Source organism: Alosa alosa, chromosome 17, assembly GCF_017589495.1.
Source record: "Alosa alosa isolate M-15738 ecotype Scorff River chromosome 17, AALO_Geno_1.1, whole genome shotgun sequence".
NCBI classification, from domain to species: domain Eukaryota; kingdom Metazoa; phylum Chordata; class Actinopteri; order Clupeiformes; family Clupeidae; genus Alosa; species Alosa alosa.
In genome coordinates, this window is record NC_063205.1 from 32,164,602 (window position 1) to 32,424,829 (window position 260,228).

A 260,228-nucleotide genomic window follows, 5' to 3' on the forward strand; every position below is an offset into this window, starting at 1 on the left:
GAACAATTTAAGTCTCACTAGTTTGCATGTGTGGCAGTGAAGCAGCTCACTAGTTAACTAGTGCGTACAAGACACACACTAGTGGCTGTTTTTGGAGCTATCTAGTTCACTAGTAATGCAAAAGGTACTCTTACTAGTTAACTAGTGACAAATTGGCCTTCACTAGTTAACTAGTGAGCATATCTGCATTATAATGCTATTCACTAGCTTATAGAGGGCATTTTGAGCCTTACATGTTAGCTAGTGAGGACAAAACACTGTCCATAATGAACTAGCTGGAGAAACATGCCCCTCACACTAAACTAGTGGAATTTGAATAAATACACAAACGGCTGGCATTTTGTGCAACTAGTTAACTAGTGGGACGTAACATTGGCCACTAGTTAACTAGTGCGCAATGTCGCACTTGCATGCAAATGAAGAAGGCGGAACAAGGATTTTGATTGGTCCATTTAGGACTCAGAAACCTAGAAAACATGGCTGACTTCGTCCAGGCTGTTCTAAGAGCAAACTTTTATAAACTAAGATCGTTTGAGCATAAAAATATGTTTTGATAACATGTCTAGTGACAAAGTTGTGGTGTATTGCTGTAATCTTCGTTCAGTTAATGTCTACAATCTTTAGTTTTTCAGTTATTAGTCTGAAAATCGCAATAAAACTGGAGGCATTTATATATGGTTGCCTAGCAACAAAACATTTCAGTAACATGAACATTGATGATAGCATTGCTGATGTGGCAACACTAGCTGAAGTGGTTAAGCAGCAGGACATCATGTGGGAGACCAGGGTTCAATTCCTTAGAAGTGCATGAAGTTTCTTGATCTTTGAGCTTTTAATTACTTTTGAAACCATGTGCAGTTAATGTGTACAATCTTTTGTTTTTCAGTTATTAATCAGAAAAGCGTGACTGAATGGATACATTTATGCCTAGCAACAATAAACAAAGAACAATATTAAAATCGATCCCTTGAATCTTTGGTGTGGATCACTAAGAGCTCACTTGTTAAAGCATGGGGTTTCCCTGTTATTATTAAAAACCATTTTGACAGAATATGAGATACTGCATACTGCAGGCTCTGCTTTACTATCTATAGATTCTATACTGAAGTACCGTTGCAGAGCAGTGTGTCACTTTAGCCACTAGGGGCACCCATCAGGACCTGATCGCAAGGCTATGAACAGTAAATTTACATTTAGACTGGGTGGGATTCTTACATAATACCCAATAGGAGTCTTCTACCCACCCTCTCATTAGAATTTGCATAATAGCCGTTTCAGGCACTAGTTAACTAGTGAGCTGCTTCACTGCCACACATGCAAATTAGTGAGACTTCAATTGTTCCACTAGTTAACTAGTGGGCAAAAACGGTCAGCTTGTTTCTCTTTTTAGGTGTAACTAGTTAACTAGTGAACAAAATATACATGCCACTAGTTAACTAGTAAGGCCCACAACACCCTCACTAGTAAACTAGTGGGTATTTTGGCCTTTACATGTTAACAAGTGACCATTTTGGCATCTCACTAGTTAACTAGTGGGGCTGAAATGGCCTTCACTAGTTAACTAGTGGGCATTTTGGGGCACACTAGTAAACTAGTGACACTTTTTGCACCTCACTAGTTAACTAGTCGAATGGAAATTGCCATCACTAGTTCACTAGTGGGTGTTTTGGTGCACTCTAGTAAACTAGTGACACTTTTTAGACCTCACTAGTTAAAGGAACCGTATGTAAGAAAAATATTTCAATTAATCATAAAATGGCCCTGATATGTCACTAGACATTAAGAAATCATGTTCATTTCAAATACTTATATCACTGACAACAGTAGTCCAGCCAGGATATTGTCATTTAAAAAGTGAAGTTGCAGCCCTCAACTGTTGTTGATGTTGTGTTTTGTCATATCATGTTGTGTTTTGAACTGATGCGCCACCCTCCATCTATCTACTAATCACGAAGTCAGTAGTGTTTCGCCATCCGCGTGTGCAACCTCGAGTCAGGGGGAGGGGGAGGGGATACACCGCTCTTCAGTAATTTGAAAGTGATTGCAGTACCAGTTTTGGCCACAATCTTACATATGGTTCCTTTAACTAGTGGGCATTTGTGTCTTCACTAGTTAACTAGTGAGCAGTTCTGCCTTCACTAGTTTACATGTAAGTGTCACATTGAAACCACTAGTTTACTAGTTAAAGTTCCTTTGGCCAGCATGTTAACTTGTGTGCCACATGCAAATGTTGTGGGTGGGATTTTGTGAAATTCTGCGCTGTGATTGGTTGTCATGTTCTATTTGGACATAGGGAGCCAATAGAAAGCCTCAATTTCCAGAGTTCTCCGCCTCCTAATTTTAATTCTGCGCCACTAGCTGACTAGTGTGAATTTAGGCTTCAACTAGTTTACTAGTATACATTTATGACCTCACTAGTGGATAAAGGATGCATCAACTAGTTAACTAGTGAGCCTGCTGCCATCACCTAGCTAGCTAGGACAGAAATGGCTTGCATGTACATGACAATTATGCCTGATATCAAGATATCTGAATAAATGCTCAATCGGCTTGCCATAGAGTGGCGTAGTCGCCAGCATTCCCGCGACATCAAGACAAACAAACAAATGTACAAAATAACAATTGACGCACAAGACAAAAGATGCCTGATGGAGCGGCGTAATCGCCAGCATACCCGATACACCTTACGGTAGACATACAAGACAGACAACAAACAAAAATGAACAAGTAATAAAATAAATAAATAAGAAATTAAAATAAAGAAGAGTCTGTGCAATGACATGGCGCACAGCTGCGTCTTCATTAGTAGGCCTACTTGTAGACTGCAGTCTAGAGATCACTGGAAGCATAGAAGCTAACCGTCTGAAGTCATTGGCGATCCCACAGATCAGCAACTCGGTGGACCCCCGACAGACAGCCTGATGCTCCGAGAGACTGCAGAGCTCCCCAACGTCAACGGTAGTTTTGAACATTAGTAGCAGCTATGTGTCCAGTTACATAGTCTGTCTGTTCTTGGTCTTGGATGTGACTTAATAGCAGTGTGACATATAATATATACGCTTTTTTCCCTCTTCATGACGCATTTTTTGACTGATGCGACTTATTGTCCAGAAAATACGGTAAATGAATTACAGTTATAGGCTATTAGCTTATTGAGTTGAGGTCGCCTACACTGAGGGCCAGATGTACATACATTTGCGAACATATTGTTATCAGCGCCATGGACAAACCGCAGAAAGCGAACTCAGTGGATCTTCCGTTTACGTGCTATTTATCAAACCTGCAGGTCATCGGGTAATCAGTGCCTTTCTCCGCCCCCTACCACAATTTGCAAGTGTTCACAACTGAACGGCATACTTCAATCACAAGCACAGTTAACTGATGACAACATTAAAAGAATCAAACATTTAGTGATCATCTAAGTGTGCCGGTAAATTGAAATTCCTGTATCACAGGACAAGGCATTTAGATTTTTCTATCAAGAAATTACTGGTTGTATCACTGATTTAATGTCATTTTGATTATGCATGTTCTGCCTGGTACTGTGGGTTATCAGTTAAACTTAAAAAAAGACTGCAAGTGATTCAAAATGATGTTATCCGCTACCTATTAAATGCACCACCCCCCCTGACTCATATTGCTAGAGATGCCTTTAAAAGGGTAGGACTGCTGCCAGTACATGTTAGAGTTGAGCAGTTAAAATTGAATCATATGTTTAATGTCATAAATGGCTCTGCTCCCAAATATTTACACACTCGTACAGAAATGGTTCATACACAGCATAATCACAATACTAGGGCCAGTTTCCGTTCTTGTAAAGTGCCCAGAGTCAACAATGCAACCAGAAGTGCTTTTTTCTATAGATCTTGTGGAATAATCTGCCCTTTCCCCTCAAATTTCTAAATACCAGAGGGGTTTTTCTAGACATCAGGTAAAGGCATTTTTATGGAATAGAGTAACAGCTCTTTTTAAATTAGAGTAGATGGATTATTTTATGTGAATAGTGATTCTCTGATTTTAAAATGCTCCTGAACCTTGGATGATTTGTATTAAATGTTATTGTCTTTGTCCTGCAATAGGTCTTATGTCATGTGTTAAATGGACCATGTTGGAAATAAGTTTTAACACTTTTAACATGTTATCCTTTGGATTATGTTGTCTGTCAAATCCAAAATAAATCAAATCAAATAAAAAAAAAATCTCGATTATACTATTTTTGTGATTGTTTGGAGCCAAAATTGAAATTGAAATTTGATTAATTGCACAGCCCTAAATTCTTGCCATCATCCAAGGTTAGATTAAAACATACAAGTTACGAGTTACAAGGCGTGTAGTCAGTCCAGGACTGCATGTGTTCACTTTGTCCCATGCCTTTTGGCAAATAGCCTACCCAAAAAATAGCAATTTTCAGACCTGAATATCTCCTATGAATGTCAACCCTTTTTCAAAATTAATTTCGGCACATGAAAGGGGCATCTGTGGACTTAATCAAAAGATGGCAGGTCTTAGGCACACTTCAGAGGTCTATTAACGAAAGCAAGATGGAGAGCATCATGATTGGACTGTTTCGCTAAATCAACCAATCCGTTTTCAGTGTGGGTCTTTTCTCCGGAACCAAATTATTCAGTTCAGTGTATCTAGGAACAGGAGCATCATGGCAGAGGCAGAGTGTAAGTGGAGTAGTGCACGCGGCCATTGTGGGTCCAATGTCCAGGATGTTATGTAGCTGAGGGTGGAGGGGGGAGAGGAGGGAGAGAGTTCAGCATCCTTACAGCTTGGTGTATGAAGCTGTTGGTGAGTCTGGTAGTGCGGAGGCGCAGGCTTCTGTACCTCTTCCCAGAGGGCAGTAGATCGAACAGATTGTGAGCGGGGGTGACTTGCATCACTCACAATTTTGGTCGCCTTGGCGGGTGAGGTGGGTGGTGTAAATGTCCTTCAGGGAGGGAGTGAAGCACCAATAATCCTTCCAGCTGTGTTCACTATGCGCTGCAGGGCTTTCCTGTTGTATTCAGTGCAGCTTCCGCCCCACACAGCGATACAGCTGGAGAGGATGCTCTCAATGGTGCCTCGGTAGAATGTGGTCATGATGGCTGGTGGAGCACTTGCTCGCCTGAGTTTCCGCAGGAAGTACAGGCGGCGCTGAGCTCTCTTCGCCAGTGATGCAGTGTTGGTTGTCCAGGAGAGGTCTTCGCTGATGTGCACCCCCAGGAATTTGGTGCTTGGAATTTGGAAAACGGTCACTTTGTGGGCGGATCTTGGGTGCTGATGCTATTTTACAGGCGGGATATTAGGCGAGTTTGACTTGCGGCAGATCTGTGCAGATCTGACTTGATGTGATGCATGCTGGGTTGAACACAATGCATACTGGGATGGACGCAATACTTGCTGGTTAGAAATTCTGTCCGACTTCTGTCAGCCGGGGAGGGACTTACCACCGTGACACCATGTCACATGGCCTTAAAATATCGCGGGAGTCTTAGCCTGCAGACAGATCTTGCTGTTGCCTTCCACGAGCTGCACGAGCTGAAACACGCCCTCATGACGTCAGTTCAAAGACGTGATAGGGCCATTTGGAAGGAATCCCCTCATGACCATTTTGACGGGAGTCTCATGCTGCTTCCTTATGTTGGAATATGCAAAAATAAACAGAAATCGAAGGGATACCTTCTTATATGTGATTTCTGCAACAATGGTAGGCTACCAACAATGGTAGGCTAGCCTACTAGCCTACTGAAGCCTACTGAAAACGTGGAGTCCCTCCCCGGCTGACAGAAGTCGGACAGAATTTCTAACCAGCAAGCATTGCGTCCATCCCAGTATGCATTGTGTTCAACCCAGCATGCATCACATCAAGTCAGATCTGCCGCAAGTCGAACTCGCCTATTCCCTTTAACAACAGGCACGCTTGTTCCATGGCTGATTGCTATTATGGTGGCGTATTTGCCAGGCGCAGCCAGGAGCGTTCACGGCGCTATAATTTTACTGTTCATTTAGGAACTGTCAGCTATTGATTTTTCCTCTTGACAAAATGTAATACAGAATTGTCACAAAGACATACTTTCCGATGTTTTGGGATCACTCTCACTGAATCACGAGATTATGAATGCATGGTGATATTTTGCTATGTACAATGTAATCTAACATTACCTCTCTATAGACAATGCATATCTTCTGTCAGTTAATCTCTTCTCTCCCGTGCTGCCGCTGGGGCATTTGGGTTAAATGGCATCGGCATGCAATTCAACATCACGTCTCCTTATACTAGAGAGGGTCACGTGGGATCACCGAGCAAGATGGTCGCATGGTTGGAGCTCTCCCGTGAACCCATCAAAGTTACCCGAAATTCGCTAGTAAAGTGTGTGCAGTCGACATACTTGGTTTAATAAGTTGATATTAATAGCCTACAGTTTAAGTGTCTGACGGTTTGAATTGTGCACTATGTCGTCGTCGAGAAGAAATACTGAAAAAAGCACTGTCGGAGCTAGCAAGCTGACTACCAATGCAGGAGCTAGCAAAGGAGAGAGTGAAAATGTGTTAGCATCTATGCAGCAGTCCTTGGAGAAAGCTATGGAAGAGATGGGAAGAGTTGGAAAGCTTCTAACAGCATTGCAAGCGGAGATATCAGAAATTAAGGATGCCAATGCTGGGCTACGAACAGATGTGGATAGTGTTTTGCTCAGGCTGGATGAAGCTGAAAATCGAATCTCTCAGCTAGAGGATGACAACCATGAGCTCCGCCAAAAAGCAGATAAAACGGCTATGAAGTGTGAGGAACTACATCGGGCTGTTGAGGACGCTGCCAATAGAGACAGGCTTACAAAATCTGCGGCTTATTGGTCTGAAAGAAAAGCTAGAGAATGGTAAACCGTCAGAATGTGTGAAGACTATAATCTCCGAGGCATTAGGGGTTGAGCTTGATGGGTCGCCAGTTGCAAAAGAGTGCACCGGCTCCCGCACCTGTGCCCAACGCACGGCTACCCTCCCAGACCAATAATAATTTGTTTTCTCAGTTTTCTGGAACGAGAGAGAGTGTTGACAGCTGCAAAGAAGAAGTACAGGAACAAGGAGGAGATCGTATGGAACGGATGCAGGCTGTCATTATTCCCAGATATGACAAGAGAGACGGCGGAGAAGAGGAGAAAGTTTAAAGAAGTGCGGAATCGTCTACATGATCTTGACGTGCGTTTCACCCTAAGCGTATCCAGCGAGCTGGCGCTTTACATGGCAGGGGAAAAGAATGAAGTTCGACGATGACGGAGAGGCTATGGACTTTCTTAATAGAGAGTCGAAGGTGCAAGGATCGCCGAACAAGACGACAGAGCAGGAGCCTGCATTTGAGTAGCCTAATTTACATGTAACTATAGGCCTACTTGGCTACCATTGACTCAACTAAGTTTCGGATCCGAGGGCGAACAGCTGACACGGGGGCAATAATATGCTTTGACGGGTTTGTTGATGGTGGGGTTTCTGATGATGATGACCACTTCAGTGTGCCTCATGGACCGTTTTTGTGGAGGGTCTCTCAAGGAAGAGAGAAGGGTTAGATGGGGTGGGTATGGGATTGTTTTTCATGTTCCTTGTTCTAAAAGGGTTTTGAGTGTAGTTTATTGTGTGTTTATTTTTTTGATTGGCAGCTGGGCAGCACCCTCTCTTTTTCGTTTCATTTCACCCTCATTTTCAGTTGATCATTTATATAGGCCTAGGCCGACATGTGGTGAGAAATGTTCTAGATATGTGAAGGACACATTTTTTCCATTTCTTAAGTCATGAGTAACTGTGTGAGAATAGTGTCCTGGAATGTGAATGGACTACAAAATCCCATTAAGAGAAAGACCTTAAGTCTCAACAAGTTCACATTGCTTTTATACAGGAGACCCATGTGACTGAGTCGGAGACGGTTAAATTAAAAAGAGACTGGGTTGGCCAAATTTATCATTGCTCATATTCCAGTAAAAAACATGGAGTAGCTATTTTAGTGCATAACAATCTGAATTTTCTCTTTATAAAAGAGCAAAAAGATGAAGAAGGAAGAGTTATATACGTAGAAGCTAAGATTAATGGAGTAAAAGTTAATTTATGTAACGTCCATGCTCCGAATGTGGAAGACCCAGGTTTCTTCCATAACATTAACAAAATAGCAGGAAAGGTGGATGGATATACAGTCATAGCTGGGGATTTTAACCAAGTACTAGATGGAGCCTTAGATAAAACCACTTTTTCCAATCACTTTCCAAAAGATAGAATGGCCATTGAGTTGTTGATGGAGGATATAGGCCTGACAGATATTTGGAGACTTGTCAACCCAAAAGATAGAGAATACACATTTTACTCTCACAAACATAAATCTCACTCCAGGATAGATTACTTCTTGATCAGTAATGATCTGGTTAACAGTGTTTCTGACTGCTCGATAGGCCCTATAGCATTGACTGATCATGCGACAGTGCATCTAGGATTAGTAATGGGGACAGATGGCAATAGAGGAAGTAGGTGGAGAATGAATGTTTCTCTGCTTCAAGACCCATTATTCAATAGTCCAATTGAAGAAGAGCTTGATAATTTCTTCTTGGTGAATATGGGTACAACAGATAGAATTGGAACAGTTTGGGAAGCCTCCAAAGGGGAAATATTATATCAGGGGAAAGATTATAGCACATTCCAGTAAGAAAAAAAGAGAGCAAACGCGACAATTAAAAGAGCTACAATCACAACTTAAGGACTCTGAGAATTTATTGGCTCAGAAACATAGTGATCTCCTACTGAAGCAAGTGTGTGACTTGAAATTTAAATTGAATGAAATCTACAATAGAAAGGCAGAGTATGCCCTATTTAGACTTAAAAGTAATTACTACGAGAGTGGGGAAAAATCAGGAAAATTATTAGCCAGACAGATACGACAAAAAGAGGCTAGTTACGTTATACCGGCGATTAAAAATAACAAAGGGGACTTGGTGACAAGTACTAGAGATATTAACAAAGTGTTTGAGAGTTTCTATAACCAGTTATATAAATCTGAGGTTAACCCTGGAAGGAGCGAATACGATACTTTTTTCTCTAAGATTCAACTGCCAGAAATGTCAGAGGATCAGAGGATGTTATTAGATCGCCCTATATCAGTAGATGAAGTCAAAAGTGCAATTTCATCAATGAGGATTGGGAAATCACCTGGTTTGGATGGTTTTCCATCAGAATATTATAAGAAGTATATTGACAAACAGGCTCCCAACAGAAGTGTATAGAGAAAAATTTTCAGTGGGTAGCCTATCAGATCCGTTTAATGAAGCGTTGATATCTTTAATTCTCAAGAAAGATAAAGATCCTATGGATCCAGGGAGCTTTAGACCTGTTAGTCTTATTAATGTAGACTGCAAAATCCTGACAAAAGTTCTTGCTACTAGGCTAGAAAATGTTTTGCCACATTTAGTACATCCTGATCAAGTAGGCTTTATAAAAGGCAGATCATCTTCAGATAATGTTAGACGTTTACTTCACCTCACGCAGATTAATCATAATAAAAATATGCCTATAGCCGCCATATCTTTGGACGCCCAAAAGGCATTCGATAGAGTGGAATGGAGCTTCTTGCATTACACTCTCCGTAAATTTGGATGTGGAGACAGTTTTGTCAAATGGGTGAATGTAATATATTCTGACCCAAGGGCAGCAGTAATGACAAATGGCATGATATCACGCTTCTTTAAGTTAACACGTGGGACAAAACCAGGAGATCCTCTCAGTCCACTGCTATTTACAATGTTTTTAGAACCCTTGGCCACTGCCATTAGGGCTGAGAGCAGTATTAAAGGGGTTTTACATGGGGGGGAGGAACACAAAATGTTTCTCTATGCGGATGACATTTTATCGATTATTGAGGATCCTCTAATATCAATCCCTAACATACTAGCCACAATAGAAGCTTTCTCAAAACTGTCAGGCTATAAAATAAACTGGCAAAAATCTGAATGCATGCCAATATCAAAAGGATGCAATCAATCTATACTAGCCAACTTTCAGTTTAAATGGGTCAATACTGGAATGAAGTACTTGGGTATTAAGTTGTGTCCAGCCTTGGAAAACATAATTGATATGAATATGTCACCTTTAATTAAGAAAATTAAGTTAAATTTGGAGAAATGGCGGCTGATTAATCTGACTCTATGGGGGAAAATTAGTATCATAAAAATGGTGGTGGCTCCACAATTTAATTACATCTCTATGATGATACCAGTAACAATTTCTGATGGAATATTTAGGCAATATAACAAGTTAATTACAGAGTTCTTATGGAATGGAAAACGGCCCAGAATTAGACTAAAGAAACTACTAGCTTCACGAGATTGTGGTGGATTAGCACTTCCTAATGTGGAACTGTACAGCATAGCTTTTGAGATGAATAAACTGGCAAGACATTGGGGAACCTACTTATCTGGTCCTGGGTGGATTAAGATGGAGGAGGTGCTTGCATGCCCATATAGTGTTGTTGAACTATTATCACAGAAAAATACAGAAAACCAGACAATGGGAAGAAACTTAATTCTGCGGCATTCACAATGGGCATGGGCAAGAGCACACAAGATATTGGGTATCTCACAATACAAACAAAGCTATTCCTCAATATGGAATAATCCCTCAGTTTGTATTGCAAAAAAGGCTTTTACTTGGCAATCATGGCTGGCGAAAGGCGTACGAGTAATTAAAGATCTGTATAGGGAGCAATTATTTATATCATTTGAGAACCTTAAAGAGCAATTCCACTTAACAGATAGAGGGGATTTTTGGAAGTATTTGCAGCTGAGAAGTAGTGTGGGGTCTGTATTTGGATTGAGAAGAAAGGATGACAAAGACAATGTGATACAGGGTTTCCTTAATTCTTCACATATTCTACACTCAGCTTCAGTATTCTATAAGAAGATGTCAAGTATTGAGACCAAGATGTGTGAAGGCTTAAGAACTATATGGCAGAACGATTTTGGTCAGGACATAGATGAGGACTCATGGCAAGATGTTATTTCAAATGTAGGAAGGACTACAAGAGATGCTAGGAATAAACTCATCCACTATAAAATTGTTCATAGATATTATTTAACTCCTAATAAATTATTTAAAATGGGGTTAACCAAGGACAATAAATGCTGGAAGTGTAACAGGGAAGTGGGTACATTTCTCCATGCTCTGTGGGATTGTCCCTTAATAAAGCCTTTTTGGAAGGCAGTGCTCCAAAAGTTTGAAAACTGTCTCAGACAACCCCTGCCAGAATCCCCACAACTATGCTTGTTGGGGGATACATCTCAAATCCTACCTAACCTTGCTAAGTCAGAAGCTGGTGTAATGGTGACAGGTTTCATGGTAGCAGCTAGAATTATTCTGCGTAAGTGGAAGAGACCACATAGACCAGAGGTTGCAGAATGGCTCAAACTTATGACAGAGACAGCCGCTTTTGAACTGATGATTGGGAGGGTGCAGAATAATCCAAGCAGAAATAGCCAAGCATGGTTGTATTTTGATTACAGCATTGGTACAAAAGATACTAGGTAATGTAATGAATAAGTGTATATGTGTGTTATAAGTGTATAATTGGGTGTGTAATGAGGAAAGGGGTGCTGTGAGGGTGAATGTGAGCTGCCTTTAAGTTTTTTTTTTTTTTCCTATGTTTGTTTGTTTTTGTTTTGTCTTTCTCTCAGGTATGGGATGTTTTGTTGTATGCCTGTGATTTAATGTTTGTGAAATTGTAAAAATTAATAAGAACTTTAATGACAAAAAAAAAACATCACGTCTCCTTAAGTCATCTAATATTTCCTAATTTATGTCATCAACACATCCGTGATTCGTGAAAATGTGTACGCTAGATGTATGCCTATTTTTTCACATCTTAATGGACATCACACTGATTTCCCTCGAGTGGTAATATTTTTCTTTGAAATTATGTATGGTTTACCGAAATGGGAACTACGTTGTATAGATGAGTGGAGCGAAGTGTGCCTTGCGCAGCACAGGCGGCCTGTGAGAAACAGTTTCCAAGTTGACCTAACTTTCAACTCTGCACAGTATCCCAAGTAGAGTTTGTAAACACTTTATCATCAACTTAATGCTCGCACAACATTCGTTTGAACAGGAGAGAGAATAACAATAAATGGGTGCAGCAACTACAGAAATTGTAGCCATACTTGCTGCTTTCTTGTACTATTTGCTGGTTAACAGCACATAAAAGCTGATTTAAGCTAATTCACTAACTCAAGACTTTAAGGCCATCATGGATATAAAACATTTTTTGAAAATAACGAATGTATGGAGGGAACATAACAGAGCTTGGAGTTATTTCAGATGGGCTACAACACGGTAGGCAAAATTGTGGTGCTAAAACCTTAGCGCAGCTGGAATAATGCTTAGGCTGATGTTAAAGCGCACGCGATGTTTAAAGCCATACACAACGTAACTTGGAACAAAACTAAAGGTAACTTTAGCCTTTATAGGGCTGTAAAAAATGTCCAAATGAATAGGTCATAATTAGGCGTTGTTGTTGTAAAGATATTGCATGTAGATGTTGTACTATATAGGCTACTAATTTTTTAGGTCACCAATGCACGAACAAAACCGGGAAATAGACAAATATTATCAAGGCTTTGAATGTTTCCGCCTGTGCACGGGGGTGTCTGTAGATTGGTGTGCAATGCATTAATTCATGCAGGCCTGTGGTCATGCATGCGCCCTTAAAATAGTATCTGCATTTGCGCCACAGACTTTAGACCAGGGAGTTCCTGGTCTGTGGCGTAATTGTTTTCTGAAACTGCAAAATATCAACAGTGAACGTTTTGCCGAACACGCCCGTCTTTTTAAGCTGAACCGCCCTGGTGGGCGCAATCGAATTCCCTAATTTACAGGCACGTACCTATGGAGGGAAAATTCCAATATGCGCTGACTGCAAAATAGGAAAGACAAAAGCGCAAGTATACAAAGTCAATTGCGCTGGGACGCACGATAGAGCCCTGAGACCACTAGGGGAGTGCCCATATACTTTTGCATTGGCAGTGAATAAATCAACAATACAGCACAGCAGAGTTTACTGAGTGTGCAGTGACACACAGAAAATCATTGGCATAGTGAGCCTTTCGTCTGCATTTTGCAATGAAGCAAACAGTCTTTCAGTGTGTGAAATACTGTCTATAGTTTCAGCATGTTGATGTGGGCGCTTCTCGTCCACACACCGCTGGCTGTTTATTCCTCATACATGGCTCCCGAGCTGTGGAGAGAAGGTGTGGTAATTACGCATCTGATGAGTAGACCCAGCAGTCTTAGGCATTGTGTACACTGACTATGCATCATTTCTTGAAACTGGGCTATGCATGCCCCTTATATCCGCCTGTCTTTTGGATGGTAGCTTGGCTATCATTTGTCTGGAGTCTAGGTTGAGGCCAGCGAAAGCCAGCTATTGGGTAAGCGTGAGTGCGTATTTTTCCCAGTTCACTTGTAAGCTGAAAAGACGAAGTGTGGTCGTTAGGTGCTGTTTTAGAATTGTTGGAGATTATGCCATCAGCATCCAACCATTCAAAAAATGTAATATGCAGCTGCTGTCCTATTTCAGGGGGGCTAGAGCTTTGAGAATGTTCAGTTAAAAAATAATTCACAGGGGGACTGTGAACTCCCACACCTTTCCCTCAACTGCAAAACCAAGATACTTTCCGGGTGTGAGTTTGGCAGCGTATTTTGCCGACAGTGCATGCACACTGTGACCAGAGCGAAGTCAGACGCACAAAGAGGAGTCAGGCCGAAGTTACTTAATAAAAGATAGATAGATAGATCAGAATTTAACACTGGTTGTATGTGATTGGTTTATTCACATATTGACGTAGCTTCCCGCTACCTATATTGCAGCCAAACTCAGGTCCTTTGTGTTTCTGTCTGGGCGTTATTCCAAATTTGAAGAATGCATCTTTCTAGTAGTACTGATTTAACTTTATTCAAGTAAAAGTAACAAAGTACAGGCTTAAACTACTTAAGCTACTTAAAGTAAAAGTAGTCTTGTGTACAGGCTTAAACTACTTAAGCTACTTAAAGTAAAAGTAGTCTTGTGAATGACAACCATTTTTTTATGCAACGGTACCTGGACCACACAAATGTTACTAGAGTGCAAGAGTGCCAGTCTCTCTTTTTAAATCTTCCCATAACCTGTTGGGCCATTTCTAGGCTTTCCCTCCCAACATTGCACTGCCTACTTCAGAGGGCAGTGTGTTATTTTGGCCTACCATCAAATGCTGACCACATTTCAGCCCTCTAGGTCACTTGATATGATTTTAGAAACACAACTGAGCCCTAGCACCAGGTCTTGCAAAGCTGTGTGCAAAAGTAGATCAATATAGAATGAAAAATGAGTACTTTGCCAAGGTATACTCATGCATTTTGTAATGCCCTATGTAAACTCCCCATAGGACTTTTGGTTACCCAAAATGCATACTGACAATAAAAGTATGCATTTCTGAGGTTTCTTGTAGACTATTTGGATTGTATGTCAGGTTCTGATATAGAATGGAATGGAATATGCAAAATGGAACAAAAATGTTCTACACAAAATGAAATAATTACACACTATTGATTGAATTGACATTGTTGTTTATTATTGCTATTCACCTTATTATACATTCTATTATACTCATTATTATACATTCTAATCTGTTCCCTGTTATATTTTACATATTATGTTGTTTTTGTATTTGTGTGTCGCTTTGGACAAAGGCGTCTGCAAAATCCCATAACCATAACATCTGCACAACTAATATTGGATAAAACAACATGAATATTTAATTCCTATGGATTCCTGTGAATATTTCAAGACCAGGAATGAAGTGGTAAAATAAGAGGTGGGTAAACTATGAATTTTCTGATCAGGTGGTAAGGTGGACTGCGCCATGCTGTATCAGAGGTTTAGAAAAGGCATTCAGAACATGTTTGATGATGGTGGAGGTTATTGTCCAATGTTTATAACAATACAAGTGGCATTAAATGGTTCATAGAGTGTTGATATTGTTATTGTGGAGTGTGATTTTTAAATGTTAACAGTTGTAATTGGTGAATAAAATCTTTTGAGAGGTGGATAAACTCTAATAAGAGGTGGATAAACTATTTCTGAAATTAGGTGGGTAAACCGCGTTTACTTACGTTTAGCCTCCACTACATCCCTGTTCAAGACCCAATGCTGCATCTACTTATTGCTAAGCAGCTAGAAGTTAGGGAAGCACCAACGGCGAGGAGAAGAGGAGGGCATTTTTGACTAAATTTAATTGAGACATACTACTACGTGCTAACGTTAACGTTACTGCCATCAAGCTGCAATGATTTGCCGCGAAAGAATGCCGCCCAAATCTGTTGAGTCATCTTGTAGTGGTGCGTCAAGTGCAACGTATATTCCCATCCGCTATTGATGACGAAAAAATAATAACGGTAACTCCACTGAAATTATTTGAAACTAAAGTAACGAGCCAGTTTTGTAAAATGTAAGGAGTAGAAAGTAGGCCTACCGATATTCGTTATAAAATGTAAGGAGTAAAAGTAAAATGTCGCCTCAAAAATAGATAGTTTAAGTAAAAATACAGTATCTGAAACAAATCTACTTGAGTACAGTAACAAAGTATTTGTACTTCTTTACTTCCCATCTCTGAAGATGGGTCTGAGATCCCATTCCTTCTTTGGGACAATTAAGTATCTGGCAACATGTGGTTACAACATGGTATTACAAAAACCGGCATAACATGAAGGTCATGAAACTTTGACATTGACTCATTCTTGACAAGACACACTAAATTAACATCTTCGAAGGTATGATTCAAATCAACTTGAAACACATAAAACTAACAAATGTCCCTTCCAGTGTATACTGGTACTTGTGTTATCAAGTTTTTTTGTTGATACTTTTGTACGGTTATCTGTATCGTTGTATCAACACTGTTTTAATGCTAACAAATCACCAACATACTTTTACAACATACATAGGCTATTAACAATATAATTACGAATAACCAGGAATAAAAAGTAAAACAAACAAAAAAATTCTATTAACCATCATTACATAGCGAGGGGGCGCTGTGATGCAGCAGGCACCAGTACCATATGCGGGTCCGAGTGCCCACGGGGACCCAGGTTCGAATCCGACCTGCGGTCATTTCCCGATCCCACCCCATCTCTCTCTCCCACTTGCCAAATAAAGGCAAAAAAGCCCAAAAAATATACTTAAAAAAAAAAACTACAAAGAAAACAACCTCAAATGGGACGATTTGATTAAATAAGACTAACAGGCCTAATGTGAGCAAGGCACACTACAAACAAACCATGCAGTGGGAAAAGGCAGTGATGTCAATAATTGCTCATGACACAGGGTACAATCAAGCATAAATCCAGTTGAGTAATCAGTATCACCTTTTAACATGATAGGAGGTTTAGCAATGTTTTTAAGTTCACTGAAGTGGTGTAACTTGAAAGGAATTCAATTACTGAGAACTTCCTTGTCTGCTGACCCACCTTTGATTGCGTGTAAGATCATGGGCGTGGTATTAAATTGGCAAACTTATTTTGCATAGTAATTGAATTAGTAATAACAATTTTAAAATGCTCATGTAAAATTATAATGCCAAGAATTAGGAATATTGGAAAAAGAAAACATTCACAAGTTGCCATGATGACAGTTAGGCCTAAGCAAAAGAAAGTATTCCTATTTATTTATACACTTCCCTCAACAGATGTTTGTTACCATAAGTGGATTGACAGTCTATTTCAAAGTGCAATACAGAAATTGTGTGTGACAGGAATAAAATGTCCTTAGAAGTTGCGACCGACCAAACAAGGCATGTTGAGTTGAGTTCAGAATAAATAATTTGAGACAGAATGTGGCACAGAGAAAATAAAATAGCCTCCCCTATCCTAGACTATATCGGATTCCAGGTTCAACCTCGCCTTGCACATTGTCTAGCAAGCTATTTTAGAAAAACAGAATCACATGTGCTTAACCACAAATCATACCATTTCCTCTTCAGAGTAGGATGTTAGTGCAAGTCAAACTTAGGCTACTGAAATATGACACAACAGCTGTTATATCCTGCCCATGGTAACCAGTAATAGATGGCTCAAGTATATTCCAGACAATTAAAATAATTTATCATCAAGACGCAATGGATCAAGAACAACTCAAAACATGAGCAATATGATGAGCATGAAGTTAGTATAATTCAAGTGAAGACATACCTGTGCGAGTTTTAATAATATCCCCAAATTCATCATCTGGCATGTCACGCTGATCATCAAAGTGTACTGCCTCAGCCATAGTTGTTCCTTTCTAGTCCTATGATTCAGTACAACTGTGAGGAGTTCAAAGAAAAAGAACCAAAGAAAATGTTCACTGCTAGTCATCCGTTGCTGTAGAGGCAGAGTGGACTACACACCCAAAGGCATTATGCAGGCTCTGTGGTGGGGTGTTTGTATGTCACAACTTCCAGACACATTTGAACAGGTGATGGCATACACTTACCTCAAAATAGAATTCAGGGCCTGGACTGACAGGCAGCCTGGTATGCCACACTAATACAGACAGGAGTTGTAAGAAGAGAAAACTGCACAAGCAATCTACTGAACTTTGTCAAAAAATATGTTGTCTTGGCAAAAACTATGAGAGAGATATTGGAAGTAAGTGTTGTGGATGCTTAAAATAAAGGCCAATGGGAGTTGGTAGGTTGGGAACATTATTTTTCAGAAGACTCAACTGCTTCTCCAAACCTTTGCTAACATTATAAAGTGAGGAACAACTCTTCATGTAATGCAGTTTCACAATAATATTGAAATCATACTGCTGATTATGCATCAGCCAGTAATGCAAGAAAACCATATCAAGCAAAATCCTTCTGTTTTCATTCCAGTATTTGATATCTGTCTTTTCTTTCAGAGCACAGAGACTAATGCCCCTGTTGGTCTCTACAGTTGGGTGTCAGGTTTCTGGTACATGCCATTTTAAAAAAAACTTTAATGACACTTCTGATCATTCTAACTTTAATTGTGAAACTAATATCCAAACCATACAAATGATCATCACCTGGAAATATTTTAAGAAAAAAAAAATAAAACACTACTTCCAGTTGTTCCTGCTTGTTCAGAAAGCCTTTCTTTTTAGAAAACTTTTGGAATTTTTATGGAGTGATGTGGAATGGACAGGGACAGAGAGAGAGAGAGAGGGAGAGTAAGGTATTGGAAATGCAGAACTTAAAGAGCCAATCCCCCTTATTTACTAATCACTATGGCTAGGAAGGACTTAGACCTTTTCCATTTTTTCCCTAACTGGACCATGTCCACTCCCACTACATCATACAATAGAGTAAACTAGATGTACCGCATAGTGGTACAAAATATGACCGCCGCTCAGTCCTGTACATCCGTTCCACGAAAATAAATCACACTTCAATTTGTCTCCATATTTTACTCCATCCCCCACTCTTGAAACTTTTGTGTATGCTTGTTTGGCATGCCTGAGTGTGTGTGTGCGGCTGCACAGAAAGTAGCCTACTGGTGCTGAAAAGGTGAATAGATTGTGGAATAGCCAAAGAAGATGTAGCATTGTTATAAAACCTTTAAAATCTCTAAACAATCACAAGTAGGGCAGTTCATCACAGTTCATCCATTGCAACTGGATTGATGAAAGCTCACTTACACCTGTAGGCTACATTGTATTTGGGAAAAGCAAAAGGTATCAGCATAATGTTATTTATTTATTTATTTTTATGTATTTATAAACAAAAACATCTCTGTCAGTTCCATGCCGTTTTCAACAGCTATCAAAAACAAAGGTCATTTTTGGATGGATGGATTTTTTGTGAATGTTTCTTCTTCTACATAAGATTTGTGTCATCTTTAGTTCATGTAATACTTTATTGTCACAAATTAAGTAACAGTAGTCTGAAACGTTATTGTTAATGCACAAATTAAGTAACAGTAGCCTAGTCTGAAACGAAATGCTGTTTTACATCTAACCAGTGGTGCAAATAACTGACATGTCCAAATGGGCCTTGATGAAATGCGTCGCTAGACTGTTCATACACATTTTAACGGGCCAAAGTTGAAGAGCTTTTGTCCGTTATTGTTCGTGCAAATATATTCATGTTCCCTTGCATTGTTTAACTGAGGTCCATGGCTAGTCTGGCTTTCATCAGATCAAGCTCAATCTTTTAAGAAATCAAAAAATAAATAGCGGGCAGATCAGGCTGGGTTCACCCAGCCTAGTCCATAGGCACCGATATTGTTTAATTTTCCGATTGAGATATACACGCTCTGGCTATTCTAAATGCAAAAATGCATCAGGGAGTTATGACAAAACGGTAACTAACAAACTAGATCCTAATAGAAAGCTGTTAGCTTCCCTAAGCTACAGGTAGGATTATAAGGTAGGCCTATTTACAACATAAATTGTCAATAGGCTATGCTGGCGACACAAATAAAATCTCCTTTGGAAACCAATGGCTTACGCCTTACAGTATCAAGCGGACTTAAACTGTCATATCGTGGCTTAAAAAAAGTTGTAATAACATGCACGCAGCTCCATGAGTCAAGGAAAGCTTGAATGAAGTAGCCACTTCTAAATGGGACCCACTACACAGTAGCTTAAGGTGTTTTGCTAAAGCAGCCATAATGAAATGAAGGTGTCATTGTTTGGATACTTCACACACATCGTGCTTTTTAATTTCACAGACTACAACTACCAAGCTGTAATCAAAGCACATCGATTCCCCTCTCACACCCTGCACGCACTTAAAACAAAATAAACAGGCGCCTCAGTCTCACGATGTATAGGCAAAACTGTATCAGACCGGTGTAACGTTGGTAAATCTTCCATTGCACAGAATGATTTTGTAGCGCGTGTAATAAATGACAGTCGAAAGATACAAACAGTGCTGCTATACATTTGCTTAGTTTTCTATAAATGCAATCAATCAAATGCCTCCATCACTCAACCAACGCTTAACGGTAACATTACCTAGGTCCTTATTGATATTACAAGATTAACGTACCTGCAGTAAAACCAAGCATGTCCGATAAATATCCTCAGATTTATTTCTGGCTTCAAGAAGAAATGGGAATTACACTTCATGTGAACATCGTCCTATCCTTATTAGATGTTCGCTGCGGTAAATTACAGTCCTTGTAGGAAGCGTCCATTGTTTTTCCAACCCACTTTTAACTTCCAACAAAATTACGTCTCACTGCAACGATGCGCCATCTAGTGGACAAACGACTACTTTCGCCAGTACTGAAAATGCAGCCATGATGATGATGAATATTTATTTTGGCTTTCTTTTTAATCCTACTGAATTTGTAATTATGTATCGGCCGTTCTAATACCGATAGTATGTGGGTGCCTGTGTGTGTGCATGTGTATATGTGTGCACCGCCATTTTACAGGCCAATGAGTGTACAGTCACTAAATGTACACATAACCTAATTTTTTTTAGACCCCCATGGATGAAATTCTACGAAACTTGGCATACCCCCAGAGAATGCCAGGTCAATCATACACATAAAATTTGGTGCAGTTCTGAACATCTTAACTGAAGATAGGGGTGATTAAAGCAGAATAATATTGCATTTTCATTTTTTACCGGGTGGGGGTGCAAATCACAAATGAGTGATTATGAGCCAGGTTGATGTGGGCCCTTGAGACCAACATACCATAAAAAGATTCTTCATCCTCAGTGCCACGGTTCAGGTAGTTATTTAGGAAAAACAGTTTTTTTTTTGCGGTTCAGGGGGGGCCCAGCACGGGGTGGTCCCCGGGGATGAAATGAAATTTTTCCGTAAAAGTCTAGTGGGGCTACATACCCACCAAATTTCATGTACCCCGGTGGTTCGGTGTCCCAGGTATCAATGACCAAAATTCAGGGAGTAGATGACGGGAAAAATTCTTGAATTGTGTGCATGTGTGCGTGTACAAATTTATGTTTATGTGTGTGGGTGTGTGTGTGTGTGTGTGCGTGCTTGTGTTTTTGCCTGCGTATGTGTGTTTGTGCATGTGCATGCATGCGTACATATGTCTACTGTGTGAGTATGTGTCATACGTATGATTACTGTAAATGTATGTGTGTGCGTGTGTATCTGTTTATGCACATGTGTGCACATGGAATGGGCTAACATGACCCCTGGAGGCAAACATACGGAAAAAATTGGTCATCCTAGGCCCTACAGTTCTCAAGATATTCACAGAGAACTGTGTCTGCCCTACCCTCCTTTCGGGGGGTCCAGTCCAGCGGGGGGGGGGGGGCTACAGATCAAAACGAAGAATGACGGTTCCATGCTATCCATGTGGGGGTACATGCCCACCAAGTTTTGTGTACCCCGGTCTTTCAGTGTCCCGGGAATCCTTGTTGGTGCACGTCACTAAATGTACACATAAATTATTTTATTGTAAGGCCCCCCATGAACGAAAGTACACAAAACTTGGCATGCATTCGGAGGGTGTCATAATGATCCTACACTTTTAATTTCGTGCAGTTTTGACCTTGTCAGCCAAAGATATTGTGATGAAAACACCTAATTTTTTGTTTTTTAATTTTTAACTAGGTGGCGCTATACATGAAATAAGTGGTAATGGGATGGGTTGACATGCCCCCTTAAGACCAACATACATAAAAAAAGGTGGACCTCCTAGGCCCTACGGTTCTCGAGATATTCACAGAAAACTGTCTCCGCCACCTACAGGCCAGTTGGTGTATAGTAACATAAATTAATTTTTATTGTGTGCCCCCCATGAACGGAATTCCACAAAACTTGGCGTGCATACAGAGGGTGTCATAATGATCCTACACTTCCAATTTCGTGCAGTTTTGACTATGTTAGGTCACAGATACCTTCAATTACAACACCTCATTTTTACTTTTTTGTGTTTAACTAGGTGGCGCTATACATGAAATGAGTGGTTATGGAATGGGTTGACATGGCCCCTTGAGATCAACATACAAAAAAATGGTCCTCCTAAACCCTACGGTTTTCGAGATATTCACAGAAAACTGTGTCTGCCCTACCCTCCTTTCGGGGTCCAGTCCAGCTGGGGACTACAGATCAAAACGAAAAACGATGGTTCCATGATATCCATGTGGGGTTACATGCCCACCAAGTTTCAGGTACCCGGTCTTTCAGTGTCCCGGGAATCATTGACGGAAATTTGGGCATCAAAAAAAAAAAAAAAAAAAGCTAAACCTATATGATATGACCGCGGCTTATGCTGGGCGGTCATAATTACTGTGAGTGTGTAGAGTTTGAGATAGATAGATAGATAGATACTTCATTGATCCCCAGGGGAAATTCAAGGTCTCAGCAGCATACATACAACACAAACACATTCTTTAACAGCAGAAAGAGTAATTAAAGTATATAATATAAAAACACAACTAAGCAATAAGGACAGTAGAAGATAAAGAATATGCTAAATATACTAAAATACAATAGTTATACTAACTAACACTTAATCTAAATCAATTCTAAAAACAGTATCCACATAGTTGTGATTAATCAATCAGAGGCGCTTGCAATGACTGAGGCAGGGACTGAGCCTGTGATTCTCTGTGCATAGTAAGGTAAGGTAAGGTGCTCTGTGTGAATGAGTGTCATGGTGATAGTGCAATGGTGATAGTGGTCATGGTGATAGTGCAAATGAGTAAGTCTAACAGTGCAACAATGCAGAAATAAAGTAAAGTAAAGTCTATATATCTATATATTTAACTATTTTAAGAAAAGGTATAAGTGTGGCCACAGTTCGGCTGTGGCATGGAGGGAGGGGTTATGCATATGTGCTAATATAGCACGCAAAAAGTGAGGCATAAAGACAGTGGTAAAAGTGGCTAGTGGACAGACAGTATCCAAACATGGAGGGGGTGAAGAGGCAGACAGACTATGCAGAGAAGTCTATCTCTCCTCTTCCCTTAAGTGAAGCATTGAACTGTTCAATGGCCCTGGGGACAAATTACTTTCTCAGTCTGTCTGTTGTGCAAGGCAGTGAGCGAAGTCTCCAGCTGATCAGGCTCTTCTGCTTAACAATAGTGCTGTGGAGTGGGTGACACTCATTGTCCAAGATGTTGATCAGTTTGTTCAGGGTCCTTTTGTCAGATAGTGAAGTGATGCACTCCAGTTCAGCTCCCACTACAGAGCCAGCTTTCCTTACCAGCCTGTCAATTCGCCGGGCATCCTTCTTCCTTGTGCTTTCTCCCCAGCATACTACTGCATAGAAGAGGACGCTGGCAACAACAGACTGGTAGAACATCCTGAGGAGCTTGCTGCACACATTGAAGGACCGCAGGAAGTACAGCCTGCTCTCCCCTTCCTTGTAGAGTGCATCAGTGTTGGCTGACCAGTCCAGTTTATTGTCCAGGTGGAGACCCAGATACTTGTAGGTGCTAACCACCTCCACATTGACCCCAACAATGTGGACTGGTAGCAGAGTGGGCTTAGACCTGCGGAAATCCACCACCACATCCTTGGTCTTTGAAGTGTTGAGTTGAAGATGATTGAGTTTGCACCATTGCACCATTTAGCACTGAACTTTGGGATACCCTCACCGGAAAACGACAATTGATGTCATTGGGTTGTTTTCATTTAAATAAAAAGCAAATATGATGCAATACAAAATAATACACACTTTTTGGATACCCTGGAAAATATAGGATGTCTTCCTGTGTGTGGAACTGCATTTCATGTTTTATTTACATTAACTTTTAAATACACTGTAAGTTGTAGACACAAACATGTTGTATTATAAATGTTTTACTGATAATCTCAGAGTCACTGCAATAATGTAAATGACTCTTTTATATACAAGGGACAAGCAGAGTTATGGGTAACACTTTATAACTAGACTGCATTTCCGGCGGGAACTGCGAAAGTGTGCTTGCCCTGGTCCGGTCACCAACGTGAGCAGACAGTGACATACGCTATGCTGAACCTGGCTTGATCCAAGCATTCTAACAGTGCCTTTCAGTGTTGGAGCAGTGGCAATACCTCAAAAGCTCTATTCAACTATTGCCTTGCGGGGTGAATGCGGTTCGTTGGATTTTACCTGTGGCCTGCCTTCGAATTTAGCTTCTATGACTAAAATCAAATCAATAAAATAAAACAACAGCAGTGATTGGCTGCAAAAATAAATAATATCACGGATCTTGCTATCAGGTAACCTAGAGAAAAAATTGAAATTATGAAATATGACTAAGGCATTAAAATGCTGCTTGTTTGTCAGGATACTTTTTCACTGATTTATTTTAAAAATATGAGCTATGGGTGTGAATGTTATATATTCCATCCCCTAATTCTGTTTTACTGGTTTATTTGACAAATAATCTATATGGATTTGCTCTATAAAGACCTTATGTCTGTTTGGGATTGTTTTGAGAGCCTATTGATGTATCTCAGAATAAAGGAATGTCCACAACATTAGTGATGTTTTTTTTGTGTGTGTGAATGTATTTTACTTAACTCATTGAATGTAGCTGGATACTCATGAACACATGTCTCTAATAGCCACAATAGGAGTAATTTTAGCAACACTGTATTTTGTGTGGCCCATAACGACCCAGTGGATCATGAAAATGTGCCAAAATTCACATTCCTTGCTTGTTGTTGGTACATTAATCCCATTCAGATTGCCACTTATCTGAGATGTAAGAGTTCAGTATAGGTTTAAGGTCTGGGGCAGGGATTTGATATTCTGTGACTTCTTCATTGAGGGCTTGCTTAGCAGCACTGTCCGCTTTCTCATTTCCCCTCAGACCAACATGGCCTGGGACCCAGCAAAAAACTACACTCAAGTTCTGGTTCTTTAGACGTTCTAGTTGATCAAGCTCAGCTTTGGTTGTACTTTTTGCGTGACATTAAAGCCTACTGGAAATATTTTTAATTGCAATTTAATTGAATGCAATTTACTTTTACGATTAAATAAAATTAATTTATCCCTCTCACCCATAGTTTTCTATTTATTTAAAAATGTACATAGGCCTACTGTAATTACATTTATACATAGTTATTCTACTGATCTTTATACTATTCATCCTGCACATAGACTTATTCTTACTACTCTAATGTTGTTTAACATTGTTGTTTCTGCACTACAATGACACTGTTTCCACACTGCACATAGCTGTATGTTATGTACATATCTGTTATATATTTGTCATATTGAATATCCATATTTATTCTGTTTTATTATATTCTGTTAATACACTGCATATATATATTATTTCTACTATTATAATGTTACTGCTACATCTACATACATTATTCTACTTATTGTATGAGATAACTGCTAATACACTGCACATATTTATATTTAATTCATATTACTCTAAACCACCTTCTGTAAATCAACTGTATACTACTGTCTACATTGCACTATATTTCTTGACCTGTCTCTGTATATTTCATCACCTTTCTATACTTTGCATCACATTGCATGCATACTGTAGCTACATGAATCACAGCTAAGATCCTTGGTTGCTATGAAGGCCAGTCGTTCTAAATGGATGGTTGCTATGGCCAAAGGCCAGTTATCTCTGCCGTTGTCAAGCGGGCATATCCTAACTTTATCTTATTTTAAACATCTCTATTTTACTTAGCCTACTTCCATACAGTGAGTCCCATTAAGAAGTGGCCACTTCATTAGGCCACCGTGATTCACGCAGCAACATTATTAAATTAATCTGTCACCATATGCCTATGCCAACGTTTGCAAAGAGGAGAATCTTTTAATTTGATTCACAATGAAACGTTACATTTAATGTACATGTAACCAATCAGTAGGCAAGTTTTGGTTGTTGTTGGTGGTGTTACTGCATCCCTTAGTACGGAAGCGTATTGCATTCATGACCAATAAAAAAAATGCACCCTGTTTGTCTGAATTAATGACTTAGCACATCCTGTTTTTCTGAATTGTTGAGTTAACTATCTCATCAATACAGAAAAACAGCCCTGTTTCTCTGAATTAACGAGTTATTCTGATTTTCTGAATTAACGAGAAAATTATCTCATGCAAGGTTAGAATGCAAACTTTTTGCTGAACTTTTGCTTGGAGAAATATGCAGGCGCGAGTAGACACAATATAATTAAATAAACACCTAAATATGTAAATCGGACTTTTTTGTTGTAGTAGTGTGATAGAATACATGCTAAAGTAACAAACTAACTCAAAATCTCGAAATTGACCAGTGCATGAAAAAAACAATGTTTTCACCTGCCGTGTCTCGCCTTAAGCTTAATTAATATATTAGTAATATATAACTATCAGTCTGGGGGACCCTTATAATAAAGTTGGTTAAGCCAAATTAATATATTAATACGCTATCATATATTAGTATGCTATCAGCGTAGGGCCCCTTATAACTATCAGTATGGGGGACCCTTATAATAAAATTGGTTAAGCTTAATTAGTGAGACATAGTGTAACATAATGCTAAACTAACTGTACATTCATTACCTGCTAGACTGAATTGCACTTTCCATGCACACTAAACTACACTACTCTTTTTAAATCTTCCCATAACCTATTGGGCCATTTCTAGGCTCCCCCCACAACATTGCACAGCCTACTTCAGGGGGTGTTCTTTTGGCCTACCATCAAATGCTGGACATCTTTAGAAAGCTAAGATCCTGTAGTTTCTTAGGAAGCACTGGCACAGAGTTACAGAGCCTAGAATATTGTTTTTTCTTTCTGCTGGATAACAAGCATCTTGAATTGACCACATTTCAGCCCTCTAGGTCTATTGATATGATTTTAGAAACACAACTGAGCCCTAGCACCAGGTCTTGCAAAGCTGTGTGCAAAAGTAGATCAAATGTAGAATGAAAAACAAGTACTTAGATCATTATTTGCCAAGGTGCTCATGCATTTTGTAATGCCCTATAGAAACTCCCCATAGGACTTTTGGTTACCCAAAATGCATACTGACTATAAAAGTATCCATTTCTGAGGTTTTTTGTAGACTATTTGGATTGTAGCCTATGTCAGGTTCTGATATAGAATGACTACACAAAATGGAATAATTAGGCCAAAGTCTCTATTTTTGCATTTTCTTTGTTGGCTTCATGGGTGTATATAAGATGGACTATACATCTGTACAACTAATATTGGATAAAACAACATGAATATTTGATTCCTGTGAATATTTCAAGACCAGGAATGTAGTGGTAAAATCAGAGGTGGGTAAACTATGAATTCTGTGATCACGGTAATGGCCTCCTTACACTAAGCAACTTTGACAAGATTTGGGAAAGCTTCTTGAAAGATTGGAGTCTTTTGAGTAAAGCTTGAATGGGAGGCATTAGTTAAAAGACTACAATCTTTCAAGAATCTTTCCCAAATCTTGTCAAAGTTGTTTGGTGTAAGGTGGCCATGAGGTGGACAGCGCCATGTGGTATCAGATTTTTAGAAAAGGCATTCAGAACATGTTTCAAGTGCAACGTATATTCCCATCCGCTATTGATGACTCGAAAAATAATAACGGTAAGCTAACTCCACTGAAAATATTTGAAACTAAAGTAACAAGCCAGTTTTCTAAAATGTAAGGAGTAGAAAGTACCGATATTCATGTTAAAATGTAAGAAGTAAAAGTAAAAAGTCGCCTCAAAAATAAATAGTAAAGTAAAAATATCTAAAAATTCTACTTGAGTACAGTAATGAAGTATTTGTACTTCGTTACTTCCCATCTCTGCTACTAGCCTACTCGGGTACGGCAACAACACAAGGACAAAACGTAGCAGAGCTGCAGTACACTGTTTCTCCAAAGGGGGCTCCAAAACACCAATCTCAATAAAGTTGCTTAATTACGGCGAAAATCACATACAAACACTAAACTACATTTCTAACTCTGTTACACCCACCTCCCCTGAATTTCGCCAAATTCAGCAACCAAACAGTACTTCCAAATGCAAAAAGTACACTACTGTCAAACACTAGATAGAGGGTCACCAATTAAAGGACAGCCAACCACAAAGGTATCCAATAAGGATCAAGTGGAAGAACAGGTGCGCAAACTCTCCAACCAGGGCTTAATTTGAGCCGGAACATGTTCCGGCACCTCCGACGTTGGATCCGGAACCTTCTTTATTGGATCCGGCAACTCTTACGTCAATAAAAAAATGAATCGCCTAAACGAAAAAAAAATAAATCACTGTTTGTGTAGTGTTCAATGTTGATATCTTTCTTATTAGTCTTTAGAAATATTGTGTTTGCATTTTCGATGTGTTTTGAGGTGAATTTTCAGGGTAGGCTAAGACAGAGGGGGGAGAGGGAGGGAGGGGGAGGCAGTTAAAGTGACACATGCGCGTGTGCTGATTGAGATTGCTGTTAGCCTGTAGGTTTCACTCAGGAACATGTCAAAAAGACAAAAAAGTTTACTTAACTTTTTTAAATATGCTGGCCAGTCAGATCCCAAACAAGCCAAAATTGTCTCGATCGCTGATCAAGAATGTGAAGACCAAGGTGGACATAGCAGAAGTATGCCTAACATTGATGCTGCTAATGCACCTGTTATTAGTGTAACGTAGGCAGACTGAGCTAGCGTGCTAGTTGCCCGTCTAAATCCTCACAGCCCTAACCTTAAGAACGCTTCTAACCACTGAGTTGGAAGCCTGGGCTTTTAGCTCAGTGGTTAGAGCATTCGTCTCCCATGCCGGTGTGTGTGTCAAGGTAGCTGGTTCAAGGCCGTGAGCGGTGAACGAACCGACCTTGTGACATTAGCAGGAATGATGACACAGGGAAGGGGAACGAGATGGAAAAGACGACGAGACGGCTGATGGGGACTTTCAATCTGTGAGAGATTGTGATGGCGACAAAGCAGGTACTTTTGTCGGGGACACTCTAACTGGGCAAATCTGGACAGACGCTCAGTTTACAGAGAAAAAAAAGTTATCCCTGGCTTACAATGGACAAAATTGGACTGGGCTGTGCCATTTGTAAAAAAGTGGGATCATTGGGTCCGGAAAAAACGGCAGGTGTGAAACTGGCAAAAGAATGGATCTCGGGCTCAGTGACATCATTTCACATCACCGCCCGATTTAAGAAAAAAGCAAAAAGCAAAAAGGAAAAAAAGTTTTTGAGCATGGGAGTACTAATGCTAGTTAACATTAGCTAGGCTACTGTAGCCTTCATACTGTACGAGTCATATCATCAATCATTAACTCATTGAGTGCCAAAAACGTAATATTACGTTTTTCCTTCCCATGCGTTGAGTGCCAAAAACGTAATATTACGTTTTTAGATTATTTTTTTTATTACAAAACTACACTCTAACACACCGTATAGTTTGTGAATTCTTAGGAACAGAGGCATGTAGAAATAAACGGTTTGTACCCACTGAGAGCTTAAAGTCTCACCTTTCAAACAAGCCATAGTATGTGTTCATAGCTATAACATAGAATACACTGTAGCTCTACAAAAATCGACAACAATGATCAAGATTGCTGGCACTCTGGGCCAAAGCTTCCGAAAACAGCGCGGCATTCAATGAGTTAACCTAGAAATACTTCTTCCTACATTTAATGAACATTTTGTGTAATAATTCACAGCAAGTTAATAAACTGAATATGGTGGTCCAATAGCAGACCATGCACCGGTCCATGCATCAGGATGGCAGTCAGACACAAAGCACTGCACAATGTTGCTAACGTTAACCGCTTTCACACACACACGATATAAAATACATGATGGTAAATATAACAATACCAAAACACTATAATTTACACGATTACTCCTGAAATAACTGCTATTAACTGCACATTCACTTTATAAAAATCACTGTTTGGAGGAAAGGGTTTGCGTGCTGTCGCCGGTTGGAAATTGTTCAAATGGCATTTCGCGCCAGTTCGTGTATTGCTTATATGTTATTCAGTGAGGCGTGGTGGTTTATGGGATGAGTAGTTCCTTCGCTCGGAAATAAAAATATGTAGTCTTGTACCTTTTTTTGGACTTTCTCTTCGTTTTTTCACTCGAAATTATATGTTGTATGCTTATGAGTTACGCCATAGCTGATTAGCCTAAGACATGCTCTAAAACTCTTTAGATATGGCTTTTTCCAAAACGTCAATGGGAGAAATGAATGGGAAATTTACTTCCGGAAACTAAGCTCTCTCGGAGGAGGGGCGGGACTGTGATGCTCTATTCCCTAGCAACGCCAGTGTAGCGTGGCCAGCAGCCTTCTCGGAAAATGGCATATGAGAGTGAAAGGAGAGACGTTGCAGACGCAGAGATAGCAGATGATTATGATTATTTACGGGAATTTTACGCATTGTCTCGCAAATACTACGATGGTAAAAAACATATTTTTCTGTACAAAGTTGACCTATGTCCACCTGCTCTGAAAAAAACAAGTTAGTTTTTTATGATACATTGCTTTTCCTGGAGGTCTTCTTCTGGAGGAACAGTATTGGGGCAACAGCTATATGCAAAAACTTTTTTGTGTGATAGAATTTAAGATGTAGTAGTAATTGATTTAATTGCAAGACATAACACTAATTTGTTGTGGCTTTTGATTGCAGGATAACAAATAATCATTTTTTTAATATGTTCTATGCCAGTGGTTCTCAACCTTTTCAGCCAAGTACCCCCTGACCAGCGCAAAGCATTTTTAGTTGAGAAAAAAAAGACTTAAAACAGAGCAATAAAACAAGATACAGCAGTAATTTTGCCGGCTCTGGTTTGGCCTTCTTTGCCACATGTCCCTCCGTGTTTTCACAAGAATTACCGCTATATACTTCAACCACGACTCCATCGTTTGAGTTTTGACAGTGATTAACAGGTGATGGCGGGTGGCATGTGACAGGTTGGGTCGAACCATCCTGGTATGGGGGGGACTCTGGGTTTTTAGGATAATGAAATTAAATAGCCTACTGAAATATAAAATTCATCCTGAAATATGTATTAAATAATTGGTTTTAAAGTATTTTTAAATACATGTATAATATATTTTAAAATCTCACGTACCCCCTGGAGTGTCTTCACGTACCCCCATTTGAGAACCACTGTTCTATGCAAATCGAATTACTGCAGATTTAAAAAAAAAATATTCTGAGAAATTAAGGTGGTAATAATGACAGGTCCTCATCCTCTTTTTTAATGGGTCTAAACAGTGTGGGTCCAGTGATATTTTTCTTGATACTGACACAGTTATAAACCAGAGTTATGGTACTGCTCTCATACAGTCTATGGCTGCTCTATTCAAATCTGGCTGTCAATATGGCCTAACATACTTCTAGAACGCTTTGTGCTTTATCAAGGCCTCAAAATGTCATTTTGCCTACTTGACAGAAACTGTTTTTATTGCAACAGCTGTTTACAGGGGGTATTGCAGCACATTGATTTTCTCTCTTCTCCATTTCAGGATCCAAGACGAGCTGGATCACATTTTTTACAGTTAATACACAGGGCAGTTCCAGCGTTATCGATGTGACAGTTGGACTCATATTGGTAAACAAACAAGAGCAGGGGCAAAATTAGTATCAGTATTCAGTATCAGTAGTTGCATAACTTTTAATGTAACCTCTGTCCTCTGAATACTGACAAGTCCTCAAATTTTATATAATCATTTACATCCTAAGAATACAAGGCATTTTATTAGCGTTATGGATGTGACATGAAATAGACACACTTTTATGACAGATTACACGTTTTCTACAAACTCTGTGAATTTTAAAGAGGAAACTGCCGAAACCGTGATATATGTAGCATGAAGGAGACTTGAATGGACATAAAAAGTGTGTTTTTGAAACTATGCGTCATTTTCGTAATGCATTATTTTGGAAAAACTGCCGTTATGGATGTGACAGTTTCACGTTATGGATGTGACGTGTCTGAACCAGTCCTCCACAAACTACATAAAACACAAACTTAAGTAGTGAATTTTGATATGAAAAAAATTAAATAGTAATTATGAAAAACTAGCAATGAAATGATTACTTCATCAGTGCCCATTAAGATCCACAGGAAGAATCAGGACAAGTCATTTAAAATATAAAAAAGAAATATGTTTTTTACTTTTACTGTCATCAATTTTGGTCAATGATTCCGGGTTACTGAAACACCAGGGAACATGACATTTGTTGGCCACTCCCCCACTGCGCTAGGCTAAATAACTAGCCCTACCTAAACCGTTGCACTCAAGATGATAAAATGATTATGGTATATTAGTCTCAAGAGCCCGCATCAACCTAGCCCATATCCACTCATTTGCACACACACACACACACACACACACAGAGACAGGCAAGCATATACACGCACATGCACAAAGACCCACACACACATAAACACACACAGGCACACACACGCACGTGTGCAGGCACACATACCCACACTGTTTACCACCCTAACACACACACACACACACACTCTTATACACAAAAGCAAACTCACACATGCACACACTCATTTACATGCACATGAGTTGCAGGAGTATCATATTGTGTACCGCTATGCGGTACATCTAGTTTATTACTGGCACTACTCATGCTACTCTGTGGGTATTAGCTAGAGAGGATCTGACACTTCAAATGCTGGCATGTTGTAAACCTTTGTCAATGAGCGTCACATTTCAAATTAAACTGTTACTGTAAACAGATGTGAACGGCAGGCTGAACACATCTGCAACAGAAGGAGGTTGCTACGTTAACTCCAGCTGTAAAGTCAGCCATCCTTACCAGCTAACACAATCATCCAGTTACTGTACAACAACAGTATGACAATTACGGGAAGATAATCGCTCAGATTGTAAACACTAAGGTGAAATGTGTTGCCACCAAAACAGACAGAGGCATTATTTTGATCCGGGCCAAATACATTTTGCTATCTGGGGAGTTGTTGCTACTGTGACATTTTTGTTTGCCATTAAAAGTGCAGTATGAGCATGGTAGCCACCTAGCTATCTGAATGGAATAAGGGCCAGATGTGATCGCACACATCCACCACTGGGATATGCAATCAGGAGTATGAAAAATATATACAGTAGCTTATGTCTGCACGGTTTATTGAACCAGCATGCATTAATTTAATATGTTCTATACTCAAATGCATTTTTAATATTGCTTCTATTCACCAATGAACTTGAAATAAACTAAAAAATATTACACATTCACAATAAACCTTTTTCCCACTGCAATTTGCGAGTAATAGTGACTCTTGTAAAAAGGCTCTAACCAGGGTTTCCACCTGCTTTACTTTGAGGTCGGCTACGACAGCGGCTCTAGCAGCTCCGATGTAGCCTACTTTTAGTTATCTTCATGCATGGTATTGTAGTGTTGACTTAAGTTTACGGCGGATTTCATTTCTAAGCATAGCCTACTAAACACAGAAGTTGACTTTGAATTCTGCATTAAGATCAGCTGTTTCCCACCTTGTCTGAACCTTTCCCACCTTGTCTACGATTCTGAGTTTTCTTTACAAACCGCTCTCTGTATCTCTTGCTTGCTCGCTGGCTGTGGTGATGAAAGCTCGACTGCGCTGGATTTTTTTAATATAGGAAGCGCCCCTATCGGTGGACCATATCATTACAATAAGGATCCTGTTCAGATGTGGTAAAAACACGTGAAACGAACATTTGAATGACGTTTCAAAATTGATCCGCGGGCCGCACTGAGTGAGAAGGAGGCCGCCAGTTGCCTATCCCTGGAATAAGCTATTTTTTAATCGGCATATGCTTAGCAAATGCTAGTCTGTTAACATGAATATTTGCAAGCCTCCAAGCACAGACGTCACACTCAGTGGCGTAACGAGCCAACACCGGGCCCATATGCTGGATTATCAAGGCGGGCCCCCCTTCTACAGCACGTGATAACGCAATGTCCACGAGTAGGCTACCATGAATAGGACAGGATAGGATCCTTGAGACACAGCATATAAGAGATGAGATGACTGACAAAATCAGGAGTACGCGCACCACAAAAACAAAAATACTGGTGAAGGCGCACAACACATGAAAAAACACTGCTGGTGACGGCGCACTATAGCCTAACACATGAAAAACACTGCTGGTTAGGCTACTATATGAAATTGCATTAATGATAAGTCATTATGTTATGCTAAATCGTTCATTTAGCCACAAACATACACTAGTGCATAATAGAACTTCCTGTCTGCCCTCTTTGACTGAGCTGCCCCCCTTACCAAAAAAATAAATATATAGCCTATATATATAACGTAATTTTGATATTCTTAGAAAGCGAAAGGCTATGTGTGAGCGCAGATAGGTGCGTCCGATGTATCAGCTGGAATAGTGATGTGAGTCGCCGAGCAGAGGTGATGGATGTCACAGGTGAGCTACATGAAACTTTGAGAATTCCAATTCAAATTATGTTAGGAAAAAACGGTGAGTATCCTAGTGTAGCAAGAAGCATATTTTTTCAATGTCATTAGCGTGAACAATATTAGACAGCTAACCGTATGTTGCATTTTTGCACGCGAAAATGTATAACGAGTCTATTTGATGGAGAATACGTGAACTTTAAACCATTAAGATGGGCAATAGGTGAATAGGCAGACATCATCTATTAACCTAAAGGCTAATGAATAACTTTAGACAAGGTGCATTGCTCCTAAACTCAAACAAGTTTATTTATTACCTGGTTTGGTCCAACAAAGATAATCTTAACATGGACTATGCTGGGCTGTGTTAAGCTCTGAACAATGTCCGTTTTACAGTGAAAGGCCCGGTCGCGAGTGACGATTATTGCAATAGGGGGGCCCGGCCGTCAATCATGTATTTCTAGTGTGATGCGGGCCACTGATAACCTGACAATACCCAGATGAATTTCGCTCCGCCTAGCTCCACTCATCCATCTGGAACCGATCCATTGAAGTGTTGATTCAGAAGGCTGGGTCTAATCAAAAAATGCTTGCATATGATTGAATAAGCCACTTGTCCGTCATCTATTGACGTGCTACTTCAACCACTCACATCGAAGCCAACCCGTGACGCTAATAACAGACTCACAGTCGCTACGCTATGTCACATCTATGAAACTCCGCCCTGCGCCCTGATTGGCTAAACCATAAAGTTGGTTGGAGAAATCACTCTCAATGGAAGAGGTCCCAGATGGATGTGAGTGAAGCTAGGCGGAGCTAAGCGGAACGACATTCATCTGGCTAGGGTCAGGTTAGGCCACTGATTGACTGGCCCGTAAGCAACCGTTCCCTGCTTACCGATAGTTACGCCCCTGGTGACACTTTAAATCCTACCTGATGCCTTTCACCATCCACTTATTTAACTGCTGTCGCATCCCTTGACATGCCATCTCCCTTTCCCTCTGTCTTTTTCTATTTTTAGCCACCGACAGCTTTTTTGCTGTATCCATCTTTTTCCATAGACAGCAACTCACTACTCGTAGGCCTACCTGCTCGCTCAGTGCTCACGGCGCCCCACTCCCTCTTCTATGCAGGGGCGGAATGGCAATCGGGACGGTCGGGAGTTTTCCCGGTCGACCGGCTGAGGTGCGGGCCGGCCCATAGAACTTTTATCGCCGCTGTGAGACGTACATGAGAAATGCATACATAACATTATATATATAATATAACATTGAGAAAATGTTGAAATGGTTTAGAAACCACTCAAACCAAGAGTCAACGAAAAACATCCTGAGTTCGTCTCGTAGTTCAACAAGTCGAGTGAGCACCTTGCCAAGCGAAAGCCACCAGACTTCGGTATGCATGCAGAAGAAGCTGTCGGTGCTCACTCCCCATCCCTGCACATAATATAGAAAACAGACGTGACTGTAGTGGACTACTTTTTATGAAATTGACCGTTTTCACTGCTTCATCTAAAACGGTCTTCAACTCTGCAGGCATCATTTTTGTCGCTAATGCCTCTCTCAGCAATGGACAGATGTGGCCTGCGAAGCTACGGCTTTGAACCTTCTCACAACTCCGTTGAGTCTCCTCACCATGGCCTGAGCTCCGTCAGTGCTTATTCCCACATAGCCTACTTGGTAAAATGAATTTGATGATTTCAATTATTAAGCTTTGGAGCAGGTTCGAGTATGAATGGATTCACAAATGAGTTTTCATTGTTATTAAAGCAACACCAAAGAGCTTTCCCTCTGTCGCACGCACGCTAGCCTATTTGTTTATCCAGCACCGGCTTTGCCAATAACAATGTCCACAGACAAGGTAGAATATTTTGCATGACTTATAAAAGTATGATGTATTGCGACATCAGATGCAAGTCAAATTTGTAGTTTCTTATGTCTCATTCCATCGAACTACAGGGCCCACTTCCCCGAAAGCATCTTAAGCCTAAGAGCATCGTAAAGTCCCTCTTACGAACGTCTTAAGATTTGCCGACTGTTTCCCGAAACCATCGTAGCTTAAGAGCATCGTGAAAACACTTGTAGATCTACGAGTGCTCCAGAGTACTCGTTACCGGCGTCTTAACAGTACTTCTCACTGAGGTCACCAACAGGACATACAGAGGAATTACAACTTAGAATACATACTCCATCTTACGTTCCCATTCTTTATTGTGTTTACCTGTGATGAATCAGATTTTAGCGTGCAAAATAGCCTACATTTAATGGTCATATAATGTGATGAAAAGCGGACAAAAATGCAATCAAGTTATGAAACGAGACGTTGCCAGAATAGTTTGACATTATCTTTGCTAAGTGAATATTTTATTAGGCCTATGAGGTAAAAAGCAGAGAAAGCAACATGTGGTTTAGTCTGTAGCCTACTGCATCAAAATCTAAGCCTACACATTTCCTCTCTTTCTTACTCGACTTCTTTCTTATCTTCAAACGTGTTCTTAAGTGGCACTGCGAAAAATTATTGCATGGTGCAACAATCTAATCTTAAAATAATTACAATTATTTATGTCTCTGTGTGGTAAGCCTATATAACCTACTTGGGATGCTTACATGCAGATGTCAAAGTATTTTCGTATTGATGTGAATTAATGTGTAGATCCGAAGTTTAAATGGTAGGCCTATAGCTGTGACGTGCAGTCACCTGACATCACCGTCAAATCAGAGGATATTTCAGAACTATTAACGTGGACAGCTCCCTTAAGAGCATCTTAAGAGCAGTGCATGCGCGTTCACGCCTGAGCATGTTCGGGAAACAGTCGGAAAAACCAAACGAACGATCGTAAGATGAATCGTAGAAAACCCTCTGAAGAGCGTGTCTCCGTCGTTATCGGGGAAGTGGGCCCAGATCCGCTACCCGATCTGGCAAACTTACATAGTGAGGTTATAGCCAATAGAGGGCCGCGAAGCGAATGCAGAATTGCCGTTCACCCTGTTAAGAGTTGATGAACCACTGAAACAATTTTGGAAACATTATTTTAAGGTACAAAAAACTCTTTGTGTGTTGCTTTAATATTACGGGATAGGCCATTTTGTCTTCGTGGAAGTCTGCGCTCTTGAGTGGCCTTCTAGTTAACATATTAAAATGAGTGTGATTGAGGGAGGAGAGAGGGTGGAGTGTAATGCTCATGCATGTACGCTTAATTTCACGTTAATTGGGATGTACAAAGAAAAGCTGCTGGAATGCTCTGTACTACTTTTCAGGTTTGCACGTACGCAATGTTTTAGTATGAAGTCCATGGAAGTCTTTGTACATGAGGCCCCTGGTGTGTGCTCATGAGCACTGTAAATAAAAATCTAACATTTTAGGTTTAGGTTAAGGTAGCAAATACGTTAGAATCTGGATGGCAGAAGAACCTTCACTGCGAAATTACAGCATTTTCTTTGAAATAGAGAATAGTGAATTGTGTTTTCATGTCATACATTATTTTCTCTCTCTATTTACGGAATTATTACGAGGCTCTCGCGGCCCACCTACAATACCTTGGCGGCCCACCAGTGGGCCATGGCCCATACTTTGGGAATCACTGCTCTAAGTGATGCCACGCGTTTTTTAGGCTAAAACCTTTTATGTCACTTACTGCAAACATCTAGCCTGGGTGCAAGCCAAACTTAGTCCCGCCCACAACATTTGAGTTCGGGAAGTACGGTCTGGCATTGCTCCGTTGTGGAGCAATATGCTCGCCCCAAATCTGGCGGACCAATCAAATCGGGTTTTACGATGATAGACAGGTGAGCAACACCGCGTCGTCTATCACGTCATCTTAGCATGCTTAGGTTGATTATGTTTGCAACAAAAACGCTGTGGCTAGAAGGAGACATTACATTACATTACATTACATTTGGCTGACGCTTTTTAACCAAAGCGACTAACAACATGGTAAACAGTAAGTTTTAGAACAATTCTCACAATTTTAGGACAGTTTCAAAAAACAAAAGATTACAGTAAGAATAAGTCGTCGGGTGAGTGCTGTTTTAGCAGTTACTTGTCAGTTTAAACGGCTGGTGAGTGCTAGGATCAGTAAGACTTGTTGTAAGTGTTGCTATGAGAGTAGATGTTCTCTAAAGAGCTGGGTCTTCAGGAGTTTTTTGAAAGTGGAAAAGGATGTCCCTGCCCTTGTAGGAACTGGCAGTGTGTTCCACCAAAGAGGAACAACAGATGAGAAAAGTTTGGATTGGCTTGAGCGTACGGGTGGTAGGGCTAGACGCCGTTAAGTCAGAGGAGTGCAGTGGTCTGGAGGTAGTGTAAGTCTGTAAGGAGGGCATTCAAGCAGGTGGGAGCAGAACCGAGACTACTTTGTAGGCAAGCGTTAGAGACTTGAATTTGATGCGGGCCGCCATAGGTAGCCAGTGTAGCTGGATGAGCAGCGGGTAACATGTGCCCTTTTGGGTTGGTTGTAGACCAGGCGGCGCCCCTGCGTTCTGGATCATCTGAAGTGGTTTCACTGCGCAGGCTGGGAGACCTGTCAGGAGGGCATTGCAGTAGTCGAAGTGTGAGATGACTATTGCCTGAACCAGAAGTTGGGTAGCATCTTGAGTCAAGTAAGTCCCTGATTTTCCGTATGTTGTAGAGTGCGAAACGGCATGACCGGGCGACTGAGGCAACATGATCTGAGAAGTTTAGTTGGTTGTCGAGAACAACTCCTAGATTTCTTGCAGTCCTGGTCGGTGAAACAGATGGCTTCTAAGGGCCTGTCCACACGGAGACGCTTTTTGGGTTAAACGCAGAGGTTTTGCTTCGTCTTGGCCGAGCTTAGGGCTGAGATAAACGATTATTTTTTAAACGATTAATCTAGCGATTATTTTTTCGATGCATCGGTTAATCTAACGATTCATAAATAAATGCATTAATAGTGAAGTCAGATATGAGTATACAAAGACGCTTAGAACTCATGTTAAGCCTATAGATGCACACTAAATGCAAATGCGCGATTTGATGCAGGCAAAAGTATCGACTGTTACTAACAAAGGTAGGCTATTATAGCAATATTATAAATGTGGCGACGGAATGGTCTAGAACTTGGGTACGCCTAGCCTTTGCACTTGCGGTGATAACCAAAACTAATGTGAATCGCAGACTATCCTACAACCAAAGAAAGTAAAGGAGATTATTTTGACCTGCGTTAGCCAAATAAAGGACGGGACTGCACCCTTCACAAACCGTAAAAAATAAGTTTATTAGTTTTACAGTTGACTACAAGTCCACACAAACAATTCTGGTTTCCTTGCACTAGCCATTTCGTCATAGCCTATTCTGTCTGTTTGTATAGCCTACAGCTCAAGATTTGGTCAATTTCTGTAAAGAAACAGTGCCACCTATAGGCCTGGGATAAGAAGTAACGTGTTGAGATGGATCCTTTTGGACGCAAATATTCTTGATACGGTTCCAGGGAAGACGGAGGAAAAAAAGATCGGTTTGGTACGTGTGGACTAGGCCTAAGACCCCATATGGAAAAAGCATATTAAAGCATATTATTTCGATGAGGATCACTGAAAACGATTATTTCTGAAAACTTTGGCCAAAGTTAAGATGTGGGAAAACTCATGGTTTCACTTTCATCAAGGGAAAACAGCGTGTTGCATTGTGACATGTTGTTCCCTCGTTTGTTTGAAATCTCTGATTGGGCACCTGTTTGAGGGATTTGCGACAGCCTTTCCCAGCTGTTTATAACATGTTTGTAGCATATTAGTGTTCAACAGAATTATTTTTAAATACGGAGTGGATATGAGTGTTGTAGGAGATATTGACTTTTACAAAAGACCAGAAAACAATGTTAAGGCATTTGTGGAGAAGACGGATGGTTCGTGTGTTCTTCCTACATCTCACGGTAAGTTATTTCGTTGCTCTGATTGGTTAGGTCTATCTAATTGAGTGGAGAGGCATTCCCCCCCTGTATCGGTTGAAACACGCCCCATAATTACGTCCCAATGGAGCAGTATCAGACTTATATTCTGACTAGAATTGAGTATGGCTACGTCAGGCTAGCAAACATCACCTAACCAACCGCTAGCTGTCTGTGCCCTGAATACACTGTAAAAAAAATGCAATCTCTGTGGACAGCACAGGCTCCAAAAATGGCAACAAAAACAACCTGGGCAAACCTAGCCCATAAAAACATAACAAACTGCTCCAGCAAATCACAGACGAGATGTGCGTTCAGGAGAGTTTCAATTGCACGGAAGCAGCACGGGAGGGAGGGGGAGGAAGTAGCGAGCTAGCTCTGTTTTGTTTGAAAGTCAACAGAAGTGACGTTACCCAGCATCGCTTAGAGCACCTTTAAAGAGATACCAGGCAAGCCTGATGCTTTTTCTCTATGAAGCTCCCCCTACCGTCTGTACGTGTCGATACAGTACGTGTGCGAGCCCTCGCTCGGTCTGAAGCTCTTTTCCTTTTCTTTGCATCTTCCGTCAAGGGTTTTCGCTGCTTCTTCGCCGGCTCTGCCATTATCACGTTTGCAACAATCGCTAGCGTTTCGTTAGCCTGCCTCTGTGCTGGGGATGCAGGATGTAAACTGATGTTGCTTTTCGTGATCTCTGAGACTTTGTGAGACTGAAGGTCAGCGGGTAGGATACACCGAACTTGCAAGTGGGATATTCTTCCTACAGGCAGTAGGGGCGGGCGAGAGAGCCTTCATTCGCCCTGTAATGAGTCATTTAACCATATACCAACTTAGATGATTAATTAACACGAAAACGTTGCCTGGTGTCCCTTTAAGGCTCACTGCAGTGGAGTGTTTTACCACCGGCACGATGGAGGTGGTTTTAAAGCATGCGGGGCACAGCTGCCTGGGCTAGTGACAGATTAAATATGTCAGTCCAAACCTAAGTCAGCTGCAAAGCCCTGAGGACGCGTCCGGGATGCCATCAGGACCAGCAGCCTCACATGATACATCGGTGGGGGAGAATGTGAGGCTTTGGTGTTCTCTGCAGCCTTGACGTCCATCTCCTTGTCACTGTCAAAGTGGCCATAGAAGTGGTTAAATTTATCAGGCTATGTAATGTTATGGAAGATAATCAAAACAGTGATGTAACAGCATCAAAAAGCAACCATTTTTAGTGGTTTTAAAAGTAACCATTTTTATTCATTGTTCATGTTATGACTTCAATTTCATTCTAAAAGGATTACACCACCCCTTTCAACCTGTTCCAATCAAGGTGAGAAAGTTTCATTCCGGTTGAGCCAGGCATCTGATTAAATTTGCCCATGTATGAATGAGTCATTCATTGTGATTCATAATCTCTATTTAAACACATGTGCCAGCGTCCTCTTAGGCGAATTGGAAGGGGTCCAGTGAGGGTGGGAAGCAGGTCTTGAAGTGGGCCAAGACTAGCCTCTCGAAGCACTTCATGATGAAGCTCAGCACCTGAAGTCCCTTCCCTATGACTGCCCTACCATCGCCTGCTACTGTCCACCTTGCCTGGATTCCTGGCCCACGCAGCCTAGCGACCCACTACCGCCCTATGACAATCCCTAATCCCTAATGTATACATTATAGACAAATCAAGCCCAAATCAGTCAAACTAATTAAACACTTACAAATTCTTGCCTCCTGCCCATCAGGCATCACATCATCTGCAACATTGATCTGGTCCGATCTGGTCCGTCGAGCTGAAAAGTGAAAGTCAATGTGGGGAACCCATCTCAGGGTTTTTATTGGAATGCTCTGCTGTGTCCTCGTGTGACTGGCGCCTCAGTCCATGCGTGCCATGGTGGCCACTGACCACCTGCGTTGGTGTTGACTACCCTTCACCATGCCTTAGTTATGCTGCTATAGCGCTGTCATGGACTTTTCATGGGTCACGTCGTATATCTCCGCTTCTCTCCCTCAACCCCCATCTTACCTCTTCTCTCTGTCTTGCCTTTCAACTCCTTCTCTCCCTCTATCAACTCTCCATCTCTTGCCTTTTCTCTCAATAGTATAACACTATATAGTACTGTTGATATATTTATTAATACTAACTATCATGACTTATAGTAATACTAACCCACTCTATATCTTTCCTTTTTCCCCCTTACCTCACTCCTGAGGTAAACCATTACCAGTCATCAGCCATCCTTGTGTTTGGCCCTCATCGCACCTGAAGTCCCTTATGACTGCCCTGCCATCGCCTGCTGCTGTCCACCTTGCCTGGATTCCTGGCTCCCACAGCCTAGTGACCCACTACCGCCCTATGACAATTCCTAATCCCTATGGACAATACATCCCCTACACTGGTTCCATTTGAACTTTCTGATACTTTCTGTGTCTGGTTATACCTCAGGTGGCTTTAAACACCATGTTCTATTCTCTACACCTAACTAACCTATTCAATATCATGTATACAGACCTTACTGCCCTGTAACTGACCCTAGGCAGATGGATCTGGCCCTTGAGTTGTGGATCTGCTTGAGGTGTCTTCCTACACTGTAAAAAATGTGACCAATGGTTACTTAAAAAAATTGTGGCAACAAAGTGACAAGTGATATAATTGAATAGATTTTAAGTACTACAACTTTGATTAAAATTCATTGAATAAGTCAACTAGATTTACACCATACATTGTAATAACAGCAACAGTTAAAATGTGTAAGATTTAGTAATTGCATGCCAAATGATGAGTTATATAGCCTAAAACTATTGAGTAAATCCAAATTAATTTCACAAGCAAAACTGACTTGCATTTACTAACTTTCTATGCAAAATTAATTTAGATTTACTACATATCTGGTCCAACCTAATTTATATTTACTAATTATTTGGGCAAAAGTTATTTATATTTACTAATTATCTGGTGGAATTTGTTATAAGATTACTAAATGTCTGGATGAAGGTTATTTGCATTCATTAAATAAAATTAATTATATAAATCATATTTCAGTGCCTTGTCTAAATGCCTTCTAAATCACTAAATATCATACCTTCTTATAATACCAACATTTACTTAAGTTATGTCAACAGATCACCATGCATAAAAATAATAAGAGGTAAACATGTATCATTTCATTTATTTGTGCAACTTTGTCTCCCAGGTTTACCCAACATTTTTTAAATGCAAAATGCATTTGGACTTGTAAGAGACAGAGCAGATAGAATTGGATTAATTTCTACTGGAACGATCACATTACTCATTTGTGTAACTGAAATTCTTTGACTAAATCATGTCCAATTTGCATCCTTGTTGTACACAGTAGAATCACAAGATAATTTTTCCAATAATAAGTAAAAAAGTCACTTCTCTTAAAATGAGAATGGTTGAGCAACTCAAGCATTTGAAGGTAACCACGTCACATTTGACAGAGACTTAACAATTCCTTTTCATTTTGCAAGGGTCCATTTTCCTAAGCTAGCAGTTTGTTCTTGAGAATGTTCACCTTTTGGCTTTGAACAGTCCAGCTCAAAGAGGAGTTTCTGGAGGATTTCAAACGTATATCTGGGCTCCTTGGTATAGGCCGAATTCACTGAATATGTCCACCCAAGGAGCATGGAGCAAGCCCTTGGAAAGTTATCCAGAGCAGTCAGAACTTTCATTCCCTCTACCACGATACCAAGCGTCGCCGGGACCCTCTGATGTATTGGTGTCCGATGCTGTTGATTTCCATTTTTGTACAGCAAGGTCCTGTGGCACACTATCTTCATCAGCATCCTGGAATAGTAAGAACATTGTGTATGACTGTTCAGCCCTGCACTGTATTGATGAGTATTTTACTCTACATTCACAAAGACAGGCTGGTCACCTATCAACCTATCTCTAAAGTCATTCGTTAAGCCAAGGGTCAGCAACTGGATTAACTCTGCTGCTCTGCTTATTAATAAGGTCTGTAAAAGTGGCTATCGGCTGCCGTTTGGAAAGAAAACCTTAGCAAGGAACTTTTAGAGGCAAATTAGAAAGAGACATAGTAGTGCAAATCTGCAAACATCAGTAGCTTGGCAAGGATTATTGGGAGAAATACACTTTATATAGGGATGACCTTCATATTTTAATATGTACTTACATACATTTAGAAGATGATCTAAAGATCCCCCAAACACCGATGACAACATCTCTGGTCAAGTTAGCGTTAGGATTGGTTGGAGCCTGAAATGACAAAAATAAACATTATTCAAGGGCTGGAAAACATTCACTGACCTAAAACTTTTTAAAGCTGAAATTGTATTACCGGTATATGAAACCCCATCAAGGCTCATTGATGTGCTGTTTCAGGGACACGTCTATTGAAACATTTCCTGTATTTATAGTTGGTTACCTGACGTTTTCAGGTAACCAACTATGGCTCCAGGAAGTCATTGGTCCCAGCAAAGCAATAGTGCATAGCATCTGAGCCTGAATGGCAGGCTAGCATTATTTCTTGTACATTTAAGTAATGCAAACGATATTCCAACCCATTCCTAACCCTTCCTTAAATAAAATATTAGCTAACATAACTCATTGAAGGATACCTTGAGTAGGATGGCCTGCAACCTCAACCCTATAGAGCTGCACAGTCCCGCCCACAGCCAAAATGCGGTTAGGTGCCGGATGTAAGATTCACATTCATTTGTCCCATTGACGTTTGGAAAAATCCGTATCTAAAGAGTTTTACAGTATGTGTTAGGCTAACCAGCTACGGCATAACTCATAAGCATACAAACATATCATTTCGAGTGAAAAAAAACGAAAGAAAATTCAAAAAAAAAAGTCAAAGGTACAAGACTGTGTACATATTTTCATTTCCGAGCGAAGGAACTACTCATCCCATAAACCACCGCGCCTCACTGAATAATATAGGCAAAATCGGCGCGATTTATTTTGCCATTTCCAACCCGCGACAGCACGCAAACTATTTCCTCCAAACAGTGATTTTTATATAGTGATTGTGCAGTTAATAGCAGTTATTTCAGGAGTAATCGTGTAAATAATAGTGTTTTGATATTGAATTTTATATTTATCATCATTGTATTTTATATCGCGGTGTGTGATTGTGGCGGTTAACGTTAACGTCAGTGCTTCGTAACGTTACCTGACTCATCCTATGCTGTCATCACTGCTCAGTTGGGCTGATGCATGGACTGGTGCATGGTCTGCTCTTGGACCACCATATTCAGTTTATTAATTTGCCGTGAATTATTACACAAAATGTTCATTAAATGCACGAAGTATTCCTAGGTTAATGATTGATATGAATCATACAGTATGAAGGCTACAGTAGCCTAGCTAATGTTACCTAGCACTGCTAGCAGCATTAACGTTACCTCCCTGCTTAACTCACCACAACTTTGTAGGTCTTGTCCCTAATGCTGGCCCTTACAAAACCCACAAACTGACTCTCGGACACACAACTAGGGTTACCAACTTTCTGATATGAAAATACGGAACGGGGGCGGGGGGGTTTCGATAATACACTTCAGTAAGTACACCGGCATCCGCTTCAGTTAGTGTGTGTGTGTGGGGGTATTGAAATTATGTATGTATTATTGTACTAAATAGTGCATCATTTTACAAAATTGTGAGCTATTATTTACTAAAATGTGCACATAATATACTACATTCAATAGCCACTAGCCTAGTCATTTTCTATCTGGTGCAAAACAAGAATCATTTCGATGCAAAAACACTTGATAAAGAAATAACTGTTTGTAGCCTATTATACTTAAACCAAATAACTCTGAAAACTGAACTGGCGGATATGCTGTCATAGAAAAAAATATATTGAACATCACAAGCAGCTCCAGAAGCTCTGAATTTGGTGAAACCTTATTTTATTTCTGGCTTTTTTTTGGCTATTCTGCAGCAAGTAGGCTAGCCTATTTGTTTATCTTGCAAAGATGCACTGTAAAACTGATGACAAGACATGTCATCTCACGCTACGCTATCAGCGTAATATACGTGACTCGCAGTGGCTCAAACGAAAAGTGCATTCTCTGTTGGGATAGTGATGACAGACTAACTGAGAGGGATAAATGACAGCAGCAAAGTTTCCCTTTATTTCATACAAATTGTGTATTTTTGGTTCATAGTCTAACTTATAATACTGATCTGTCATGGATTTGCACGAGTTGATTCTCAATAATACGGAACAAAATGCGTTCCGTATCAGTTCAATACGGAACACATCTTTTTCCTTGCAAATAAGGGACGATTTCGTATTTTACGGAACGGTTGGCAACCCTACACACAACAGTCAATAATGTGACCCGATTTAAAGTGGCTTTCACCCCTTTGGACACTCACTAAAACATAATATATTTCATACCCTGTGTTGCAGCATGTAGGCTAATGTTAGCCGCATTATGTAATGACATACAATGTCAGAAATGCTAAAGGTTAACCTGAAAAGTTTGAGTGTTTAAACTAACATTTACAGTGGTCTATTTGATAGTGTATTGGCCCTGACTAAGTTCGTGTGATGTATAAACCCCAATCCTTGTTGATACAAGTACCAATATTCGTCAAGAAAGTTTTTAATCACATTAAGATTTTCGCCATAGGCAGTAAACATAGACAGTAAAAGAAATGGACGAGCAGACTCCGTCGTTTTCAATGGGAGGGCACTGAGTCAAATAGAACGATTTTTCAGTTGGTCCCCCCAGTACTGCGCAGACTCACACTTAACTTTGTGACGTTAGCCATCGAACTGAATCTTGTAACTCATATGATAGATACACAGAAATTCTTCTCACACTTCCTTCGCCTTCAAAGTCATCAAAGTTAAACATTTATTTATGTATGTATTATTAATATCATCCTCACCAAGTCGTGTTAATGTTGAAGCTACCATACATGATCATCTTCAAAAACAGTCATGCTAAAACAAAACAAAAAAGTTATAGCCTTGAAGCTAATCTTCTTTCCACTTTTCCGACCTACGGTCAATCCATCGAAAACCTCTGAAATGATTAGTGCCTTTTTAAAAAAAAATAGGTTTACTTTTTTATTATTATTAGGTTGCCTCTGTGTAATGCTTTACCTACACATACGGTCGTGTATGCTAGGTTTTGCTTATGAGTTACCGTCATAGACAGTAAGGTGGACTGAGCTTCTTATTCAAACAATACGGTTATCTCCCTACGGCGCGAAAAAGAGATTACGTCAAAGCTAGCTTCCCTCCAACTGAACAAGCTAACCATTCTTCTTACGGGTAACCAACGTTACGGACGAGGTAGTGGAGTCTGTTTTGCCTTTGTAGTGTTTATGTGGATTACACAGAAGCTACAATATCGGCACAGGATATATGTTATATGAAGTTATGGTATTTCAAAAAAATCCTAGAATGAATGGGCTTCTATGGGAGTTAGCAGAGAGGTGGTCCCTCCAGCCTATGTCGATTCTTCTACTTCCGGGAATTCGCCTGCCCCCTTGGCAGTAAAAGACTCCGCCATCTTTGTCAATATTTTTTGCTGAGAAAGTTTCAAACTATGACGGCCTTTCCACCAATCAGAGGCATCACTGTGGGTTTGTGGGATTGTTCAGCATGTTCAGATGGTTTTAAGTCTACCACGTGCAGTTAAGTTTTTATGGCTTATACCGCAATTGTCAATGGAGAAATTGCATTGAATTTTTACATCCGGCATCGGCTGTGGGCGGGACTGTGCAGCTCTATGGTTCCACCCTTGGCTTGGAAGAGATTCAGAAGCTTTGGTGTAGCAGCTTGGCCATTAACTTGATTCACCATTGTGATTCTGTAAAATGCATCAGCTGGATCTGAAAGATAGAAACTAGTGTACATGATAGGTCTTACAACATTTAAAAAAAAAAAAAAAAAAAAAAAGGTAGCCTAATATATGAAACAGCGCACGTTAATTGTTTCAAACTGTAGCAATACAAAACTGACCTCCCGAAGTTAAGCAGGCTAGGTAGCCTTATTTCAGCAACATGGCTACCTTCAAACAGCCTAAACGTTACACGAGAGCAATTTACTTTCGAAAACTAAATGCTGTAAATGTAACTTGCAATTACTCACCTCTGAGAGTAAAAATCTACTCCTACATTTGTGCAGAAAAGCTGTCTCTAAAGTCAACTTGGCTAGGCTACTTGCTAGCTAGCTTAAAGTTGGCTTTAGAAGCTCTGGTTGAGGCGAGGGAAATTGGTAAAAGCATAGACTGTATAGCCTATGTAGTTATATATAACAAGCTTAGATAAGAGGCAGCATACTGTATATATAGCCTGCTGTAGCCTATAACATTATACCGTACTTTTCACATGAAATTGTCATATTTTAGCTAGACACTGTTTAGCCCTTGCTTTAGGCTAAGTAGAAACAAAGACAAGACTGAATATAACCAGCTTCAGTTTGAGTTAGGCTACAGCACAACAAAATTGATTTGCAAACTTACAGTAGATAAAAATAATGTCCGACTGCATAGGGCAACAATAAATGAAACGGGTCTTACCTTTGGGAAAGTTTCCATGAAATGTGTGTGTGTTCCATCTATGTGGCGCAAAATGCCTTGAGTGGAATGTAACTAAGGTGATTAAAAACAACAATTTCCCAATGAGTAAAATTTACTAATTTACTAATAATCTTTGACTTTCCTGATGAAATACAATTAAATACTACTCAGTGATTTACAGCTAATTTTATTCACACAAAACTGAGTAAAATGCAATTAACAAATACTTAAAAATTGTTGAATTCCACTCAATTTGATTCCAAACTACACATAGCCTTTTTTATTATGTATAGCTCACTATAATTTATTTATTAAATATTAATTAACCCCAGTCTCAGTTTTTACATCATGAGACATGTGTAATGTTTTGGTGCTCTATAAGTGAAAATAAATTGAAATTGAATGAGGGGAATCAGAATTTCTGTGCAGTTTCATTATGACTGAAATGTATATTGCAACATGAGAGGGAAAGCAAATGTGCGAGGGAGTTATTTTTTTGTAAATGATTTTTATTGGTTTTCTTTTCACGCTGATAGTATGCAATTACAATATCAATGAAACAAAACAAATTAAAAAAAAAGAAAAAAAAAGTTGCCTTTGTGAATGACACAATCTTGTACATTAAATGTTATTTCCACTTACTTATAGCACACATAAGATACACACAATGTATACAATGTGTGTAGCTTACGTGTACAATACAGATTACAGATTGGCAGAGGGGCTGAATTGATTTCAGATGTTCAAGAAAAGGATTCCATATTTTGTAGAATTTAGTGATGGAACCTTGCAATGTAGCCCTCTAGCTTGGAGTAGGACTATCTCTCAGTCAGTGATAACTTTGGGAGGAGTGGAGGATTTCCATCTGAGTAGGATGAATCTCCTAGCCAATAGGGCGGCAAATGCTATAAAGTCAGCCTTGAATTTAGGCACCACTAGGGTAGAGGGTAGGACTCCAAACAGGATAGTTACTGGGATAGGGTCAGAGAGCGCATTTAGATATTTAAAATTTCAGTCCAAAAATTATGGAGAGTTGGGCAAGTTAAAAGCATATGAATTAAGGAGGATGGAGCCTGCTGGCATCGATCACAGCTGGGGTTTATGTGAGGGTAAATTCTAGAGAGCTTCTCTTACTCCAGTGAGTGCGATGGATAATTTTAAATTGTGTAGTAGTCCATGTTTGGCAAAGAGGAGGAATGGACACAATACAATATCCTCTCCCAAATATCCTCACCAAACACTCCAAGATCCTATTCCCAGAGTGTCTTAATGGAAGACAAGGAATGATTGTATTCAGAAAAGATTCTACCATGCATGTACGAAATGAAACCATTCTCTCTAAAAACTGGTTCTAGAAATATGTCTTGTTGTGTATCTTGTGGTTTTGAGGAGAAATTAGGAATTTCAGCTTGAACAAAGCTACAGATTTGTGAATATTGGAAAACATTTTACTGTCATCGTGCTCTGTGCTTGAAAAGTGCTATATAAATCAATTTTATTTATTATTATTATTATTATTATTATTATTATTATTATTATTATTATTATTATTATGCTCGGTAGGTCTATTCATGGACCGGAAGCAGTCACTTACATACTCCTGTGCAGTAGATGGCGTTATGCACCAATACAACTTGCAATCTGCCAAAAAAGAGAAGAAGAATAGGAAGCAACAGATACGTCACAAAACATGGCGGAAAGGAAACACATCTCTGAAGAGCTGACAGAAGATGAAGGTGATATTCACAGAGAAACTGAATATAATCATTTAATGTTTTTTTTTTTTTTTAAATTATTATTATTATTGTTATTATTCCACGCTTATTTTCTGCTACTACTCAGTCTTCGTCCATACCCGTAGTAAATACATGCAACGGTAGAGTGGCTCCTCGTTAACTTAACTAGCAGCTAGCCACTTGAGACAAACACCACCAAAGCATTTTGCTCTGATGATAACGTTAGATAACTGTTGGCATAATCAGACTACAGGATTTCGGCCTCGATTTTGAAGTAGCAGACTCATTTTAAAAAGAAAGCCCAAGTAACCCTTGTGTGGGGGCAAATCAGTGCGTAGCAGCTAAGCGAACTCTGTCGGTCGGTCTTCGCCGTGTCGCAGACAAGCTAGCATGCTAGGTATTTGGGGAATAATTTGCAACTAGCAAGGAACCAATGATAATAGTGTACACCGAGGTAGAGCACAATTCAAAACCTGGCGTGAAAATCAATGGCGAACGTTCGGAAAGTGTACCACCCATGACAGTGAGGCCAAGGGTGTACACCAGGGTATTCAATTACAAATTCATTTGGGCCACATTTTAAAACCACAGACTTGAGCCGGGCCACACATTTTCAGCAAGCAGGAGGTAATTATTCAAACCAACACAAAATCGTGTAATGCCTAGCAAGCAATGTTTATTATTTGATTGACCTTTCAACTTGGCAACAATGAATAATGTCACTTAAACAATAAAATAGTTATAACCAACCAATTGAGGTAGCCTAGTAATCCTTTTTTTTTTTTACACTTTTTAAATAACCAACCAAAGAAAAAAATTACCCTAGTACATCAAAGTGCATAAAAACAGAGCCTACAAGAGGCCTAACATTTGCTTCAAATCAGGTGCATTAAAAAACAAAAGATTAAACAGAACCTGAGATATGCTGCTTTTGTTTTTGAAATTATAAGCATAGCCTAATTATATCTTTGGTTAGGCTACATCTGACCTAGGCACATCTTGTGTAGATAATCAAGAAAGTGCAATTAAGCAATGGCATTTGTTTGCCTCGTGAAATGAACACTGAACACTCATATCTGACCCTGACACCTCACAAGTGCATTTTTAACTAGCCTTAATAATAACACAAAATAATAATACTCAAAGCAAGTAAAAGTTATCTGCTGTGCATGAATGAGAAGGTTATCCACCCATTGCTAACTGTTTTAAATCATTCATTCTCATTAGCATATTATGCTGATAGGCCTAGCAGCAGTTATGCCTACCCTGCTGATTTTTTTGGGAGAAGTGGCATTTTTTAGTCTGAATGAGTTCAGTGATTTTTGGCTCATAAGACGTCAATGCAATCCGAAGGCACTGGTGAAGGTTACTGTCAGTCAGGGAGCAACGAGAATTGCTTTTGATAGCATTCATGTGTGAAAAGCTTGATTCACATGTGTATGTTGATCCAAACATACTGAGCACAAAGATTGCTACTTTCTTAACATTGGGGAACTGGTGCATGTTATCACCACTCCAGAACTTTGCTGGACCTTTAGTACTAAGCTCTTGAGCCATGGTCAGGGATGACTGCAAGTCAACAACTTCTAGAATGAATTTCCCCTCATCAATGGAAGGGACGGCTTCCTTTGCTCTGGCAGATAAGTCTCCGTCTGTTGCAGCAATGAAGGGATCTCTGACAAAGCTCATCACCTCTGTGGGCAGAACAAGTCCATCCAGTCGACCTGCAAAGTTCTCTTTCAGCCTCGCAATGAAATCGGTCATCACATATGTGATTTGTGCTGGGGATGATATGCATTTTCGGAGCGTCGGAAAATGCAGTAATCGGCTTGTTGTCAAGTCCATTGCGAAAAGGTCCAGTTTGAGGTGGAATGCGTGCATTTTTTCCACGAGATCAATGACAGTCTTGTCTCTGCCTTGCAGTCCCACATTTAAGCAATTTAGGTGTTTGAATATGTCGCTCAGAAAGCACACATCAGCCATGAAGATGTCGCCTAGTATGCGATCCAGGTGTGCTTCCGCTTTTTTGTGCCTGCTGCTGCGGAGAAAAGTTGCGATTTCCTCTCGGAGATCACAGATGCGCTCCAGTGCCCTGCCTTATGACAGCCATCTGACATCGTTGTGTAAAAGCAGGTAGTGGTGCTCTGCAGACATATCTGACAGCAGCTGGCAAAATAAGCGATGTTGGAGGCTTGATGTGGAGCGAATAAAATTGATTGTGGCCATCACATTATCCATAGTAATTTTAAGCTGCCCGCTTAGTTTTGCGCACAACACCGTCTGATGCACAATGCAGTGTAAATACATTAACTGAGGAGCAATAGCAGACCAACGTGCTACCAAACCACTTATATTTTACCGGCCATGGATGGAGCACCGTCTGTCACAAGCATGCACACACACGTTTCATGTCCAGATACATTTTTTTTCGAAAAATGCTGAAATATTCCCAAAGACTATCTCGCCAGTTGTGTGTCCTTTCAATGGCAGTAGGCCGAGCAACTCCTCTCGGAAGCGTTTGCCATCATAAAACGGACATAGATGCACAATTGTGCAATGGACTTAAAGTTAACGTGATAAAAAAGGCATGTGTGGTTTACGTCATGTGATGTGTTTCATGGTATGAGTTGAGAGCCCTGCTTTGCTTATGTTTTTAGTTAACTTCATGTAGCAGATGTTAAGTGGTTAGGACCAGTTGAATGCACAGGGCAAGATGAATGAAGTACACACACAGCAGGATGGGGTATCTGCAACTGTTTACTGGGCACAGAATGGGGCACAAAGGGGCACTTTAGAATGCGCACACGCACAGCAGTCTCGTTCCCATTCCCCCTTACAGCATCCACTTTGCAACTCAACAACAAACTCATATAAAACGGGTAGGCTCCTTCGCTTTATACTAGGCCTTTATCATAGGCTTTGGCTTAATACAGGTCATACATAGAATGAATCATGTAATATAATAAATATACATAGTGGCATTATAGCCTACAACAATGTAAATAGGTGACAGAACCCACTTTATATTAAAAGAAAACCGTTAGACATTTCATACCTGGGCACAGAATGGGGCACAAAGGGGCACTTTAGAATGCGCACACGCACAGCAGTCTCGTTCCCATTCCCTACACACAGTAACGGTAAATACTAATGAAACGCTAATAACGGTAAAAACTAATTTAACGATTTTCGAAGCTTCCAATAATATGAATAACACATACAGTATGATGATGTATAAAACAAAAAGTTATGACATCGTTTTCACTCGTTGTGGGCTGATAATAACTTTATGTACAATATAATTGTTTAGGCTACATTACGGCATACATTAAGACACTATGAACCCTAAAGTTTTTGATTTCTCATACACATTCGCTAAAACAAGGTTACAAGTGATTAAATAATACTTTTAAAAGATCATGACATTGTTTTCAGGTGATTTCTATTCAAGAACAATACTTTTAAATAAATAATTAAGGCCGTTTCTATTGGAGGAAAATGATAGCGGCTTACCCCTTACAGCATCCACTTTGCAACTGGGGAATGCTGTAAACACTGGTTGCTTAGCAACATCGTGCAGCACTTAGCACGAGATAATAATAGTAATTTATATATATATATACATATATATATATACAATCATTAATAATGTGCAATGATTTGATGAAATTCACCACAAAAATTAAATTAAATAATAGACAAAGTATTTCACTGCTACATTCACTTGCCTGAAATCCGAAATGTTTTCAAACAACGGATGATCCGTTTCGAGGGACAAGCTCTTGGCCTTCTGCTGTGCCACACATTTGATTTTTGATCGTCATTTTTTGTATAGTCTAGCCCAGGGGTTCCCAAACTTTTCCACAACAAGGCCCCCCAAATACCACTAGGTTCTGGCCAAGGACCCCCTTGATGTGTTATTAAACCCATCAACAATACTACGGCAAATGTAAAAATACATTAAGCTAATCCTAATAATTATTTTAGCCACAAGCACTTCGCAAGCACTTTGGAGCACACAGTGTGTAAAAATTGCATTTGGGGCTCTCTTCTATATGAGAGCTATCACTTTACTATTATTCCCAGTCATTATCATGAAGAATATAATGTTCAGATATGCGACAAATTATTCTAATGGCATTGTATAACAACCCTCATAGTAAAAGGTATATTTTACATTTTTCAAATGTATTTATTTGTTTCTTTTATTTTTCCTTCCGACTTGCTGAGGCCCCCCTGGCACCCCCTCACGGCCCCCGGCCCCCACTTTGAAAACCACTGGTCTAGCCTACTAATAGTTAAAAAGTATATATACTTAGTTAACATAACGCTACTAGTCCACAGTGCATCCAAACTGAGCAGTGCATCAGGCTGAGCAGTGCAGGGAACAGCTTTCATTGGCTGCATGCAGGCACATGGTCAGACAGGTTTAAGGAGCGCTTGATTTGTTTTGTAGCGGTATCACACAAATTTGATCGTGGGAAGCCAAAATCGTGATCGTGATTAAACTTTGCTACTGCTAGCCTGCTTTTAAAAAAAAAAAGCTGGCCATTGTCTTTTCTTTTCACCTGGTGTTCAGCTGCTGATGATTCCACTTGTGGCGGGGAGGTAGGGGAGCTAATGATGTGCCACTGGTCCCTGCCTGTTGCTCTGTCAGCAGGGATTTGATCTCAACTGCTCTTGTATTGATATCTTCCACCTTTTCAGTTTTGATATAGGTAGATTTGAATGTGGGATTTAGAAGGGAAGCCAAATCTAGCAGGTCTTGTGTCAGGATTATACTTCTTATCATTTAAGTACGCAAACAAGAAACGCTAACATAGGCCTACTGTTCACCAGACAAGGCATCTGTGTACTGAAGTGGGCTCAACACCTTTTTTAAAACCTCCAGCAATACATGTCCTGCCAGCTGGGCACCAAATGCCTTGTTTTTCAGCCTTTAACACTTGACTAATTGCTCTCCTGCTCAATCAGCCTTTTGATCGTCCTCTGTCACGATCCCCCCCTGCTAGGTGTCTCTGTTATGCTGGTGCTGTGGTAAGCCCAGTTCAACCTGAGCAATGGCCAGGCCCCTCTTCCTTTTCCAGGAATATGAAATAGCAACAATTTTTTTGCACACACTGACTGCATTACACTTCTCTCTGTAAAACAACAAACAGCTTTTTGCAGAAAGCTGAACCTGCTAATTAAAACGTTTTTTATTTTTTTACTTTTAATTTTTTATTTATTTTATTATAATTATTTAGGTTATTAATGTTATTATTATTTTAAACATACAAGTGTTCATATTTACCTATGGAAAGATTAAGTCGATGTCCAAAGCATGGGAGTCTTCTCCAATGATTCAGCTGGACTGCTTTTACAATAGCCACGTTTACATGGACATGTTTAATCGGATTACAAATGGAGTAATGGCTCAATCGAAATAAAAATGCCTCATGTAAACACGTCCACCGATCGGATTCAATTTTCAATCGGATCGAGAGAGGTGGTGTACTCCGTTCTGACAATCCAATCGAAAAATCCACCCATGTAAACAGGTACTCCAATTTTTGGGAGTACATTACTTCTTTCTGCGCAGGTGTTCCCTGTAGCGGTTATGTCACAAAGATAGAATTTTGACCGTCTGGCAGGAAAAACAGCGCTCTGCCTGTCAGCTTAATTTGTCACAACAACATAGCGGATTCCCTCTCCATCAACCCGCTACCAAAACATATGTATGGAGAATAAATCATTTTAGATGAACATACACGTCAGTCACAAAATCTGACTTCACTTCATCCGCGAACAGAGCAAAGCAAAAACATTGCTTGAAGGGAGAGCAAGGGGAGAAAATAGAGGCTATGCTGTGAGTGTGATGCTGATAACGAGCCTCATGCCGATAGGAGGCCAATGCATTTACCCATGAAAGTATGCATTTCTAATATTAGAAATGTTTAGTGGCATTATTACAAAATGATTTCTTCTTCACACATATGCTATGCTTTGGCATTGGGTTGGTCATGGCAACCAATAACGGTGTGTCCAAAAATAGATTTTTTTTAGGGCTGTCAAAATAACGTGTTAATTTCAATTAATTAATTACAGAAATAACAATGCGTTAAATTTAATGCTGATTAATCACATTTCATAGTAATATTTGACCCAGTGCAGTCTGGCTATCGTGACTGAAGGAGGCAGACGAGAAAGCACTGCTTTGAATGAAACATTTAGCCTATGTTTTAAAAAGAACGCCCAGACCAATCCAATACTGTTGACAGCAGCATCAATCTACTATTTCTGCATTAAGGAATTTCCGTTGCCTAGCATAGGAGTTTGTCAAGTCTGAAGTAGCATCTCAAAGCAAAACAATCTGGAGGTAGACCTTACCTACGAGTTAGCACACCTCTTGATGATAATAATGCTAGCCGCCAGCCTTGTCAAAGTTAACTTTGTTAACGTTTTGCTGAGCCTACCCTATGACTGACTATTCAACAAACTCCCTTAATAAATTGACTACATTTGTTGCACACTTGAAACAAAATGTCTTCAAAAGTATGTTGAAGGTGGTTACATTTATTTCCATTCCAATAACTTCACACACTACATTTCCGTTCGCACTTGTATGCTGCTTTTCGGTCTCGTTTTCCTACTGTTTAGTTTAATTTCTTTAACTGTTCTATTTCTTATCCTGGACTGCCACCTACTGGATAGGAAAGGCAACAACCTAGTAATTATGTGAATACAAATCTACAACATGTTTGAATGGCCAAAAAAGGCCAACCTTGGGTAGCCTACTCTGCACATGTCATTGACAGTGAGTTATTTGCATTTATCATGCTAAAAATCTGACACCAGTCACTACGCTGATGCCTGAGCCAAAGCAAAAATTATAATTGAAGAGAGAGACGTTGAACTTTTAAGTCTAAGTCTATAATGTTCATTTGGCTCTTCATTGATTCACTCATGTGCCAAACTTGTTTTTAAGATTTGTTCATAGCAAAAATGGATGCCTGCGAATAATTTAGATTAATTAATCACAGAGTATGTAATTAATTTGATTACATTTTTTAATCGATTGACAGGCCTTATTATTATCAGGGCCTAAATTTCACTGCAAGATTGCGGGTATTGCGCATAATTTGTTCAAGTCCCGCAACTCTAGCCATCATAATGCGAGAAATTCCCGCATACACTTTTACAGCCTGTCTGATGACGTTAATCTAATCATGAAGTGGCGTGAATGCGGTGCTATTGACCGGACGGATCAACTACTGAGTTGAATTGAACATAGCCTCATGAAGACGCAGACACACGCGTGCACACACACACACACACACACACACACACACACACACACACACACACACACACACAGAGAACCACTTTGCACTTAAGCAAATAGGCTACGCAACCATGGTAAACTTTTACATCTGGAGAGAGCTCATTGGTAACTATCCTGCTAGCTCAGATCACATCTGCCAGTAATGCTCACTAAAATCATTAGTGAACATTGCAAAACACTTGATCCCAGAAAGATTGTCTTCGACTTAGTTAGTTTTTCAACGTTAGTTTTTTGAACATTTATTTTATCTAATGACATAGAAGACCTAATGAATTGCATCCACCTATCCTTATGCTCTATGTGCAACTTTTATTCCCTAGCCTAAAACCGTCAGGATGAAGGCTAATTACTCTCATGTATTTCTTAAAGTGACAGGCACTCAATTACACCTACACATCACCAATGTGCACTCAATTAGACCTAAACACCACATTAAAGATATGCCTAAGTGTAATAGTTTAAAAATCAATATGAAGCATTCAAATTACTAAATATGTTTAGCTACTAGTAATTACTAGTAAAATACTATACATTATTAACTAAATATACTCTATATGAATTAAAAAAGATATGAAATAGAAAGATATCACATAAGCCATCATTTTCAGGGTGTGTTCAGTGTGAGTAAAGCAGAATCTAGGATGGCCACGGTTGTGAATGATCCCACTACTATATTCAATATTACTGATGACGTCAAGGTGGTGGGGGCCCCCAAATCAAGTACATTTTTAAGAAAGTATCGAAGAAGTATCGAAATCGCAATTTTTGACTTGGTATCAGAATCAGGATATATTTCTACACATAGGGTAGCTTACCCGACCTATGCAAGATGGCTTCTAGTGACAAGCCCTGTAAATGATCCTAGTTTCTCTCAACAGGACTATTTCCTGACTGAAACTGAACATTAGATCTTCCATGTGAGGAGGACCCATCACACATTTTAATTATATTTTATTTTCGAGGGCTTTTGAGATCTATTATTATTATCTATTATAGAATATTATTAGCCTATGGGAAGCACTGACTGTCGTTCTTAGAAATATCGATACTAATAAAGCTAGACGTTTCAAATTTCAGGGTATTAAGATCATAGATATATATGATTGCGTCACTTCCATTGTATTGGTGCACCGTGCAACACTAGTCAAAGGAGCAAACGCTAAGTTTGTGGAGAGACAGCATGTGCGAGGAAAGTCTAGGCACTCATAGTGTTGCATGGTGTATCGATACTAGAAAGGTATCACAATGCCTTCATGCAAAAAACAATATGATTTCCGACATTTTTAGAATCGATACTTGTTCTGTGTCTGTGTGGACTGCTCCCACTCTCCATGCTCCTTGCACGCATCTAGGCAAGTGGGCGTGTCAAGCAGGCATTTCTGAGTGAGTGAGTGCGCAGCCAACGTCAACATAGTTCTTTGCCGACAGTCCTCGGATTGTGGCTAAAACAAAAGGTTAAGTGAAATCTGGAACTATTTTGGATACATCGCGGATAGTGAAGGCAAGCCATCAGGTACACAGAGGCCCATTTGTAAAATATGTTTCAAAGTCATTCAAAAGCAGTAGGCCTAGGCTACGCATAGAACGTGGCTAAGCACCTCGCAGACACATCCCAACATGTTTAAAGAGCTCAAAGAACGTGGTAGCAAATAACAACAGAACGACACCACTAAACGATTAGTACTAAGTTCATCTCTTCAGTTTTAGTCTAGCCTAACTGAAGCGACTATGGTTTTCTGGGATAAAGCGAACCTTCCTTCATCAGTGAATTTTGACGAGACATAACGACTGATCATAGCGTGCTAACGTGATGAAAACGTAATGTTCACGCTAGTATAACATTACCATAACTTGCAAACGATCTATTTAATATTCAGTCAGTACCCTACTACTGGTAATGTTTGTCATGGCATGTAGACTGCAATTTGTTCAATAATTATTGCCCTGATGTAGGATAGGCTACCCGAAATGCGCTAATTAAAGCCCACAGCATATAATGAAGCGTGTTGAGTCCTACTAATATAATAATAATAGCGGCTTATTGTTACGTGGTAGCAAATAATGTTATCAAAGAAATAGACATAATGTACAGAGATATATTGCGACAGGTAATGGTTTAGGCCTATCTGACGGAGACCTGGTTGGAACGTTGTACTTGTACACTGGGAGCAAAGAAGACTCTTCACCTTTCCCCTTTACAACTGTCAAAAGAAATCCCATAGACACAGGAAGCCTAGGGTAGCCTACATCATATGGCCTAAAGATTAGGCCCCTCTGCATAGCATTCAGTGATTTGCATGCAGTAATTTCAACACTGACCGTGATCTAGCCTACTTTGGCTATTTAAAAGGTACTTTATTGCCAGAACACAACACCATGTAAATGAAACAATAAAGGACTTAATCCACACAAACTACTGCTTTACTGAATATAAAATAATATGTAGGAAGTTTAGAAGTTTAGAACCCAGAATTGACCTGCACACTACAAAAGTGCACCGAATTCAACAGGTCTGCGTCCTTTCTTTTCCAGATATTTTAGGATTTCGCCGTGGTATCGTTTCAGTATTGAGTATCGAGATATTTATGGCAGGTATCGTATCAAAGTCATAATGTTGGTATCGTGACAACACTAGGCGCTCACCACCTTATGACGTTAGGTGCACCAGTGCGACTCATGAAAAAAAATGAGTCGCATAAAAAATATTGGTTGCACTCTAGAGCCCTGTAATAGGGAAGAATAATCAGAACAAAAACAATATGGTTACCGCAGCTTCACTGCTTGGACTCCTATTGCATTTCATTAGCTAACTGCATTTCATTACTTAACTGCATTTTATTAGCTCTGTACCTGTACTAAATGATAGAGTTGAATCTAAATTAATCTAAAAAAATAATAAAAAGGAATTATTGTATTTTGATCACCATTCAAAACATACAACACTCAGATGAGGGGCCATTTAAACTCGTAACATTTTGTAGCCAATTTATTTCTGTTTAAAGTTGTGTGTTTAAGATTGCTTTCTTGATTTAGGTTGGTCAAATTAATACCAGTGTACAAAATGCAAAAAATAACAAAAGCACATTGAGGAATGTTGACACGTATGTCACTTTTTATGTATATTATTGTTTTATATAACTACTACTACTACTACTAATAATAATAGTTTGAGAACTCCTGTACTATTGCAAGGTATGTGGTATTGGAGCAAGTGTTTCTGGGGAACTTATATTTTGATTATATCACTCACTGTATGTTAGGCAGCAATCACTCACCTTGGTAAGTTGTGTTGCCTCCAGCAGGACCGGGGCAGGGAGGCAATGTGAAAACTAAGAATGTCTCTTCCAGCATGGTTGTGGGAGTAGAAGGATATTCTGGGAAGCGATCGGCTCGGGATGGCCCTGTGGAGCAGCCAGCACCCCCTAAAGTAGCAAGGCCTGGATATAGCCAATCTCTGAAAAAACCTGCTCCGATCTCAATCAAATTAGGAACTAATGTAAGTGAACCCCAAATGTGTTCATGGGTTTCTTTTTTCCAAAAAGTGATATGCACTGATTATACAGAGTATTGCATTTACTTATTTTAATGTTTCTAATGTAGCTAATGCTACCTGTAGCTAATCTGTTTTTCCCTTCATCACTGACCCAGAAAATTAAAGAGACCGTGCCATCATTGCCAGCAAAGAAACCTGCCCTGGCTGCTGTATTCAATGAGGATGAGGATGTGAGTTCTTTATTTAGTGTTAGTTCCTGATTACCTCTTCATATCAGTCTAGTCCTGACACATGTGAAATCTAGGTAACTGACTTGAGAATTTGCTACATAATTTGGTCTACCACAGAGTGAACCAGAGGAAATGCCCCCAGAGGCCAAAATGAGGATGAAGAACATCGGCAGGTGGGGCTACATATTCAGTCTCCACCCATGATTTGCATGAAGATCAAATCAGTCACATAAGTCACATTTTCCGAAAAAAATCAGCACCAGTCTGTGTGACAGGCAAGGTTTCAATTTTCCCGACAATTTGGTGAAATGCTGTCAAATATTACAAAAAATGAAATCGTAAAAGTGTTATTAATCTTATATTTACATCAGAAAATCTATTTGGTATTGTTTTCAGTATGCAGACCTGCCAACCTGTACGCCTTTTGCGTAGCAACCACACATTTTCACATCAAAGTGCGCCGGTATGATTTTTACTTTTCAAAAACGAGCAAACATCCAACTTCTCCGGAAAGCTCCCTGGAGTGCGAAAATTAGAATCTCCCACAAATCTTATTTCATGCGAGCGTGAGAGAAAGAGAGAAAGTGACAAGTGAGAATGACAGACAAAGCATAGTGATTGGTCTTTGTGCTATTTTTTCTTCGGCCAACGGTGGGTTAAATGAAAGATTTGAGGTGAGCTTGTGTTCAAATTCGTATTACTCCAGCTGCCGTTTCGCGAAACTGAAAACATCTCCACTGATTGCAGTTATGAATTCACCTAGGCCTAATAGTTTGTTGTCTAGGATAGTTATTACTTCTTCACCAGTTATTTCAGTTAGCATTATATTTCCCATGTGTCGCTAATGGTTAAAGTTTCCATAACTAAAAGGCTCTCAGAGAGCGCAGATCCTTCCAAGGCCAAATGTAGCTGAGTCTGAAAGTGGACCTAGGCTAAATATTTTGAGCTGATCAGTGATGAGTGTTTCTTTGGAGCATATAGATAATTTCTTCTTGATTATTAGCACGAAAATAAACATGACCAAATATTAGGCTTCCAGACGGAGATCGCGCAGCTATCATTGAGACCCACCCCTTTAGTTGGGATAATGTGCAATAATCATTGCAGCCTTACAGATGGCAGAAAGACATCGCCATCTAAAAGAAACTGATTGCGTGTTCAAGTGAATTTCTTTAAAAGCAATCAGTAATTTGCATTATGGTGCTTACACACAGGTGCGTTCCGCATGCCAGTGGGTGTGTTCCAGAGGGTGTGTAGCCTACTATGCAAATGACTTGAAGTAGGCCTACACTGCAAAAACTGTTTATCTAATAAAATCTTACCAAGTGTTATTAATCTTATATCAAGATCAAAATGTAGTTGGTATTGTTTTCAGTATAAAGAGACTTACGTAGCGCTTTCTCGTAAAATCATTTGACTTCATTTAAGAAGAGTTTGACTTCTTTTAAGATGCATCATCCTGAAAACAAGCAAATTTGGCTGCCAGTGCATTGACTAAATTTGTCTTGATAAGACTCTTTAAAATAAGTCAAAGTGTTCTTAAATTGAGTCAAAATTATCTTTTGAGAGCGCTAGGTAAGTCTCTTCATACTAAAAACTATACCAAAAAGTTTTTTTGATCTTTAATATAAGATTAATAACACTTGGTTAGATTTTGTTTTTTTGCAGTGTATAACTGTAATTTGATTGGCTGGTGCCTTCTGTTGCTCTCCGTCGGTGCAGCAAAAGTTGAACTTTTTTCGTCAGGGGCGACGGGTGCAACGCGACGCAGTGGACCCACAATTCAGTTCAGCAACGGATGACGTAAGCCCATGTAATGTGAACAAGATGCGTCTCCAGCACTGCACTGCATGCCATTGTGTGTAAGCACCATTAGTCAACAGGTAATAATTGAACATTGAATGTATTTTCGGAGGGGAAAAAAGAAAGAAAAAAAACATGTAGGCTTTTGTGAGTTAAGGCGAGACACTACAGGTGAATAGGGTAAACATTTTAACAAGCAGATATCACTATGAAACTTCCCCAGTTGATTACTTACATTAATATGAGAAAAAAATGTATTACAAGTTTGCTGTAATTTAATGTTTACATATGCAAATTAGGCATTATCTAATTAAATATGCGCTAATTTGCATACATTTTAATCGAAACCTGAGCATTGGATACAGCCAAGTTCAAAATTATGTTTTCATTGTGTTCAGATATTAGATGGGGAAACATTTACAGAGGGATTTATGAATATCTACTTTTGTTATCCTGTAAATCGAAAATTATGTCACTAGCCCTAAAAATCGCATTTTTCCATGTTTTAGGCATAAAATGTCATGTAAGTCAGGCTAGGAATAATATATCAGCAAACCCCTCTGTAGAAATCTTCGACATATAGTTAGGCATAAGTCTAGAAAGTTTGGTGTATGTACGTGCTTCTGAAGTGGAGTTTTTGAGCTCAGAGTGCAGTGGAAACTCATTTTGAGAAAACAGCCTTGAAAGACAGCCAATGAGATTCCGTTCTCAGCCTAGACTGGCCTTTGAACTTTCAAGTGATTGGTTACTGATACAAAGGAAGTGTCCATATATGGATCACATAGTGATACAGGAAAAACAGAGCTTTCCAGCGGTAGTACACATGTTATGTTTTGGACCACGGTCGGGGAGTGCATACAAGGTTAGAATGCTAACTTTTGCTGAATTTAGGAGAAATATACAGGCGCAGTAGACACAATATAATGAAATAAACACCTAAATGTGTAAATCGGACTTTTTTTTGTTGTAGTAGTGTGATAGAATACATGCTAAGGTAACATACTAGCTCAAAATCTCGAAATTGACCAGTGCATGAAAAAACGATGTTTTCACCTGCCGTGTCTCGCCTTAAGGGATAGTCTGCACACTGACAACAGCAGATGTCCATAAGCCTCTATTTACTGTAGCTTATATTCAGGTGAATATGTTGGCATAACATTAGGGATAGATGTATTGTCCATAAGCCTCTATTTACTGTAGCCTATATTCAGCTGAATATGTTGGCATAACATTAGGGAGAGATGTATTTCTTTACAAAAGAAATATCTAATAATAATGGATTGAAAAGAGGTAATAATAATACATTGCAAAAAACAATAAAATCCAACCAAGTGTTATTTAATGTTATATTAAGATCAAATCTATTTGGTATTGTTTTTAGTATGAAGAAACTTACCTAGTACTCTATTAAAAGATCATTATTTCATCATATTTTAAGGAGTCTTATCAAGACAAATTTACTCAACGCACTGGCAGACAAATTTGCTTGTTTTTAGGACAAATTTGGGTAATACTTTACGGTAAGGGTACATGAATCATTATGAATTTATGCATAAATTAATCCATGATTTATGTATTACTTCGTTATTCCTTAATATCTCATGAATCATCAGTTCATAGTTTGTCATTTGTGACCTCATACATGAACAACACATCAACTAAAGCATTAAATATGGTGGGCACATCATTATGATTTATTAAGAATGATCATGATGATTTCTTTCTGCCAAAAATGTGGTCATCACTACTCAAATTCCAATTTGATCACAACTTGTGCAGTTCTCTAAGCACATGCCATTGTTCACACTTTAGTTGAGGGGCCACAAACATGATGAAATCATGAGTAATTAACCTTAAATGTATGTAATCATGATGATTAAGAAATCATAAATCAGGATGATGTACCCACCTTAACTTATGCTTTAGTTGATGGTGTTGTTTATGCATGAGGTCATGAATTAGGGCTGCACAATATTAGGAAAACATGCAATAACATTATTGAGTACTGCGATAACGATATAACTTGCAATATTTCAATATACTGCTCAAAAAAATTAAGGGAACACTTAGGTTTTCCACAATTGTTAAAACACATTTTTTGAAACCCTTCCACCCTTTTCTCCATTCTCAAACTACTTTCACAGAATGTCTGACAGTTCTTGCAAAATAAAACACTCGCCTCAAAAGTTTTACTTGTGCTCAGAACCAAACAGTGTCAGAGTACTGATCCAGTGTATGATTGAAGTGTTCCCTTCATTTTTTTGAGCAGTATATTTAATGTTTTTCACCATTCTGCTTGCTGCTAGCATAGACTGTAGGGTTGGGGGGGATAAATGTATAATTACAGAAATAAATGTATAATTTTCTACATAAACAATATAAAATATTATGTAGACTAGGCTATATATGGCCTGATGAAAGTGGATAGCTAAGAGACCTACTGACTAGGCTATCGAAGTTGTGTGGAAGATCTGCTCCAAGAAAATCCTTGTGAAAGACGGATAGACAGCCAATCTGAACACTTGTGCACCAACCAGCGGAATATTCCACGTTGCCAGCCTTCGATGGGCCTAGCAAAAAAGCTACGTAAGCTATTTCGCGTAACCTCATATGCTGCGCATCCCCACGTTACTAGGCTACCGGCATGCCGACTACGAGGGCAGCAGAAAGTGAAAATAATTGGGCTGCAATCGCACAGTCCAGGCTAAGAAGTAGGCTAAACACCTTTTACAAATAACGAATCCTGATTACCTCTCTGCTGCTGTCTGGGGCTTTTGCTAAATGCAAATCATGAAATACAAGCCTTACAGTGAAAGACAGATATCTTCTGATATAACGATAACGAAAGAAATTGTTTATTTTAACACGGTAGAGAAGGACGCATTTGGCGCTGTGTTTGTAACACGTCATCCTTCATAAAACCAAAATATTCCCATATAACAGACATGCTTTTCCTTTTAGTCACCAATTCCTCTTCACCCAAATGTAGCCTACCTCGCTCGACTCACTATCTTCAGCCATCACGACTTAGCTCCCGCCTCAACACCTAAAACACCACACACCTAAACTGGTTGGGGACGGGGCTTCTAGGGCAGCATGACAGCATTGGTTTGGTAAAATATGTTGACATTCAGAATGTGAATACACCATAGACTGTATGGAATGCACACGGCACAGAAAATGTTTCGAAATTTATCGAAAATTAAGTAATCTTTGCAGTATGTCCATCGCAAGCGTTGATATCGCGATAACGATAGATTTTAGAAATATCGTGCAGCCCTATCATGAATGAGAGACTTTAAACTCGTGTCAATTCCTGATGATTCATAAGATATAAAGGAATGAAGTAATGCATAAATCATTAATTAATTCATGCATAAATTCATGATAATTCATGTACCCTTGTACCGTAAAGTGTTACCCAAATTTGGGGGCAGCCGTGGCCTACTGGTTAGCACTTTGGACTTGTAACCGGAGGGTTGCCGGTTCGAACCCCGACCAGTAGGCACGGCTGAAGTGCCCTAGAGCAAGGCACCTAACCTCTCAATGCTCCCCGAGCGCCGCTGTTGTTGCAGGCAGCTCACTGCGCCGGGATTAGTGTGTGCTTCACCTCACTGCGTGTTCACTGTGTGCTAAGTATGTTTCACTAATTCACGGATTGGGAAAAATGCAGAGACCAAATTTCCCTCACGGGATCAAAAGAGTATATATACTTCAGGGTGTCCGTTGTCCGGTAATTACCGGACATTGGCCGGAAAAAAAATGAAATGTCCGACAAAATTAAATCTCTCCGGTCAAATTGTCCGATTGAAATTGGCTAATAATCCCGTCCCCCTAACGCAATCTGAATTTGAGAACAAGCCTTAAAATGTAAGTTTAAACATATGTTTTTAAATGTACCATTTACAAAGCTATTAAACAACACGCATAGCCTATGCTGCATTTCAAATAGGAAGCGCACGCTTAAAACGTCCATGTTAAACAACGAACAAATGAGTGAGGCAGTTCAAACATGGCCAGGCCCAGGCAGACTAGCCTTAAAAGTTTTTTCAGAGGCCAGACGCGATGGATGATGATAAATTGGCAACGTCTGAAGCCTCAGATGTCCGGTCAACTCCACCACCACCAGATAAAAAGCAGAAGTGTCGGGCGTATCTGTCGGAATCATGACGTAGGAAGTGGAGTTGCGGGGTTGCGGCCGCTCCAAGACACTCATTCTCTGTGTACATGCAACTGTGTTCTGTACCCAAAGCGTAGGCCTATGCTTTCTCTGTCTATGATCTGCAGGGTTAGGGCCTCCTCAACAAGGAGATTGCTGGTCCGCGGATAATTTCCGGCACAATTAAACGTTATCATTGAACCGCGGACCAAAAGAAAAAGAAACTAAACATTTCCCAGAATAGGAAACATTTCTTAATGTATTGTTATCAAATAAAGAGGCATAGCCTTAGGGGGTAGTGGTGTGAGCGCTCATTCTTGTGTGTGCGCATCTGTGCAAGTTAAACAGTGGAACCACTGGAGATAACGTGGGTAGCAGCAACAAACAACGTTAAAACAATGAACGAAGCGGACTCTTGCTGTCCATGAAAACATACATACTGGCTAGATCTTGTTAGGCATGTTTACGTAAGTTAGGCTAATGAACATGTTGCATTCTATTCAGCCTGATTATGTCATTCTTTAAGCTACATAGCCTGTCTCCAGTTTTCCTCAACTTGACTACTAATTAAGAAGCGATAATAGGATATTTGACCGGCATATCATCAAAATGTCCGGAAAACGAAACCATTTTTTTCTAGCGGAAACTCTGATATACTTATACTTATATACTTATACTTAAATTTGCTTAATGCACTGGCAGATAAATTTGCTTGTTTTTAGACAGCATTTAGCAGCCTTAACCCCAGGCAGTATCAATGAGAGACCCGCTAGCATGTTAGCTAAGTAAACTAATGAACAATGGATGTTGCTGTTGGCGGACAGTGTGACACGAGTTAAGCTTTTATTAAGTTGGCAAACGTTTGAATTAGCCAACTAGCTCCGCTGGTGGGAAACGCATGGGACTCATAGCGCTTCCGCTGTCCTATTGCGTGCAGAGGGAATTTGAAAGACAACTGATTATCCCCGCCCCTCGGACTGAGCACTGCGAACGGTGAGTGCCCAGGGGGTCTGGCTCGTCAGGCTAGGGGGGCACAGTATAATGATTATAAAAGAGCATGCATTTATACATTGCAAAAACTGCTGATCTAATATAAAAATAACCAAGTGTTATTAATCTTATATCAAGATCAAAAAATCTAGTTGGTAGTTGGTTTAGTATAAAGAAAAAATCAATCAGAAAAAAAGTCAAATCTTATGACTTAATTTAAAAAGAGTTTGACTTATTTTAAGACCTCTCACAAGCACATTTGTTTGCCAGTGTGTTGAGCAAATATGTCTTGATAAGACTCCTTAAAATAAGTCAAAATTATCTTTTGAGAGAGCGCTAGATAAGACTTCATACTGAAAACAATAAAAAAAAAATTGAAAATGATCCGTGCTTCTTTACGTTAACTTGCATATACATCCATAAAATTATTATACATTCAAAATAGAAGGGAGGTGTAGAAAGTTTGTTTTAGCACATATTAACATACTGCGAAAACTAATACAATCTAATCAAGTGTTATTAATCTTTTATCAAGATCAAAAGTATTGTTTTCAGTATAAAAAGACTTATCTAGCACTTTCTCGTAAAATCATGTGACTTAATTTAAGATTTATTTGATTTTTTTTCAGGTTTCTCGGCCAAGTATATTTGCGTATACAAGGAATTTGGTCTCTGCATTTATCCCATCCTTGAATTAGTGAACACACAGAGCACACAGTGAACACACAGTGAGGTGAAGCACACACAACCCGGAGCAGTGAGCTGCCTTGCTACAGCGGCGTTCAGGGAGCAGTGAGGGGTTAGGTGCCTTGCTCAAGGGCACTTCAGCCGCTTCTACTGGTCGGGGATTGAACCGGCAACCCTCCAGTTAAAAGCCCGAAGCTCTAACCAGTAGGCCACGACTGCCCCAGGGTTCCCACTCTAAGTCAAATGTAAAATTCCTTTTCCCTGACTTTCCCTGACAAATAAACAGAATTTCCATGACTTACTATACTATTTACTAACGTATAGCGTTCAAGAATATTTTACTTTTTGGAGTGGGAGATGAATAAACAAAGTTGAGATACTCAAGGAAGCAGTAAAGCAAATAACCAGATATACACCAGTTCTGCATAGAAATATTTGTATTAATGTATTTTGGTAAGTAAATTTTAAACTTATACAACAAAATTCCCTGATGTTCCATGACTTTGACCCAAACGTGATAAAATTCCCTGACTGGAATAGACTTTCCAAAATTCCATGATATTCCAGAAATTCCATGATCTGTGGGAACCCTGTTGACTTCTTTTAAGACATCTCATCCTGAAATCAAGCAAATTTGTCTGCCAGTGCGTTGAGTAAATTTGTCTTGATAAGAATCAAAATTATCTTTCAAGAGAGCGCTAAGTAAGTCAAACATACTAAAACAATACCAAATGGGTTTTTTGATCTTAATATGAGATTAAAGGGATATTCCACCATTTGGGGAATTACTCATTTTCCACCTACCCTTGAGTTAAACAATTGATTTTTACCTTTCTCCAGTTCATCCAGCCGTTCTCTGGCGAGTCTGGCGACCACTTTTAGCTCCAGCCTAGCATAGATCATTGAATCGGATTAGACCATTAGCATCTCGCCTGCGAACATCACGTTTAAAGTGACTAAGATTTCCGGTAATTTTCCTATTTTAAACTTCTCAAGTTAGAAAGTGTAATAAGACCAATGGAAAATTAAACGTGGCGATTTTCTAGACTGATTTGACATGGAACTATACTCTCATTCCAGCGTAGTAATCAAGGAATACCATGGGCACAGCAGCACAATGAAATCATGCAGCACCTCAAAGTAGTCCCCGTAGGCTAACTTCCAGCAACAAGGTTGAGCTGCAGCAGACAAATTGGTTAATGACTGGATTATTACGCCCGAGTGAGAGTATAGTTCCATGTCAAATCAGTCTAGAAAATCGGCATGTTTCATTTTCCGTTGGTCTTATTACACTCTCTAATTTGAGAGGAGACACGTTTTAAATAGGAAAATTACCAGAAATCTTAGTCACTTTTAAACGTGATTCTAGCAGGTGAGATGCTAATGGTCTAATCCGATTCAATGATCTATGCTAGGCTGGAGCTAAAAGTGGTATCGCCAGACTCCGAGAACGGCTGGATGAACTGGAGAAAGGTAAAAATCAATTGTTTAACTCAAGGGGAGGTGGAAAATGAGTAATTCCCCAAATGGTGGAATATCCCTTTAATAACACTTATTTTTTGCATAAATGATTGGAGGAAATTATTTTCATGATCGGACATGGGGACCAAAGAGATTTAAATTTGTCGGACTTTATAACATTTTCACGGTAAAAGTCTGAGATACCCTGTCCCTCACAGCAAACTGTTTATGTCTACAGGGAGACACCAACATCAGCAGGACCCAATTCATTCAACAAAGGGAAACAGGGTTTCTCTGATCACCAAAAGCTATGGGAGCGCAAGCTGAAAGCCCAGAGTGACCAGCAGCCCAGACCTTAGACATTCTGACTAAGGGACCTTTTCTTGTGTGGTGTAAAAATGTAAATAACTTGTAGGACACTTATTAGTTGTGAGTTTTTGTTTTCCCTTAATTCTCATGATTAATTTCTGTATTTACCTTAAGGGATTATTTCTCCAAATGATTCTGTGTACTTTTTACATAGAGGGACTTTTTTTTCTTGCCAAATGGTTAACCAGTTTGTCATTGTGGCTGATTTAACTGCCAAGCTTGTTTACTTGCTTTCACACACTGATATTGGATGTTTTGGTGATTGGTAGTGTTGATAGTGCTTGGAAATTGGTAATAAAAAGTCTTTGTATCTATGTTGAAATCAACATTCAATCACTACCACTACCACCGTGTTTAGTAGGAAGCAGGGACCTTTAAGTCCATTGAGAGGTCTATATTTTCACAGGATTTGCACACAGGTGTGTCAATGTAGAAAACTGAGTAAAGCTTTATGAATCTTTATTATCAGCCCTAGTTTCTTGATGATATCTCATGTCCATAATAGGACCATATGCACTGTTGTAGAGGTTTGCGCGGGTCAGATTTATCAGTCCCGCGCCCGTCCGCTCCCGCAACATTCTGCCCCGCTCCCGCAATAATGTGTCATTTTTAGTCCCACTCCTGCAGGAGGGATATTCATATTCAGTTTTGCCTTCTGTCTCACAAAAGGAGCACTTGACACACACAACTGAAAAGGGCTGCCAGCTGTCTGATTTTAAGTTTATTGATTCTGAATGTAGGCTACTGTAACACAGCTATGCTAGCTGGCATTCGTTCTTTAGTAAGGAACATCTGAAGTAGCCTAGTGGTGTCCTCTTCCTACGACGGAGATTTAGGGCCACACATGAAGAAAAAAAATATTTTAACCTTAAAGTTGAAATATCATGTCGACTTTAATCTCGACGTGTCGACTTCATTTAGTAGGATAGTCTAGGCTAATAAGCATGAAGTTGAACCTTAAGATGAAAAAACCCTTTAATAATAAACTGCTAATGAAGTTTGCTTTTGACCATCGAATTTATCGCCTATAACTGTTAAAAGGATGTAACAGGAAAGTATTTGGCTGACCAACGGAGGTTCATATGTTCTATGTTTTGTCTGAATGATGTCTGTCTATCGTTGCACTCGAAGAAAACTGGAATGTTTCGTTCGTCCTTTTCAATCATCCCGGTTGTAGCCTACCCTTTGGAGCGGTCGCTCTCAGTGTTCTGATGGACATGTCGAGATTAAAGTCAATATGATATGTCAACTTTATTCTCAAAATGTCAAGTTTAATGCAAAAATATTTTTTTTCCTCATGTGTGGCCTTAATACCCCATCGTATCTTCCTCTGTCATGCTTTCGATTGAGTGTTTTAACAACGGAGCAGCAGGAAATAATTTAACCCATTTAGGCCTAAATGACAATATACTCTTTTGATCCCGTGAGGGAAATTTGGTCTCTGCATTTATCCCAATCCGTGAATTAGTAAAACACACTCGGCACACAGTGAGGTGAAGCACACACTAATCCCGGCGCAGTGAGCTGCCTGCAACCACAGCGGCGCTCGGGGAGCAGTGAGGGGTTAGGTGCCTTGCTCAAGGGCACTTCAGCCATGCCTACTGGTCGGGGTTCGAACCGGTAACCCTCCATTACCTATCCGTCAGTTAAGCTGTTTAAACCTGCTTTTTTTAATGCTGCCTAACACAATATCCAGCTTAACTATAATTCTATACACTACTTCAATTATTTGTATATTATTTTACGCATATATTTAATTTGCGGGAGTGCAGTGACTCATCTTGTGAAATCAATCATCGTTTCTCTCACACTCGCAAACACACCTCTCTCATCCTGCCCGCTCCTGCATAGCGCTTTCAAAACATGTCCTTTGTGGGAGTGCAGACCTCTACACTGTTGCACTAGCGATTAAAGGTTCTCATAGCACGATTGGGTGTCCCTTCCTCCCGTCAGAGCTAGTGAGCGGAGCTGAGCGGTGCAAATATCCCACTCCTCGCTCAGGTGGCTGTTCACTCGGCCGCTCCTCTGCTCCAATTCACATCAGGCCACTCTGCTCAATTTCGCTCCCCGCTCCACTTAAAAATCCTCTCGCTCCAGTTAAATCGCTCCACGCTCGCTCCAATTTAAAAGAGGGAGAAATAATCTACAAGCCGAATTGTCACCTAACGGGTGTTTCCACACAACGAAATTTCGCGTCGCTCTCATTGAGGTTGAATGGAGACTAAATTCGCCCTAGTTGGGCGAAATTAAAGCGAATCGCCGAGGCAGGCGAAACAAAGTTGGCCAAAGTTTAACTTTATTTAAATGAGGACCATTCGAGAACCAATCAGGTCCGCGTCTTTGTGTTTGGAGGCGGGAGTTACAAAAAAGTCTGACCAAGATGGCGGAGATGCTTCTACTTCCGGGAATTCGCCTGCCCCCTTGATTCAACCTCAATGAGAGCGACGTGAAATTTTTACAAAACTTAAATCCCAAAGAACGAGCAACGGCAATTTCACTCATAGGACATTTACTTTAAAAGATAGGCTAATACAACACTGATTAGTTAGGGGAATTGTGTAATTTTAGGAACGGTTCATATAGATTTTTGCAACTGGTGATTTTATACTTGCTAGGACCACATTGAATACAAAACAACCTGTTTCCAATGTTTTTCTTCATTTTCAGTGCCAAAATTCAAGATGGCGGATATGCGGAAAAATAATATAAAGGCTTAAAGTGGTCAACTTTTTGATAAATATACACCTAATAAGGTAGACAAGTAAGATACAGACTTTTTTCAAAATATGTATTTCATCATTTGCCAAAAAAATGGAAAAAATGAAAGAAAAAAAATCTGCATCTTGTTTCATTATTGAAGAGTTCAACAAAACATTGTCATTGTCACTCAAGTATTTATCCTCACCACTGTCACTGTCTTTTTAATAAAACATCTCCTCAGAGCCATCTCCTCAGAGCCTTCACACCTGCAAAGTTGCGTGAATGGTAAGTTGTTACTCTTGCAAGAACACCTTCTACTTCATTGGCTGGCAAGACAACAACACTTCACAAGTTCCACAACAGCCTCTGGTGCTGGTGGAAGTTTTGAAAGAACCCATCAACAATTTGTCTCCATCCCAGTGATAGTGAGTCAAGAATCTTTGGAGCAGGCACTGTAGCTTGTGCCCAAACATTTGCTTGCCTGTGTGCTCTCAGAATTTCAATTTCAATTTAATTTCACTTATAGAGAGTCAAAACATTACACAGGTCTCATGGCGCTTAACAGAGTGTTAAACATTCAGACAGAGCCCATGAGTAACAGGGGCGAGGAAAAACTCCCAAGAATTGGAGAAACATATAGGATGAAACCTCAAGCAGATCCACGACTCAAGGGCCTGACCCATCTGCCTGGGGTCAGTTACAGGACAGTAAGGTCTATATACAGATAATAGAACATGGTATTTAGAGCCATCTGAGGTATATGTTACAAAGTGGTTGGATGGTTATATAACCAGTATGATAATGCATGAATCCTATTTAGTGTTAAGTTCAAATAGTCCAGTGTAGGGGATGAATTGTCCATAGGAATTAGGAGTTGTCATTGGGCAAGTACTGGGTCGCTAGGCTGCACGGGCAGGAATCTGAGCATGGGGACAGCAATAGGCAATGGTAGGGCCATCATAGGGATGGGATTTCCCTAGTTCCCAAGTTTTTCCACTCCCAGGTTGGGTTTTAGAGTTTTAAACATGTTCCACCAAAGGGCTTTAGCTGTTTGAAAACCATGTTTTGAGGAGCTAACACAAATTTCTCACATCCAGCTAACACGTCTGGAGATGGATGAGGACCTACTACAAGCCTACATGACTTAATTGACTTGAAACAGAAACCTTTCCTTTCCCACGGGATAAACGGTTGACTTTCAATTTCCAGATAGGATACCCAAAAGGTCCACCGACTCTATACACGATGTGATTGGCCTGACCGAAGTTTGGTTTTTCCACCTCACAAGTCAAGAGAGTTGCTAGACTACCCTGGCTGCAAATTACATTTGCTGCCGCTGTGGTGCGTCAAGATTTATAGGCTGAGATGTATATTTTGTCAACGTTCTCCAGTGCCCATGATAATGAGACTGTCTTTGTTGATGTCTGGTACCCTGCGAAGGGCAAGCGTCTGTGTGACATTTGTAGATATGTGGGGTTTTGCCAAAATGACTTACTGCTACTGCCACCTTTGTGTGTGTGAACCGGCAGACCCCCACCCCCCCAATGTATGTTCATACATTCACATTACATAGCCATAATTATTCTGCTCTTATAAGGTAACTGCTAATACACTCTACATATTTATATTACTGTAAACCTCTCTACCTTATACCTTACTGTAAATCAACTGTATACTACTGTCTACACTGCACTATATTTCTTGACCTGTCTATGCACCACCTGTCTATAATTTCTATTTCACATTGCACTTTTCTCCTTTTTTGCACTTCTGGTTAGACGCAAACCACATTCCGTTGTCTTCATACTTGTACTCTGCAATGACAATAAAGTTGAATCTAATCTACTCTAATCTAATCTAGTGTGGTGAGTGCAGAACATTACTTTAATTCAAATGATTATTGGGTTATGTGAAGGAAACTTTTAATCAGTCAATGTGTTTTTCCGGGTATGCCAATAAATAGTACCCTGGAAATTCTGAGTTCTCGCGAGAGCACAATGGAATTGTCTCTGCGAGACACTCTGGCAAGGAGCAATGATGCACGTTACTTTTACCCCAACATTCCGGGGAATCAGCTAAACTGATGAAGACAGCGCTGCAACGTTAGAGGACAGTACACATTGGTCGTAGTGTTATCCGATTGCGTCGAAGTCCGAAATCATTCAGAGTAAACATGGTCTAGTGTTATCCAATTGCATGCAGTAAGATTTTTAAATGCATGCTTGTTGCTGCCCCTCGAGTTGGGCCATTACATTGTTCTTGGCCAGACCCTTAATCTTTCTAGATTTTCAGGGTCTGGATTTTCCAGGCTAAATAAATAGCATAATGGTGGTTACACCCATCACTGGTTGATAATCATGACATCTCATGTCACCCATGGTCATATTTATTACCTAAGTCATTCAATTTTATTAGAAAATGTATGTATATAATGATAATACCCAACATATATCCATTTAAAATGTTTAAAAAGGCAATTATTTCCAATTTTTGGTGATATATCCGCCATCTTGGATTTTGGACCAGTGTAGTCCGGGGGGAAATTGGAAACAGGTAGTTTTGCAAATTATAGGGTCTGAATAAGTGAAAAAACATAATTTGCAAAAATCTATATGATATGTTCCAAACACCTTTTTTTGCTACATATCGCCCTGCACTAGATAGTTCAACAACGAACAAGCTTGTCAACATCAATACACATAAGCTTTAAACTAAAGTAATCAGTGTGATTAATTGCCTAAAGAATACAGGCTTAGCATCCAAGTTTTACTTCAGGTGCCTGCTTGGTATGAAGCATTCAAATTGCTCACGTTTTTCTTTGCTCTCCGTAGCACACATGTTTTCGCGAAATGTGTCTTCTTAATTTCCAAAATTAATCTTTACTCATTGGAACAGTGTCACCACTCACCACATGGTCTTGTTGTACATTGTTAGTATCTAGTTATTTTATAGGAATAGTACGCTTGTGGTCCCTGTGACTCAGTTTCCTTTCTAAAATATTTAGCGAACTCCATTCCCATCAACAAACTTATTATGGCCAATATCTTTGAAATGTAACGGTCTTGGTTTCATTAGGAAGACATGAATTCTGGGTGGATTTGGGCATGCCTCAGACTCGTGGTGTGAGCGGTATTGGAGCGGAAGAGAGCGGCCGCTCCAGCCTTTAAATTAAAAAGCGCTCCGCGCTCCAACAAAATTCCATCCGCTCCGCTCACTAGCTCTGCCTCCCGTGCAACTGAAACGGTCATGAATGCGCATCTCATCGGTGATTGGCTGGAACAGTTAGTTATGTTTCATGGTCTAGAGACTGTTTTTTGGAGCCTGGGTTGTCCACAGGGACAGCGTTTTTTTTTTACAGCGTATGCGGTCAACAGGCAGCTAGTGGGTGTAGATGTTTGCTATACAGCTGGGAAAATAAGTATTGAACACGTCAACATTTTTTTCAGTAAGTATACTTCCAATGAGGCTATTTGCATGAAATTTTCACCAGCCATTAGTATTCACTCAGATAATCCACCCATATAAAAAAAATCCAAAACATTAAAGTCCATAAGTAGAGTTATGAGTAAAAAAGTGGAATGGCACACTTCAAGTATTGAACACGCTAAGAAAAAGCAGTACACAAAGGCAAGGAATGGCAAGGAACAAACTGGAAGTTGTTAGAGTAATAATCCCTCCTATCTGTGCAAATTAATATAAGCTGGGTTAGTATACTGATGGGCTATAAAAAGGTTTTTCGTTACCAAGGTGTCACACAAGAAACATTTCATGATGGGTTAAAGCAAAAAGCTCTCCCAAGACCTTTGCAGCCTTATGCAAAACATATCAATGGAACTGGTTACAGATGCATTTCAAAACGTCAGAATCATCCAGTATAAGTATAAGTCTACTCTTTTGATCCCGTGAGGGAAATTTGGTCTCTGCATTTATCCCAATCCGTGAATTAGTGAAACACACTCAGCACACAGTGAACAGAAGCACACACTAATCCCGGCGCAGTGAGCTGCCTGCAACAACAGCGGCGCTCGGGGAGCAGTGAGGTGTAAGGTGCCTTGCTCACTTCAGCCGTTCCTACTGGTCGGGGTTTGAACCGGTAACCCTCCGGTCACAAGTCCGAAGCCCTAACCAGTAGGCCATGGCTGCCCCCATTAGAACCATTATCTGCAAGTGGAAGGAACATCACTGAATCATCATCCGGCCATACACAGTATGTGACAAAAATGCTTTATCTTATAAACTGAAGACTTAGAGAACCTTTGAACAAATTATATAGGTTATTAAAGGCACTAGGCCTGTTAATTTTCTCCATATAGGCTTTTCTAACCTTTATTGAAGGTGGACAAAGACAGTAGGCAGGAAATGAGTGGAAGAGAGACCATGGGAGTGTGATTGTGAAATGACGTCGGTCTAGGCTTGAATCTGAGTCCTCATGGGCACTTAACCAGTATGTAGCATGGGTCCTTCTGTTTGCACCACAGCTGTCCCCGCCTTTGACGTTACCTCATGCAGTTGCTCTCTTCTTGCTGCACCAACACGTACTCTGATGGCAGAACTTTGTCCTAATTGGCTCTCAAACTTCACTGACGGATATTGTTTTTTTTTTTAAATCAGATCCGTTACCTTCTATTCAATTGCAATTTTAGGAGTTTAGAAGTGCTTAAGTATTTCACTCCTCTGCCATTACTTAGACAGTGTTTTAATCAAATTAAATATTAACCGCACCAGTGCATTTACCACGGTGCCCAAATAGCCTAATGGAGGGGTTCTCAAACTTTTCCAACCCCCCCCGACATCTAGGTGATTATAAGAACAGCTCACACAACTCTCATTGGAAGGTGCAGCAACTTCGGGTGAGATTACAATTGCATTGACAATAAGCTTAACTTCAATGAACATGTCACCATTACACAGAAACATGCACAACAGAGACTGTATGCAATACGCAAACTAAGATCACTGTATGTTGCCCCCCATCTCCTTCTGCTACTCTACAAAAGCATCATCCAACCCCTTCTACTCTACTGCTCCCCCTGTTTCTTCACCATACTAAATGTCACCAGCAAGAACAAACTCATTAAAATCTCACACTTAGCATCCAAGATAATACAGCTTCCCACCCCCAGCCTCACTGATGCAAATGACAGCCACCACACGCTCTGCACGCACCATTGTAAGCAGCCCTGACCATCCCCTGAACCGGTTCTTCACCCTACTCCCATCTGGCCGCAGATACAGAGCCCTGGACTGGAAAAAAGCGCACTTTAAAAGTTGTATACCCTCAGCAATCACTGCACTAAACAAACTCCTGTGACAATTACCCATTCCCCCTATTCTTTTGTGTTTTATGTTGTCTGCACTGTCCACCTTTTTGCTTGTATTGTGTTGAGGAGGGAGGGAACGGGGGGTGTTATGTGTTATATGTTATATGTATGAGGCTGTGTTCATCCTGCATGGAATGTAACAATGACATGTGTGAAAAAGAAAATCCTTATAGGACAATAAAGACTCTATACTATTACAACCAGAGAATGTCTAATAACGTAGACGGGCTAACAAGACGAGAGCAATAACATGATGACAGGGAAACAGAGACGCTTGCCAGCATCATTCAAAAAGCACATTGAACAAGGGAAGTAGGCTACAACTTCATTCACAAGCAAAGCAGATAGTTCAAAATTGAGCATACAAGTTAGAAAAATCTATAGCATTCATTTAGGCTATGTTGCATGGACAGATGGCTGGATGAGTAAAACAAATTCTGTCTGTCTGTCCGTGTGACATTGAAGCCTAGCTTAAATAGATCCATATAGGCCTAGCCATTGCCGTAAGGTTAAATTGTGTGTAGGCTACCCTATGGTGAAGTTATAATCAGACAAGCAGTGCAAAGCAGCTTTAGGTTGAATAGGTTGGAAATGACTGCTTTTTAGCCACCTGATGCTCATTCTGGTGTAGGCTATGACAAGATAGTATACAGAAGTGTAAAGTGTATCAATTAATATGCAAGTAGCCTATATTAAATGAAATATATTTAAATTAGACTCTTAAAGTTGCCTATATGAGTAGGAGAAAAGAAAACAGGTATAAAAGGGCCATCACCGGTTTTTTTTTTGGGGGTTTGCTCTGTTGGTTTCTATCATGACTATTAGTTTGTAGTACACTTTGTGTGTTATCTGCTTTCCATCTTCATTTTGGAGTAAAGTGTATGCAGGGTTTTAAGGGGAAGTTTTGTTTCCCGTTCTCTTTTAAAGATCGGATAGGGTGGCCCCATACATACCTTCGCTTTGGGCCCCCAATTTGCTAAATCCGCCACTGTCATCACTTCCCCTGAACAAGACTGCCTGTTCACCACACACTCACTCTACCCCGAACCACACAGCCCCCTACAGTTCCTTCAGTGGTCCTTCGAGCTGGAGGATTGAGTGAGTGATACCATGGCAGGCAACAGTATGGAGTTATAAGAGAAAAGTGAGTTGGATCAGAACGCTCCTTCAATCATGTCCTGGACTGCATCAGAGACTTTATCCAGTCATGTGCGAGAGGGGCGTCCACCAGACCATTATGGATTCCTGAACGCTCTAACCACTGAGCCAAGCCAAAAGCCCAGGCTTCCAACTCAGCGGTTAGAAGCGTTCTTAAAGCAACGGCAACGGCTTTGCAAATAACGATGTCCATAGACAAGGTAGAATATGTTGCATGAAATTACGATGTATTGCGACATTTTTCAAGTCAAATTTGTAGTTTCTTATGTCTCATTCTATCGAACTACAGATCCGCTACCCGATCTGGCAAACTTACATATGCGGTTATAGCCGATAGAGGGCCTTGGTTTAATGCAGAAGTGCTGTTCACCCTGTTACGAGTTGATGAACCACGGAAACAATTTTGGAAACATTATTTTAAGGTACAAAAACTCTTTGGTGTTGCTTTAAAGTTAGGGCTGTGAGGATTTACACGGCAACTAGCACACTAGCTCAGTCTGCCTCCGTTACATAGGCTCTATTCAAAACTGAAGGGAGCAACTCGCTGCCTCCCTGCCTAAGTAGAGAGCTGTCTCACTAGACATGACTTCAGATTGAATGTATCTTTTAAGAATGAGCATAGCACTCTAGAATCTTTGGTTAACACTACGGTATGACTTTAGCAAAAGCCAGAATATTAAACTAAACTAGCTTACTGAAGCTAGTTCTGTACGGCAGATAAAGAACAAATTTTAAAAACTGTAGTAGTAATAATAATAATAACAATAATAATAATAATAATAATCCTTCAGGAAACAATAGGGATTTAGCACCTCCGGTATCAGGCCCTATAAATAATGCAACACATGAGAGGTAGGAAAACTATTAGTGCAGTAGATTAATGGCATATTTCAAGAGAATCATTCAAATTGGTATAGAAGCATGAAATTTGGCACAGATACTCTCTAAGGGTCACTTTTTTGGGAAAAAGGCGCTGGCCACCCAAAAATTCAACATGGCGGCCATTTTTTCAAGATGGCCGCTATTTCTGTCAAATGTCATTATGTCAATCATTCAAACAGTGATGTCCCTCAAAAATTCAAAATGACAACCATTTTTCAAGATGGCCACCATTTCTCTTGAATCCTTACATCAATTTGTCAAATGGTGATGCAAGATGTAGTTAGATAGCCGCACCTGAATTGACAGGTTGTGCCAGCACGGGAGAGCCGAGCCAAGGGTAAGCGGGGCAATACATGACTTGTTCATGTATGCTTACCTGGAAGGTGTACAGATCACACGGGATTTAAATGGCACTGGATGAATGATCTGGCTAGGTGTAGGTGACCCAAACCTAGTTGTATCCCATTCTTGAATGTGTACTATGTCTATGATTGAGGTGGTAAAAGGATAACCCCTCGGCCTTAATCAGACAACAATCCCCCAAAATGGCAAATGAAAATCCCATGTCAGCCAAGAGATCAACTGATTGAATGAAATGTTGGCCAATGGGTTGCATAATCTCCAGATGTAAAAGTTTGCCAATGGGTTGCATAGCCTATTCAAATGTCAGTAAACCAAGTCGGCCTACTTTCATTGCCTAGGTAGGTTAGCAACACCAGGCTGAGAGATGCAAGTAAGCAGATCATTCCAATAGTACCTCGGACAAAATTTGTGATGTGTTCAAATTTAGCTTCACTTTCTATAAAATCCAATATGGAGGAAGAACAACTAAGGCCACTGACACCATATCAAATTACACTACGGTTCTGACCGAATGTTCCAAAGTTGGAACGGTGTCGATATCTCAAAAGCTCAAGGAGCAGGAGCTGGCCCAAAAACCAGGCTGACGGCTAATAACAATAATAAGAACAATACTGTGCGTTGCTTTAGCAAGCACACTAATAAAAAAAGGCAGAAAGACAATGGGTGCCTTTGCAGACATCTGCTTGGCCCCCAATTTTGTTTGTCTAGTGAGATAATGACATTTGGTAGCCTACTAGGTTTGAACTGCTTGATTAACTTTGTTGATGCTGACTGAACATTGAGCTCTAGAGAACATTGTTTAAGAAATTTTTGCATTGTTTACTGTCGGGAACTTTCCTGTATTACACGCCAAAGTAGAGTCGGAACTTACTAGGCTATATTTGGCAAACTCAACTGGCAACAGGCTATTATTGACAACCATAAATCAATCCCATCATACATGCAGGCTACCTTCAGCCAAACTGAATGTTCCATCATTACATTTGTAATATTGGATTACACACTTTTCATTCTTTAATTTCATTCTTAAAATGCACTATTTCTATTTTAACATGGGTTGAAAGCAACTTGGCTCAGGTTATTAGGGCAAAAAGGGGGACATGGGACATTAGCAAGAGACATCGGAGAGGGGATATTTGACCTAATATTATCAATCTTATCAATACAAAATTATAAAAAGGTTTCACACTCATCAGCAGAGGATGCCAATACAGTGGCAGGAGTAGGATTCAGGAGGCGACCAATGGTATTACAAGGATACAAGGAGGTTTATTTGAACAGGAATCTAGAATTGTTTTGATTGGTGGCAATAAGGTTTGGAAAATACTGTGATCTGGCATCTTTGACTGCTTTGTAAAGGAGGAAGTGAGTTCTTTCAAATGTTGGTAATGAACCAGAAGCTTAGTGGCTTTCCATTTGCGTTCAGTTCTCCTACAGTCTTTTGAGGCTACGCATTTCATTAGTGATCCAGGGATATTTGTTGACAATAGGTTTCCTCTTAGTTTTAAGAGGGGTAAACAGTATCTAGTATGGTGGTGCATAACTCATTAAATGTGTTAAGCATGTCGCCTGTATTTTGTAACCCATCAGCATCAGGTATGGTATTACTAAGTTTGATAAAGAAAGAGGAGAAATTGCAGGCAGTGTCATCATTAAAACTGTGAAAACTAACAATATGTGTGAGAGGTGGAACAGCAACTGGGAGAACACTGTCAAAGATGAGACAGAAGTGGTCTGACACCAATAGGTTTCACTAAAACATTGTTCAAGCCAAGAGAAAAAACTAAATCTAAAGTATGCCCATGGTTGTGAGTTGGTCCTAACACATGCTGTAGTAAATCAAAGGATTATGTAATTCATCTCAGAATTCATCTGAGTAACAATTTGTGGAGACATCAACATGAATATTAAAATCTCCAACAATAATAATCTTATCATAGTTGAAAATGACAGAAGATAATGAAAATTCCATTAAAAATGCTGCCATGCAATGTTTAGGATGTCGATAAACAACAATACAGAGCACAGGGACATCACAGATTAATTTAAACATAAAAACCTCAAAAGTTGAGAAACTGTCAGTGGCAGATGGGCAACATTTAAAACAATCTTTATAAACCCACAGTTCACTAATACTTTTATGCTCTCTTTCACCTGCTGTCTTAGATTCTCTTTCCACCTGCACCGACACTGAGGATCTACTTACTCTTGATTAAGTAGATCCTCAGATCTATTCTTGATTCTGTAGCTCCTTTAAAACAAAAGCGGTGTAAATCCAATAGGTCAACTACTCCTTGGCTAAATTCCACTACCCGTTCGCTCAGAAAGGCTTGTAGGAAAGCAGAGCGAAAATGGAAAAAAGATAAACTACAGGTCTCCTATGATATATTTAGAGATTCTCTTAAGGCTTATCAAATCACTGTCAAAGCAGCAAAGGCAGCTTTCTATGCTGAGCTTATTCACAAAAATGCTCACAGACCAAAAGTGTTGTTTAGCACAATTAATTCTATCATAAATCCTCCTACTACAATATCGTCTCTTCCTGCTACAACAGAAACCTGTGAGATGTTTCTCAATTTCTTTATTGACAAAATTGACAACATAAAGTCTCATATCACACCCTCAATTTCTGATCCTGCTTTGTATCAGTCTGTAGTTTGCCGCCTCTAACAATTCCAACCAGTCTCTTCCTCACAGTTGTCAGACGTGGTCTCTCATATGAAGCCTTCTTCTTGCCACTCTGATATTCTTCCATCTCACCTTTTCAAAGAAGCTTTTGCGGCTATTTGCCCTTTTATCTTGAGCATCATTAATAGCTCCCTGGCTAATGGAGTAGTACCCTCTGGCTTTAAACACGCAATTGTGCAACCTCTCCTGAAAAAACCTTCCCTTGATCCCATTGATTTGAAAAATTATAGGCCCATTTCTAAACTGCCCTTTCTCTCTAAGATCTTAGAAAAAGGTTGTTCTGTCACAAGTCTCTTCCTATTTAAACACCTCTAATATCCTTGACAAGTTTCAATCTGGTTTTAGACCACTTCATAGTACAGAGTCTGCCTTACTTAAGGTCCATAATGATCTATTGCTCTCTGTTCACTCTGGCTCTTGTGCCCTATTGGTCCTGTTAGATCTCAGTGCTGCTTTTGACACCATTGACCACAAGATCCTTTTAAAACGCCTGGATGTTGAAGTTGGTCTGCAAGGCACTGTATTAAATTGGTTCAAATCTTACTTAACTGATAGATCTTTTTCAGTGCATTTAGGCAATGCTTCATCGTCATCTGCTCCCATTAAGTGTGGTGTCCCCCAGGGTTCTATTTTAGGGCCTCTATTATTTTCTTTATACATGCTTCCCCTGGGCTCCATTTTCAATCAATTCAATATTCGTTACCACTGCTACGCAGATGATACCCAATTTTATATACCGGTGGCCCCTGAAAATTCCTGCTCATTGACAAACCTTTTTCTTTGTCTTAATGACATTAAGAATTGGATGGCTAACAACTTTTTACAGCTAAATGACAGCAAAACAGAAGTAATCATTTTTGGACCACCAAATTCTGTCAACAATGTAAGCAAGTCTCTTGGCCCTCTGTCTGTTAACCATCACAGTGTGGTCAAGAACCTAGGTGTTTTCCTAGACTCTTCTCTGACTTTTAATAAGCAAGTCAACAGCGTTGTCAAGGGAAGTTTTTACCAACTTAGAAGACTTGAGCTTTGCTATTGTCCTCTCTCCTAGTGATTTAGAAATCCTTATACATGCCTTTATTTCCTCTAGGCTTGATTATTGCAACTCACTGTATGTAGGTGTATCTAAATCTACTCTAAACAGACTCCAGCTGGTCCAAAATGCTGCAGCCAGATTACTGACTGGATCTAAGAAACGTGACCACATTTCACCTGTGTTGGCTAAACTGCACTGGCTTCCTGTGGAACAAAGAATTAATTTTAAAACTCTTCTGTTTGTTTTCAAAGCTTTACATGGTTTAGCACCTCAGTATTTATGTAATCTTTTAATTCCTTACTGTCCTCCTAGACCTCTTCGATCATCTTCCCAGTGTCTTCTTTGTGTTCCTTCTGCCTCTCTTAAATCCAAAGGTGACAGAGCTTTCTCTGTCAATGCTGCCCAGCTTTGGAATAGCCTTCCTGATGTTGTGAAATCCTGCCCCACTATTAGTAGTTTTAAATCCAACCTAAAGACCTACCTCTTCTCCCTAGCTTTTAACACTCCCTGACTCCCTCACCTCTCCCTTTTTTTTATATGTTTATATGTCATACAGTACTCTGCTTGCAATAGTAAGTCCCTTCACCATACTTGCAGTACACTGCCCCCACATACACAGCACATTATTTCATCAGGAAGCTTCTCCAACACACATCCCCAACATACTTACAGCACACTGCCCCCAATACACAGCACATTGTCTCATGAGGAAGCTTCTCCAACACACATATTGCACACTACCCTCTCCCCACATACACAGCACACTATCCCTTCTCCCCTGTCATCCCCCCAACACACACACCAAGACCCCTGGCAGTTGGGTTAGCCCCTTGAGCCGTGGATCTGCCGTGGATCTCGACCCCCACACACACACACTTTGCACAAATAGGCTGACACCAGACATAATTTCACTGCATTTCTTACTTCCAGTAACTATATGCATGTGACAATAAACTTCCTTGTATCCTTGTATGTATATGTATTATTGTTATTATTATTCTTATTATTTTTATTATTATCATTATTTTATGTAAAGCACTTTGGTGCAATGCTATTGCTTTGAAATGTGCTATATAAATAAATTTGACTTGACTTGACTTAAACAGCTGCTAAACAGAAGCAGCTGTTAAGCCTGATCAGCTGGAGACTTCGCTCACTGCCTTGCACAACAGACAGACTGAGGAAGTCATTTGTCCCCAAGGCCATTGAACTGTTCAATGCTTCACTTAAAGGAAGAGGAGAGATAGACTTCTCTGCATAGTCTGTCTGCCTCTTCACCCCCTCCATGTTTGGATACTGTCTGTCCACTAGCCACTTTTTACCACTGTTTTTCTGCCTCACTCGCTCATTAGCACATATGCATAACCCCTCCATCCATGCCACAGCCGAACTGTGGCAACACTTATACCTTTTCTTAAAATAGTTTATATATATATATATATATATATATATATATATATATATATAGATAGATATATAGACTTTATTCTTGCACTGTTGCACTTACTCATTTGCACTATCACCATGACCACTATCACCATTGCACTATCACCGTGACACTCACTCACACAGAGCAACTTACCTTACCTTACTATGCACAGAGAATCACAGGCTCAGTCCCTGCCACAGTCATTGCAAGCACTTCTTGATTGATTAATCACCACTATGTGGATACTGTTTTTTTAATAATGGTCCTCTCCTGATGTTATAGGCCTAAACCTGTCTTGGAAATGTTCAGTTTGAATCCATTTGGCAAATTCTCAGTTAAATGTTTGTAGTAAATTAAATTATTGTTTGAAGAAAATAAAAATGTTTTACCTGAAATCCCCTAAATGGTTGTGCTCAACTCTCTTATTCTTACCAAGGTTAACTTCCCTTTGACCATTTTAACTACACTTTGATTCTTAGCCTATCAGCAGCACCCATAGCCTAGACCTCATGTAAATTAGGCTAGCCTACAGTCTGGTTACACATTGTATTGTAAAGGTTTGTCAGCTTTTAGCCCATAGGCCTATCACATACCTGTCAACATTTAGCTTTCCAAAAACGGGAGATTTTTTTTCGGGGGGGGGGGGCTGGGGGTCAGTGTTTATACCGGATCTGTGGTTGCATATTTAATACGTTTCATACACGTGTTTCAACACTGCATTTCGGTCGTTGCTTTTACCTTACCATTACCTTACGCATGCCAGTTATGTATCCACCAGCTGCCTGCCTACTTCCAAAACTCCAAAGCTGCTTGCTGTCAGATTTGGTTCCGAGGGAACAAGTTCAGTGTATCAACAACACTCAATAACAGTTTATGTGATGTGTTAATCAATTAAATTCCCAACAATTTCACAACAGCTAGTTCTGGAGTAGGCCATTCAACTAGCCCGCTTGCTTACGACGAGACTCAGGCTGCGCAGTTGGCACCCGCTTCCTTATTTGGGTTTTGGGTTGCCAGGTTTTAGCCTATGACAAAACGGTTGAAATTCAAAGTAAGTGATCGTGTAGGGTGTATTTCATACACAATCTGGCAACCTGAATGGATCAATGATTTTAAAATGATGTTTGATGGTCATGCAAATTACGGGAGTTTTCCGGGAGAAATAACAAAACGGGAGGGTGCTGGGAGATGACCTTGAAATACGGGAGAAACCCGGGAAAAACGGGAGTGTTGACAGGTATGGCCTATCATAGTGGTCCAGACAGAAATCATAAGTCACCTGTTATCTTGCCCTTAGATATTAAGGTCGCAGGGCGTCATCGAGCAAGGGCCAATAGGCGCGCACTGAAACTTTAGGTTAGGCTGTATTGCGGTGTGTCTGTCGGCAGGCTATCTTAAATATTTATTTTTGCCAGTAACTGTCATAATATGATTCGATCCACAGTCAGGGAGATCCTACGGTTGCAGACCGTCCGGTATTACTCAGGAGGGCTCAGATCTGTTTATCATAAAACTTTAGACAATGTCGAGCAGATCCTGCCGACGAAGTTAAGACCACTCTACAATCATCCAGCAGGTAAATCATTCTTTCTAAAACGTTTCAAGGTTCTTCTGGTTAACGTTTAATTTGCTTTTCTGTTTCTCGATTTTGTCTGCAAAGTGTGGTTATGCAAACCTATCGTAAGCTTAAAACAGTCGAGTCTAGGTTTACATGGTGGTTATGGGATGTGTTCCCGTTTGGTTGTAGGCTATTAAATTAGAATTTTGATTTCTAATTCGACTCCAGGTGTGGACCGATAGCCTATGTTGGCCATAATGTGGACACAGTTGGGGACCTCGGATAGGGGTCTCAATCTCACGCCTAGACGCAGTCTCATACCACACATGCCTTATTACCTCCATAGGCTACAATTTGTTTAGACCTATTAGCCTAAAGAGTTGATCTGACGACGTCAATTTTCAAAATGTAGGTTTAGCTTCACACGCACTCCCTGTAGGCATATAAAATAAAAAATAAATAAATAAAATAAATGGACTAATTACTTATAGGCCATCATTTAAAAAGTAAACGACATATATCTACAAGCGGCGATCACCGGCCCGAGCACCTTCAGTTCCGCGACTTGTTGTGACGTATTTCATCATTGGACAATGCACTTACATGTGATATGTGTGCAAATTTAACGAGTTGTAGACATCAGAATCTGAACTACCCAGATAGCAAAGTCTTTCTGGCCCTTATTTGGCCTGATTACTGTCTTTTATTTCCATGCCGACTATGTTCGGACATTGGATTGCATTGTAAACCTAGCTAGACAGCTACCCAGACAGGCACACATAAATCTTACCGATGTCGGGCCGATGAATGCCGTTACAGTCTAGAAGACATGGAAGCGTTCCCACACAGCAAAAGGACTCCGGCGGATCCGCGGAGGTATGACTGCTTCCGGAACGGACCCGCGAAACGAACCCGTATCGGAGTCCAGATGCTCTCAGGAACGGATTCGCTACGAAGGCGGATCGCGGACCCGCCGTGGCTCCGCACTGCATCCACTCCGCATCCGCGATTAAAACCTTACCTCCGCGGCGGGTCCGTTTGGGATCCGCAAATTGATACATACATCCGCCGCGGACCCGCAACATGCTCAAAGGCTCATCTGGCCCGGGTCCGTTTTGGACCCGTTTATCTCATTTTCAAAATTCCTTCTGTTCTTGCTGTAGGATAAAACTAGGCAACTATAGGATAAAAGTAAAACTATCACTAGGCCTAGCCTAGGCTACTACAGCAATATAGGCCTACGATTAATCTACATTGCCTCATATTTTTAACTTAACAATACTGTCAATAAACCTAACAGAAAAGGTTTAAGTCAAGACATCAATTTACTGTACAAACGTGATCACTACTCAATGGAAATATAAAATGGAAATTTATGGAAAGTTACAGGTTATAAGCTATTCTGTTTTTGTTAAGTAGCCTACATTGCCTAGGCTACTTTACATTCATTTTGTGGTCAAAACCTAATTTAGTGCTTTATAGGCCTAGGTCAATGCAGACATGAAATATTTTATCTAATAGGCTACAACTTCAATGAAATACTGCGCTATGCACAGCTAAAATATCAGAAAATGAATAACTGGTGAATGACAAGAAGTTCGATAAAAAGATTGTTTAATGCTTATTTCTCCTATTACTCCATTTGTGTGGATGGAGGCGGAACACATCTCCTCGTTGCCCGATCCACCGCCGATTGAAACACCTGATTGCGTGTTTGGTGACCTCAGTGTCCGTGGCAGACCGTGTCACCATGTTTTTCCTCACAGCACCTGTAATCGAACAGACAGATATGTTTATGGTATGTAGCATCCAAAGCCAAGTATGCTTACACAATACAATATATGAGATAGGTATTAAGGAGATTAAATTTAAAAAGAAACATGACTTACAAAGCTCCTCTGTTCGCTGCACGTTGAGGGCTGGTGTGGGGGTGGAGGGAGTTGAGGAGGGACTGCCGTTCCTGGCCCATAGTGAGGTGGGCGGTGTGCGAGAGGGGGAAAAAAAATTGTATTAAATGGTAGTTATCTGTTAACCATGACTGATAATACACATGGGGCCTTTCTATTCACTAATATTTCAGAGATCAGTCCCTACCTTGAGTAACTCTCCGTATGTTAAATGCAGGTGCAGGGAGTTGAGGTGGTGAAGAGTGTTGCGGTCCTGCCCCATGGCGAGATGCTAAGGGAGATAAATGGTTGTGATCTGTTAACCATGGTAGGCTGAGAGCTACAGGGCCAAACAATGGCTAACAAAAACAAATCTCTGGTCATGCTGGACATGAATTTGTATGTTTCAATATTTTGGTATGCACTATCAACTCCATGAATGGATTGACATTGAAATCAATGTGTTTCAATACAATCTGATAATAATGAATGAACTTTTCAGGCAATATTGCATGAATGCAGATGTTTTAACTGACAAAATATTTGGCTGAGATTTTGAAAGTAATGGATAAAGTATGCAGAAAATCTGAGATGGTAATGCAGATGCAATCTGTTGATCTGAAATGGAGTGACTACTGCTGTGTTAATATAGATGGGGCCACTGTATTCAATATTATTTCAGAGATCAGTCTTTACCTTAACAGTTTTCTCCAGGTTGAGGGGTAGTGACTCGGCTGCCTGGCACTCGGCGAGATGGTGGAGCTGGAGGAATAGATACAAAGAGGGGAATGTCTTTAGCACTAAGAATGTTAACCATATCTCTAATATTAATATTATGATTTAGTTATTTCAATGTTAAGAGATTATTACTTACTTTGCCAGTGCAATTGGCTTGGGCTTGAGGCTTCAACTGATATACCAGGCGAGTTGGAAGGTACCTCAGAGATGCAAAGTCACCATTTTCTGGCTCTTCACTGTCATCAGAGTCCCCGAAACGATGGCTGTTACATAACGATATCATTATGGTTATTGCAATCCCAAAATTTCCAAATAATCATATAGTACAAGCAGACCCGGCGGCAGACACAAATTCACGGACGGGCATTACACCTTTCCAGGGGGGGCACTGGAACTTAAATTGATCACGGTAGTTTAAGCTTACACTTGACAAAACATTCCAATATGAAAATGTAGATCCAATTGTTGTAAAATGGTGCAGCTCCTTTAAGAGAGCCCTGTGCGCAGGGATGGAGAGAGAGAAAGCGAGAGGGGATAGGCCTATGTGTGTTAGAACTGAGATGCGTGTGGAAAAAGTAGACGTGCTGTTGAGACTGGAGCTAGTCATATTAAAAAAAAAAAAAAAAAAATGCAAAAAATAAAACCAAAATCCTCGTTCATTTGCTAAGATAAAACCAAAATCCTCGACTAGGTCATTTGCTCAAACAAACCAGAAACTTCTAGGATAACTACGATATGAGATATAGCCTACCTGCGAGCCGATAAGCTATATTTGTCATCGGATGACAGGGGTTAGTGCAGAAGTGAAGTAGACTGCGCCACGTAACCTCCTCTCCATTTAGGTGATGGGCTTACCTAATGTTCCTGATTGATTAGCTACGGAATAATACAGATTTTACAAGTTTTATTTGCTACTTGCTAGACTGACAAACGTATAGGCTAGGCCTACATTTAATAAGTGTTCAAAATCAATCTATGGGATTGGGGTTGGTTGGAGCAGCCAAGCTCGTCCAGGGCGGGCACAGATGACTTCCAGGACGGGCCAGGCCCCCCAAAGCCCCCCCATGCCGCCGGGACTGAGTACAAGCATCTCTGGTCTATTTTGGAATGCTACGGGAATGTGTTCACATTACATTTTAACAACCCAGAAAGTATCTTACTTGATCAAGCAAACCCAACAGAGGCAATCGAACGCTAGATGCTAGAATCCAGCCGATAAAAGTTGACGCTGCAGAACAAACAAAATAGAAGATGGGGACCAAGTTCCATACAGTTAAGTTACGTTAGCATAATAAATCACAAACAGATGCCAATAGTTGTCTGAACCGACTTAAACAGTTATTAAAATGCCAAGGCTTTCATTACAAAGATGGCAGATAGACACTAAAGTTACGTATGAGACCAAACTTGGCAAAATGCAAACATTAATGCACAGCTAGCTAGAGGCTAGGGCTAAACCATTATCAGTGAGCATTATCAACATGCTAAAGTTGTAGGTAGCTATCATAGCAGACGAGTGCTTCACTGACTTCATTGACTGAAATACCAGTGCCAGTATCACCTTAATCAAGGTTTGTATCGCAAACGTGATTTCAATATATGTATAGCACTAATAGACATTAGCAATAACTTATGCAATTGCGCCTAGCAGCATGCTAGCTAGCAGCTATATGCCGCTAGCATAGTAGCACTATATGGACAACAGCGACACATTAAAACAGACAAGACCAGACTAATGTTAAATAACAATGTGTGTTTTTTAAATCACACTACCATAACATATTCTGCCGAAATTGCTATCCCATTTTAAATCAGATAGGCTACAGACTCATATGAGCATCACAGCTAACAATAACGTTAACTTAGCCTGTTGCACAAAATGACAAACGTCTCTGTTAACGTTAGTCCTAATATCAAACAACGTCATTACAATCAATAAACATGATGGTTATAAAACCACAAAGGCCAATGTTTAGATATTGTGAATGTCGCAATATATTAATAAATATCACTTACTCGAGAGGGTTCAGCGCAACCGTGTCCCAGCAAAGAAAATATCCACTAGTATGACTCTTCTTGGCTCTTGGTGTACAGTCATGTTCAACCGTTACAGTAAAGGCGTGTCCGCGCCTGCGGATCCGACATGGGTCCACTCAGGATCCGCTGTTTGACAGTAGAATTTACGGGGGCCGCTGGAGTATGAGCTGATCCTCTGTGCGGCACCAAAACGAATGCGACAGTCACGCGGGTTTGGCGACTTGAAGGCGGATCCGCCTAGGAGTCTACTGCTGTGTGGTGCTCATTGGCAAGACATCGCCGGGATGTCGGCAAATCATCGAAAACGACAATGAGCCAATATTTCAACGACTCATCGTTTGCTCATTGGCAAGACATCGCCGGGATGTCGGCAAATCATCGAAAACGACAATGAGCCAATGTTTCAACGACTCATCAAAGCTATGCCCACCCCCGGCTTATCCAACCTTTATTTATTTAGGCCTAGGTCGGAACTTGAGATTGCACATTTTACACTAGGCTATAAATGATTAGATCTATAAAGACAAAAAAAAAGAACAGATAGAGCGGGATCTGCGTTGGGTAGTAGGAACGATCAAAAGCCAACATACATGGAAGTTGGGGTAAAAAAAAACAAATGGCGGGATCTGCTTTGGGTAGTAGGAACGATCAAAAGCCAACATACATGGAAGCGACTTCAGGCCGATACTCCTGTGACATTATTATATGGGAGGATTCCATGCTGATCTGAAACCGACATCGGGCAGATGTATGTGTGCTGTCTGGGTAGGCTGCATGCTGCAACACAGGTATGAAATATATTATGTCTTATTGACCTTGTTGTTTCTATGAACATGAATTGTTGTTTATAGGCAACATCAACTTAGTCGAGGCATAAAAACCCCTGGATATCTTCATTAAGTACTTAAACGTTTGAACTAGCTGATTAGCCTAATTAGCACACTTGCCACCACTGGCTAGACACTGCAGTCAAAAGTTAGCGGTTTGGCCGTCATGCCCCTGAGGCGAAATTTCGCTGGCCGAAATTCGCGAGGTGTTTTGGAAACACAGCCAAGGTCGGGAGACTAGATTAGAAGCAGCAAATGTGCATCTGTAATCTTGTCTGCAGTTGTTCATTCAAAAACAACAGAGTAACACAAGTAACAAACTCATTTAAATTTCAGTAATTGTAATTGCGTTACTTGATTTACAAAAATACTTTGTTACATGCTCGTTACCACTAAAAGTAGTGGAATTACAGTATCACGTTACTTTGTAAGGCGTTACTCCCAACACTGCTTAGCAACGGTCTGTTATCGAGAACTAGCAGACCACCGAACGTTGGGAAGGCCCATTCAAGTGAATGGAGCATTCTGCAGCATTATGAAGCGCCGTGTAATAACTGCTGAGAACGTTGCCTGTCTAACAACATTTTATCTCTGCCATAGACTTTGTTAGGATAAGAACAAACTAGTTAATTTGCATGCATGAGTAGCCTATTGAACTTGACACAACTTGCGCTGTGGTGTTGATAATGCTAACCTTTAGTGAACACCGAGCTGAACTGTCATTCTGTGCTGCAACAATCTTGGATTGTTCTGATTCTAGTAGCCTAGGCTACGGAGTGGTGTCTCCGTTGTGTGTGTGTGAGAGAGTGAAACACGGAGAGTGTGAGTTTTCTGCCGTTGTAATAGCCTATGTGGTGGTCCTACTAGGGAGGCACAGATTTTATTTGAGGGGGCACCCCCCACACACCCTTTTGTTATGTCCATTCAGGCACAACAGGCATGCCTGATATAAAAGGCTGCTGAATTGTCCTCTGTATCCGTGCCCTTGTGCCTTAGTGCAGCTGGCTGACGGTAGGAAAAACATTTAAACATAGACCATGACTGGACTGCTTGAATCCCATTCAGTGTCCTGTGTTATCCATTTTGTCATCTCAAGTTGTTCATCCAGTTGTGCTGCTTTGGGCCGTCATGTATGGGTAGTGTAAGATTTTCTTCCTTGCGATGCATCCTCGTTCTGGGTCATTCCACGCCAACTCAGCCACCCATGTACTTGACACTTCTCAGATTTTGCTGAAAAGCAGTGAGAATACACCTTATGTTACCAAACAAAGGACTCTGAAGTTTCAGGTCAATATCTCAAATGGTTTGCCCGTGCTGTCCATTTGAATTTCGGGTGCCACGGCCCTAATTGACACATTGGAATTTCACATTACATCTTTTGGCATTTTTGGAAGCCCATAACGTCTATAGTGGTAGAAGGCTGGAAACTGGTGTGGTAGTTCATTGTAGCCTGTACTACACAATTGAGGCAGAATCAACATTCCTTACTGTTTGGGTGAGAGGTGGGTCACCAAAGTCCTAAAAAATGTTGACGGCATGTGTGATTTTTCACTTTTTGGGTGGCCCCAGCACCACAATTAATGATCATATTTATTCTAAACAGGATTATTTGTTATATGTGGTAACCTTGCTCTTGCCAAAATTAATTTGAAGGGTATGGTACCGCTGGTGGGGTTTTATGGGGGTCCAAAAACCCTCTCTGGCAGAGGTGACTCTTGGAACCCCATATTTGGACCCCCAAATGACGATGTGGGCACTTGATGATCCTATGGGATTTATACCAGATAAAGATACATATTTGTTCTTTCTTTTAATGAAATAAAACCTTTGACTATGAAGCTCCATAATATGAATTTTATTCTTCATAATGCACCATTTTGGACGTTGTTTCCAGAAGTCTGGAATGTAGATCAGGGAGAATTTAGTGATGATAAAGCAGGAAAATAGTGGAAATAACTTACTATTATGCTCAGTGATGGCAAACAATTAAATACTGAGACTGTCACGGATTAACCCCTTATCCCCCATGAAAGACACCCACCATGACCCGCCAAGAACTAAATAACAAGAATGTTACATAGTGTAAGAACACTACAAATAGAAGGGAGTTTTCCTTGCCCCTGTCACGCTCCAAATAAAATTTAATTGAAAATTAAATTGAATAGTGTCTTTAACTATTATCCAAAAAAGCAGTGACATAATTTTGTCATGGTCCTTTTGGTCAAGTTTGTGTTGGCGAGCACTACATCCATAGATGTCTGGCACACTGACACAACAAATTATATGTTGGAATGGCACCTAGAACAGACGTTATAGGCTTCCAAAAATGCCAAAAGATGAAATGTGAAATTCCAATGTGTCAATTATGGCCGTGGCAACCGAAATTCAAATGGACCGTTTGAGATATTGACCTGAAACTTCAGATTCCCTCGTTTAGTAACATAAGGCATACAGTATTTTCATAGCTTTTCAGATAAATCTGAGAGGTACCATGTACATGATACCCCGATATTGGCTGTTTTTACATGGAATGACCCTTCTGTCTTTACTCTCTGTTCAAGTGAAGCAGCCACAATAGGTTTTCCTGTTGCCTTGGGAGAAATAACGCTCCCTACTGCATCTAGAATGGGGTAAATTTACATCAGACAAATGAAATTGACAATGCAGGCTAGTTTAATGTATTGTAGTAGACTGCAAATAATAATTGTACAAATAATACACACAAAGACATGCTTGAAACCAGCAACAGTCACATGTATGTCTACAGCAATTCCCTAACATATTAACATCCAGCTTGACTCATTTTCACTGACCCCAGCTAAATCAGCACGTACTGTAACCTGAGGGTTGTAATTGATGACCGACTTAACTTCTCTGAGCATGTAGCTTCAATTGCAAAATCATGTTGGTTTATCCTCTTCAACAATGTTTCCCAAAGACTGGGTCGCGACCCACAGGTGGGTCGTAGGACATTTTATTTGGGTCGCCAGCACAATTTATGTTGTCTAATAGGCCTAACTTATACCATTTAGCCAGGAAAGCTATCAGTTTTCTATTATGATATAGTAGTGACACAGTCATGGCCCTCTGTGCAATTTTGAATTTACTGTAGAATAGCTCTGAAACTGGGGGGCAAACACGTCGCAGAGGGGACAGCGTGGACATCTCACTCGCAAAATTAAACATTTCTGTGGGGCGTCTGCCATGGAGCAGTTGGAAAATGCAAGGGACATAAATCAGCCTATTTGCACAAATATTAACGGACACCAGCTCTTCAACTTGACCGATTAAAATTTAGTCAACTAAAGCAGACATCCGTACTGTATACCGGACATGGCTATTCAATTTGCGACTATCATCGAGTTTTTGCTCGTCAATGCGCACCAGACTGCACTAGACTGTGATTCAGTCAGGTCTCACACAGCCCTGCTCTGATTGGACCAGAAGAACCGGGAGCTGTGGATTTTTGCAAAACAAATAACAGGCTCTAGGTGGAGGTAGAAGTGCAGGGTTTTTTCTAAATACGGCTGATTTATGTTGTTCTGTCGGAGCATAGTGTCGGTTTCAGTGAATATGATCAAAAAGTCTTGCCAGCTGCAGCTTTAATGTAGTCTTTCAATGCTATTGTTATTGCTATTATATTCTTGATTGAATGGACATTATTGTTTATTATTGCTATTCCCTTCATTTTCATTGTTTATTTTATTATTGATTGTCCTTGCCCCTGTTGCTCTTGGGTGCTCCTTGTTGGTGCCCCCCAATCCTAATCCTCCCACACCTTTCTTATGCAGCCCTTGCCAATTAATCTACTAAACCCCTCTTCTACTGCACTTTTTACCCCCCCCACCAGACATAATTTCACTGCATTTCTTACTTCCAGTAACTATATGCATGTGACCATAAACTTCCTTGTATCCTTGTATTGGCATTGTTGTTTATTATTGCTATTGCTATTTGGCAGATGCTTTATTTGGACAAAAGCGTCTGCAAAATCCCATAACCATAACTATTCTGTGTGGTCCTGATTCATGTAACATTAAGTTCAACATGTTCTTTTTTAAAAGCAGTGTTTCCTTGCTTTGCGGGATGGGTGTGTCGCAAGGGAGAAAAATCCATAAACCCATACATCCGTTATTGATTCATTAGCAATTTGCCTGACATTGTAGGCTATCTAAAACACGTTTCATTAAGTTACTTCCAAGCCGAATTATATTTCATCTGCATTACCATTTTTGTATTATGAGTCAAAATACTGAATTTTTTTTAGTGGCAGGGTGCCAAAATAGCAACACAAACTTTGAGGCTATTTTATGTCAAAGTAGCCTTAATGATCACAAAATGCATGCATGTAGACTATTTCAGTTTATTAAAGCTAAACTGTGGTTCAATACATGGTTTCATAACAGGCCAAATGGAAAATAAATAAATATAGCCTAGATATCTGTAGGCCTAAATATTAAAATCAGTTATGATTTACAGTTCTATGCAATGTCATGTTTCATGTTTTTGTACTGTTTCATACATTGATGCAGGTCTACTGCTGTGAATAGGCCAAATATACTTTATGTAGCCTACTGTATAGTTAACTTTGGCCTTGGTGCCCTGACGTGTGGCCTTTGTGCCCCCCACCAAATATGCCCAACTGAAGGTCAAGTGGCCTTGCCCCTAAAATTATGAAATTCCAAGCCTGATTCTGCTATATGACCACATTTCTGCATAAACAGAGTCTGTTCTGTGCACATTGTAAATTCTGCAGACAAATATTTCTGAAGATTTGATTGTTTCCTCAGTGAGTACACCAATACCCAAATCCTTCGGCAATTCATGGTGCTTTTCAAAGACCTCAATTTTGTTTCGCTTCAGTACTGAGACTGGTACAGATGAGCTCAAAATAAGGTTGGTGTGAGAGTTATTTGTGTGTACGTTTGATTTAGGCGACTATTACATTTTCATTTTTTAGCTCTTTCCAGTTTACTAACAGGAGTGTCACACTAGAGGTCAGTCGAGCTGCCTGTTAGTTTGACAAGCTTAACTTGTTATAACATCCACTAAACATAAGTCATTCCTTAATTCTATCACTTGAAATATGAAGGTATTCCCTGCAACTAAGATGGGATAATTGGCTATGTTAGACTAGAGAGGGTTAAAGCGGAGCAATCAAGGATCTTTGGCTATACTGAAGTTCCACAGTTAGTTAGTTAGATATTGGAGGTTATGGTAACTTGTGTAGTGTGTTATCTACGAGCTAAATTCATCCTCTACACTTGGGTATTGGAGGCAAATTAGGTTGGTAATGCATGTAGTTTCGGCATGAGTCAGTTACATATACGTAATTAGATTAATAACTATATAATAACTAGTGCTTTGTGAGGCTGGTCCTGGCCCACATCAAGACCTGCTTACCACCCTCATTGGACCCCTTCCAATTCGCCTACCGTAAGAAGCACAGAAGATGCCATCTCTATGGCACTTCACTCTGCCCTTTTTCCACCTTGACAATAGCCACACATATGTGAAAATGCTGTTCATTGACCTCAGTTCAGCATTCAACACCATCATCCCCTCCAGGGCTCTACAGTGCGCCCATTTCACTCGCACATGCGAGTAAAAATGATGGCGTGCGAGTGCAAAAAAATATTTAGGCGCACTGGTGCGAATGACTTCTAACCATGTCAATGTTTGTCTACAAAATACACTGCAACATCGAGAAACATGTGCAAACCATAGAATCACGTCGCGAATGCAGCATAAAAACTACACCTCCCATCAACGTTAGCAATTTATCGTTGTGACTCGCTAGTAGTCGCTTCTATCAAATCCAAGAGCACGCAGAAAAAGCGGAAAGTTAGACTAGCCAGCCAAGATGCAAAGATTGAAAAAATTAGTTATTCTATCCACCGAATTCATCGGATATAGGAGGAACAGGATGAGATTCTGAGAATGCAGTGAGAGAAGAAAAGGTAACCTAACATGCCTTTTATCCCAGTTGACATATTGGCTGCAATATGCAAAATATAGCTGTAGCTTAACAGGCACAAAAAAGTAGCCTCCCCGTAATACTCCCATTTTATTCAAAGGTAGAAAGCTACTGACAACTCCTGGCTTCCACGCATGCTTGTTTGTTTACACCGAATACAAGCTGAAGTGCAAAACGAAAGTAGGCCTAACGTTTGCCTACTGCCCCCATCAATGCAGATGTTTAAAAAAAAAGGATAAATACATATGATAGCCTATGTTGGGTTTTGTGGAAGAGAAAATGGACTGTTTTAGTAGTAGTATTAGGCAATATGCAGTCAGATAGGTCACCATGGGCATATTTGGATTAGCTACAGATGGATTCACAAATAAATAATTTAGCCTACATTTGGCAGTATACTTAATGTACAGGCTAAATGCAAATATGGCTATGTATTATATTATTTTACATTAACAAAATGTAGGAAAATAGAACAGACTGAAAATAAAGTAGGCACTGATCTTTAAAATCCTGTTTCCTGTAGCCTAAATGTTGTCAGTCATTCTTAATATTAGCAATTGGTGCACTGGCACGTTTAACTGTTAGCTGCAGTGTAATGTTAGATTATATGTAAGTTAACTTACACATAATTGGACTGTGCGCCCAAATTTTTGTCTGTGCTCCTAAGTTTTTTAACTTGGGCGCACAAGTGCTCCTGGACAAAAATGTTAGTGTATAGAGCCCTGCCCTCCAAACTGATCACCAAACTCAGTGAACTGGGCATTAATACCTCTGTAACTGTATTCTGGACTTTCTAACCAACAGACCACAGTCTGTTAGGTTAGATAACCTCACCACCTCAACCCTCACCCTGAACACCGGCGTACCACAGGGCTGTGTGCTGAGCCCTCTCCTTTACTACCTCTTCACCTACAACTGACACCTATACATGGCTATTACAGCATTGTCAAGTTTGCAGACGACACTAAGGTGATTGGTCTACAGGGAGGAGGTCCAGCACCTAACATAGTGGTGCACTGATAACAACCTGGCTCTCAACACCAAGAAGACCAAAGAGCTCGTTGTGGACTTCAGGAAGTCCAAAGTTGGCACACACCCATTCTCATCAACGGGACTGAGGTGGAGCGTGTCACCAGTTTCAAGTTTCTGGGTGTCCACATCTCTGAGGACCTCTCTTGGACCCTCAACACCTCTACCCTGATCAAAAAGGCTCACCAGCGTCTCTTCTTTCTGAGGAGACTAAAGAAGGTCCATCCGTCTCCTCAGATCCTGGTGAACTTACTACCGCTGCACCATCGAAAGCATCCTCACCAACTTAGTCCAGGCAATCTATGAGAAAAAAAAAAAATCACCCAACCCAAAACTAATTGCAACAGAAATTTTTGTTGTATTCAGTTCATGAAACCTTCCCATATCACATACCAAAAGTCCATGAAAATCCAAGTGGTGGAACATTGTCAAAATTGGAATTATTTGTGCATAGGTCAATGGCGAAAAGCTGCACCTTTGGCAGTTTTATTGAACTTTCATAGTACAGGGGATATGTGAAAATTAGGTCAAATTCTTTCATATAAGCATGAAACTTGGTGAACTTGTACAGTTTGGAGCCCTGGACATTTTCAGATATAAAACCATTATTATAAAACCCTAATGGTCACGGTGGCAACCATTAAATGTTCCACTATAACTGAATTACACCTATATTCTTCATTATATCTCCTGAACCAAACATGGTATCTCAGAACAAGTGATGCCTACACAGGGATGAGCAGTAGGCTATTTATGGTACATGTATTCCATATTTCAAATACAAAATATATTGTATATTCGTAATTTGTATTTGACTGGGTTGAATAAAATGGCTTTGTATTTTGTATCAAAATACTTTATAGGTATGTATTTTTGTAGTTTAAAATATTGACAACTATTTTTGGTAAAACCAATACTTTTGGTTATGTGATGACATAAAAGTGCAAAACATTGAATGTAGCCTCTGACTGGTGCTGACTTAGAAACACACTTGTGATAATAGCCTATTGACATCAGGAAGATGATCCAGTGCAAGTTGAGTAACTTTAGGCGGGTCAATATAGGGTTCAGCATCAAAAAAATTGATAAAAGCCTGATGCTTTTTCTCTACGAAACTCCCCCACACTCGGTCTGAAGCTCTTTTCCTTTTTGTTTGCATCTTCCGTCAAGGGTTTTCGCTGCTTCTTCGCCGGCTCTGCCATTATACACACGTTTGCAACAATCGCGTTTCGTTAGCCTGCCTCTGTGCTGTGGATGCAGGATGTAAACTGATCCTGCTTCGGTCGGCGGGTACGATACACTGAACTTACAAGCGGGATATTTTTCCTACAGGCATAGTGGCGGGCGAGAGAGTCTTCATTCGCCCTGTAATGAGTCATTTAACCATATACCGACTTACGAAAATGAGTAATTAACACGAAAACGTTGCCTGGTGTCCCTTTAAGAGTGCATTATCAACAGTGATGGGCGAGTGCAAAATTACACCCTGCTTTTCTCGTCCACAGGAATGTGCACCAGCACACATCCATGCAAAACATTACAAATTACGCGATTACAATGGGGAACATAATTATAATAAAGATATCAGGAAATACGTCTCACAATGAGTAATTATTCACCATCATTTGCAAATTGATAATGACGGTTAAAAGTGAATAGGCGAGAGGCACATATGGAGCACATCTGAAGACGCACTGTCACGAGATGTAAGCAACTCCTCTGCAGGATAAATGTCCTTAGGTTTCTTATTTATTTAAACACTATTGGGGTAAGTTTTGCCTTTTTCAGGCTATTTTGTCAATGGTAACATATTGTCAGTCAATAGTAAATTGACTATTGTATAACTGTTTTGTTGTTGACTGACACCACAGAGAAGTTAGTTTCACTTTGATAATGAGTTCAAATAATACACAAGTGCAGATGTGTGTAGGCTATACTCTGCTAGGTTTTAGTAAAGCATATTTTAGTGGAAAACCTGTTCCATACGGCCTCGCATGCAAGCAGATTCCTTCAAATGTGCCGCTGACTATCAAAATATCAATGTGCTTTTTGAAGTCACACTGCTTGCTGTTAAAGGGAATGACAGATGTCACTCTCATTAGTTTAAAGGATGTTACGCCCAAAACACACCCATGACTAATTAAGAAACATAAGATCCACCTTTTTGCCGGACTTTTGAAAACAAAACCACACCCAATGTGGACTGGACAAACCCCTAAGCTATTTGCTAGTGACCATGCGTATTAGACAAATATAGCCCTATATCTCAATTACTATTCAGCCCACAGGGGTGAATCTGAGGACAAATGATGGTCAAATTAAACAATAATATGATTTTAAATGTTAACATTGAACATTTTGGAATGCTCTAGCTTTTTCAGCGATATATTAAAATCAATGTGTTTTAATACAGAGTAAATGCAATACAGGAATATGTATATTAACTGGTGTTATATCTCATCTACAAGTAATATGCTTTCAGAAAATGTATAGTTTAGGGTATTTAATCTGTTTTTCATAGACAGTATAGGCTAAAATGTATCCGCTTTACACTAGATTCGCCTATACAGAATATAGGGCAATGTATGTGCATGGCATGGAGGAAGATGGGAATCATCTTAAATGGTGTTATATCTCCTCTGGAGGGTTTATGCTTTCAGAAAATATATAGTTTAGGGTGTTTAATTTGCTTTCCCTAGACAGTATATGTTAAAATGTGTCCGCTTTACACTAGATTCGCATATACAGAATAGATGGCAATTTATTGTGCATTGCATGGAGGAAGATGGGACATGTCCTAATTGGTGTCACATCACTTCTAGAGGTTATATGCTTTTAGAAAATATATAGTTTATGATGTTTATTTTTTTTCCCTTAATAGTGCAGGCCAAAATGTATCAGCTGTAGAGGAGTATGTATTATGCATGGTATGAAGGAAGATGGGACATACGTTGATTAATGCTATATTTCATGTACAGGGCATATGCTTTTAGTAGTAGGCATGCATTTTAATTATTAAGCTTAAACTATATTTATTAGTATAGCATGCACCTTTTGCCAGACGTCACAACAGTCACCTCTTTGGAGGCTAGCTGCAGTTAGCTGCACCTTTCTGTCGAATTTGGACATTATCATGTCCATCTTCAACTTTGCCTTTACAATTTTCCCTCATTCATTCACTTACATAAACATACTGTGCTGTCTGATTACTGTTTTAGCCAAAATTGTGCAAAGTAAAGAGGCATCATACAGGCCCCTCTGATTGGACAGACAGTCTCTCAGTCAACCCCCGGGCAAGAGGTCAATTACTATTACTAGTAATTACTACTACTAAGTCTATAAGTCTTGGAAAATGATGGACTGATACTTTCGTGTGATAGGCCTATACTGTAGATGATTCAGTGACCTCTAAATCAGACCACCAAAAACACTTTCCTAGGCTAAATAATGCTTAACTATGTGTTTGTATAACTTTAACATTGTGGAACACTTACATGCAAAAACACACTGGCTCTAAGACTCAACAACCATTTCCATTGATTCAAAGGGCCAAAATGTAAAAATAGACACCAATTAGCAACAAACCAGTCTGAAATAAGCCTGTACTAACTCTTTGAAAATAAAAGAATGTTCCTCAACAATGCAATATTCTAAAATTCCATGTTAAGTTAGATGGGGTCAGATATTCTTTAGAATGCTTATTCTATAACATTCTAATTACAGTTTTGTCAGTATTTGCTGAAGGATAATGCATAAAACAACCCTCATTTTAACATATTTCCACCAACTGGATTTTCATGGACTTTTACTATGGTGTTTAGATCACCAATTGAAATATAAAAATATGAAAATAAATTCTGTTGCAATTAGTTTTGGGTCAGACCTTACTTTGCCCGGACTAAACTGTGTCACAGTTTGGTATGGCAACTGCTCTGCACATGACTAGAAAGCACTGCAGAGGGTGGTGAAAACTGCATGACCGGTTTCTCACTCCCCTCGGGGCCATCCAGAGCAAGCGATGCTTGCATAAGGCGCGCAGCATCATCAAAGACTTCTCACCCCAACCACAGACTGTTCACCCCACTCCCCTCTGGGAGGCGTTACAGGTCTCTCCGCACCCGAACCAGTAGGTTCAAAGGAAGCTTCTTTCCTGCGGCTGTCACCCTACTAAACTCTAGCTCTGCATCCCGGTGACATCCAACAAACTAAGCCCCCATCACCCCCCGCCCTGCCCCCGCCCGATGCCTCCTTGCCTGTGCCTGTTGAGGTGTCCACGACCATGGCAGCCTTGACAGGGACAACAAGGAGGCCGACATCCCCCCCCACAACTGCACTACCCTATCCCATCCATAGAGTCTATTTATTTACACATTTACATACTGTAATTACACGTATACATATCCATATTCTACTGCTCTTCATCCTGCACATACACTTATTCTTAATACTATTATAATGTTACTGTCTCTGCAATACAATGGTACTTTTACCACACTGCACATAGCTGTACATACTGTACATATCTGTTTATATGGTTCATACTAAATATCCATATTTATTCAGTTTTTCTGTAATATATTCTGTTAATACACTGCATATATCTATATTGTTCTTACTACTACTATAATGGTACTGCCACTACATTGCACATATCTGTACATGTTGTTTATACATTGTTCATATTACATAACCATATTTATTCTGCTCTTATAAGGTTACTGCTAATACACTGCACATACTTATATTTAATTAATACTACTCTAAACCACCTTCTGAAAACAACTGTATACTACTGTCTACACTGCACTATATCTTTTGTCCTGTCTATGCACCACCTACTTTGTATGTCACATTGCACTTTCTGCTTTTTTGCACTTCTGGTTAAACACAAACTGCATTTCGTTGTCTCTGTACTTGTACTTTGCACAATGACAATAAAGTTGAATCTAATCTACATTAACTCCTGTTGATATTTCCTCCTAAGTTTTGAAATTATGTCAGCAATCAGGCAAAGACATTTACACTGGCCATGCCCACCTATACCTCTTTAAAGGTTGGTTTTAACAAGGCTAGAAAGAAATAGGCCACAGCTACTCACATGAATGCTATTCAACTCCCTTTGAAATTGCCATCTCTTGAAAAGTAATGCGACAGCTGTGTGACAGCTTGTTAGCCAGGGGCGGGTGAAAAAGTCATTTAAAAATATAGCTGCAAGCAATACTTTGGGATTTGATTGGATTGGATTGGACTGGACTGGACTTGACTGTGTTGTGTTAGGTTGGATTGGATTGGACTTGATTGATTGGATTGGACTGGACTGGACTGGATTCAAATGGATTGTGTGTCCTCAAGATGTACTCCTAAGTCCACATACCAAGTTTGGTTTAAATAGGTGAAAGTGTTGATAATTATAGCATCCCTAGTGGTCAAAAGTCACTAAAATAATTGTAAAGTCTTAAACGGAACCAGGCAACATTTTCGTGTTAAGTACTTATCTTCGTAAGTCGGTATTAGGGCTGTCACTTTACGTTCGAAAATCGTTTGCACAATCGATTGGACCAAACAACACAAGTTTCGAAAACTAAAATAGGGAATCGATTTTAACCAAATATTTACACTATTAATTTTAAACGAAATAAACAAATAAAAAAATAGATGTAACAAAATTCACAAACAAGAATATAAGAATATAAAAGAATTCCGAAGTGCAGTAAGCATTGCGAAAGCTAAAAAGAAAATTCCCACCAATTTTACGCACCGGGAACAGCTTCAATCAGCTGCTCTGCCGTGCAAAGGCAAAAGGCCGTAACTTCAATTTTATCAAAAATGAGTTTTTGTCATTTTTGGAACAATGGGCATCAATTTTATCATGTGGACAAATATCTTGAGTCAATTTTGTTGTTTTCTTATCAAAATAAGATGCTGTTTTGCCGTAACTTCAAAAAGCAGAGGGTAAGCCAAAGGCATAGCCCGTAACATCAGTTGTGGTTCTTTAGCTTTGTTTTGGCTCTATAGAACGCTGGAATTAAGTTACAGTGCACCGTAATTTCAGCGCAGCAAACCATATTAACATTGGTGGTGGGTAAAACAAAGGCAGAGTGTCTTATGCCTATGTATTGTATGTAGGCCTAATTGAAGCACTTCAGCCACACTTCAATAAAGTGAAAAGAAAATGTTGCAGTGGTTGTTTTACTATCTAGCATTAACTACTTCAGATTTTGTGAAATTCAGCTAGGATGTAGCCTAGTTAGCTAGTTAACTGTTCCTGATCCACAAATAGCCTACATGATAGATGTTGTGCCAGGCAACTGTAAGACACCATAAATGTCTCAAAGCCTGGATACTATTAACTAGTAGCCTAGTACACGTTTTCTCGTGCCATACAGGGTGGCTAGCTGCCTGCCAATCTGCAAGTCCACTCACTGGCAGAAAACAAAGCGAGTGGGTTGGGGACGCCTCACGATACACCTCCCTGTCCCTCCCGGGGCGAGGGAGAACATGTCCCACACAAACTAACCCAGCAGATAGAACTTAGATCGCAGCTTACCTTTAAAAAAATCCATGGAAAACAACATCCACTGAGAAGACAAATCCATTGTTTAAATCCATCACAAGTTTTCAGCAAGCCCATTCATAATATAATTATGTGCAGGCTAGCTAGCCTAAAATCTATCAAAGTGCAACGTTGTTCGATGTTGTCATTCAATTTTAAGTGTCGCTATGAGTAAGCTATTAGCTAAAGCTAGACAGTGTTGGTTGCAAAATATTTGACTCCCATACGAACAAAACTACACAGCATGTCCTTAAGTCGATGTCCCTTTAATTTGTCAAGAAAGAAATCAATCAATGTGTGACTCCTCCAACCGCATCTACACAGACAGTAAATTATTATGTGTCCATGAGTAGCAAAATTCCCTGTAATTGGGCAACTTGCCATAGGTTTCCAATGGCATTGGCTTGGATCATGTTGTGGCTGTTTATTGGTTTTCTGGCTTTTAAAGTGTTATTTTACTTAAATTAAGTACAACGATAAAGTTTTAAAATGTTCCAGTGTAGCCTTCTCATTATTTTGTATTTTGTAATATTCTGTTGATGGAGGCCTAATATTAAGCCTTACTAGACAAAACTCACTAAATGTTTCTATAGAGTGATAAAAGTCCAAATGGTCAATAAATTAGAAGTTAAGGTATTTTGCCTTTGTATGACCCATTATTGTTTTGCAGATAATGCAAAGGCAGAATACAGTAACTTCCAAATAAGGGTCAAAGGTCAAGTTTGAGCTGATTTTTTTTTCATGTAGATACATGTATTCATTATGACAATTACTTGGCAAATTTTCAGTGTCCTACCTATCATACAATTGGCTGGACAACAAAAAAACTTTAAAGTCATTTTTCTCAGTTTCACACTCTGGCGAGTTAAGGTCTTTTGCCTTTGTAGGGCAGTGCTGTGCTGCTTGTGTTTTGCCAAAAAATGGAGGACAACGCGATCAACCTGTGCGACATGTAGAGAGACGAGTGATGGGCCCTAATAACTTGAGATGTGGAAGTACTTTGGATTTTTGGCATATCAAACTATGGAGAAGAACAAAGCGGTAGGCTACACAAACTGTGCAATCGAGTTCTACTTAGGCGAAATTTGTTTGACATTTCTAATCGTAAACACAGACACAGCTACGTTGAAGCCTGCAGTCATGTCACTGATGTAATGGCAGTCCACTCGGCTTACTGGTTTTCGAGAATGTTGCACTTCTGTTTGTCATTGTGCACGAAACTTCACGCCAATAAATCATCAGAATATTGCTGGCTTGCGTCTACAAGCGCCCTCTTTACGTTCGTCCTAATGCCTGTTAGTTGTTTGTGGATTGGCCTATATTTGGCGTTGAAAATGGAAACGTCGAAAGTGGAAATTTTATCGATTCAATGAACATTTATGTCTCAAATCAAACAGGATTTTTTCACAAAAGTGACAGCCCTAGTTGGTATATGGTTAAATAACTCATTACAGGGCGAATGAAGACTCTCTCGCTTGCCCCTACTGCCTGTAGGAAGAATATCCCGCTTGCAAGTTCAGTGTATCGTACCCGTCGACCGAAGCAGGATCAGTTTACATCCTGCATCCACAGCACAGAGGCAGGCTAACGAAATGCTAGCGATTGTTGCATTATCCTTTAATGGTCAAGTTTAGACATGTCCTTAGGGGACAGTAATAAGAAAAGTTAGATCTAACACTTTTCAGCGGTCTAAAGGGTGGCAAACTGTTGCACCAAATAGACACATTTGGCTTGCACCTCATACTGTTCATCCAGGATGGTCATAAAGATTGGTGTTTTTACAGATAACCCCATATTTAGGCCATTGTCATTTGACAGGTGTGACAGACTGTCAGGTGTCTGACACATGGATGACACTAAAGTATGTGGACTGTTTGCATACCAAAAATCATGCTTTTGATTCATGTCCTTTGCATTTTGAAACTGCGAGGTCCATGGCAGCCCTTACAAAAAGGCAAACTTCCAGGAAAGTTCTGGCAACAATGAAAAGGTATAACTTAAACTTCCTTTAAAAATAAAAAAAATGTGAGGAGGTTGAGCAGAAAGGTTTTCCCAAATTGTTTCATTTTACGTGGCATGGCCCCTTTAACATCTCAATTGTTTCTTGTGGAAACAATGATGCTAGACGTAGAATCAACACAAATGTTGGGACTGGGGCTGTTTTGCCTTAAACATCTTTGTTTATCCTCAGCCCAGATCAGGAGCCTGTCTTGTAGACATTTTAAAAGATTATTTTACCTCTATAGCCCTACTATGTCATTACAATGAATTCTCCTCTACGATTGGACCAGTGTATTATAAAGATGTAAGATTTTTCAGTATGTTGTGTTTTATGAGGGCCCAAGCACCGGACCCGTCTGCACCGAAAGCCTTATTGTTTCTGTAAGGATTATTATTATTATAGACGCTGTTATGCTGCCAAGATTGTCACGATTGTGAATGTTTTATTTGGATTAAATGTGCACACTAAGGGACATGTCCATTAGGAGAGAGAGAGAGAGAGAGAGAGAGAGAGAGAGAGAGACTTTATTGTGTTTGGTTAAGTTGCACGCATAGCTCTGCGATGAAAGCTACGAGAGGTATGAAATTATTATTATTTTTTTTTTTTTTTGGACAACGTAGCAGTAGTTAAGGCAGGAGATGTGTGTTGCTTAGGTGGCTGTCTAAGCTGTAAAGCGATTCGGGAAACACTGAAAGAGATGAGTCACAATTCTGCCTTTTCACACCGCAACAATTTAATGGATATAAGTGTTTTTGGTTTCGATACACATATTGTAGCCCTAGTCTACAGTATGACAGTATTAATATAAAAGATCAGTACAATATTGGTATGTATAAGTGTAGTTCCAGTATGTGCATTTTGTATATTAAGGTTTTTCATGTGACATTCTTTTTTATATTGGGGAGAACTGTACAAATGTAATGTGTTTTATTCTCAAGATATGGTGTAGCTACGGAAACGTAAACAGACACATATCATGTAATTATGTATAATCTTACAGCCATCCAAATATGAATGGTCTACTATAAATACGACCAGAGATATTAAGCAAAAAGGTGCAAAATTCAAGCATCGCGATTTTTTATTTATTTTTTAACCGCAACTGTTTGTTTAAGTTTGCTTCATGAAATTTGAGTGTGTGGACTTCAATCACATGTCATTCATATCTTCAGTCCCTCTGTTTCAAGTTAACATGAGTGCCATTTGATTTATATAGTCACAGCAAATGCAATTAAATGAAAATACCTGTGCGGGTCAGTTGTAACACTTGTCTCTATGGCAAAATGAACTGGATTTTATTGCGCATGCGCGAACATTCTCATTGCGAGTTATGGATTATGATTTTTGTGTCGCGATCACCCAATTAAAGTTAACACAGCAACTTGAAATATCACTGTTGGACCAAATGCTTCAGACATGTAAGAAATAAGCAGTTTATCAACTATATTTACTGGTTTTATCAAGTGGATATGGCCACTCATACCACTCATGGCCAGTCATACATTTGGACTTTTTTGTTGATTTTATATGAAAACAGATGCTCTTTGTTTAACCCAGCAGTGTTTTGTGGTAAAATATGTATAGGATATATAGGATTCACGATTTTAACAATGTTAGATTCATTACGCTATACTGTTACAACTGTACCGCACTTTTTTATGGCTGCGTCAAGGTTGTAACAAAGGTACATGTCGCTGTTAAGTTAAATTATTGACAAACTATAACATATTTTTAAAATTCTGTTTCAGCTTTCATGGAGTAGACATGTACGACTCTGTTCTGGTCAAATTTCACATCTCTCAAGTCTATCGTCTTTGTGTAAATCGAGTTTGAATTGGAAAAATAAAAAAGTGTTACAATTGTGCCGGTTCTCCCCGCTTTATTTACCGCCAACTGGTAGGCAAGGGACACTTGAACCTATTGAACGTTGTTGTCTGCAGTTGCCTTTCATTAAGCTACATCTCTGTACTGTATTTCATCAATATCAACATGTCAGGCATCAATAAAGGTGATTATGAAACGTTATCCCATTGTTCAATATTTGATAGCCTGTCACAGGAACGTTATTTCACTAAAATTGTCCTGATTTGGGGTGTTGATCCGTATGGGAGAAGGGGCACAGTTGTAGCCTAACTTTTTTCAATTTTCCCAGTTCAAAACCCGGTTTACACAAAGACGATACACTTTCTTAGAAGTTGTGAAATTTGGCCACAAAGGAGTCATACATGTCTTCTCTCTGAAAGTTGACACAGAATTAAACAGTAAGTTATAGTTTGTTAAGAATTTAACTGAACAAGGACAGGTTTTGGTTAGCCTAAAGCCTTGATGCAGTAGACTTTTAAACGTTAGCTTTATAGCTAGCGTCAGTCAGCATCATGTAATATCGTTAAAATCATGAATCCTGTAATCCTGTAACAAAACACTGCTGGCACAATCAAAGATGATCAGCATGGATATATAATCAACCAGAAAAGTCAGAATGTGAAATGATAATTTATTATATGAAATGATTAGCCATTGCAGCATATATTAGGTTGTTGTGCTAGCTCACAACAGCCTTTAAATATGCCAATGTTATTATTTTGGTCATAATATTGACTTGATAAAAAGAGGTAAGGATAGTTCATAAACTGCTTATTTCTTACATGCCTTAAGCATTAGGTTCAACAGTGGTGTTTGAGGTTGCTGTGTTAAGTTCAATTGTGTGTGATCGCGACACAATTCATAATCAATCAAATCAGTTTATTTTGCCATACGAGATGGGAGTTAGCCTACTGACCGGCACAGGACGTTTAGCCTATTGTGTTTTAATTTCTTTGCATTTGTTCTGATTATATAATCAAATGACACTCATGTTAACTTGAAACAGAGGGACAGAAGCTAGGAATGATGTGATTGATGAGCATGAATTTCACTAGAAAAATTAAAATATAGTCTTGCCATGCTTAGGATAGTCTTCCCTGCTGTGCTTCTTTGTCTCGTGTAGTCTACTGTCTTATACTTTGAGAGACTCTCTCTGCACTGCTCTCCAAACTAAAAAATCATGGATTTGATCAACTGGTCTCTCAACGCAATTGACACCATCTTCTCGACGAGAAGCTTGGGTTCGGGGGAACCTAGCCTGGCTAGCGCCACCACTTCTCAATGAGACGTGGTCTGGGAACCAAACGTTCATTTTCTTGTATTTGAAAAAAATGCCCAGATCCGTTTATTGGGTGCCACGGATGTCTATCAAATGCGTCTGTGCATAGCTCATCATCGTCTTGCTTTCCCACCTGTTCTGTGATTGGTTCCCTATCTCAGGCGAAAATTTGCTCCATGGTCTCCAGGCTGCCTTAGCAGCGTGAATCAAATCGCGCGCAAGGCAGCATGGGAACACCCAGGCTAGGGGGAACCCGACTGCCCTGCCGGAACGTTCGCAGCTGGCTACTCGATGGACGCGTGGGAGAAGTGGCGGGTCGTGTGCCTGGCGGCTCTTTCTGTGGAGGACATTGAAGATATCTACCTATTCGGAACCATGATAACAGGTCTTATTCTGATTGGATTAGGCATTGCCCTGGTTTATCGAGGAAATCTAAAAATGGTGACAGCTGTTCAAAGCCCCGTAAGGCTGCCCGTTATGATTGAAGCAGTGGGCAGAGCCGTCGTCACCCAGACTGGGACTATCAAGCATTTGATGGATACCAGGATGGATCAGATGGATGCTAGGTTGGATACTAAGTTGGATAACATCATGGAGAAACTCACTGCTTTACAAAGGCAATTGGACCAGAATGGACTAAGAGGGTAGATGTGCAAATTGGAATGCGGCTACCCGCCCCAAGACCAAACAACTACAATCTTATCTGCTTTTGGCGCCCCTTAAGCAGCACTGGCCTCGGCCAAGGCCGCTGCTGGAAAACAACTCCCCCGGAAGAGCACTGCAGCGAGACGCTCTTGCATCCCTTTCCCCACCCCCCACAGACCTGCTGATTGTGGACTCTGACTGGGACATGACCAAGGCTGTCTCCATAGCAACTTGCTGTGTTATCGCTTTGACAATCCTGCGGACTGAGGCACTAAGACTTTGGGCACCAGGCGGAGCGCTTCACCAGGCCTACACATACATCTAACATATATACAGACATGCATTCACCCCCATTACCCCCATCCCGCCTTAGCCGCTTGTACCCCCAGTCTGTCAAGCGGGTCTGTGACCAGCGCCGAAATGGCTGCAGGACCGGATGGCTGCCTGCCTGCACTGGTATCCCCTCCACCCCCCCTCCCCCCCCTTGTTGCAAGCCGTGTGTCTCTCATGTTGTGTAAAGTGTATGTGCTAATGTTGCTGAGGTGTTTTTTTCCTGTTCCCACACTACTCCGCACAGGAGCATAGTCTGGGGGTTGCCTTTTTTTTTCTCCTCCCCTCTCCTCATGTTATGCTGTATTCTTCCTCAACGCCCTGTCTCCCTGTCCTGTCTACCCCCCTTGTCATATTATATGTATGTTTGTATGGACAGGTTGATGGTTCATTTCGCTGGTTACTTTGTGACTATGTGACAATAAAGGCCTACTACTACTTAGATGTTGCACTTTTTCCCTTAATTAATAGCTCTCTGGTAATTCATCTCTGGCCATTCATTTTTGGATGATTGTAGATAGTTGTATGATATGTTTAACCTACATTTCTGTAGACAGTAGTCTTTCTTGAGAAAAGAAACACTTCACAGCTGCTAACCATCACCATCCTCTCATTAGAGGAGCTAATGAAAAACGATCTTTCGTCACCTTTTTGATTCCTATTGTAAAAGCCAACAGTTACACAAGTGGCCGGCGTCTCTTGGTCTATATTTGTTATTAAAATTTCAATTTTGAAGCTGTTTGTAACTTTTGTAACCAGGCTAGGATTAAAACCCAGTCCAGGCAGTCCAACAAAGGCCATTCCAAGAAATCCAAAGGTAACATGAACCACAATCCAAGGCAGATTAATCCAGAGATAGGCAGGAGAGAGCGAGAGAAGTTTCAGAACTGAGATTCATCCAGACAGCACGAGGAAGGCGAGGAGTTAATCCAGCACTGAATGACCCTCAGAGCAGGGTTTAAATACAGGCACAGACAAGGACCAATTAGCCACAGGTGTGTGCAGCAGAGAACAGGGAAGAGCAAGTGAGACGTGGGCTGGGCAAAACCTGGAGCAGAGAGAGAACGTGACATGGCAGGGATATTTTTGATCCAAAGCAGATCATGACTTTTGTTTTTGTCTTTATCATTACACAACCTTTCCAGCATTTTGTTGCCCCGTTCCAGCTCTTTATTTGAGACTTGTTGCTGGCATCATATCCAAAATGTTCTTATATTTTCCACGAAAAAGTCAAATTTGACATTTTCAACATGATTCTATGTCCTTTTTGCAACTGAATATGGGTTTATGAAATTTGCAGATAACCACATTCCGTTTTTATTTGCATTTTACACAACGCCCCTACCTTTTCTGATTTGGGTGCTGTAGGTACAATGTGTGGAACCAAATACAAATGCAATGTCACTAAAAACTTATTGCTCTATTTTGATGTTCAGAAACACAGTGCAAAGCTTATTCTTATCACAGCGCAAAGTTTATTCCTATCTTACACTCAAGTCAGGGGCAAATTTTATGCCATGCGCATCACTTTTATTAAGCCTTGTGCCCAGGGGTGTGGCAGAAGGTGTGGTCTGGCGCATGTTCCAAAAATCGCTATCTTCCACCCTCTAAAAATCATTACGCCACAGACGAACAAAAACCTGGTTTATAGCGAAATGCGCATGTAAGCGAGATATAAGCAGCAACTCCTTTGCAGGATAAATATCCTTAAGATTTTTTATTCAGTCATTCCAACATTATTGTAGTAAGTGCTGCTTTTTTCAGGCTACGTTTTTGATGGTAACCCCTTGTCAGTCAATACTGAAAGTAATTAACTGTGTAGAACTGTTTTGTCGTTGACCATGAGACCACGGTGAAGTTAGTTTCACTTTGCCTAGGAGTTCAAATAATAGACTAGTGCAAATTTGTGTGTGTAGGCTATACTCTGCTAGTCACAAACAGGTTTTAGTAAAGCATGGCTTAGTGGAATACCTGTTCCATACGGTCTAGCATGCAAGAAGATTCCTTCAAATACGCCACTAACTATTAAAATACCGATGCACTGTTTGAAGTTGCGCTGCTTGCTGTTAAAGGGAATGACAGATGTCATTCTCATTGGTTTAAATGATGTTACACCCAAAACACACCCATGACTGATTAAGAAACATAAGAACAACCTTTTTGTGCCAAGCGCCTGACGTTTGAAAAATTACCCCGAATGTGGACTGGACACACCCCTAAATGTATTTAGGTCTTCACTACTGACCATGACCATGCACTGACCATAATGTTTACACGCAATGGCCCCTGGTGATGAATAAAGTGATTTGAATTTAATTGAATTTAATAAACGCTTAAATCTAACTAGATTTTTTAAATTTATTTTTTTAATGTTATTTAAAAAAAAAAAAAAAATTAAGTATATTTTTTTGGCCTTTTATTAGACAGGACAGTGAGAATGACTGGAAGTGAGTGGGAGAGAGAATCGGGGTGGGATCCGGAAAGCACCACGGGGCGGGAATCGAACCCGGGTCGCCTGGCGTACGGTGCAGGTGCCCCAGCCAGTTGCGCCACGGCTAGGGCCTAAATCTAACCAGATTTTTAGTATTTAATTGCAAGTGCAAGTCTTTTTCAATTCAAACCTTTATTTATACTCATAGGGCATTGAGGTTTCCCTCATTTACAATGATAACGAATTTACAAAGAAAGGTCATGCATTAAAAAACCATATATATATATATATATATATTATAAATATATATTTGAAATTATATTTTTACATTTTTTAAACATATATATGTTTTGACACCAATTGCTTAAAAACAGTTGCAGAGGGAAGTACCTCTAATTTTAGTGTTTCTTGCAGAGCGTTCCAGGTACTAGGGCCATCGAAAACAAATGCAGCTTTGCCAAGCTCAGTATGTGCATTAGGGACCCTAAGAGTGAGCCAGTTGTTGGATCTGGTTTGGTAGGAATTGAATTGAAAGTATTTTTTTCTTCTCTCGGTCATAGGTCCAAAGACAGTCTTCTTCTGGGCTCCATGGGTTAAATGGGTAAGTTGTTCACATTCCTCTAACCTGATACATCCTCATCAGGTTAGTCATTCTGTCAGAATTCAAGGAAATTTTTACACTTTATAGCTTGCATTTTTCAATTGATTTTCAATAATGGTATGAAACTATTGTTTATTAGTAAATAGAGATGATTCAGCTTCAGCTTCAGCTTTATGATTTTACATTTCTGGCAGGGATTGGTAATTGCTGGCATTTCTGACTTCACTCGCCCTGCAGAGAAACTCAGCACCTATCAGTCTGCTGTGCTAACAACCACAGGTGAGCAGGGCCCCTGTTGTAACTATTCCTTGAGACCTCAGCCATATGACAACAGCTTGCTCTGTGCAAATTGAGACAACTTGGAACAGTTTGACTTATTTTTGACATTTTTGCACTGAAAATCTTCTTGTTCTATTGGCAAATCTTGCAAGTGAAAGTTGTGGAAATATTACTTAATCTGCAGTGACCCTATTCTAAATCATTTTTATACATCAGATTGTTATGTAGCATAATTATTTGATTGACATATACATAATTTGAAAGCTTGGACTCTTGGAAATCAATACATGACAATTTTTTTCATGCAAAATATGTGTAGTGCTTCACATTGTCAGATTAATCTAACTATGTCTCACTTAAATTTAATCAAAAATGCACTCCTCCGCCTTTGGTGCTTCCCTACCTTCTAGCTGCAGTGTATATCCTTAGCAATATGCTAGATTTACAGTGTATGGGTCTTGAAATATTCACAGGAATCCATAGACATTTAATAATCATGTTATTTTATCCAATATAAGTTGTGCAGATGTATAGTCCATCTTATACACACCAATTGAATTGAAATATAAATTGCAAAGATTTATATTTTTGTGTAATTATTCCATATTTAGTGTAGTCATTCCATATCAGAACCCCTGAAGTACAATTCAAATGCAAGCATGAAACTTCAACGTGTTACCTTTCATTTGAGACCAAGATTATGCTTCTACACAAAGGGGGTCATAGACAGTAAGCATTTGATTGTCAGTATGCATTTTGGATAACCAAAAGTCCTATGGGGAGTTACAAAAAGCATGAGCATACCTTGGCAAATAATGGTCTAAAGTACTCATATTTTCATTCTATATTGATCTACTTTTGAACACAGCTTCACAAGACCTTGTGCTAGGTCTCAGTTGTGTTTCTAAGTCATATCAAGTGACCTAGAGGGCTGAAATGTGGTGAGTTCAGAGATGCAAATTAACACTATGTGAAAAGTATCAAATATAGAATTAAACGGACACTGCAAAGTTAAATATAATTTTGACTTAATTTAAGAAGACTATATTATGCATCCAGTGCAAGGTGGCTTGAAGCAATAAAGTGTTGATTTTTCACCATGCACTCCTCTTCTATTAAACCTTGTGTCCAGGATAATTAGCAGCATAAGGTGTGCTGGCACGTGATCCAAAAATCGCTCTCATATACTCTCTAAAAATCTTTACGCAATTGACAAAGAAAAACCTGGTCTATAGCGAAAGGTGTATATAAAGCACAGCTGAAGAAAAAATCCTAGTTTAATAGGTCTTAAATTGTTTGGAAAATGTAAAGAACATTTTTGTCCGGAAATTTGTATATCTGAAATATTACAGAATGTTTATTTTGAATTGAAGAAGGAAAAGAGTAAACAGGCCTCATCAAGAGGACCCCAAGTGACCTTTACTGACGAGTGAAAAATGTGTAAATCTCTCTCAAATATTGCTAAAAAGAATAGCTACTTGCTCTTCATAGTTGGAATTGTACAGTTTACATGTCAGGTGGTACAACCAATGTAAAACTAAGAAAAAGTTATTTTAATATAAAACTCTCAATTGTATTGGAAAATTTAATGAAAGCCCGCATCAACCTACCCACTCATTTGTGATTTGGACACATACAGTACATGCACGTGAACACACACACACACACACACACACACACAAACTGTTGAATATGGCAGAAATTGAAACTAATAAAACTACAAAAAGAGTTTAACCAGTAATATCAAAAGTTAAAATGACTAAAGTGGGATTGAAGTATAACCTTGGTTAAGCAAAATGTAACCAGTACATGCACGCGTGCACACACACACACATGTTTATTGCTGGCGTTAACTCATGTTACTCTGTGGTTATTAGCTACAGAGGATCTGACACTTCAAATGCTGGCATATCGTGTTGTAAACCTTTGTCAATAGTGGATCGTCACATTTCAATTGAAACTGTTAAGCAGACGTGAACGGCAGGCTGAACACATCTGCAACAGAAGGAAGTTAACTCCAGCTGCAGTCATCCATCTTCACGACAATGATCCAGTTACTGTACAACAAACAACAGTATGACAATTACGGAAAGATAATCACTGAGATTTTTGTTAGGGGAGACCGGGGCTGGTTGGAACACTTTTCACTCTTGGTTATATTTCTCCGTCTTACAATGCGTTGAGTCGGGGTTGGTTGGAACACCTATGTTATAGTCCTTTGCAGTACTTCTTTTGCTTTTGTTTGAAGTGCTCATCTATATCACTACCTGTAGGGCTTTGCTGATTTATTTTCTGTGTGTTTTTCTTCAGTAGGGCTCACTGTCAAGACCAATTTGGTCCCTACCGATTTTTTTTTACTTCAAATGTTTAAAAAGGTCTGAAATGCTTCCAAATGTAAAACTATGTTCAGTAATTACAATAACAATGTTAAAATAAAGATTGATGATGTTTTTATGTGTAAAATACAAAGTTTATAGATTTGTCACAAAATAGCCATAGGGAATGTATGTGCCAACTAACCCCAAAATCAGTGTGCCAACCTGCCCCGCCCACATTAGGTCAAACTTTTTTGCACAAATGCTGTTAGCCTGCTAATATCAGTCACCTCAGGTTTTTAAACTTCATTTTAAATTATAGATGAGTCCCCTAGCAATCAATTATAATGAATATTTTTTTTATATCCCTAACTATTACCCTTCTAGGATGTATTTAGTGGGAGGTGCATATTCTAAGTTTTGACACTACAAAATCAAAAAGTTGTTCTCACCTAAAGGGTTAATGACCTGGAGACCAGTTACATACATTGAGTTTACTCTACTCAATAAGGGCGTCAGTTTAGTGTTGGAATTTTGTTGCAGCTCCCTCTAGTAGCCTGGATATTAACAGTGTTTCAACCTGCCCCTGTTCCAACCAGCCCCGGTCTCCCCTATTTGGCCACTCGAAAATAGGCTGTCAATCACTGGAGGTATTTTAATATTATGTTTATGTGTTTTGCTAATGCTTAGGCCTCCCTGTGGTTTTGATCAGCCTAATAATCTCTGAAATGTCAATTGTAAACACTAAGGTGAAATGCGTTGAAACTGGCATGCCACCAGAAGATATGTTTATCGGCTTTGAGGTAAAATAAAGTCTCCAGTCTTGTAAATTCACATTATGTAACATCCATAACGTCACATCCATAACGCACCATTAAAGTTTTTTAAAGTAAGAAAGGGGCACAATTTGTTAGTGCTGCAGAAAGTTCCATTCACATGAATGGCCTTCCCAACGTTCGGTGGTCTGTTAAATCTATATCACCGGCAAAGTATATAATCACTGCTGTCAATGGCAACCGGTTTTGTGCTTTTAACAGATCGTTAAAAACAATAAAGTATGGCTCTCCGTTTGGGACATCGAAAACGTATATTTTTAATAGGGTAGACTACCGTCGGAGATGCTGACTTGCAAAGGCCTCGGGATAACACGTTATCTCCACCATCATCAGTCATGCCCCTTGATCAAAGTGGGGAATGAAATAAAAGTTTGAGAACCACTGGCTTAACAAGTTACCTGCAGTCCAGAACACACATAATCTGTTGCAATATTCTGATGATATCGGCAAATGTTTGTTTTCCAAAGTAAGAATTTCACTTCACCATGCACCTTCGACAATGACTAGCTCATTACACTTGTTACTGTTAAAACGTAGGCCTAACTGGTATCATTACAAACATTATTCTGTGTCTTAAAACTGGCATATTTTATGGCATTGTGTTATGTAAGTTCGTTGCAAAATTTAGAGAAATGTGTGAGGTGGTCAGCAGGGGACAATTGAGACACACATTGGATTGTTTTATTACTTGAATATTCCACACTATCCACAGCTGTGGTTTCAGGGGCAGGAGGATTACTGTTTGCGCAGGATTTATATAAAATTCTTCATTGGGTTAGACACCAGGGGTCATATTCACAAAGCCTTTTATCTTACCACTAGGAGTAGGCTATATGCTATACACCTAAACAGCAATAAAATATTTTAGCTAGGAGTTTCTCTTTGATTGTTGTTGGTGGCGTTATTGCATTCCTTTTATGAATGCAAAATTGTTCCCTCGCGACTGGAAGCTCCTGTTGCTGCATAGGCTACACATTTCAAAACATCGCAACGTAAAATGCCACAAAAAGCTGTTTATGAATAGGTCTTAGTGAGTTAGGAGTCCTCTCGACTTCTTTTAAGCTGTCTCAGACTTAGGTGCTACTTTTAGGTCTAAAATGCTTCGTGAATTACTTTTAGTGAAAAAATTAGGAGTCCTAAAGTTAGGAGTGACATGCCCATTATTTTTAGGAGTTGCTCCTAAATTCGCCAGTTAGGAGCTACTTTTAGCCTTAGTTCTTTGTGAATATGGCCCCTGAATAAAAAGGCCTAGCCTAAATGAATCAAGAGTAAGGCAAAACAAATAGCCTAGTAGCCTAATGAAACATACGGATTGATGTAGTATCTTTGTAACATTATTAAATTAATCTGTTACTATGCCTACATTTGCAAAAGAGAACATTTTAATTTGATTCACAATAATGTTACATTTAATTTAGGCTACATGTTGACAATGAGTAGCCTACTTTTGGTTGTTGTTGGTGGCGTTATTGCATGTTAGTTATGCCTACAATGGAAAATTGCCTGTAACTCCTCACGATTGGAAGCTCCTGTAGCTGCATAGGATTTCAAAACACGGCAAAATGCCGCAGGTTTGTGAATAGGTCTGTGATTTAGGAGTCCTCTCGACTTCTTTTAAGCCGTTACAGAGGTGGGAAGGTGTGATTTGTTGGGGGCAGGGCCGGATTAACTGGGCACAAATGTCTGATGGCCCCCCTACCCCCCAGCCAATGTGAATCGGGTGGTCAGTTAATAGGCCTATATCGTGAAGATTTTTCTTGCCATCTAAGGCACGAGCACATCTGTGAGGTCAAGCCTCACCAAGTAGCTTGTTTGTTTACAACTAACATTCCATTTAATTGAACTGCTTTATAGGCTATGCCGAAATAGTTGTCAACATTTTGAATATTAGTGTCGGGTGAATTAGGAAATGTTCTCAAAGTAGCCTTATGGCTGAAAGCTGCTTGGGATCCCCACCGTCAAGCAATATAACAAAACGCGCTTCCTGCACTCATTGTTTCAAAAGTAGTAATTTCGGCTTTGTCAGGACTGAAGAGCTGTGGACGGCACGGCATGGCATGCCCAATGAAAATGCAATGCAACACAACACAGACCCCACTTCTCTCGCGTCAGTCACTGACATGAACGAAACACAGAACCCGCTTCTCTCACGGCAGTCACTACAGTAGCCTAGAATAAATTCATGGGGAAAAACACTTCCCCATGACAAAGACATCATAAAACACTGAAAGTTAATATTTTGTCACTAGCACATCTGTCCTTTGTCAAATGTGATATGTTCCAAGTAGCCTAGTGCGTAATTCTGCTTCATAAAGTTGAACAAATACATTTTCTTATTTCACAGAAAAATATGAATAGCCAGTTAGGGTCTACAGTGCAGAGTTATGGTTATGGTAGGCCAACTTGGAATGAACATACAAACAGGGGAAATTCTTTCTCTAGTAGCCGAGTAGCCTCAGGTGCGCACGTAGACATAAGGCCGAACATGCAAGCGCCAATGAATCGTGCTCTCACGACAATCACACCGTTAAACTTAAATAGGTTAACATCACTCTAAGTTCGCCTTCAAGGAAAACGATAATTTGAAGACATCTGTTTCGTTGGAAGGGCAAGGGGTAGCAACAGGGCAACACAGAGACAGGCCCGATGGCAGGGCTGTTATGAGAGTATTCAAATATGGGATATTCTACGGGAAAACATTAAAACGGCAAGACAGCGGGGTAAAGTTAAAATACGTGATAAACACGGAAAAAGTTGGCATGCATTGTTTCGGTCCCCGTGATTATTTGTCATATTATTAATCACATATGATTATTTGTGAAATTGTGTAAACAGGCGCAACACATTTGAAAACGAAGGACTGATAGCATGCAAGCTGCAAGGAAAGATTGATTTAAGAACGTTATCACAGTGTGTAGCTGTGGCGCAAAGCAGCAAGGGCGGAAGACAGCGACAATTGGCAGGGGAGGGTCATGTCTTTTTTAACAATTCTGTCGGAGGGTCATTGAACAATTTCTAGCAGGCAAGGGAGGGTCATGCAACTTTTGACTGAAGCACTCAAAATTCCTCCGGTGGCCCCTTCAATAAATAACGAACAGTCCCTAGATTGCTGCTGGGCTATATGTCTTGGTTCATGTCTGTTAACAACTCATTGCCGCCAAACGCTGTATCTCATGGGTTGCATCCATTACAAACAAACATGCAATGTGAACGTCTGGGATTGGGGAGAGCACTAAATGCTCTACTGAATAAGCACAAAGTCAAACCTTTAAATGAAAAACACTCTTTAATAATCAAAAAAATAAACCACTAATGAAGTAAACTTGTGACCATCAAAAATCGTTTATCGCCTGTAACTCCGTGATAACAGGACGTAACAGGAAGGCATTTGGCTGAGCAACGGAGGTTAATATGCTCTACATTTTGTCCAAATGTCTATCATCGTTGCACTCGGAGAAAACCAGAATGTTTAATTTGTCCTGCGTTTCTTGTATGGCTGCAAATGGGATTCACTCACAGTTAACCAAATATTTCTTTATTAGGGCAGGGCAGGTAGCCTGGCGGGCCATGCTATATCATTGAAATGTATAGTCTGGAATCGAACCATTCACCTCACTTAATCTAAGGGGCGGGCAGAGAATTGTCTTTCAAACTGCCTAGGCATGCAATAGGCCAGCGCTACGACCATATCCGTATCCGGTCGGCAAAACGGCAAATACATCCTTCTTCGAAAGGAATGACTTAAGTGCATTGTGTTGCTCAACTTTCAAAGAAAAGCACAAGTCCAACTCTTCCAAAGTTGACGCTAACAACGATTCAAACAACCGCTCTTCGTTCACCATAGCCACCTTCCTTGTTGTTCACCGTCGCAGGACTGTCGTTATCCTGTTAAGTCCGCCTTAAGACTCTCTAACAAAATAGAGCTCTGTGATTGGATGACGTCCACGGCGTCAGCCAATAGAAATCCCTATGGTTTGATACTAGATGTACAGACTGAGCAAATGAATTTGCCGCCGCTAGGGTGCGTCTAGATTTCTAGGCTACAGGGCAGTAGTTTCTGGCTATTAAATTATTTCTAAACCAGTCTGCTAAAGTCTGTAGTGAAGTCTGTGTAGGGTTTTCCAGGCTCCATTTCTTTTTACGAGACACCCTGCTCACTTGAGCCATCTACCGGTTGTTGCAGCGTCACTGTAAAAACACAAATTAAAGTCGCGTGATACCGCGTGATCCCGTGCGCGGACCGCGAGTGAAGCTGCCCAAGTCGAAGCACTGCCCACTGTATGTAAAGTGTAAAGTTGGATGTTGGAAAACCAAAATACCTGCCCTCTACAATAAAGTATCCATAAGTTACTTTTAATACCAAGGTCAAGTACAAAATAATGTCTTAAGCATCAAAAATATGTTCATAATTGTGATACTTGTGATGTCTGTGTGATGAATAGGCTACTTCGCGAGTAGTTCAACTGAGAAGAATGGGTGAATTTGGACGCACTTTCTTGCGCTGTCACTTACTCCACTGCGTAAAAGACTAAATTAATTTGCGCTGTGAATGCTAAGATTATTTTGACAGGCCACAGGCTAAATAAAAATCGCTATTAGGAGGACAAAAAGCAGAATATTGAAAGAAGGGGGCACCAAGGCCACCGTGGCCTGTAAACCTATGATTTTCAAAGGGGCTTCACGGCCAACGCAAGGGACTGGATGTAATAATTATTTTTAATACTTAATACATGATGCAATAATAATTTGTTGATTTAGTATTATTTCCATTATTTAACAGATGTTACATACACATGCACTAATGATTAATTAGGGTGTGGATACATGTTTTATAAACCATTTCCTAATACTAATAATGATCACTGGGAGCTGGGCTAGCATGCAGTAGCCTGAAAAGATGGGGGTTCAATTCCCTGCTTCCACTGTTGTGTCATTGGTTTAATTTAATTGACATATGAAAGTCGCTATGGATAAAAATTGTCTGCTAAATGAATGAATGTCAATGTTGTTAAAAAGCCTTTTCTTCACAGTGGCCACAACAGAAAGACAGCTAACCAAAAACACACCCTTCATAAAATATTTTTTTTAATCTTTCGAAACACTTATTGTATGCTTACAATACTTCGATGGACAACCTCACCACACTACCACAGAAGTGTCTTTCTATTTTTAACATTGTCAGTGGTGTAAAATAGTTTGTTTTTGACGTGAATGTATGCCCCGTTCGCTTTCACTGTAAGACAATTTGGTGTTAATGCAAATGACGTTCTTGCTCAAAACTCCACCAATTTACATATTTACTGTATGCTCTCAAACAACATTTTGAACCTGTTAGCAACGTTTTAAGCAACAAACTTAAAATGAAAATTCTCAAACCGGCAAGTGTCAGCAACATCTTTGTTATTAAACGTCGCCATGGCAACATGTGATCTTGTGAAGTGCTGTCCCAATCCCATTTATACCTACCTGAAGCTACGTTTACACATGGCCGGCTGTTTTTATAAACGGACATTTCACCCTCTCTGTTTTCAAAAATAACACCATGCACATCTGTCAGTTTTCAGAAAAAATTTCATTTACACTAACCCTGGTTTAAATGCCGTCAAGAGCATGCCAAACCTGTAGGTGGCAGTGTAACGAGAAGCTCAAGCACACGTTAGCCAATCAGAATCCCAAAAATAGAAACAACAGCAATGAATCTCTTCCTCTTTCTGCAAACATGCAAACAAAGTTTACCAAAATCTCCACTTTGGCCAGAGTTTTTAGAAAGAATTGTTTTCAGAGGCGAATTCTCTGTTTGTGTGTAAACGAAGGGCACAAACAAAGGGAAATGTCTCCGTTTTTCAAAATAACCATGTACATGTAAACGGGGTCTGAGATGGGTCATGTGGCCTCACACACTCACTCACTTATAGCACCTGAGATCAGTCTGCGAGTCTTTAGTCCTTAGTCCTCAGAGCTCAATTTGGGATTGGCCCATTGCTCCTGTAGGAAGAGCGCAACTTCCAGCAAGCATCCATCATGTTTAGATATCTTCATCTCACAATTTCGAGATCTTTTATCATAATTACGAGGTTATAAAAATATGATCACGCTATCTCGTAATTAATTGATTGATTGATTGCACTGTATTAAAGCAACACCAAAGAACTTTTCGTCTGTCGCACACATGCTAATTGTTTATCCAGCACTGGCTTTGCAAATAACAATGTCAGACAAGGTAGAATATGTTGCATGATTTTATGAAAGTACGATATATTGCGACATCAGATGCAAGTCAAATTTGTAGTTTCTTATGTCTCATTCCATCGAACTTCAGAACCGCTACCTGATCTGGCAAACTTACATAGTGCGGTTATAGCCGATAGAGGGCTGCGAAGCGAATGCAGAAGTGCCGTTCACCCTGTTACGAGTTGATTAACCACTGAAACGATTTTGGAAACATTATTTTAAGGTACATAAAACTCTTTGGTGTTGCTTTAATTCCCAAGGGGGAAATTCTTTTGCTACCTGGCAACCACACACAACAACATACATCAGTAGGACAGTTGATACTTAAGACAGGGCACAGTACAACATACACTAAAACAACAAATGAATAGGTATGCACAGACACAGGCACTGAAAGGACACAATAATCACAGCAATATAAAGCAAAAGCAACAATAGTCAGCTCTTGTTTAAAAGTCTGATCGCTGTAGGAACAAAGGACCTCCTAAATCTCTCTGTGAAGCATCTAGATAGAAGGAGCCTTTGGCTCCTACAACTTTTAGTGAACATGCTGTACAAGGGGTGGTCATCCCTTGGCAGCACACTCCTCATCTTCATCACCCTCTGTTCTAGGATTTCCTCCACAGAACTTGGGCATGAACCAATGATGGAACCTGCTTTCCTTATTAGTTTATTAAACCTGTTCCTGTCCTCAACTGTTAAGCTACCGCCCCAACATACAATAGCATAAAAAAGAACACTTGCCAGAATCCCATGGTAAAACATGCCCATATCAAACGACCTCAGTTTCCTAAGGCCAACGCCTTATACCCCCGCCCGACATACCCCCGCCCGACATTTGATAACATTTGATAACAAAACCACTCCCAATGTGGACTGGACATTCTCTCAAGGTTACCCCAAGTTTTCCACAATTTACATGTCAGGAGAACGTTAGGGAGGTACGTAAACTAGAGTTATATTTTTGTTAGAAAAACTTTTTACTGGTAAACCATAGTACAACCAAACAAACCTTTAAGGAAAGTTTCCAAATCCAAAAAAGAATGTTACATTAGCTAAGCAGCCGCAATTAAAGTACACAGTCAGCAGTAAGTGGTTCCTTGCATGAATCTTAATAGTGGTGAATGCCACAGCATGTTGTAAGTGAGAATGTTTTCTAAGTTGTTGTGTTTTTATGTGTTTTTACTATTTTCTGTGGCTATAGGCTTCATCTGGGCACGCTACTCCTTGGTTATCATCCCACGAGTCTGGAACCTCTTTGCTGTAAATTCTTTCCTTGGCCTTGCTGGATCATTTCAACTCTTCAGGATTTGGAGGTCTCCACAATTACATATTAGTTGTGACCATGAAGGAAAACTTGATTTTACTAATACATTACATTAAATGAGGATTATTTTTTAAATCCTATTGCTAATTGTTACCAATTTTATTGTTTTAATACATGAGGATATTTATTTATTTAATTGGAGAAGCCCTATGCAGGTCTGGTTATTCCTTCGCCGTTTCTGGGCTTTCACCTGATTTGGGCTCGCATTTTTTACGACATAGCTCCCCCTGCAGCTTCGGTAGCAAGTGACTGCTACACTAAACCCCCACTAGCTAACGAGCTAGCCATCAATAAACCAAGCTAAACACATAGGGCTCACATTACAAAAACGAAGTTCACCCAAGGGTAGGCTACTTACAATTTCAACAGCAACAAAGCCAAGTCGGAGTCCGTTTTGCAGTCTTCTTAGAAACTACAATCTGACTACATTTTCGAAAGTATTTCCGCACGAAGTTACATCCGGATGTGTGGGACCTTTGACCAGAAAGTTGCATATTCGCTTTTTTCCGCTGGAGAAGCACTAGGGGAGACGAAGCACCCACCAAACGCCCAAAAAAAGTGTTGTAGAACCATTAGAACGACTCTCAACCTGCATAATTAAGATAATTTTTGCTAAAATTGTTGCATAGGGCTAGCCTGACGAGCCAGACCCACATTAAAATGTAGGGTCTGGGTACTCACCGTTCGCAGTGCTCAGTCCGAGGGGCGGGATAATCAGTTGTCTTTCAAATTCCCTCTGCACTAATAGGACAGCGCAGCTTATGAGTCCCATGCGCTTCCCACCAGCGGAGCTAGTTGGCTAGTTCAAACGCTTGCCAACTTAATAAAAGCTTAACTTGTGTCACACTGTTCGCTAACAGCAACATCCATCTTATTTGTTTTCAAGTAGCAGGGAATTCAAGCCAAACCGTTGCAACTCTGCCATCAATCATCATGTTAAGCCCACCTAACGACTCTATACACGATTTCATTGGCCTGATTGAGTTTCGATTTCTGGAGCTTACAAGCCAACGGAGAGTTGCTAGACTAGCCCTGGCCGCTAGGGGCGCGTCTAGATTTCTAGGCTAGCATAGGGCCTCTTTAAATTACATTTTCATTGCAATAAGTTACATTGTCTTTTAAATCATATTGCCATTTTTTTACCAATTGTAATGTTTTATTAGGGCCCGAGCACCCGACGGGGTCTGAGGGTCGTCCTCACAAGACCGAGAGGTGCTAAGCCCTATTGTTTTGTAAGGATTATTAGGCCCGGACGGGCTTAAGGCCCTATTGTTTTTGAAAGGATTATTATTAGGGGCGAGCACAAGGCCCTATTGTTTTTGAAAGGATTATTATTAGGGCCCGAGCACCGAAGGGCGCAAGACCCTATTGTTTTTGTAAGGATTATTATTAGGCCCGAGATAACCAAGGGGCTTAAAGGCCCTATTGTTTTTGTAAGGATTATTATTTTTCACTATTATTATTATTGTTATTCCACTATTTTGCTTTCCTGTTTTTGAGGTGGTTAACATGGTCGAAAACTCTTGAAATTTGGCACACACGTCAGGTGTCACACATCGCAGTTAGGTACAAGAGCTTGACCCCGGGCGTGGCCCAGGGACTCGCTAGCGCCCCCTTAGGTGACTGATCCCGTGGTTGGCAAATATTTTGAGGTGGTTAACATAATCGAAAAGTCTTGAAATTTGGCACACACATCAGGTGTCACACAAAGCAGCTAGGTAAAAAAGCTTGGCCCCGGGTATGGCCCAGAGACTCGTTAGCGCCCCCTTATGTCACTGTGACTTGTGGTTGGCATATAGGTTTAGATACACACACCAAATTTGGGGGGTGTATGTAACTCCCAAAAACAAACAACTTTTGTATTAACATGCCATTAGCCACGCCCACAGGAAGTGAGGTAATTGAGAATTTGTGCGTTGTGGACATGATCAATTTTAACGTACTCCTCCTAGACGGTTGATCCGATTCATGTGAAATTTGGTATACATGACGCCGAGATGTTCCTGATTCTAAATTGTGAAGCCTTTTTTTGCTATGTTGTAATTTGACAAAATGGCGAAATTGTTAATTTTAATAGCGTTCCACACAAACAATAAATGTGTCATTATTCACCATGCATGGCTTGAAATGTTTTAAATTTCACAGGTCATTAAAGACCATGTTAATGATAATATTCACATGCCCATAATGCATGTTTGGCATAGCGCCACCAACTGGCAACAGAAAGAATGACAATTATCCTGATGTCACATGATCAATTTGAACATACTCCTCCTAGACGGTTTGTCAGATTCATTTGAAATTTGGCAAACATTATGCCAAGATGTCGCTGATGTTAAATTGTGAAGGGATTTGTGAATGTTGTAATATATTTGACATGATTTTAATATCTCACCACATAAACAGGAAATGTGTCATAAATCACAGTGCATTGAATGAATGGTCTGAAACTTCTCAGGTTAATAGATATCATGATTATGATGATATCCAGACACCCAATGGGCCTGCCTGGCATAGCGCCACCTTCTGGCCAAGCAGGAAATGTGCCAGAAATGGACAATGCCTTAAGTGATTAATCTGAAACTTTATAAAATATCGGATATCATTATTGTGATGATATTCACATGCGTAATTCACAGGCCTAGCATAGCGCCACCATCTGGCCAAGCAGGAAATGTGCCAAAAATGTTTAATGCTTTGACTGATTTATCTGAAATTTTACACAAAATTAGATATCATGATGATGAAATTCAAATGTCTTATTAACATGCCTTACATAGCGCCACCAATTGGCAAGATAAGGAATGTGTTTTTTCCACGTCTGTTGGATATCACCATCAGATGCATCAGATTAATCAGATTACTCACATACACATCAAATATGTACATTTCAGAAGCGCACCACCACCAGGAAATGTGCCAAAAATGTTAAATGCTTTGACTGATTTATCTGAAATTTTACACACAATTAGATGTCATGATGATGAAATTCAAATGTCTTATTAACATGCCTTACATAGCGCCGCCAATTGGCAAGATAAGGAATGTGTTTTTTCCACGTCTGTTGGAAATCACCATCAGATGCATCAGATAAATCAGATTAGCACACACATCAAATATGTACATTTCAGAAGTGCACCACGTCGGTGCTTTGTTGGGTTCCGAAATGTCACGGGTTGCGGCCCGCAGGTGCTCGGGCCCGCCATTGCCGCTATATTTATTATTGTTATTCCACTTTTTTGCTCTCCTGTTTTTGAGGTGGTTAACATGGTCGAAAACTCTTGAAATTTGGCACACACGTCAAGTGTCACGCATCGCAGTTAGGTACAAGAGCTTGACCCCGGGCGTGGCCCAGGGACTCGCTAGCGCCCCCTTAGGTGACTGATCCCGTGGTTGGCAAATATTTTGATGTGGTTAACATAATCGAAAAGTCTTGAAATGTAGCACACACATCAGGTGTCACACAAAGCAGCTAGGTAAAAAAGCTTGGCCCCGGGTATGGCCCAGAGACTCGCTAGCGCCCCCTTACGCCCCCTTAGATGACTGATCCCGTGGTGGGCATATACTTTCAGCTACACACACCAAATTTGGTAGGTGTCTGTATCTCCAAGATGAACGACTTTCGTATGTACAATGCATTAGCCACGCCCAACAGGAAGTGAGGTATTTGGGATTTTGTGCAGACTAATATGTGATGAAATATGTGATGAATCATGATGCCAAAAGAGGTGCTTCCCATGGGTGAAAATGCATGAAATTTGGCACACACATCAAGTGATACAGTGAATAGACAGGGATAAAAGCTTGGCACCGGGCGTTGCCCAGGAACTCCATAGCGCCCCCTTATGTCACTGTGACTTGTGTTTGGCATATAGTTTTAGATACACACACCAAATTTGGTGGGTGTATGTATCTCCCAAAAACAAACAACTTTTGTATTAACATGCCATTAGCCACGCCCACAGGAAGTGAGGTAATTGGGATTTTGTGCGTTGTGGACATGACCAATTTTAACATACTCCTCCTAGACGGTTGATCCGATTCATGTGAAAGTCGGTATACATGATGCCAATATGCTTCTGATTCTAAATTGTGAAGCTTTTTTTGATATGTTGTAATTTGACGAAATGGCAAAACTATGAATTTTAATACCCTTCCACATAAACAATAAATGTGTCTTAATTCACCATGCATGGCTTGAAATGTTTTAAATTTTACAGGTCTTTGAATACCATGGGAGTGATGATATTCACATGCCCATAATGCATATTTGGCATAGCGCCACCACCTGGCAACAGAAAGAATGGCAATTACACTGATGTCACATGATCAATTTTAACATACTCCTCCTAGACGGTTTGTCAGATTCATGTAAAATTTGGCTAATATGATGCCAAGATGTTGCTGATGTTAAATTGCGAAGGGATTTTTTATATGTTGTAATATGTCATGATTTTGATATCTCACCATATAAACAGGAAATGTGTCAAAGTCACAGTGCATTGAATGAATGGTCTGAAACTCCTCAGGTTAATAGATATTATGATTATGATGATATTCAGACACCCAATGGGCCTGCCTGGCATAGCGCCACCACCTGGCCAAGTAGGAAATGTGCCAGAAATGTAAAATGCCTTAAGTGATTGATCTCATACCTTGCAAACTAGTCACCTTTCAGCGAAAATCGCCGTTTTTGAATCAAAATATGTCATTCACGTGAATCGTGTAGATCCGAAGAGTTTTTTTTTTTTTTTTAGGGGGTGCAACTTAGTCTGGAGTGAGACTATTGTCGATTTCATGCGAGATTTATAGACAAGTGATTGGCCTCTCTGTGTGCTATTTTTGAAGACCTACCTATCAGTTGTTTCTGAGGGCGGGCTTTATCTCCCTCACTTTCTGTTACGCATAGCCTGCCTGCTATGGCCTGCAGCAGCGATATGACCAAGGAAGAAAAGAAAATGTTAGCTAACAAACACGGGACACATGCTACAGTCTCTCTGACTATAAATTCAAGGTAAAACATCATATTGCCCTCTCATATTGTCATCTCTTGCCCTCGGTGGGTTAAATGAAAGAATTGCTGAGGTGAGGATAACAAGTGTTTACTCGCAAATTTACGTTCCCGCAGCTGGCCGTTTTGAATTGCTTTGCGAAACAAAACGACTCTGCACTGAGTGCGATTGTGAATTTAGCTCGGATTAATAGTTTAATAGTTATTAGCAAAGTTATTGCTAGTTCACGAGTTATTTCATTTAGCATTATATTTTCCATGTGTCGATGATGGTTACATTACATTACATTACATTACATTTGGCTGACGCTTTTTAACCAAAGCGACTAACAACATGGTAAACAATGCACGTTTTAGAACAATTCTCACAATTTTAGGACAGTTTAAAAAAAACAAAAAACATTAGAGTACAGTAAGAATAAGTGCGTCGGTGAGTGCTGTTTTAACAGTTACTTGTCAGTTTAAAACGGCTGGTGAGTGCTAGGATCAGTAAGACTTGTTGTAAGTGTTGCTATGAGAGTGGGGTGTTCTCTCTAAAGAGCTGGGTCTTCAGGAGTTTTTGAAAGTGGAAAAAGGATGTCCCTGCCCTTGTAGGAACTGGCAGTGTGTTCCACCAACGAGGAACAACAGATGAGAAAAGTTTGGATTGGCTTGGCGTGCGGTGTGGTAGAGCTAAGAAGCGTCGTTAGATCAAGAGGAAGCATAGCGGTCTGGAATAGTGTAAGTCTGTATGAGGGCATTCAAGTAGGTGGGAGCAGAACCGAGACTACTTTGTAGGCAAAGCGTTAGAGACTTGAATTTGATCTGCGGGCCGCCATAGGTAGCCAGTGTAGCTGGATGAGCAGCGGGTAACATGTGCCCTTTTTTTGGGTTGGTTGTACCAGGCGCCGCCGCGTTCTGGGATCATCTGAAGTGGTTTCACTGTGAGGCTGGGGGAGACCTGTCAGGAGGGCATTGCAGTAGTCGAGTCGTGAGATGACAATTGCCTGAACCAGAAGTTTAGGTAGCATCTTGAGTCAAAAGTAAGTCCCTGATTTTTCCGTATGTTGTAGAGTGCAAAACGGCATGCCCGGCGACTGAGGCAACATGATCCGAGAATTTAGTTGGTTGTCAAGAACAACTCCTAGATTTCTTGCAGTCCTGGTCGGTGAAACAGACAGGGAGTCAAATTTGATGTTGATGTGCGTGGTGTATGGTAGGTTTAGCTGGGATGACCAGCAGTTCAGTCTTTGAGAGGTTCAGCTGGAGGTGGTGTGCCTTCATCCATGTAGCTATGTCTGAAAGGCAATCCGAGATCCGTGCTTTGAAACCAGGGGTCGTCCAGGTGGAAAGGACAGATAGAGCTGTGTGTCGTCTGCATAGCAGTGGTATGAGAAGCCGTGCGAACGGATAATCTGTCCCAAGGGAGGTGGTGTAGATAGAATAGCAAGAGGAGGGGCCCAGCACTGATCCCTGGGGACCCCTGTGGTTGGAGAATGGTGAGGTGCGGATAGCTGACCAAAAACCATGATACGTTAAACGAGCGTCCTGTGAGGTAGGATTCAAACCAGGAGAGCAGAACAGGAGATTCCCATGTCAGCGGTATAGAGAAGGGCCTGGTGATTAACCGTGTCCAAAGGCAACCGATAAGTCAAGCAGAATGAGTACTGATGACCGAGCGGTCGCCTGGCTTCTTTAAGGCTTCTGTTACAGACAGCAGAGCCAAGCGGTAGAGTGGCCGCTTTTGAACCCAGACTGATTTGGATCCAGAAGGTTGTTCTGTGAAAGGAAGTCAGAGACCTGTTTGGAGACTACTCGTTCAATGCCTTTTGGATAGGAAAGGCAGTAGTGAGACAGGGCGGTAGTTCTCGACTTGAGCAGGGTTGAGAGAAGCTTTCTTAAGTAACGGTGTTACCGGGCCATTTTGAACGCTGTTGGAAATGTGCCGGAGATTAGCGAGGCATTGATCACATGTGTGATAGCTGGAGCGATGGTCGGGCTGATGGACTGAAGTAGGCTCAGAGGTATAGGGTCCAGCCGAGCATGTGGTAGGGACGGCTGCATGTCAGGAGTCTGGACACTTCATTCTCGGAGAGAGGCGTGAATGCTGAAAAGGATGTTCCAGCAGTTAGACATGACATTCTCAGGGAGCGCAGACCTTTCCAAGGCCAAATGTAGTTATTTGCAACAAATCTGAAAGTGGACCTAGCAAAATATTTTGACTTGCTCAGTGATGGGTGTTTAATTTGTTTGTTTTCTGTGTAGCATATAGATCATAATTCTTGATAATTAGCGCGCAAACAAGCGAGAGCTAGGCTTCTATAGTAGACTGATAACGCACATTGCTGAGACCCGCCCCTTTAGTTGGAATGTGATCATTGCAGCCTCAGTAGACATGAGAGGAGCAGAAAGACACCAACATATACATGAGGGATAGATGTATTTCTTCACAAAAAAATATCACATAATAATGGATTGAAAAGAGGTACTAATAAACCAGACATGCTAGAATAGAGACCAGAAAATGGACATCCACAGTCCCTTTCTGTCAACACCAGTGATTTTTATAGATTAGGATTAGGCTTTAAAACAGATTGTCAACATTTATGTTGTTTGGTCTGTTTTTGGCTGCATACATTAAGGCCAAGGTGGGCAATGTGTTTTCCCTGGTTTGAGGTAATACTGACATTTCTTCAAGAATGGCAGGTCTGAAAATATCTTCTCCATCATTAAGTTATTCAATTAGGCTAAACATGGCCTTAACTCAAAACAGCTGGTAGGCCTACTGTTAGGACTATGTCATTTTAAAATGTAAAAGTGTCAAATGCAGCCATATTTAAATTCTGCTTACTGCACGTTTATTATAATATAATATGATAATATTCAATTCAATTCAATTCAGGTCTACCTATGTGCATGTAGTTAAAATGTAAAACTTTTTCAAATGGGCGTCTTTCGGAAAAAAAGACGCCCATAAACTTTATAAAATATTGGATATCATTATTGTGATAATATTCACACATATAATTCACATGCCTAGCACACCCTATGGGCCTGCCTGGCATAGCGCCACCACCTGGCTAAGCAGGAAAATGTGCCAGAAATTAGTAATGCCTATATTGGTTGATCTGAAACTGCAAAATATTGGATATCATTATTGTGATGATATTCACATGTGTAATTCAAATGCCTAATATAGCGCCACCATCTGGCCAAAAAGTGTATCAGAAATGTTCTTTGCTTAAAATGAATAATCTGAAATCTCTCAGGTTAATTTATATTATGATTATGATTATGATGACACACAATGGGCCTGCCCCCCCCACCTGGCCAAGCAAGTAAATGGGCCAGAAAATAACATGCAAAAACAAATAGCACACACATCAAATATGTACATTTTACAAATGCACCATGTCGGTGCTTTGTTGGATTCTGAAATGTCACGGGTTGCGGCCCAGAGGTGCTCGGGCCCGCCATTGCCGCTTGCGGCTATATTTACATTTTGTGACTGAAATTCAATCTGAATCCATGCTTCTGCGGGGAATATTTTGAGAGACTTGGTGACCCCAAGATGATACTTTTTCCTGCAACTTTCTAACAGTGATCCTTATGGAATTGTTTGCCTTTCTTACCATCCTACTCGGCTTGTGTGGGGGCTAGATAAACATGGGTCTCATTATACCATAGTGAAAAATAGTCATGAACTACTGCTGAAAGTTCACAGAAACTGATTTAAAAAAAAGTTGAATATAAATGCAAAAAAATGCCTCGGTTACAATTTGTGTACCAATTTTACCAGGGGTGCCAATAATTCTGGAGGGCACTATAAAATAAACTATACAAATACAAATCCACTATACAAATTATTAACAGTACAAAGTAAGCAAATTCAAATGTTAGAGACTCAAAAAATTGAGTATCATGGATATTGAATATCAAGTCCATTTCCTAGAACAGAGACTAAAGACTCCGGAAACCATTGCTGGTGTGTTGACTTAACTAGCTGATTAGAGCTCAGCTTAGGTCTAGGGGCCCGTTGCACAAAAGCAGAATTAAGACATCCGGGATTACTGAGCTGCGCTCAATGAATCCAAATAAAGAGCGTACAGGCTTAATTGATTGCACAAAGACCAATACAATGGTCAGGAAGCCATTTTTTGGACAATCAGATTCCAAAAATAATTCCGTGGAAATGCATAGATTCCAGCAGCAGCAACTGGAATCCATGCATTTCCACAGAATTATTTTTGGAATCTTTTTCAAAGTTCTCAATGTCTCGTTTTAAATGTCAGGGCCCTCGGAAGTCTACCAATGAAGCGTGGAGCTACTTTGAGCCTCGTAAATGGTGTAAAACAGTGATTTATTTGCATGGCTAGGCCGATGCCTGAGGCACCCCCTTTGAAAACCTGTTGGTAGCATCGACTAACTAGCGCCATATTTCGGAGTGCAGGGGACAAGCCGAGATGAGCTATACGTTCACACTCGGTATCATGTTTCAATACACTTTAGGTCAATATCACACCGGAATTCTCCTTTAATGTCTTTGCAGAATAGCCTCCCAGAGCTATCAGAATAGCCTCTCAGAGCTGCTGTTTGGATGTGAACTGCCTCCCACCCTCACAGATCGTTTGCTTGATGATGCTCCAAAGGTTCTTAATAGGGTTGAAGTCAGGGGAAGATGGGGGCCACACCATGAGTTTTTCCTTTTATGCCCATAGGAGCCAATGATCCAGGTATTTGAGGTATTTTTTGCAGCATGAGATGGTGCATTGTTATGCATAAAGATGATTTTGCAACGGAAGGCACGGTTCTTGTTTTTGTACCACGTAAGAAAGTTGCCAGGTAGAAACTCTACATACTTTGACAAGGTCATTTTCACACCGTCAGGGACCCTAAAGGGGCCTACCAGCTCTCTCCCCATGATTCCGGCCCAAAACATGACTCCATGCGGACACCTCCATGCTGACGTCTCAGCCTTGTTGGGACATGGGGCCATTCACCAACCATCCATTAATCCATCCATCTGGACCATCTAGAGTTGCACAGCACTCATCCGTAAACAAAACTGTTTGAAAATTAGTCTTCATGTATTCCTGAGCCCACTGCAATCATTTCTGCTTGAGAGCATTGTTTAGGGGTGTCCGAATAGTAGGTTTATGCACACTTGCAAACTTCTTGAGGATCCTACACCTTGAGGTTCGTGGGACTCCAGAGGCACCAGCGGCTTCAAATACCTGTTTGCTTCTTTGCAGTGGCATTTTAGCAGCTGCTCTCTTAATCCTATGAATTTGTCTGGCAGAAACCTTCCTTAATATGCCTTTGTCTGCACAAACCCGCCTGTGATCTGAATTAGCGACAAATTTCTTCACAGTACAATGATCACGCATACATTTTATCCAATGTTTTCATACCTTGTCCAAGGTAGTGCACAATTTCACGCTTTTCAGCAGCAGAGAGATCCTTTTTCTTTCCCATATTGCTTGAAACCTGTGGCATGCTTAACAATGTGGAGCATCCTTCTTAAGTAGGTTTCCTTTGGGCTCACCTGGCAAACTAATTATCAGAGGTGTCTACGATTGATTTCGTAATCTGGACCTGAGTGGAGATGTGGGGTGTTGGATAACATCTGTTGATGTCGAGGAAGGTATTTTTTGCTCTAAAATGCATGAAAAAAGGAAGTTCAAAATCCCGCTGGTAGCCACGTTACATCTCCGTTTCATATTTGCCTAGGCTATAGGTACCTTCTGAGCCTACGTCATTACGTTCACTGGAGGCAAAACAAACCATCACCTCAGCTGGGAAGCTAAACGAACAGTCATATTCGGGAGGCTAAAGGTTATCATGGTCTCATCTTGCGGTGCTGTCGGGTGCCAGAACCGAAAAAGTCATCGGTTAAATTTGAAATAAGTAGGCCTAGGCTACATTTTTCAGTGAGAACGTAGTTGTTCGTTTGACTCACGATAACTCAAGCCTTGTATCGGAACCTCACATATTAGCCTACCAATCGTCCTGTATTTCCAACCTCTTTACATGTAGGCCTATGTCACTTATTCATTTCTATACAAACCAAGACTGCGGATTCCTAAAAAAACGCAAGCGCCCACACCATAAGTGTATCTAAATAAGCTATGTAGCCTACCAAATTTTTAATTTTACTGTGACTCTAAGAGCTAAACCAAATCCTTGATTACTAGCTACTAGGCTGCTACTGGATATTTCAGGCATTAAAAGGCCCGGTAATAAACAAACTAGATTTTGTTCAAATCTAGACACCTATGGCTACTGAAAAATGTGAGGTTCATTTATCAAATGTTATTTTGAAGTATTAAAAAACATTGTTGTTTTAGAATTTTCAAACGAAATGGTTGGTAATTAGCACGTTTGCAATACATCTTAGTAGTATATTATCATGAACTACAAGGATACAAGGATACAAGGAAGTTTATTGTCACATGCATATAGTTACTGGAAGTAAGAAATGCAGTGAAATTATGTCTGGTGTCAGCCTATTTGTGCATTAATGGGGTAAAAAGTGCAGTAGAAGAGGGGTTTAGTAGATTAAGTGGCAAGGGCTGCATAAAAAAGGTGGGGGAGGATTGGGATTGGGTGGGGGGCACCAACAAGGAGCACCCAAGAGGAACTATCTGTCAAAATAAGCCCCGCCCCCTGAAATGTCATAAATCACGTCATAACCACGCCTCCTTTTTATGCAAATTAGCCATGTGGTTGTCACCACGTGTTGTTTGTTATTGTTTTGTGAGTCATGTGACAGTCATGTGACTGGTGTCAAACCCCTGGGCAGCCATATTGGATGTAATGTCATGTGACAGTCATGTGCCTGATGTCATACCCCTGGGCGGCCATATTGGCCCCCAAACCCCCATGTGTGTTTTGTGGAGAATGGGGGATCAGATAAACTTTGTAAGAGTTGTATATGTTTAGTGGTGAATGGGGCTAAATACAAAAAAAAAAAAAAGTAAGAAAAATGGAGTTGCCGGAACCCGATTGAACCAGGGTCTTTAGATCTTCAATCTAACGCCTCCCAACTGAGCTATTTCGCTGCAGGGCTTCAATGGTATGCAATGCATCCTACTTTGTGGGGTGGTGTTTTGTCCGGGCATGTCTCTGAGTGTGTTGTTTGAGACCCCTTTCATGTGGGGGTCTGCCTACTACCCACGCATTACACTAGTGCTGATAACATTGTAAAAGACCTGTTTATGAGTAGTGACGTCTGTATGCAGACACCTGGTTATCTATAAACCCTTTTTGTAGTGGGTGTGTTTGCCCCCGTGTCTCTAGGATTGAGATTAAAAGCTGGGGTGATGTGTAGCTATCATTGTTAGCAGTGATTTTGAACAGAACTTACCATGGCTGACATGATTGAATCGGCAAAATCAAACAGACGGATTACGCCACCCTGTTAGCTTAAGCTATCAATTCTGAAATGACTTATGCACCGCAGAGGAGGAGACCTGAAACTTTTGTTAATTTTCTGAGTAAGCCTAATGATGGAGTGGAATACCAATGGTTGTTGAACGATGGGCGATCGGAGGTTATGTTTTTTGACAAGGAAGATCGCGAGTGTGAAGCTATAACGCATTGACATCTCCGGATTTGGCATTTTCAGACGACATGGCGCACATTTCATTTTGTGATGCAGATTGGGTGATGTTTAGGGACTCTTGGAAGGATATTGTACAGCCTGCTATGGACAGTCGCTACACAGCATCATGGAATAGTCCAGCCTATGTCAAGTCTTACCACATGTATGCTAACTGTCCACAGGATTTCATTCACCTGTCTAGCAGTGCATACAGAAGACCTACATATTATAATGAAAAAGATTTGAATGAATTCGCATATACACCTAAAGTGGAGTATCTTTGGAAAGACCGCATGTTCTAAGTGATGTTTTCAAAAGGTTGATAGATTGTTCAAATGGAGTGCTGGTTTGGAAAGATACCAGGGCTGCCAAGGCGTGTCTCTTCCAGGCGTGCCAAGATGATCTGGAACTGGCCAACCATTGTGAAGAAGCCGCTCCGGAATCAGCGCCCCCTCGTTCATGAAGCTTGAAAAGAGGATTTCATACGAAGGGTTCCTTTACTCTCAGAGCTGTTGTGAACATCATACAATGTCTCTATATGTGGATGAAGTTGAAATGACTGAAGCGTATGTTTGGCCTGATGGTGTGGATCAAAGTTCAAGAAGTATGTTTTATCAAGAGGAATCAGTAATTGAACAAGAAATGATACATTATGACATGGATTACTTGTGTGAGAGATTTGCGATGCTAACTTTGACGGATGATAAAGAGGATGTTAGAGAATGCCATTTTGTGGATGATGACGCCCCTGTGGGTGTACCTCCTACCGGTAACAAAAACGACTCTGAAGATAAAGGAGAGGTCACACATGATTGGGTAGCGGAGAAGTCGCCGCCCTCCAGACTACACCCCTTGAATGGTTAGTGGTTGTATACGATCACACCAGCCGGATCATCGAGACGTTCAGAACTGTCGTGATGCCTTCAACAGATGTTAAGATGACTGATACGTGTGTATACTTTCAAAATACCTGTGGTGGGGTGGGCATGATGGATTGTTCAGAAGACTTAGAGATTGGTGTGTCATTAAACCCTGTATCATCAGCAGATGGAACCGGGACTTCTAAAGCTACTGGTGAAGACCTTGTTGGTTGTTTGGCAGAGCTACCTCTTGGACTTATCAAGGCCTGTGTGTGTATTACACTGCAACACATCATCACGCAGAAGTTACAGGAGGACTGTTTTGGATGTCAAGTAAACCACCCCAGCCAGATTCAACATTCTTGCCTCTTTGAACCAGATCATTACTACTTCCAAACAAATGTTGAGGATATAAAACATCGGCTATACAAAAGACCGCTACTGCAAAGCGTGAATCATCTACTGGGACATTACGGCTATCAGACCCATCCCCAAAAAATGTGGGGGTCTGTAGAAGCTATCGTCTACGAATTAACAGGGGAACCATACATCTGTGGGTATTTACACACTTTCAAGGAAAATCACATACAGGATTGTGATAAACATTATTCTTGAAACTCTGACATATTGGGACAATTAACGGTAATGGGGAATTGGTGCTGTGGTTCAGGCCCACCAAAAAGAGTGTGAAATATGAGCTAACAGCCTTACTGTGTAATGTCATAGCAGACGAATCTACATGTTATGCAACTGATATTGCTGTACCTTACCATCATTTTAAAGCCTTAAAAAAATCAAATGACGCTTGCTAGATCATTGTCTGAAGAATGGTCCGATCTACTGAATATGGGATCCTCCGTTAACAAGGTATCATCATGTAACAGTGCATGAAATTTTAGAGAACATCGTATGATTCGGCAAGGGTTTTTCAAGATAGGGCATATCGTAGCTCTTTGTACATATGTAACTGATGTATCGTCATCAAACAAAGTAAGAATGAGTCTGTGGATGTCTATGAGGTTGTGAATAGCCTAGTGGAATTTCTGGTTGCTAAGGACTTTGATGTGTTTGTTAAATTTTTAAACTACCTTGATTCTCTACCCATGATGGATATGTAAGTCTGCTTGTCAAATAAAAGATTGTGAATGCACATCATGGTCTGTCATTAGTTGTATGGAGGAGTCATGGAGGAGGTTCTAAATACAATCTACTACACACCTTCAAGTGAGGGGTTCATATGGGGGGTATAACTAGATTAAAAGAAGCTGCCTTTAAAAAAAAACAGGGGTACATCTGTCCGATAAGGATGTTGCTGAATGGTTATCAGGGGAGGATGCATTACACGCTTCATAAACATATGCGTGTCAACTACAAAAGGAATATAGGGTGATTGTGTATGGTATCAACAGGCAATTTCAAGCAGATCTGGTTGACATGTCCATATACTCCAGAGAGAATGACCATGCTAAATATATGCTGACGTGTATAGATGTCTTTAGCAAATATGCATGGGTGCGTATTTTAAAAAACAAATCAGGGATGGCGGTTGCCGCTGCTTTTGAATCAATCATAGAAGAGGGTCAGATACCCCAGAAGTTGCAAACTGACCGTGGGAAAGAATTTTTTTAACCAGCATTTCCAGAGGATCGTGAATAAAACAACATTCATCATTCCCGCCACTGGGAGTGAATTAAAAGCTAGTGTCGTGGAGCGATTCAACAGAACTATTAAATCAAGAATGTGGCGTTATCTAACAGCCGCCAACTCTAAACGCTACTGTGACGTCTTACCTGATATGGTATCATCTTATAATAACAGTTACCATCGTGAGTATCAAAATGAGACCTGTGGATGTGACAAAAGAAAATGAAAATGTGGTCTTTAAAACTTGTATGGTGTAAAGACGGAGCTGCAAAAAATCTGTGTTCAAATGCAAAATAGAGAGCTTGTTAGAGTATCTAAGGTCAGAGGTGCATTCACAAAGGGGTATGAGGAAAACTACACACGTGAGTTTTTCACCATAGCAGAGTGTGTACATCGAAACCCTCCTGTTTACAGGTTGAAAGACTATGATGGAGACATGTTAGAAGGTACCTTTTATGAAGAGGAGTTGCAGAAAATCCTCATAAACAGGGATAAGGCCTTCAAAGTGGAAAAGATTTTGGAAAGCAAAAGAGTGGGTAGGACGCTGCGATGGTATTGGTAAAATGGTTAGGTTGGCCATCAAAATTTAACTCGTGGGTCCCATAAAATATGTGGTTGATGCTTAAAAAAATGTCTTTTAAATCACAACACTACATACGTATCCTTATTCACACCGGCGACATCATGGAGGACGAAGGGTTTTATGTGACTTTACCAAGCAATGCGTGCCGCGATATTTATCCCAACAATAGAATATCCAGCTACAGAACTAAACTGGCAAAAACACTAACACTAAGGGGGGCTTGGGAGGTCGCTTTAATTGAGTTCATGTACCCCAAAACATGGGTTCCATTTCACAAAAAACATTCAAAATTCACAATTACCGATACAGCTACTAACATCCTTATTGTTGGTTAACTTCGTGGAAGCTTTCTACAATAGCATTGCTGATATCATAGCAGAAATCAATAGTGTCGGTCTCATATACAGTTTACCTATGATGAACTACTTCACAAAGTCCGTGTGACATCATCCGAAAGTGATGTTTCGCTAACATTCCGAGGGAAGCTAGCCAGGATTCTAGGTTTTGAAGATATGATTCCATTCGCGGTACCCCCCGGGAGACTCGGTAGATACGCCCCCCACATTGCTGATTTGTATGGCAGGGAATATACATTGTTTGTCTATACAGACATTATAGACCACCAAGTTGTAGGTGACTATTATGTACCACTCCTGCGATGTGTAGAAATAACGGGGAGACCAAAAAATATAGTCACAATTGGCTACGACAAACCACACTACGCATCGCGGTGTCTAAATCACACATTGACGACATTACCATAGAGAGGTGAAAAGTGATCAAAAACCACAACGCGGTCATTCAAGTACTGGCAAAGTGATTACAAAACTCCATTTCAGACCAGTAAAACAACTTCCAAGAATTTAAAAATGAAAGAATTTAATCCCTACGCGGACCCACATCGTTTATGTTACATATTATCAAAACCAGGCGGGTGGCCATATTGATGGGTTCGCTGGGGCCCTGTCATGTATGGTGGATTCGGCTTGGGATCGCTCCTAAAAGGTCTGTACAGAATGGCTATGCCTCTATTGCGTAGGGTATTGAATCGCTAAACCGCATTTAAAAGCGGCAGCTAAAAAATATATCGTCAGTGATGTGGTGAGCAACGCCATGCAAGCCCACAACAGTCAAGAGGGGTCGGGGTGTTAGTAATGCAACGAGAGACACATGAAACGACCGCCAGGTGTGAGAAGAGGAAGATACACAAAGAAAAACAATGTAAAGGCTAAGAAAAGATCAGTGTGTAAAAGGAAGGCTCAGAGTAAACACCGGGGAGTAGACCTGCTAAAAGAGCGTAAATCCATATTCTAACCATGGCTCTGATACACGGCATGTCGGCGGAGTGTGTCAAATCTGAGTTGGATCTTTTATAGAGAAAAACACCTATGTTGAGATACCTCCCATATCAGCTCTGTCAGACACAGGACCCCTGGAGTTTTTTGTCGCGGGAAATGGTCAAGACTATATGGATTTGAATAATTCGCTACTGTATACAAGGTTAAAAATCACCTTACCCAACGGGGCGGACCTACCAGCGGGGGCGCCTGTGGGTTTGATAAACTACCCTGGCGGCTCAATCTTCTCTCAGGTCGACATAACACTGGGGGATCGGCTCATATCGCAGAACTCAAACACCTATCCATACCGCTGTATTATAGATTGTCTATTGAATTATGACCGTGAGGCCCTGGAGACCATTTTCTCTGCGGGGCTGTTTTACAAAGATACAGCAGGCCATATGGATGTCGGGGATCCTGGAGGGGCCAACGAAGGTCTCACAAAGAGAGCTGCATTTTCTGAATCGAGTAATGTTGTAGAATTGTTAGCTCCAATCCACAGCGACATATTTTTTCAAGAAAAATTGATGTTAAACGGAATTGATATCAAAATAAGACTAACTAGAGCGAAGGATGAATTCTGTTTAATGCGCAGTGATGCTGTGGCATACAAAATCAACATTTTCAGCAAGTCTTTTTGTGAAGAAAGTTTCTGTATCTCCGGCTGTGAGACTGGGTCATGCACAAGCATTGCAGTCCACCACTGCTAAATACCCTATTGATAGAGTATGTCTAAAAAATGTCTCAATACCCGCTGGTACGCGGGTGGCTAATCAGGAAAACCTATTTCCAAAATCCATCATATTAGCAATGGTCGAAAATGATGCCCATACTGGATCATACACAAAAATCCTTATGCATTTAAACATTATGATCTGGAATTCCTAGCGTTTATGTAGATGGACAACAATACCCGCCTAAGCCGCTACAGCCGAAATTTAATGAAGGCGTCTGCCAGAATGGGAGTTTTACCAATTGGTGTTATCCACAGGAAGACATCTGAAAAACAAAGCACTGGTCATAAATCGCCAGGATTACTTGTCCGGTTACAGTATTTTGCTTTTAATTTAACGCCTGACGAGGAGTGTGGCCAGCATCGGTCATTAATAAAGTCAGGCAATATCCGTTTGGAAGTTCGGTTCAGACAACCGTTGCGAATACAATAAATTTGATTGTGTATGCGGTATTTGACAGTATAATTGAGGTGTCTAATCGAAGACAGATTTTGATGGACTACTACTGAAAGATCATGAATACTGTTGAATTATCGACTATTATGGATAATATATCCAAAAAATACACATTTTCTAGGGGTATTGGCTTGTGATCAACTACCAAAAAACACCCGTGTATCATTTACCAGCCTCTGTGATAATTAATACACATAATTCAGACCAACCTGGTGAACACTGGTTAGCTACGTACATAACTGAAGAAGGTGATGTGTTTCTTCGACAGCCGGGGAACCGCCCAGACAGTGATATATTTCCTCCAAGCATATACACATTTCTGAAAAAAACATGGGTAAACGTCTGCTATATTCAAACCAGCAGGTGCAAGACTTACGTCTATCACATACGCGGTCAACATTGTGTTTTCTTTCTGTATCATATGTTGAGAGGGTTATGCTATGAAGATGTGATGCTTAAATATTCTGAAAATTTAAATAGAAATGATAATATGGTGTCATTAATGCATGTGTAATATATTCACATGTGTGCAGCATGCACAGATCAATGATAAGTATCTAAAAAAGTGTTGAAAAGGCTTCATAATGAATAAACATGTCAAATGACATTTCAGAGTTGGGTGTTTTTATTGAAAAACAAAAGGATAGAAATACACACATTATAAGTCATACATGTATCAAAAGTCATACAACCTTATAAAACATTATAAACATAAGAAAAACAAAGCAGAAAAATGACAATTTACAAAATATTACAACATCTGTGAACATTAGACATAAGCAATGCATAGTAATCATTACAAGATTTTCTAAAATTGTAGCCAAGATGATGCATCTAATTGTGGCGTTGAAAAACCTGGGGTTTCTGATACCGTATTTACTGGTTCTAAAGCTCTGACCGGTGTATGAGTAGGTGTACTATTTCCCTTCAGAGCTGTGATTGAATCTTTAACTAGTCTATTTGGAATTGTAGAAAGAGGGATGTTTAGCATAGCAATAGCCCTCAGAAATTCATGCCATCCTTGAGGTCGCCTGCGATGGCTCACAGCTTGTGGCCCGGTGATACTTTTTACCAGATCAAACACATGCGCATTACCTGGAATGGTTGTGCCATTAAAAACAAAAGACCCAGAATCGCCCCCACGATGCTATGCCTTGAGAGTTGTACATCTTTGCTAATATATACTCCGCATTCCTTTTTGCTTCTCAGGGGTACATTTTTAAAACCTCAGAGGCTACCTGATTGTTCTCAAAAGTGGGGCATTAGCCTGTACTGCTAAACTCTGTGACACATCATCGGATGATGACTGCAGTGGTAAACTCAGTGTCAGTGTGTTCGATCTCAAGGTCCCCTGTTTAACCCTCTATACCAGAGGCGGCCGCCGTCGGGCCGTTCTGTATTATTCCCTCCTGTAACGCGGCCGCGGCCGCAATTTTTAAAGAGACATCTGCTACAGTATAACCTTCATACATGAAATAATACAGCGTTAGTGGATAAATAAACACCAGACTTTTATTTTGACACACATAAATGGCTAGGTCGCTATTGACTTTTCTCCAGTATTTTTGAGTTTAGCCTGTTGACTGACCGCTGAGGACTTACGGTGCCTCTGGAGTTATGGCTTCTAACAAGCGTCCGCGTCTTTTCTCATTAGATGAGATGGTATTGATGTGCATCCACCATGTTTTGATGTAAGTGACGCATCATATTGATGTAAGAAATTGACAAAATAAAACATGAAAGTGTAATAAATTTAACGTTAGCATCCTCCCGTTTGTCATGACTGACTTAGCTGCCTCTCTGGCATAAAAAAATTGTATGGCTGTCACTGTGAAAGTCAGTTTGAGTTTAGCTAGCACCAGCAAAATATAGGCATAATTCAATGATGGGTCATGGCCTAATTAACAATAAAGTTTATGATAAACCCATGCCAGGTTTATTTGCAGTTATATCACATTAACATTACCCCTTTCTGGCATGTACAGTAAAGCTAACATTATCGTTATCCCACTTACAGAGAGTTATTGCAAACTACTACTTATGTATGTCTCTCTAAATGAGTTTTTGTTGACTAATAACCAAAGCGGGGAACCACCGTTGTGTTTTCTGCTTATGGATGTCAGGAAAATGTATTTGTATACAAGTAGGCCAATGTCTCGCATCATCTTAATTGATTACAAAAAAGCCTGCTAATTTGCTACCTTCACTGATGTAACGTTAACGTTAGTCTGAGACTTCGTAATGTTAGCACAGGATAGGTTGAAGGTTAGTGAACGAGTGCAACAGGTTCATTATCATCAACTGATCAAGTTTAGATAAATTATATAACATGATGTGCATATAAAACAAAACGTAAATCCATGTCAGGATTAACAGTCCCTGTTGTTGGTGACATGCTTATCAAATGAGTCACGATTTCATACGCTATGCTTCATGGCCACGTTAGTTCATATCCTCATCATTTTTTTAGCTGTAAGGCTCACTGTCCAGCTAAATCCCAAATAAGTGCAAGATATGCCAGTCTATTTCAATGAAATCAGTACTCATATAGTATCGTGTTTCCCAGCTTCTAATACAGAAATATGTGAACCATATTTATAACTTTTTGTTAGTGAAAAACTTTGAGACTGTAAGTGAGTAGGCCTATGGCTGTCTATGGGAAACATGAATATATATTTTTTAATGGATCATATATCATTTGAAAGAGCAATTTCTAATCTTTAAACTGAAAGAAACTTACAATTGACACTTTTCATTAGATTTTTAGTTATTCTTGGTTATTTAAAATGTTTCTCAAATTGCCCTTTTCTCTTAGAATTCCCAGGAATCTGAAGCATTGTTGCAGAATTCCACTGGGGTATAGAGGGTTAACCAGGGCCAAATATCTCTAATAATGACGTATAATGCAGGGCCTTCTCATGAGGGGTCAGGTGTGTTTTACTCAAAACATTTTTCATAGCTACTTCCAACTCGTTTTCAACAGACTGGCGCAGTGGGGTAGTTACGACATCATTTTTTAAACGGTCCAATTGTCTTTGTGGTACCAGATACATTTTCTCAGCGTACTCCATTACTTCTAACTCTGTCTTGATGTAAACAGACTGGTTATGAACGGCAGAGCAACACTCAAGAGAGGCAGGAGAAATCCACCTTTCTGGTTAATAGTGCGTCTCTTTGTGCGTAGGCCAATTTTCTTGTCAGCCAGTAACTTTATCAAAATCTTATTTTTACGTAGTTTTTTTTATATTGTATAGCTGTTAAGGGTATAGTACCCACGAAGAATATTCAGTGTCACCTCGCAGAGAGCTAAGATTAACTCATCTGACGCAGAATGTAAAATGACACGTCTCTGGGGCGGTTTAGCTTTAAGTAAACGCCTCAAAAGAGGCAAATTTCTACCGATTCTCTCAGACATATCGGTGTCTCAGTTTGTTTTCTTCGCACATAGACAGCATGATGCTCCAAAAAAGCAAATCTGTTCTGAGGCGGTACAAATCTGGGGTTTTGGTTTATAGTCAATCAACAAATATCCGTAGAGGGTTTCTCAGTGGCATTTTTTAAAAGATTCAAGAAAGAATTTTGTGTTACGGGGTACATCTGTCTCTCGCTAATACACTGATTTGGTTGTTATCTCTAGGGTTTTGAAAACAATTAGATAATTAGTGTTCAAACTGATTGTTCTGCTAGATTTCCCCTGAAAGAACAGATTCTGAACCATGTAAATGGCACTAAGATTACGATGATGTACATACTGTGTGGACACCTTCTCTATTTCTGTATTATTGCTGGCATCTTTCATTACATCATCAATAATTAGCAGGTTAGTTTTTGATATGGGTAATAACTCATCATCATCTAGAGCGTTAGGTATTCCTTGAATAAATTTGACATCTCTCAGCTTTAACAATTCGTCATAAAGTGGTTGCCAACAATCATAAATATACACTATATTTTCAATTGCATCACTAATAAGGGTGTCGATATTGGCTATCAACTGTTTTACAAAAAATGTCTTGCCAGAATTAGAAGGCCCGCTTATCACACAAGAAAATGGATGCTGTAGTCTGAAATCGTATACAGGGGCCTCTTTTAAGCCAGTGTTATATTTATCCATGATAGACATATACCCCTTAGTATCCGTATGGCCTAGTTGTGTAGTCGGGTAGTAGCACCCTCTTGTTGTAAACAACCCTGAACCTCTTCTCACCAGTTTTGTTTTTTAGAATGAGATGTTTCTTGTTACGCACAATATTATCAGTTCGAGCCCGTATGTGTCGTGTACTATCTCTGTCAGTCACATAATGATCAACAAGGCCAATGAGGGTGTCCAATCTGATCAGTTTTGAATTCTCTGCATTAAGCGTGACGCCTTTCGCCTTCATACAGGTTTTACCCCGGGCTGTGCGATAGCCATAAGTCTTCGGTCCGGCTGAACAGAATTCTGTGATGTAGTCACCATCATCCAGCTCATTTGTGAGATCCCCTAAATAGGGCCCCAGCGGCGGCTCCCAATCGCCATCCTTTGAGACATAAACCGCGACTGTCAGTATCTGTGTACAAAAGGCGCTCACCCAATTTGTCCATAAGCTCGTACAATTTAAGGCGAGCATGAGCGGTGGTGAATGCACCCACAAACACATTTATGTCTGAGGTCTGTACACAACTACCCTCAGCATGACGCCATTGGACTAAGGCCACATCATCAGACACAAATGAAAAGTGTGTGACATCATATTCACAACCAAAAATGTATCTGGCAAAATGCTCGGGGTCTTTCACCATCTCGGTGGTGGGCAAATTCTCTCTCATAGAGAAGCGACCCCAGAGACTGTTGAGCAGCAACTTGTTTATTTGCCTTACGGCTGGGTTCAAACAGATCTTATCAGGATCCAGCCTAATCCCCTCCTTCTCATAATAGTCCTCGATGTAGGCCTCTTTAGCCTCATCAGTCACTGCGTGGGCAGGGTATCCGCTAGCTTCCTGCTTGTATTGGAGAAATGTCTTCACATAGTCTGAAAACAATGTGTCAGATCTCTGAGAAAAATGCCAGACCTCATCAACCTTGGTAACAATGTAGCCCTTTTCAATAGCCTTCATCAGCTCAAGACTAACCCAACACCGAAATGGAGCGCTCATCATCACTGTGCTCACAGGGGCTGGTCTGATTCTCTTCTACAGCACAAGTCCTGCAGAGGGGGAACATCAATTTGCCGTTGCAGCGGTATGGCAGCACAGGGTGTAGTAAGCCCCTAGGTGGAGAGACTGTAGCTTTGATCAACCCGTAATAATTTTCAAGAGGCTGAAAATCTCCCACTATGATCTGGGGGTTGTGGATGGGGTACTCACACTTGCTGACATGCCGGGTATAGGGATGTGAAATCAACGTAGTGAATTTTCTCACCCTCACCAGCTTTGCGGTAAAGATTGTAGGCATCTGTTCTTCCACCGTTAAGAGAATGCTGAGGATTTAAACGCTCAGGGTGTACGTATGTGGCCATGAATCTCTTAACATCAGGGTCACGCTGCTTAGCCTGGTTCCACTCACATTCCCACATCACTTCGACCCTAAACCCTTTGGTCTTGGTAAGGTATGTCACCTTATCATCAAAATGTCTCCTCACATCCCCGTAAGGGATATTTAACAGGGGGTGTATATGGTCTGGATTGTAGCGGCAATCATGGCCGTGATGAAAACAGCCATTAAATTTGAGTGCATGTTTGACACCATTTTTTTCATAATAGCCGTCGAGGTAGTACTGACCTACTTGCACCTCACCACCTTTCAAAGCATGTTGTAAAACCATACCTCTACCATCATTCACATATTCCAACCATTGGATAGAGGAGTTGGAGTACGCCTTATGTTGGTTAACATAGGCATTGTTGTGTGTGAGTGCTATTGTGTCTCGTTGCAGGAAGCGCGCCTTGTAGACAGCCATGCAGCAGGATGCTAATGTAGTCTGAGTGAATGGGTCTACACCAGTACAGCCCATGAACGTCTCGCGGTATTTCATACACGGGTGGATGACAAATAAGCCTGAAAAAAGGAATTTAAAAAAACTTCCAATATCATCCCTAAAAAGTGTTTATATGTGTTGCTGTATCTCTAAATACATGTTTTTTTTTTTAAAAAGTGAAATATATATTTATGTCAATTTGTCATGTTAGTGCCTAAAATTGTCATATGGTGTGACGTGAAAATAATTTGAAATAAAATGAAAATTAGATACTTTTTTCTACTTTAATTTATGTCACTGTACATTTTAATCACGTTTGCTTTGATTTGCAACATTTCGTTGTGAATATTTAGAAGAAAAACCTGAAATTTAACAAGTTATTTTGTCAAGGTGGAGAATGCTCCTAAGTGTAACCAGATATTTTAGCTTAATTCTGATATTTCTTGTAAGAACTTACTCAAAATTCTTGAGGTTCTTGCAGATACCATTTCCTTTGTGTGCTATTGATGTTTTAATGATTTTTCAATTATAAAGTCTTTTTTGTGACATTATTTAATGTCACACCAAATGACATGGTGTCACGCCATATGATGAACTGCACCACTCCACCATGTGTCAGAGCAAAACAGGGTTTTTAATGACAATAAAATCATTAACAATGAATTTTGAAGTCACTGTATGAATGGTGTATGCGTGTAACAGCAAAATAGATGAAAGTTTAGTATTTATTTTTTAAACTTACCTGGCATGGTAACATAAAAGAAAAAAGTATGAGAAATATGAATTGTACAGATACATTTTTTTCCCAATTATCACAGATTTAACAAAAAAACATATATTATCTAAATTTAACACATGTTTTTACAAGAACTTTTATGTAAAAATGCAATTTGGTCATAGGGTGTGACAGAAATGTCATATAGTGTGACTTGAAAAAAGCTGTCACACCATATGATGCAGCGTCACACTATATGACATTTTGACAGTTAAGCTAATTTTCTTGACAGTTAAGCTAATTTTCTAGACAGTTAAATACAGCTAACTATTATTTAGCATGCAACTGACCACATGGCAGCAGTGCTTTTTAAGAATTCATGAAGAATATTTGTGGAAAATAGCTACTTTTTAGGCAAATGATGTCACACCATAAGACACTAAAATTTGGCCACGATTGATGATGTCCAATTCAAAGCTTTTATATAAAAATCTAAAAGCAGAACTCACCTCTTGACCATGCCAATTACTCCTGACATTCTATTGTTACTTCCTGATTAAGCAGGGTCCTCTTCACAATAATAATGTCCAAATGAATGCCCAGTCAAAATATACAATAAAGTGTCACGCCATATGACAACCATTTTATGGACAAAATATATTTGATTATAACTTAGTTGGACAGCATGCATAAACATCAAAACTTTCTGTGGTTGTAAAAACATCCAATTATTTTTATATGCATGGTAAACTTTAAAGTAATTACTTTTTTTTATGGATATACACTCTTTTTTAGGAAGTTCGCACACATGGTGGACAGTCACACCATATGACATTTTTTATGTTTGGATGATTATTTTAAGTCAAAAGTGAAATACAAATCCAATAAATTTAATATGACAGAACTTGAACCTACCAGACCTACAACATTTCCATATCAATTCTTAACAATTGCCATTTTTTATAAGTGTGTGACACATGGACAGTCTGAATTCTGCTATTTGTCATCTACCCACACGCGTCCCTCAGTAGCACAACATCATGAACCCCGTAAGATCGTAGCTCTTTCTGAAAATCAAATACGCCTTTGGATGCTTCGCTATACCATGTGTCAAAGTCAGCTCTGTCTTTATTGGACATGGTGTCGTACCCATAGTACTCACGGTCTGGATAGGGGCCCCTATAGTAGTTGTTCACTGCTGTGTTAAATTTGTGTGGGAAGTACCCTTTCTCACCGGTGTTCAGATTTAAGGCCGCAGTTGTCTTAGCCAAACGCATGGGGATGAACGAATAGCTGTCAATGAACCGCTGTTTAAAGATCTCATCATACATGAAAATTAATCTGCATCCAGTCATGATTATTTTGGGCGTAACCCCTAGCTTGGTGAAATGCTCCAGTAAAATGATAGTATCAAACCCTGATGCATTGTGGGCCATCCATGTGTAGCCCTTATATGTAGACCGTCTGAAGTGGCTCAACATCATAAACACGCAACTACTACCCTCGGCCTCAAAAGATCCCCCTTTGAAAGTCATGGCAGCAGCAAAATTAGCCTGGTGTTTACCATTTTCAAATCGTGTTTCTAAAAAGAAAAAGATATACTTGGGCTCTGTCTCTTCCGGCTTGAAGGGTTGAATGAAACAGCTATGGTTATCACCAGGCACCAAATTGGCTTTACAGTGAGGACAACGCATGGGTGAGCATCTGTGGGGGTTTTTCTTATTCATGCTAACATGATATCGTCTGTTACACTTTTTGCAGTACTTAGTGACATCACATGGGACCACCATTCTGCCTATAACCCCAGTGGGCGCAGGTTGTTTGTGTCTGGAATGGCAGTAAGCTGATTTGCAGTATCGCATACAATCACGGCAGTATACTGACGGTCCTTTATTTTTGTGGCAATTCACATCGTTGCATACATCACAGTTGTATTTACACGCGTGATCACGTTTACTACTGTAGCCACGGTAGCAAAAACCACAAAAGTGACCTTCCCCCAGGAATGTATTGGGGCGCAAAATCCGGTGGTAATGATTGTCATGGAGGTACAGATAAACAGTTTTCTTAGGGTTGGGTGTCACCCTAGTCTGATACGTCAGCAACTCATGTAGGGGGGTTCGGTAAAAGACCACAATTTTAACATCATACATGTCCTCAAACACGGCCACATCAGCAAAACCTATTTGCTGCTGGGGTGTGAAACCCGCATGCTCATGCATGTCAGCCCCCAGCTCCAATAATCTATCGGATGTGGCATCAGGGGTCAAAAAATGAGCCAGACAAATAGCTAAACAGGCATTGTTTGAGTCATTAACAGGTGTGAACAGACACATTTTTTTCTTCCTGATGACCTCATCATGAGCCAAATCCTTCAGCTTCCTATAACCACCACCGTTTCCACTGCGCACTATAGAGACGAGGAGATCCAGACTCTGATCGGCCAAGAGCATCGTATTACTCTGTAACACCCTCTCAATAGCTTCAATCAACCGGTCCAAAGCATAACCATTTTCATTTGTCAATTTAGCCTGTACAGCGGTAGTAAGACTTTCACCCCTTAACACAATGTTGATAACTGCATTTTCCCCACCTAATCTCCTTGAGAAATCCACAATATCGTTCAAGATAGCGTAACAGTGTTCTATGTATGAAGCCATGTCAGTATCACGCAAGCCCCTAAAATTTAGCGGCCTACTTAGTTCCATACTGTTGAAACGGGGCCTGGCTATAACTCTGTAATCACCAACAACCTCCCTCATTCGCTAAGCGTTCTATGGCATCACGGTCTAAATTGTGATCAGGGGCCGTGTCATGTCCAACATTGCCACCGTCACAGGGCTGTACACCAGAACGGCCAGGAGTCACATCCACACGCCGAGGGCTCATCTTGTAAAATAGCTGTAGGAGACCCATCATGTACATCACCACCAGTACCTGTTTGCAACCCAGACCCGCCAGGTTGTACATCCATGTTTACTGTGGGAACCCTGTCATGCATATCACCACCAGTGCCTTTTTGCACCCCAGAACCTCCAGCTAACACATCCATGCATACTGAGGGCCCATCAACTGGTGTATCTGTTGGGAGTGAATTGGTCTCTGACTAATGGATGGCTGTGTGGTGTTTGAATCTATGCATCTCCTGTGATATGTATCCAAATTCTGTTTCATGCGCTTGATAATAGGATTGTCCCGGTCAATGTTTTGTACGAATCTAGCAGCTTGGCTTTCAAGCTGAGCAACCATTGTTTGTAGAGTGTTAACACTGTCAGGGTAGCCATCTCTTGTACGTTTATCAGACGGCTCGTTGTCGTCACCCCCGCTGTTTGATTCATCATTTCTAGCGCGTTTATGTGGCGGCGGCATTGCTACTCTGTGATTACTCAGCAAATTATTCAAGACTTTTTAAAACTAAATTACGCATATATAGCCTACCACACGTGCACAATCATAACTAGTATAAAAATAATTAAAAAATAAAAACATCAATAGAAAAAAGAAACCTAAAGGCTACAAATCAAAACAAAAAAGCCCTTAGACAATCTATCATAATAGGGTTTTTAACAAAGTCTAGATCAACATAAAAGTATCATCCCTGCTCTGTATACCATCCATAACAACTGCGAAATTCTTCGCATGATTCTTGGTAGCGACGTGATTATCTCTGCAGACCTCATGCAGAATTTTCATAGCACCAACAACCAGATCTAATGCGTTGCCGCATGGATCTACTACACCGGTAGCACTGCGAGTCATGTGTGTATTTAAACGTTCACCACATTTTGGCTTAGCATCATTTAGCATCAACACAACAGTATCCAAGGCTGATTCTGCATCTGTGTACTTATAGTGACCTGAGTTTACATCACACACTGCATTACTTACAGAGGGCCCAGCCGACCCCAAGTCATCAACAACCGTTAAAACTGACCTTTTATGAACTTCACAGGATTCGTTGGCTTCCACAGCGTTTAGTATATCCCAGTCAGATATGTCATCAAAATCCGTTCCATTAATATCCCATGTTTCAAGTTGTGTATCAGTCCATAAATCCGCGCGGTTGATATCCTCTGATTGAGTCTTGACAATAGGTCGATAGTCCTTTGAATAAGCAACCCCGTTGTTGATAGATGCGTCTCCAAGGCCTATAGCGTCATCCGTTGTAGTCAGATCTGTAAATGATAGCGAACACATTAGCCTACTATGGGAGCGCCTAGCACATGTTTTATTTGATCATAAACAGATATTGGTGAATTTCAACTTACCAATCGTTTCTTGAACACCCACATATAACCGCTTAGCAGACCCCTTAGTTTCGGTTATATCTTCTTCAACATCTAATGACGACGCTTCTCAGTTGTTTTTTTGTGATAGATAATGGACGCCGGATGATACCCCGCTAGAAGCGTCTGTAGACCCCGTGGGGGTAGGCCTACTCGATGTGTCCTCCACTTCAGACACCCCGATCGGTATATCCAATTCGTGTTCGCCAGGCAGAATGGACTCTGTTGTGTCGGAGTCTCTGATGACCTGATTATCATCAGATAGAACCGGTCTCGTGGCTATGAAATAGGATGGATATTGAATGTGTAAATATAAAAAGAAACACTTTTAGATTAAGACACGATATCAAGCAGTAAACTCCAGGGAAACCATACCTTCAGAAGCACAATCACCCTCTGCCTTGTCAAGTATATCACCATGCACTGAAAATTTAGAAACAATCAGAATACACTATTAACAAGTAGCCTACTAATAAAAAGAATAGGAAACAGGAATAAAGAAATACAAATCTCCACACAAGGTAATATTTACCTTTGGGGGGGGCTTACAAAGTAGGCTTAGATATCCGGGTCTAACATTAGATGCTATAGGATCACCAGTTGTATTCAATGAAACACCAAGGATTGACAAACTGTTAAAAACAAAAACAAAAACAAAAATGTGTTAATGGCAATTAAAGTATTCCATGTATGTTATAGACAACCATTGACAGTAAGGGTAAATAGATCTTAATGCAAATACATACTCACATGTACTGAGGTCCATGCTGCACAGCTATCTTCTGACTACAGACAAGTCAATGATGAAGACTGATGAATACCTGGCAGAATGTAGGCCGGTAATATGTCATTACATTAGTTTGTAGGTTTGGCCCCCAGGCCTTCAATTGGTCAACGGAACATTGACCACGACCCTCATCACGCCGCCTACTGTATGCCATAGGCCTTATTACAAATGCAGATCCAGACAGTCGCCACCCCCTGCCAATACGTTTTTAATTGTTTGATCCTTTGTCCAATACACTAACTACTTACATCCTGATATGCATAGTAGTTGGCAATATCAGACACCAAGTCTCCGGTTCTAACCAGCATCCCCGTTTAATTGTTTGATCCTAAGCCCCATACACTAACTGCTTACATCCCCATTTGAATAGTAGCTAGCAACATCAGACAGCAAGTCTCCGGTTCCGGCCATCACCCGTTTAATTGTTTGATCCTAACCCCCATACACTAACTGCTTACATCCCCCTATGCAGAGTAGTTAGCAACATCAGGGCAGACACATGGCTACCTAGCACAACCAAAACACATCATTATAATGACTCTACGTGCATGCATACAGTTGTCACTAGCCATATACAGTTCTCAGATACATTTGTGTATGTAATCAGTTAAACAGGACGACAGCGTCTAGCCCTCTATATGGAGCATACATGAAAGGGTCTTCAAACAATAAACTCAGAGACATGTCCAGACCCAACACCTCCTCTACAAAGTGTGGGGGAATCATAGACCCCCAATACATACATACATACATACATACATAATTAACCATTGTGATTGTAGTCAGTTAAACAGCACGGCTGAGCCGAGCCATCTGTTTGATAAGACACATGAAAGGGACTTCAAACAATAAACTCAGAGACATGTCCGGGCCCAACACCTCCTCCGGGCATAGACCCAACCCCTCCTCCAGACATAGACCCATTTGGTCACACACACGACCCCATGATTCTAGTTATAAAAATTACAGTACATCGGATTTGGCCGACACCTTTTTAGCCAAAGCGTCTAGCAATATGCTAACCAAATTAAACTTTTTTAAAAAAATATTTTTTAATCCATATCTCTCAACATCTCTAGGACTTATCAAAAAATAAAAGTAAACTTCATACTACACTCAGCCATTAATATAGTTGCTAGGAGTGGGGATCGAACCCACGAGGATGCAAACATCCATTGGTTCTTAAGTCCAACGCCTTTAACCTTTCGGCCATCCTAGCAGCACACTTTGTATTTAGCCCCATTTACCACTAAACATATACAACTCTTACAAAGTTTATCTGATCCCCCATTATCCACAAAACACACATGGGGGTTTGGGGGCCAATATGGCCGCCCAGGGGTATGACATCAGGCACATGACTGTCACATGACTCACAAAACAATAACAATCAACACGTGGTGACAACCACATGGCTAATTTGCATAAAAAGGAGGCGTGGTTATGACGTGATTTATGACATTTCAGGGGGCGGGGCTTATTTTGACAGATAGTTCATGATAATATACTACTCATCTTTGCCTTGTGACATGGGCGGGCGCTGGCTCGGTAAAATGTCGGTTCGGCAAACACAAAACTCACCACGTCATTGTAGGCCTATTGTAAGTCTTGGACATGACCATTTAGGAGATAGTTATATGCATTCAATGATTTATACACCCTCAGCTTCTCCTTACTGTAGACACTCGGTTTTTCAATAATGTCCGGCCATTCAACTGATGGCAAACCTGTCTTTCCAATCACTGACGGTATGGGTCTGTCAGGATGGTCCTATCTGATAATGTAGCCTTAGTTTTTTCAAATAATCCTCCCGATCACGTACACTGAGTGTATGTACGTATTGTGTTATATCTTTACACATTTTAGCAAAGATTTTAGATTACTGTCTGATTTTAGCCGCCTCACTAGTACTATTCAATTATACAACAATTGGGTTCTATGGAACTATTTATTTGTTTCTGATTGGCCGAGAGACGTTCCAGGAGTTGGAATATCCCTGGACATGTCAACTCAGACTTTGCACAGCTAATAATAAATCACTCCGCGATACAATGCGAAGATTTGACACAATGTTCTCATCCCAGCTCTCCACTATTTCAAGCAATGGGTTACTCCTTAGCAATGTTTTCATCCCAGCCCTCCACTATTTTAAGCAATGGGTTACTCCTTAGCAAACCATAACGAAACAGTGCTTCACCACATCTGTGGATTAAGCCACACAGTCAACTCAATGTAAGTAAGATAAACGAGGATGCTAATTGTTCTCAGCATTGCCAGCATTGTGTATAATATGATTGTCACTTGGAGGAGACTTGTAGATAACTAACGTTAGCTAACCGCTGCTAACGTGCTAGCATCGTCACGTCATGCTGTGCACAGTAATATAACATTTATTCACCATAAATTAATAAAGTTGAGTGGTTCTGCAATGTCAAGTCAAGTCAACTTTATTTCTATAGTACATTTAAAACAACTGAGTTGAACCAAAGTGCTTACAAACAAACATAAAACAATGACAATGGTACAACAATATAACATGGGGGGAAAATAAATAAATAATTGAAATAATACACAAATTGGTCAAAAATAAAATAAAGAATAAAGAGTGTGTGTGTGGGGGGGGGGGGGGTATTAAGGTAGATTAAAAGCTTGGGAGAAAATGAAAGTCTTTAAGTTAGACTTAAAGCAGTCAATGGTTGGAGAGGACTTAATATGTACAGGTAGACTATTCCAGAGTTGGGGGGCAACAACAGAGAAGGCTCTATCACCCTTAGTCTTAAAGTGTTTTGGGGATATAGAGAAGATTCTGAGATGAAGACCTAAGTGATCTTGGAGTGCTGTAAGGAATTAGTAGGTCACCTATGTAACTAGGTGCCAAACCACTGAGGGCTTTGAAGACAAAAAGTAAAATTTTAAACTTAACTCTGTGCTCCACAGGTAACCAGTGCAGCTTAGCCAACACAGGAGTTATATGCTCACGTTTCTTAGAGCCACTTAATAATCTAGCTGCTGCATTTTGAACTAGCTGAAGTCTGTTGAGAGTGGAGTGGGTCAGGCCTGCATATAATGAATTACAATAATCTAGTCTAGATGTTATGAAAGCATGTATAAGAGTTTCAAGATCGGAGAAGGACAAAAAGGGCTTCAGTTTTGCAATGGTTCTTAACTGGAAAAAGCTGCCTTTGACCACACTATTTATTTGCTTATTAAAATTTAAAGAGGAGTCAAAGAAAACCCCAAGATTCTTTACTTCACTGTGGCAGTTTGCAGAGAGAGGTCCTAGTGCATTTTTCAAGATAGAAACATCACTTGGAGGGCCAAAAATAATTATATCAGTTTTACTTTCGTTCAGTTGAAGAAAATTTCTTGCCATCCAGCATTTGATGTCACTGAGACAGTTAAAATATTCTCCAAAGAACAAATGCCATTAGTGTTAACAGGCAGGTAAAACTGAGTGTCATCTGCATAGCAGTGATACTGAATGTTATACTTTTTAAAAAATTGAGCCAAGGGTAGCATATAAAGAGAGAATAAAAAGAGGGCCCAAAATGGAACCCTGAGGAACACCACACTTTATAAGGGCAGAGGAAGAGGAGAAATTGCCTAAACTAACTGAAAATGATCTATCACTAAGATAAGAAGAGAACCATTGCAGAACAGAACCCTGGAGACCAACTTCATCCTCCAAGCGTTTTAATAGGATGTTATGGTCAATGGTGTCAAATGCTGCACTCAGATCAAGAAGCACCAAGAGGGCGCAAGATCCAGAATCAACTGCTAAGAAAATGTCGTTTTGGACTTTAAGCAAGGCCAATTCAGTGCTGTGCAGAGATCTAAAACCTGATTGGAATTTATCACATATATTGAACTCACTCAGATAAGAAACCTGAGAGAGGACAACCTTTTCTAGTATCTTTGACAGAAAAGGTAATTTAGAAATAGGCCTATAACCAGGTCACTGGGCTCAAGGCTAGGTTTCTTAAGTAAAGGTTGCACAATTAAAACCTGAGGGGACCACTCCATTGGTTAGTGAGTGATTAATTATGGCCAATACAAGAGGGCAGATGATGGTAAAAACTTCTTTAAAAAGGCGTGCAGGTAAAACATCTAAGTGGCAGGATGTAGATTTCATATGAAAGACAACCTCAGAAAGCTGGGAGGAAGATATAGCCTGAAACTGTTGGAGGCAGCTAGGTGAAAGTTCTATCACTGAGGGATCCGAATCTGGAGGTGAGATTTGAGATTTTATTTTGTCAATTTTATCGATGAAGTTGAGGAACTTCTCACAGATTTCTGTTGAAGGGACAAGAGTAGATGACGCAGAGGCAGGATTTATAATAGAGTTAATGGTATTAAATAAAACTTTTGGCCTATGAGCATTATTGTTGATAAGCTGAGCATAATACTCAACCTTTGCTGCCTTAACAGAGTTTTGGTAGGTCTTTAGAGAATCTCTGAAAAGGTCATAGAAGACCTGAAGCTTCTCTTTTTTCCATTTGCGCTCTGCTTTCCTGCAAGATTTTCTGACAGAACGGGTCGTGGCATTTAACCATGGAGTGGTGATAGTTTTGACACGCTTTTGTTTTAGTGGGGCAACACAGTCTAAGGTCTCAAGACATGATGCATTAAAGAGAGTGACTAATTTTTCAATGTCAGAGCAGGTGGAAATAGCAACAGAGATAGTAGGTGAGTGAGAGAGGATGAAAGTATTAGAGAATGTTGTGGCTGTGGTGGAATTAATAGATCGGGCAAAGGATTAGGACTTAGGGGGAGATACAGGGGACCAAACAAAATAGATTAAAATAAAATCAAAAAATGATCAGAGACCCCAACATCCATAATTTCTTTTTTTTTTTTTTTTTTTTTTTTTTTTTTTTTATTTGCAAACATCATTGACATTACAGAAAATGCAACACTACGACATGCACATGAATACTACATAAGACAAACAGGCGTACATTACATAAACACATACTGTAACTTAACAAGACATCACATTGACTTGGCTTCCACAAACATAACACAACATAACATTAATAACAGAAAGGCTAAGGATGATTTGCGTCCAGGATGATTACAGATATGATTATCAGGGATGAAATTGATGACCGGAATGAAAAGAAGGGGGGATGGGGGGGGGTGCGGATGGTAGCTCTAAGAGTGTGAATGAGGTGGTGTTGGGATGGGGGTGGGGATGGGGGGTGAGGGGTAGTGAGTATGTGAGGATGTATGTGTGTGTGTGTGCGCATATGTATAAGGCTGGTTTGCTGTTGGGCCAGGAGGAGAGAAGCTGGAACATAGAGAGGGAGAGAGGGAGGGTTTTGGAGAGGAGTTGTAATTATTCTATTAATGATAAGTATAATAATAGGAATAACTGATTGCCTGGTTGATTGCCTGACTGATTGCCAACCTGGGCACCCATTAATGGCCACAGTTCCACCCAGCCCCTGCAGTTATACTGCGACGAGCTGACAGAGGGGGAGGACCTGCGTGCCACCCAGGCCTCAGGCCCCAGCATATGCACACATCCCCCACTACCACGACCAACCACACCTAAGCCCCAGACCTTCACCCAACACGCCACTCTTGACCTAAATATGTACAGTATGTGAATGGCTAGGTTGAGGGGTCTATCTAGAATGTAGCATTAAAAAAGAAGTGGGCATGCATGGTGAATATCTGTCAGGATTTCCCCATGCACACCACACTTACCCTGTGTAAGATGTATGCCTCAACAATGTGTGCATTAAAATAAGTGAGGCATGCAGATAGACACCTGATGAGGCATCTACCTGCACTCCACTCTTACCCTAGCCTGTTTTGTAGTTTTTGTTTATGTATGTCACCTAACATGTAGTGCGATTAAAAGAGAGTAAAGCGTGCTGTGTGCTTCCAGGACAAGGCGTGTGCATGAGCGTATGAGGAGGGTGCACACCGGGGGCCCAGGGCCAATTTTTTGGTTTTCTTGGCGATAGTCAGCGCTACCAGCAGTGTTTTATTGCCGGAGTTGCTTAAATTGACTGTGGATGTATCACCAAGTATGCATAAGGAAGGGGATGCTGGGATGTGACAGCCAAAGATGGAAGAGAGAGATTTTGTGACACTCACCCAGAAGTGGTTGATTGGAGTGCAATGCCAAACCGCATGAATGTATGTATCTGTGTTATTTTGTGTGCAGTGAGTGCAAAGATCCGAGCCAAACCCCATTTTGCCAATTTATGTGCAGTGAAGTGGAATCTGTGAAGAACCTTGTATTGTATTAGTTGTAGATTACTATTCTTTGTCATGAGGTAGATGTTTTTGCACATTTTGGTCCAGAAGTCGGCACGGGAGTAATTGATAAGTCTGATTCCCATTTGTGATATGGCAGGCCAATTGTTTTTTCTGAACAAGATATAATTTTGTAAATTTGGGAGAGTATTTTTTGGGAGAGGGAATATTAAGCAGCTCTGAGATTGGTGGGGAATGTCAAGGTTAGCTGTCTGGATGTTAATTTTTCCTAGGATAGATGATTTAATTTGCAGGTATTGTAAGAAGTGTTTACTCTCGATGCCGTGCTTCTGGACCAAACAGGAAAATGAGGCCAGATTATTGTCTTGAAGAATGTGTTGAAAGTGAGTGATGCCCTTTCCCATCCATGTGTGAAAGTTAAGTGTTTTTTTTTTATTGATGAAATCTGGGTTATTCCAAAGGTGAATTGATGGTGCTATAGGTGAATCAGTGATGTGGTAGAATCTCCACCAGGCTGTCAGAGTAGATGAAATTGTTGGGGCTTTGAAGGATGGATGTTTTTTGATTGACTGACTGCAGAAAGAGAGATCTGAGATTTTATATTTCTTTACAGATTGTTTGTTCTAGGTCTAACCAGGTGTTGTCTGAGGGGGTGGGGTGTAGCCATTTGTGGATGAAGTGAGCTGGTTAGCCAGGGCATAGTGCTGGAAGTGTGGGGCCTCTAGTCCTCCCAGTGCTTTTGGTTTTTGAAGAGTGGTGAGTTTGATCCTTGGGGTCTTATCTTTCCAGTAGAATTTAGTGATTAATGAATCGAGAGACTTAAACCAGAGTGGGGTGGGCTGGGTTGGAATCATAGAGAATAGATAGTTTATTTTTGGGCAGTATTGTCATTTTGATTACTGAGATTCTGCCCATGATGGATAATGGGAGGTTCTTCCAGCGTTGAAGGTCATCATCTATTGAAGTGAATAAAGGGGAATAATTTAGGCTAAATAAGTCTGACAGCCTGGGGGAGACTTTTATCCCTAAGTAAGTGATATAGTGCAGAGTGAGATAGGTGAAGAGTTGGCTGTCACATCCCAGCTGTTGGAATGTAATGGGAGAATTTCAGATTTATTCCAATTGATTGAGTATTCAGAAATTTTAGAGAATGTGTCAATGAGTTTGATGGTTTCTTCTACTGATGTTGTGGGGTCTTGAAGAAAGAGAAGAATGTCGTCAGCATAAAGGCTGATTTTTGTGATGCATATATGGAGTCTGGACACCTTTGATGAGGGGGTTCTGACGGATGGCAGCTGCTAGGGGTTCAATGAAGATTGTAAATAGTGAGGGGAGAGTGGGCACCCCTGTCTAGTTCCCGGTGAAGAGTGAAACTTTGTGATGTTAGTCCATTGGTGATTACTGTGGCTGAAGGAGAGGTATATAGAAGTTTAATCCAGTTAATGAGCGACTCCCAGAAGCCAAACCTCCCTAATGTGGAAAACAGGAAATTCCAGTTCACCCTATCAAAAGCTTTTTTTCTGGTCCAGAGTTGCTATGATGGTATTATCTTGAAAATTTGTAGAGTGATACATTATATTTAACAGTCTACGGGTGTTGGTGGATGAAATTCTACCTTTAATGAAGCCTGTTTGGTCTGGGTGGATAATGGATGGGGTGACCTCTGCTAATCTGTGTGCTAGCATTTTTTGCGATTATCTTATTGTCCACATTGAGGAGAGAAATTGGTCGGTAGCTGGATGGCAATGTTGGGTCCTTATTGGGCTTGAGGAGCAGTGAAATTGAGGCTGTGGTGGAACTAGTTGGAAGACGTCCTTTCTGTTTTGATTCATTAATCATTCTGATGAAAAGTGGAGCTAAGATGGTCCAAAATTGTTTGTAGAACTCAGCAGGGAAAGCCATCGGACCTGGTGCTTTATTATCGGGCATCTGTTTCAGAGCATCAAACAGTTCTTGTTGAGTTATAGGTGATTCTAGGTTTTTATTTCGGTCTCATTGAGTTGTGGTAATTCGATGCTGTTTAGGAAAGAGTCTATGAATTCCTGGTTGGGGTTTTATTTCTGAAGAATATAGTTTATTGTAAAACTGGTAAAGAACATGATTTATTTCTTCAGGTGAGCTGGTTAGCTTCCCTGCTGAGTTCTTTATGACCGGATTGTTGATTTTTCTTTGTTACGTTGGATTTGATTTGCTAAGTATTTACCTGATTTATTGCTATGGTGGAAGTTTTCCTGCCTTAGAGCGGTGAATCATAAATTGAGTGTGTTTATTGAGTATTTCATTGAGTTTGAATTTATGTTTCCTAAGTTTTGCCTGTGTTTCTTCAGTTGGGTTGCTTGCATTGGTTTCTTCTAACTGTTTAATTTTATTGTTGAGTTCTACTTCCTGTTCTTTTTCCTTCTTTTTTTTTGTATACTGAATATGAGATGATTCTTCCTCTGAGTACTGCTTTTCCTGTTTCCCACAGAAGGGAAGGAGATGATTCAGGGAGCCGTTCATTTCTAGAAAGAATGCCCACTCTCTCCCAACAAAACTGATGAAATTTGGGTCTTGTAAGAGGGATGTATTAAAACGCCATTTGCTAATTGGTCGCTGTTGGTTCGTTATGTTCCATTTAATTGTAACTGGGGCATGATCGCTAATGACTATGGGATGAATAGTTGAATCAGAGATATTTTTTCATTATAGAGTTGCTGGTTAGAAAATAATCAATAATGGGAATAGGAGTGGTGGACCGGAGAGAAAAAAGAGTAGCATTTGGAGTCTGGGTGCTGAAGCCGCCAACAATCGCCAAGGCCAGAATCGCTCATGAACTGTTTTATTGTTTTTGTGGATTGCCAGATTCGTTTGCTTTTAGAGTGATCAGATCTGTCAAACATCCATAATTTCTAAGTTGGAAACATTGAAACCATAAGACAATACTAGGTCTAATGTGTGGCCTTTCTGATCGTCGGGGCCATAACAGATTGCACAAGATAGAAAAGAGTCCACAAGGCATAAAAAGTCCTTAACCAAAAGGTTTTGATGGGCAACAGATGTGAATGTTAAAATCCCCTAAAATCATGAAATTGTCAGAGCGAGAGGCCATAAAAGATAGTAGATCAGCAAATTATTGTGAGGTGGTTTGCTAAAAAGATGAACTCAACAAGGAAGCAGAAATCTAATAAGGACATCCCAGAAAATACTGTGAAGGATGAGATCATTGTCTACATGTCTCTGCTATTCATTCCAGCCAAAGAGGATCCACTGTGGTGAAGGGGCCATGCATCAGAGTTGCCTCATCTTGCCAGCTATTGAAATGAAGCTTTTGTGCCTCCCACCAGCATGCCCGGCAGGCGTAATCCCTATGACACTGTCGCATAATTTTTCACAGCTTTATTTATGAAATCATTCAATATTAGCCTACAACAATAAAAAAACACTTGTGTGACAACTAGCCTATATTTATTGACTCATGTGCAATCTGAATATTGGCATTGTTCCGAATAAAACCGGAATATGGTGTGCATGAAAATCATAGACTATAAAATATGAAAACGTAGCATTGCCATGCCTTGGCCTGTGTGGCGTGGCTTTGCATGGGTCAATTCTGACGCTTAAAAACACAACGTTCCATGCAATTATAGGATAATAGCCTAAATCATTCAGTCATGAAAAGAAAACAATAGCAGCAGCTTCATATTTTTCAGGCGTTTAACCGTAACGTTAAAAGACGCACTGCTGTTAGCAGTGATGCTGACACTGACAGCAGCGAGAGATTGTCCTCTACGGTCACGGTCTACACATGTTTAAAATGTTGAATTGTTTGCTTTCCTCTGTAGGCTTATTTAAAAAAAATAAAGCACTGTTTGGAACAAGTACATAAACTTAAGGTATAAGGTATGTTCACCTAATTTGAGCCAGAGCCCCTGCTCTGTAACGGTATTCCAGTCCTTCCCAAACTGCGTTTAAATAGTGTGCAACCAGAATTTTAAAAAAATTCCCAGGGGAGAAATCTCCCTCATCCCAGAACTTTTAAAAAGCTTGAAACACCCCTATAGCCCACGTAGCCTGCAGTCAGTGTTGTAAAAGTTAGACGCTTCATGCGGTAGGCTATTTGATAAGGGATGACATGGGTAGGTTGACGTGACTAAGAAGGGCTTTCTGTTCCAATTTATGTAAAGGTTCTTAGACTCAATAAAGAGAGGCCTACATAATAGACTATAGCCTACACTTACCAAAAACGCAAATCTTGTAAATAAGGTCGAGTATCTTTTTTTTTTTTTTTTGGGGTGGGGGCACCTATGGCGCGTACTATGAAATACAACCCTAGCGGCGCCCCTGCCTCCCACCAATCAATGTTCCCTCAGTGCCAGCGGGTACATAGTTTCCCCTTGTAGATCACTACTCAAACCAAACAAATTAAATACAAGAGCATTTAAAAAAAAAAAAAAAAAAAAAAAAAAAAGTAATTCCTCCCCACCGTAATTTTTCAAAAAGTGAAACTTTCATATTTACACATACAGTAATAAGGATTCTAAAACGATCATTGTTTTATATTGTACTCAATCTTGTGGCCAGATCCTGTTCTTCATAAGAAAATTTTCAAAAATCGCTATTTTGCAAACGTTACCAGCACATCATTAGATTTTTAGATTTAAAAGTAGGGTAACGTTACTTCTGTTTATGTTGAAACAAAACAGGGAGCCCGGGACCCCTCCCGTGCAATTGAAACTCTCCTGAACGCGCATCTCGTCGGTTATTGGTTGGAACACTTTATTTTGCCTTTGAGTGGTTTTCAACACTTGTTAGCAATTGTTTTTGAGTGCAGATCTCAGAGCCTAGGCTGCCTACAGAGACATTGTTTGATGATTGACTTTTATGATGTATTGAATATTATTAAGCAAGTTAGAAATGAATGAAGTAAGGCATACATCATGAATAAATTCATGCATGAATTCATGATAATTCATGTACCCTTACCCTCTCTTCATACTGATAACAATACCAAATAGATTTTTTGATCTTGATATAAGATTAATTACACTTGGTTAGATTTTATTAGATAAGCAGTTTCTGCAGTGTCTCTTGTTAAGGTATTCAATCATTACCTGATACATTTCCTTTGTCCTTGGTCATTTTTCTACACCAGTGATGCAGTCAAGAACAGGCTTAGTAGTGTCACACATGTCTCTGAGGAAAGTGCATCTGTAAACTTGCTCAGAGGTTCAAAGATCTGAGTTGCTCCATAACACTTATGTCAGCCTCTTTGGGAATCAGATGCCAAACCCCCCTACTCTGCAGTCATTGTTGCACAGACTGCCAGCTGTTGGCTGAGAAACGCTCATGTACAGTAGATCCCCTTTTGGTCACTACATTGTGGATGAGAGCCTTCGGTCCTTTTTTCAGTTGCTATGTTGGTTGCTGCTAGGTGGTGGTTAAAACCTTTGCAGACTGCACCGGACATTCCATTTTTTATACTTGATGGCCTTATGGCACAAAGCCTTATTGTATGATTATGCTACATGACAGATACAATTTACATAATTTTAAATCAGGAGAAATAAGTTTGAGGAGAACACATATTTTTAAAAAATATCTTCAAAATTCAACCCCAAAAAATCTCAGTTTGTCAAGATTAATCCCCCCTAATTTCTGTTGTAGATAGAGTAAAACCTAGAGTGTATGGTAGATTCACAAATTTGTCCTCTACTCAGTCAAAAGTCATGATACATTTATTAGACCTTTGCAGACTGCTCAAAACATTGCATTTTTTCATACTTGATGCCCTTGTGAGACAAAAAGGCTTATTTTGTGGCCATGCTACATGGCAGAGATCAAATATACCCACCATTGTAATCAGGAGAGCTAGCCCTTTAAAATGGTATACATCATAGTTAATAAGTTTGAGTGTAACACAGGTAGGTTACACAGTTTGTTCTCTTTTCCTCCCCTACAACCTTCTGTGACTACCTAGATGCTTTTGAATTTAACATGGTTTCTCCCAGATCGCGTTGTTGCCCGGCCGATGTAATCCTGAACTGCAACGGACAACAAACATTCATGAGCCACCCGCCACTTCGTTCCCCACTTCGTAGCAAGTAACGCTACAGAAATATAACTCCCCATAGCAGGGTACTTAGCTTGCGGTGATGGTGGGCTTTCTGTCCTTGTGCCACTTGCTGTCGCATTTTCCTCTCATGGCCTTCTCCTCCCGGTCACCTCGCACGCTCATATAAAGCACCGGGCCAGGTGAAAACAAGTGGTTAATCAACCAATGTCAACGAACTTCTCCCTCTTCACAGGTGCACGTAATCATTGTCTATTACAATCCCATCAGTCCTCTACAGGTGTCCATCGTCAGTCCAATAGACAGAGCCACTCTAGGAGTCCATTAACACCGTAAATGCACAGCATACACATACACGCCCATCTTTTATTTGAGCAGGAATCCTGCCACTGAATCCAAAACTATCAGAATAACAGCGCACGCAGCAACAGAAGTTGTAGGCTAGGCTACTTGTTGCTTTCTTTAATAGGACTGTCACTTTTTATTCGATATTCGAATATGCATTCGAACATGACGTGAAATAGCCGTAGTCGAACAATAAATAAACTATTCAGTTTTTAGTGCCATGTGTAGCACATTTTTACAGTCTTGATTAGTTTTTTTTTATTTTATTGTTTGCCATCTCAAACGTATTGTAGCATTGGCCCATGACCAAATCAAGCTAATAGCCAGTAACACAAATAATGACTGGAGCCAGAGCCCTTTCAATAGCCACCCTGTTTTGAAAATGGAAGATACAGAATGGCCAGCATGAGCGGACAATTACGCCACCAACTCTAAAAAGTGCTGTATGGAAATACTTTGGGTTCTTCATGTAGTTTAAAGAGTGCAAAGAGTGTTCAGACACACTGAAACGAGAATTGGAGAAACAAAAACAAACATTTTCATTCAGTCAAATCTCCTCCCACCCTGACAAAGTCAATTACTACACTGGCTTGCCAGATGTTGCCACTGTCCTCTTTTTGGAAGCCCTCCTCTCCAAATTTGATCTCCAGTATCATTTCAATTGGAATGTACAAATTATGCCCCTTATCGATCAGCTACTCCTGACTTTGATGAAGCTCCGACTGAATTGTGGCATCCTAGACCTTGCAACAAGGTTCAATTGCTGCCGTACCACAGTCACAAACATCTTCACCACCATCAGCAGTGCACTGTATGACATTTTGTATGTCGGCATGATGGAAAACAACATCCCCTCCAGAGTCAAAAACCAAACATCCCTGCCAGATTGCTTCCAGCCATTTCCTGACTGTCGGATTGTGCTTGACTGCACTGAAGTGGCTGTCTCCAACACAGAAAGACTGGACACCCAGAGTCATCTGTACAGTCATTACAAAGGACGCAACACACTTAAAGCTCTGATTGGCGTGGCTCCCAATGGAGTTATTACCTTCGTCAGTGACCTATATGGTGGAAGTACCTCGGACAAGGTGATAACAGCTGACTGCGGAGTACTCCAACAGCTAGAACCAGGTGATACGGTGATGGCAGATAAGGGATTCATTATTCGTGACATTTTGCCTGAGGGAGTTTCACTGAACATCCCAACATTCCTTGTCAATGGACAGTTCACAGTGCAGGAAGTTAACCACAACAGACTTGTTGCCAGTGCAAGGATTCATGTGGAGCGTTCTATACAACGTCTGAAAATGTTTGATATTTTGACCTACATCCCATATCAGTATAAGAAGCATGCCAACAAGATCCTTAAAGTATGTGTTTGTCTTACGAATTTACAGAAGCCCATTCTCCGTGAAATAGCATGAATTGTCTGTCACAACATTTTTAAGTGTCCTTGCTTAAATCATTAGAACAATGGTTGTGATTTGAAAGACACCACACCAATTCATGCCTGAAACTGAAATCCTTAAAAATAAATGTCATTGTTTTACGTATGTCTTAATCATGTCTATATTTTTGTCTGTCACATCAAAATCATTCAGTTTAAGCCACCATCAATTGGATGAATAATTGAGGGAACTTCGATAGGCTAGGTGCAAAACAAGCTGAACTAGCAGACAAAAATGAGTCGTCACACAGTTGCTCCCACTCCCAGTCAGTTAACTTTGAATACAAACATTTCCATTTGATTCCTCTTGATACCACAATCGCCTGGCTCAAATCAAGCGCAACAAAATATGGAAGACCATGCAGTAGACAAATATCAATGGTCATTTGATAAAATGATATCATGAATGATAAAATGAGGCCTTACCCCTTAAAGAGACTAGGAGTATCAGTGTAAATGGCATCTGACTATGGGTGTGTTCCAAACGGGAGACAGCTGCCTACTGCCTCCCTCCCTACATAGAGAGCTGTCTCACTAGACATGACTTTGGATTAAATGCATCTTTTAAAAATGAGCGTAGCACTCTAGAATCTTTGGTTAACACTACGGTATGACGTTAGCAAAGGCCTGATGTTAAACTAAATTAGCTTACGTAAGCTAGCAGGCTAACGGTATAAATTAGTTTTACGGCCGGCAGATATATCAGACCAGACGCTATTAATGGTTACAACAATGGCATAATCAGATAGTAAATTGTTTATTTCTAATCTGTAATCTGCAAATCTAAGCAAAATAAGATCACACAAATGGCATTTTAAACAGATTCAGCAGCCATTACCGATGTCATCCGCCATGTTTGTTTACCTTTCACAGCTGTTTCAGACGTTGCCGCAAGGGATTATGGGTAGGAGGCAGCATGAAGTGTGCATCGATGCTGCCTTCAAAAATGACCGTTATTTGGGAATTCTAAAATATCTTAAAAGGCAGCAGAATTTGTTTTTTCGGTTTCGAACCGCACTTGCTGCCTTGCTCCCCAGTTAGATATCTTAAAAGGCAGCAACTTTACCCGTTTCGAACACACCCTATGTGTAGTGTGTTATGTACTGTGTGATGAGAATGTGCAACAAAACAAAGAAGAAATACCTTGGTGACCCAGCAAGCTGCAGCAGAATGAAACCCTGCACTAGAACAGGTCATGAATGCAGGGTCAGTACACCAACCATTTTACAGTTCTGACAGAATGCGAGGTAGGAAACAATCCTGGATGAGCAGGATTACAAGGTCAAGAGGAGTCCATACCACAAGATGACAACTGCTGGCTCCTGTCATGTGCAGATTGCCCTGAATCTGATGCCAGTGATTGTGGGTTTTCTTGAGCTTCAGTAAGCCAGTGATTTCATCCAATTCTAGAAAAAAGTCCTTTCTCTCCGCTGCCTGCAGGTTGGTCTTGGTTCTTGCTGAATAGGGACATTTCACCTCAATGATGAGGTCATTGGCCACCATCCCATCTGGAGAGCCACCGAGCAGGCCGCTGTCAGAAAGGAAAACTCCCCTCTCCTGGATAATCATACAAGTCTGCTCCATGTATTCCTGCTTTGCCTTTGGCTCATGGAGGATTCCCCAATCACAAGCCTGGGGGCATGGAAGGAAAAAGGTGTAATTCGGTATACGTCCATACTAAACCACACAAAAGTGGTGGCTTTGCATACTACAAAATTTGACTGGATATAGTATGCATTCCTATACTTTAGACATAACATTGACATAGTAGTATTATTAATGATTTATATTAGGGCTGTCAGGATAACATGTTAATTTCGCTGAATTAATTACAGACGCGTGGACTAATAATAATAACGCGTTAAAAATGTCTTTGTACCTTTAGTTTATTTTCATGAACTGCTATTTCTTATCCTGGACTGCCACCTAGAAAAGGCAACAACCTAGTAATTATGTGAATAAAAATCTATGTTTAAATGGCCAAAAAAAAAGGATAAGTCATAGGTGGTATTCCACACATTACCTTGGTGTTAGGGTAGCCTACTCTGCACATGTCATTGACAGTGAGTGGTAACTTCAGTCATTTGCATTTATCGTGCTTAAATTCTGACACCAGGCACTATGCTGATGCCTGACCCAATGGTGTTCAATGATTTGCCAATATAATAGTCTTCTGCTGGGTTGCATGTAGCCTACAAGTTTTCAGCCTTTATTGGTTAAATGACCATTTTTATTACGAAAATATTTCTAAACTTCAAAAACAGTGTCATTCAGACTCAACCCTCTTGTTGTTTGTTTGGTGCTTTGATATCTTTTTCGTTGTCGTTTGAACGTTGGCAAGCAGGCATGTTGCGGTTGCAATTTAAGTGAAATTTCTACAATATCCCAACCTATCCCACTCTGATATTTAGAGTTGTTTCGTTAAGATAAAATTTGGGTTCGGCAAAGGACGTACTTTGCCTTTTTTATTCATGCCCATTACAACTATGCTTATCCGCCTCCGTAACTTCCGTATCCATCCAACCTTCGGTCGTCAAATGTCTATGGGAAATAACATGGCGTTTTGAAAGATCGTACCTGTCAAACTCTGTAGGTGACAAAGTAGAAAAAGCTGGTGGGCAGATTGGCCTACACACTTCTGCCATCTAGTTTCCACTGGATTTTTTGATTTTCGGTTGCCGTCTATTGCTATGCTCTATCCCGTCCCCATCACGTAACCAACAATGAAATTGACTCCCATACCGCGGGAATCCCGTGGGAATACCGTGACCCGCGGGATTCCTAAAAAATTGTCACCCTCTACTTTGCATTGGAAAGGCCTGTTAATGTTCATGTGGACCTTTCTGCAACATTTTGAAGAGCCAGATAATATGTCTAAGAAAATGAGTTCTGAATTGAAGAACTTGATAACGCTTTAATCTCATGAATCAGAATAAAGAACAGATGTATAGGCCTACTGAATTTAATTAAAGAGACCCCTATAATTGTTTAAGTACATATATGATGTACATGCATTTGTTTGCTGAGAACATAAAGTGATGATCTCTTTATTTTTTTCTGTTTTCAGATATAATCAAGGACTAAAGCAGAACTAGAACAACCAGATCCGTGATGAACCAAAGACTTCATTAGAAATGAAAAAATAATAATAATATTTGTGTGATTAAGAGCATACATTCTCCATTAAAACATTTTTCTCTCAAACTGTTCTCCAAAAAATCACTTCAGTGTATGGAGAACCTGACTGAGTATGTTCAGAAGCACACTTTGAAAATACCAACAGGCTTACTTAAACGTGTAGTTTGGTGCCTTGTGTATTCCTGATCGACCTTCCATTTCCACAATTTTGTGATGTCATAACATAGGCCCTGCATAATTTCCATAGCAGGCACACTTTAAGGGCCTATTTCACGTTGAAAGTCGAGATAATAATAATTTTGATGAAATGTGATCTATTACAATGGAGGATCAATGGTGGATCAATGTGGTGGATCAATTTCGACACACTCCTCCTAGGTGGTTCATCCGAACTATATCAAAATTAGAGGACATGATGTCAAGATGTTGTTGATGATAAATAGTGAAGGTGTTAAAATGTGTCGAAATGGTGGCGCAATGAATTTAAATAGTTCTCTGAATAAACACAAAATGTGTCAAAGTCACGAAGCATTGGCTGATTTGGCTGAAACTTCAGTTTATTGATTATACTCCTTTTTTGATATATATATTTGTTTTCCTTCTATTTGTTTTATCTGTGAAGCGACCTTGGGTGTCCTGAAAGGAGTTTTTAAATAAAATGTATTATTATTTATTATTATTATTATTATTATTATTATTATTATTGTTATTATGGTAATGTCCAAAATGCATTTCTGGCATAGTATCACCACCTGGCAACAGATAGAATGGCTATTTCACTGGTCTTACCTCTACCATTACTAGAAGTTTCATCAGATTCATCTCACATTTGATGTATGAACTCACAGGGGACCCCCCTCCTTCCCCAAGTGGTTTGACCACAAAATTAATGTAGAGTAGCCTAGGCAACGTAGGCTAAAACAGAATAGCCTATAACCTGTAACTTTCCATAAATGTCAATTTTATATTTCCATTGAGTAGTGATCACTTTTGTACAGTAAATGGTACTTAAACCTTTTCTGTTAGGCTTATTGACAGTATTGTTAAGTTAAAATATGAGGCAATGCAGATTAATCTTAGGCCTATATTGCTGTAGTAGCCTAGCCTAGGCCTAGTGATAGTTTTTGTTTTATCCTATAGTTTATCCTATTTTATCCTACAGCAAGAACAGAAGGGATTTTGAAAATTAGATAAACGGGTCCAAAACGGACCCGGACCAGATGAGCCTTTATGAGTCCGTTGCGGGTCCGCGGCGGATGCATGTATCAATTTGCGGGTCCCAAACGGACCCGCCGCGGAGTTATGGTTTTAATCACGGATGCGGAGCGGATGCAGCGCGGAGCCACGGCGGGTCCGCGATCCGTTCCTGAGAGCAAGTGGACTCCGATGCGGGTCCGTTCCGGAAGCAGTCCTTTTGCTGTGTGGGTTACATAAGGCCCTTTCACACTGGCAAAATCCCAAGAGAGTTCCATTATCAGCATCATAGTTGGCCCCACAAGGCTTTCCATTTTAACATTCCATATGTTATCTTAATGCAGAGGAAGTAGATTGGGAACCAAATAGAACGTTCAAGCATTGTTTTTGTTTTGAAAGGGTCTAAAGGATCTTTGTCAGCAATTAATGCATTTCTAGTTGATTATTATTATTATTATTTTTTAAGAGGCCCCATAGCCCAGGTAAGCCCCTGCATACATTTACATTGATTGTCTGGCGTTATAATTGGAGTGGGTAAGACTGTTTTTTGTGGCAGGCTAACTGTTGACTTGTGCTAGCCAGCACCTGTGAACTCTGCAACTAGAAGGACTGGATGAAACATTTTGAAAAAACATGTCTCCACTAATAAATATCACACTTGCTAACTTGGAAATGAGGTCCTATCCAAAATCCTGAACCACCCTTTTAAACTCTAAAAAGTGGATAGCGACAGAGCATATTGATGCATTTCGGAAACAGGCTTTTATTATGACAAAGCGGCAGCCATATTGAAATTTTCCTGAGGACCATTCGCAGAACAGTGTAGACCAAAGTTGACAGTAACTTTGTTCCTGAGATGAATGTCCTTAAAGTTTTTCAGAAGTATTCTTCTCGAATGAGGAGAACTTACCTTTGCGGACAATACTTTGGCGTTGACAGGTAACTTCAACGTGTCCTATTTGACGGCAATTAATCGTAAACCCTGAAGTATAATGTGAAATCTGACACTGACCTTTTCGATTGTGTTTGGCCTCAGGTAACGTGAACATTAACTTATAGAAATATTTTTGTAACTTTGTGTGGTTATTAACGTAAGCTAAGCTCTCCGTATGTCATTCTTCCACACAAACATTATGGGCATTTGTGGGCGTTAACCAGGTAAAGTTAAGCCATGCTGTTGAAGGTGCAAACAAGTGTAATTATGTGATATCAGGCGCGCCTGTAGGCTACGGTGTTGTGTGCCATTCTGGTTTCCCCCACCTATCTGCTACTGGTTTCCTTGCGCGTTTTCGCGTTGCTCCTCACAGCTGCAGGAGTTGTCAAACATTCACAAACAAGTTGTTTTAGATAGATTTGAAGTAGCATTTCATATCTACGCCACGATCACTACCCAGACAGCAAACGGACTACGAAACGTATCCGCCGCGGAGGTACGGTGAACTCCGGAACGGATCCAGAAACCGCAGCGATGCTGGTACGCGGATCCGATCAGACACCGCGGCGGTCCCACTGCGTATCCGTAAATAAATGGAAACATCCGCCACGGTTTCGCTTTGGATCCGCGAATGAGCCACAGATCCGCTCCGGGTCCGCTTTGGACCCGGTCATTTGAGAGGCATCCGCCGCGGAATCATTTCGGACCCGCTAATCATCCGTCCCAGATCCGTTTAGGATCCGTTCATGAAGCAGTTCATCTGGCCCATATCCCTGGCATATTTCATGGCCAAAAACTAGCTACTACTACAGAAATATATAGCTTAACCTATCTGGCCAACACCTAGACTGCACTAGGTTTTAATGTAAAGTATTGTACCAACCAATATGACAAATAATACAAATGACTTAATACATTCAGTTCAAGACATGAAGTCAAAATCTATCATGTGAAGCACGTTGTGATTTTACAACCAAATGCCTTCATTGTGAAACAGCAAGTATGAAAATAGGGGTTTAACTAGCAGTAGGCTACATCAATTCAGCTCTGCTACACTACAATAGCCTACAAGTTATCCATCAGTTACAAACTGTAAATCCTTTATGCAATTGCTAACTGTCCAATTGTGGAAACTTGTCTCAATGCTCAATGAGAGGTCATCGTAGACACTAAATACATTGAACAGGTATTAGAGGTAAAATGAAATGCAACCATAAAGTGTCAAACTTTTTTATTATTATTATTTAATGAATATTAAGAACATGTTCCAAAACACAGAAAACCTTCATACCAGACCACTGTTTTTCTTAGTGGGAAATAAGTAGCCTGATTTTTTTGGGTAGAGTTGTTGACAGTTAAGACTCCGCCTTGAGCTTTTCCTGTTTGTTGGCTGGTTGAACCACTGACTCACAGCATCTGTAATCATAGAAGCATAACAAAATGAGTTGTTATCCATAACTACCTACTTTTAAACGGAATGTCTGCTACATGAATATAAAGCTACCGCCGCCAGCAGGCTGCTATCGGCTCTGTCTAACTGTGACAAAATCTACTACCTGTAAGGCCTGGGCTACACCGAGTCCGCAAGTGAAGCACTCGGTTCGCAGAGTGTAAAAATAATTTTAGAAGACTAATCCAATGTTTTTAAACATACTGTACGCCGTCACGTCTGGTGTAACCAGTTCCATTGACTACAGTGGAAGCCAATTGTTGCAACAGATGCTCTGCAAACTGAATGCTTCAGTTACGTGCGCAGTGTAGCCTTTCCTGTAAGTGTGATGAGGAGTTATGGAATTGACCACATTTTGGCAAAGACCTGTTCCCTTAAAATACAAAAAAGGCATCAGAAAAGCAGTTCCCAGACACAACTACTTGTTAGTTACAAAGTCCAGCATTTGGGGGTATTAGAAATGAGGTATTTATCAAAGCTGATAAAAGCATTTTATATGTTGAGATTTACCTGCAATTCATCCTGAACCGGTATCAGCAGCAGAGGTCTGTAGTTATTTCTCTTCTAAAATAAAAATATGTGCATTTCATTAGAGAGTTTTTGAAGTAGGTGGATTTTATTACAGAAGACAAGCATATTTTTGTATGTTGAGATTTACATTCAATTCATCCTGAACTGATAAAGGCAGTTACAAAAGCATGTGGTTATTTTTATTATTATTATTATTTTTTAAGTGTGGACCAAAAGTCAAATAAATCAAATGTAAAACTGTATAGCTTACTTTACTTGGCTGGCAGGCCAGGATGAGAAAGGGTAGACCCCCAAACCAGACTGGAGCCACTGGTGAATGACCTGTAACACAGATGTAGAACATAAATATACTTTTACTGCCAAATATTTAACATTACCAATCTTACACTCCATTAAAAAATGAGCTTTATATCGGGATCCAGAGAGTGTGATGCTGATCATTTTAGCTCATAGTTCCGTTGAAAATCGTCTGGTCTGTGACAAGGCAATGATACTTGACCGGTAGAAAGACCTCCGCTCCACAATGAAGCATGTAAAGATGTGAAAAAGTAGTTATAAGAGGCAAAAGTCAAATACTGCCCCTTCTCATTAAATCTTACTCCAAGAAACATTCATCATCATTCAATGAACTTGTTGACGGCGGTATGTCTACATAAAACAAATAGCTTCGGGATTTGTGGCCTTATATTAGATAAAAGTTAGCAAAAGCCCGGTTTTGGAACCAGGAAACGTCTGCAAAAACGGACTTTTTATATCGGCTGATCGAAAATCCTTCCCTGCTTATTTTGTGCAGCCACATAGCAGAGCCCATAGTATGCCAGTTAGCCGACTTTTCGCTAACTTTTACAAAATATAAGGGCACTAATCCCGAAGCAGTTTGTTTTAAGTATAAATATTGTCAACAAAGTTCAAAAACAAACACAAACACCAACAAACACATCTGAGCATGCACGACTCACATCGGGCTATGACAGGGAATATCATTATAACCTTAATTAGCTTATCAGCTGCTAACGTTCAAGTTATCCAAGACCGGTAACGTTAACCAATGTAAAATCAGCCCCCTACCAGAACGAAATGATGTTTAAACACATCCAAAGTAGCCTAGGTTTTCTTTAAGACAGCGCCCGAGTCCATAATCACTAAGAAAAAAAACTAATTTTCCTGTTAACATTATCGTTAGCCAACAAGCTAACGCTAGCTCACGCAAGCCAACTTTGTTGTTCGCAGGCAAACACATGAAGTTAGCTTAGCTCTTTTTAAACATAATTTTGAGTTAAGTTATGAAACGTTAACAAAGCTCAAGTTAGACAGGATTTAGCCCTGTGAAAGGTGAGCTAAATTAGCGTGCGCAACCTAGAAACTAGCTGGTGTGTAACTTGGCAGCTAATATGAGCTAGCACTAGAAGCTACAGCCATCAAGCTGGCCATTAACGTTACGGTATAGCAATTTCTAATCGGATTATATCAGCAAGCAAAGCTAGATAAGTAAGTAACTTGTGTTATGGAAGTACATTTTCACTGGATAGACTAGGTAACTTCAAAAAGAAAGCATATAGGAGCATACTTACAGTGAGCCTTCAGACGCCGCCGTCTTCCACTCCATCAACGAGAAAACTGAGGAAAGAGCCGTTAACTTGAGGGCGTTGATATATGTGAGATTCGCCGGACGGGTCCGGCCGCAGTTTGTTTGAGGGCTGGCAGAGTCGGATTGTGTTCTGTGCCCATAGCCAAATCGGAGGTTGACTGTCCGGCGGATCTGGCGGCTTGAGGGCGGGTCCGCCACAGACTCCTTTGCTGTGTGGGTACACTACACTGCATGTATAGGCTATATTTTTACAAACTTTATAGCATTAAACTGGATTCGATCCTGCAATAAGTAGGCTAAACCAGGCCTACCTATTCAGCGGATTATTTTCAATTTAATTTCACTTAGGGACTGTTCGTTATTTACAAACGGGAGGGATTTTGAGTGCTTCAATCAAAGGTTACATGACCCCCTCCCTGCTAGAAAATTTTCAACGACCCTTCAGCATCATTTTCAAAAAAGACATCACCCTCCTCGGCCAATTGTCGATACCTTCCGCCCACACTTTTAAGCGCTATGAAAACACATTGACTTAGGCTATCACTCTGAAATCAACCTCTGCTTTCTGATCTTACACATCACACTTCACCAAGAGGTGGCCATTTCAGTAGATTTACTCACTAACATCGTTGTGGAAACACAATAAGCATGGAAACTAAATGCACACTTCCTGCAACTGCATTAGCCTACTTGAAATAAGTTACTCCTCTAGTAAGTATTCACATGAAATAGAGCTGGTAAGTCCCGCCCATCCGCTAAACCCCCAGTGGACCTCTAGATTGAAAAATCGTCAATGCAAGTGAATGTGAGAAAATAATTATTTTCTGGTCCCGTTTGATTTGTGCCATGAATGTGAACATATGTCGTCTGTGAATTTTTAATATAATTTTTCATGTTACGAGTTTGACAGGATATTATATGATTCTTCGGCTATCAGTTGTGGAAAAGACATAACGAGAAAGACTACATGTCGCCTGTGACGTGAGCTAATCGCTAACATTAGCTGAGATGCTAGTTTTTGTAACGGCAGGAATAAACACACATGGTAACAAAAATATTTGAAACAGGTCTAGCTTCACTCAACACATTAACACTATGATACAGTGTGATTGTAAAGTTGTATGGTTCACTGTGTTCAAAGTCGATCTTAATAACCCTCTACATCTCGACCAACTGATGGTTGTTATGGGAAACTAGTGATCTGTCGTCTAGCGGAAAGTTGTAGTCCACAAAGTGCTCTCACACAAAGTTTAACCGCATCAAACTTCTACCCGCTCAATTGTAGCATTCTTTACACGAAAATTTATATTAAAAATTCACAGACAACATATGTTCACATTCATGGCAAAATTCAAACGGGACCAGAAAATAATTATTTTCTCACATTCACTTGCATTAACGATTTTTCAATCTAGAGGTCCAGCGGAGATAGCGGAAAAGGCGAGACTTACCAGCTCTATAAAACAATAAAAGATTGAGACCATTCAACAAAGCACAATGGGTAATAACAAATTCAAACACATGAACTTGTTGCTATGGACTCGTCTCTAGGCTTCCTCAGTCATTGTAAAGCTGCCGAAGCTGAACATTATCCAAAACTCAAGTTCTCAGACGAGCGTAATTTGGGAGCTTGCTACACTCCTTCTCAAATGACTTGAAAAGGCCGTTTGCACAATTTCACAAATAATCACAGGGACCGAAAAAAAAACAACTTTTTCCTGGTTTATCATTTTTCCCCGCCGTTTTAATATTTTCCCATAGAATATCCCATATTACTGTAATAATCTCATAACATTAGTCCTGCATTCTGACCTGTCTCTGTGTTGTCCTGTTGTTACCCCTTGCCCTTCCAGTGAAACAGATGTATTCAAATCATCGTTTTGCTTGCTTGAATGCGAACTCAGAGTGATGTTAACCTAGGCCTATTTAAGTTAACGACGTGGTTGTTGTGAGATCACGATTCATTGGTGCTTGGAGTGTTCGGCCGTAGGCTATGTCTACGTGCGCACCTGCCAGGCTACTCAGCTACGAGTAGACAAAGAATTCCCCCTGTATATTCACTCCAAGTTGGCCTACCATAACTTACCAACTCTACACTGTAGACCATAAACTGGCTATTTATATGACCAATGCATTTGTTCAACTTTATAAAGCAGAATTACGCACTGCTACTTGGAACATAACACATTTTTGTTGGCAGGAGAGAGAATGACAGCGATTAACAAATTGCACTTGTTGCTGGTTACCAATAAATAGGTCCTGCTATATTTTTTTTTTGCAAACAACAAAAACAGAAAGGATGGAGACAGCAAAGTTAGAGATGGGCAGGAACAAGGTCAATTGGTAGAAATGCTTGTCAACACGTTAGGAGCTGGATGTGTGGATGAATGAAGCACAAGTATGCTTTATGTTAAGCATGCACACTGTTAGGCTACACGGTAAACTACAAGTAAACCAAAGTTAAATTTAGCTTTTTTAGGGCTGGATAAAGTTGACCAAATGGATATAGGCTGTTATAGGCGTGAATAAAGTAGTCTACTTTGTTGCTCCAACCCTTCCAACGTTAATGGGAGACGAATGTTGAGATTTTCCGTATTTTGCGTGAGAAACCTGGGAAATCTCACTTATTTTCATTGTTCAATGTTGACAGAGCTATGGAACGAAAGAGAACGTTATATGGCGACAGAAATCAACAATCAAACAAGCCACTTTGATTTTTTGCTGTTTTCATTAATACAAAAGATGGGTGACCCCCCCTCCTAGACAAAAAAAAGTTAGGTGACCCTCCCCTCAACAAAGAATAGAAAGACATGACCCTCCCCTATTTTCCTCCGGTGGCCCCGTTTATAAATAACGAACAGTCCCTTATAGAGCGGCAAAACATTACACATGTCTCATGGCGCTTTACAGAATGTTAGACAATCAGAGAAAAGGAAATAAGGCACATGGGTACACAGGGGCGAGGAAAAACTACCTAGAATTGGAGATGCATAGAGAAACCTCTAGCAGATCCATGACTCAAGGGCCTGACCCATCTGCCTAGGGTCAGTTACATAAGGTCTTTATACATGATAAATGCATAGTTAGATGTAGAGAATAGAACATGGTGTTTAAAGCCACCTGAGGTGTATGTTACAAGAGGTGGGATGGCTACATATCCAGTATGATAATGTAGGAATCATATTTAGTGTCAGAAAGTTCAAATAGTCCAGGAAATGGAATTGTCCAGGGGGATTAGGAGTTGTCATAGGGCAAGTAGTGGGTTGCTAGGCTGCACGGGCCAGGAATCCGGGCAGGGGGACAGCAATAGGCGATGATAGGGCAGTCGTAGGGATGGGACTTCAGGTGAGATGAGGGCCAAACACAAGGATGGCTGATGACTGGTAATGGTATACTTCACAAGTGAGGTAAGGGGGTAAGAAAGAGAATTATAGACTGGGTTAGTATTACTTTAAATCAAAATGGTTAATATTGCTAAGTATATAAATGGTACTACAGTGTTACATAGTAAGAATAGTCAAGAGAGGGAGGGTTGAGAGAGAGGGGGGGTTGTACGGTGTGACACATGAAAAGTCCATGACGGCACTATGCTATAGCAGTATAACTAAGGCATGTTGAAGGGTAGTCGACACCAGCACAGGTGAGGTCAGTGACCACCATCGCACGCATGACGCATGACACGAGGACACAGCAGGGTGGTCCATTCCAAAAAACCCTGAGGTGGTATTACTATTATTCCAGAGGAGGGGTGCACGGTAGCAGAAAGCTCTGCCTTCTACTGAGTTATTGAGAGATTATCTCTCTGAGCTACTCCAATTCTCTAAACTGTCTTGTCAAATCACCTATCAATTAACCACGTAAGCCACACCGTGGCGTGCGTACCATAGCATTCATTCCTGCAGGTTACAGGTTACAACTAACCCCGCTGCGTCATTTTTGTTATACGAAGGTAGCTCCTGCTGTGAGTTGACTACATTTTTCAAAACGGTGTTCATTTTTAGCCAACAAACGATTATTAAGATGATACAAGATAAAAGTCGATCCAAGATGGCGGCGCGTACACACGCAGCGACCTCTCTCTGTCCCAACCGTACGGTGTTTTGTTCGATTTAAAAGTGTTTGTCCGAAAGTTTTACGTGTTCGTCCTTGTCTTACTACGTCGTACTACAAGTACAGCAGGCAGTTTTAATTGACATCTGCAAAAGCAAGTTTTGCAGCGTTCTGGACTTTGCAACAGAGGCGCTAAAGGAACTCGGACTACTCCCGCCTGCAACAACACGGACTTCGCCTGCTACTCCTCCCGGAAAGAAAGCGCCGGAAGCGGTGTGCGAGGGAAGCAGAAGAGGGGCAAGCGAGGCGTCCGGGCCAGGCTAGCGGCTAGCCCAACTTCGCCCAGCAATACCATCCATTCTCCTGGCAAATGTACGATCACTGGACAACAAAATGGATCACATACGACTGCTGAGATCAACGAACGGACAGTAAGTAACTGCTGTGTGCTCGTCTTCACTGAGACTTGGTTAAATGACAACATTCCGGACTCTGCTGTACAACTGGAGCAGCTAGCATGCTATCGAGCAGACAGGGCCATTGTAAAGGGAGGTAAATCACGAGGAGGAGGAATCTGTGTTTACATCCGTGACGAATGGTGCCGGGACACTGTAGTAGTATGCAAACACTGCTCACCACTGGCAGAGTTTATGATCATAAAGTGCCGTCCTTTTTTACCTGCCAAGGGAAATTACTGCGATTCTGCTAGTCGCAGTATACATCCCGCCTACCAACAACAACAGCGATAAGAACGCGGCTCTTAGTGAACTGTACCAGGCTGTCAGTGAACAACAGACAGCACACCCAGACGGTTTCACCATCTTCACTGGAGATTTTAACCATGCTGATCTCAAAACTGTACTTCCAAAGCTACACCAGCATGTTGATTTTCCAACAAGAGGAGATAACATCCTAGACCTGGTCTACACTGCACACAAAGGAGCATACAAAGCCACCCCCCTCCCCCACATTGGACTTTCAGACCATATCACTGTTATGCTAATGCCCGCATACAGACAAAGGGTAAAAGCGAACAAACCGGTTTGTAAGCAGGTAAAAGTGTGGCCTGAGGGAGCCTCCGATGCTCTTCAAGACTGCTTTGACACAACAGACTGGGAAATGTTTAAGCAGGCAGCCACTTACAACAACCGGACAGACATAGAGGAGTATACAGACACTGTAACCTCTTACATCACCAAGTGCATCGATGATGTGACCCACACAAAAGACATCATCACTGGCTAACTGGAAGCCATGGCTGACAGGGGATGTCCTCAGGCTGCTGAGGGCCAGAGACAAAGCCTACAGAGCTGGGGATGAAGCTGGCATGAAAACAGCGAGAGCCAACCTGTCCCGTGGCATCAAGGAAGCAAAAAAGGAATACACTCACAAGATAACCACCCACTTCAAAGACAGCAGGAACGCACAAAGCCTATGGCAGGGCATTCAGGCCCTCACGGACTACAAGCCCAGGCCACAGAGCTGTGAGAGCAACATCCCTCTGCTCAACAACCTGAACCGCTTCTTTGCTCGCTTTGAAGCACAAAACAGCACCTGCCCACAGAAGACCCATCCCCTCTACATGAGCAGCCCCTGTGCCTCTCTGCCGACAGCGTGAAGAGGACACTTGCTGCCATCAACACCGTAAGGCAACAGGTCCAGACAACATCCCAGGTTTAGGCGCTGAAGGACTGTGCAAGGGAGCTTAAGGATGTCTTCACAGACATCTTTAACACTTCCCTGAAGCAAGCCATCGTCCCATCATGTTTCAAAGCTGTCACCATCATACCTGTGCCGAAGAAAACTGCTCCATCCTGCTTCAATGACTACCGCCCTGTGGCACTGACACCCATCATCATGAAGTGCTTTGAGCGGCTTGTCATGTCACATATCAAAGCCATTCTCCCCCACCCTGGACCCCTTCCAGTTTGCATACCCGAGCCAAAGCGGTCTACAGAGGATGCAATCTGCTCTGCCCTCCACCCAGCCCTCACCCACCTGGAAAAAAGAGACTCATATGTGAGATTGCTGTTTATAGACTTCAGTTCTGCATTCAACACCATAATACCACAACAACTCATCTGCAAACTTGACAAACTGGGACTCAGTACCTACCTCTGCAACTGGCTACTGGACTTCCTCTGTCAGAGGCCCCAAGTAGTACGTGTTGGCAACAATACCTCAAGCAGCATCACACTGAGCACAGGGGCCCCAAGGCTGCGCGTGCTCAGTCCGCTGCTCTTCACCCTGCTGACGATGACTGCACTGCAACCTACAGCAACAATCACATAGTGAAATTTGCTGGACGACACAACTCTGGTGGGTCTCATCACCAAGGGCTGACAAGACTCAATACAGGTTGGAGGGGTCGACCATCTGACCACGTGGTGCAGGGACAACAACCTCCTGCTGAACGTCAGCAAGACCAAAGAGATTGTTGTTGACTTCCTCGGAGAGGTCACACCCAACACCTGCCACTGACCATCGACGGTGCTGTGGTGGAGAGAGCGAGCAGCACCAAATTCCTGGGGTGCACATCAGTGAAGACCTCTCCTGGACCACCAACACTGCATCACTGGCTTAAGAGAGCTCAGTGCCGCCTGTACTTCCTCTGCGAAACTCAGGCGAGCAAGTGCTCCACCAGCCATCATGACCACATTCTACCGAGGCACCATCGAGAGCATCCTCTCCAGCTGTATCGCTGTGTGGGGCTGGAAGCTGCACTGAATACAACAGGAAAGCCCCTGCTGCATAGTGAACACAGCTGGAAGGATTATTGGTGCTTCACTCCCCTCCCTGAAGGACATTTACACCACCCACCTCACCCCAAAAGGCGACCAAAATTGTGAGTGATGCAAGTCACCCCGCTCACAATCTGTTTGATCTACTGCCCTCTGGGAAGAGGTACAGAAGCCTCGCGCCCCCGCACTACCAGACTCACCAACAGCTTCATACACCAAGCCCGTGGGATGCTGAACTCTCTCCCTCCCTCCCCCTCCACCCTCAGCTACATAACATCCTGGACATTGGACCCAAAAAAATGGCCGCCTGCACTACTCCACTTGCACACTTGCACACTTGTACACTTTACAACTGGTGTTGTTGTCCTGAAACACAACACTTCTGCTGCTCTTACATAACTTGCACCACTATGCCACTTTCTTCTTACTTAGGTCAAACAGAACTACCCAAGCCTTTTATTGGCCTGAATTTGCACTAGTATTTTTATTGACTGTCTATGCACAATTTCAACCACATTTTGCTGCTCTTATTTTTTTCATTATTATATGTGCCCTCTTATTTACCTACTTTTTTGTTTACTTGAATGTTATGTTTGTCTGTGGACCTAAATTGGTAAAATATGTCTTGTCTTCACCGTGGGATAGTGAGAAACGTAATTTCGATCTCTTTGTATGTCTGGAACATGTGAAGAAATTGACAATAAAGCTGACTTTGACTTTGACTTTGACTTTGAAAAGTCAGTGAGCTGCACCCATAACTCAGTAATCGAAAGATAAGTACCACCTAGACATTTACTTTGATGCCTCCAAAAGATGCTTTGCTGTAGATCTCCGTGAGAACACGTCCATACTGACTGAACATTTGTGGAACACCTTCTCCTAGTAATGTGGTTAACTGACCAATAGCATGCCCCGATCAACCCTCTGCAACTAGGAAAAAAGTCCATGTTATATTTAACCCCGCGTTATTTTGTTCCCCGCGCTCCCCTATATCCCAACATTTTTAAAGAGTTCACAAAGAACGACAGGTTACAACGAATAGGCTATAGAAAACACCACTACATGATAAATGCCAAGTTCATCTCTTCAGCTTCAGTCTAGGCTTATAGCCTAAGTGAAACGAGTGTGGTTTTCTGGGATAAAGCGAACCTTCATCAGTGAATTTTGATGAGACATAACAACTGTGATCATAGTTTGCTAACGTGATGAAAGCGCAATGTTCACACTAGTATAACATTACCATAGTTTGCAAACAATCTATTTAATATTCGGTTGTACTACTTGTAATGTTTGACATGGCATGTAGACTGCAATTTGTTCAATACCGTATTTTCCGGACTATAAGTCACACTTTTTTTCATAGTTTGGCTGGTCTGGCCTGCAACTTATAGTCAGGTGCGACTTATATATGAAAATATATTGAACATGTTTTTAAATGTTAATTCATATTAACTGACAAGAACCCTACATGAAACATTACCGTCTACAGCTGCGAGAGAGCGCTCTCAAATGAACAAGTTCTGTGCACTTTCCAGGGTTCCCACGGGTCCTTGAAATCCTTGAAAGTTTGTGAATCTAAAAATGTCAAGGCCCTTGAAAGTTGAAAACGCACATAAATAAATTGAGGTCCTCTTAAAAGTCCTTGAATTTCTTTTTGAGGAAAAAATTCCATACAATTCCGTCTGCTTATTAACATTATTTTGACACCACTTCGATATCCTATGCCATATGCCTGAATTACGTTGATTAGAACTACAGTGCCTGCGTGATTTCTGTGTGTTACCCGTGTGTAGTGCTTGTTGCCCACAATTTAATTTAACATATTGATGAATAAACCAACAGGTTCATTTAACGAGTTTTACTTGTTTAGGAAAATCTAGACGTTTATTTCAGCTCAGTTTTATGCAAAACACAAACATGAAAAATAGAATGGGGCTACCACACCTGTCATATATGACCAAAAATAAAAAGAAAACTGCGACAAGGTATCCTTGGTCTGTTGAGGTAACATGATTTAACCATGGTCGCACTAGAAATTTATCGACACATTAGGTCCTTGAATTTGAGGATATTGGGCCTGGAAAGTCCTTGAAAGGTCATTGAATTTGATCTTAACCAAGTGTGGGAACCCTAACTTTCAGTCAAATATTAGTGCACTATGCCTGAAACACACATGCATACCTAAATCCTCAAATTATGGCCGGGATTCTATTTATAGCCGGGCCTCAGATTCTGACAAATAAAGGCCAGTAATAATTGCCTACATTATTTCGATTTTAACTCATTAAAGAGCGCTTCTTAATATTTTATATTGTTGGTTGGTTTAATATTGTTGACAATGAAAAGTCATTGTCCTACACCATGAGTCTCCAACACGTCGCTCTCAAGCTACCAGTCGCTTGACGCCCCCCTTCTGAGCTTGCCAGAGGCTGAAGCAGTAACCTACATTTAAACACAATTGTTGTTGCCAGGCATCAGCCTAAGGATTTTATAAAAAAGTAAATTGTGCATAAAAAATAAAAAAATTCCATTTAGGCTATCGTAGACCTCTTTGGCTATATGGAACCATCAAATACCTCACAGATTTCAGTGGTCATCAGTCCCGATATTTACCAATATAATCAAACAGTCCAAATTTAATTAAATCCCAAATTGAACATCTTATGGTTTTGATAGCCTACCGGTATGCCGCTCCAAACGAAAAGTAGGCCTATGTCTCACAATAAAACGCACTACGAAAGAAATAAAGGCCTAGCTGCCTCAAATACAAGCCTGCCCCAAATAAAGGTGCTGTGCTTTGTGCAGCTAAATAAAAATAAAAGTCTTCTAAACATTCCCAGTTATATCATTGCATTCTCATTTTAGCTAAATTTTCATGTACCACATCAGCATTTCTGTTCTTCTAAACATTCCTCAGCCCCGTTATATCATTGCATTCTCCTTTACATTTCTTTTTAGCTAAATTTTCATGACATATTTTACCAGTCAGACAAACATAACATTTCTGTAAATAAGTCAGAGGGGCACATATAATAATGAAAAATAAGAGCAGCAAAATTTTGTTGAAATTGTGCATAGACAGTCAATAAAAAACTAGTGCAAAGTCAGGCCAATAAGAGGCTTTGGGTAGTTCTATTTGACCTGAGTAATAAAAGAAAGTGGCATAGTGGTGCAAGTTATGTAAGAGCAGCAGAAGTGTTGTGTTTTTCAGGACAACAACACCTATTCAGTGTCAAGTGTTCAAGTGTCTTCATTGTGGGTCCAATGTAACATTCCGGTAGAATTCAGCATCAACATTTGTATGAAGCCTCTATGTGTCAAGTTACATGGTCTGTCTGTTCTTGGATTTTGTGCAAGCGATTTAAAGCACCATTTAAACAAATGTGTGCAGCATGCTAGTGATGCTAACCAGATTTAATAGTAATTTAGTTAGTCGTCTTCTATGCATCCTTGCTTTCACAATTGTGAATGTTTTCTTTGGATTAAATGTGCATGCTGTGGGTCGCGTGTCCTTTGAGCGCACGAAGGAGAGAGAGAGAGAGCGGGGCATGGAGAGGGGATTTACTACTATACTGTTTGGTGAAGTTGCACACATAGTCTACATTGAAAACTACAAGAGCTATGAAATGTATTTATTTGTTTATTTTTTGGACAACGTACTGGTAAGTAAGGCGTGAGATGTGTGTTGCTTATGCGGCTGTGTAAGCTGCAAAGCGCTGCAGGAAACTCTTCGAAGGGGTGCGTCACGATTCTGCCTTCTCACACCGCGACACAGGTTCGTGGGTATGAGTGTCGCGATTTCGGTTTCGATACGCATATCGTTACAGCCCTAAAAAAAATACACTGTGTTCCAAATTATAATGCAAATTGGATTTAAGTGTCTCATGGATGGTATTCAGGGCTCTTTGGATAATTGAAATCACCCTCAGACACCTAGGATAATTAGTAAGGCTGTCACGATTTCGATTTTACATCTCAATCTCGAACTTCGAACTCAAAAGTAGAATCGACGATGTAGCCACACCCCTAATGTCACGACCAGCATGTATGCCAAGATGCACAAAGCACTCGCACGTGCTGAACTGCGGCATCACACTCCTCTAATTTTAGGTTGCAGCCAGTTAAAATATACACATCAACCTAACGAAATCGAACGAAAACCCTCTTGCTACTCTGAAATCACCGGTGTGGAAGTATTTTGTTGTTCATTCACGTCAATTAACACTAACTTAGACTACTCATCTTAGCAAGTGAAAAGATGATCTAGCTACAGTTCAAAATTACTTTAACCCTTAGAACCCTAAGCTGTTTTTAGGGCATTTTCCCTACCTTTATTCACCACAGCAAGCTCATAGCTCTACATGCATTTCATGTGTGTGTAGGGCAGACTGTCCTGAATCGGGCAATATAATTGCCATGTTGGAGGGATACTCTGGGGCTGAGTAATTTACAGAAATATGTGGTGTGTGATTTAAGGAAATAAATGCCATTTTTTATTTAGTGATGAAAAATGACCTTTCTGCGTTCCATATCTGTGACACAAACTGATCTGACCTGACTTGACCCGAGGTTGCGTGTTAGCCTGCGTGCCTATGGTGTATGCACTCATAATGATTCTCAACTTTTTACTGCATTGCCATGAACAAAGTAAAGGCAAAAAGGTGTGTCTTTGTTGAACAAATTGGGATGCAATGCAGGAATTTGCTAGGATTATGAACATGCTTTGCCATAGAGAAACACACGATAGCGTTGGATTATAAACATGCTGCCACAAGAACAGACAAAAACGTGGGGTAAGTCCAGCTATATGAAGTTATTATTTTGCTGTCACTTTGTCTGTTTTATAACCCAGAAGGATGTCCTTGGTATTAAATGATAGCTCTGAGTCTCCTCTTTCATCTGACATGTGTGGTATATCTTGAATTTCCCCTGGGGATCAATAAAGTATCTATCTATCTATCTATCTATCTATCCGATCACTGGTCCATGAGTAATTCAAACGAGAGCAATGGGTGTGCAATGGGTGTGCAGTCACTTCGTCCATCTTTATAAGCCAGAAGGATCGATAAACATGGTACCAATGGATAGCCCTGTGTCCCCTCTTGCATCTGATGCTTGCCATATCGATGCGATCACGGGTTTGCGAGTAATTCAAACGAGAGTGCTCAGGTGAACGCAGAGAAGTATAGACTGTAAATATGATGCAATTTGATTTAATTTCATGATTTTTTTTTAATTTTCATACTTGATCGTACAGACAAGTGTGTAGTCTATTTGGAAAGCCCCACTTCTGCTCTGTCATGCAATAAAGGTTTCATCTCGCTGCGATGAACAGTTTCGGAGCAGTGTAACAGAGAAGAAAGGGTGTGTTTTTTTGACACACTTTGTGTCAATCAGGTTCTAAGGGTTAAGGCTTAAAATGCACAAAGAACATATTCCATGAACACTAACCTTGGGTCTCTTCGGAGTGCGCTGAAACAATCAAATTATCATTCTGTGTTGTTTAATTTCACTATGTTCTGGGGCCTATTGCACAAAAGCAGAATTAAGACATCCGGGATAAGTTACTGAGCTGCGCTCAATGAATCCAAAACAAGAGCGTACAGGCTTAATTGGTTGCACGATGAGCAAGCCAGGATGAGCAGACACGGATTCATCAAGCCAGGTGAAACCTATCCTGGATAATGCACGCTTACGGCTCCCTCAAATAGACCCCACCACCAATCACAGATTCACTGATTCACCATGGCAACTAGAGTGGCTTCATTGCTTCTTCTATGGTGTGAAGTAGGTAGCGATAGCCTTTTCACAACAGCAACAAACAGCGACACCTCTGTTTAAGAGAATATTGCAACTAGTGTCGCGACCACCACGTACAAAATGGTTACGGTGCTCCCGTGACGTCACATTCGCATGACAGGTCGGGAATGGCGAGTATTTAAAAGTTAATTCAAGATCACAAACGTTTAAATAATGACAGTGGGTCTAGGTATATGTGATAACAATGTGTAGTGGGCAATGGAATAACTATTGGTGTCCGTTTGTTGTGACAGCTGACTGAGATAAGGGATGAGATTAAATATATCCTTGAACTTAGCCTGGTCTGGAGCAGGCTAGCTCCACAGAATAAATCGCCATGGTAACTTATACCATAACATATCCTGCTGCCCCCTATCCCGCTTTTGTGCAACTGGATCACAGATAAATTGAGCCAGGATAACCAATCCCGGCTTAATCCCTAATCCTAGTTTTGTGCAATAGGCCCCAGTGGGGTATACTAATTAGTGGGTTAGCGAGGTATGCTCAAAGCCAGGGTATGCTGTGACACGAAAGTGTATCTTTTTTAGCGTCGCTATATCACCATGGTATCTTATGCTCGCAACTAAACCTGGTCGGGAGGAGGTTATGTGCTAAATTATAGCTCAAATCGTGTAATCTACCGCCCACTGACCAATCAATTGTTTTGAAAAACGAAGTTATCTCACGTGTAGGATTCTGTCATATATCTTACAGGTGGAGCTCCGCCTCTACAAACATTTTGGATCTCGAATGCACTTTAATAGTGTTGTGCGTGCAAATATGCCACTATGGACGTGCATATGATTTTGCAACAACTAGGAATCATGCAGGGTCACTATTTACAAGACTGCTACTACTAGATCCCTTTAAATTATTTCCATCGTGCACTACATATTAACAGGAACTCATATGAGCCTACTCCTATCAAAGGCATTTTTTCGTGTTTCTGCAGCATTGTTTCATGTGTGACATCCCTAACAGCTATAGAGTTGTTCTGTGGAATAGCCGACTAATAATTTATAAGAAATGAAATAACAAATAATCATATAGGCTACAGCTGTCACCTACTTTGCCCCTTCCTGGTAATGGAGAGAGGTCACTATTGGTTTTTATATTGTTACGTCACTATTTGCATGAGCCACGACTAAAAAGACTTTGCGATAATATCAAACATGTTTGATATAGGCCCCAGCTGTGGCACAACTGGCTGGGGCACCTGCACCGTACGCCGGCGACCCGGGTTCGATTCCCGCCCCGTGGTCCTTTCTGGATCCCACCCCTGGTCTCTCTCCCATTCACTTCCTGTCACTCTCCACTGTCTTATAATTAAAGGCATAAAAAGCCCAAAAAAATATACTTAAAAAAAAAAAAAAAAAAAAAAAAACGTTTGATATTGTCGTAACGCCAAAACTAGAAAAAGACTGACTCCTACTGACTTAAAACCGCTAAGATTGGCACCTTACACTTAACGATCTAGTTGGCGGGAGCGCGCCGCGATTCCAGTACAACTCCCATGATTTCTGTCCGACTTTGGAAATTTAGTAGCCGACGGTGAAAACAGACCAAAATCGTACAATGTAAGGCCGCCATTACATGCTTCGTAGTATACCCCACAGGTCTCTGTTTAGCCTAATGTTTGTTCTGTTTACATTACAACCTCGCGGTTGTAATGTAAACAGAAACTACAAAACTAAACAGAAACTTCAAAACTAAAAGCGGTATAAAAAAGTAAGTAGCATATAAGGAATGCATTAATAGTAATATTAAAAAAAGATCGAAAATCAAATCGAATCGTGACTTTAAAACCGAAAATTAAATCGAATCGAGGATTTGGAGAATGGTGACACCCCTAATAATTAGTTTGCCAGGTGAGCCCAATCAAAGGAGGATGTTCCACATTATTAAGCATGCCACAGGTTTCAAGCAATGTGGGAAAGAAAAAGGATCTCTCTGCTGCTGAAAAGCACGAAATTGTGTACTACCTTGGAAAAGGTAAGCATACTCATCGTACTGTGAAGAAATTTGTCGCTGATTCAGAGCACAGGCGGGTTCGTGCAGACAAAGGCATAATAAGGAAGGTTTCTGCCAGACAAATTCATAGGATTAAGAGAGCAGCTGCTAAAATGCCATTGCAAAGCAGCAAACAGGTATTTGAAGCCACTGGTGCTTGTCCACATCTCACGTATTGCAGGGCTTGCTTAAAGTATTCCGGCACCTTGTCAGATTTCCAACGTGTCGCAGCTGTGAGGAACATTTCCTCCGAAGAAAAAGTCGGGAAATCATTATAAATGAGGGTCATCATTTTTGTTGTTCGAGATACCGCTCTGAGTTAACCTACTAATGGCAGCTCTCGCAACCTAACAAACGTGTTTAGCCAGTCAAAAGGCAGAGTAGGGCAGGATTTGGCTGCATGTCCTTGTAGGAAGCTGTAGCAGACAACTGAAAGTGTCATGGGGAGCGCAAGAGTACTGGAGGGAAAAGGAGCTTACAGTGCTTCTGTCACTCACCTGATAATCATTGATGGTGTGAAATTACGGAGTGTAAGAAAATGAAAACAAAGAAATCTCAATCAAAATATCCATTGTTAACTACTAGTTTATGTGGTGTTATCAAAGGTGGAGGCACAAAATTGGCTACGATTGGTAGAGCTTAATGCGTGTGCAACTGTGCATTTCTGCGAGTGAATCCGCAACTGCAGATAATCATAGTCTAGAGTATTTAGCCTACAACGAAGTGGATTCCAACAACTGCCTTTAAAAACAACTAGATACTTGGTAATCCATGTGAGGACTGTGTTTAGTCAGAGTTGAATATAACATAATTATTATTCTTGCCATCATCAGTAGCCTAATTTATGCATCTTTTAGCCTAAGAGGATGCATCTTTGCCGGAAGAGCACTGCAGCGAGACGCTCTTGCATCCCTTTCCCCACCCCCCACAGACACCTGCTGATTGTGGACTCTGACTGGGACATGACCAAGGCTGTCTCCATAGCAACTTGCTGTGTTATCGCTTTGACAATCCTGCGGACTGAGGCACTAAGACTTTGGGCACCAGGCAGAGCGCTTCACCAGGCCTACACATACATCTAACATATATACAGACATGCATTCACCCCCCACTACCCCCCATCCCACGCCTTCGCCGCTTGTACCCCCCAGTCTGTCAAGCGGGTCTGTGACCAGCGCCGAAATGGCTGCAGGACCGGATGGCTGCCTGCCTGCACTGGTATCCCCCCCCCACTCCCTCCCCCTTGTTGCAAGCCGTGTGTCTCTCATGTTGTGTAAAGTGTATGTGCTAATGTTGCTGAGGTGTTATTTTCCTGTTCCCACACTACTCCCCACAGGAGCATAGTCTGGGGGTTGCCTTTTTTTTCTCCTCCCCTCTCCTCATGTTATGCTGTATTCTTCCTCAACGCCCTGTCTCCCTGTCCTGTCTACCCCCCTTGTCATATTATATGTATGTTTGTGTAATGTATGGACAGGTTGATGGTTCATTTCGCTGGTTACTTTGTGACTATGTGACAATAAAGGCCTACTACTACTACTACTACTATGACCACTCCAAAGTAGCCCGTTGTTTCTTGCTAACATTCAAACAATGAAATTTTATAAAAATGCGTGTAGGCCAAAATGTTTGGTAATGGCTGAAAGCTGCTCGGGATTTTTTTTCTCATGCAAGTAATATAGCCTAACCCAGGGGTGGGCAAACTGCGGGCCGGACTCGGCAAGGACATTAATCCGGCCCGCCGAGCATTTAATTTGGTTATCAGGCTGCTCGCTATTTTTTTCCTGCGAGAGACGACATTGGTTAGCTTTACTGCAAACTGCTTTTCACTCTTCTTTGAGAACGTTTACAATATCAAAGTCAAAACATCATGTTACATAGAGATGATAGATGATGCCTACTCTTTGTTATCGCCTTTGCAGCAGATCTAACTTGAACGATATGCTTCTCCATTTAATTGGGAACGCGTCTGAGCGCTCACGAGAGGGAGAGAGAGCGGCAGGTTCCAGCTGGCTTGTCATTGTTGATAACTGATTTCTCCTTCTTATAAGAAACTTTTAAATAGAAATCATGAAGGCAACAGTAGTTCCCACTACTGACCATTTATAAACTGTGAGAGGGCACAGCCATAGGTACAGCAGTAGCCATAGCGGAGCGGAGCTGGCAGAAGATCATTGAGAACTAAACGCGAATTGTTCTTAAAGCGACAGTGCACAATTTATAAATGTGTTAAACAGCATCAACATTTAGTAACATTTTTGTTACTAAATGATAGACTATAAAAAAAAATATTTTTTTGTGTGTGTGTGTGTATTGTTGAGGGGGTGGGGGGTTGGTGGGTGCTTGCGGCCCGCCGGCCAATTTGCAAAACCCAATGTGGCCCTTGAGCCAAAAAGTTTGCGCATCCCTGGCCTAACCATACAGAGTAGCGCAATAAAACATTGCAATTGCATTTGTAGTTAGAATTAACTGTTTTATATTTGTGAACCTGCCATCAGATGATGTTTTCACTGGAAACATACTGTGGTAAGGGCTTTCACTGAAAGCATCGACTACTTTATAATGACATGTGCACAATAGTGTAACATTTTTCATTATAACCAAAATATTTTTTTTTTATTTTAAGCCCTGAGTAGTTCATAACCTGGTAGCATAATTTCCAGTGATTGAAATCCCCCAGAATAAAAACCGGGGCGCCCGTTGTGTGCCGTAGTTGATCATGAATGCAGTCAGTTACGTTAGGCGCAGCCTAATGTAACTCTCTGTATTTAGGTCTGAACCAATCTACTCTTGCTAGAATTCAATTAGTCCAAAGTGCAGCAGCTAGGCTTCTTACTGGAACAAAGAAACATATGCACATAAGTCCTGTGCTGGCCCAACTCCACTGGTTACCTGTCAAATAAAGAATTCATTTTAAAGTTTTATTTTTTGTTTTCAAAGCCCTAAATGGAATGGCACCACAGTATATCTGTGACCTTTTAAGTCCCTACTGTCCTTCTAGGCCACTGAGGTCTTCCTCACAACATCTTCTCTCAGTCCCAAATGCAACCCTAAAATCTAAAGGTAATCTAATGGGGCTTTTTCTGTTGCTGCCCCTAGACTCTGGAATAATCTCCCTATAGGAATTAAGTCCTGTCCCACCATCAGTAGTTTTAAATCAAACTACTTAAATCAAAGACCCATCTATTTTCTTTGGCATATAATGTCCATTAATTTCTCCCCTTGTTTGTTTGTTTGTTTCAGCATTATATTAACTGGCATCTTTAACTTTACTGTACATCTTTCTCTAGGCCTATAGTAGTTTCAGTAACTATATCTTTTTTTTTTGTCATTTATATATATTTTTTTATTACTGTATTTATTTTATTTCTGTGAGCACCTTGGGTCAATTACATTGCGTTTAAGTGTGCTATATAAATAAATTTGACTTGACACACTACTAAATGCACTGTGTTATGGAACAATCATATATACAGGGTTCTAAATTAACACCAAATGCGGGTTAAAATTAATTTTGGCGGGTGTTAATAAAAACTTACTAGCCAGTTTGGCCGGTGATGCATGAGGCATGACATGCATGATACATACTGTAGGCTAAGGCTCTGTTCTCGGTCGTATATCCCCCTGGCAGTACTTCCTACATTTCCCTTGACCACTGTGGCGTAATGCTACGTGATGATGTTTCATACGCCAATTGGCTGCGCGCAGTTTGTGGTGAAACCAGCGCGAGAGACCATGAAAACGAACGGAGCATCTAGAAAACACAAGGAATTAGAAGAACGAACGGAGCCAGAGCAGGGAGCATAGACTGAAAGAGGAGGGAGTTAGCCAGTAAAGTAAAAAGTACTTGACACATGTACATAACACAAATACATAACGTGTTACGAAATTTTAACGCAAAACGCATTGTGTTTACCTATTTCCTTTGTGGGGGGCTGATGTCATGTAACAGAGGCCACAAAACCTGAAGCAGCAAAATCGTTTATTTTATTGTCTATGGAGTTAGCTGAAGATGGAACGTGAGGAGCTTGTAAGCGAAATTTTTCATAAGTTGCCTGATCAGTGATCACCACCACCAGACACATCACGCACTGTGCATAGGGCACCGAGAGACAGAGGAGGGACCAACATTTAGCCAATAAATAGTAGCTGTACTGCGAACTGTTTTTCACTCTCTTGTTAGAGAAAGTATACAATGTCAACATGCACCAACAGCATGTTACATAAAGATGATACCTTTTTGGTCCTCTATAAAGATCCAACTTGAAAGTAGGCCCTATGCTACTCCATTTTAAGTGAGAAAGCGTGCACGAGAGGAAGAAAAAACAAGTGGCAGGTTCCAGCTGGCTTGTCATTTTTGATGATAATTGATATCTTCTTTTTATTAAGTTAAGATTAAACTAAATGCAGCAGTGGTTGGGACAGACTTATGGGGGCGAGAATAGGAATGAAGCAGGGGATGAGGATATCGACAGAGAAATAGATAGATAGATAGATAGAGATCCCAAACATGAAATGAAGTGTTTGCACTTTCTGTGTATATTTTGTGGTATGTGTTCATGCCAACAATGTTAACTAGAAATGCAATTCCAAGGAATTACCAGTGCATGAAAATGCTAAAGTTGTGATTTTACAGATAATACAGAGATGGTTACTACGGTGATGCTAGGATAGACATGGTGGTTGCATAGCTTAATAAAAGTTGATAGTTTAAAAGTAGACTGTTTAAAAGCTGAATGTAGATAGTTTAAAAGTTGTTGATAGACAGCTAGTTTAATAGATAGTTTAATGATAGTTTAAAAGTAGACCGTTTAAAAGTTGAAGGTAAATAGTTTAAAAGTTGTTGACAGACTGGAAGTTTAATGAATGTTGATATTCAAATTAAAGGTGTTTGAGTCGTGACTCACTCGGATCTTTCACCCGTGTCTTTAAATTAACCCATGAGTCGCGAGTCTCTAGTATCATTAACTCGGATCAGTTGAGTCCTACTACAATTCAATCTAAAACGATAAACAGCGCCACACACAAACCTCTTGCAACATTAGCTAGCCTCCTAGCCCTAGCCATTGTAGCTGCCAAAAATGTAACAATTTCGTAGGGCAACCACAACTCCACAAATCAACTCAAGCGACTGAGTGAGCAGGCAGTCGAGATAACTGGTTAACTTCCGCAGAGCCGGAAACATTGCAGACTTCGCAGACCATGGGACTCAGATTGGAGCGGCTGAGTAGCAATCCGGGTTAGTCGGATCGGCCGGCCGGTTAGGCTACGTTGAGTACGAGTCAGTTGAATCAGCCGGCTACGTTGTCATGAGTGGATCTGCGAGAGTGAGTACCTCCTCGAGGTGAAAAGCAATTCCACAACAAAAGCCATTCTTTCACTTCTGAAATAACATTCAATGTTCTGCATGTAGCCTAGACATAATTAGTTTTGGTGTATAGATGTAGCATATTAACATGCAATTCGGTCGTGCAGACAGTCTGAACTGCACGCTCATGGAGCTGCTTGAGTATCTACCCGGGTCAGTCGAATCAGCTGGGCGGGCCGGTTACGTTGTTATGAGTGCGAGTCAGCCGAATCAGCCGGCTACGTTGTCATGAGTGGATCTTTAGAGCAGCGAGTAACTCATCAAGGTGAAAAACAAATCCACAACAAAAGCCATGCTTTCACTTCTGAAATAACATATATTCTGCTCGCATAGCCTACTTTAAAATGCAATTAGGTCGCGAAGACAGTCCGAAACATTGCAAGCTCTGTATGGAGTTGCTTGAGTAGGCTAGCCTACCTGGGTCATTTTAATCAGCCGGGCGGGACTGGTTACGTTATGTTGTTATGAGTGCGAAGTCAGTTGAATCAGCCGGCTACATTGTCATGAGTGGATCTGTAAAAAGCAAATCCACAACAAAAGCCATGCTTTCACTTCTGAAATAACATATATTCTACTCGCATAGTCATAAAATAATAGGCCTAATGCAAGTATAGTAGTAGTAGTAGTAGCCTAATAGTAGTAATAATAATAATAATAATAATAATAATAACAATAATAATAATTTATTCACTGCAGGGCATTTCTACATTTCTATGTCTACATTGAAAGTCAATTGCTTAGGCTAGGTTAAGACAATAAATAAACAGTCTGGCTCAAACTGCTTTCTTTCCTGTGAGTGGGTGGAGGTTTTGATGCTATTATATTAGGCTATTTTATATTATATTATATTATATTATATTATATTAGGCTACCTAACAGTATAGCTATGATTTAATAATAATATTAGTTGCCTAGTATTAGCAGCCTATAATACTTATTAGAATAGATTCCTAGTAGCCTACTATTAGTATATAGTAGTGGTAATAAACATTGTAGCAGAGTAGCATTAGACCTAGGCAAACTTTTCTATTGTTAACAAAACAACAACAAATAATTAATTAATTGTGTATAGGTAGATATTTGACGATAACGGAAAGTTAGAATGGCTCTGATGGTTGCTAGCAATTATGCCAAGATTTTTAACTATGCTAACCATGCTACTTAGCTAATGTTTTATAGCAGTGCTAGCAATGCTAACGTGCTAACCATGTTACTTGGCTAACTTAACCAACGTTTTCTAAACATGCTAACTATGCTAGCAATGTTAACATGCTAATTATGTTAACCATGTGACTTAGCTAACCTAGCTAATCATTTTAGTAGTTATGCTAACTAGCATACTAACATGCTAACTATGCTAACCATGTGACTTAGCAAACCTAGCTAATCATTTTTAGCAGTTTTTGCTAACAATGCTAACGTGCTAACCATGCTAACTAGCTACAGTGGGTAGGAGTCATAGTTGATGACAAGTGTTGACATAGTTGATGACAAGTTAAAAGTTGTTGATAGACAGCTAGTTTAATAGATAGTTTAATAATAGTTTAAAAGTAGACTGTTTAAAAGTTGAATGTAGATAGTTTAAAAGTTGTTGATAGACAGCTAGTTTAATAGATAGTTTAATAATAGTTTAAAAGTAGACCGTTTAAAAGTTGAATGTAAAAAGTTCAGTAGTTTAATGGGTTACATTGTTTAACAGTGGATTATTGTAGTGAGGACTTTTATTTTGAAACAGTTTTGGGCAGAGGAAACAGTTGAATAGGATATGTAGTCTTAATTGCCCCAGATTGTATGCTTAAAGCCTGAGGCTGCAGGTGGCCTGAACACCTGCCATAGGATTCTAATTGCTTAATGGCCGTATTATGATGTCATAATCGGCAATGTTAAGTCTATGGGGATTTTTAAAAAGTTTTTCTTTAATAGTTTAAAAAGTATAGTAACTTTGTAAAGTTTCAAAGTTGAAAAGACATACCAACCCGATCTGTTTGAAGACCTACGTTACAAAGTTTGAATGAAGTTTCTAAGTTAAACTGTTCAAGAGAAATTGCGTACAGAAAAAGTGGTAAGCGGAATAATAATAAGAGGAAAAAGTTGTTGCCTAGGAAGAACAGTACAGTGCATTTTCATGCACTGTAATAAAATGATCAAATGCATTCAGTGACACTCATCTCATAAACTCATAATTCTCTTATTTTAACCGGAAAAAAGTTGGCTAGTAGACATTCTGATTGGCTAGTAACTTTAGAAAGTTACCAGCCACATTGGCTGGTGATAAAAAAAATTTTTAATTTAGAACCCTGCATATCCAACTAAAAATACAAAACAATTTTCACAATACATACATATAAGTATATACTCATTTGATCCTGTGAGGGAAATTTGGTCTGCATTTATCCCAATCCGTGAATAAGTGAAACACACTCAGCACACAGTGAACACACAGTGAGGTGAAGCACATACTAATCCCGACACAGTGAGCTGCCTGCTACAGCTGTGCGCGGGGAGCAGTGAGGGATTGGGTGCCTTGCTCAGGGGCACTTCAGCCATTCTTACTGGTCGGGGTTCGAAGCGGCAACCCTCCGGCTACAAGTCCGAAGCCCTCACCAGTAGGCAACGGCTGCCCCCAATTTTTACATTTAAACATACTGCCATGGAACATATTTTCATATGCATTTATGGGAGGGTGAGGGAAAAGTGGGAGTGTCACGCAAACACAGGGGAGGAGAAGTGCTAATAACAATTGATTAGGTTCTCAGCCATATTTATGAAAACATTACGGTGAAAAACTTGCCTGTTAAGTGTAATCCAAATTCCGGTTAAATTCGTCAATTATAGAAACTTTCAGAGGCAGCTGAATCAGTATCAAGAGCATCAGTGTTCTTTATTGTAGGCTACCATGTCAAAAACAACTTTAATGTTTGTTTGCCTTTCTAATATCTTATGTTCACGTTAACAACATCTACTTCCCAATCTGCTAGACTAGGGTATTTTAAGTCATAGCCATAGTCTACATGCAGTAAGTAGTGAGTACTTTTTAAGTGGAGTAGAACTACTAGGCCTACTCTGTATGTCACTACTTGTTGACGTCTCATTATCATCTATGATTGCTAAACTTTGATTCTTTTTAATGTCGCAATCGGTTAACTCCATTCAACTGCGCTTGTGGTTCAGCTGTGGGCACGCAATTAGAGGCGGCAGGGACGGGCAGTGATGAGCGCTGTTTACGTATTGAAGTGAAATCTTAGTTTAAAGGGGAACTTGGCAACTATTTCAACATAATAAACCCGTTTAGAAATCATTTGGATGGTTAAATGACCTGTTCTGGTGAAAATGGTGACTTTTCCCGCTGCCCCTAGCGTCCCCAGGCGGAAAACCAACCTTGCAACATTGAGACTACCATCCCGGAAAGAGAAGTGAGAAAAAAGAAACTCGTTTTAAATCGTGTTTCTTACCTTGTAACATCCACATTGTCTGCCGAACTTATGCTAACCGTTTTGCTAGCTTGTAAACAAATCCAAGTGCTTTATCGTTACCTTTTTCCACAGTTTGAAATAGTATAATGCACAATTTCTCCAGCAGAGGGGGAAATCCTGCCAAGTTTCCCTTTAATTCCATGAAATATGGCAAAGCACATTGTTCGCTTTCTGCGCATAGAAAAACTCTGTATTAGCGCTTTCTTTGTACATCCAACCCTAAGTGTTGAACTTTGCTAGCTTCTTCAAACTTAGCTAACTCTACTGGGTGATGTTTAAAGTGTGGTGTGGGAGTGCATTTGACCGGCATTGGTCAAATGGCCGATCATGTGTAAATCAGCCAATTTGGGTCACCAGCCGATCAATCGGTTCATCTCTACATTTTTCCAAATAGTAACATATTTCACTGACCAATTTTTAAACATAGCTAGTTTAAAACCTTAAAACTAGTAGTCCAATATGAACTAAATAAATTAGATGTAGGCCGCACTGGCAACTGTCAGTTTAATGGGACACGTGTCTGTGTCTGTCTCTGACTACAGAGTCTGTTAACAGGAGTGGGGATTGTGAACAGTGCAGCATCGAGGTTATTCTTGATGTAGGTCAGAGATGAGAGCCAAGAGGTGGGGAATTGAATCAACACATTAATAGCACTCTCCAGTTACATGCCCTTTGAAAAAAAAAAAAGTTCAACAATGTTCTGTCCAAGAAATAGCCTTAATTGCTGAAATGGCCTTAAATTAAACAAACAAACAAACATGCCCTTTGTGTGGAGCTAAATTATCCTACTCATCGAAATACCCTATCTAGGCCTTAATACACACAGGCGTGTTCTATAAGTCATAGTCTTGACCGTAATTGGGGGTCAAGCAGCGAAGCCCCATTGTGTTTTTATGTTTTCTTTCCTCTGTCATTGAAGTCTATGGCAGCCTATAGAACAGTCTAGTTAAAAGTTGTGAAATTTGGCACACTGACTGGGGACAGTGTCATAATTCATTCCAGTTTCATGTCGGCACCAACTGGTCAAAGTTGGATGCGTTCAGGCACGTTGCTTTTGACCGGTTTGCACGATTTTCAACAATGAGGTATCCTTGTTCTATGATTATTCAATTTCTGCCATGATGGATTTTCCACCATATTTTTTCCTATCGTCACAAAACTTGACACATTGTTTCCTGGACCCATTTTCAAAAGCGCTTACCCATGACAGTCAATCGAAATTGGTGACAAAGCAACCAAACAGGAAGTGAGCTCATATCTCAACAACCCTTTCATTAATCAAACTTATTACATGGACTTCAGCCCCCATAAGGAGGACACTCAAGAAATTTGGTAACATTTTACCTCTAGGGGGCGCTGCAATTAGCAAAATTACGTTTTGGCTTGTAACTGTTGATGTTTTTTGAAATTAAAACGTACTAGGGGGTGTCTGTTAATACTGTGGGAAGTCCTAAGGCTGAAACATGCCAATTTGTGACGTCAACGTAATTGATCTGGCCGCCATATTGGAGTTTATCAAAAACACTGAAACAATTTCACAGGTCACAAATTTCATCTGATCGCCACCAAAATAGGCACAGACCATCTTCCGACCATGCCTTATGAGTGCATTACTTTCTGAAACAATTGTCAAAAGTTTTCGCCTGTAACAGCCATTCAAAATTGATAGTGAAGTTATATCTCAGCAACTCTTTCATGTATCAAAGCTAAACTTGGTACATTGACTAAGGACCCAATTAGGAGGAAGCTCAATACATTTGGTGACCTATGACATATAGCGGGCGCTGCACTTCGTAAAAATGCATTTTGGCTTGAAACTGTTGATGTGTTTGGAATTAAAACTTAGAAGTGGTGTCTGTTAATACTATGGAAGGTCTTAAGGCCGACAAATGCCAACTTATGATGTCACTGTAATCAATCTAGCTGCAATCTTGGATTTTTTTTGGAAACATGTAAACATTTTCACAGGTAACACATTCTATCCGATCTTTACCAAAATTGGCACAGACTATGCTTTATCAGTGCATTACTTTCTGGAGCCATTGACATAATCATTTGCCTGTCACAGCCAATCAAAATTAGTGGCGAATCCACCAAACAGGAAGTGACCTTATATCTCAGTCAATCTTGGGTTGTTTGGCATGAAACTTGCTTCCAAATTCTTATGCAAATTGGATTCATTTTGCGAGTGAGATATCGCTCTGGCGTCCCCTCTGCGACGTGTTCGCTCCCCAAAAATGCACAGAGGGAGTTATGACAAAACCGTGAAAGTTAACTAACTAGATCCTAATAGAAAGCTGTTAGCTTTCCTAAGCTATATAATAAAATAACGTCCCTACCAAGGCAGGCTACTTGCTGTAGGGTTTAATTTTTTTTTTTTTTGCTTCCTAAGCCCAAGTAATGTATCCATAGCCTACCATTCAAATGTGTAAAAAAAAAAAACATTTTGACTGCTAAAAATACCATTTTAACGCAGTTTTCTGAGGGACAGAAATACCAACAGAGAAAGCAGTGCCCGTCATCTGTCTGAACATTGCCTACCTGCAATAGGCTATCACTTCACTGCTTAACACTACCTCACATGGAGAAATGTCGCACGTTAACAATGACCACACCACTACCCCCTAATTGCATGTCTCTTTATTTGATAACACTAAATTAAGAAATATTTTCTAATCAGGAAAATGTTTAGTGTATTTTTTCTTTCGGTCCGCGGTTCCATAGGCTACCATTCAATTGCCGCACATTATCTGCTGACTAGCAATCTCCTCGTTGAGGAGACCCTATAAGCCTGCAGATCATAGACAGAGAAAGCATGCTCTGGGAACAGAGCACAGTTGCCTGTCTAGTGTAACCATGGGTATGTCTACAAGGAAAATGTCTTAGTGTGTTTCGGGGGTGGTGCAATACTAGCCTACTTTGAAAAGTAGTATTGCTGTGGCAATATAGTCCAGTCATTTTAGGAGAAAGGGTTGAACAAATTGCAACACAAGCAAACTTAACTGATTTTGTATCCTCAGTATGTCCTGAGTAAGGGAAAAAAAGCCCCGAAGAATCCCAATAGGGGAAAGTTTAGAAAAAGACCTAAATATACCCTATTCATGCGCCTATACAGTATTTTTCTCACGCAAATGGGGGAAAAAAATTAACCTTCACATATCACCATGAAAATTACTGAGTTGATTACTTACATCAAGACAAACAAAAAATGTATTATAAGTTTTTTGAAATTGTTTGTTAACATGGGCAAACAGGGCATGATGTAATTGTGTATAGCTAGTGACCAAAACTAATTGCAACATTTGACAAACAAATTGTCCAAGGCATGGAGGAAGATAATACATGTCTTAACTGGTATTATATATCATCTAGAGGGTATATGCTTATGGAAAATATATAGTTTATGGTGTTTAATTTGTTTTCCCTGGACAGTATAGGCCAAAATGTATCCACTTTAGGCCATCCTTAAAAATATTTTTGTTTGCAGTAACAGCCAAAAAAAAATAAAAATGGGTCGGTAGGTAGGTGAATATTTTTTTTTTTCAAGATTCAAAGTAAAAAAAAAAAAGTACAATTTTGGTCATGGTGATTACGTAGGAATGAATTTACACAAATGTGCATATCGTGACGTAACTGACTGGGTCTTCAACCCGTGCCTTCAGGCGCAACATTGCAAACCTCATTCTGATGCAGGTTATATAGACCAGCCTTTCTCAAACTTCTTTGACCTGAGGCCCGGTCATGGCAGACTTTTGGGTCATAAGGCTCATCTACATGTACCCAGAAAGAAGGCTACAATAGCTCTTGGCCACGTTATATTAAAATTTGACTATACAATACTCAATGCTATACAGTGTATTATACAGTCTCTGCTCTGTTTCTAAGGAAGTTCCAAAAAACAACGTCGTTCTATTAAGTTTCGTTAAATAAATAAATAGCCTTCCAACAGATTGAAGCGGAGCTTTGATACCAACGTTATCGATTAGTTTCAGTTTCTCTCGCGCAGACGCGCATTGAATGAATGCTCATACCACCACTTAATTGTAGGGCTCCATGTTTAATGACATCGATAGCAGAAACGTTTGTTTTTTTTTTTTCGTCGATCCGCGGTTTCTTGATCAACTGCGCAGCAAATTATCGGATGAAGCACCGGGCCTAATTTCCTCCACGACTCCGCGGACCAGCAGTCTCCATGTTGCGGATCCATATTTTGAGAAATGCTGAATAGACCACAACCAATTTCAATACTCCGACACGGTCACCGTTAGACTAGGGGAGAAGGGATGAGAAAGATCTGGCCACAGTTCTTCCAGAACTTCGTGCCAAGTGAAAGCGTTATCAGTTTGTGTGAATGAAACGAAGCGTAGGCCATAGTGTGACATGCGTAAAACCAATGGTGTAGAGATGACGCCACAGGTTTTTTTTTAAGTGAGCCACGTTTGCATGTAGGCAATTTATATTCACAATACTTGGGCCTACTAAAAGAAATATTATTTTATTGCATTTGTATTGGTTGTTTAGAGTAAAAAAAAACAATCGGTCGGTATTAACGCAAGTTTACAACCGGCAAGTCGGTCGGACTAAAAGGGGAAAAAAATAAATATTTGGGTCGGTTCTAAATTGACAGGGTCGGTAGGGTTACGGCAAACGAAAATATTTTTAAGGATGGCCTTACACTAGATTCACCTTTACAGAATAGAGGGCAATGTATGGTGCATGGCATAGAGGAAGATGGGAAATGTCTTAAATGGTGTTATATCTCCTCCGGAGGGTATATGCTTTCAGAAAATATACAGTTCAGGGTGTTTAATTTGTTTCCCTTAATAGTGCAGGCCAAAATGTATCAGCTGTTCACTTGATTCGCCTATACAGAATAGAGGAGTATGTGTTATGCATGGTATGGAGGAAGATGGGACATAAGTTGATTGATGCTATATTTCATGTACAGTGCATATACTTTTAGAATATGTATAGTTTTGACTGTTCTATGACTTTGGTAAAACCATGACCCATGCATAGGCATGCATTGTTAATTATCAAAGTCAAAAGTCAAAGTCAAAGTCAGCTTTATTGTCAATTTCTTCACATGTTCCAGACATACAAAGAGATCGAAATTACGTTTCTCACTATCCCACGGTGAAGACAAGACATATTTGACCAATTTTAAGTCCACAGACAAACATAACATTCAGCAAAAACAAAAAGTAAGTAAATAAGTAAATAAGAGGGCACATATAGTAATAATGAAAAAAATAAGAGCAGCAAAATTTTGTTGAAATTGTGCATAGACAGTCAATAAAATACTAGTGCAAATGCTGTAAAATACTATAAAATACTGTTTGACCTAAGTAATAAAGAAAGTGGCATAGTGGTGCAAAGTTATGTAAGAGCAGCAAGTGTTGTGTTTTCAAGGACAACAACACCAAGTTGTAAAAAGTGTACAAGTGTGCAAGTGTTCAAGTGTGCAGGTGGAGTAGTGCAGGCGGCCATTGTGGGTCCAATGTCCAGGATGTTATGTAGCTGAGGGTGGAGGGGGAGAGGAGGGGAGAGAGTTCAGCATCCCTTACAGCTTGGTGTATGAAGCTGTTAGTGAGTCTGGTAGTCTTGGGGGCGCAGGCTTCTGTACCTCTTCCCAGAGGGCAGTAGATCAAACAGATTGTGGCGGGGTGACTTGCATCACTCACAATTTTGGTCATTTCTTTGGGTGAGGTGGGTGGTGTAAATGTCCTTCAGGGGAGGGAGTGAAGCACCAATGATCCTTCCAGCTGTGTTCACTATGCTGCAAGCTTTCCTGTTGTATTCAGTGCAGCTTCCGCCCACACAGTGATACAGCTGGAGAGGATGCTCTCAATGGTGCCCGGTAGAATGTGGTCATGATGGCTGGTGGAGCACTTGCTCGCCTGAGTTTTCGTGAGAGGGAAGTACAGGCGGGCGCTGAGCTCTCTTAGCCAGTGATGCAGTGTTGGTGGTCCAGGAGAGGTCTTCACTGATGTGCACCCCAGGAATTTGGTGCTGCTTTCGCTCTCTCCACCACAGCACCGTCGATGGTCAGTGGCAGGTGTTGGGTGTGACCTCTCCGGAAGTCAACAACAATCTCTTTGGTCTTGCTGGACGTTCAGCAGGAGGTTGTTGTCCCTGCACCACGTGGTCAGATGGTCGACCTCCAACCTGTATTGAGTCCTCGCCGCCCTTGGTGATGAGACCCACCAGAGTTATTGTGTCGTCAGCAAATTTCACTATGTGATTGTTGCTGTAGGTTGCAGTGCAGTCATCGTCAGCAGGGTGAAGAGCAGCGGACTGAGCACGCAGCCTTGGGGGCCCCTGTGCTCAGTGTGATGCTGCTTGAGGTATTGTTGCCAACCGCGTACTACTTGGGGCCTCTGACAGAGGAAGTCCAGTAGCCAGTTGCAGAGGTAGGTACTGAGTCCTAGTTTGTCAAGTTTGCAGATGAGTTGTTGTGGTATTATGGTGTTGAATGCAGAACTGAAGTCTATAAACAGCAATCTCACATATGAGTCTCTTTTTTCCAGGTGGGTGAGGGCTGGGTGGAGGGCAGAGCAGATTGCATCCTCTGTAGACCGCTTTGGCTCGGTATGCAAACTGGAAGGGGTCCAGGGTGGGGGAGAATGGCTTTTGATATGTGACATGACAAGCCGCTCAAAGCACTTCATGATGATGGGTGTCAGTGCCACAGGGCGGTAGTCATTGAAGCAGGATGGAGCAGTTTTCTTCGGTACAGGTATGATGGTGGCAGAATTATTAATCTTAAACTATATTTATTAGTATAGCATTTTTGCCAGATGTCACAACAATAGAGTCACTTGGAGGCTAACTGCAGTTATCCCATCTGCACCCTTCTGTCAAATTAGGACATGATCATGTCCATCTTCAACTTTGCCTTTACAATTTTCCTGCATTCACTAACATAAACATACTGTGCTGTCCGATTATTGTTTTAGACAAAAATTGTGCAAAGTAAAGGGGCATCATACAGGCCCCTCTGACTGGACAGACAGTATATCAGTCAACCCCTGGGCAAGAGGTCAATTACTATAAGACTTGCAAAATGATGGACTGATACTTTAGTGTGACATACTGTATGTTTCAATGACCTCTAAATCAGATTACGTAAACACCAAAACCACTTTCCAAAGCTGAATAATGCCTAACTATGTGTTTGTACAGATTACACATTGTGGAACACTTACATGCAAAAACCCACTTGGCTCTATTTAAAGATTCAACAACCATTTCCATTGATTCAAAGGGCCACAATGTAAAAATAGACACCAATTTTGCAACAAACCAGTCTGAAATAAGCCAAAGGAATTCAATCTTTGAAAATAAAAATGTTCCTCAACAATGCAAGATTCTAAAATTACATGTTAAGTTAGATGGGGTCAGATATTCTTTAGAATGTGTATTCTACAACATTCTAATTACAGTTTTGTCAGTATTTGCTGAAGAATAATGCATAAAACAACCCTCATTTTAACATATTTCCACCAACTGGATTTTCATAGTCTTTTACTATGGTGTAAAGATCACCAATTGAAATATAAAAATAAATTCTGTTGCAATTAGTTTTGGGTCAGACCTTTGCCTGGACTATTAGCTCCGTTGTGGTATTTATACAAATTAACTACAGTATACGTAATTACATTATGCCCTGTTTGCCCATGTTAACAAACAATTTCAAAAAAACTTATAATACATTTTTTGTTTGTCTTGATGTAAGTAATCAACTCAGTAATTTTCATGGTGATATGTGAAGGTTATTTTTCTCCCTATTCACATTGAGAAAAAAATACTGTATAGGCGCATGAATAGGGTATATTTGGGTCTTTTTCTAAACTTTCCCCATCGGGATTCTTGGGGCTTTTTTTTCCCTTACTCAGGACATATTGAGGATTCAAAATCAGCTAAGTTTGCTTGTGTTGCAATTTGTTCAACCTTGACCCCTATTTTGGCTTAAAATGACTGGACTAATACTGGTGACGGCAGCCATGTCCTGAAGTAGCCTAAAGCATGTAGGCTAATGATTCCTAAAACCTACCAAACGAAGTCCATTCTGTGGCTATTGAAATTTGGGTACTATCGTGTTAACTGTAACCCACCCTCTGAAGCCTTTTGTGACACATAGAAAATACTTTTTAATGAACCTGACGTGTTCTTCATTCTCTGATTCTAAAAATGTCATTTTGACATGTCATTAAAACTTAATACAAAGTGATTTTGAGCCATTTTGGTTTTGAGCTGCAGCGTCCCGCGTTCATAGACTGTGCGCTCCTCCTCCGTCTACTGACAGCCAGGGCGTATACATTTCTTCTACGGCTGCAAACGGGATTCACTTGCAGTTAACCAAATATTTCTTTATTAGGGCAGGGCAGGCGTATTTCTGGCTATTCAATTATTTCTAAACCAGTCTGCTTAAGGTCTGCTAAAGTCTGTAGTGAAGTCTGTGTAGGGTTTTCCAGGCTCCATTTATTTTTATGAGACACCCTGCTCACAAGAGCCATCTGGTGGTTGTTTGGGTTGTTGCAGCGTCGTTGGAGAAATACAAATTAAAGTTGCGTGATCGCGCGTGAGGTCATGTGCGAATCATGCGTGAAGCCGGCCAATTTGATGTAATGCCCACTGTACATTTCACGCGGCTGCGTGAATCACGAAAAGCGCAAATGAAGTGGCCACTTCTAAATGGGACCCACTGTATAATAAGCCGGATAGTGTATTGTCCGCCGGTAATTGTCAGCTCTGTTCGCCCTCTCAGGACTTATTTTCTGACAATTACCAGCGGACAATACATTATCCCTTTCATAAAAAACACTAAAGCACTTACAGTAATCACACACAAACTACTATTTTACTGACTATAAAAATAATAATTATGAAGGAAGTTTAGAACCCAGAATTTACCTGCACACCACAAAAGTGCCCCAAATTCAACACAAATAACTTAGATACACTTGAAAATACACTTGGAGGAGGTCTGTGTCCTTTCTTTTCCAGATATTTTAGGATTTCGCTGTGGTATCGTTTCAGTATTGAGTACCAAGATATTTATGGCACGTATTGTATCAAAGTCATAATTTTGATATTGTGACAAAACTACTCGGCACCTGCCCACAGAGCCAAAACTGCTAATAACTGTTTTGCTTACCATGGTATTACTGTGCTTGATTGATCAGACAACTCATCTGACCTGAACCCCATAGAGGAAAATCAGACACTAAACCAGACCAAAAAGACCTTATTGCTGCTAACAGAGCAATCTGAGCTTCCATTACAGAGCTACCTGGGCTTCCACTCTAGCAGTGCCACAGGTTGATTGCCTCCATACCGCGCCACAGTGATGCAGTACTTGTGTACAGTGTTTAAGTGAACTACTTTCGATTAGTCAGACTAGTTAATTTATTTGCAAAAGGTTGATATTTCGGTATTATAAGCCTAACCTTTTTATTCTAATATTGAGATACTGATTTTTGGTTTTTAGGAGCTGTAAGTAGTAATCATCAAGATTAAAACAAAAAATGGCTTGAAATATTTCACTTTATATCTAAGGAATGAAGAATATATGATAGATTCACATTTTGAAATACATTAATGGGGAAAAATGAACCTTTCAACTATATTCTAATTTTTGTGACTCACCTGTATGTGGGTGTTTCTTCAACTCCGGGCACTTTTGGCCTTTCAACTTTTAGAATAATAATTATCTCCAAACACACATTCAAAATCATTGATACACTCATTAATATGTTTTGAAACAAAGTATGATACTGGGCACAATTGCATGACATGGAATATTGTTATTTTTTTTTATCAGTTAAGTAAGGGAAAAATGTCATTTCCACCACACCTCAAATTATGTCCTTTATTTTGTAGATTATACAATATAATTCATTATGTTACATTATATATCAGTTACCATGTCTATGACTACCTAATCATACCACATAACAAATCCTAAGACTTTGTGAACTAAATGTATATTGCTTGAAGTCGCCGGTACAATGAATTATGTTTTCACAATCAAAAATGCTCTTTATTTAAAGTATACATAAATTATTAAAGTCACTTACATGTTTTTCTATTAATAATGAAGTATGGATTATAGTTTCTGAAAATAGTCTATGTCACCTGGAATTATGTTTTATTCCCTTAAAACATATGTTGTGATGGTCATTTCATGGTGGAAATGACATTTCATCACTGTCTTGCTGACTTTGTGGTGGAAATGACCTCACTTTGTGGTGGAAATGACTTTGTGGTGGAAATGACCTCACTTTGTGGTGGAAATGACTGTGATGGAAATGACATTCTCACAGTTTTCAGTCAGATATAATCACATTCCATTGCCATACCCAGATACTTTTGGAGATAGGGCACAATGTATCCAAATACACACAACTATGCTTTTTTTTTAACTTCTTTTGCATATTTTGACAAAGTTACAGCTGTGGTGGAAATGACGTCGAATAAAAATACTCTATTCTCAAGTGATGGTTACAATGATTTTTCTTCAGTTTCTGATCACCATATGTCTCTGATATTTGCCATCAACCTTCCTCTTTACTAACACTATGTTTTCCCCTGGTAAACAAATAAACATTTTTCGGTAAAAAAGTATATATTACTGGAAATAGTTTGTGTAGTGGAAATGACGGAAAACCTGGGGACACTGATGTTTTCCCTAAAAAATAGTATAAATATATTATTTGCATTAGAAATTGAAATGGTATGTGTTTATTTAACTCTTTCTTTGCAACAAACATGGTACAAAAATCATCTAGGTTTAATTTGTCTTTAGTGTATTTTAACAGTTAAAGGTTACAAGTCTGGGTTGGGGACAAGCTCAAAACAGCCAAATCCACTGATAAAAGCCCCTCTAAGAGCAGTAAATCAGAATATATAGGTATGATACATTTTTTATAGGATGCTGGTGATCTGGCCTTTGCAAATTGACATGATCGAAACAAAAATATTATATTTTTCCACAAAAACAACCACAAGGACACAAAAGTGCCTGTAGTTGGAGAATCACCCATGTACAGTACTAGGAAAATCTGAAGGCCTATTTCCTCACACAATACATGTCTCATATTGAAACATGTTCTAGTTTCAAAAACATTCTGTTTTTTAATCCCAGATTGCAACATGTTGGAACACATGCTCAGCAAGGGAAAAATGTGGACTGCTATCGACTCGAAACCTCAAGTGCAAAGACCATGATGGATATTGGAACAAGGCAGATCTTTTCTGAAGAACATGACCTCTTCCGTAAAAGTGTACGCCGGTTCTTTCAAGAGGAGGTGATGCCACACCATACAGAGTGAGCAAACATTCACATTCATTTCAATACATTTATTCTATGTATGAAGTCATTTATGATTTAACTTTGTTCCAAATAGCCCAAGACCTAAATTCCTCACTTTTTGCATGCATAGTGAATGAGATATAGCAATGAGTTGTATAGGGACACATCTCCGTTCTCTTCTTAGATATGCCCTTCCACAAATGTTGCTTTACTGTGTGAACTTATGCTCCTAAGACCCTGTGTCCTCGTATGAAGACATAACATTTAGGCTTTGCAGGACTTTCTACTTCAATATTTTGAATAAATTTCTGTTGCCCTTATATCATGACCGTTATTTGCAGGGTGCGATTTGTAGGGGGGGATGGTGAGGATTTCCCCCCCCTCTGGTTTTCCTATCCCTACCTCTGCTAAATTATTTTTATCCCCGGTGGGGACAACATTTATCCCCTCTGCCCCTCATATTGATTAATGCTACTTCATATAAGTAAAGCGCTGCAACGTGAGAACAGTCTAGTAGGCTAGCCTACATAATAATCTGACATCAGAAACGCACCGTCACCGTCAGCACTCATGCTGCTGACACAGTGGCTGCGTGATAACTTAATTTGGCCTTGATCGTGCAGGACATTTCAGAATGTCGAGTGTGTAATCCATCATAAAATTAATAATAATTAATAAAACGTGTTTCAGTTTGCCTTAAAAAGAGGCGAATATTCGTGGTCTGTTGCTGCATTAATGTCGCATTAATGTTGCCTATGTTTGCGACTTTGAACGCACCCACTTGTCGTCTTTAAGCCTCGGTTGCTAGGTAACCAAACTATATACAAACCTGGCATAATATCTTTAGACTTTCCACTACAGACTAATGAATGTGTAGGCTGTAACTTAATGTTATATGTGCAATTACAAGAGAACTTGATGGGTACTGGGGGATAGAGGATACCCATGCCTTCCGACACTCATCACCCCTTACCCTGATTCTGATGCTGGAGCACAATTTGGCCCATGCACAGCAGAACCCGCGTTAGAATAGAAAATTACGTTTGGGATTATCAAGGAGTCTATGGCCCACTCAATCTGTGACAAGGTAGGCTAGTTTAAGAAATCATCATTCAAAGCAGTCCATCCGTAATGTCCATTTGTATTATTGAATTGTGCATTTGACATTAATAGGCTTTCTTAAACTTACGCATTTACACGGTCAGTAAGGCTATTCTCTGCCAACCAAGGTCTCGTTCCTTAGCAGACGCTCAAGTATTGCTCTTTTTTGTTATTACAGTTCTCCTCCTTGTAAGCCTCGAGGAGAACTTGCTACTCCGCCTCTGAAAAATATGATGCTCTTTGTTTCGGCGGTTTCACTCATGGTTTCGACTCTCAATAGATGATGTCTTTATAAGTACGCTGTGAACGCGCACAACTCTAGGTTAACTAACACAGGGATGATTGAACTAACTGGTAACCAGTGTTTTGGTTCCACCAGAAGTAATCATTTAAGGAAGTAACCATCCTACCTCTTGTAACCATCCTACCTCTTTGTTGTAACCATCCTACCTCTTTGTGACCTATACCTCAGGTGGCTTTACCATGTTCTATTCTCTACACCTAACTTCTCACTTATCATGTATCTATACTGCCCTGTAACTGACCCTAGGCAGATAGGTCAGGCCCTTGAGTCGTGGATCTGCTCAAGGTTTCTTCCTAAATGTATCTCCAATTCTAGGGAGTTTTTCCTCGCCCCTGTTACTCATGGGCTCTCTCTGAATGTTTTAACACTCTGTAATATGCCATGAGACACGTGTAATATTTTGCCGCTCGATAAGTGAAATTGAATTGAAAAAAAACTAAGGGTTTTTTTTTTTTTTTGTATGCCCCTGGACCCTCCTAGTTTCCTACGACTAACAAGCACCACTGCTGGACATTTCTAGGGGAAACACTGGTCTACTAGCAGTGTTTCCCATACATTGAATTATTTGTGGCGGCCCACCACAATATCAACATAGACCACCACACAATGATTTTCCAGGTTGTACTAAATTGTACTTAAATCTGGTTAGCATCATAACCACGCTGAGCTAATTTGTTAAAAACTGTTGCATTAAAGTTAATTCTGCAAACCTACCACCACAAATAGAATTCAATTCTGTGGGAAACACTGAATAGCATAGACTACCTAGCTATGTGAACGCCTAAAGATGGCAGATCGGTTTGACACTGCATTTAGTGTTCTGCAATGATCAAAACCATTTGGCTCAGACACAACTGATAATAGCATGAAATATTATAGTATTAGCTGTTATAAATTCACTATAACCTATGGAACTTATGAGCTTGGAGTTTATTGTTTAAATCTGTTCAAAGTATAATCAATCCATCGTAGTTTCAGATATATTAGAAGCAAATCGAGTTTGCTAATATTTGAGTCTATTATTAGAGTCTGTTTTATGAATGAGTAATATTTTCCATATTGTCTAATTGCTAATTGAACTCATGTTTGTCCAGGTGGGAGAAAGCAGGCCAGGTAAGCAGAGAGGTGTGGGAAAAGGCAGGTGAGTGTGGTCTTTTGGGAGTTTTTACACCTGAGGAACATGGAGGCCTTGGAGGGGATCTGCTGTCTGCTGCTGTGGTGTGGGAGGAACAGTGAGTGTATTTTTTTTTTTTTGCATTCTTGTGTAACACCTACCAACATAATAATTTCCACAAATATAATAAATCACACATAATAAAAAATCTACACTACTTAAAGGTCATAAACCCACAAACATAATAATTTCCCACAAATGTAATAATAATTACATGCAGTTAATGTAGTATCTCTCTATTAATGACAGAAATGTCTGTCTGTGTGTGTGTGTTATTCACATATATCACGCCTGAATTCAACAATGTAGAGCTGCGTTTCCCATACTTTGGCTTATACTGTATGTGGCGGCCCACTACAGTATCAACATTGACCGCCACTCAATGATTTTCTGATATGCTATTTAAATGGGATAAAATCCTTGTCACTCTGTCTCTCTATCTTACTCTCTCTCTCTGCAACAGACCTTCCTGTCCTCTGCATGCACATAAATCAAATTACTAACAATAGTGCAAGGATTGTTGGCACATTGGTACATAAAAGACAACTGGCTAAATCATTACCACACTGTGCAAATTTGTTCTGCAAAGTTCTTATCACAACGTAGTCAATTGTGGAGACTAAATTCAATTAAGTTATAGGCTACTTTTTGTGTTTTGAATTTGTTTGTAAATGTAAATGTTTATTTTATATTTTGCCCCTTTTAGGATGTACTCTAACTGCTCAGGGCCTGGATTCTCTCTTCACTCTGACATTGTGATGCCATACATCAGTCACTATGGCAGCAATACCCAAATTGAGAAATTCATCCCCCCAATGGTTGCTGGAAAATGCATTGGTGCCATTGCCATGACAGAACCAGGAGCAGGCAGGTAATCAGTTTTCACTTTCAGGAGTAAATATAGTCCTGCCTAATCAAAGATTTTAGAGCGGAGCTTGATTGCTGTACGAGTAAGGACATTCAGACAGCATTCAGATTAGGTAGAGTGCAGTGTTTCCCATACATTGCCTCACAAGGATTTTGCATGTTGTACTATTTAAATAAGAGACAATCCTATTTCATTGTAGGGCTATGTGCACCTCCACGCAGTCTTTCCATGCCTTGCGCTCTCTCTCTCTCTCTCTCTCTCTCTCTCTCTCTCTCTCTCTCTCTCTCTATCTATCTATCTATCTATCAATTCAATTTCAATTCAATTCAGTGAGCTTTATTGGCATGACTGTAAGTGTTACACTGTTGCCAAGTAGTAATTACATCAAAAGAATTAGCAATTAGTAAAAACAATTGACATGGACTATGGAGAATAATAAAAATAATAGAACATTAGAACACATATGATACACACGCACACACACGCACACTCCACCCCCTCCTCCAACACACACACACAGTAGCAATGGAGAAAAAAAATAAAGAAGGAAAGAATACAAAATCCAAAAAAGGAAAAAAAATACATAGTGGCTATCTCTTGCTTTATGGCATTCTTTGACATATCGTGCCGCTAGTGGTAGTAAGGATTATAGGTTGTTATTAGGTATTCTCCTAAAAAGTAATTCATTTTAGTGTCATTCTGTACATTTTGAAAATTTGGGATTATTTTTTCAAATTTTGTGAAATATATTGATCTAAAGTTTTCACATGTTTTACAATTAAAATGTAAAAGAAAATGTTTTTCATTTTTGATTTCTTGTGTGCAGCATGTGCATACCCTCTCCTCTTTTGGATGCCATGTTTGCTTGTGGCGGCCTCTCTCTATGGCCAATGTTTGGTCACTGAATCTGTACCTAGTGACTGGTTTCAATCTGGGGATCTTTTACGATGCATAAGTATTCAGCCATTTTATAATATATTTCTAGTGATTGATACGCTTCCATTTTACTTTGAGATTTAATTGTAGTTTCCCAATAATGTATGTACTTTATTTATATTTAGTGCAAATAGCCTGCTGTAGTATTGTGCTGATGGATAAAAAGTCGCCTATTTAAAGGCGCAGTCTGCATTAACCCTAGCTCTCCATTTAGTGTGTGCGCTTGTAAAACTAGTGATGTAGCCTACACAATCCTGGCGCAGTAGCATATAACAGTTAGAGCCTACCATTTATTTTAGGAGGAGAGGTGTAGGACCTACAATGTTCATTGTTGCTCTCAATCAGCATCAATATCTGTAGGCCTATCACATGATTCACTATTTTGTACATAGGCCCAGAGGACTGTTAGGGGGCAGGCTATGTATTATCATCAAGTAAGCCTATACTAAATAATTTGGTCAACATTTTTACTTTATGTTGGTTTAAGTTATAAACAAAACATGTTATAAACGGAAAAAATCCATGGTTCTGCGTCACTGTTGATCATGATGGCCTATGTATTTCAGCCATATTTGGTTTAGTCTCGTGTAGGCCTAGACTACTTTGCTCTATTATAAATGAGTTTTCTTTAGGCCTTATAGGCTGTATTGTAAGAAAACAAGAAAAGAACACTGAAGAATAGAACACTGATGTTGAATTTGCAACAAATTATTCCGACTCTGTAAGGAACGCCAGGTCAGTGTTAGTAACAATGTTGCAGTTGTGGCTGCTGGCAGTGGCATTCGATTAGAACCTCATAAAAACCTCTAGGGCGATTTTCATTATCATCTTTTAAGGCATAGAGATCCGGTAACCTGACCCTCGCCAGATGAATTTCGTTCCGCCTAGCTCCACTCATCCATCTGGAACCGATCCATTGGAAAGGTGTTTCAGAAGGCTGGGCCTAATCAAAAAATGCTTGCATATGATTGAATAAGCCACTTGTCCATCATCTATTGACGTGCTACTTCAACCACTCACATCGAAGCCAACCCGCGACGCTGATAACAGTCTCACGGTCGCTTCTCCACTACGTCATATCTATGAAACTCCCGCCCTGCATCCTGATTGGCTGAACCATGAAGTCGGTTGCAGAAATCACTCTCAATGGAAGAGGTCGCAGATGGATGTGAGTGAAGCTCGAGATGAAACCGTTATAGAGTGACAGGGCAGAAGTGGGGCTTTCCAACGAGACCACCCACTTGTCTGTACGATCAAGTATGAAAATAAAAAAGTTGAGAATCATTATGAGTGCATACACACGCAGGCTAACACGCAAACTCGGGTCAAGTCAGGTCAGATCAGTTCGTGTCACAGATATGGAGCGCAGAAAGGTCATTTTTCATCAATAAATAAAAAACATTTACATACACCACATATTTCTGTAAATTGCTCAGCCCCAGAGTATACCTCCAACATGGCAATTATATTGTTAGATTCAGGACAGTCTGCCCTACACACAAATGAAATGCATGTAGAGCTATGAGCTTGCTGTGGTGAGATACATATCAAAATATAATAATTTTTATAATACGCTTTTTGTATTTTAATTCTTTAAAAATCTAAATAAAATCAATGCTAGTACTAATACATGAAATGATGGCAGATAGCCTAGACTCTGCTGAAAAAAACAATATATAATATGTGTGTGTGGCACTTACAATGACCAGAATAAATCCTTATGAATAAAGGTAGTGAAAATGCCCTAAAAACAGCTTAGGGTTAATACAGGCGTTGGCACCATATTGTGGTCAGAGCGGCATTGCCACCTACAGTACTGACTTGGTAGGCCTTCTGTTTTTAAATACTAAAATCTTTAGCCTATATGCGGCAAAGGCTGATATGACCTTTTTGACAACTTATTTTGAAACTTACAGAAATTATTTTAAAATCATGTTTTATCATGAGTTCAGGTAGAGAGAAAAAATCAATTACAATCAACAATCATCTTCAACACTGAAAAAAAAAACATTGAGGTTTCTCCTCCATGTACACGGTTTCAAGTAAATATTGTTCAAAAACCTCAATTCAAATTTCAAATTTCATTTCGGTAGCTTGAACATCCCAGAGTAGTATGGACAAGAGGCACAAACAAAAGTGTTTTGGATTCAAACAAAACCAGGAAAAGTGTGGATGTAGCATAAGATGGACTCACTCTGTGTTACCCCACAACAGACAACACAAAGCCCCCCTCTACATATCCCACCCGCCTGTCTCTGTGTGTGTGTTTGCCCCAGGTCAAGAGTATTAACTGTTTCTCTTTTATTTTGTGAAGTGATTTGCAGGGTGTAAAGACCTATGCCAAGAGAGATGGCAATGACTGGATCCTAAATGGAAACAAGGTTTGGTTGAACTGACCTTTATTACTCCCATAATTACTCATATATTTGCTTTGAATAGTATATGGAATATATCAAAGATTACTATCTTTACTCTTATTTGCCATCAGTTTAAAGGTCAATTTATAGTTCAGGCAACCAAAATAAATTATCGCTAACAGATGTTGAGCTGAAGGCTTTTATAGTCCAGTGCCATCAACAACTTGTCAAATAGAACATCCATTAGTTTCTATGACTCTTTCTCTAAACATCTCACTGACCAGTGCTTCTGACCAACCAACCAGCATTTAGTGAATACTAACCAATAAGTACTGCATGATGCCAGTGGGAAAAGTGACATTGAAGTTGAAGCTTTCCAGATTTGGTAACGCTAACAAAAGGCTTGCTACGAACACTGCGAGTGAATAGGCGGGACCAGAGCCATATATGGACTTCATATTGCATTGACCAAGTAGGCATATAGGTGTGATTGAATAGGTTTCAGTCAATTACCTTTAGGAGGTGCATCCCAAAGTGAAATGTCAAGTGAGTCGAACCGAAAGAGAACTGTTTTGATGTTTGACAATGACATTGTTGCTTATAGCCATCAATGACAAACATTTGTTTATTTAAGGTTTTGAAGAGTACAACTTATTTAACATCACTTTAGAAATTACAAAGGCCATAGTCACATCTTTCTATGGCCTATGCTTCACCATATGCAGTATTGCCAATGTCTTTCAATAATAGTGCTTTAGATGGTCTGCTGACAGATCATAATTGTCACAGTGGAAAAGCCTAAGATTAAAACTTAGGCTGTTTGACTGATAAATAATGGTGGAAAAGCAGTTAACATACCATAAATTATGTGACGTTTCTCAAGTTATTTAACATCACATGAGGAACGTTGGGCGGTGGTAACGTAGTGGTTAAGGAGCTGGGCTAGCATGCTGTAGTTTGAAAGGTTGTGGGTTCAATTCCTGACTTCTACTGTTGTGCTCTTGAGCGGGGCACTTAACCCCAAATTGCTCCAGAGACAATGGTCTTTGTAATATAATTGTCATATCTAAGTCGCTTTGGATAGAAGTATCTGCTAAATGAGCAAATGTAATGTAAAATGTATTAGCATTAGCACTGTGTGATATCACTCACATGTCAAGTGACACAAAATTATATCATGACTACTGTATACACTCCTCATATTTCAGGTCTTCATTACCAATGGGTGGATGAGTGACCTGGTGATTGTGGTTGCTGTGACAAATCGTGAGGCCCGTACAGCAGCTCATGGCATCAGCCTTTTCCTGGTGGAGAATGGAATGAAGGGCTTTCAGAAGGGTCGGAAGTTGGAGAAAATTGGCCTGAAAGCTCAGGTATGCACTTGCAGATTTGCACAACCACATAACTTGATCACAGAGTACCTTTAACAAAGACCTTGCCCACAGGACACTGCAGAGCTGTTCTTTGAGGATGTACGTCTCCCAGGAGATGCATTATTAGGGGAAGTCAACAGAGGGTTCTACTACCTAATGAATGAACTGCCACAGGTAAACAAAAACAAATAATATTAGTGTGATAATGTAGTTAAGAGGACAGTTCCATTCTCTGTGACTTAATCTTTCTTCCTGTGTGTCTCAGGAGCGCTTGCTGATAGCCATTATGGCTATTGCCAGTTGTGAGTTCATGTTTGAGGAAACGAGGAACTATGTCATGCAGAGGAAAGCATTTGGCAAGACCATAGCACATCTACAGGTGAGTAATATGTAAACATTGACACTTCCATCGTCTCATTTTCCATCAAGATAGTCACGATGAATGGATACTATGTAATGGTTTCAACTATGTACTGCTTTCTACTACTTGGGCTACGTTTACATTAGGTCTGTTTTCGTTTTGTTTACGAATTTGTTCCGCGTCCACAGAGAAACGAACTTGAAATGTTGTGCATTCACATTACACTATTGATACGCAGATCACACGACCATGCATGTCTACCCTTTGTCAAGTCCCACATTCCTATTACTTTTGCTAGTTCAGATAAACAATGGTAATGCACTCTGTTTGCAAACTGCTAAAAAAACTCACTGAAGAAGAACAGGCCAGTGAACCCTTCTCCTTTTTTCGGTGAGCTTTTTTTGGCAGTTTGCAAACGGAGTGCATTACCACCACCATCTGCTGGACTGAGGTGTAATGGCAAGTGTACCCCTCAGCCTCGTAATGGCCGCCGGGTGAATAAGGCGAATAGCCTCCCAGAGCTGCTGCTTGGATGTGAACTGCCTCCCACCCTCAGATTTTTTGCTTGATGATGCTCCAAAGGTTCTCTATAAGGTTGAGGTCAGGGGAAGATGGGGGCCACACCATGAGTTTCTCTCCTTTTATGCCCATAGCAGCCAATGACCCAGAGGTATTCTTTGCAGCATGAGATTGTGCATTGTCATGCATAAAGATGATTTTGCCACAGAAGGCACGGTTCTTCTTTTTGTACCACGGAAGAAAGTGGTCAGTCAGAAACTCTACATACTTTGCCGAGGTCATTTTCGCACCGTCAGGGATCCTAAAGGGGCCTACCAGCTCTCCCCATGATTCCAGCCCAAAACATGACTCCGCCACCTTCTTGCTGACGACTCAGCCTTGTTGGGACATGGTGGCCATTCACCAACCATCCATTACTCCATCCATCTGGACCATCTAGTGTTGCACGGCCCCTCAACAAAACTGTTTGAAAATTAGTCTCCATGTATTCCTAAGCCCACTGCAACCTTTTCTGCTTGTGAGCATTGTTTAGGGGTGGCTGAATAGTAGGTCTATGCACACTTGCAAACTTCTTGAGGATCCTACACCTTGAGGTTCGTGGGACTCCAGAGGCACCAGCGGCTTCAAACACCTTTTTGCTGCTTTGCAATGGCATTTTAGCAGCTACTCCCTTGATTCTATGAATTTGTCTGGCAGTATATGAGGTTGGTACAGACTGGGCTACTAGATTTTAGATGAGTGACCATGCGGTATAGTCTTAAGCAGCTTTTTTGCTAGGCCTAATGTGGAAAATTCAGCTGGTTGGGGCACAAGCAAGTGTTCAGATTGGCTGTCTATCTGTCTTTTTTATGAGGATTTTCTTGGAGCAGATCTTCGGTAGCCTAGTCAATATCTCTTAGCTCTTAGCTGTCCACTTTCATCAGGCCATATATAGCCTACATAATATTTTATATTTTTTATGTATGAAATTATACATTTATTTCTGTACGAACACATAGTAATTAATTAGTGTTTAGTGTTGGAACTGGTAATTCTGATTCTTAAAAATCATGACAAACGTACAGTGGGCATTACTTTGAAATTCACGCATTACGTGACGTGAAGCTGCATGAAACTGTAGTACCACTTTCAGCCACTGTGCATCGTAATTCAAACGAGAGTAATAGGTGTGCAGGGGAACGCAGAGAAGTATAGACTGTAAATATGATGCAATTTGATTTCATTTCGTGATTTTTTTTTTATTTTTTTATTTCCACACTTTGCATCAATCGGGTTCTAATTGTTGCTGAGAGGAATCCCAGCCTACGAATTCAATAACAAAATAAATCATGCATAATTAAAAATGACCTTGATTTAGGCTACTTGGGTATGGCATAAGTCTTGGCTCCACAGTGGTTAACGAAAATCGAAATCTGCTTTTTATAGCCTACCGATGCCGCTCCACAAAACGAAAAAATATCTTAATTTGTTGTCTACGTTATTGTACAATGACAGCAAGCAATTCAATTTTCAGTAATTCGTTACAGTTACTGAATAACTGTAACGTCCATTCCTGCGTTACTCTTAATATCTCTAATATATTGACTTATTGTTTCCATAGGCATGCAGTGATTGCTTATTGAAAATATAGATTAGCCTAGACACATTATTTCATTGTAGAGATATGCGCAGGATAGCAAGCATTCTCTCCTTGTACCGCTCTCCCTCAAACAGGTTGGCTTCAGCCCTCGCCTCCCCTACGCAAATCAAAACAGTGTCTTATGCAAGAACTGTTCATGCAGACTACAACTGGCGCGGTGTAGCCTACACAACTTTGTTCAAAATTGATGCATTCAAGTTAACTTTGCAAAGTTAGTAGCCTACTTATCACAACGTTGTCAATCGCAAATGCTAATTTATTCTAACGTCTCTCTACGGAACTACCTGCTTAATGTGTGGAGGACGAAGAGAAAGCACCTTTTTGATAATTGAGCCAGTAGAAAAATAACTGTTCAGAGCTAATCTGTAGCCTAGGGTAGGCTTCTGCAGAAAACAATGTCGTTGGCGATTTACTAGCCTGGCCATTTGCCATCCCCTTGGTACGCTTCGCTTCTACAAGGGTCTGGGATCTCGGCTATTGACGAACGTTTGCAAGCTGGATGCGTGGACTCTGTAGAAGTTTAAAACGATTGGATCTGATTTCACCCAATCGCTAACGTTTGGCCGTGACGTATGTTATGCGCCAGCTTGATCGTGAAGCTACACTACAATGCTCAGAAATTGCACAACAACCATTCCCCACCAAAGCGAACAAGATGGATGTAAATGACCATGCCAGCTTTGCGATACAAATGTAAGAGTTAGTGGAAGAAGAGCAAATAGCAGATTACTATTCAACAGTAAGGTTGAAGATAACATATTGTAACGCCGATGAGAAGTTAGGAGACGGGAAGGCTGATATATCATTCCAAAACTCTGGTAGTTTATTTCCTATAGATGTACAGGCTAGTGCACGGGCAACAGGAGGTGTCCACTACAAAACAACAAACTGATCGCTGATAAATCATGGTCTCAATCACTCGTCATTCACACTCATCGGCCAACAACACAACGCAACACAAATCACTCGCACGTAATCCACTTCTACTCTGACTAAACTTGCTAGATCCCCCTATTCTATTCCCTCCTCTTAGCAATCCCTAACCTATCTGAACCCCTAAATATTCCCTCCCGGACACCCCCCAATCAAAACACATCAGAACTCATTGACACATTCTATGAGGGAGAGACACAAACACTTGCGCGCACTCACACACACACACACACAAACAAGCACAGGCCGGGAACACAGAAGACACAGGGGAACGCAGGGGAAAGCCCAACACAGGGGCAAATAGCCTCGGTGATACAATATCAACACAATTGTCAAAGCTAGATGTGATCATTGAAAACACGCCGCTTCATTCATACCGGGTCTGCCACACATGCTGTAATTTAATATCGAGGCTACTGCGCGATACAAATCAAACGTTTCCCAAATCCCGAGTAGGGCCACGACATCTTTGCCCGAAATGAAATGTGTTAAACACTCCTTTTGTTCGGACTTCAATTCCTGAATATTTGGAAGCGTAGCCAGAACGGACTGAATTGCTTCATTAACTTATGCCATTGCCAACTCCCCAAGGACTACAATTCAAACACAGCGCAGAATCTCGACGTCGTCTCTCACAACTCTCGCCTCCTGCTCACTGTTGGCGCGGAGTCGAATATACCGCTGCGAGCGAGGCCAATGGCCGGAATCCCAGACGAAGTCGTGGAGGGAGATGAAAATCGAGCGGAAGTACGTAGGAAGGCAATTAGGCCAGGCTAGCGATTTACTATCTAGCAACGTTTTTAACAGGCTACGCAATAGAGGCTTAGACAACTATGACCCAGGTTTTGGTTTCGTAAATTAATTTGCCCTACTTCTTGACTGCAGTGTAGTCAATTGACTGCTTGACAGGTTATTTTTATTTGTCTGTACAATAAACAAATACATCTGCTTTATGCCGCAGAATTACGCACTTTGCCAGCCTATAGAACGGGCACATTTTGGAGAGAGAATGATAATGTATGCACGCAAGAATCTGTAGGCTATTTGTGGCGGGTTACCAGCAAACAATGTTTAATGCATTAACTCAAGACCTCAAACGTTTTCTAAACAATAACAGAAAGGATGCAGCAGGCAGCAAATGTAGAAGAGTAATTTCCAGTGGAAGAACAAAATGCTGAATGAAGCCCAAAGCTATGAAGGCATATCTGCAAGTTGTTATTTTATGAAGACGTAAATGGTTGCTTTGCTTTCATTAATGGTTTCGCTATAGTCAAGTTTGCAAGGAGACATAATGCGTGAGCATGCCACACTATCCAGGGACTCACTTACACAGCTGTGGTAGCAGGGGCAGGAGGACAACTGTTACCGCAGGCTTTATATCAAATTCTTCAACAGAAGCCTTAAAGGCCTGCCTCGAATGCAGGCTTGCCCAAAATAAAGGCCTGTGGTTTGCGCAGCCTACAGTAAGTAGGCTAAATAACCGACCCGTCACAGTATGCGGTATGATGATTTTTTACGAGCAAGATGTTTTTGGTGCCCTGTGCGCGTTGCATGTTCTTAAATAACAATGAAATATCATCAGTAATATTCAACCATTATTTTGGGATTTGGGATTAATTTATATTTTCATTAAGCACAGAGAATCTCATGTCAGTCCCCTCATATTTGGCTGACTTCTACAGACGCGCAAAAAAAAACACTGCCACTTCCCTCCATACCTGTCAACATTTAGCTTTCCAAAAACGGGAGATTTTTTTGGGGGGGGGGGGGGGTTAGTGTTTATATCGGATTTGTGTTTGCATATTTAATACGTTTCATACATGTGTTTCAACACTGCATTTCGGTCGTTGCTTTTACCTTACCATTACCTTACGCAAGCCAGTTATGTATCCACCAGCTGCCTGCCTGCAGCCTACTTCCAAAACGCCAAAGCTGCTTGCTGTCAGATTTGGTTCCGAGGGCACAACTGCAGTGTATCACTCTAACAGTTTATGTGATGTGTTAATCAATTAAATTCCCAACAATTTCACAACAGCTAGTTCTGGAGTAGGCCATTCAACTAGCCCGCTTGCTCGTCGTCTCGTCGTAAGCAAGCGGGCTAGTTGCAAGCGGCGGGTGCCGTCGGCTGCGCAGTCGGCACCCGCTTCCTTATTTGGGATGCCAGGTTTTAGCCTATGACAAAACGGTTGAAATTGAAACTAAGTCATCGTGTATGCTTTGAAAGAAAGTCCCCTCCTATGATGAATGTGAGTAAAGCCCTCCCTGATGAACTTAATGCTTTTTATGCTCGCTTTGACATGAAAAACACAGACTATATTGGACTAGCTGCAGCATGTGAAGCAAATGAGGATGCACCTTTCGGTGTCTCTGAGGTCGATGTGAGCAATGCCTTTAGGAGGGTTAATTGTAGAAAAGCTACAGGACCGGATGGAATTTCTAACAGGGTTTTGAAATCCTGCGCTGCTCAGTTAGCTCCTGTGTTCACTTTTATCTTTAACACATCATTGGCTCAAGAGACAGTTCCTACTTGCCTCAAGCAGTCTGTTATTGTTCCAGTACCGAAAAACAAAAGTCCATCATGTCTGAATGACTACCGCCCAGTAGCCCTGACATCTACAGTGATGAAGTGTTTTGAGAAGCTTGTGAAAAACGTTATCTGCTTATCCCTCCCTGCCTCCTTCGACCCCCTCCAATTTGCTTACAGAGCCAACAGGTCTACAGAGAATGCCATCTCAAACCTTATGCACACCACCTTAACTCACCTGGAGGAGGGGAATGGGAATTATGTGAGGATGCTGTTCATTGACTTTAGTTCAGCATTCAACACGATAGTGCCTCTCACCTTGGTCACAAAGATGAAGGCCTTAGGACTGAACACCACCCTGTGTCACTGGATATTTGACTTCCTCACCAACCGTTCACAAGTGGTTAGAGGGGGGTCTGACATCTGACTCATTAACCATCAGCACTGGTGCTCCCCAAGGCTGTGTTTTGAGTCCACTGCTGTACAACATATACACACATGACTGCAAAGCCAACAGTAGTCATACCTCCATCATCAAGTTTGCAGATGACACAGTGATCTTGGGCCTGATTAGTAACAACAATGAACAGCTGTACTTGGATCAGGTTGATGATGTGGCACAGTGGTGTCAATCTAACAGCTTGACACTGAATATCAATAAAACCAAGGAAATGGTAGTGGATTACAGAAGGCAGCAGCAGAACTACAGTTATACCCCACTAATGATCAGCGGGCAACCTGTAGAGAGAGTCACAAGTTTTAAATACCTTGGTGTCCACATTACTGAAGACTTAACATGGACTGTTAACACTCAATATGTTCTGAAAAGTCCAGACAACGACTCTACTTCCTTAGGCCAGCTAAGGAAATTCAAAGTTTCTACATCCATCATGAAGGCCTTCTACACTTCAGCTGTTGAGAGTGTTCTAACTGGTAGCATCATCACCTGGTATGGGAACTCCACAGTTAGAGATTGTAGTACTCTGCAGAGAGTAGTGCGCTCAGCTGAACGTACTATAAGAACTCAACTCCCTGCTCTACAAGATATCTATTCCAGAAGAGTACTCCTAAGAGCCCAAAAGATTCTGAAGGACTCTTCTCATCCTAACAATGGATTATTCCTACCGCTGAAATCAAGAAGACGCCTATGTAGTCACAAAGCCAGAACTGAGAGACTCAGGAGAAGTTTTTATCCCCAGGCCATCCGAACTCTGAACTTACACTATACTGACTTTGCACACATTCACTCCTCAGCACTCTCAAACATTTCCCAACTCTGAACTCACACTATACTGACTTTGCACTCATTCACTACTCAGCACTCATGACCCCCCCCCACACACACACACACACACACACACACACCTACAAGACTTTTAGCACTTTTACATCCCTCTCCCTTTTATTTTTTTCTTATTTCATCACACGTCAAAACACACACACACACACACACACACACACATGTCTGACTTTCTCCAACTTTTGCACATCTCCATAGAACTTTTTATTTATTATTTTTGATTTCTCCTCCATCTACCCATGTCCTTGATTGCCTAGCCTTTCTGCCCCCCACCCCCCCCACACCCCCATCCCCATCCCCAACACACACACTTACATCATCACTGTCATCACTTCACATACATACAGCACACTGCTTGCTACAGTAAGCCTCCTCTACATACTTGCTGCACACTGCCCCCACATACACAGCACATTGTCTTCAGGATCTTCTCCAACACACATCCTCTACATACTTACAGCACACTGCCCCCACCTACACACACCACACACACACACACACACACAGTCACTGCTCCACTCCCCTCCCGCCCACACACACATCTTCACTGTCATCACTCACATACATCATACAGTACTCTGCTTGCAATAGTAAGTCCCTGCCCCCCTACATACACAGCACATTATTTCATCAGGAAGCTTCTCCAACACACATCCCCAACATACTTACAGCACACTGCCCCCCATTCACAGCACATTGTCTCATGAGGAAGCTTCCCCAGCACACATATTGCACACTGCCCCTCTCCCCACATACACAGCACACTATCCCATCTCCTGTCATCCCCAACACACACACCAAGACCCCTGGCAGTTGGGTTAGCCCCTTGAGCCGTGGATCTGCCCAAGGTTTCTTCCTTGGTAAGGGAGTTTTTCCTTGCCCCTGTTGCTCTTGGGTGCTCCTTGTTGGTGCCCCCCACCCAATCCCAATCCTCCCCCACCTTTTTATGCAGCCCTTGCCACTTAATCTACTAAACCCCTCTTCTACTGCACTCTTTACCCCCCCCCCCCCCCCCCCCATTAATGCACAAATAGGCTGACACCAGACATAATTTCACTGCATTTCTTACTTCCAGTAACTATATGCATGTGACAATAAACTTCCTTGTATCCTTGTATGTGTAGGGTGTATTTCATACACAATCTGACAACCTGGGAGATGTCAGACTAATAGAAAAAATGAATGGATCAATGATTTTAAAATGATGTTTGATGGCCATACGGGAGTTTTCCGGGAGAAATAACAAAATGGGAGGGTGCTGGGAGATGACCTTGAAATACGGGAGAACCCGGGAAAAACGGGAGTGTTGACAGGTATGCTTCCCTCCCCATATTCCACACATCAGACATCAGATCAGCTTGTAGGCCATTAGCCTCAGGCCCCTCCTCCTCCTGGACATCATAGCCCAGAGGTGGAAAGGTGCGATTTGTTGGGGGCAGGGCCGGATTACCAATTCATAGACACCTGGGCACAAATGTCTGATGGGCCCCCCTGCCCCCCAGCCAACGTGAATCGGGCGGTCAGAATTTTTTTTCAAATGTTTTTTTATTATTATTATTATTATTGTAACACACACACACACTGCTCATTGCAAAATGAAACAGAACCTTTAAAGGTAAACAGGCCTATAACTTGACTAAAACCGGCCTATAACTTGACTAAAACCGTGCAAAACTGAGGAGGCACACCTGTTATTATCTGAGCAGTCTAATGTATGTCCTCATTTTGCGAACGCGAGGGACTATATGAGCCTGTTGCATTTCATCAGATGTCCGAAGTCGCAAGATAATGTTTGAAAACCACTGGCTCGTGAATCACAATAATTTAACACACGACAGTTGGATACTTCATCATGTTTCCATGCCTACGTTTTGGTGAGTAGCATAGAGATTGTTAAAAAAAAAAAAAAGTAAGCACATATGGCTCTCCGTCTCCGGACATCGAAAACGTATATTTTTAATAGGTGGTCTACGAGCTAAAAATAACACACGCATTGGCACAGCAAACGAACTGCTGAAGGGCCAGCAGAGAAAACGTAGAAGTACAAAAGAACAATACTTGACAGTCAAACATTTAATTCCAATCATTGAGGGACTGATTCTTCCTCAGTATTTGATCCCTTCTCCAATTCTGTTGCAATGTCCTATAAACTTAACCTGACCCTAGCCAGATGAATTTCGCTCCGCCTAGCTCCACTCATCCATCTGGAACCGATCCATTGAAGTGTTGCTTCAGAAGGCTGGGCCTAATCAAAAAATGCTTGCATATGATTGAATAAGCCACTTGTCCGTCATCTATTGACGTTCTTCTTCAACCACTCACATCGAAGCCAACCCGTGACGCTAATAACAGTCTCACAGCCGCTTCTACGCTATGTCACATCTATGAAACTCCCGCCCTGCGTCCTGATTGGCTGAACCATAAAGTCGGTTGCAGAAATCACACTCAATGGAAGAGGTCCCAGATGGATGTGAGTGAAGCTAGGCGGAGCTAAGCGGAACCTGGTTAGGGTCAGGTTACTATAAACTGGCTTTGGTGCATAACATAAGCAGATCTTGAAGTGAGTAGTCGTCTTCTTTAGTTTATTGGCATATTGCATTGTTCATTTGTTGCATACCTCCACCTACTGTATATGAGTCTGTAGTGTTGCGAAGTGAGTAGTACTATTGGCTGCAAATTCACTATTCAGGAAATCTGCCAAAACTGACCATTTTATTCTCCAGCCTAATTATAGGGTTAGATATATAGATAGATAGATAGATACTTTATTGATCCCCAAGGGGAAATTCAAGGTCTCATAGCATACAGACATCACACACAACATTCACTAACAGGGGTGTGGCAATAGGGAGGGGCCTGGCGCGTTGTCTAAAAATCGCTATCATACACCACCTAAACCTGTTCAGAAGTCAATGGCGAGTTGTTCATATGCTATTTTAAGAGCGCATGTCAACAGTCATAATGGCAGGTGCACGTACCATCCTTATCATTCATGAACGCACACCAGCGCACGTCATGCAAAGCATTACAAATTGCACGATTACAATGGGAAACATAATTAGAATAAAGATATTACGAAATACTGTACATCTCATGATGAGTAGTTAGAAGCTATTCACCATCATTTGCAAATTGGTAATGACGGATAAAAGTGATTAGGGGAGAGGCGAGAGACAGGAGTACAGCTGAAGACGCACTGTCACGAGATAAGCAACTCCTCTGCAGGATAAATGTTGTTTTATTCAGTCATTTGAGCAATATTAGTAAGTGTTGCTTTTTCCAGCCTATGTTTTCGATGGTAACCCATTGTCAGTCAATAATGAAAGTAACTGCATATAAATTCCTTCGTTGACTGGCACCTTGGTGAAGTTAGTTTCACTTTTACCCAGGGGGCAAAACCCGTTTTTACTAAATCAGACATGGGCTGCTGTAAAAGGTTGTCATATAAAAATGAAATCTATGATGTCTGAGGATCACAACCTGGGTGGACAACCCGGTCAACAAGCTGCTGGAAACTTGTAGGATGTGTTCAAAGTATGTATGTACCCCCGCAAAAAAATGCGCTTTTGAAGCTCTTTGCAGTTCCCTATCAGGCAGCTAGCAGCCGCGATCAAATGCCATCATCCATAACTGCTTTCATATCTCTGCTATATATAATTTTAGTTGTGAAATCTACAGCCCTGCCAACACAACGGGAATACAGCTTTCAAACGATATCTTGATTGTACAAGCAGTATGAAATAAAGTTGTGATCATGTAACGTTACATTGAAAGACTTCGAACTTTTGTTGCTAATTATCCATGTTTCTCCACTAGCACTAGTTCTAGCTTAGCCTGCTGCAAAGAAAATAGTTTTGATTGATCAAATAGTTTTACGTATACTACTTACCGAAAAGGTGATCTTGTAAAACAGTCCATGAATAAGATATCAGTCGGTTCTGTCTTTGTATCCTTGCACTTTTACTATGCACAAACTTAGTCCACAAACACATCAAAAACACAACGTCTTCTTCAGCAGTGGTGCACGATTATGTTAACGCTACTTCCTGTATTGTTGGAAATCCCATGGAAAATAGGCTAGGCTACTTGGATTTTCATTTCACCACTAGAAGGCAATAAATAACCACTTATTGCTGCTGTGGACTGCAAAGACATTGGCAGCGATAAAATATCGAGAAGCTGGCGAAATCGAGGTTGAGAAATTTCATGGTAGGCCTAGTCTAAGTGCTTTTCAGTTTTCATTATAAAACAATTACAACCCAAAATAGAAAAACTTGGGACGTTGTGTAAAATGTGAATAAAAACAGAATGTAATAATCTGCAAATATCTTAAACTCATATTTACTTGAAAAAAGGACACAGACAGCATATCAAATGTTGAAAAAGCATATCAAATGACAAATTTGACTATTTCATGAAATATATATTTTAATTTTGAATTTGATACCAGCAACATGTTTCAAAAAAAGTTGGGACAGGGATAACAAAATGCTGGAAAAGGTGTGTAATGATAAAGAAAACAAAAGGAGGAATGTTTCAAAACTAATTAGGGTAACAGGCAACATGATTGGGTATGAAAAAGAGCATCCCAGCAGGGTCTCTTAGAAGTAAAGATGTACGGGTATTCATCATTCTGTGTAAACCTAATGATAAAACAATGCCATTTTAATGCTTCTTAAGATGAAATTGTGAAGTATTTGGGGGGTCCATCATCTACAGGACAAGGGAAGGAGCTGAAAAACACATTGGATGGTCGTGGTCTTCTGGACCTCAGATGGCACTGCATCAACACCAGACCTGTTTCCACACCTGTCATTGTATGGGCTCAGGACAACCTCTGATAACCATTGTCTATGTGCACTGTTTGATACTCAATTCAAAAACTGCAGCCAAAATTCTAACAACCAAAATTGTATTGAGACACAATACAGAAAATACCACCGTCTTATCTGGGCCTGAGCTTGTTTAAAATGAACTGAGGTAACGTGGAAAAATGTCCTGTGGTTAGACCAATCAACATTTGCCATTGTTTTTGGAAATCATGGACTCATCTGGGCTAAAGAGGAGAGGGCCTATCCATGTATCCAACTTGTTTTAATGCTCAGTTCGAAACCCAACATCTATGACTATGTGGAGGAGCATTAGTGCCTACAGCATGGGCATCTTGCACATTTGGCAAAGCACAATCAATTCTGAAAGATGTATACAGGTTTTGAGCAACATATACTGCCATCCAGTCAATATCTATTCTAGAGAAGACCTTGAAGTTCAGTCCTGCAGTTCAGATTTGTCAAATTAGGTGCATAATGGAGTGGAAAGCATGACTAAGAATACCCCATACTGTTGAGCAACTGAAATCGTGTAGTAATGACTATTTGCTAGAGTTCATTCTCAAAACTCTAGCAAATAGTCTCCTCAGTTCCTAAACATTTACAGAATTTTGTTAAATGAAGAGGTGAAGCAGTACAGTGATAAACATGCTCCCGTCCCAACATGTTGCTGGCATAAAATTCAAAATGAACATATATTTTCCATGAAATAGTCCAAATTTTCATTTTCAACATTAGATATGTTGTCTGTGTCCTTTTTGCTGCTAAATATGGGTTTACGAGACTTGTATATTATCACATTTAGTTTTTATTTGCATTTTGCACAACGTCCCAACTTTTTCTGTTTTGGGGTTGTATTTCAAGTCGCTATTAATATGAACATTATAATAATGATGAATCGCTTGGGCAGTAAAAAATCAGAAATTTTGGATGGTCTCTGGATGAGGGCCAAGCATTTTCAATTCCATCTACACAGCCTGCCAATGGATGGCAATATCATGTGTTAAGGGTTGTCAGAAGAGCTGCTCCTGTGGAAAGAGGGCAATTCCATGCTACATAGGATGCCTTTGCCAGGGGCCTGAAGAAGAGCAGCAGCTCTGTTGAGGGGGACCTGGACAGGGCGAACCAGCTGAACCACTTCTACAACAGGTTTGACTGCCCTGCTCGTGCTCCAATGGCAGTGGTCTGTCCACCACCCCCTGCTGACTCAGACATTGCTCTTGTTTGCGTGCCTGCCCTACCCCCACCTCCCAGCCTCCCAGTCTCTCCAGCTCTGCATCCCGGTGACACCCAACGACCTAAGCCACCATCACCTCACGTCCTGCCCTCACCTGATGCATCCTTTCCTGTGCCTGTTGAGGTGTCCACGACTCTGGCAGCCTTGACAGGGACATCAAGGAGGTGGTCATTCCCCAGCCCCTATGCACTCCCACACCCCCTCAATACCAGTGCAACACTCACCTTTACATCACAGGCTATCGTACCCCCACCATCACTGGATATTGCACCCCTCCCCCACATAGCGATCACGAACAATGAGGTGACAATGATTTCAGTCAACAGCAATCACACACAAATCCCAGATGCACCCCTCCCCCTCCCCACACCCCCCATCATCACAGCAGATCAAGTAAGAGTTCAACTAAAGAAACTTCGCCCCAAGAAGGCCTGACAGACTGTGTCCAAGGCTACTCAAGGCCTGTGCTGCTGAACTGGGGAAGCCACTGAAGCACATCTTTAACTTGAGTCTACGCCTCGGACAAGTTCCAACACAGTGAAAGACATCAAGACATCACTTGATTTCTCAAGTGCTTTTAACACCATCCAACCCCTCAGACTAGGAGACAAGCTATTGCAGATGGGTGTGGATGCTCACCTGGTAACCTGGTACAGATTACCTGACCAGTCCTGTTCACCCTGTACACATCTGACTTCTGCTACAACACAGAGTCATGCCACATACAGAAGTTTTCTGGCCTTGAGGTCTAAGCCCACTCTCCTACCAGTCTCCATTGATGGGGTCAATGTGGAGGTGGTAAGCACCTACAAGTATCTGGGTCTCCACCTGGACAATAAATTGGACTGGTCAGCCAACACGGACACACTCTACAAGAAAGGGCAGAGCAGGCTGTACTTCCTGAGGAGGCTGCGGTCCTTCAATGTGTGCAGCAAGCTCCTCAGGATGTTCTACCAGTCTGTTGTTGCCAGCGTCCTCTTCTATGCAGTGGTATGCTAGGGAGGAAGCACAAAGAAGAAGGATGCGGGGCAACTTGACAGGCTGGTAAGGAAAGCTTGATCTGCTGTGATGATGTGGGGAGGGGGAGGGGTGCATCTGGGATTTGTGTGTGATTGCTGTTGACTGAAGTCATTGTCACCTCATTGTTCGTGATCGCTATGTGGGGGAGGGGTGCAATATCCAGTGATGGTGGGGGTACGATAGCCTGTGATGTGGAGGTGAGTGTTCAATCAACAATCACATGAAGTAGGCTCATATCTCAGCAATCCCAATCCAATCCAGTCCAATCCAATCCAATCAACAATCACATGAAGTAACCTCATATCTCAGCAATCCCAATCCAGTCCATTCTAATCCAATCCAGTCCAGTCCAATTCAGTCCAATCCAATCCAATCAACAATCACATGAAGTAGGCTCATATCTCAGCAATCCAATCCAGTCCAATCCAATCCAATCCAGTCCAATTTAATTCAATCCAATCAACAATCACATGAAGTAGGCTCATATCTCAGCAATCCCAATCCAATCCAATGCAGACCAATCCAGTCCAATCCAATCAACAATCACATGAAGTAGGCTCATATCTCAGCAATCCCAATCCAGTCCAATCAAATCCAGTGCAGTCCAATCCAGTCCAGTCCAGTCCAATCCAATCTATAATCACAGTAAGTAGGCTCATATCTCAGCAATGCTTTTACGTATGGAAACCAAATTTTGTACCTGGACTGAAGACCCATTCCCAATCCAATCCAGTCCAGTCAAGTCCGGTCCAGATCAATGCAATACCAATCTCAATCCCAACTTCTGTTCATCTGCTTGGCCCCCTCATTGCTGCTTGTGGCTATATTTTGATTTCATATCATAGCTATGCAGATGACACACAAATTTACTTTTTTAAATCAGCTTTTTACCTCTCAGGTCTCAGGAGAAAAACCTGGCTGTTAGTAAAACCTGCTGTTAGGACTAAACACGATGAAGCAGCTTTTAGCTGTAATGCAGTTCAGCTCTGGAACCAACTTCACATGACATCAAAAAGGCTCCAACTGTAGCCAATTTTAAATCTAGACTTAAGACCAAACTGTTCTCAGATGCCTTCTGCTAACTGCACTGAGTTACAAATTCTGAATCTGTCTTCTACCTTGTGTCTTTTATTTTGTCTTTTTATTTATTCTTTATTTTTAAATGATTTTACCTTGTGCGTTTTTTATATTTTCTTTTTTATTATGATCTTTATCCTTTAAACTATTATTTGACTATTGCCCTTCTGTGCTTTTGTTTATGTAAAGCACATTGAATGACCTCTGTGTATGAAATGCACTATATAAATAAACTTGACTTGACTTGAAGAGAACTGGACCACCCTTTGTAATTGGCAAAAACTCTGACTGGACATTTAATGACTTCATACACTGAATGAGGACTGTTTATGAAGTCAGTGCATTACCTTAACTAATCTCCCGGTCACCGCCATCTTCACAGTTGACACTGACTTGTACAGGCTTTCTCAAGATGGTGACCACTGGAAGATGAGTTTATATGCACTGACTTCATAAACAATTATTTAAACCTTTCTGTATACTTACGAAGTTTAAAATACTTTGATATGTCTGTAGGGACCCTTTTCACACTTCCATCGAAGAGTAATGCTATTTTGAGCCTCGTCAGTGGTGGAAGTCAACTCCTTCCAGTGGTATATTTTTAATGCATGTTGTCATCAACATGCATTAAAAAGCTCCACAAGTTTTTTCTTTATTGGATCATTACATAGCAAGAAAATCCCCCATTTCACATGTATGTATAAGTCCATGTGTTAGGTTGTTTCCTCACTGACTGAGGAGCTACAAGATGGCACACAGATGTGTGCCAGATGCTGAAGCCTTGTGCCTGATCTAGTGCTTTACTCTACTCTCCTGTAGAATCTTTGGTTTTTAGCAGTTTAAAGGAACACGCCACCCAATGTCAGTAGTAATATATGTTCTTACCTTAACTTTCACGAGTTGAGTCATACCTCTCCCGTGTCGGTACGTGCACTCAAACGCTCTGGTGCGCAGCGCGAATGTGTTAGCATGTTGCTATGCTAGCGGGCTCAGATGTAGCCATAGAGGGAGGAAGATAGCAGTAATCAAAAACATCCACGTTTTCCCTACTTAAATACAGTTGCACGAGTAGTTGATAAAAATGTGTAAGGTCACACAACATGAAACGTGGCGATTTTCCAAGCGAATAAACAGGAGAACTACAATGTGTGGCGCAATAGCACTTGGGAGTACTTCGACCTAGCGTAGTAATATTAATTAACGGGAGAGGTATGACTCAACTCGTAAAAGTTAAGGTAAGAACATATATTACTACTGACATTGGGTGGCGTGTTCCTTTAAGATATGTTTACTTTATCCCGCTGGTGGCATAGTCAATCTCAGGGTGTAAGACAGCATCTCAGGTATTCTTGCCTGTCTTTATATAACTATTATAACTATTATAACTATTCTCCTCTTTCAGACTGTTCAACACAAGCTGGCAGAACTTAAGACTGAAATTTGTGTAGGCAGAGCATTTATAGATACCTGCCTCCAGCTACATGCTTTGAGACGGTTGGACTCTTCCACTGCATCTATGGCTAAGTACTGGTGAGAGTAAGGAGAAATGTCATCATCATTTTTGGCAGCAGTCTGCCAAGATTTTGGAAGAGGCTCACAAAAAGCATGTTAGTTGACCTAAGATTTCTGTCATCCTCCCTCAGGACGTCTGAGTTGCAGAACAAAGTAGCAACTCAGTGTTTGCAAATGCATGGTGGATGGGGGTACATGTGGGAGTATCCTATTGCAAAGTAAGTTACAAAGTTGGCCTGACTTGTACTCACAGGCCCTTATCCACCTGTTTACTTTACACTTTTTTATACAGTATATTTGTGTTTTATGAGGTAATTATTCTCTCTCTCTCCCTCTCTCTCAACCCATCAAGAGCATTTGCTGACTCCCGGGTTCAGCCCATATATGGAGGAACTAATGAAATCATGAAAGAGCTGATTGCCCGTACCATTGTGGGACAACAATAGAGAGAGGGGTGATGGTGAACCTCAGTGTACAGTAAATGCACTACTGGTAAATGTCAATGAGTCAAGACGAATGTGCATCTGCATCAGGGTTAATGAAATTATTTGTCTTCGAGTTATGATTTCCTGTAGCATTGTGCCATTTTAGTGACTGAAAAGATTAAATGTGCCGTTTTAATGTGTTGTGCGAGCCATTATTAATGCTTTACAGTAGGAGCCATCAAATCAGACTTGAATGGTCCGTGCCATTGTTTACTTGCTATATTTTTGAATAAAATAAATGTTGTACATAATAAGGAATTACATTTGACTTGATTTTGTTCTGATATACACAGAAACGGTGTCATACGTGAAATGTACAGCAATTTGCTCAAAGCCTGTTATCTGTCTATGGAATTTTCATGGACATCCTTGGAAAAGGTAACTTAAGAACTCTTTAGCAAAAATAATAATTCTGTTTTTGTGATAAAAAAAAAATGATTTTGTCTTTGGGAGCTGTGTGGTAAGTGGCCACCTTCGGGTCTAAGTGCCCAAAAGGACATGGGTTTGTTTCCAACCTGTAGTTATTTCCCAATCCTAATTCCATCTCTCTTTCTTGCTCATTCCCTGTCAACCTCTAGTCCTGTCCCAATGAAAGGAGAAAGCTTCAAAAATAAACTTAAAATATATAGCATTTGTTGTTTTAAGTCACAGTTGCAACTGCAGATCTCAACTTTAGACCTTTGGGCGCTTAGAACACCATGTCCTGTAAAGGACAACAGCACCAGCAAGTCTTAAAAGATCATGGAAGCATGGGCAGAGTACTGTCTCAGGAGGGTTTCAAACCCGGGTCTCCTGAGCTGCAGGTGGATGACTGTGAGCTACTGACCAACTCACAGTTGAGAGTTGAGTGAGGGAGTATCACAAACTGAATTCATGTAAGCAAATTGTCACAATTTCCAAATTCAAGTGAGAAATTTTAACTCAGTTTAAAAATAGACATAGGGCCCTATCATGACATTCTAAAGTGCAGGGCATAACATCATTTTAAATCTGTCATTCCCTTTAACAGCGCAAAGCGTGATATGTCAAATAAATGCATCGGTATTTTGGCATTCAACGGCGCATTTGAAGGAGGCTGCTTGCGAGACCGTATGGAATAGTCAATCTTAAACCATGTTTTACTAAAACCTAGCATAGCCTTCACGCATTTGCAACTGTCTATTATTTGAACTCATTGGCAAAGTGAAACTAACTTCACCAAGGAGTCAGTCATTCTCCATACTCATACTCAACTTCACCAAGGAGACAGTTATATGCAGTTACTTTCACTATTGACTGACAATGGGTTACCATCGAAAACATAGGCTGGAAAAAGCAACACTTACCCTAATATTGCTCAAATGACTAAATGAATAAAACAACATTTATGCTAGAGGAATTGCTTATATCTCGTGACAGTGCATCTTCAGCAGTGCTCCATACGTGTCTCTCGCCTCTCCCCTAATCACTTTTAACCGTCATTACCAATTTGCAAATGATGGTGAATAACTACTCATCATGAGATGTACAGTATTTCGTAATATCTTTATTCTAATTATGTTTCCCATTGTAATCGTGCAATTTGTAATGCTTTGCATGGACGTGCACTGGTGTGCGTTCATGAATGATAGAAGGATGGGGCGTGCACCTGCCAATATGACTGTTGACATGCGCTCTTAAAATAGCATATGAACAACTCGCCATTGACTTCTGACCAAGTTTAGGTGGTGTACGATAGCGATTTTTAGACAACGTGCCAGGCCCCTCCCTAGGTTGTTAACTGCCACACCCCTGGGCGCAATGTTTAAAAAATAAACGTGCAAAATACTGAATTAAACTTTGCGCGGGTGGAAAACAAACTTTACGCCATGCGCTGGTGCCCAAAATACAGCCCATAATGTGCCTCAGGTGAGGTTTGAACCCAGGACCTTCACATTATGCACTTGCCTTAATAATTGAGCTACTGTGCATTCTGAGGATGAGCTTGAATCATCTATTGGTGTGCCTGGATCAGGTTGTAGCACAGTGGCACACCATGACGGGTAGAAGTCATTAATTAGGTCGATTGGCAAGACAGGTGTTAAGAAGGTGAAGGTGCAACCAGAGTTTGTTTGGAAAGGACAAGACGTGAATTAACTCATAGAAGACTAATTTAAACTGATTGTCGTCTGTACTTGATGTTCAATGTGGCTCACTTGAGTGCAAAACAAATTCTCTTTGGGGCAATAAAAGTTTCATCATTTGTGTCTGTGTGAGGGGTTAATTTCATTTCATTGCTTGATCTTGGTTGCAAAGCTGGCTGAAAATAAAATTGAACCTGGAAACTTTGATTCAGCTTTGAAATTGATGGCTTAGTAATGCAGACACTTGTAGTGTCCATGTTTTTGGGGTCTTGCAGTGAGTTTGTGTGTGTTCGGTATTGTGTGAAGGGTTTATTTCATTTCATTAGTTGATCTTGGCTTGATGGTAATTTTGATCCCAGAGATGAATAAAGACCCAGTCAGACAAATGGTAGGAAAAATCAGGAACAGAGTTTTATTTACAATGATGCGCATCAAAGGAAAGACAGCATTGACTTCACCTAAAGATCCACCAGCTGCTCTAAGTAGACAAGAAAATAGTTAGGTTTTAAGTATCCTTCCAGGCTGATGGGAGATGGCGTTGGTCATCCCATCTCACGTGGACTACACTTAGTTAGACTTAATGGGCCAATTGCTCTGTGAGTTAGCATGGCAGCTAGCTGCGCTGCGATTTAAAACCATACTTTTTAAAACCGAGGTTTTGGAGTTTAACACGCAGCTGAGCATGAAGTTGAACGTGATTGCTGTGTAACGACTCACACAGGATTAGTTAATTCCAAGTTAAACTCGGGTTAAACCAGAACTAATCTGATTTTGAGTTTTAACCCAGCAGATGCAGTCTTAACTTAATGGTGGACGCATTTCAGGATTTTGGGGGATATGTTTTAATGATTGTTGCAGCAAAATATTTTTTTTTTTTGTAATAATTTTTGTGTTATAATTACCAGTAGTTTAAAAGAGATCTCACACACTGTCCATTCCACATGCAATTATTTCATCAGAACACTACAGAACAATGTTTCGGTCAGACCTTCATAATTACCGCCAAAAAACTTTGGAAATGTAAAGTCAATTTTAAAAGTGATAAAACGCAAACAATGTTGCAATATATTGTGAAATAGTCTTGTGGAAATCTGGAATCTGATTCTTCCATCATCTCATCCACTGTGTTAATGAAATTAAATCAGTCAATCAATTGTTCTATAAACTGTCAAATGGTTTGCGATAACAACATGTGCATTCGCAATGTAACCTAGTAGCGAGATGGCCTGGCAGTGTGCATGACGCACGCATTTTCAACAGCAGTCTACGAACCACACCACAAAGGGTATGCAACATAATAGTTACCTGTGCAGTCCTCCACAATTTGGCAATCGACTGGGATGAGCCCCGTTTCCCTCAGCCACAAGGCCTTGGAGGACTTTAATAGGCTACTTCTGGCCTGATGCTGCTGATCTAACAGGCAGGAAGTGCATTCGCCAAGCCATTATTGCTAACCATTTCCATTGACTGCATAAATGGGAATTGACCTTTTATGTTTCGTAACAGTATGATCTGCTGTGCGTCCATTTATTTTACTGACAAATAATCTGTTTTTTGTCGATTTTAGTTAGGCATTTGCCTATTTAAGCAACTCCTATTTTGTAGTCTTTATTGTAGGCTATTGTATCTGGTGTAATAAGACCAAATGTAGTAGACGTTATTATTAATAATACAAATATTTCGGTAACACTTTACTTGACAGTATCGACATAAGAGTGACATGACACTGTCATGACACATGAACCCTAATCCTAACCTTAACCCTAACCCTAATCTTAACCCTAACTTGTTATGACAAAAACCAAATGTCAGAAGCGTTATGTCAAACGTTTATGACTTGTTTATAACACGTTCATGACAGTGTCATGTCACTCTGATGTCGATACTGTCAAGTAAAGTGTAACCAATAATTCTAGCCAACAGTGTGTGTAGCCTATGTGTGGTTATAATGGAGCCTATATAATAATATAATATAGGTCTCATCCTGCAAACTATGGTTTAGTCTCTCCTAAAACCACGCTAAATACGCTCTCTGGTGTGTGATGTGAATTTCCTTGAAGACACAACAATTGAGATCAAGGTAAAACGCAGCAGCAGGTTAAACCACAGGTAGGCCTACATATGACACAGCAGTGAAGCTCAAGACGTCACGGGACTTCTTGCATCACCGGTGAGTTTAAAACCGTGTTAAACTCTAAAAAGTAGCTAGTGACAGAGCAATTGCCCCAATGAATAATGTATCGTAAATAAATACAGTGGGGAAAATTAGTATTTAACACGTCAACATTGTTTTCAGTAAGTATACTTCCAGTGAGGCTATTCGCATGACATTTTCACCAGACATTAGTATTAATTTAGGTAATCCACACATATTAAAAAATCCAAACATTAATATCCATAAGTAGAGTTATGAGTAAAAAGGTGGAAAGGCAGAGGAAAAAAGTATTGAACACGCTAAGAAAAAGCATTATACAAAGGCAAGGAACAAACTGGAATCTACAGTATACGTTTTTAGAGTAACAATCCCTTCTATCTGTGCAAATTCATATAAGCTGGGTTAGTACTGATGGGCTATAAAAAGGTGTCACAGAAGAAACATTTCATGATGGGTTAAAGCAAAGAGCTTTCCCAAGACCTTTGCAACCTTATTGTAGCAAAACATATCAATGGAACTGGTTACAGATGCATTTCAAAACTTCAGAGTCATCCAGTAAGCAGTATTGGAGCCATTATCTGCAAGTGGAAGGAACATCACTGCATCATCAACCGGCTAATGCACAGGATCTCCTCGCAAGATTTCTGACCAGAGAGTCAGAATGATAGTTAGAAGAGTAGGCCAAGAGCCAAGGACCACTCGGAGAAAGCTCCAGGAAGACTGAGATGCAGCAGGTACAATTATTACCGAGAAAATGACAGGTAATGCACTCCACCGCCATGGTAGTCCAGGCAAAGTAGCATTTTACGACTAATTGTAAAATAATTTTTTGCAGCTTAGATCATTTCATGTCCAGAACAACATACTAAAAGTCCTAAGAAATCCTGGTTGAGGAAATTCTGTTCATTTTTAATATTAATAATGTTCAATCCGAGATGTGTGCCAAGAAGGCCAGGCAACAATACACCCACCAATAGGGATATTTTTTTCCTTTCCTTTTCTTTAAAAGTTTTTGTATAACAAGTTTCTTTGAAAAATAATTTGAATACAATGAGCTATACACTAATCGAATATGTCCGAAATACACCCAAATAGACTTAATTTTTCCTTTACTCTTACCACAATAACACTACATAGTAAAAGTATATGAAAAGTAACGCTCGCTTACTAAATATGTCCTAATTTGCATAGGCAGAAACACCATTCATATGTATGACAAATACATAGGCCCAATCTTCATCCAATCATCCTACTGCCAATGCTGACGACAATGCTGCTTTTAGACTGGCCTCTAACCTAAAAACTGCCTGGCTTGGTAGTACCTGCCAGGGGTATAACCCAGGGGTCAGGATTTGAAGGGTTAGCTTCAGCCACTTAGCATGGGATTTGGCCACCGACATTTTTGAAAACATGGCGTTACATGGTTGCAACTTCCGGCACCAGTCTTTACATGCTGATTGGTAGATGACGAGTTTAATGTTGGGCACGAGCGTCCTTGCGCGTCCACGTTGGTTTGCATTTCTGGAAGACGACAAATAAACCAGCTAACTAGCCTACATGGATTAAGCTACTGATACTTGACTTAATGCCCAACATGGTTTAGGCTGTATTATACCGGACTTTGTGGTAAATAAAAGAAAACTGAATGTTGTCATAGTAGGCTATTATTTGCCTTATGTGTGGGTTGACAAGGTATGACTGACCATACATTTTAGCAGATGAATAGCAATGACCTATATCCAATTATTAGCCTACTCATTGCGTTGTGTATGAAAACTATTTTCAAAACACACAGGATGTAGTTCCTACCTGTAGTCCATGACAACTCAGCGTTGTAGTCTGGATCATGCAACCCGCGAAACCCCTCTATTTACCCATAGTGGTACGGTCCCTCGGTTTCCCAGCGGTAAACTAAGAAGTTCACACAGAGTTTCAATGGTGGTAAACAGTATACGAAGTTGTACGTTTTAACTAGTAAATCAGAAGTTTTTAACAGCTAGTGTGAAGATTTGCATTTCTTGATACCAGGAACAGTTTATACAGATAAGAGATGAAAATGACAATTGAGTGTTATTCTTGGTCCTTTTTTCTGGCTGATAACTAACGGTAATGTTAGTTTCTATTCAACTGGGCTGATGAGCTTGCCTTGACTAGCCGTCCCTCTTCCATCTGACACTGCACATCCTCTGTCTGGACTCGTCTGGACGGAAAGATTGCTCAGGGCAATGGGCCTACTCTGCGAGAGATCTGCAGCTGTCACGACCACCGAGCTGCGGCTGACCTGCGAGCTACCATAACGTTAATGTATAGCACTGCTAGCTAGTGATGGCCAAATGAAGCTTTGGTGAACCACTGAACCACAGCAGTGTGAACCTAGCAACACTAGCTGAAAAGCAAAAAGATGGCCGCCACACATTTTTCAACATAAAAGTCCTTAGCAAACCAATATTTTTGGTTACATATACTGGTTTGGGTAAGGACTTTTATGTTGAAAAATCTACATGTGGCAGCCATATTGTTTTTTTTTCATTACTGTTGCTAGCTTCACACTGCTGTGGTTTAGTGGTTCACCAAAGCTTCATTTGCCCATCACTACTGCTAGCCTCTGATGCTGGGTGCCTGCAGTCTGGATTGAGTGTTGACGTGGGGAGCTCTGATGGCGACGTCGGGAGCCATGAAGCAACAAACGGTCCTTGCTAAAGCCACCGAGCTGCTGATCAGCAGGAAGATCGCCCATCATGACTTCAGACTGTTGTTCTTCCAGCGCTCTGCTCTCTAGACTGCCAGTAAATTCTCTGAGTTGGTCAGTGAAAGAACTTTGTTGGTCTCGCATTGGCAGTTTCACGTGGGTCATCATTGCCCTTGGACTTTTTCAGCCAGTTGGAAATTGGACTAATTTTAACATGATTATTATTATTATTATTATTTTATTTATTTATTTTCAATTTGCTGTGTTGTCTGTCTTGTATGTCTTAGTGTCACGGGAATGCTGGCGACTACGCCGCTCCATCCAGCATCTTTTGTGTTTGTTATTTTTTAAATGTTTTTGTCATGAGGTGTCAACGCTGGCGACTACGCCGCTCCATCTGGCATTTTTTGTCTTATTGTTTTTTGTTTTTTGTCGATGTCTTGTATGTGGAGCGCTTTGGGTTGCACTCTGTGCATGTTAAATGCGCTATACTAAATAAAACTGACTTGACTTGACTTCATTGTGTAAAGTTTTATTGTGGTAGGAGTAAAGGAAATAATTAAGCCTATGCTGGTATTCACCCCTTGCAAGTGACGTCACGTTTTGTTCGCGCCACAGCAAAATAGCCTAGTGGACGGAAAGAACACGAATCAAATCAATGGGTTGTAATGGGACATATCGCACAGCTAGGAGATTATAGTGAGATTTAACCGTAGTAATGCCCTTCCACGACTGTTGGCTTATTGTTTGGAATACAACAACATCCCATGTTCTTGCATAGATATATTTTGGTTTGTTTTCTTTGTGTTTCGGGAGTATTTCAACCACAATTGCATGCTTATCTCCTCAGTGTATGAAGAACAGCAGCGGTTGCTATAGCAACCATAGACTCTGAACAGGATGGCAGATAGCACTTAGGCAAAGTCTTTGGCAAGATCTGAATGTAGATTTCTAAACAGATAATACCTTTCAAGTTTTTTTTTAATTTCCTATTTCTTTCAATTCTTTAACTTAAGACATGTAAGAAGTAAGTTTATTCGCTGGGCAACGTACAAACTGATGAGTTACATTAGCCCTAGCACTATGAGCTACGATAAACGTTAGCTAGAATAGCTAGCTTCTAAGTGTGGCAGCTAGTTATTATTTCATGTTCTGATATGACATTCTTAACGTTTTGACTATGTTACAACTGATAAAAGCAAGACAAATAAAGTAACCAAATCGCTTTGCAATATTTTAGTCCAGAAATACTTATGGGTGTTCATTTACCATAATGTTAATTACAGTAGCCTAACGTAACGTTATCTCCCCTTGCTGTTACCACCAGTTTCATCATGGGCGATCATGACCCATTTCATCTAACAACACCACTGGCATCTTCTTTGACTATCAGACCCCAAACAGCAATACATTGAACTACAAAGATGTTATAGTAATGGTGTTCAGTTCATCATAATCTTTATGACATAATGTAATTTGCCGTCCGTCTCCCATCTTTTTGCCGTCCAGCATGGAGCCGTCACGTGACTTAAGTCACGTGTCTGCAAGGGGTGAATATTTTGGGTAGCCTACTGTATATTCATAGTGATAGTCACACGTTTATTTATATAGCACAATTTAAAACAACCTGTGGTTGACCAAAGTTCTCCATAAAAATAAATAAAAAATAAATAGATAATAGAAGACAAATTGAATAAAGACACAAAAAAGCACAACAGGAAAATAAAACTAAAATAATATGTACATATAGCCTATAGCTATATAATTACATTCCACAATTAATTTAAAAGCCATTAATTGCATGTTATTCGATTAGTGTATAGCTCATTTGCATATTCAAATTAATTTTCAAAGAAACTTGTAATACAAAAAAAAATACTTTTCATGGATACTTTCATTGTATAAAGTTTTTATTTTGATAGACGTACAGTAAAGGGGGGAAATAGTCCCATAGGGTTGTTTGTTGTCTAGCCTTATACTGGCACACATCTTGGATTGATGAGAATTAAACATATATCCTCAACTAGGATTTGTTAGGACTTTTAGTATGTTGTTCTGGAGACCTCATAGAAATTATCTATGCTGAAAAACATATTTTACAATTAGTAACTCCAAAATTAGTTATTTTGCCTGGACTATGGCTTTTATGCACGCTCACGCAGCATGACTATTACTGAAGAAAAACATGTAGAAGCTTGTTGAAAGTTTGCTACACAACATTTGGACAAGCCTATGAAATACTGAGAGAATGTATTCTGGTCAGGCGAGAGCACAATTTTACTTTTTGGATGTCATACTACACACCATATTTGGAGGAGAAATGTGGAAATGCCACTGTGCATCACCCTAAAAATACCATACCAACAGTGAGGTTCTGTTATGCTTTACGGAGACGTGGCTAACAAGCCATATCCCCACTTCTAACGTTGAGCTGCCTGGCTTCAGTGTAGCTCGTTTGGACAGAGACTGTAAACTTTCTGGCAAAAAGAAGGGAGGCGGACTGGTGCTGTACATTAACAATAGATGGTGCAATCCCGGGCATGTAACAGTAAAGGAGACTGTATGCTGTAAGGATGTGGAGTTATTAGCGGTTAGTCTCCGTCCGTACTACATGCCGAGGGAGTTCTCGCAAGCAATTGCTGTCTGTGTTTACGTTCCACCTCAAGCTCTCCCGGATACAACGTGTGACGTCATCCACTCCACAATCGCAAGGCTTCAAACCCAACACACTGACGCCTTTTTTGTGATCTCTGGCGACTTCAATCACATAACACTGGATTCCACACTCACAAATTTTTACCAGTATGTTGACTGCCCTACAAGGAAAAACAGGACAATAGACCTCTTGTATGCAAACGTGAGGGATGCATACAGTGCAAACCCCCTCCCCCCACTGGGGAAGTCAGACCACAACCTCATTTATCTCCAGCCAATGTACAAGCCCAAAGTATAGAGGCTACCAGTTGCCACACGCACCTTCAGGAAGTGGACACCCGAAGTGGATGAGGCTCTGAGAGACTGCTTCGAGTGTACTGACTGGAGTGTGTTACAGAATGGAGAGGACTTAGAGGAGGTCACACAGTGCACAACTGACTACCTGAACTTCTGCATGGACATTGTTGTTCCCACCAGAACTGTACGCTGCTTTCCCAACAACAAGCCTTGGATAACCAGCAATGTCAAGACCCTTCTTAACAGGAAAAAGATGGCGTTCAAGATGACGTGCAAGGGGAACTCAAATTCAAGCTGAAGGAAGCTAAGGAGGATTACAGAAAGAAGGTGGAACAGAAGCTGCAGGAAAACAACTTGAAGGAGACATGGGACTGCATGAAGGTTATCACTGGCCTGAAGAAGAACAGCAGCTCTGTGGAGGGGGGACCTGGACAGGGCGAACCAGTTGAACCACTTCTACAACAGGTTTGACTGCCCTGCTCCAGCTCCAATGGTGGTGGTCTGTCCACCATCCCCCCAGCCCCCACCCTCACACCCCCCCTCAATACCAGTGCAACACTCACCTCCATCATCACAGGCTATCGCCCCAACCATCACTGGGTTTTGCACCCCTCCCCCACATGGCTTATCACTTAACAATGAGGTGACAACGACCTCAGTCAACAGCCATCAGACACACAGATCCCAGATGCACTCCTCCCCCTCCCCTCCCCTTACACCCCTCACCATTACAACAGATCAAGTGACAGTCCAACTTAAGAAATTGCGCAGCAATAAAGCAGCAGGGCCTGACAGACTGTGTCCAAGGCTACTCAAGTCCTGTGCTGCTGAACTGGGGGAGCCACTGAAGCACATCTTCAACTTGAGCCTACGCCTTGGACAAGTTCCAACACTGTGGAAGACATCATGTCTTACCCCTGTCCCTAAGAAGCCACACCCTAGTGAGCTTAATGACTACAGACCTGTCGCTCTTACATCACATGTGATGAAGACAATGGAGCCATTGGTCTTAGGCATGCTCAGACCCCAGGCACGCCATGCACTAGACCAAGTTACAGTTTGCATACCAGGAGAAAGTGGGCGTGGGACGATGCCATCACTTATCTTCTACACAGGACACATTCCCACCTAGACAAGGGGAAAAGTGCTGTGAGAATCATGTTCTTTGATTTCTCAAGTGCTTTTAATACCATCCAGCCCCCTCAGATTGGGAGACAAGCTCTTGCAGATGGGAGGTGGACGCTTGGTCACCTGGTAACCTGGATTACAGATTACCTGACTGAGCATTAAAGCCCACAGTTCGTCAGACTGAAGAACTGTCTCTCTGACACTGTGATCTGCAGCACCCAGGAGCCATAGGGAACTGTGCTCTCCAGTCCTGTTCACCCTGTACACATCTGACTTCTGCTACAACACCGAAGTCATGCCACATGCAGAAGTTTTCTGATGATACTGCAATTGTGGGGTGTATCAGAAACGGGCAGGAGGAGGAGTACAGGAGCCTGGTGGAGGACTTTGTGCAATGGTGCAAACGCAATCATCTTCAACTTAACACTTCAAAGACCAAGGAGATGGTGGTGGATTTCCGCAGGTCTAAGCCCACTCTGCAACCAGTCCACATTGATGGGGTCAATGTGGAGGTGGTTAGCACCTACAAGTATCTGGGTCTCCACCTGGACAATAAACTGGACTGGTCAGCCAACACTGATGCACTCTACAAGAAAGGGCAGAGCAGGCTGTACTTCCTGAGGAGGCTGCGGTCCTTCAATGTGTGCAGTAAGCTCCTCAGGATGTTCTACCAGTCTGTTGTTGCCAGCGTCCTCTTCTATGCAGTAGTGTGTTGGGGAGGAAGCACAAGGAAGAAGGACGGGGGGCGAATTGACAGGCTGGTAAGGAAAGCTGGCTCTGTAGTGGGAGCTGAACTGGAGTGCATCACTTCACTATCAGACAAAAGGACCCTGAACAAACTGATCAACATCTTGGACAATGAGTGTCACCCACTCCACAGCACTATTGTTAAGCAGAAGAGCCTGATCAGCTGGAGACTTCGCTCACTGCCTTGCACAACGGACAGACTGAGAAAGTAATTTGTCCCCAGGGCCATTGAACTGTTCAATGCCTCACTTAAAGGAAGAGGAGAGATAGACTTCTCTGCATAGTCTGTCTGCCTCTTCACCCCCTCCATGTTTGGTACTGTCTGTCCACTAGCCACTTGTACCACTGTCTTTATGCCTCACTGTTTGCGTGCTATATTAGCACATTAGCACATATGCCCCCCCCTCCATGCCACAGCCGAACTGTGGCCACACTTATACTTTTTCTTAAATAGTTAAATATATAGATATATAGACTTTACTTTACTTCTGCACTGTTGCACTGTTTGACTTACTCATTTGCACTATCACCATGACCACTATCACCATTGCACTACCACCATGACACTCATTCACACAGAGCACCTTAGAGCACCTTACCATACCTTACTATGCACAGAGAATCACAGGCTCAGTCCCTGCCTCAGTCATTGCAAGCGCCTCTGATTGATTAATCACCACTATGTGGATACTGTTTTTTAGAATTGATTTAGATTAAGTGTTAGTTAGTATCATTTGTATTTTTGTAATTTGTATTTTAGTATATTTTTATATATTGTATTAAGTGTTAGTTAGTATAATTTGTATTTTAGTATATTTAGCATATTCTTTATCTTCTACTGTCCTTATTGCTTAGTTGTGTTTTTATATTATATACTTTAATTACTCTTTCTGCTGTTAAAGAATGTGTTTGTGTATGTATGTATGCTGCTGAGACCTTGAATTTCCCCTGGGGATCAATAAAGTATCTATCTATCTATCTATCTATCTATCTATCTATCTATCTATCTAGGTTCGGAGGTGGTGGCATCATGGTGTGGGGCTGTTTTTCATCTCATGGTACTGGCAGACTTCTTACAGTTGAAGGAATGATGAATGGAGTCATTTTGTTCTGGGAGAATCTTGCCATTCACCAGGATGATGAGGATGAGACATGGCTAGACCTTCTAGCAAGACAATGATCCAAAGCATTCAGCAAAGGAAACTCTCAATTGGTTTCAGAGAAAGGAAATCAAGGCCCTGACTTCAATCCAATTGAACAGTTTTGAAGTTAACTTAAGACCAGGATTCACAAGAGGGACCCCTGGAATCTTCAATATTAAAAGACTATCTGTTTTAAAAAAAATAGGGCAAAATCACACCGGAAAACTGCGACTGATTAGTTTCATCATACAGGAAATGCCTTGAAGCTGTCATTACGAATAAAGGCTCTTCCCCAAAGTATATTAAGAAATTTCTGCAGGCGTGTTCAATACTTTTTTTCCATTCATTCCACTTTATTACACATAACTCTACTTATGGACTTTAATGTTTGGAATTTTTTATATGGGTGGAGTATCTGAGTTAATACTAATGTTTGGTGAAATTTTCATGCTAATAGGCTCATTGGAAGTATACTTACTGAACAAAAATGTTGTTCAATACTTATTTTCCCCGCTGTAAATGTTCTTCCTTAAAATACAGGTAGCTGTATTGTTTGAGCTCAATGAGCATCAAACCAGCTAATAGGCTAACTGAAATAACACCATGCCAATCTCTAGGTATGGTGAAGGGTATGTGACAATGGGTTATTTTAATTCCAAGGGAATTTTAATGCCAAGGGAACTTTATCAGGATGAATAGTATCCTGGATCCATGAAATAACTGGCCTTTAAAAACAGAAATCTGCCTGCCTGTATGGGAATTTAAAATAGGGGTGCGAATACTTACAGTAGATAGATAGATAGATAGATACTTTATTGATCCCCAAGGGGAAATTCAAGAAAATTCAGTTAGTAAATCCAAAGTCCTTTAGGCAAGTCCCTCCACTTGGCAGCCATATTGCAACGCTTTTTGGGCACTTATCGTGCATCTTTTGGGTGGAACTGCGCGTGTGCAATGCTTCACAAATCACGACACACCAACCTCACTCCAGCTGCGAGATCACAACACATGATTGGCACGATATATTCACAACATACCACATGGTTGGCACAATGTATTCAAATGTCAACTTTTGGCGGCGGAAGGGGCGGAATATGTGTAGACGATTGCCATGTTTGCGTTGCGACCTAACCCCAAACATTTCTATGGGAGATTCTTTGAATGCTGTGTCTCCTCATTAGAAAGTCTCTGGTAAATCTTCCAGTTCTGATATGAATAAATGCCTGATAACTCAATATGACAACATGAATCAGTCACTAAGTGCAAGAAAAACAAATTAATACTTACTATCTTGTTTAACTGATTTTGTGGGAAAAAAGACAAAAATATAATGAGAAAAGGGGCAAGGTTGTCACCAGCCAGTCAGTAACTCCTCCAGTTCTGATATGTGAATGCTTGACAGTATAAAAGTCAGCCAAAAAGTGTGCCACAACAAATGAATAAAATAAAGAACTGCTTTTTCATAAAAAGAAAAGGGACAAGGCCATCTTAATCCCATTCATCTACTGTAATTCCTCCACAGGTACCTAAAGGTCCACAGTAGTCCTAAAGAAACAAAAACAGACTTGTAAACATATAGCTGCAGAAAATAGAATGTGTGTGTGTGTGAGAGAGAGAGAGAGAGAGAAAGGGGGGGGGGGTTCTTGAGTTCAAGAGCTTAGCATTAAACAATGTTTAAAAAAGAGAAAAGAGGACTAAATAGAGGCTAAAGCTTATAGTGTAGCAACAATTTAGCAATAAATAGGGATAGGGCACTCACCAATTGTGTAACCAGCACTTCACTCAGTGTAGTTGTTGTGTCTTGGACTGAAGAATAGCTGGCAGGTCAGGAGTGAGCTTAGTGGTTGAGATGCAAAGAATGTCGCAGAGGTGTCTGTCAGTCAGCTTGGTTCTCAATCGGCTTTTGATCAAAGTAATCAGAGAAAAGGTTTACTCGCATACAGTGCCCTCCAGAATGATTGGCATCTCTGCTAAAGTTGACTAAAAACCGGTATAAAAAAGAATCTGTGATTTATTGAAATGTCACAATGGAAAAATCCAATCTTGAAGAGAAGCAAATTTATTTTGAGAAAAAGGAAAATCTCATAAAGAAATAAATATTTTTAACAAAAACATGTCACTCACAATTATTGGCACTGCTGCTTGTGTGTTGATATAGTCCAAGGCACAACCGCGAAAGCCATTTAAAGTTTTAAACAACTTCCAGTCCAAGACAGCCACACGCACCTTTTCCTCCAAACAGTGATTTTGCAGTTAATAGCAGTTTTTTCAGTAGTAATTGTGTAAATAATAGTGTTTTGTATAGGTATTGTGTATTGAATTGTATATTTATCATCGTGTATTTTATAACGTGTGTGTGTGAAAGCGGTTAACATTAACGTTAGCAACATGGTGCAGTACTTCGTACCAGACTGACATCACTGCTCAGTCTGTCGGTCTGGCAGGGAGGGGGGGGCACTCACTCACTAAAATGTTTCGCTTGTGTGCTACATCATGTGCTCTTTTTAATTGTTGTACAATGAGTGTAGAATTTAATAAAGTAAGTGCACTATTAACTAAGATGAGTGCACCATTTACTAAAATAAGTGCGTAAAACTAGTGCACTTTGTAGCAAAAGGTGCACACACATGGACAGAGTGGGCCCCTAGGCACAGATGTGAAATGGGCCCCCTGGCCACTTCAAAAGGTGGGATTTATTTAGGTGGGATAGATTGGAATCTTGAAATATAATAATCTTGATGGTGGGATATTCTATGGCTCACCAATTTACGAGAGCCTAGTACTACATGTAAGTAAGACAAATATTTTATTTAGGGACTGTTCGTTATTTATAAACGGGACCACCGGAGGAAAATAGGGGAGGGTCATGTCTTTTTATTCTTTGTTGAGGGGAGGGTCACCTAACTTTTTTTTGTCTAGGAGGGGGGGTCACCCATCTTTTGTATTAATGAAAACAGCAAAAAATCAAAGTGGCTTGTTTGATTGTTGATTTCTGTCGCCATATAATGTTCTCTTTCGTTCCATAGCTCTGTCAACATTGAACAATGAAAATAAGGGAGATTTCCCGGGTTTCTCACGCAAAATACGGAAAATGTAAACATTCGTCCCCATTAACGTTGGAAGGGTTGGAGCAACAAAGTAGCCTACTATTTGGTCAACTTTATACAGCCCTAAAAAAGCTAAATTTAACTTTGGTTTACTTGTAGTTTACTGTATAGCCTAACTTTAAACAGTGTGCATGCTTAACATAAAGCATACTTGTGCTTCATTCATCCACACATCCAGCTCCTAACGTTTTGACAAGCATTTCTACCAATTGACCTTGTTCCTGCCCATCTCTAGCTTTGCTGTCTCCATCCTTTCTGTTTTTGTTGTTTGCAAAACACTATATAGTAGGCCCTATTTATTGATAACCAACAAGTGTAATTTGTTAATCGCTGTCATTCTCTCTCCTGCCAACAAAAATGTGTTACGTTCCAAGTAGCAGTGCGTAATTCTGCTTCATAAAGTTGAACAAAATTTGTTACATTGGTCATATAAATAGCCAGTTTATGGTCTACAGTGTAGAGTTGGTAAGTTATGGTAGGCCAACTTGGAGTGAATATACAAGGGGAATTCTTTGTCTGCTCGTAGCTGAGTAGCCTGGCAGGTGCGCACGTAGACATAGCCTACGGCCGAACACTGCAAGCGCCAATGAATCGTGCTCTCACGACAACCACGTCGTTAACTTAGTTAGCTATAGCGTTACAGGTGTTTGTATAAAGGCCTGATTTACACACACTGTTAAAGTGCCAGCTGGTTTACCAAATGACAGACAGTTGAATTTCTGAATAAAAATAATTTTGGTGCAGTTTTGAAATCTTAAACATGTAACCCTAACCTTTCGTTCCGCCTAGCTCCACTCATCCATCTGGGATCGATCCATTGGAGTGGTGCTTCAGAAGGCTGGGCCTTATTAAAAAATCCTGGCATAAGATTGGATAAGCCACTTGTCCGTCATCTATTGACGTGCTACATCAACCACTCACATCGAAGCTAACCCGTGACGCTGAGAACAGTCTCACAGTCGCTTCTACGCTACATCACATCTATGAAACTCCCGCCCTGCGTCCTGATTGGCTCTACCATGCTATCTCTTGCTGAAATCACTCTCAACGGAACCGATTCCAGATGTGAGTGGAGCTAGGCGGAACGAAATTCATCTGGCGAGAGTCAGGTTAGTGTAACCCCACATACAAGCATAATGTAGTTGCAGGGAGGGGATGTCCTATTTTGGAATTTTAGGATACAACGAACACTATTTTTTGATTGGATGTCGGAGGCTATTTATTTTTTGATTTGGCTGGTTAGTGGTGCGCTAGTTCTGAACCCTGTGAGAAATCCTCTCGTATCCCTGTGCCTCCTCTAATAATTATGCAGATACCTTGACATCCTTAGAAATATTTCTGCGTGAGAAATGCAAGGTGTGGTGTGTTAGCGTGTGAACTTGTTGAATTGCGTGTGTCTCACGCCCATTGCGTGAGACTTGAGAACCCTGTAGTATGAAGGCTACAGTAGCCTAGCTAAAGTGACTAATGTAAACTAGCATTACCAACCTCCCTGCAAAACTCACCACAACTTTGTAGGTCTTGTCGTGATTGGGTTTTTTTGCAACACGGCCTAATTTAGCTTGAAAGTTAACCTGCTACAGACCAGGTTAGTTATGTGGCATAAATTCCCATAGTTACCAAGCTGGGATTCACGTTAACCAAACTAATGGAATGGAACTCTCGCTGAAATTTAGATAGACTTATCGACATAAGCCAGGTTTGGCCTTTAGCGAGGTTGATGGAATACCCCCCCATGCAGAAAAAACATGTAAACAATAGTTCATCATGCCTCTTAGTGGAACTGTGGGATACATTTCAAGTGCTTTATTTCTTCCTTCCTGTTTTTGTTAACTTATCAACCTATCCTAGTTGGCCGGTCTTGGGCCTGAAACTCCCGGGCTGAAAAGTGGCCCCACCCTGCCCAGACCCCACTTTGTAGTTATACGCGCCCATCCTAGTTGCTTTGTAAGCTAACATAGAAAGGGACATCATTGAAAGAAGTCCAAAGCGAGTGCTTGTGCCTGCGTCAACGAGTGCTTCAGGGCAAATATATAGGTAATATATAGGAATTGTTTTAACATTGTATTCACCACACGCATTACGCACAAGGGCGCCAAGGGACAGAGGGAGTACCAAAATGTAGCCAATAAATAGCTTTACTGCTAACTGCTTTTCTCTCTTCGAGAATGTTTACGATGTCTAAATGCACCAACTTCGTGTTACATGCAAAGATGATCATGCAGCAGCATCTAAAAAGTTACTTACTCTAATTAATTGGGAAACGCATCTTGAGTGCGCACCAGAGAGAGAAATAGAATGGCAGGTTCTTTGTTGATATACCCTTTTAATATATGAAACTTATAACTGCTTGTAACAACTTAACATTATGCATAGTATTGTTAATATTGTGTTATCAATGTGCCACAAACAAACAAGGCTAGAGTTTATGGATTAGCCTTATCTCTTAGGCTACAAGAGCTGGTGAAAAGGTTTTATGAGAAAGCTTAGACTGAGCGACCATACACCATATAGCCTAAGTTCAACAGCATACAACTAGAAAAGCATTTCCTGAAGGAAATACAGTGCATGAAAATGCTAAAATATGATGTAAAATATCATACAGAGTAAAAACAAACTATATTGGTTGCTAGGTAGATGAGGTTTAATATAGTTGGAATGACTGAACAGTTAAATAGGTGGATAGTTTAAATGGTTAAATTATTTAGGTAGATAGTTGACGATAACTGACAGTTGGAATGGCTCTAATGTTTGCTAGCAGTTATGCTAACTATGTTAACAAAGATAATATGCTAACCAAGTTACTATGCTAACTAGCATGCTAACAATATTAAAATGCTAACTATGCTAACCATGTGACTTAGCTAACCTAGCTAATCATTTTTAGTAGTTATGCTAACTATGCTAACATGCTAACTATGTTAACCATGTGACTTAGCTAACTTAGCTAATCATTTTTAGCAGTTATGCTAAATAACATGCAATGGTAACAATGCTAACATGCTAACTAGCTACAGTGGGTAGGAGTCATAGTTGATGACAAGTGTTGACATAGTTGATGACAAGTTAAAAGTTGTTGATAGACAGCTAGTTCAATAGATAGATAGTTTAAAAGTAGACCGTTTAAAAGTTGAATGTAAAAAGTTCAGTAGTTTAATGGGTTACATTGTTTAACAGTGGATTATTGTAGTGACTAACTATGTTAACCATGTGACTTAGCTAACCTAGCTTATAATTTTTAGTAGTTATGCTAACTATGCTAACTAACATGCTAACAATGTTAACATGTTAACTATGCTAATTATGTGACTTAGCTAACCTAGATAATCATTTTTAGTAGTTATGTTAACTATGCTAACTAGCATGCTAACATGCTACCTATGTTAACCATGTTACTTAGCTAACTAAGCTAATCATTTTTAGCAGTTTTGCTAAAAATGCTAACTAGCATGCTAACAATGCTAACATGCTAACTATGCTAACTAGCTACAGTGGGTAGGAGTCATAGTCGATGACAAGTAACAGTTACAATGGCTGAACAGTTAAAAAGTTCAGTAGTTTAAAGGGTTAAATTGTTTAATAGTGAAATATTGTAGTGCGGACTTTTATTTTGAAACAGGAGGAAGCAGTTGAACAGGATGTCCAGTCTTAATAGGGCCAGTTTGTATGCTTAAAGCCTGAGACTGGCAGTTGATCCAGGTGGCCTGAACACCTGCCATAGGATTCTAATTGCTTAACGGCCGTATTATGATGTCTGTCGGCAATGTTAAGTCTATGG

At 40.4% G+C, this 260,228-nt stretch overlaps 4 protein-coding genes and 3 long non-coding RNA genes across 14 annotated transcripts in view; 3 read left to right on the forward strand and 4 right to left on the reverse strand.

Annotated features, from left to right (window-relative positions):
• The window catches only part of dmd (dystrophin), a 493,723-nt gene extending 476,294 nt beyond the window's left edge, over nucleotides 1–17,429 (reverse strand). For all 5 annotated transcript variants that reach the window (XM_048268223.1, XM_048268225.1, XM_048268222.1 and 2 more), the window contains exon 1: nucleotides 17,227–17,429. In XM_048268223.1, the coding sequence (XP_048124180.1) occupies nucleotides 17,227–17,305 (79 nt within the window). In that variant the 5' untranslated portion in view covers nucleotides 17,306–17,429. The remainder of the gene's footprint in view (nucleotides 1–17,226) is intronic.
• Nucleotides 17,430–50,346: 32,917 nt separating this feature from the next.
• Nucleotides 50,347–71,255, forward strand: LOC125310767 (PEST proteolytic signal-containing nuclear protein-like). 4 transcript variants are annotated; one of them, XR_007196352.1, is made up of 5 exons: nucleotides 50,347–50,425; nucleotides 61,049–61,245; nucleotides 61,398–61,472; nucleotides 61,590–61,747; nucleotides 70,811–70,922. XR_007196352.1 is itself a non-coding variant. In XM_048268444.1 (5 exons), exons 1-5 carry the CDS (start codon nucleotides 50,380–50,382, stop codon nucleotides 70,929–70,931), a joined length of 495 nt encoding a protein of 164 aa, XP_048124401.1. In that variant the 5' UTR covers nucleotides 50,347–50,379; the 3' UTR covers nucleotides 70,932–71,255. The 4 variants fall into 4 exon arrangements, 3 of the variants coding, with proteins under 3 accessions (XP_048124401.1, XP_048124402.1, XP_048124403.1); XM_048268444.1 differs by having other exon boundaries at nucleotides 61,590–61,645; nucleotides 70,811–71,255; XM_048268445.1 differs by having other exon boundaries at nucleotides 50,357–50,425; nucleotides 61,052–61,245; nucleotides 61,590–61,645; nucleotides 70,811–71,255.
• A 16,589-nt stretch (nucleotides 71,256–87,844) lies between these two features.
• Nucleotides 87,845–174,963, forward strand: LOC125310213 (mitochondrial pyruvate carrier 2-like). Its single transcript, XM_048267403.1, has 5 exons — nucleotides 87,845–88,094; nucleotides 116,234–116,274; nucleotides 116,469–116,553; nucleotides 127,140–127,251; nucleotides 174,357–174,963. Exons 1-5 carry the CDS (start codon nucleotides 87,947–87,949, stop codon nucleotides 174,382–174,384), a joined length of 414 nt encoding a protein of 137 aa, XP_048123360.1. The 5' UTR covers nucleotides 87,845–87,946; the 3' UTR covers nucleotides 174,385–174,963.
• Nucleotides 89,678–92,811, reverse strand: LOC125310214. The gene is made up of 6 exons (XR_007196266.1): nucleotides 92,717–92,811; nucleotides 90,837–90,963; nucleotides 90,659–90,724; nucleotides 90,171–90,236; nucleotides 89,966–90,036; nucleotides 89,678–89,845 (listed from the first exon to the last, which is right to left on the reverse strand). It is a non-coding gene; the product is annotated as an uncharacterized LOC125310214 (long non-coding RNA).
• LOC125310216 lies at nucleotides 156,573–157,251 on the reverse strand. Its single transcript, XR_007196268.1, has 3 exons — nucleotides 156,980–157,251; nucleotides 156,806–156,853; nucleotides 156,573–156,709 (listed from the first exon to the last, which is right to left on the reverse strand). It is a non-coding gene; the product is annotated as an uncharacterized LOC125310216 (long non-coding RNA).
• Nucleotides 174,964–176,413: 1,450 nt separating the features above from the next.
• On the forward strand, nucleotides 176,414–240,686 carry acadl (acyl-CoA dehydrogenase long chain). The gene is made up of 11 exons (XM_048267402.1): nucleotides 176,414–176,560; nucleotides 214,712–214,894; nucleotides 217,379–217,516; nucleotides 218,165–218,329; nucleotides 221,577–221,643; nucleotides 222,828–222,992; nucleotides 223,065–223,166; nucleotides 223,258–223,371; nucleotides 239,834–239,961; nucleotides 240,075–240,161; nucleotides 240,296–240,686. Exons 1-11 carry the CDS (start codon nucleotides 176,478–176,480, stop codon nucleotides 240,387–240,389), a joined length of 1,326 nt encoding a protein of 441 aa, XP_048123359.1. The 5' UTR covers nucleotides 176,414–176,477; the 3' UTR covers nucleotides 240,390–240,686.
• Nucleotides 177,822–180,178, reverse strand: LOC125310215. The gene is made up of 4 exons (XR_007196267.1): nucleotides 180,108–180,178; nucleotides 178,787–178,857; nucleotides 178,516–178,569; nucleotides 177,822–177,971 (listed from the first exon to the last, which is right to left on the reverse strand). It is a non-coding gene; the product is annotated as an uncharacterized LOC125310215 (long non-coding RNA).
• Nucleotides 240,687–260,228: the final 19,542 nt, after the last annotated feature.

Coding starts and splice junctions, on each gene's coding strand:
- LOC125310767 (XM_048268444.1), top strand. CDS start 50,380: ATGGCGGAAAGGAAACACATCTCTGAAGAGCTGACAGAAGATGAAG. Junction 61,246..61,397: donor CAATCAAATTAGGAACTAAT/GTAAGTGAACCC, acceptor TCACTGACCCAG/AAAATTAAAGAGACCGTGCC. Junction 61,646..70,810: donor AGGATGAAGAACATCGGCAG/GTGGGGCTACAT, acceptor TTATGTCTACAG/GGAGACACCAACATCAGCAG.
- LOC125310213 (XM_048267403.1), top strand. CDS start 87,947: ATGATTCGATCCACAGTCAGGGAGATCCTACGGTTGCAGACCGTCCGG. Junction 116,554..127,139: donor TGCTGTGCTAACAACCACAG/GTGAGCAGGGCC, acceptor CTGTGGCTATAG/GCTTCATCTGGGCACGCTAC. Junction 127,252..174,356: donor CAACTCTTCAGGATTTGGAG/GTCTCCACAATT, acceptor TTCTGTTTTCAG/ATATAATCAAGGACTAAAGC.
- acadl (XM_048267402.1), top strand. CDS start 176,478: ATGAATGTCCTTAAAGTTTTTCAGAAGTATTCTTCTCGAATGAGGAGA. Junction 222,993..223,064: donor AAATTGGCCTGAAAGCTCAG/GTATGCACTTGC, acceptor CCTTGCCCACAG/GACACTGCAGAGCTGTTCTT. Junction 239,962..240,074: donor GCATCTATGGCTAAGTACTG/GTGAGAGTAAGG, acceptor ATCCTCCCTCAG/GACGTCTGAGTTGCAGAACA.